Genomic DNA, 288,358 nt, shown 5'->3' with positions numbered 1-288,358 from the left:
TCCACATAAGATACCGCTGCCGTAGTATGGATAGATGCGTGTACGTTGATCCTTCTATATTCATAAGCTTTTAGCACATGAACTAAGCATTTCGCATCCCACAGTACCTAAACAGCTATCGTCTAGACGAATACACCGCACAGGAAGTCATTTACTGGGACCGATTTTTGCAAGAGCTGAAACCTTCAAACACAGTTTTTTCCCGAGCACCGTTTCCAACTGGAGCTATCTTCCAGGGGCGATTTTCCAGACCCCTAATTTTGTTAAAGCTCTAGAAGAGCATTTGTTTGAGTCAATGAGTGCTGTATATGCGCGTATACGTGTATAACTGTGTATATGTGTATACATATCTTTCTGCTTGTTTATTAGCGGCAATCTCTTAAACTGCCATTCTTTTTTTTTTTTCCTTTTTATGTCACAGTGTATTTCCATGCCTTGTATATCCCCTTCTGTATCGGCCATAACTGTTGGCCTGCAGTATTTCGAAATAAATAAATAAATAAATAGATATTCAGGTAAAAAGAGCTTTAGTGTTGAACTAAAAAAAAACGTATTTATTTCGGAGCATGAGCTGCTGAAAATTGACGTCTGTAACTGCCTACTCAACACGTGGCTGCAGATTCTATGCGTGCTCTGTTACAATTTTACGTCGATTTAAGTGCTAAGCGCTATCCTGTAAAAGCAAGACGTCGTAATATTCTCTCCGGTCAATACGACCACATGTATCACCACACCTCCTGTTATAAATTTGTCACCTGCGTGGCGCAGCTCTGTTACGTTGCGTGTCCCAGCTAACACATGCTAAGCTGTTTTAAAGAAGGCCTGCAGATACGTGGGTGCCACCAAATGTATTTAGTCAGCAGTCGCTTGCGCACACTGATGAGTTTTGGTGCCTTTAATCACTGAATTAGTCAAAGTTAGTGCCTTAAGTTTGTAAATGCTTGCGTTATTTAATCAGCTGAAATGTAAAGCTTTAAATTGCATTTGAAAACATATAACAAAATGTGTAACTCATTAGGTTATGTGAGGTTATTCTTTTCCGCATTTCAGCGTTGTGACGTCAAACGTGTCTCGCGCGCGCAATAATAGCGTTCTCAAATTGGCTTTAACGAATTAATGCTGCTCATTGGCTGATTGGTAGACACAAAAAAGTTACAAGGCAATGGCATATGTTTTAGCTGCTGCTGCTATGCAAGCAGCCACGGCACACTTTCTAGAGCGCAGCTCTTAGATGACTGTTCCTGCGGCGAGCGTCCTCGTCGTACCTCGTAACCGAGCGAACGAGCACACTGAAGGATGAAAGGTAACGCTGAGCGCCGCCGGAGATGAAAGACTGTGACAGCGAAGGAAGCACGATGAGGAAAGCGGAGGAGGAGGTTGCAGCGGCACCACGAGGCGGAAATTGGAAGTAGAGGGTGTGGCGAAAGCGTGAGAAGAAAAACGCCTTGCTGCGCAAGATGGGCTCTGTGGCGATGATGGCTAGAGATCGCACGAGAACACCACGCGTCGTCGGTGTGCAGCCAAAGCGTTGCATGAGCAGGGCTCTGTCGGCGGCGGGTGCAAAGGCTGGCGGCCACGAATCACCTATGGACTGCCTCTCACAATCTCCCGATTAGTCGGGCAGTCGCACCACATGTTCCTTTGTTTGCAACGCATCGGTGGAGACAGATTGTTCGCGCCAGCCAACATATCGCGAAATAAAAAGAGGCATAGAGCTGCGCTTGAATTTCGCAATAAGGAGTATCATAATGGTCTGTGAAACGTTTTGATTGGCTTCATTTTTCTTTTATAACAATATAAATTCAATGGACGCTCCAGGACACTAAGATGTCCTTAACTCGCGTTTGTTCCCTCACCCAATCTCCTCTTTTCTTGTCCCTTAACGTTAAACCAATCATTCTTCTTTCCATAGCGCGTTGCGTCGTCCTCAATTTAAGTAGAACCCTCTTAGTAAGCCTCCAGGTTTCTGCCCCATACACGAGTACTGGTAAGATGCAGCTGTTATACACTTTTCTCTTGAGGGATAATGGCAACCTGCTGTTCATGATCTGAGAATGCCTGCCAAACGCACCCCAGCCCATTCTTATTCTTCTGATTATTTCCGTCTCATGATCCGGATCCGCCGTCACTACCTGCCGTAAGTAGATGTATTCCGTTAGCACTTCCAGTCCCTCCCTACCTATTGTAAATTGCTGTTCTCTTCCGAGACTGTTAAACATTACTTCAGTTTTCTGCAGATTAATTTTTAGACGCACCCTTCTGCTTTGCCTCTCCAGGTTAGTGAGCATACATTGCAATTGGTCTCCTGAGTTACTAAGGAAGGAAATATCATCAGCGAATCGCAAGTTACTAAGGTATTCTCCATCAACTTTTATCCCCAATTCTTTCCAATCCACGTCTCTGAATACCTCCTGTAAACACGCTGTGAAAAGCATTGGAGAGATCGTATCTCCCTACCTGACGCCTTCTTTTATTGGGATTTTGTTGCTTTCTTTATGGAGGACAACGGTGATTGTGGAGCCGCTATAGATGTCTTTCAGTATTTTTACATACGGCTCGTCTACACCCTGATTCCGTAATGCCTCCATGACTGCTGAGGTTTCGACAGATTCAAACAGTTTCTCGTAATCAATGAAAGCTATATAAAAGGGTTGGTTATATTCCGCACATTTCTCTATCACCTGATTGACAGTGTGAATAGGGTCTATTGTTGAGTAGCCTTCGCGAAATCCTGCCTGGCCCTTTTGATACAGAAATCTAAGGTGTTACTGATTCTATTTGCGATTACCTTAGTAAATACTTTGTAGGTAACGGACAGTAAGCTGATCGGTCTATAATTTTTCAAGTCTTTGTTGTCCCCTTTCTTATGGATTAGGATCATGTTAGCGCTCTTCCAAGATTCACGTACGCTCAAGGTCATGAGGCATTGTGTATATAGGATGGCGAGTCTTTCTAGAACAAGTTTCCTACCATCATTCAACAAATCTGCTGTTACCTGATCCTCCCCAGCTGCCTTCCCACTTTTCATAGCTCCCAAGGCATTCTTTGCTTCTTCCGGCGGTACTTGTGGGATTTCAAATTCCTCTAGACTATTCTCTCTCGCATTATCGTCGTGGGTGCCACTGGTACTGTATAAATCTCTATAGAACTCCTCAACCACTCGAACTATCTCATCCATATTAATAACGATATTGCCGGCTTTAGCTCTTAACGCATACATCTGATTCTTGCCTATTCGTAGTTTCTTATTCACTGCTTTTAGGCTTCCTCCACTCCTGAGAGCATGTTCAATTCTATCCACATTATACTTCCTTATGTCAGCTGTCTTACGCTTGTTGATTCACTTGGAAAGTTCTGCCAGTTCCATTCTAGATGTAGGGTCAGAGGCTTTCATACACTGACGTTTTTTGATCAGATCTTTCGTCTCCTGCGATAGCTTACTGGTATCCTGTCTAACGGAGTTACCACCGAGTTCTATTGCACACTCCTTAATGATGCCCACAAAATTGTCGTTGATTGCTTCAACACTAAGGTCCTCTTTCTGAGTTAAAGCCGAATACCCGTTCTGTAGTTTGATCTGGAATTGCTCTATTTTGCCTCTTACTGCTAATTCATTGATCGGCTTCTTACGTACCAGTGTCTTCCGTTCCCCTCCTCAGGTCTAGGCAAATTCGAGTTCTTACCATCCTATGGTCACTGCATCGCACCTTCCTGAGCACGTCCGCATCTTGTATGATGCCAGGGTTAGCGCCGAGTATGAAGTCCATTTCATTTCTAGTCTCGCCGTTCGGCCTCCTCCACGTCCACTTTCGGCAATCCTGCTTGCGGAAGAAGGTATTCATTATCCGCATATTATTCTGTTCCGCAAACCGTACTAAGAACTCTCCCTTGCTATTCCGAGTGCCTATGCCATATTCTGCCACTGCCTTGTCTCCAGCCTGCTTCTTGCCAACCTTGGCAGTGAAGTTGTCGATCAGTATAGTGTATTTTGTTTTCACTCTACCCACCGCTGATTCCACGTCTTCATAGAAGCTTTCGACTTCCTGGTCATCATGACTGGATGTAGGGGAGTAGACCTGTACAACCTTCATTTTGTACCTCTTATTAAGTTTCACAACAAGACCTGCCTCCCTCTCGTTAATGCTTTAGAATTCCTGTATGTTACCAGCTATACTATTGTTAATCAGAAATCCAACTCCTAGTTCTCGTCTCTGCGCTAAGCCCCGATAGCACAGGATATGCCCGCTTTTTAGCACTGTATATGCTTCTTTTGTCCTCCTAACTTCACTGAGCCCTATTATATCCCAATTACTGCCCTCTAATTCCTCCAATAGCACTGCTAGACTCGCCTCACTAGATAAGGTTCTTGCGTTAAACGTTGCGAGGTTCATATTCCAATGGCGGCCTGTCCGGAGCCAGGGATATATATATATATATATATATATATATATATATATATATATATATATATATATATATATATATATATCTTTTATTGTTTATAGGTATCGTCCTACTTTTCTTGTGTAGAATTGATGTAGCTGTGGAATCTCTGTAGACATTCTCCATGGTATTTACGTAAGCTGTCTGTACTCCTTGATTACGTAATGCCTCTCTGACTGCTGGTATTTCTACTGAATCAAACGCATTGTCGTAATCTATGAAAGCCATTTAGATAGTCTGATCGTACTCTGCGGATTTCTCGATTACCTGAATAATGACACTGATGTGATCCATTGTAGAGTATCCCTTCTTGAGGCAGCCTGTTCTCTTTATGAGAACCAAGAAAAAACTGCGCAAAAAAGGACAAGACAAGGAAAGAACCACACGACACGGGCGCAGACTAACAACTGGTTTAATGCACCAACGCCTCTTTCCCACCAACAACAGAACGCATGCGCACCAGCCACAAAGACAAATGCAGCTATCCAGTGGTCAAGCCTAGAAACGCCAACTCCTTGCGGTACAAATGTATGGAAGCTTCGCTAACACATTTATCAGGCCCTAATCTCGCGATTTCAAAGGCTTCTATTACTTCGCGCTCTTTCTTATCCCTTGCGCGTCCGACAATCTTAGTCCTGCCGAAAAGTGGGTTACAAGCATTCCCATCATGCCTGCAGGTCTTGCAATGCTTCGGAAGATGCTGTCCTCTAGAATCATCTAGGGAATTGGCGTGTTCTAACAATCTAATATTAATGCAGCGGCCTGTTTGCCCAACATACACGTTGCCACAACTCAGCGGAATCTCATAAATGACATTCGCTCTACAGGGCACAAACTTGTTCCTGTGGTTAGTGCAGCACTCGATTTTCTTTTTTCTATCAGGTCTAACTAAATTGCACAGACTAGACAGCTTACAAGGTGCCGAAAAGAGAACCTGTATGCCGAATTTGCAAGACCTGCAGGCATGATGGGAATGCTTGTAACCCACTTTTCGGCAGGACTAAGATTGTCGGACGCGCAAGGGATAAGAAAGAGCGCGAAGTAATAGAAGCCTTTGAAATCGCGAGATTAGGGCCTGATAAATGTGTTAGCGAAGCTTCCATACATTTGTACCGCAAGGAGTTGGCGTTTCTAGGCTTGACCACTTGATAGCTGCATTTGTCTTTGTGGCTGGTGCGCATGCGTTCTGTTGTTGGTGGGAAAGAGGCGTTGGTGCATTAAACCAGTTGTTAGTCTGCGCCCGTGTCGTGTGGTTCTTTCCTTGTCTTGTCCTTTTTTGCGCAGTTTTTTCTTGGTTCTCATAATGTCATACCAACTAGCCCCTCACCGTACGCTTCTGTTCTCTTTATTGACTAAAGTCCAGTTTCCCTTATTCTATTCAAGATTATTTTGGTGATTATTTTATGTAAGACTGGAAGTTAGCTAATGGGCCTACAATTTTTTAATGATCTAACCTCTCCTTTTGTGGGGATTAGTATGTTGTTTGGATTCTTCTACTTTTCTGAGAAACTTGCAGCCCATAGACACTTCCTATATAAAGCCGCCAGTTTTCCAAGCCGTATGTCTGCTCCATCTTTCATTAAATCGAATGTTATGCCACGTTCTCCTGCCAAGGAGGAGATGGAACTGTCAAACAGGTGCTTTACGACAGCGTCTGATATTTGGGACAGGGCTTGAGAGAATTCCATCGGTCTTTCACCGTAATCATTCCTTCACCCAATGCCTTCATAGGCAGTAAACTTGGCAGCTGCACCCGGGTCAAGGGCAGATGTAATGTTGCCAGAGGCCATCGCCTTACTTTGGTCTTTTTTTCAGAAGGGCTCCGGATAATTCAGAGTAATCGTTAAACAACTGTAATAACGCATAGTAGCTGTCTTCATTTCCTTGGATCGCAGCCTGACTCGCAGAACTAGATGATAGCCTGAGTAACGTTTCGTACTTGGCTTTTGAGCAAGTCCAGATAGTTTTGCAATGCAAACGTAATCATGTCTACATTGCGGACGATTCGCGTCCACCTATGTACTTCATTTAATTCCCGTGTGATTCGAGTTTTTTGATCAGGTCCTCCTCGGTTGAATAGCGGGCGCCATGCACGCCCACCTTCAAGTCGTCTTAAAGCGGTACTCTGCGTCACGCTCGCACAAATCTACTGATGCAGTGTCTATAGCGGCGTTGCTCTCGGTGCCAAAGTAGACTGACCTGCATTGGCCATAAATCGCATTTCATGGCGATCTCGCCCAGGTCCAGGCGAACGGAAAAAGGGTGGTGATCGTAAATGCGGGGTGTACCCGTGGAAAAGACAAGAATTTCGCAGCTTTCGAGATAGCAGCTAAGTTCGGGGGGCGGGGGGATGAAATTTATCTAGCCTGCTTGCTTACCATCCTCTTTCCCAGGTTGGCTCTAGTACGTCATCGTACAACGGCACCCAGGCATCGGAGAGACGAAACTGTTGGGCAAGCCGGCGTTATGCTCGTATTTCTCGATAATGACGGGACCGTCCGGTTCCTCGAGTGTCGCGGCCCTCGTTTAGGCTGCAGTTAAAATGACCGATTATGAATGTTGGGTAACGCTTGAACATGTATATGCTAAGAGATTCAAAAAAATTCGTTGAATTGGACTGGCGCGCGGGTGCATATATCACTAGTGCTCAAACGCTCTACATGCTCAGCAGAAAATTGACTGCTAACGTTGCCGTCTAAACCGTTCGTACAGTGCGCTCCCTTCCTAAAACAAGGCTTTAAAATCACGATCCCGTGCCATAAGACACAATGTTTGTCAGGGAAAAGAGGTCACCAACAGCGAATGGGGTCTTAAAGTTTGACACATCAAGGCATGTCCGGAAATTACATTCATGCAAGAAAAGCACGTCGACGACCCGCGCTCCTGTGAAGTGCAGCATAGCTCCTTTCTGTTTGTCAACAGACTGGAACCCTTGAACATTCAGAGAGGAAATGCACCATCGCCATGGTGCAAGCGAAAAATGTCGCCATGTTTATAGGCCCATTTAAAGGGTTCAGCTCATGGCGGAACCCGATGCGCGCAGCTTTTTAGGGACTTCAGATTTGCTCTCCCTATGCCAAATGCCGGAGTCCGCTTCTGTTTCGCGCGTTATCTTTATTTTCTGCTCATCAGTGTCCATTGCGTCTGCTATAAGGAGTAGATCGGCAGCTTAATTTACTGGATCCTTTAACGACGAGCCCGTGTTTCGGGGCGCACGGAATCCGCTGGCTTGGGCAAGTACCGTCTCTCGCGTGGTGCCAGGTCTCGGCGTCTGCCGGAGCTGGCAACGGTGGCTACGGCCTACAGGATCACGCGACCTGTCGGTGCGCTCGCCGGCTGGCGCGCCTTTGCCGTGCGCTGTGAAGTCCGCTGAGTCGTCCATTATCAATTCTGGGGGAAAGTCCGTGTCGTTTGAGCTTGCCTCGGATGCGGAGACTTGGGTAGTAGTCTTCTCAGAAGAGGATCGTAGCGGGAACTGCTCATTTTCCGAGCTCTCTGAAGCACCCGAGGAAAACAGGGGTTCGGAACGTTCATTGCCAGGGGGATCTTCAGACAAAGCCGAGGTCGAGGTCCCCGTCGCCATGGAGTTGCTCTTTGTGGAGCTCATCATGATCTTGCTGGTCGCCGTCTTCTTCGTTGTTGACGGAGGTGTGAGTGTTTCCGGCTGCCGCGGCACAGGTTCTGGGCAAGAAGCAGTCCGCTGTGGCGTGGTTACCGGCACAGTGGTCACAAGGGGAAGTGAATTGGTGGTCCCATGGCTGCAGACTTCGCACCTTGCGCAACGTGGTGTCTCGCATGCCTTTCCTATGTGTCCTTCTGTTCCACACCATGAGCACACCTTCCGAATTCCTGGGTAGACGAACATGATACAATGGCCTTGTATTGACATAAAATTTCCCACGGGCTTCGCCATTTTCATGCGAATGACTCTTACGCCGGTGCTTATTTTGGGTCTTTCTTTTAACTGTGACCCTTGAATTGCAAGAACTTTTCCATACGGAGACAGCACTGCCGCAAATGCGGGGTCTCCCACGTACGGAGGGACATGGAAGGCGGAAATGTATTGAACTCGTAGTCCGACTTCGGCGACTGGGACCGAGGTACCATTCAGAACTAAGGAGCCCGAGACGATAGTTTGGCAGCGGCTACTGAGGAGGCGACAGCTGCAATGAACTTGACTCCTCCCTGGTGGTAGAGGGTGTCAAGGCCTCCGGGCCCTACGGTTTCTTCGATGGCATCTATTATTTTGTCGGCGTTGCTACCCATTTGCGCGCTGAAGGTGAAGCAGTGCGTTTTAGGTGGGGGTTCAAGGAACGCCATTTTCGTTGAGAGGGATAGCCATAGGCGCAGCCCCGGCAACCACGGCGACACCTGGGCGTTGCTCGATGCTTGAAAGGCATGCTTATTGCGCGCGAGGGACTGCTTACCACAGGAAAAAACTTCCATCGCAGGAAATCCGACATTGATGTCGCACGTCGTGCCGAATAAAAGATTTTCGTACCACCCTTAGGCAGGCTCTCCGTGTGACGCGTGGAATTTACTAAAATAAATGAATTTCTCAGGCTAAAATCTGTGGAAAGATCGTAAAATATGACTTACACACAACCTACAGAAACAATTGCTCTGGCATTTTAATTTAATCCTACGTGAAAACTCAAAGAAGCCCCTCTTCCAGCGTTTCTATCATTCACAAACCAGCCACGGCGTCTGCCATTTGCGCGCGCCGGCATGCGTGTGTCTCGGGCGCCACGGAGTGGCGCACCCGGTTCCTTGCAACACCTCCCGCTGGCGCCCGCCTCCATCGCATAGGGGCCCACGCAAGAGGCTGCGTTTCTACCAGAAATCTCACGTTTGTGCACAGCGTTCGCCGCCAGCGCTTCCTGCTAAACATTACGGTCACAGACGCTCCATTTGCCGCAAAGCGCGAAAAGTAATCAGGGATCTTTGAATGCTATCCCTTTCCACTCTTAAAGGGGAAGCTTAAGCGCCCTCCAGATTTTTTTCGGAAGTCCGCTGGGAATGCGCCGCTTCCTGGGTGTGGAGGCACAACACGGAGCTTTAGCCTACACGCAACGGACCGCTGCTTTTCGTCGGTGCGCTTTCTTTAGAATGACTCTGCCCTTTGTCGTATATCTTTCCTCTGTTGCTCTACCGGCTTCACGTGATTAAGTACCAAGAAACTAAAGTTCTCATTCATTTAGCGCTGCGACGTGCTGGTTTTGAGAAGGCTTCATGCACGGGACCTTCTACTGTTGATGGCAGAAAGGGTGCTTCGACAACCGCATGCGAGTGAAGCTACGACTCTTATCATGTTATTTTTTTGTTTGAGGAAGAGGCACTTTCTGCCATTTTGAATTCTGCTACTGACATGGTGGCGCTATTGCGGAAACGTGCTCGTCAAAACAAAACCATGCGGGAATAGGAAAGGAACATAGCAAAGTGAGGACCATACTAGGAACGCATTTGCCATTGCCGGTCATTTTCGCCTTCTGCATAGCTCACAATGAACTGTTGCGCTCTATTTATTATATTTGAGGGAATATATGGACACTGGGGTGCGTCACCTTAAAAAGAACCCGACTGAAAGAGTTAGAAAGGGGTCGAGAATAAAGGTGGTTATTTACAGGTCCTTAATCCTTCATAGTAACGCCTAGATACCTGAACATACATTATCATGATATCTCAATGATTTTCGTGAAGGCACGACTGTTATTTTTTAGAATTCCAACATTTCTTACGACGTGGATACGGTAAAACTACACAGCGATTGGTCAATGTACACGAGTTTTCCAAGGGTCTCGGAAATAGTGGCAAAATTGAACTATACTTTAAACAATAAGATTAAAAAATTTAAAATTTAAATTTAAACTATATGGTTAAATTAAACAATACATATTGTCTCTCAAACGGTACTGATAATCATGCTGTCACGATCCGCCCAGGTTCGTGAACAAGGGAGGGCTCGAGGCACCCTCCGTTAGACGGACGCTCCGCAGCGTGGTGGTGATGAACAATGATTGACCGCCGAGCAGCTATTCTCCCCGGTGTTTATTGGTGTGGTGACTAACGTTGCCTAACTGAGCCTGGCAGGCCACCGAGCCGGTCGGGTCAACGATGATTATGCCCTAGCGCCGAGCGAGCGTCACATGCTTGCTACACCCTCTTACCTCCAGATTGTTTGTCCCCAACAAAAAAAATACTTCTAAGTTCAATGTAGGAGGCTCTGCCTCTACCCTAGCCGGGTCGACAGTGCCTGGTACGCAGGCGAGTAACGGTCCGGTGGCCTCCGCTGTCGAGTACTCCGCCTGGGCACCGGTGTTGACGGGCCAGGTGTGGCAATGCCAGGTGCTGCCTAAGACAGCCGCACTCCGTCCGGAGGGTCCACAGTGGCCGGCCTTGTGAGTGGTGCCGGAATTCATACCGGCCCAACGGGCACCCCACCACTGGCAACGCTTGCCGCCTCCGAGGTGGGCAGTGCTCCGCTGGAAGCGACTGGTGCTGCCGCTAGTCCTCCTGCGGGTTGTAACTCGGAAGTGGCATTCGAGAGGTCTGGCAAGGGCCAGAGGCGAGGCTCAACATGGTCGGCGTGTCTGTGCCTCGGGGCCCCGTCTGGCATGTGGACGAGCAGCGATGAGGCGCTGGCAGGAGACAACACCTGTCCGGCGGACCATGGTGGGCCAGGACGGAAGTTCCTTGCGAAAATTTTGCCGTCCCGGCAAAGGCCTGGGACGGCACCCTTGGTCAGCAGCCACCTTGTTCTTCAACTGCTTAAAGAGCACTGAGGATCAGAGGTCCAGACGCAAGACGTCTAAGGGTGTCTTGAGGATCCAACCCGGCAGGAGCTCACAGGGGGTACGGCCAGTGGCATCATGGGGCGTGGTCCGGTACTGAAACAGTACCCGGGCAATGTGCGTACGGAAATCCCCAGCCTGGCTCTTCTTGAGCTTGTCCTTGATGGTTTGCACCCGCTCGGTTGCACCATTTGAAGCAGGGTGGTACGGCGGAACCATCATCCGGCGGATTCCGTTCTTCGTCAGCCAGGCCAGGTACTCTGCGCTGGCGAAAGCATGACCATTGTCGGACACGATGACGTCCGGCACCCCCTGGGCGGCGAACACCTGTCGTAGCGCTGAAATGGTGGTGCCTGCTGATGGAGTGGTGAAAGGTACATCCTCCACTACTTCAAAAAGGCGTCCACCACCACCAGGAAATATTGGCCCTTGAAAGGTCCCCCAAAATCCACATGTAGGCGGTACCAGGGTCTCTGTGGTAACGGCCAGGGTCAATTTCCACATGACGTGAGGCCCGCTGATGTTCCTGGCACATTTGGCATCTCTGCACTATGTGAGCGATGGTGGTCCAGGCTAGACCACCAAACATGGGACAGGGCCACCATCTTGGCCATTTCCACGCCAGTATGACCCGAGTGCAGCACCTGCAGGACCCTGGACCGGACACTTTGTGGGATCACTACCCTGAAACCCCACAGTAGGCAGCCCTGCTGCAAGTTCTGATCAGCGGCCTTGTGTCTATAGGCCTGCCGAACCAATGCATCCCCATGGGGCACCGCCTTGACCACATGAGACAGGACTGGGTCCCGGCTGGTCACTTTCGATACCGCAGATCTGGAAAGCACCTCCGGGTACGCGTTCTCCAGCATGAACACTTCAGCAGGTTCTGGAACAGCATCAGGTACCTCTTGCACGGGCAGGCGGCTCAGGGCATCTGCAGGTCCGAAGTCCTTTCCTGGATGGTAAACAACTGGTGACTCTAAGCCGCCAGCCTCAAGGCCCAGCGTACACCTCGAGGTGATGCCTGCACGGAAACTGCCTTGTCAGGCCCCAGCAGCCCCAAGAGCGGCTTGTGGTGCGTGACCGCCTCTAACTTCCTTCCCCACAGTTGTTGGTGGAAGCGTTGTACACCGAACATGAGGGCGAAACCTTCGTTTTCCAGCTGGATGTAACATTTCTCTGCAGCATGAACCCGACGAGAAGCAAACGACACAGGGCGTTCTTGACCATCCTTGTCCCGGTGCGCCAGGAAGGCTACCACACCATACGGCGATGCATCTACAGTCAGGATGACAGGCTTGGCAGGGTCGAAGTGTACTAGCACTGGAGCCTTCGTGATTAGCTCCTTGCTGCGCTGGAAGGCCCGGTCGCGCTCCTTCTTGCAGACCCATTGCTGACCATCTCGATGCAGAAGATGGAGCGGCTGAAGATGCTCCGACAGGTTCTGCAGGAAACTCCTGTTGAAGTTGACGAGGCCGAGGTAGCGTGAGGCTCCTTGTTCTGGGGCTTATGCGCCTTGAGCACAGCATCAACTTTGCCGGGAGCCGGGGCTAGGCCAGCCTGGGAAATGATGTGTCCCAAGTACTCAACACTGGAGGCCAGGATAATGCACTTTTCGAGCTTGAGCTTGAGGCTGGCGTCCTGCAGCCGTGTCGGGACGTTGTACAGGTTTTGCAGGTAGTCACTGTCGTGTATACCAGCAACTAGGATGCCAGCGAAGTACACCGCCACGTGCTTCATGCCCCTGAAGAGGTTGTCCATCTCCCTCCGAAATATGGCTCAGGCTGAGGCCACGCGAAACGGTAAGCGCGTGTACTGGAAGAGCCCCAAAGTTGTCGATATTGTGGCATATTTCCGGAAGGCATCCTGGAGCAACAGCTGCTGGTACGCACCTCTGAGGTCGAGCTTGGGGAACCGCTGTTCACCGGACAACGCTGACCAGAGATCTTTATTCCGGGCGATGGGTACTTCTCGACGGTAGTGACGCGATTGATGGGAACCTTGAAATCCCCGCAAATCCTGACACTGCCATCTCGCTTGAGGACTCGTATGATGGGATCTGCCCATTCAGACGTCTTGACGGACACCATGATGCCTTCTCTCCGTAACTGTTGCAGCTCCTGGGTGACCACGTCCTTCAGGGCGAACGGCAGTGGGCGAGGCTTGAAAAAATGTGCCAGGGCTCCCCCAGGTACATAGAAGCCATGCGTCGTGCCGGCGAATGTGCCCACCCCTGGCTGGAACAGGGACTTGAACTGGGTTAGGAGGCTGAGGGCATCTTTCACCACATGCAGGCTGGCTTCCTGGTACTCTGGCAGACGATCGCCCAGTGCATGAACCCAGTTTCGGCCCAGTAGCGTCGGCGACGGCCCCTTGGTTAAGTAAAAGGGAAGGGTTGCCTGCCTGTCGCCAAAGCGAATGCTGACCCTGGACCTAGGAGAGCTGCTCGGAGTAGCTGCGCGGCGCCCCGCCCGAAGCCTCGACCGACACGCAGGAAAAAGTAAGCTTGAACCGTTTCCTGGCCATGACAGACACGCTAGCCCCTGTGTCCAGCTCCATGGAAATGGGGTGCCCGCAGATTTCGACGGTCAGCATGTACAGCGGCACAGACGACGGTACAAGCCCTGTGTGCCCCATGTCGAAAATCGATGGTTCCTCGGCCACGACGTGGGGCCTTTCCGCGGAAGAACTTGAGCCTGCTGCCGCACGCCCCCGCCGCATACCCTTGCGACGGCTACCCTGGCTGCAGGCTTGTGTAGTACCTGGGCTTGAACAAGGCTGCTGCTGCTGTTTGCTGTTTGTCCTCACCCTTCGGCGTACCCGTGTCAGGTGCCCAGTTTTCCCGCACCTGAAGCATTGTGCTTGAGAGAACTGGCAATGTGAGGGGGAGCGGGCACCACCACAGCGACCGCAGGTACTGCCCTTTGTCGCCAACTTGACCGCCCCTTTCGCCGACGGTGAGCCAGCCGCAGGGGCAATCTCACCGGAGTCCTTGGCGGCAGCTTCGATTGCCAGCGCTGCATTCATGGCGTCGTCCAATGAGGGTTCGGGAAGCTCCAGGAGTCGCGTCTACATGGCGGGGTTGTTGATGCCCCAGAAGAAACGGTCCCGGAGCAGCGAGTCCAGCTGGTCCCTGAAATTGCAGACACTCGCTAACCCTCGTAGGTCAGCAACGAACTGCCCGAGGGTCTCCCTTCCCCGGGGGCTCCGGTTGTTGAAGCGGAAACGCTCCATTAGTGTGGACTCTGCTAGGTTGAAATGCCAGCGCAGTATGGAGAGCAGCTCACCCAGCGTCTTAACATGTGGCGTGGCTGGCTTGAGAAGGTCGAGCAGGAGACTGAAGAAGCGTGTCCCGCAGCTGGCTAGAAAAATGTCCTACTGTTTGGCCTCGGGTATGTCGTTAGCCCGGAAGAACAGCTGGACTTGTTCCTCGTAAACTGACCAGGCGGACCCATCTCCCTCGAACGACTCGAGCCTTCCGTACAGCGCCATAGCGGCAGCAACGTGGAGCGGTGTTTCACCGCTCGCGGCGGCGTGGGACGATCCGTGGGTAGCCGTCGCCGGTGTCACAATCCACCAAGGTTCGTGAAAAAGGGAGGGCTCGAGGCATCCTCCGTTAGACGGACGCTCCGCAGAGTAGTGGTGATGAACGATGACTGATCGCCGAGCAGCTGTGCTCGCTGGTGTTTGTTGGTGTGGTGACCAATGTTGCCTAACTGAGCCTGGCAGGCCACAGAGCCTGGCGGGCCAACGAAGATTCTGCCTGAGGGGATCACATGCTTGCTACGCATGCTATAAATTTTTAGAAGTTAGCGCCAGATTGTGAGTAGAATTAAAGTGTTATGATTTACTACCTATATAAATGACAATGTTGAAGTTGTACAACACGAGGTATTCATGAAAATATTTTTGGATGATCGAGTTATATTTTATTTTTGAAAAAGCACGCCTCACCAGTCTCGGTAGGTAAGACCGTACATCCCTCAGCTGAGAGAGAGAGAAAGAAAACAAAGACAGGAAAGGCAGGGCGGTCAACCAGAAGAGCGCCCGGTTTGCTACCCTACATTGGTGGTGGGGGAAAGGAGAATAGAAAGAGGTAAAAAGGTAGAGAGTAAGCACTGAGTGCATGTGGAAGGGACACTATACACAGGGACAGTATAAACGGTCTCTTCAGCCAGTGCACTTCAAGTATTGTACTAGCGCCAGTGACGGGTGTGGCCACGGTCCGAGTATCTTTGACTGCGTGAACGTTATTGAGTCAAGGCGGTGTAAACTTGCCCGCAGAGAGAGGCCTTGTACATCGCAGCGACGGCACGTACACAATAGATGCTCGATGGTTTCCTCGCACGCTCAGGAGTCGCACGTCGGGCTCTCGGCAATTGCCAAACGATGGGAGAATGTGTACGTGAACGCCACTCCCAGCCACAAGCGGCACACACAGCAAGGTTGTTTCGCCGCGGGAAAGGCTTGATGGCAGTTGTAGCCGTAGCATCGGCATTTGAAGGCCCATGAACTCCAGAGATATTGTGACTTTTTGCGTGCACGTAGGCGAAGTTCCCTGGCAGCGTCCGACCTCGCCAAAGGTGTTGGACGCGTCTGGGTATCTTCGTGGGCAGACCAGCCAGCCTTCTCAGCTAGGTTGTCCCCGACGATGCCACCGTGAGCAGGAATCCATTCATATATAATGATGTGCCCTCTTTCCTGAGCATGGTGGTGCACTTCCTTGATGTCAGATATCATCGGGACGTAAGTTCTGTAATGTAATGCAGACTTGATACTGCGAAGAGCTGCGTTGGAATCACAAAATACGATCCATTTCTCTGTTGGCTCTTTGGTGACGTACGGAACAGCGGCACGGAAAGCTGCAAATTCTGCCGACGTAGATGCAGTCTTGTGTGACAATATGAATCTAACTGTAACCTGCATAGCTGGAACGACGAATGTGGCAGTTTAGCTGGTAGGTAAGGCCGAAACGTCGGTCTGTATTTGTATGGGGTCATGATAGGTCTGGTGCAGCAGTAGGAGCGTAAGTAACTTCAGAGCCGGCGATGGTTGATGGGCCTTCTTTGTGTATCCGGGAATAGCAACATTCGCTTGAGGCTGTCACAAGCGCCCCAGGGGAGATGAAGGCTTCGCCGCCGGTGTAAAAGATGACGGTATGCACCCTTGATGAGCGCTAATCAGTCTTGAAAAGGTCGCTTTCGGTCTCTCGGCTGGTAGGGAGGCTAAATGATGGTCGGGCATCCTTGACAGATGGCGAATGTGGGCTCTGAGAGAGTGGACAGCTGCATGTGTCTGGATCATATGGTCTCTCGCGATGGCAATTGTTGCTGCTGTTGAGGTGCACCGAGGCAGCCCTAGACACGTGCGTAGGGCTGCACCTTGTATGCTCTCCAAAGCGCGAAAGTTCGTCTTGCATGTATTTGACAACACTGGTAGACTTTACCGTAGGAGTCCGAGAAACAGTACCCTGTACAGATGGATCATAGAATGAACTGGTTCACCGCAGAGAAATTCGAAGACCTTAGCAATGGCAACTAACTTCTTCCTCAGATAGACGCAGTGTGGCCTCCGCGACAGATCGCGGTCAATGATGACACCCAGAAAGTGATGCGTCTTTACATAGGATACAGCTAGACCATTGATTGAAACAAGATACGATGACATTTGTTTGCGCATAAAGCCAAACAATGCGTACATTTCTGTAGAAACACTGATGCCTTGGTCTCGGAATAAGACGCCGTCATGGTTGCCGCCGGCTGTAACCTGGCTGGTACCTGAGGGCGAGTGACTGCAGAGGCCCAGATGCAGATGTCGTTGGCGTATATTGTTACATGAACTGTCCGCCGTAAGTACTCCGTTAGTCTACCAGGACGAGGCTTAACAAAATAGGGCTCAACACTCCACACTGCGGCACACCATGGCAGATGTAATGTTCTGAAGTTGGGCCCTCTTTGGTCTGTCAGAAAAAGCACTTCTCAGTCAAATAGTCCCGAATCCATTGATACATCCTGCAACCAACTCCCACAGCCTCAACTGAGTTCTGTATGGCTTCAGCTGAATTGTGTAGAAAATGGAATACTGTGAAAATGTTGATAAAGACGGTGTATATATATATATATATATATATATATATATATATATATATATATATATATATATATGTGTGTGTCTACATACAGGGGTCAGCAAATTTAAACCCGACTGTATCATACAGAATCACCCGATTGTGAATGTATGCATGTGAAAGTATTTAGTCATAACATTACCATCACATATTCAATGGACCGCTTATTTCGATGGCATCCCCCGCTAAGCACGGAAAACCTTGGTCATTTGAGGTATGTATTAGAAATTCTACTTTATCTTCTAGGCTCACGGCTCACAGCCTACGACGTACATTAGTCCAGGACAACATTCATTTCGGCTAGATTAGTCCTTTCTAGAATACGCGGAAATTATCTGAGGACTTTTCATACCAGCTACGATAGAAAAACTTTTTTACAAATTCAGAGGCTTTCAGCTCATAATATGTATATGAATAATAACAGACGCAACTCTCCTTTAGAGAGTTTAGAGCTAGCGGATCTGCAATCTGCAACGAAGTGGTGCCCGTCTAAATATATTTCGGTTCCTTTGCATCCTAAGACTAAGTTTAAACGCGAAAGAATACCTACGGAAGAATTTTGGAACCGTTACTCAATGCAAACAAAAGTAAAATAAAATACAAAACGAAATGATGTTGCGCGTGGAAATGCCTCCAAGATTTCCTTTATTAGTTTAACTTTCAACGACTGCAACGCATTAGAGCGATATTTTTACAGTATTGCGCCACTCCAAGTCTTCCTTGTGGTATTCTTATTACACCATTACAAAACCATGTAGCTGCGTTTTGCCTGTACTCAGTGCTTATTTTGTACTTTTGTTCACTTCAGTTTGGCTTTCTTTTGTACAATTGTTCATGTCAAATGGCACCTACCACTGAAATACTCAAACTCAGCTCTCCTGCTCTGACTCTGTCTGAAGTGAAGTGTTGTGAAGATGAAGACAATTACATGCATGGCTGGTGATTCAGTCGACGGATCAATAATTTCGCAACGGAATTTGAAAACAACAGGACGCGGTAAATTTCCACGCTCAGTTTTATTTTTCCAAGCAGGAAAGTCCCGGTGGGAACGTTGTTGGCAGGGTTCAATGGAGGCTATAACCGTATGCTACGGATATCCGCTCAGACAGTTGGCTGAGCGCATCATGCCTTGGTGATCAGCAATTTATGCACCCTCATTTATGCGCTCAGTTTTCATTCTCTCCTTCAATGTGTGGTAAACGTGCCATTTTTCCTGCGTGATAGACTAAAGCTTCCTACGTGATAGACTTCAAAAGCTGTACTTGTTCGCTGGTTTACTGAGCTGCCAAAGTAACTGCGCTTCCCTTCAGAAATGCTGTTTGCGGTTTCATTTATCCTAGTAATAGATCTTGTCTTGACATCATATCAGAATTTTGTCTATCCTGAGCTAAGAAGTGACCTTCAAGAATACCAAGATATCAGCCGAGTAAGTGCTCAGTCTATTTCCTCTTTCCTTGCGACTTGACCGCGTATTGCACGCCGGTTTTTCCGCTTAAACTGACAACAAGCCCCCCCCCCCCCCGCGATAATGTCTTTTTTTTTTTTAAATAAAGCCGCGTCATCATGTTTATTTTTTAGCTGGTATATGCTACAAATCACAACAGATTCTTAGGGGATAAAATATTATCACGTGGTAGTGACATTCAAGGACACAGTAAGAAAACTCCTTATTGGGCGCGCCTGTGGCAAGAAAAGCAGGTTACACTCAAACCGAACGCAAGCGGTAAGCACAGTCAGCGATCATTGAAGTCTGGTCTGCTGCTGAAGCGCATCGGCTTTTATGCATGAGTCATTGAAGTTTCCATAGTAATAGCCTGTGGCCGCGTGTCTTCCAGAAAGCAACACTCAATTCGTGTCCCTAGTACAATCAGACTACAGAACCTCCCGTGACAAAAGACAACGAATAGAACCATCGTTCACATTCGAGAAAGTTTTGATACATGCAGGCGCGCCCTAAGCGGAATGATAGCGTTGGCCCGTGAAGAGTGGTCACCGGTTAAAGATAAACAAGTACACTTGTCAATATTAAAGTAAACAATGCACTCTATGGACGGACAAATCAAAGCAAAAGGTCACAGGCCTCAGGGGCACACACAGCATAATAACTGCGTAAGCTGGAGGAGCAGCCGCATAGGAGCTCCATTATCTACAGAAGGCACTACAGCACTCTAAAAAGACGTTTACACACTTTGGTTTGTATTTTGTCCTCATACAAAAATCGTCATCTGTCTCGCACACCTTTCCTTTCGTTAATGCAGCGAGCCCGGTACTTCATAGTCCTAGTTACAATTGAGCAGCTTGACGACCGCGAACCTGCAGACTTATTGCGTCGCATTCAAGCCTTGGCTGATGACCTGGCTCATTCAGCCTACAGCGCACTTCCATGGGAACTTTTCCTGCAGCTCCTTCCACTGCAACTGCACATGATCTTCACCACGTCTTCGTCCTCGATACTGGAATCTCTGACTCATTTGGCTGACAAGAATATGGGTGTCGGTAGTTCCTCTCTGGCCACAGTGAATCGCCCTCCTGACCCTTCGTCCCATGGCACAGACGCTGGAAGTCTCCTCGAAGCTAGATACGCCCACCAGACGTCGTCCTCCTTACGTACCTCACCCATAGCGCGGGATCGTCTTTGATAACCCCCATTCTGTGGCTCACTAGCGTTCGCACAACACAGCGACTCGTAACTTCTCGTCATGCGTGGCCTAGTATCCACGTAGGCGTTCATCGTTGGTCACGTGCCCGACTCAACGGCCTACAGCTTAAAGTTTATTGCCACAGTGCGACTCCGCGACTCTTGGCACAATGCCGTGCCAGGACGATCGCTCTAGTAATAATCATCACGATATTGTCGGTCCCCATCCTCCGTGTGGGAACCATCGCCATCTGTAAACCTGCATTCACAGGTTCACCAGACAGCCCGAGCGATGCCTCTCTTCAAAATGACGACAGAGTCCATAGTTCAAAGTTTTTTAACTCCCTGGACTACTCCTATCTTGTACGCAGCGCTATGAAACCCCTCGCCCCGCAATTAGGACGTTTTTCTCGTCCTGTATACGTCAGTCCTGACCATCAGAACTGCACGAACGTTTTTGTGCGGTACACCGCTGTGTGTGCTCCTTTACGGCCCGCGTATGATGGTCCGTTCTAAGTACTTAAGCGTGCACATAAATACTTTCTACTGCTCATTAATGGCCGGGAAGCTATGGTCTCCGCTGACCGTCTGAAGCCTACCTACTTTGAGTCTAACGCTCAAGCCACATCTGCTGCCACATTCCCTCCCGACCAGGCCAGTCCTGCTAGCCGCGCGCGCTTCGCAACACCACCATCCGCGGTTCGTCCTTCCTTGCGCTCTCAAGGCTTTCTCGCTGTAAAGGGGGTCCTGTAGCACGCTACTACGGGCCACAGTCATCCGACACAAAAACACAACAAGAACAACAACAAAAAAAAAAAAAACGATGGCATGCCCAGCACGCTCACGGTGCGCGAGCAGTGGAATGGCACGATCTGAGGCCAGCGGCGCTTCGTGCCGCTTCCGCCTGACTGAACGACCCTGTTAAATTATAATTTGTGGACGCCAGGCACCAATGTCTGCCATGCTTTTTCTACACCCACAGATTTATAAGTGTTAGTAAGGGTCGGATCGAGCCCCATGAGGTTGATGACAACCGATAAGGGTTTATAATTGCTTATAATCGTAGGATCGAGATTGATAATAATAATAATTTCACCGGGCTGCATGAATATGTGCAAGCGGCACAATTCTTACGCATACTTGGATAACTCCAGTGTTCCTTGTGAAAATTTTTCTTATTTTAAACAAATATCGAAAATTATACTGAGACAGCAGCGCACGTGGTGTTCTCACAAAGATGATTTAATACGAAGGTTGCTTACACTCTAGAAAGACGGCCACACCAAATGTGCGTTTAACAAACATTCACTATTATTTTGTTACATACGAGATATAAATAATGGCTTAATGGTTTATACCCCTGACGCACGCGCAAAACTGAAGTCTTTTGCAGTAAACCTGTTTTGTTACTCTGAAGGACCTTTTCCAGAAACGAGTTGCGCCGATTACACACGGCACCGCACGAACTTCCTCAGGTGGCTCCTCAGATGAATGGCGCAATAAAAATAACGCTGCTTGCGAAAGCAGCGGAAGAGAAAATATGTTTGCAATGCTATGTAATGGGATTATATTTAACTACTGTAGAACCAAAAATGGCTAGCTTATAATGAAAATTGGCAAGTATAAAATTGATGGCTTATAATGCGCATGTTAGTTTAGTTTATTGGCCTCTTCGTGCTCTTAGCAGCAATTTAAATTCGTCTAGCAGCTATGTATGGTCGGTCTTTTGCAATGCTACAGTGCACTAGAATATCTGTGCATGCTGTATTTATTCTGGTGCTGGCCACGTTTCATTCGTCCTTTTTCATGTCCTTTCGTCGCTTTCTTCGTGCGTGCAGGCGTAACGCGTTTTACTGAATGTCTTATTCGCAGAATTGTAATCGCGTGACAGTACTGCGCATTTGCATCATGGTTCACTGAAAGGCTAGCGATGAAGCAAGAGTTGAGGTCGCTCTGGCGCTTGTCGCTCTCGGATATCTGGAAGATAGATAAACGCAGCCAAGGCGATAGTGGAAATCATCAAACCTCCACTCATCTTCAGCATGCTTCATGTTGACTGCTTCGGCAGTGACCCCTCGAGAAGCCTACCGGGGTAGGTGGGCCTACGTGCGCAACGAACGATGGTTTCACCACGCTAACTCATGAAAGACGACGCAGGAAAAAACACTGCCAGCATTCAACTTGGCGGCACTAGCGACGTGGTGCGAGCGTTTGAGAGTATAGCTAGAGTAAATCTTCACTATTACAGAAATCGCATTGCCGACGAGCGTAAACTTTATTTTCAAATCAATAAGATTTGAGTCTGGCGTCCTTTTAGTGGGTCTGGGCACCCGCCGCGGACGCTGTTCCTAGACCTTGTCTCGAAGCGGCTTCCTCGGCTCGCTGGTCGGCCCAGAGTTGTGCAGTCAAGTTTGAGCTGAGCAGTGCGGTCTTCCAGCGCGACTGGAGGCTGGCGGTGGAAGAGAGGGAGGGGTCGGCACTGCCCGACTTGTTTGTTAAGTCCCGACACTCCCATAACATGTGATTTAGTGTGGCAACCTCGCCACACGATGTGCATCTGTTTGTAGTGTACATGTCTGGATATTTGGCGTGCATGAGTCTAGGGTTTCTGTAAGAATCTGTTTGTAATTGTCTGAAAACATTTTTGCAAGGTAATAAGTACTTATGGGGCACCATAGCTTTGTGGCAGGTTTCCATCTATTGACGAGTTTTCCATGCTGTGTGCGAGAGTAACTGCTTTTCCGCTCGAAAAGTAGACGCGCGATCTACTTTCCCACAAAGGAACTTCGCCTTAAGGGAGATGCTCCTTCATCGTGTGTCACTGAGCTTGAAGGCCTTTCCGGTAGATGTTCCCTTACCTAAATGACTTTAGAGTGCCCATGTCTCAGGCGTATTAAATGGAGGGAGTCAATTTTAAACACCAAACCAATTATTTAAAACGCTAAAAGCCGCACACAGTTTGAGATGCTATTCGTGAAACTTGGCATTCCTTTTCAGCGTATACCAAAACCAAGCCCATGGGAAGCATCGGTAGTCCATCCCTGTATTTTCGTCAAAGGGACTAATTTGCTAGAGACTAAATTCACGCCATATATTTGAATGGAGAGTAAGTAAAAAAATTGTTGGTGGCACTTCTCTGCTGGCCATATAATTTCTGTGTTAAAGTGAAGAGCGCGTTCGTGCCAACAAGCGAAGCTAGCGATAACGACGATCAAGAATTTATGCGTGTTGTGAGGAAACGTAAAGTTGAAAAGAAAACGCCGGCAGTCGCAAACAGAGCAGAGCCTGACCTGGCTTCTTTCTCTTCAAGAAAAATTACTGTGTCTGAAACTTACTGGAGGTTTCCTGGATAGTTGCTCAAATTGCTTTGCGGTTTGAGGCTTATGGAAGAGGCTGCGGCTGGCACTGCAAAGCCTTGTGGCTGTACAATGTCATTTCGTGAGCAAAGCTGTTGGTGTTTGTAGTCCAGCGATACGATGTTTAAGATGAAATATTTAATATGGAAATGCTCATTTATTCGTCCCTCATATAATACGGTGCACATAAATGATAAGCTAAAGTGAGAATACTGCGTTGGAAAGAAACATTTCATAAAATGCCCAAACTGCACCCTTTGTGCTGCAACACGCTCCATAAACCTCTTCTTCATTGAGCGTACAGCTCTGCCGATGATATCCTTCGAAATTCTGGCAAATGCATTGATTACTTTTCGCTTCAGATAAGCGACGTCCATTGGGTCTGTGGCGTATACCCGTTGTTTAACGTACCGCCAAAGGAAGGAGGTCCAGCGGTGTCAGGTCGGAAAATATTGGACGCCAGAACATGGGAACAGAACGCCCAATTCTCCGAAAAGATAATTTTTTCTCCAGCCACCATCTGGGCGAAAAGTGGGGTGGCGCCCTTTCGTCTTGAAGCCAGTTTCCTTGGGATTTATTTAAGAGGCTGGTTAGAGATGTGACTCTCTAAGAGTCCTTCCAAGGTTTTTGTTCTGTGTTCTCTTTCTTCAAGCATGACTTCAGTGAGACCAGGTCCAATCACCATGTTGCCATAACGCTCAAACCACACGTTCACTGGCCACTCGATCTGCCGTTTATGCTCTCTAAGCCGAAGGAAATCGTAGCCACACCAGTTGTGCGCATTGTGCACGTTCACATTGCTGTACCTGCAGACCTATTCCCCCTCTGTCGACGTCCTCTTCTCGAGGAAACCATTGTCGTCATGGAGCACATCATATTTGATAACCTTGTCAACTTTCTTGAAGAAAATAATTTCTTCTCTAACAGGGAACATGGCTTTCGCAAATTCTTTTCTTCTGAGACTCAGCTGGTAACTTGCACAAATGACTTACATGTATATCTTGATAGCGCTTTTTTGACTGATTGCATATTTTTGGATTTTTCTAAAGCTTTTGACAAGGTGAAACATGTACTGCTACTACACAAACTAAGCGCACTCAACATTGACCCGGGTGTACTGAGCTGGATCCAATCGTGCTTTCGTCTCGTTCCCAATTTGTTTAAACTAATGACTCCACATCTAACGCGGCTCCAGTTGAATCCGGTGTTCTACAAGGGTCTGTTCTTGGTCCTCCTTTATTTTTAATATATATTAGCGATTTACCTGATAACATTTCCTCACAATATTGTTTATTTGCTGAATACTGTGTTATATATCGAAAACTAACTAATACATCTGATATAGCTACCCTTCAATCCGATTTAAATAACATATCTAATTGGTGCCTCACGTGGTGCATGGAACTCAACATTAATAAAAGCAAATATATGCCGATTTCTCGTTTTAATACAACTTGCCCTACTTTCGCCCTTAATGGCTGTCCCTTCAATCCGGTACATGCTACCGTTATCTTGGCATTCATATAACTAGCGATCTTTCTTGGAAGCAGCATGTACAATATTTAATATCTAAAGCTAACCGCTCCTTGGATATCTGAAGAGGAATTTTTCGCTTGCGCCAGTTTTGTTAAAACGGCTGTTGTACACGACATACGACCGCCCCCAATTAGAATATGGCTCATCCGTTTGGAATCCTCATCAGATCCCATTAATTAATGAAATTGAATCAGTGCGAAATCTCTCTGTTCGTTTCCTCTTAGCTAACTACCATCGCACTGCTAGTGTTACATTAATGAAGAGTACCCTCCAAATCTCATTATTATCTCTTCGCAGAAAAGAATTACGCATTTCCCTTTTTCATAAAATCTACTACCACAGCGCATCTCTTCGCCCTCTTTGGATCCAACCTGCGCCTTATTATTCGACTCGTCGTGACCACTTACATAAAGTTAACATACCCCGTCATAATGCCGTCACGTGTTCACAATCATTCCTTCCTAGGACTTCAGTCGACTGGAATAATCTACCTACATCATTAGTAAGCATCAGTGACCCCACTCGTTTTAAGAATGCCCTAGTCAACATAAAATGATGTATGGTGGCAAATGGCATAATTATGTACTTATTCATGAACATTGTCTGCTTGCTAAAGTGTACTCTTTCTGTATTTTCATGTTAGGCAAGTCTCTGTTATTTCTTATGAATGCATTGCAAGTTTTTTCATATTGCTTTTGTTCCTTGGAAATTCCTTGAACTAATCCTGTATTTTTTACTCTTGGAATGTATTCTCGCCCCTCCCCTCTGCAATGTACAATTATGTACCTTGAGGGTATCACAAATAAATCAATAAATATGTCTGGATAAGAGCGCAGCAGCATAACCTTAGACTCTTCTTGTGTTTTAGCTCTGTCAAGTCTTGATGCCGGCACACCTAGAAATGGTTCACTTTGTGCTTCCTTAGCACCCCATATACAGTGCGCACCACACTTCCCGAATCGTAAGCCGTTTGCCGGATACTTGATCAATGGTTGCCTGCCAGATGCACAAGGACGCCCCCTCGAAGCTTTGTCTTCGTAAAGTTGTCTTCTGGCGCCTTGCTTGCAGACGGAGCCAGTTTTCGAAAGAGCCTATGAATTTTTTTAAACCATAAGTTGACTGGGAAAGCACTCCCTGTGTAGGGAGCCGCGCACAGCCACACCCACCGCTGTTGGCTATCGTCTCGGCGCAAGCCCAGTAGCATATTTATTTTCTGTCAAAGAGTACCAAGCTGTTACTAGAGAAGCCATCACATCACTTTCCTCATGGCGTGCACTGCAAAAAAGCGTCAGTGTCAATCATTGCAATCGGCAGCAACAATGACAGAAACCCTAGAAGTGTTCGTCTTATAGAAACCCTATTTTGGTATTTATCTTTACTTTTTCTTTTAGAACCGCTCAATTTATTATTCTTGTCGCTCGCTGGAGAGTTATGAACTAGTTACAATCTTTTTTTTTTTTTTTTATTTCATGCAGTGTTTCCCGGATGTCGGAAAATGGTACCTTATGCACAGGAACTACTATTCGGACCCAAATTTTGGTGGAGCTGCCAAGTGCGTGACGGTCGAGAGATACGGATCTTATGAAAACTTTTCATCGCCCCTTGTTTATCGTTTTGGAAGAAATGAGAAAACGTAAGAGCCTGTGTACTACAAAAGAAAATTTTCAGATTCAATGCAGTGTGGGTGGCAATCAATAACATGGGATTTGGAGCCAGCAAGCTTTTCAAAGCACTGTTTGTAGTTACACAAATCGTTACCACACGGTAGAGGGAACTGCCCGTCCATCTATGATGAGCACATGTTTGTATGAAGGCAACTACGAGGCATATCCCCGTGAACACCTATGGTGTGGCGGCGATAACGATAGCATTACAATGGTGACATTTTTAGGTGACAAATTAAAAGCACTCTCCACATAAGACACCGCTGCCATGGTGTTCACAGATGCGTGTAAATTGATCCTTTCATAGTGAGATAAAAAGAGCTTTAGTTCTAACTGAAAGAAAAAAAAATATGTAATTATTTTGTAGCGTGAGTTGCTGAAAATTAACGTTTGCGAGTTCCCACTTAATACGTGGCTGTGGATTCTATGCGTGCTCTGTTACAATGTCAAGTCTATAATGAGAAACCGCCTTACTTAACTCATAAGCGTAATTCTGTAACGTCAACACGTCGCAATATTCTCTCCGGTCGATATCACCACATGTATCCTCACACCTCCAGTTGTGGATGTATCACCTGCGTGGCGCCGCTCAGTTAGGTCGCGTGTCCCAGCTAACACACGCCAAGCTATTTTAAAGAAGAGCTGCAGATACGAGGGGGGCACCAAAATTATTTTTTTCAGCAGTCGCTTGCGCACACTGAGGAGTTTTTGCCCTAGCAATCATTTCCTATTTGGTCAAAGCTAGTGGCAAATATTTGTAAATGCTGCCGTTATTGCGCCAGCTGAAACGTAAAGCTCTGCATTACATTCAAAAACATCTTATGACAAAGTTCGTAACTCACTAGGTTATAGGAGGTTATTTCTTTCCGCGTTTCAGCGTCGCGGCATGAAACGCGGAAAAGACTGTGAGGTGAAGCCATGCCCACGTGATCGCGCGCGCAACAATAGCATTCTGAAAGTGACTTTAACGAATTAACGCTACTTATTGGCTAACTTTTTTTTCTTTCTTTTATTTTATGTTAGAATACCTTTAGCCGTCTTGGTTTTAACAGCGTGGGTACACCAAGTTTCCACATAGCGTAAAAAACGTAAACGCCTTACAAACCTAAATAGGACATGAAGCAATGAATGTTGGAAATAGCATGCAAAACAAATAACCAAATACACACGCAATATATTGGCTAAGAAATTGATGCTTGTAAGATTATGGCAGGGATATCGGAAGCAGCATAAAATAAAGAATATAGGATGTATTCTAGAGCACTGTGACAACATTTGCACGACTCCACTAAGATTCAATTTCATAAAAGGTTTTTAATGTGTTCATCAAAGTTTTTCATGCTACTCGACTGCAAAAGAGACGCCGGCGAAGCGTTTCATTCCTTAATCTTTCGCGGAAAAAAAAATTAATAAGCGTGCATGGCCAGATATGCTTTTGGAATGGAAAACATGCAATGATTGCTTGACCAGACGTTTCTAGCCGGCCTGGGAGCAAGATGGGGTGTGGTTTCAATATTTAAGTGGCCTTTCGATAACCAAAAAAGAAATTTGAGTCCCACCAACTTCAGCCCTTGAGTCTGTGGAGGCAAATCAAGCAACCGAATCATTTCAGAAACAGAGTCCGTGCTATAATACGGGAAAGAATGAACCTTGCGGATTTTCTCTGTATCTTCTCAGTCCGGTTTATAATCCTGATTGAAACGGATCCTAAATGACACTGGCACACTCTAACGTTGGTCTAATGTAAGTTCAATATGCAAGTAGTTTGACGGGTGGGGTTGCTAGCTTTATTTCCGGCAAAGGAACTGAAATTGTTTTTCAAGCTCCACAAATTCTGTCTGCGTGTGATTTCACACTTAAGTCTTTCGAAATTCTTAAAGCTAGGTATTTTTTTGCTTGAGCTTCAGCTAGAATTGTTGAATTCTTCTAATGATTACACTCAATAACATGCTTTGTTTTGTTTGTAACTCAGAGCATGACTGGTTTAGATTCGTTAATTTTCATTTCAATGTTTGCTGCCCAGACTTCTACAACAGTAAGGGCTTGACTAAGTGACGCCTGATCGTTTTGGTTATTGATTTTACGATATAACAAAACAGTCGTCTGCAAATAACCGGATGCTTATGTCATTACTGATGTGATGAGCAATATCATTTATGTAAACTAGAAAAAGAAGGGGTCCTAAAACAGATCCCTGTGGAACGCCTGAGGTTATTTTTGATTGGTTAGACTTGTTTCCATTTATTTCAACGCATTGTGCCCGATCTTTAAGATATAAGCGGATCCACATAACAACATCATAATTTATATTCATTTCGATCAGTTTGTTTATTCGTTATGTACGACCAGATTGAAAGCCTTCGAGTAATCTAAAGATATAGTATCGACCTGCTTTCCATTGTTCAAGGAAGCTGAAAAATTGTTCATCCTTTCTATCAACCGTGTGAAAGTCGAAAGGTGCTGTCGAAATCCGAGCTGGTTCGGAAAAAAAAGCTTTCTTGTATTCAAGGTAGGTCTAGATTGACGTTGAAACTACGTGTTCACGTAGCTTGCAGCATGCATCCGTGAGTGAAATTGGCCGAGAGTTTCCAATATGTTGCCTTTCACCAGACTTGTGACTTGGATTCACTTTTGCGACTAGGCAGTCATCAGAGACCGGTTTTTGTGTTAGCGAATCATTAAAAATGATCTCTACATAGTGGGCTACCAATTCCGCATCTCTGCGCAGAAAGGCATTTGGTGTGCCGTCTGGACCTAGAGATTTCTTACCGTTGATTTTAAGGGAGTGAGCTACAATGCCTCCATGCGAAACATGAATGTTAGGCATTGTTGATGTGTACGGAGATTCTAGTGAGAGGGAAGAAAAACCATCTGCAGAAATGTCCCTAAAGACAGATTGAAAAAGATCATTGAAACATATTGCCATACGCGAGTTGTCCGGCATAAATTCGCCATTAGCAACAATGTCACTTGGACCTTCGTTATTATGCGACAAATGGCGCCAAAGACGGTACGCATCGTGCTTCATAAAATTAGTTAATGTCATGTGGTAGTAATTCGTTTCAGCAGCAGCCATAGTTATGCGCAATACATAGCTTAGCGCCGAAATTTTATTATGATCTTCTGACGTCTCTCTCACGGTTAATTTTCCGCTTTAAATGTATAATTTTGCGGGTATTCCACGGATTCTGTTTATTTTCTTCTTCCGAGTTGGCACAAATCTGTTTACGCATTAAAAACAATATCTTTAAATGCAATCCACATCGCATTGACGTCATCCATCGAATTGAATCCATCAAAACACAGCGAAAGATGATCAATAATGCTTGTGCCATCGGCTCTATCAAAACACAGAACATGCGTAGTACTACTAGCGTTCGGGTATACAGCGGTACACTTTATCTCCACATAAACTAGCCTACGCTACCAGAGGCCGGTTTCAAACAATACGTCATAGTCTTCAAATCGCCCGTCTAGGAACACGAAATCTAATATAGATCTTGATTTCCCAACTATGCGTGTGCACTCGTGAACTACCTGTTGTAAATCCTTACTGAAAGCTATTTCTAGAAGTAGTTCACAATGGCCATCTTCGCGAGGCTCAGCGCTAAGCGTGGACCAATCAATCCCTGGCAAATTGAAATCCCCAGCAATAATTATGAGACAGCTCCGCTTTTTAAAGCTTTCTAAGTAAAGCTGCATATTTCAACATTAAAAATGGGTGATTTAGGCGCCCTATAAACAGTTCCAAGCATTATCCTTGTTTTCTCTAGTTTCATTTCACACCAGATGCTTTTATGTGTTGGAATGCCAGTCATTCGCACACAGTCAATATTAGCCTTGAATACAATAGCAACTCCGCCCCCACGAACATCGCGGTCCCTGCGTATGATTTTATAATAAGGTGGTACACGCCATTGGTCTTGTATTTCCTGACGCAGCCAGGATTCGGTTATTGCAAGCACATGAGGGTCTTAATTACCCAGGATGTTTTCTCAGTCTCCAATTTTGTTAACTAAACTTCTAGAATATAAATTGATCAAGCAGAAGGCATTGGGTTCACATTCTTTGTTCCGTCAGTCACCCCTACCGGCAGCAAGGCGCCTGTTAGGAAGCGGAACCTTCACACGGCTGCGCTTTGAGTGATCCCACATGCACACGTCAAGAGTCCACTTGTCACAATTTAAGCGCAAGCGACGCCCGTCCTCCATTCTTGTTTCACGGAATCCCAGAGCATTTTACGCTTCGCCAGTGTTTCTTTTCACAAATCATCATAAATGCAGAGGCCGCTGCCCTTCATCTTTCTGCGCTGCTTGTAAATTTCAGCCTTTTCCCTATAGTCATACAACCTGAGAATTACAGGTCGAGGCCGGGCGCTCCTTTTTCCTACCCGATGTATTCGTTCCACGGTACTCAAGTTGACGCCAAGTTTTTCTTCGAATGCACCTACTAACACTTTCGCTTCAAGGTCGGTGAAGGATTCCCTCTCGCCTTCTGCTATTCCAAATACCTCTAGGTTATTCCGCCTACTTCTGTCCTCAAAGCTGATCATTCTTTCCTGTTGCTACCGAAGTGTACGCTCTAGGTGTTTGACTGTTTTAGACAATTGAGCAATTGTACTCGCTTGTTCTTTAATTATTTTAAGGCTGTCTTCAGCCACCTTCAGTCGTTTGCGCATGCTCTCTAGATCTGATTGTATTGCCTTTTGGCCATCGCACAATTCCGTTAACATCACCTTCGTTTATGGCCCAGGGTTCATTTCTACGTCGGCGGACAGCAACAGAAACAAAGATGCAAAGCCGGAAAAAATCACTTCTGGGCAAGGCAGCACAACAGCAAAGCGATTATCATTCTTGTAGCCATAATATTTGAATAACTAACCTGTTCAACGAAGAAAATGCGGTTAGAGGACATTGCATACGCTGTGCTGACGTGCCCACTGAAGCCGTAGGGTGACGTTGCACAATTTATAGTGTCAGACATGATTCCCATCGCCTGCCATTTGTCTCCCTGTCCGAGAGTAACGTTCATAGCATGGTACACCTGAATGCCGGTACGCTCCAAAGAATGTGCGATGGCGCACTGGTTCCACGCATGGAGCTGGTATGACGCGGGACCAGCATCACCTCTTCAGGGAACAGAATGCGGTTAGACGACATTGCATACGCTGCGGCGCCGTGCCCACCACAAAAAAATAAGCAAAAGTGCCAAGGCCAAGATATAGGTTTCAGCTGCTGCTACTATGCAAGCAGCCGCGGCATACTTTCTGGAGCGTAGCGCTTAGAAGACTGTTGCTGCGCAGAGCGCAGGCATCGTACCTCGTAACCGAGCGGACGAGCACAGAGAAGGATGAAAGCTAACGCTGAGCGCCACGGGAGATGAAAGATAGCGATAGCGAAGAAAGCGCGATGAGAAAAGCGAAGGAGGAGGTTCCAGCGGAACCATGAGGCGGAAAGCGGAAGAAGAGGGTGCGGCGAAAGCACGAGAAGAAAAGCGCCGCGTTGCACAAGACGGGCTGTGCAAAGATGATGCTAGAGATGGCGCCAGAATAGAGCGCGTTGTCTGTACGGAAAAAAAAAAGCGCTGCATGAGCGGAAGTCTGTCTGCGGCGGCTGCAATGGGTGGCGCCCACGCATAACCTATGGAATGCCTCTCGCAAACTCCCGATTTTCCTGGCAGTCACACAACACCTTGCTTTGTTTGCAAAGCGCCGCACGAGGCAGATTGTCCGCGCGAGCCAACATATCGCGAAATACAAAGAGGTAGAGAGCAGCGCTCCAATTTCGCTATAGGGAGCATCGTAATCGTCTGTGAAACTTTTTGATCCGCTTCATTTTTGTTTTATGGCAATACAAATTCAATGGACACTTCAGGCGCATTTCTACTGTCGGCGTCGCCGTAGCCGTAAAGTTCAATATAGAGTCCGAGGGCGAAGCAATCGTCGAAGTTCACCGTAGGCTGTGAAGGCGTACGAGAGAGGGCGGGTGATTACGGCTCATCTCGCGCACGCAAGGGAGTAAAGTGGTGAGCAAGCGCGCAGTCTTCCGTCGCGCGCCTGGCTACGGGGGGCGACAGTGGCGACCAGGGCGGTCGCTCGCGCAAGCCCGGGCCGCTGTATCTTCAAAGCCATCTGCGAGGGGCACAGAGTCCGTAGTGCGCTGTGATTTCGCGGCTTACTTCGCGTTGATGCGAAAGGCAGCACGAAGGTAAATTCGTTCGCTGCTGTTGCCGCGCTACCCCACTCCACCGTTTTCACAGTGAGTGTCCGTGGCGATCGAGGGAGATGTGTTAATGCATGCTTGTGCGCACGTGTCTATATGCTTGATAACTTAGCTGGTATGCCTATGTTTACAAGTTTATGCGGCCTATCAAACTACTATCCTTGTTTTGCTTATATATCCTGATAGCTGGCCAGTAATTTTCTATTGCAATCGATGCGTCGCCTTTAGGGCGAAACTGCGACTGTGTTTTCTTCTCGCTGCTCCAAGGCGGAGCGCCATGCTCTAGCAACCGTCGCGACGCGGCCGCTGGCTTGCAGCGGCAGTCAAGAACTACGCCGTCACCTTGTCACTTTTTCGCGGGTTTCAAGCGAGCCAACGAGCATTGTTGAGTCTTTGAAGCTAGTTCTCAAAGCGCTACTTTCGCGTGCGCGGGACACATTAGCGTGCAGTCACTTCGCAGTCTTTTTGGCGTCTTACGCCACAACGTTGAGATGCGGAAAGAATAACCGGAAAAACCTAGCGAGTTACAGACTGCTAAATATCACGTTTACGAATGCAATGCAGAATCTTACATTTGATCTGATGCTATAACGCAATCGTTTGTAAATTAAGACCACTAGCTTAGACTAATTGGGTTATTCAATGATGATAGAAAAATGTGCTGTTGTGCGAAAATTGGCTGCTGAGAAAATGCCATTGGTCCCATTGTCGTTAACGACATGCTTCAATAAACAGCTTGGCTCATGCTTACGGCAGCACACTATAGACAATTCCAGTGCGACACCGGCATGTCCTCAAAGTGAAACAACTGCTCCTGACTGCAATGTCACATATGCAGATGAACCGACCTTTAGGTGTGGCTGGGTTCCGCTTGCCTTTAATTTCCATGTGTTGGCCTGTAATCGATGGGGAAGTTGAGTAAAGCTGCTGCTTTTACTCCACAGTGTAAAGCAACCCATACAGTCCGATGCATTGCTCTTAGAGCGCTGCTGTTAGATGCCCGTTCTTGTGGCGAGCTTCGGCGTAAGTGCGGGAACGAGCCCAGCGAAATATGAGAGAGAACGCGGAGCGCAGCGTAGGATGAACGACGTGGGGAGAAAAGCGGAGGAGGCGGGTGGAGCGCATACAGATTGTCTGCGCCGGGCAGTATATCGCGGTACGAAAACACGTATAGAGCCCCGCTAAAATGCTGCTTTAGAGAGTATCCTAATGGTTGGTGAATTTTTGTAACGCTCCAAATAGCACTAGGGCAGCCACCTTGGACAATCCCGCTAATAGTTTAAAGGTACTTCACTAGTGAAGAATATGAGCAGGAAGAACCAATTTGTTTTAAATCAAGTATACACGGCGGCGACTGGATTCGAATCTAACATCTTTACCAAATAACTCTACGTATATTCTTGAAATTTTCGCGCAGCAAATTATTATTAGTAAATAATTACATAATAATTTTTTTTGCTACGCCATTTTCCTACAATGGGCCTCCACAAGACGCCCGCGTTGTAGTTTTCCGTCGGCTGCATCATGTCCTTGATCTGTTCGTCACTAAAAGTGAAATTGTGAGCATAGCAACTACTTCAGTGCACCGATCATATTTATCGTTTATTATCGTTTGTACTTGCTTCTGGAAGCGAATTCTTTGTGTGTAGGAGTTAGAAGACAACGCCGCGGACGAAAAATGCGTAGCTGTGCATATACGTTGTATATGTCCAGCGTCTGAAGGAAAAAAAAAACGGAGGTGAACTTTTTAAACAACGCTTTGCCTATATGTATGGTATAACGGTTTGCTTGTTTGGAAAATACATATAATGGTATTTTCTGGAAAATATTTTTGCTTGCTACAAAATACTTACAGACAGCCGCAGGCATAAGTAGAAAATAACAGTGCCACTGGTACCTTTTCTAGCTGTTCCTTCCTAGCCGCTCACAAAAATGACCATGCACTGATATAATAAAATGTCATCCAAAACACAGCGATCGCTGTTACCATGTATTTAGGCAAATTCGGGAATGCAACTATTTTAGGTAACCTAAAAATATCTCCTGCAGATATTGAAAGTCGGGCAAAGTAGAAAGATTCAACGACGATGCATATTCCTCTGCCAAAGGAGAAAAGCTATGCGGGGAAGCAACGCCAAACTCCTTCCCTATTATCCACCAAAATATTTCAGGTAATAGCGAACTTCAGGAAGACTGTAGCAAAACTGCACATGGTGAAACTAACTTTTTATTGGGCGAACTCGTGCCCACAACAGCAAGTTACACTCAAAATACAACAGTTGCGTCGAACACGGTTGTCAATTATCGAGTATCTATTCTGCTGGTCAAATGCATCGGCTTTAATACATGAGCCATCGAAGTTTCGAGAGTGATTGCTCGTGCCCGCGTGTCTTCCAGAAAGTTCTACACAATTGGCGTCGCAAGTGCAATCAAATTAGATCATTTTTGGTGACAACAGACAGCAGAAATAACCATCGATAACATTCGAGAAACTTCCGATACATGCGGGGACGTCCCGCTCGGAGCGATAACATTTGATAGACGGTGAAGAGCGGTCACACGAAAAGATATACAATTAAACGCGTCAATGCCCCGATCTCAAAAAGCTCCGTCCAGATGTTACAAACATAACAGACGAGCGAAAAAAACAAGATGACACTTACTAACAATAGCAAAACCACAAAGGGACAAAGTCCAAAGTTATGCAGCCCAAACAAAGAAATTCCAAAGTTCAGCTATGCAAACTCTCAAAGTTCGTTAGCGCTGGTGGAACGGCTTAAGTTGCACAGCGTGGACTATTTCAGGCCATGAGTGGCGCCGCTCAGACAGTGACATGCGGTCTGGCACGACCTCATATTCGAGTGCCCCAATGCGTGAGATGATCTTGTAGGGTCCGAAAAACTGGCGTAAAAGCTTCTCGCTAAGTACTCATCGCCCTATTGGGAACCAAACATAAACACAGTCGCAGGTATGGTATTTGACGTAGCGTCGTCGAAGGTTGCAGTGTCAGTTGTCGGTCTTCTGCTTGTCATTGATCCGCAGGTGGGCGAGCTGTCGGGCTTCCTCGGCGTGCTGGACATAAGCGGCGACGTCGGCATTTAATTCGTCGGTGACGTGCGTCAGCATCGCGTCGGTAGTGGTCGCCGGATTCCTTCCGTAAACTAGCTTAAATGGCGTCATTTCAGTTGTTTCTTGCAATGCCATGTTGTAAGTGAAGGTTACGTACGGCAGGACCACATCCCACGTCTTGTTCTCGACGTCGACGTACATTGCTAGCATGTTGGCGAGGGTCTTACTCAAGCACTCCGTAAGACCATTCGTCTGCGGGTGGTAGGCAGGTTTACTTGTGTGGCTTGTGTGGTTGTATTGCAGAATGGCTAGGGTGAACTCCGCTGTAAAGGCCGTTCCACTGTCCGTGATGAGGACTTCTGAGGCACCATGTCCCAGAAGGATGTTCTCGACGTAAAATTTCTCCACTTCCTCTGGGCTACCTTTTGGCAGAGCTTTCGTTTCAGCGAAGCGGGTGAGGTGGTCCGTCAGTACGACGATGCACTTATACATGGATGTTGAAGTCGGAAAGGGTCCCAGAATCATCCCGAATGCGGCCGCCTGGATATGCAAAACAAACTCTTTGTCGGGTGCGAAACATCATCCTGTTTTATCAGTCGAGGAGAAGCCAAAAATAAGCGATGAAGGCTGATACGGTGTAAAAGTATCATGCGCAGCGAAACTTGCCCGTGCGGATGTTACAAATTGATGTTTTCTGCCACAAATTCGGAGTGTCAACAACCACGGCTTCTTTCTGCATATCTCTTTAAGAGGAAGCATTAGCTCGAGTGCGCCTATCTAAATAAATGTGAAAGGAGAATTCGTTTTTCTCGGCAACCACTGCACCAAATTTGACGAAATTTGTTGCATTCAAAAGAAAGGTTAGAATCTAGTGACTGCTCGTTGCGAATTTTTTAGTTAGCGTGTCATTTTCTTATTAAAAATCGGCAGAAATAAAACGTTTTCAATATACAAAGCTATCAAGGTTACAACTCTAACTCAAACACGAAAAATTATAATACAATTCTGTGAATTGCATCTAATAGTACATCTAAAGCAGACGAAACTGATACGTTACACATGAGCATAAGAAAATTTAGTAATATTTAAATAAACCTTTTGCAGAACCCTTGTAACCAACGTAAAACATTCGCGTAAGATGTAAAATGACATATCTGATTTGTCAACTTTGAATGATCTAATGGATGCCGTTTACAGAACCGTGATATCTGTTCTTGATGCAGAGATATGAATTCGTAAACTTCGTGCTTCTATTTCTTTCAAACGGTCGAATATTTGAATTTCTATTAAGCGAAATTCAAGCCCTAAATCGAAATTCCTTTTCCGGCGGTCACTAGAATTTAACTTTCTCTCTCAAATGCAACAACTGTCATTAAAATTGGTCCAGGAGTTATCTCAGAAAAATGTTTTTGCGTTTTACATGTATTTGGATAGGCAGCGTCGCAGTTGGGCCCAAGCTAATGCTTCCTCTTAAGGGCTGCTTTCGAAGCTCTCCGTGGCCTCGACAGGAATTATGTGCGAAGAGAGGCCTCGACAATGTGCGTGGGGCCTAATCAACTAATCCCTTAAACAGTTCCGGCATGCGAGGGAGCTGATATTGAGCCTACATACCCGTCATTACAACCGCACCTGCAACCGTGTGCATTGCGCTCGCATGCCATACCGTTGCACATATGAGTGCTGGTCACGTTACCTTGTGACCATATGAACTATATAATATGCAGCCTTGTATTTTCCTTTTCCGGGATTAGTATCGATATAAAGAATATCGTGGCGCTGGTGGTGGTTGCTATGTTGCTGCGGACGCGGTTAGCCTTAAAGACATGGCCCGGAATTGCGCCACAGAGCGCCTTTTCCTGTGCCAGATATGTCATCATTTTCCATCAGTTTTGTGTCTTGCAGAAATATGAGAGGAATGCGCGACACTTACACTGCCATCCTTTTGACGGCGGCGCAGTGAACGAACGAGCGCGGTTGCGCTTGTCGGCGCTGTAGCAGACGCCAGGAAAAGGACGATGCCCAATAGGTGTACGTAGTGGCTTGCCGTAAGAATAGATCCTCAACTACAGATGCAGGAGTTTCGATCATGCTATCAGCTGACAGTGCTCCTTTAACTTCTTGTCCTTTATTCAGAATTTTGCTTCCTCCTCGCTCTCATACGACGCCATAAGTTAAACGCACTGCCACTACGGATGCACACTTATTCTAGAATATGAACTTGTCTGCCAAGAAAATGCGCATGAACACCGCAGCTGATTGAATTCCGTCCCTGGTTACCAGTAGAAAGAGAGAGGGAGAAAAGGGTGCACAGAAGGGCAGGGTGTTTAATCAGATATATAGGTCGTGCAGGCTATTTTGCAAGGGGGAAGTAGTAGGGGGATAAAATGAATAAAATAGTGGAATAGAGAGATAAAGGAAAAGAAAAACGATCACGAAAACAAAACAACGTACAGTATAGACTGGTAGTTGATGTTGTTGTTCACGTCTATCTTGAAGTGCTGTAGACCGCAGAAACCATAGTAGCGCAAGTGAGCCCATCAACGCGGATATTCTTTGGGAACACTGACCTAAAGTTTAGTTCTGATGTAGACGATTGTCTGACTGGTACAGAACTCTGCACATCACTTGTCTTTGGGCACTATATCGCGCGCAGGCACAGACAATGCCTGCGAGCGTCTCATCGCTGCTGAATGTGTCGCACGTTGGCTGTCCGCCATTTGAATAAGGCATATGAGTTCATAAATGCAACGCCTAGCCGCAGACGATACTGCGCAGTCTATTCACGTCGTGGTAACCCAGGCGGTAGATGCATCGATATGTCCGCAGACAACGAACACAACCGACACATGGTGTAAACGTATGAGTCCCACATGGGGCAAATTCATTCACGGGACGTCAATCGCGGCCCAGCCGCGGCGTCTGTTGGCGAAAGCGGAATAAAGACACGTTGACGACTTTCATGTGCAGATCGGGCTACCAGTAATCGCCACTACGCGTGTAGGGCATAATGGGTCAGTGTAATCAGCGGTGCACCTGTCTCATTCCAGCGCCGTAACCGCGACAGGCACCCCCCGCTGACAACCAATCATCCCATTGTGTTTCGCTCGTCTAGCGAGGACCTTCCAGCGCATACTGCTAGCCGTGTCGGTGCCCTTTCTTTGCAGCCGTTCCCTCCTACGGGACTAGAAGAGAGCGAAATGCGATTTCAAGCTTCCCGATGTTAAATTAAAGAAATCTGTCGAGATTTTCCAGCAGCAGGCATAGCGTTTACAATTTTGCTAAAATATTGGAAATGCATCGATTCCTTTACTACAACAGCGACAACAATGTGATGGCTTAGGAAATCTGCAATTACTGCAATCCGCAAGATTGCTTTTGCATAGTTGATGCACACAAAATCTTTGTCATAAAATACTTTTCTCCTCTTGTAAGCGTCTTGTCTCAAAAATGCCTTTTTTCTGCAAAATATCATTTTCGTTTAGCTTTATTTTGTGAAGTATTGTAATTGCTACTTCCCTAGTTATTAATTTCCGCATCGTTGATACGTTATTCGTTTCGAAAAGCGGGGCAGAATGAGTTCGGTAACATACGTTTTCAACTACTAGCATTGTGCGTTATTCTAAGATATTGAGCTTGTTTACATTCGTATTTGTTGTTGTTTATCATTAACGAGGCAGTATCGTAAATACGAGTGGACTAGTGCATTAAATAGCTGTCGATTTAACCGCAGTGACAAAAGCTGCCATAACCTTGAAGTGATGCCGATCGAGCTTCATATATGACTCCTGATATTGTCAACATGCTGGGAAAAGTTCAGATTTTGCTCGAAAAATTGATATGACGGAAAATGTATGCAGTGCAGCGCGCTAAGTCACTACACGGCGAACTTCCGCATTCCTATAGATTTTCACGCACTTGTTTCGAGGGCAGAAAATGATGTATTTAGTTTTTTTTTTAGTGCTTACCGGGGGGCGTTCATTTACACTAAACCACTCAGATATATTATCTAGCACTTTTTTTTACCCTGTAGCTGAATAATAATTAATTTTCCCTTGAGAAAAATACATTCGTATTGTCGGCATACATTACTATATCTGGCGTAAGCGGAATGTTAATAATATAATTTATTCATTAAAAAATTTACTCACCATCCTGGACCTGTGAAAGAGGATGTCTAGCGAAGTTGCAAAACCCCCAGTACAACTGCTGATGGGGCTATGCAATGCTTTATTGGTGGTTCGGATGTTTGTTTTCAGCTTGTGTTTTAATGAAACATATGCTGTTCTGTATCTTGTATTGGTTATTTCAATAAATGTATGCACTTCTGGGAACACTTTGCTAAACACTTGTAGCCTCTGCCTTAGGGGGGCTTGAGCCCTTGCATATTTGCTTGATTAAGGGGGTATGATTCATTGCTGATGATCATAAGTGCTTGTTTCGAGAATATTCTATATTGAGGCTTACGCTGTTCTGTACGTCATATGCGTGATTTCAGTAAATGTATGCACTGTTGCCTTCGTTTTCCTGGGTGTTGGTAGTCTCTGCATTATGAAGGGGATGGGCGAATGCATTTTTGTCGGCTTGGAGGGCTATGAGCCATTGCTGATGATGATAGTTTATGCTCACGCTCGGACACGAAAAATGCCGACGACCGATAGGCTAACAGCTTCGCTGCAAAGGAAGCGGGCCTAAAATGGAACCCTGTGGAAGCCCATATTTATTCTTCACAAAGCTGACCTTGCAGGATGAGCGTGTGTGTAGTGGCAGCAGTTTGAGAAATAGCTACGTCTTGGTTCGAGAGCTGCTCTCGTAATTCCATGGTCACTTAGCTTTTTTAGTATGACGTCATGCTTACCCGAGTCAAACGCACTCCTTTAAATCGAGCAGCACTCCTATAGCATATAATATATATCCGAAATGTTCAATTGTTTGTTTCTTTGATTGTTACGAGTGTCATTTCAATACACTTGTTTCTGGGAGCTATACTGGCTTTTTTGTCAAGAAATTCAGAATGCATAAATTTCGGGTGCATAAACTAAGAGACTCGTCTGTCAGTAGTTGTTCATGTAATTTCTATGAGCACAGGGGCTTTTGGAACGCGCATACACAAAAAACCAACGAGCACGACTGTTGTTGCATTCTGCTTCGATAAAAATGCTGCCTGCACAAAGGGGATTCGAACCCGCGACCTCTGTAACGTAATGCTATAGACACTGAACCAATGGGATGGGTGGTGTTGGTTATCAATTTGATGTAGTGGAAGGCAGCTCAATGAAGATTTTCCCGGTGACTTTTTGTTTATTTTTAAAGCTCCTACTTTATACTTTTTTTCAGGACCGGGCAGATCACTCTTGACGCTGCACCATGCTACACGTCCAGAAACAAAGCAGTCTTCGAACCATACGACGGTAGGTATGTTGATACAGTGAGCAGGAAAACAACGACGTGGATTGTAGTCATCGATATGTCGGCATTGTACCAGTTCTTGCTGGCACATTGTACACGACAGTCAATATCTTTATGCGTTTCGCCTATTTACGAGAGTCATTATATGAAAACCGTAACACGGAAAAAAATATCCGGATATTTCTGCAAGTAATTTGAGATTTTTATTTCACGCTGCTTTATTGACTGACAAACAGGCGGCAGCACGTAGCTGCAATGAATGAGGGCCAATTAGCGTCTGTACAATGGTGGTCGCCAGATTGTCGGCTTGTGCCGCACTTAACAATCAAACCGCCTTTTTATCACGTTAAACGAGTTCAGACGCATCGCCGAATGAAATCGTGGTACATAAATTTGTTACCCTGGAGCAAGTGCAATAACAGGCTACAAAGTTCAGAACAGGACAACATCTGTTAAGGACGTCCCTCAAACTGGGCCCAGCACACCACGTAGTAATGCGGCAAACTTTGAGCGGGAAACGTCATGTCGATTGGATACTACTATGCACATGGGAAAATTTTTAGAACATTACTCACAATGAGAATCAAAGGTGACGAACACTTTATGCAGGTCTGCTTCGCCCAGCAGCCAGGCGCAAGCGACAAAGACTTCAGAGTTCAGAAGTATCGTCACCGCTTGACTACACCTGATGCCGAAGTGCTCGTTAAACACTTGCTTCGATTCTGGACGTGAAATCGCAATGTCTAACGCACGCGCCTTGCTCCTCTAAACAAAAACCCTGTTGCTTTCATGTGTTCAGACGGGCGAAAAAAACTAATGGGAGGGAACAGGGTGAGGGAGTCATTAAGTTTGGAAAACGTAAGGACGGCGCGGTACCAATGACTAGATTCAAGGCGAAAACATTTGTCTCGATGAATCCCTGGGTCATCATAGCATTTTATTATGTGCACTGAACGTCAGAGAGGCTAGGTGTCAAAACACTAATTTCCGGATTCCCCATTTACGACATAATATATACTTGAGGCTTTAAACTTATTCGCCCGCATGTATATCGCGGCTTACAAGATTCAAACAGAATATTTATCAGATTGTTGAGATAAGACAAGAAAACATCTGTATTTCCTTAGCATTTCCACGAAATATTTCAATATATGTAAATATAGCATGCGAGTTGTGCTTTCTTGTGAATGCGAAATCAAAAGTATAACAAACATAAGTGGTTTACGAAAGCTTTGAATCTGTGGTATTTGGTGAAGGTTAAGAATATCATCATTGAAAGCTACTGGGAGAAAACATCCAGGCAGCACCCATCTCGTCATGATTGCCGACTTTAGGATTGAACAACTTTAGGACAATTAGGATTGAAGCAATGTAATGAACTACCGTATCACCTCAAACAAAGCCTCTCATGTACATGGCATGTATGTGGCCTGGCTTCCTTCTCGCGTTTATCTCTGGATAAGCTAGTGGAACCGCCGCGAAATCCCCGCAACGCGCGTTAGATTGTGTGTTCCAACAAGATTGCCTAAATATATATATGGCGCTTATTTGATTTTGCCAAACTCTGCTAGATAGTACACAGACAGTACACCGACAACTCCGTCTGTTGGTCGCCGCTACCCTGTCCGCAAGCCCTCCACTCAAGAAAACACCGCTAACTGAACACCGCTAACTGACTACCAGTCCCCGGTAACTCTGTTCTACATTTGCCTTCTCGTACGTTCTTAAAAGTTAGAAAGATTGCTGAGAAAGGCATCGGTTCTGAGTTGCATGTCAACACGTTGTCGTCCTACTTGAGCGCTTCTGTAGTTCCAAACGGCTTACAGCTAAGACTGAAACCGGCCCCCTCCGAACTTTCCGCTTTTAACAAAACATAGTGGCAACATATATTAAGTAATGCCTCGTTGGAGTTACTGCGTGTAGTTGTTGATCACTACAAATCGTGTATGTTACGTCTTGATAGCGAAAAAAAGCGCCTCGCTAGGCAGTTTGGGACGCGTACGTGAATCTGAATATTTGGCAGCCTTTAACCATACTAAGAAGAACAACTTATCTGCGCTCAAACGCAATAAGTTATTTCGCGACGGAGTTGTCCCCCTTCAGTGTATTGCCCATACAAATAATGTCCTCGTTGAACCGGCACTAACAAGTGAGCCCACTGAACCGAGCAACAATGTTGTAAACCTTTCCACGGTTACTCTTTCCGATGCTCATATAACTGCCTTATCGAAAAGCCTTACTTTTTGCCCAGCCTGCAATGGATTCAGTGAATCTCAGCTTTTAAAAGACCTACACAACCTTGCTCGAAACATGCGCCTTAAAGAGTACTTTCGTAACCGTGATAGTGCTTGCGAGACTAGACTACTTGTGCCCAAACAGAAGGACTGGACACTACCGCCGCAACGCGATAATTGTCTAGATATGCACATCAATGCTGTACAACGTGATTTCTTCAAGGCATACAAGACCTGAGTTTCTTACCGACCGAATCTGACGAAGAGTTGTAAGGAAGAAGAAGTGTGCCTTGCAGAGCGCCGCAGCCGGATCGCCAATGCTACTGAAGTGGGGCTCGGGCTAGACGCTGATCCTGGTGTGACTGGCTAAGACTACGCTGTTGCGTCTCCTGTCTCCTTGTCCGCGTCCATCGTGCCGTCCACAGCCGTGTCGTAGTTCTTTGCCATAATTGGTGGAGGTTTGCTGGGTCTCCTGTCATCCTGGAATTGCGCAGCCGGACTCTCCCTGCCATCATGACCACCGCAAGCGCCACGATCTTACCACCACCTGCTCCCCAGTCCTCCGTATGCCCCGGCACACTCCGTCAGCGGGACCCTCCCATCTTCAGCGGCACTGACGACCACGACGTTGATGACTGGCTCTCATCATACGAACGCGTCAGTCTGAACAACAAATCGGATGACATCACGAAACTGACCACCGTCCCTTTTTACCTCACCGGAATTGCCCACTTGTGGTTTCGGAACCACGAAAGCGAAGTCCCAAGCTGGACGGTGTTCAAAACAAAGTTCAGCGAGGTCTTTGGCCGCCCTGCTGTTCAAAAGCTTCGTGCCGAACAGCGCCTGCAGTCGCGCTCTCAGCAGCCTGGTGAGACCTTTACCAGCTACATCGAAGATGTCATCGATCTCTGTAAACGCGTCGATGCATCCATGACTGAGGGAAATAAGATCAAGCATATAATGAAGGGTATCGACGAGGACGCATTTCAGATGCTCATTTCAAAGAGCCCCTCTACTGTTGCACAAGTTATTGAACTGTGCCAAAGCTATGACGCGCTCCGCCGTCAACGCATTCTCACTGGCCGTCCTGTTCCCCATCACGAATCGTTGTCCGGCTTGACCTCCCCTGTTCAAGATTCCACCCTCCTCTCGCAGATCAAGGCTTTCGTCCGGGAAGAAGTAGCTCGCCAGCTCTCCCTCATCTCCAACCCGCCGGACTCAAGTTCGTCCCTTAGTCCGACCCTACGACATGTTATAGAAGAGCAAGTGTCCGAGGTCCTTCCTCTGGAACGGGTGCCTCAACTCACCGCCCCGTTGACTTACGCCGACGCCGTCGCACGACCACGACCGCCGACCTTCCGGGCTCCGCCTCCGATGCCTAGCCCTGTTTTTACCCCCACGTCGCCATGACGTCCAGCCCATCGAGTAATTAATCCCTGGCGCACACAGGACAAACGGCCCATCTGCTATTCGTGCGGTATTCCCGGACACGTTGCACGCCTGTGCCGCCGCCTTCCACTTCATCCACATGACGACCCACGCACAGCCGCGTACGACCATCCTTTGTCTTACACTCCAGACCGCGATTTACCCCTTCCCCGCCCAAGCCTTCGCCCAGTTTCCGACCGCCGTTCTCCTTCTCCTCGTCGTCGCTCGCTCTCCCCGATGCGTCGACGTCCCTCTACCGCTGACACGGAAAACTAAGTGGCGCAGTTCCCGAGGCAAGAACTGCGTCATCGTCACAACGCTCAAGCCCTCTTCTTTCGCCGCCCAACGTTATTGATGTCGCTGTTGAAGGTGTCTCTGTGCTTGCCCTTATTGACACTAGTGCCGCCATATCTGTAATTGCCGAAAAACTATGCCGCTCAATACGAAAAGTCACGACGCCTTTCTTCGGTCCTTTACTCCGCACAGCCACAGCACAGCACGTCCAGCCGGTGGCTGCGTGCACCGCCAGACTTGAAATTCAAGGAGTGGTCTACACAGTCGAGTTCGTCGTTCTTCCCCACTGTTCCCACGATATTATTTTAGGTTGGGACTTTCTCTCCCGTCACCAAGCTGTTATTGACTGCTCCCGTGCAGAAGTCGCCTTCTCTTCGCTTGGCAATGCCATATCTGATGACGTTTCGCTTTCCTGCACCAAGTTGTCCCTCACTGACGACATCCATATACCTCCGCACGCATCCGTTCTGGCACCTGTATCCTGTTTCGTTGCCTCCAACTCTACGGTACTCTTCACGCCTTCGACTGCTTTCGTTCACCGCCACCTCTCACCACTCCCAACTGCGCTGCTTAGCCTTCAAGCTGGTGCTACTCACCTTCCTATACACAACCACTTCCCACTCTCGATTGCGTTGCTTCGCGGTGAATCTCTCGGCACTGTGGAGCCTTACGACACCATTACCACGTCGGAACTTCCTGTTGGATCGTCAGAGGTCAACACCCTCTACTGTAGTCCCGCACCTGCCGCATCGCCTGAAGACGTTTTCAGCCACGTCATCGACAACGGCTTAAGTCCCACGCAACGCCATGACCTTCTCTGTCTCCTCGAGAAATTTCGCCCTGCTTTTGACAGTCATAGCACTTCTCTGGGCCGAACGACGATTGTATGTCGCCGTATTGACACCGGTTCTCGGTCACCGCTACGGCAGCGACCCTACCGCGTCTCGTCAACAGAACGACGCATCATTGATGAGCAAGTAGGTGACATGCTAAAGCGTGGTGTCACTGAAACGTCCGACAGCCCATGGGCATCGCCAGTTGTTTTAGTTAAAAAGAAGGATGGCTCGATCCGCTTTTGCGTGGATTACCGCCGCCTAAACAAAATAACCCGAAAGGATGTTTATGCATTGCCGCGGATCGACGACGCCCTCGACAGCTTACAAGGTGCAGAGTTCTTTTCCTCCCTCGATCTACGCTCTGGTTATTGGCAGGTGCCTATGGCTGCAGAAGATAAACCTAAAACTGCTTTCATCACACCAGATGGCTTATACGAATTTCGTGTAATGTCATTCGGACTTTGCAACGCGCCCGCGACTTTTGAGCGGATGATGGACACTATCCTTCGACGCCTCAAATGGAACACGTGCTTGTGCTACTTGGATGATGTAGTAGTGTTCGCACCAAATTTTCCTACTCACCTTCATCCCCTGGAGCAGGTTTTACGCTGTCTCAGTGACGCTGGCCTCCAACTAAATCTGAAAAAATGTCACTTTGGGGCACGCAACCTGACAATTCTTGGACATGTCGTGTCAAAGGACGGCGTTCTCCCTGATGCCGCTAAGCTCCGTGCTGTTAAAGAATTCCCGAGGCCAACGTCTCTAAAAGACTTGCGCAGTTTCATTGGCCTCTGCTCGTACTTCCGCCGCTTTATTCGAAATTTCGCTTCGATTATGGCACCTCTGACAGAGCTTCTTCGGGGAGACCCCAATCGTTCCGCGTGGTCCCCGACTTGCGATGACGTCTTCGCAACGCTACGTCGCCTGCTCACAACACCACCGATACTGCGCCATTTCGATCCAACTGCTCCCACGGAAATCCATACGGATGCTAGCGGTGTTGGTCTTGGCGCTGTGGTCGCCCAGCGAAAGCCCGGCTGCCAAAAATATGTTGTTGCTTACGCGAACCGCACTCTGACGAAAGCTGAAGCGAACTATTCCGTCACGGAAAAAGAATGTCTCGCAATCATCTGGGCCATCACAAAATTTCGCCCATACCTGTACGGCCGGTCCTTCGATGTCGTTACCGATCACCACGCACTTTGCTGGTTGTCGTCTCTCAAGGATCCCTGCGGCCGCCTAGCCCGGTGGGCACTGAGGCTCCAAGAGTACGATATCCGGGTTGTCTACCGCTCAGGCAAGAAGCACGCCGATGCCGATGCTCTTTCGCGCTCGCCTGTCCACGCCGACATTGTCAGTGTGTCCGTCCTAGACGACCCACTTCCATTCACTTCTGTCGACATGGCTTTGGAGCAGCGCAAGGACTCCTGGATTTCATCTTTGATAGATTACATCTCCAATTCACCTACACGCCCACTATCCCGAGCGTTACGCCGACAAGCTTCGAACTTCGCCATCCGCGACGCAATTGTCTATCGCCGTAACTGCAGTTGGCTGCTTGTAATACCCCGGCAGCTCCGCACTGATGTACGCGCCGCTTTCCACACCGACCCTCAGTGCGCACACGCTGGTCTCTTCAAGACCTACACCAGACTACGTCATAGGTTTTATTGGCGTGGTATGTACACATTTGTGCAAAAGTACATTCGCTCTTGCACAGAATGTCAACGCCGGAAGCCTGATCCTTGTCGCCCTTCTGGACCAATGCAACCTTTGCCGTGCCCTTCGCGACGCTTTGACCGGGTTGGGATAGACCTCTACGGGCCTCTGCCATACACAGCTGCTGGCAATCGCTGGGTCATTGTGGCTGTAGACCATCTCACGAGGTATGCAGAAACGGCCGCTCTGCCAGCCGCGACGGCTCGTGACGTTGCCTCCTTCCTCCTTCAACGCTTCGTTCTACGTCACGGCGCTCCCCGCGAACTCCTGAGCGACCGTGGCCGCGTCTTTCTCGCCGATGTCATCCAAGAACTTCTCGCTGAATGCCGCATTATTCATCTCTGTACCACCGCATATCACCCGCAAACAAACGGATTGACAGAACGCTTTAACCGAACTCTCGGCGACATGCTGTCGATGTATGTCGCCTCCAACCACACCAACTGGGACCTCATCCTTCCCTATGTCACGTACGCCTACAATACGACACCCCAGTCAACGACGGGCTTTTCTCCCTTCTTTCTTCTATATGGCCGCGAACCATCATTTCCCAATGACACTATTCTTCCTTACCGTCCCGACTTATCAGAGGGTACGCCTGTTTCCGAAGCCGCTCGGTATGCAGAAGATTGTCGGCAACTAGCTCGCTTCCTTACAACGCAAGAACAAGCCCTACAGAAACTTCGTCATGACGACGGGCGCCCCCACCACCAGTTTTCGCCTGACGTTCTCGTTTGGTTGTGGGTGCATCCTACTTCGATACCAGGTGTCTCCTCCAAGTTTGTATCCCGATACCATGGGCCCTACCGGGTTCTACAGCAAACTTCTCCGGTGAACTACGTCATCGAACCTCTGACGCCCCCTACGGACCTGCGTCGCCGAGGGCGCGAAACTGTGCACGTAGATCGGCCCAAGCCGTATCACGAGCCCTTCGTCCTCACGACGCCTTAGGCCTGCTGTGCGGCTCCGTCTTCAGCGAGGCGGGAAGTTGTAAGGAAGAAGAAGTGTGCCGTGCAGAGCGCCGCAGCCGGATCGCCAATGCTACTGAAGTGGGGCTCGGGCTAGACGCTGATCCTGGTGTGACTGGCTAAGACTACGCTGTTGCGTCTCCTTGTCCGCGTCCATCGTGCCTTCCACAGCCGTGTCGTAGTTCTTTGCCATAGAAGGAAGAAAAAAGAGCGGTGGAACCATTAGGCATAACCATGACATTGTTGTTATGCCTGCAGATAAGGGAAGAGCAATTGTTCTCTTTAATAAGCAGGATCATACAGCGGAAGCTATAAGGCCACTCTCGGATGCCACTTTCTACGACGCACTTACGGATGACCCAACCGATAACTTTAAGGGAATTTTGAAGGATACGCTTATGGTACTACTAAAAGAGAAAAAAAGATAGATGAAAAAACCGCTCGGACACTTGTACCGCTCAGTCCTGTGGCTGGTAGATTTTACTTGCTCCCGAAGATTCACAAACGAGGAAACGCGGGCCGCCCGATTATTTCCCGCGTAAACACTACAACTGAGAACCTATCACGCTACGTAGACTCCCTTATTTACAAGATTGCCGAAACATTTCCGTCATTTGTAAAAGATACCAATCGCTTTCTTGAAGATGTATTAAATCTTGCCATTCCTAATAACGCAATCCATGTAACACTCGACGTCGCCTTTCTTTATACTAACATACCGAATGTCGATGGAATTGCACCAGTCCTTAAGACTTATCAACAATCCTATTTCGAGAAACCTGTTGATAAAGAAACCGTGGGATCGTTGTTAAAGCTTATTCTTGAGCTCAATAAATTTGAATTTAATAATTGTCATTACGTTCAGATTAGTGGTACGTCAATGGGAACTCGAATAGGCTCATATTACGCTAATATCTTTATGGGTGTTCTGGAAAATGATTTTTTTATCCAGCACAAAGCTGCAACCTTTCTTTGGTAAGCGCTTTATTGATTGACAATATCTTCTTAATTTGGGCCCACGGAGAGGCTAGCCTATTAAAGTTCATAGAAGGGTTCAATCACTTTCACCGTTCAATCAAATTTTCGCACCATTACTGGTCAACTTCAGTCAACTTCCTGGACGTCACTGTTACGCTATCGCAAGGTAAATTATTGACAAAACCTTTTCGCAAACCTACTGATAGAAACCAGCTTCTACATTTCCGGAGCAGCCATGTGCGACAGTGCAAAACCGGTATCCCCTACAGTCTGGCTCACCGCTTCAAGCGATTGTGTTCAGATCGCAAAGATTTCATTTCTAATTGCGAACAACTCAAAAGTGCCCTCGTTACACGGCAGTATCACTCAAAGTTAATTGACGACGACATATGCCGATAAGAGCAATTAAGTAGAGCCGATATTCTAAGCGAAAACCGGTTACCCGAAAAACGCAACATCACCAATCTTGTACTAACATTCTTGGCATCAGCGCCAAAAGACGTTTCTATATTGAAACGCCACCAAAATATCCTTTCCCAAAGTGAACATCTTCTCGATATTTTTCGTGAACCGCCTCGCGTGGTGTACCGACGGTGTAAGAACCTCCGCGATATGTTAACATCCTGAAAATTACATGAGCACTACAAGACGTCTGGCTGCGCCCCATGCAACAAAGCGTGTTGCGAAGTATGTGTGCACATGCAAACCACAGAGAGAGTGAATAGTACGTCCTCAGACTTCACCCTAAAACTTTGCGAATCTTTCAATTGCGATACCTCGAATGTTGTATACATGCTTGAGTGCAGAGTCTCCATACAACAGTATATTGGCCAAACAGAAACGTCGTTTCGAATACGCTTTAGTAACCACAGATCGCATGCTAATACACTTCCTAACCTAACATTATCAAGACATATTTGCTTACCAGGCCATTCTTCCGCAAAACTCAGGGCCACTATACTTGAATCAGGCTTTCGTTCCCATCACGATCGCGAAGTCCACGAGTCTTACCTAATCTATAAGTTTAACGCCGTGTCATCTGGCATTAATGAAAACACAGGCACATCAACCAGCGTGCCTACTAAGCATCCTTGACATTAGCCGTGATGCCTTATGTATGCCATGAGACGCAGCTTTCTTTCAAGAACCCTCTAATATTATTGTCTTTTTTTCCCTGTTTCGTCAATTCTGTGTCACATAATGTCCATAGTCTGCACACGACACTGTGTTCCACCGTACGCATGCCAATAAAAGCCCTGGTCATTCATCCTGCTCGCTATGACGACTACTGAGGAGTGCGCTTTACCCACACCCTGAATGTACTATCGCACGGTTCCTTATTACCTCCATGTTTCTTTTTATTGTATCAATCTTGATTTGATGCTGATTTGAAGTGATTTCATTGTAGTATTGAGTAAACGAACGATTCATTTCTTAACTGTGCGCCACGTGTGGTATCGCTATCGCCGATTGTATCGCTATACTTATGTTGTTTTTGTTGTTGTTGTTACTATTGCGCACAACTTTGTCTAATGTGTCGCGGGTTTATAAGGAAGCCCAAATGCATGTAGATGTTACTTCTACAAAGGCTGGTCCACCAGCCAAAACGTCAGTCAAATATACTGTGCTGATTGAACTTACGTCGTACTCTTCTTCATATTCATACAGGGGCCGGCGTGATTTCCTTAGACATGACTATATATATATATATATATATATATATATATATATATATATATATATACGTGCATATATATATATATATATATATATATATATATATATGCACGTATCTAAGCGTTGTCCCGCCTACCTGGGCCATTGAGTTGTCCTTCTTGGACAAGTGGGGAGCGCATCGGGCTTCTGTTCGGACAGAACACGGTTCGAAAGCAACTGTCAGACCAACTTGTGTCACTGGGCACGTAGGAATGTGTAGTTATGCGCATCCCAATAAGTTATTAGTATGTGTTTATCGGGATGGAAAAAACAAGTATTTTATCGCATTTCTGTGTTCTTTTGTTTTATCAGATGGTCTGCCTCAAGAAATATTCTACGCCGTTTACACAGACTGCACAAAATGCACAATCCTTCGACATCATTATGCCGAAAATGGTGAGACTGAAGAAATTCTACAATGACAGATAGTTATGTATTTTAGTTGCAAATATCATTTAGGTTATTCACTCTTATCTGTCACCGCTGCACTTTTAATATCATAAGAAGGCATACTGCGCATATTATTGTAAGCAAGTCTGGAATTGATTTAGTTCATAGGCATATAATTTGCAAGGCGGGCAATCTAAAGAAAACATTATTTTGGTCATGTATTTTCTAGCAGAGGTCCAAGAAACGGATTGCTCTTTCTTTAATGATATGTGACAGATACGGTGGCGTGTAATAAAATCAAATAAGAAATTGGGATCCAATTATGGCAATACCGTGATCGGGAGTCCCGCGTTATTTTGACAATTTGGCGATCTTTACAGTGCACCCAATGCACGGTACTAGCGTGTCAACTGCATGAGCCCTCTCCTCGGTATGTGGCCTGTAAGGCTTGGATTGAAACTGCGGCCCTGCGCTCTGCAGCGCAATTTTATAGCCGCTCGGATATGACAGCCGGTGAAGACGGTGCCTCAACCGATCCGTGCGTCGCTCACAAATCAAGCAAAGCGCCGTGCCTTCTGGACTACAGGCGTTGAATGGCAGGTGCACCGAATGCAGCACCTTAATGTTTACTTGCATTGTTGCGATGCCGCAGTGTGTGTCTGAACGTAGAGCTCTACAAGTTTTCTCACAGCGGCGTTCACCCACATGACCGTCCACGCCAGGTCACAATGAGCACGGCACGGAACATGTACGCGAAGCGATGCGATACAGTCCAGCATAATCCTTGCTACTTATCTACAGATTCTTCGCTTGCAACCGGTTATTGTCACGCTTTGTCCGCACTACAGCCACGGCCGATGGCGACCTAGCATAGCAGATGGCAGATATGCGGTGCTCGCTAAAAAGCATGTGTAAACCTTCCGTTGGAAGCGCATAAGTAGCCGGAGCGATGTGGATCTGAATGGCATAGACTAGACAGAAGCGGTGCTGGCAAGGAGGCGCTGCGGCAACTTGAGTGTCCCACCATGGCCTCCGAGATTTGCGCGCGCCAGCAGGTTTCTCTTCGGCCGTCACATAGCAAGGAGAGAGTGTAATTCCTGAGGTACGCGGGCTCGGCTTCTCTCTCGTACCGCGGCGCTAGCGACCGTGGGCCATTCATGCGTACCGGAAGCTTTCGGCTGCTCTGGTACTGTTGGATTAGGCGTGAAAAGAATGCTTTTGCACTGGTATGTGATCTTTTATAGATTACGAAATGACGGCTCAAGCTGTACGAGGGCAAATGTGCATGCTGGTGCCTATTTATTCTATAACGCGTTTTATTTTAATTATTTTTCTGCAGACACACTCCCGCTAAATTCATGTGTCCTTGTGGAAGTGGAATGTCTCTGCAAAAGATCGTCATATGTTGTAAAGGCACAATAGTTCGAAATTCACGCGCTGTAAAGGTGTGATGTTGTGAGCCAATTTTAAAGCTGATTCCCTAAAGTAGCCAGGTTCAAGCAGTTTCTGCTGCTGGTGTCGGCGCTTGCTTTCATCTGCCCATTTCGCCGTCGTGAAAGGGCGCGATGCAAGGCGTAGCTTGACCCGCCCTCAGAAACCTGCGGCGAACGCCCGTGTACTTAGAGTCAGGTGCATGCTATGGAACCATAGGTGGCTAAAACTCTTTCGGAGTCCCCCGCTACAATCTTCGTTAAAATCCCTTATTTTTCTCGAAAATCCACAATTTTTTGTTGCGATCAAAATTATAGTGACACTCTATAGGCGGGGACATCGACATTTCCTCTCAGTTGCGCTGAACGGAACAGCCGCATTCCAGAAAGGCAAAAGCGCAAACGCCACGTTTAGGCAACACACGCGCACTACAAATAAAGAAGCTCGAGTGTACACTGAAAACTGACGCTAACTGAACCGAACAAGCGGCACTCGGCATCGATCACGCTCGCTTATCGCGGTATTGCCAGTGCCACCGTGTCTCACTACGCCTGACATCGCCAGACCCTGAGACACCAATAGGGAAAGGGCACGCCAGAGTTGTGCTCGCATAGCGTACCATGCTTCGCGCTCGCGTGTGGGGCTTTCCATTTTTCAGTTCCAAACTCTCTCCGTCGTACAACTAAGAATGGACACACAAAAATGGGCAAGGAGGGGGATAGCAGTGGCCGTACATCTAATCTGAGCGTAGCCGTTGCTCCGGCGGTTCCGCACTGCAGCTCATATATGTGCTCGCGCGCGCGCACGGGTGCGTGTGTGTTTGTCTGTGAGATGAACCTGGGCACTTTCCGTTCCCCCTCGCTGTAAACGTGCTCCGCAAAACACGAAAAATGCCAACCATTCCACTCTATGGAACGTGGAATGGCAGCAAAAGCTGACGACAGTCGAAGCTCTCAGACGAAAAGCAAAGTGCTTTCGTTGCCATTCGATCTTCCCGGAGTGGAATGGTTGTCATGTTTTGCGTCGCGAGTCTGGCGTCGTTGCTAGTTTGGAAGTGCCCGGGCTCGCAATTGTCATTTTCGTTGAGCATCGCGGGAAAGTTCTTCGTCGGTGGGAATTTCGCGCCGGCTCCGTTTAAATTATCATTGCTGTTCCTTCCGGCGCTCCTCGTGCGCATGTTGTCCATCGGGTGTACGAATAATACGTGTCCGCCCAATCGATAACTCAGCTGTTTCTATCGCCGATATCTCTCCTGCTTATATACTGCAATAACCTTGATGTCACACTATTGTTCACTGCAAGAATTCTAAGCTGTTCCGCATTTTGACATCTGCGCCACCGCACTGCAGCCGTATGGGTTTGTTAGAAATCGGGAAGTCCGTTTCTGTTGCCGGTGCTGAAAAAAACTACGGAAGGTCAGTCATATACAGCTTTCGCTGCATAGATTTTCTTTATAGTATAGTATAGTTGCGCCTAGGTGCGCCATCTTGTCCTTTAAGTCATCCATGTTAAGCAGGAAAGCCCCTCATCTTCACTTGGAAGAGATGGCGCGGCTCAGCGTCCGAGTGTGCCTCCTCGTTCATTCAGCGTCATCGGCGGCAAAAACGCTTTCACATGAAAGAAAAAGAAAGGAAGCTTGAAGAAACAATGAATTTAGATAAAACTGATTCTATATGTTGTCCGTTGTGAGTCACTATCGGTATAAACGTTTGTTTCATATATGAGAAATCTCGAACGAACCTTATTGTAGATATAGCAAGTTCTCCAAATAGCTCGTTGCACATAGTTTTTGACACAGCGCTTTAGAAGATAAAATAGGCAACAAGAGGAAACAACTGCTCCGAATAAAACAAGCGTTACAAATTATCTGTGTTTCGTGGTTAATATATACGCATGGAAAGTATAGAACTTAGTGCAATTTCAGGTTTGTTAGGCTTAATAAACACCGGATACGGCTTCAAACTTTTATATTTCGCAGTTCGGTGGAGTGCGACGGACTATACAGACTGTATAACGCTGTGCTGGTACATCCGTAGGATGAATATTTATATATACATTCATGCGCGAATACTTCCGTCTTTTTCCGGTGCAGATTTTTTTACCGGCTAACTAGCGTGAGAGGAGCCATAGATGTCCTGAATGTTATCGCCCATTCTCATCAGGAAATTATTGCTAATGAGATTTATACTTACTCTATAAGACAAGATTTCGTGCGTGACGGGAATAGGACTGGGCATTCTGGAATGTACCGTTACACTGGAATAAATAAGTCAAATCGAATAGCAGATGCACTCGACCCGCAGTACTGATGTCGACGTGCGACGACCACTTTTCTTCGCGTTTCACTTGTTTTGCTGGGCACATCTTCGACAAGACAGAGTTTGTTTTGTGCTTTCAAAATACATGGCACTGTGGGTGAGAGATTAGCTGATCGTTAAAAAGATTGTCCAATACTCTGATTCGTGAGTCTGATTTTGCCCTGCCTTGTCCTTCACTTTCACTAGTAAAACTGGCAACGTAGTAGACAAAACGGCCATAATGCTGCGGTTTTAAATCCAGTTGCTACAGAAACAGTGTTTTGTATCCAATGAGTGCTTTCTGCACTCCATGACTTACACATTGTCCCGTGCAATACACTACTCGCCGTGACGCTTTGCGAATGCGGCAGCGCGGCGGGCGGCAGCGCACGAGAGGCTGGCGAGGACGTGCTGTGCGGCAGTGCAGGTGCAGCCGTGAATTGGCTTCCGCTCTAACGGATGTTTTTTGCACATGTGGCCATATATGGCAAATAGGAGCGCGAGCGGCGCGTTTAACCAGATGCACAAATCTGCTCCCCATGGCAGCATATACAGTAACTCTGTTATGGATGGATGGATGTTATGAGTGTCCCCTTTGGGACGGGGCAGGGGGTTACGCCACACAGCTCTTGCTATTATACTGCCTAGTGTCCTGCCTAGGTTAACAAAAAAAAAAAAAAAAAAAAACGATGAATTCCCATAACCAAGTTTTCTGACCCCCTATTGGGAACATTGTTTTTTTACGCATCCGTTTTTTGTCGCTTCCCTACCTTTCTTCCACCAATCGTCCAATCGCCTCTTACTAATCCCAGCTGCGGACATGTTCACTTTTCCACTGCTCTCGCTCAACCCAAGGGCTTCAAGGAGGCCAATGGTGCCTAAATCCACCACTGGGTAGACGTCTTCACATTTTAATAAAACATGCTCCATAATTGCCGTAGCTTTACAGCAACAAGCACATGCTTCGTCTTCCTTCTTATATCTCGCTTTATATGTGGGTGTTCTAAGGCATCCCGATCTCGCTTCGAAAAGTAATGAGCTTCCCTTTGAGTTATAAATTGTTTCTTTCCTGATTTCGTTTTTTCCTCCTAAGTAGTTACTCATGGCACGTTTCTTTTCCGTTGCCGCCACCCATGAGATTATTTCAGCCTTCCGCTTGGCGGTATGTGTTGCTGTGTCGGCCACCCTACAGGCCTTATACTTGCTGGTAAGCTTCGTAGTCGTTTTCCTCCACTGTGTATCAATCTGTTTCTTGTACAGATAACTCAACACTCTCCCAGCCCATTTACTTCCTTCCATATTCCTGAGTCGTTCTTCATACTCAATTTTACTGCGAGCATCCCTTACTTCAGAACTGGTCCAGCCCATATGACCCTGCACAGCTTCATTTGTAGTCTTCCCGTGGGCAACCAATGCGAGGCCACCCACCAACCTTTTGTTCCTATCGAGTCCAGATTGTACCCCTGATTTAAAGCAAACAACCGTATTTCCAAAAGTAAGTGCATTTTTCCTAACAACGCCCTCTAGTGGTAGCCAGGCGAGCGTGCCGCATTACCCTTACCTTCTGGGGAGCGAAGCTAATGGAACGGCCGGAGAAAAACCACCCGGCGCGTGTAAACCTTGGAGGTCATGATCATACTAAAATATGTTGACGCCATCCGATAGGGACGCCACGGAAATAGTACGATATCTTGATCGACGGCAGATGGCCATGCGTGAAGATTGATAACACCCGGCTCTATCAGCTAAGCTCTGTCACTAGCAATGAACATTTCGTGGAGCGCATGCAGCCCTTTGTTCTAGCAGGCCGGTGCCCACTCAGGGTCACAGTCTGGACAAAGCTGCCTAAGGATGAGCCCTTGATGAGGCCACGTCGAAGCTTGTCCCACAAAAACTGTTTCCTTCGGCTGCCGGGCCGAATGTTACAGCGCTGCTGTTCGCAGCTCCAATTTTAGCGCTCTTTGCCTGCTTTGTGCTCGTGCGCGTGATCTCGCTCCTTTGGTAGGTAGGTTCCATGACACGGCGTGAATGTTCTGCCGGTCGACTTGCCGACAAGCGATATAAAGAGATTGCTTCATTCCAAGGTGCCGAAATTGTTCGTAAGAGCAAGTGCCAGCCGATTTAGACGCTGGATATCTTATCAGCGGTGGCAGCCGGCCACACACGAACGCACTTACGCTATGCAAAGCGCATTTAGGAATGAAAATATCTGTCAATTCGGCAGCGACTCTTAGCAAATTTTCCAGCCCCTATACGAAAGACGCGATTCCTCGTAGGCATGTTTTGGTAAACATCTGTCGCTTTTCTATAATGCGCACGAAAATGTACAATTCGCGTTAAATAGTTTGGACCAACTCGATGGATATCGTGCCCATTAGCGACGTTATGGCTGCGTTGATGTACTCTGTAATTAAAATACTAACTCGTTTGACCTACAGTGACGGGGTTTAGCGCCATGTGTTATACCAAACCGCAAGTATATATTGTGAAAATACAGTGAGGAAAGAGTACAGAAGCAATTTAGCTGACAATGTAAAGGAAAGAAAATTGCGCCTCTATATAAGCGTTTTGGAAGACCCACTTTGTAAACACGCACCACGGTTGTTTAGCGGCTACTGTGTTGCGCTGCGAAGCACGATGTCGAGGGAGCAAATCCCGGCTGCGGATGCCGCATTTCGGTGGGGGCGGAATGCAAAAAAGCCCGTGTGCCGTACTTGGGCAGCACGTAAACGACCTCCTGCTGGTGAAAATAATCGGCAGTCCCCCACTACGTCGTCCATTATAATCATATCGTTATTTTGGCACGCCAGACCCCAGAGTTCAAGACTTTTTGAAGAAAAGAAAGGAAAGCACAGAAAAATAGTGTAAGGTCTATGACAGAAAACCCATAGACAAGTATGTAAATAAGCCCCATGTTGCACCGTTACGTAAAGGGAGATCCCGGCTGTGTAAAAACTTGTAACCTTGTCTTCTAACGCCGCACTCGCGCTCTCATTGGACAGCTATAAAAGGCTGTCGGTCCTTGAAGTAAACAGCCGTTGGCAGTTTTGGCTTGCTGTGTCGTGTGTGTTCTTGCTGTTTTCTCGTTTCAGTCTCGCTCTTTCATATTAGTTTGGGGACTAACCAGTTAGTCAATGCAGGAAATGGCTGTTCCTTCTGGCGCAATGAAGAAACCATGCATGAAGAGGCGGACTGCTGCGACTTCATCTACGATGAGAACTGCGGCACGGCGCCGAAGTACCAGATGTACGACGATTCCTGCGGCTGGAACTTCTAGACCAGCTTCTGTTGAATCATCGTTATCCTGTGGATTGTCTCCTGCCCTCGCAAATTAAGATGGAATGCCTGTAAATGTATTAAACTTAGATAATTTTAGTTCGAGACGCTGCAGACATTACTCCGAGAAGTTTAGGTTAGTGTGATCATGATTTGCGCTTTTTTTAGTGAGTCTTTAAGAGTTTAGTGTAATATTTGAATTGACTGATCGAGTGATTTTTGCCCTGCCGTATATAGCAGAGCTGATTTGTTGGCTGGCTTGCTTTTCTTTCTTTTTCCTTCACGTTCAATTCTGGTGATTCGCCTGCAGATCTGAGTTTCCTAGCCTTGGTACGCATACACTGTACTGCAATGATCTTCATGCAATCTTTATGAGGGAAGCTCCGTGTCCACTTTTTCTTGTTCTTAGTTTTAACTTTTGTTTTCCAATTTTTTGTACCGACTGTTTTGATGTTATGGTGTATTACGTTGCGTCAATAGTGCTTTTGTGGCTTTGATACTTGTTTTTTTTATTAGCGTTTGTTTTTCGTTGATGTGAATCCAGTTACCGCTACTGAATGTCTTTATGAAGGCCAGTAAGGTGTAAAAGAGTGAATAAATAAAGGAATGCAAGTATATCAGTAAAGCAATACATCAATAAAGTTGTAGTTATTGTGCCATCACTTTCATTGTCTTTCTTTATAAACAGAACAAATTCACCGCCCCAAAGCACACGTAGAACTAATTATTGGCTGCAGACATTGCGAGCAAGCAAAAACAATCTTTTCCGAACTTATAACGAAGAGTGGCAGGCCGGATTTAGCATAAAATAATAGAAGAACCTACGGTCAAGTGGGGCTTGTTAGCAATATATCCCGCACATTGAAGTGAAAGGGGGACAGGTCGAGTACGGTTATTTTATTACGAAGCAGCGTAGTTGACCGTTTTCTGTTTGGCACCTTCGAAAAAAACGACAAAATAAGCGGCGTACGAAATTTTTAATCTAGCCTGGATGAAGGGTTTATAACAATGCATTTCCTCTATAATAAACGGAGCTCACAAGAACGACGACGCCTTGCATAAAACAGACGACAAGGGTCTTGGTCCCTTTGCAGACCGCTAAAATTATTGTTTACCAGCTTCTCACACCACCACCCTTCTATCTTCTAATTCAACCCCACATAATGTGAAATGTGATGGATTGCGAATGGCGGGCAAGAAAGTTGAAAGCAAGCCCATTGCACAGCCGGGTCTCACCTGCAGAACCCGACTTGCACCGTATCCTGTTTGGAAGCGTTGAACAAGCGTTGAACTATGAAGCATAAGAAAACACATCTCGCGTGCCTTTTGCAACAGCTGGCGTTCCTACCGCACGGCCGTCATACGACACCACATTCTTGCGGTTACAAGAACACGCGCTGCTGGACGCCATGAGTTTTCGTAGTTTCATCTTCGATGTGTCGTTTTTCTAGCTCGCCATGTCTTTTGTTGAGAGTCACATGTTACCAAGTTACTTTAAGGAGCTTTATTCTCTCTCTTGAGTGCTTACGTCGTCCGACATGATATTCTTTAGGTCCCGTATAGGTAACATGAGAATCGTACAAACAGACTGAGTTGGCTATACCAATAGTAGCTCAGAAATATGCGAAATTGGCTCGTGACTTTCTCGACGCCTCTTACCACTGATTGAGGCGCGGTCGATGACCATCAGCTCTTGCCTTTGCTTGTTGTCCATTATCTTTTTCCTTGAGTAATATTTCGTTGCACCGTCTTCGTACTTGAATGCCCGCAAAACCGACCGAATACAGGCCTCTGAAGGAAACCTCACTTTCTCACTGCATGTAGTAGTCGCCGTTGTTAGAGGTCTTGTTGATCTCCGAAATAGGAAGACTGCAAACTTTTGTACGAGCTTTTGTAGTGAAGACAAACACTATGCGCTAGAAATCACCATCGTCTGCTTATATGCCCCAAACGACTTCAAAGTTTGTTCTTTGCAACACTCTTGACGGAAGAAAATTTCAATCTGATGAAAATTTTGATGTGAACGTGACCAGCCACATCAACGTCAATCCGCAGCTGGAACTGCCACACGGGACAGCCAGCATCATCTTCTGTATGTGTTTCGCACCTGTTTCTGCAATGCATCTTTCTCCTCCAATACGTCCTAAGTCGAGCAGGACTACCCTTACCAAGCAAGAAATCATCGCTGAGCCAACAACCCTGTGACAAGCGCGCCAATACGCTTACCGCGTATCGCTGCAAGAACAGAAAAAATGCGTCACCAAGAGAAAGGAATACTCGATGAAAACGCCATCCCACCATCGACTTGACCGTGAACGTTACCTAGGGAGGAATTGCGTAAGCGAACACATCAAGAAATTTTGGCGTAGGAAATATCTTATGAAAAAGGCGCATTCACCAAGCTAAATGAATTCTTAGCATCAGCAAACTTGCCATACCCGCCGCTGCAAAGACGAGTGCTGTCGTCAACAAAAGGCGTGTATGCAATGGTATCACAGGTGCGAACTTTAGTACAATATGAGGTGTAAGTGGATTAAGAATGCTTAAACATCCATTGAGGCTGCCGACGTAAGAAGGAATTTTTGCGACAGTGCGTAGATGTTACCAGGATTATTGAGTTATGTGCGCCGCTCAACCTGACTTGGATAAGCGTTGGAAAATGCTGTTCCTGCTGAATTGCCAGTGACCACAACTCATAGCCGAGGCTGGCGTGTGCTTTCTTCTTTGTAGCCCGCTCTGATTTCTCAACTCAAGGTGCATTACGCAGTTTTGTGCGTAATTGTATTCGCCTGAACTGCCGGGAAAGAAAGCAACGTAATTGAGATGCTTTAAAATTCTACTCAACGTCTCATAGGCTATACTTTCTATGCGCGTAATAGCCTTTTTATACTCGTCGCGACACTCTACTGGGTGGTAGCCGATATGACTGTGTTGTCAGTTCCTGACAGCCATTTAGTTTGTCATCAATGTATTTTGAGCATTTATGTCATTTTTATTTAGCTTGGGCTTTTCCTGGCACATAGAGCAGTCGTATAATATTTTTCCTGGCAGATAATTTTTGAGGCTATAATTTTCCATACGACATAAAATACGAAATAAATGCCGGAACATTTGTAATTATCAAAACTTGTTGGCTTCACTATTGACTGTCCTCTTCCACGCTGTTAAACTCAGCATTCTAATATATAGCTCACATTTTTAATTCAGCACCAAGTTGAAACGGCCCACGGCATGTGCACATGGTTTTGGTCACCTTCTTTTTATGGTGTAAATAAACGCATTCGCACGACGGAGGGCAATCCTGCCGATCATCTGAAGGAAGACGTCGACAAGACATCACATATAAAAAAAAAGATGAAATGGCGAATAAAATCACGTACTACCACTGACACGAAAACACGTGGACTACTCGAACAAGCATGGTGCTTTCAAATAAAATAAGCCTCATGGACAGATTGTACGATCTGTCCATGCCTACATCATGTACGCCTACATCGTGTATGTAATCATGCGAAAGGAAAGCCTACGACTATTCTACTTTATGGGTAAGACATTTTGTGCAAGCAATACCTGTCAAGTTGGTCTATACCTCTCGGCTATAATGGACTACAAAGATCCATGCCGCCATGAAGCTTCATGCAATAGGTCCATGTCCAGGAATCCTAGACATCTTCCTTGGGAACTTCACGGCAATGTACAAGCGTAAATGAATGGACAAAATCTTTTAATAATAAGTTTTAAAATATAGGCGGAGGAATAAAAAAATTATGCAGATCCCATGCACTGTGCTAATCCATGTAAGCGAACCTTTCCGTGCTGGATGTTTTGTTTGACGATAATTTACGTTGATGGTGACGGCTAAAGCTCAACATTTAGGCTAACATGAGAGTGGTGAGTTGATGTTAAACGGTTTAAACAAACCACTGCGGTTTGTCGGCGTAGTACACAGAACACACAGGGAGAGGTGTTTGCTTGATGCGTTGTTGTGCGCCATATTTTACAACTTCTGAGAGGGTTGAGCGTTGTCATTGCCTCGCATGGCACATTGCATTGCGGCAGAAGTATTAACCTTGAATTGGAACATGAGGCACGCCGTAGTAGTGGTCTCCGGATTAATTTTGACACCATGATGTTCTTTAACGTGTCCCAAGTCTAAGTGCACGAGCGTTTTTTATATCGCCCCCATCGAAATGCTGTGCCCGCGATTCCGATCAAATCCACAACCTGTAGCAATGTCACAGCCACAAAGCCAACGCGGCCGGCCCAGAAGTGTTGTTTGACGGTCGACCGCTTCAGTAGTGCCTCCTAGACACTGCGGTGCACTTTATTTAATGCGGATCTGCATCTTCACGCCCTGCGTAACTTGCCCGCTTGACATATTTGCTTGGCATTTATTTTTCAGAAATAGCAGCAACGTACTGTAGTATACCATGTTGAATATAACATACAATACCACCATACCATACCATGACCTTGAACTTAAGCTTATCCTGTTTTCTAGCCACCCCTGTCATATAGTAGTGGGGTTTCCTTGCCTTCTCACGTCACCTCCCCCGCTACCTTGTATTGGAACTGCCTTTTCTCCTCGCTCTCCTTCTCCTCTTCTTCTCCTCTCTACAGTTCTATCTATGTCCATTCTGGCCTCGCACGTTAGTAGAAAGAAAAGCGCTGAAGGAAGGAAGGAAGGAAAAAGTGGAGAAGGAAGGCAGGGAGGTTAACCAGTTTTGCCTAACCGGTTTGCTACCCTACACATGGGAGCGGGATTGGGGGGATGAAAGATGGGGAGAAGAGATAGAGGGCACATAACACGGCACACACATCATTGGTTACAGTCTGTCCCTCTTGTGTGGTACGTGACATCACTGTCACAGTCGCTTGTCCAAGCCCGTATCCTTCATAAACCGAAGTAGTCCCTTCGTCGCCTTCAGCTGCGATGTCTTCAGTCGGCGATATGTGAAAATGGTTGCAACTGACAATGGTCTACTGTCAAGGTGCGCTAGAACGGACGCCATGGACTGTCTCTGAACATTATATTCAGGACAGTCGCACAGAATGTGTTCCAGCGTCTCCTCGCAAAGACAGGCATTGCAGAGAGCGTTGTCGGCCATTCCAATGCGAAACGAGTAAGATTTCGTGAAGGCCACCCCTAGCCATAAGCGATAAAGCAGGGTGGCCTCACTTCGGCGGAGTCCGGTTGGCATACAGAGATGCATCAAGGAGGGCAGGTCGTGTTGATGATCGCTGCGGTTGGTCTGGCTGCTTGGTGTGCACCATAGAGAGAGCGTGATCTCCTGTGCAAGCACTTGAAGTCTGCTGGCTGCGTCGGAACGTGAAAGTGGTATGGCCTCTTCCTGTGTGTCTTCAAGAGCTGTCCGAGCGGCTTTATCGGCGTCTTCATTTCCGATAACGCCGCAGTGACTTGGCAGCCACTGAAACGTCACGTGATGTCCTTTCTCATGTGATGTATGAAGTAGGCATCTAATATCGAATACGAGCTGTTCAGATGGCCCGCGACGCAGAGCTGATAGTACAGATTGTAGGGCTGCCTTTGAGTCGCTGAAAATTGACCATTGTCGAGGTGGTTCCCGATTGACAAAACAAAGTGCAGCTCGAAGAGCAGCTAGTTCCGCAGATGTAGATGTCGTTGGGTGGTCAGTCCTAAAGCTGATGGTAATACCTCTTTCTGGGACGACTGCAGCACCGGACGAACACTGGATGTTTGTGGAACCGTCAGTATAAATATGTGCACTGTCTGCGTACCTCTCGTGCAGAAGAAGCAGACAGTTGTTTCAGCACAGGCGACGACAGCTTAGACTTTTTCCCGATTCCTGGCACGTTGAGATGGACTGTGGGGCTGACAAGGCACCAAGGGGGCATCGATGGTTTAGAAGTTTCTTCAATGCTATTGAGGGGAGTCATTGATAAATACAGTTGTCAAGCACCTAATGTGGCGACGGCCAGGGAGCTCTAGAGGTCATTGCGCACATTCGACGCGGTGGGGTGAAAATATGTTTCTCCTGTCGCCTCTTCTCCCTGACTCGCGCCTGTCATTCATATGCACGATCTGAACCTCCCCCCGAGGTGGTGTGCGTGACAGCAGCAGCAGCAGCAGAGGGAAAGTCGAAGGAAGAGGCAAAAAAAATTGGAGGACGCTTAAGCTTCGCCTTCAAGAGTGAAACACGACAGCGTTCCCGTCGAGCCGCCAAGGGGTGTAAGACAATGGGATACGGCGCAGCGATCACTTACGAGGCGCCCCGCATCGGACTTTGCACCCACCAATTACGCGGTGAGCGCCCAGCAACGCAGCGTTCGGCGCGGCAACGAAACGTGCACCTGAACAAGCGGAATGAACCAAAGAACTCGGTGTCTCGAAGGGGGAAATGATCTACGCGAGCCCAACGTCGGGATCGGCACGGACAGCCGGGCCGCGACGCGCCTCCGCGCCGGTACCCGCACAGCCCCAATGCGCTCAAACGAGACGAAGGCGAGAAGCGCCGTACATTGCGAGTATGGAGTTTTCTGTGTTTGCCGCAAGGTGGCTCTGCATGTGCGGCAAGCGCAGAAGAAATGTAGCGGAAACCTACTTCGCTACGCCTTTAACTGCGACTTCTGTAATTTACATGCTCATAATTACTGATATACAGACCAGTATAACTTTCTACAGCGCGTTTTAGGCAACACCGCATTCACTAGAGCGTCTTTTGTCCCACTTTGAACCATCGAACTCATGGCTGAGTGTTAGCGTCTCCGTCTCACACTCCGGAGGCCCTGGTTCAATTCACACCCAGACCATCTTGCAATTTGTTTTTATTTATGAATTGCCTTCCGGAATTTTCCGCTCACGCCGCCGACACCAATGACACCAGCTTTTCTGCGACACGAGATCCTTAACGCTGTCCCGTTAAAAGGCTTCGCTTTAAAAAGTTTCAACTGACTATAACGAGAGGTTACCCCCTGCTAACAACGTATGCATTTATGGCACTTAGTCGGAACATTGGTGGTGCGTTAAAGCAGTGCTTTGGTCAGGGATGGGCACTGAAGCCACACTACAGGAGCAAATCATTTTGCACCCTTCCGGCAGAGGCCACATTGACTTGAAACCGTGAAGCGATTTATTAGAGCTGGTGCTGGAACGGTACTGATAGAGGGAGTGTTATGCAGTCTGTTTGCACGTGCAAGTTTTCCAGAGGCGGCCGGGACGGAGAGAGAGTGATTATGCGTGTGCATGTCTTGAGTGTGCTTGTATATGGTAATGTGCGTGTGTAAGCGCGTGTACGTGTGTGGGCGCACGTGCCTCCATAGTTGCATTTGCATGCGCTCGAGTGCGTGCGTGTGTGTGCGAGCATTGACGGCGGGTGTGACGTCGTGCTTTTGCGTGGGCGTCTACGCGCGTTAGTGCACGTGTGCGTGCTTGTGGTGCATGCGTGTGTGAATGTGCACGCCTGCGAACGTGTATTTTAGTGTTCTATCATGCATGCGCACGAACAAACGTGTGCATATTTTATACGCATGGATGTCAGTGTGTGCTTATTGTGTGTCCGCGTGTGTGTGCGTGTGATGCAGCGACGGTGTACGCGCGTACGATAGGAAGAGTGTGTCTGTGTGAGGGATACAGAAAGAGAGTGTGTGTATGTGTGTCGATGACAGCGACGCGCTAAATCTTCACCATCATTGCGTCGTGCATCGCTTCTGCGACAAAACAATGTTTCGGCGGCACACGTTCGCTGCTATATTTACACTAAAACATTAAACTCCTTGCCTTCGAAACAACACCGTGAATAAAAATTGAAAGTGCACTGACCACAAAGGACATGAACATGGCCAGGGAGGCTTGATGACATATCACGAAAGGCTAAGTGCGGTCAGGGCGACCTTACAGATGTCCTTTTTCCGGATCAGTTATGCTTTCAAGGGGTTTATTTGTAAAATATTTGTTCGCGCGGTTCTTAAAGAAGCATGTTCAATCAAGACTTCTTGGCTCACCTAGATCATCTGAAGGACTGGCTCCGAACTACTTGCTTTAGCCACCTAAGATAAATTATTTACCATTGAATTACCGTAGCTTCGTTTTTTAAGCAAAAAACTAATCGACTTACTCATTATCTACAGCTCACCATTTTCAATGTTCGAACAATAAAATCATGTCATATAGATTTGTACGGATTTCATATATTATTAGGCGCAGTTACGAACAGCCGGCATGTTGACGGTATGTAGGCTTCTTATAGACGAAATGTGAAGGCTCAATTGGACAGGTTCCTTTGGTGCAATTGAACTTCATGAACCCGTGCGCATGGGCCCAATCGTGCACTTCTGCCTTTACAACCGATTCTCCTACATTATGCAAGAAGCACATCAGCGCTGTGGTGCATCACACAAGGTGGATGGGAACATTGTGTGCGCTACGGATTAGATTTCTGAGCAATGGTAGCATCAGGCTCGGTTTTCTTTTATCATGAGGTATTAAAAAAATGCCCGGGTGAAAGCATTATATGAATTTTTCAGTACTTTGTAACAGATGGGGTCAGGAGCACATGTACGTTGAAATGAAAAGTACTGAAATTTTCAGATGAGTGTTTTGCTGCAAATGTATTGGTTGTTTATTATTCAGACCTAAAGAAGGAAATGCAGGAGTATTGGGGCAACAGTGACATGCGTACAGTGGCGTTTAATATGGGCTCTGGCATGGTACCCGTGGTGTTAACCGCCCCGAACCGCACGGGTGCACTGACAGACGAAATATCGGTTTACTATGTACCAGTAATGGGAACAGTGTTCATTTCTCCCATTTTTGTTGTGTAAAATCCGGTGTGCAGTCTTGGGTGCTCGTTAGACCATGTTTAAGTTTATATTTAGGGCTATTGTACTACAACTTCTGTTTTTTCAGTCTTTTACCGCCGACTCTTTACACTAAAGTTACAAATTAATTCCTTGTCCCTAGACGCTCATGCAGGTATACAAAATTTTAACATTGGTTTCACGGATTTTAAAAGGAAAGAGTAGAGGTGTAAGAACAGTGATTTTTGAGGCCTAATCGAATAGGAATTGAATTGTGCCAGATTCAACTTGTATCGAATATCGCATAATTTTTGGATAATGAATAGCCATTATCCCAATTACTATAAGATGATGTTCACAATCGAGTATTATTATAGTTCGCAAAGTTCTTGTAATTAAATAGCACGTTAAGAAACGTTCTTTGTTTAAGGAGTTCTGACACAAAAATTTTCCATCTTGTTTTTTCCGCTGCAATAAGTAGCTAATCACCCAGTAATCACGGCACGAAATATCATTTGCTTCAGTGCATGACTGTTAATTATTTGGAGTCTTGTTTGTAGCGACCAGTCCAAGTTTCGGCTTCAGAGAGCAACGAGATGGCCAAAGAAGGAATGTAAACACCGCTGGGCCCGTGATCGCACAAAGCTGTGTCGTACGCACGCCAGGGCGCTCGCCGGCATGCGAACTTTCTGTTACTAGTTCGGCTGCTACGCCTGCACGTGCTTTGCGATGTACTCGCCTCATCGTCGTCCTCGTTTTCGTACTCGTTTTCGTCCTCTACCGGCGACTATTTCCTGCAGGCGGGAGTTGCCGCCGTTTTAGACGTGGCCAACCACTTTTGATTGGATCCACTACAAAGCAATGACTCAGAAAGTATGGCCAGCGACAGCTATCAATATGCGTACGCACTGCTACAAGTAGTACGAACGATTCGTCGAGGGCACTTTGGGAATGAAGCATATTCCGAAGGAGGACACAAGGCGCGGTCAAAGTGGGCACAGCATCAGGCTTGGGGTTACGTAGGCTTGGTAGAAGATCATCGGCATGCTCTCAGCTCGGCAGGTTTTGTGTATACCAGCACGCTCGAAATGAGCAAAATGGCTGCTCTTCAATGGGGTCCATTCTAAGCGTTCAGCGGCACGCACGAACTCGGACCATTTCTGCGGCTCATCGACGCCGGCGGTAGTGAACGAGCAAGCCAGGCGTGATCGCTAGGAAACGGCATAGGCCTAGCTCGTTGGCCGTCGGATGAGAGGCTGATGGCACATGCGATCCGTCCGCAGCTCGTAATAAAGCACCTATATTCGTCAATAGAATCACCGTCTGCAAATTCATGTCGCTTATAAGTGACAATACAATCAGCTTTCCTGACGCCGTCAATATCGATGAGAAAACACGTTAGGCAGGCGAGCGGCCTCGCAGAGGCGATTGCTTGCGAGTCAAGATCACGCCAATGATTTACTATTTCGTGCAGCGTGTTATGACATGCACACTTTCGAGGTCACTTTGCTCTGAGTAATTTAGTGTCGGACACAAACTTTAGCTGATTTTCGGCGCTGCCGTCAGCGGCGAAAGAAAGAACATCGGGGCTATCGGAGCGGCGAGACTTCCTCGCACAGCCCCGCCCAGTGGCAGCGCAAACTCGTGACACAGTGTTTTCGCGCTTGTTTGCATTCCTTCCTTATTGTCGATGTCGCGAGATGCTACGTTTCGCGGTTGGCTGTGCGCACGCGCACTTTAACATTGATTTTAAATATGTTCTAAGCTATATTCGCCGTTTATATATTGCAGACGATATGTGTGTGCCCAAATAAATAAATCCCACACGTTAACTCGACTTCTATTTTTGTGTGAGTACTCCTTTAAAAGCACAAATAGACCATTAGGAGCAAGTCAGTAGATTTTTTGCATGCACATGGATTTTGAGAAAGTGCGAATAATCACTTGGCAACCTTTAAAATATGGGCACCTAAGGCCCGTAGCTTCCTTCGTCACGCAGGCCCGCGCGTTTTATGTCTGTATTGTGCCCGCTGGGCGCAATCTTGCCATACTTTAGATCAAATTTTATGTATACTTGCGCGCAGTTCATGTTTAGAAACATTCTAAAAGTATTAGAAAATTCTTCTCATTGAGGAATAGTGAATGAAATAATTCTTGAGTTTATATTTACGTGCCAAAACCACACTTTCTTTGTGATGCACGCCGTTGTAGGGGACCTTTAAATATTTCATTTGCACCAGGAGATATTTAACCTGTGCCCCTATGCACAGGATACGGGCTTTCTTGCATTTCGGCCACATCGAAATGCAGGCTGCCGCGACCGGGTTTCGATCCCGCGACCTCGTGCTTAGCGAAATAATGAATTATTTCGCCAAAGTGTAAACGCACACGCCGCTAAAGTCCTAGTGAATTTTCAAGTTTTCGCTCAATGAAAATGTGGCCCGTTTATAATGTCGCGTTGTAGTGATGTGCAGAAGAAGGCAGTTTTAAGAGGTTGAGTCATGAATTTCAGTCATTATTAGGCCAACTTTCGCAGGAAAATAAGTAACACTCAAAGCACAACGATGTCTGCAAGCAAAGTCGTCCGCCGTCAGTATCTTATCTACGGATCAAGGCATCGGTGCATCAAACTTCGAAGCTCGTACATTGCAGCGCAATCGCTTGCGCTCGCGTGTCACACTGAATATAGGAACGTGCGGCCGCTTTGCCACGCGCTTTCGCATTGTAGTTCGTACTGAGCGCGACAGTACGCCAGCGCTCGCTTCACGCGCGCAATCTAATAAGATAACGCTCTTTAACTATTCAATCAGTGACAACACTGTGGAAACTTCAAATAAATGCAACCCGCCGTGGTTGCTCAGTGGCTATGGTGTTGGGCTGCTGAGCACAAGGTCGCGGGATCGTATCCCGGCCACGGCGGCCGCATTTCGATGGGGGCGAAATGCGAAAACACCCGTGTACTTAGATTTAGGTGCACGTTGAAGAACCCCAGGTGGTCGAAATTTCCGGAGTCCTCCACTACGGCGTGCCTCATAATCAGAAAGTGGTTTTGGCACGTAAAACCCCATAAAAAAAAATAAATGCAGGAGCCGTCTTAAGCTACGGGATAACTATGTAACTCCGGTTTGACGCTTAAGGAAGCTCGCCCATAAAATAAAAGGGGGGTGCCCTGAAGGCTTTATCAGACCGGCGACTTGAGGAGGTCACGCGGCCATTTGCGACTGGCGGCCAAAAAAGCGTCTGAAGACGACTGATGCGCAAACCGGCAAGCGCGGCTGACCGCGAACTGTAATCTCGAAGACTATCCTTCTCGGTGACATCTCTACAGGAATCTACGCAGTTGGCACGCACTTCGCGGGTTTCGCGTTCAGGCAACAGCCATGGATTTTGATTCGGCAAAGGGGACGACGTCGTCACTGTTCTGATGTGCTCTGCCATGGTGTCAGCTGTGGGAGCGCGGACGAAAAAGCGACGCTAGCGCCCGTTCATCCATTCGTGATAATTGGCTGGCCACGATAGCCGCCTGCTGCTTCAAAGTCGCGGGAATTGGAGAGGAAGATTATCGAGTGTAAGCTGTGAATTCTGGTTCGCGTTGCGCTGGAATCGGTGCACATTTCCTGTGCATTCTTTTGCTGATGTTTAGCTTCCTGCGAATGCTGCCGTGTACATTGGACACGTTGCTGGAACTACTGCGCCCCAGCATCAAGAGGCAAGAGAGCAATTACATTACTTTAGTCTGCGATGGTGGCGTGGACATTGCATTAGGTGGGACGCAGGAGAGCGCCGGATGAAAACAATTGCTAACATAACTTTCGGCGCGCCACTGATTGGTTTGGCAGTTTTACGACTACGATTGCGCCACTGTAAAATTGAGCAGCAAGGGACAGCCCATAACAGTCACTTTTTCTAGAGATGCGACCATTTGCGACCATGTGCAACTGGTCACGAGACCACTGTTAGTCACCGGGGTGAATGACCCTTAAATGTAGGTGAAACATGGTGCGCGTGGTAGAAGACCTCAACCCCCCTCCCCCCCAAAAAAAAAGAAAGGAAAAAGATACTGCACATCAACCCCTACTTGAGAAAACTTCAAACGCTAAACGCTTTGCGCTTATTGGCATTTATGAAGCCAGTGTTTCATATGAGTGTAGCCGTGCAATCCAGGGGCCGATTACACAACGGCTACTGTGTCGGAGCTCAAATTTGTTGCGTCGGCACGAGTGTGAGCATTGTCACAACATGGCGGTATTTTACCTTCTTTTGGCCTTAATTAGACAACCAAAATACATGTGAGTAAAGAACTCATTCTAAAATTTCAGTACGTTTAGTTCCAACGCATATGTCCGCGCTTGCCCATCGGTTAGAAGCACTGAAAATTTTCAAGATTTCCTGCAGGCCGCGTATTTACAGCGACGATGCATATAGCTACCCTACAGGCAGTGGTCAATGTTCGTTCGTCTACGGGTCGCGTCGACACGAGAGAATTTTCGTATCCTGTTTCTTGCGAATGCACTGCAGCTCTCGGTCTAATGCAGGTATCGCCGAAAAAGTCATACTGAAATAGGCGCTAATGCGACTATATCATTACGCTGAGTTTCATTTACTTGTCATAATTAGTCAGTTCACAATAGGTTGTTACAGAATTCTCGTCTGCTGTCAATACTTGCCCGTCTACGGAGAGAGTATGGTTAAGCAAAACGGCTACAACTCTTTCTTTTTTATAAAGTATCCCAAAACAGATTCATGACATTTAGTAGCTAAGACGACTTTAACATTACGCCGAGTTTCATCTTTCCATAATTACGTAGTTCACATGAAATTATCAATATTACAGAATTCCCGTCGAAACAAAACCTTCGCAGTTGAAGAAAAATTCGTCATGGAGCGAATTTTTCCTTAACAGCGAGGCTTTCGTTTCGACGAACCCGTATGGCATTCCTTTGTAGCAATTGGTACGAACGCGTGGATGTCTGATTTTCTCTTTATCAGAGTGTCAGTTTAAAAGGTATGAAGGACGCTTAAGGAGTCGTATCGTCTGATTTCTGCTTGTGGTTGCCCACAGGGCTAATTAATGTGCAAAGAAAAATTTGCAGACAAACCGGAGTCAGCACAGGCGCCCAATCGCCTTCCTCATTCGCTTACTTCGCGGCTTCAGACAAACACACCAGAATTCAGGAGCTGGCCAGGTACATTTACGTTAAAAAGAATGTCAGCAAGGGTGACCTGATGGCGCCCAGCGTTTTGCGATATCGTCTTCATGATTTTGCTCCGTGGGCAGTTTCCTTGCGGCCAGTTCGCTTCCGATATACAGGGTGTCCCCGCTAATTTTAGCCAGAGTTTAAAAATATGCGAATGCCACTTAGGTGAACAGAACCAAGGTAATGTTGTTTGTCGTCGCGTTGGAGATACTCAAATTCTTTTTCTCATTCCTGCTAATCAGATCAATATTCTTAACAAATTATCAACTTCTGAAATATGATAATTAGATGAAAAGTCTCAATAAGAAAATCGTACAGCGACATGAAAAACTCCCGTTTCAGCTTTCGGTTGCCCAACGCCTGGTACATACAAGTGTTTTTCCGAGCGTCAAAGAAGCCCGCGAATACACGCAAAGTGCCTCGAGCGGCCACTCGCGCGGTAGCCGCACGACTCTGTGTGTATCACAGTAATCACAAAGCTATGGTGACTACCATTACCAAAGGATGAATATAAATACATGTTCCCTTGTCTAACCGTGTGCGATGGGCTGCAGCTTAGCTTGTCATCTATATTTAAACTTGTAATGGCTACTAATTTTTTTTTCTTTTAGAGTCGGTTTCGCTTTCAGAAATAGATAATAATATAAAGGCCGTGTCATTTGTCCTTGTCTTGAGGATATAAATATGGGTTCAAATAAACTCTATCCCATTTGTCCCCAAGAGCAAGCGCAAGCAATGTTCGCTCACTTACACATACGTGCACACAAACACCGCTCTCTGTCGCACAAACACACATACGCACAGATAACACACATGTTTGCCCGCATGCATATTCACACGCGCCCAAGCATGCGCACACGCCCAAGATGTACGCACGAACGCACACGGAAATGCACGCATACAAAAACGCGCGTATGCTCTCAGACGGATGAATTCACTCCTGTGCACCCAGACTGAAACACGGAGACCAAGGTAAGCACGTACACACAATCTCAGTACACACATGCTCTCTCAAGACGTGCATGCGCATATGCACCCCCTCTCCCTCGTTGCTGCATCTTGAAACCCTGTGCGTACAAACAGACTGAATGACGCTAGCTCTGCAATTACCGTTCGAGCGGCAGCAGCTGTAAACCGCTTTATGGTTGAAATTAGGCGCTTCGTCAAGTCAATGAAGCTACTTTTTACCTACACTGGCTACACGACTGTAGCTATACCAAGAAGTCGCCATTTTCTTACTTGGTGTAGAGAAGTGTAGCTCCGCGCTGCATACACGAAGTCATTTCTTATAGCTGTAGTGTAGCATGACAACTACACTTTGTTCATTGCGGTTTCGATGTATGTAGGCAGCAAACGACAGAAAAGCATGCTGGCGTTGAAAACGGGTTTTGTCCAACACTTTCGGCGCTGACGTAGCGAGGATAGTGAACATTCGCTGCAAAGATGGTAGCGAAGTGCTCGCGTGACCCCGTGCCACAAAGGAAGGTGCGCTAATCTTCCAAGAACACAAAATTATCTTACTCACGGTTGGTGCCGACTGTGTCAGACTCCGCGCTGTACTATACGCATTGAGAAGCCCGTGCACTGCGCATTCGTGATGTATTTAGATGCATCTTATTCATTCATTCATTCATTCATTAGAATTTCCTTAGGCCCAACTGGGGCACCCACCACCAGAGGGGGTCGGTGGAAAAACAAAAGAAAGAAACAAAAATACAAGCAAAAAAATTATAACGCAGATGCCTGTACAATGATATGCTGGTGATGGCTGTCTTGAAGGACGTGATGTCTTCAATGAAGGCAATAGCAGGCGGAAACCGGTTCGACTCTGCGCTATTCTTAGGTAAGAAAGAATTAAAAAGCACATTCGTTTTGCAGCTGGGAAGCATCCGGATGATAAACACGTGATGATATTATCAAGCGGTAGTGACTGTGAACAAAGGAGCCAAATTGAGAAACACGAAACTAGCGTCTTATTGTGCGAACTTGTGCCCTCAAAAACAGGCTACACTCAAAGAACGGCAACAGCGGCGAACACAGTCGGCGATCGTCGAAAATCTGCTCAGCAGGTCAAGCGCGTCGGCTTTTATACAGCAGTCGTCGAATGTTCCAGACTAATCGTTGGGACCCGCGTGCCTTCCCCAAAGTTCTACACCATTCGCGTCACGCGATGAAATCAGATAACACAAGGTTCGGCGACAACAGAGAGCGGATAGAAGCATCGATAACTTTCCAGAAACTTCCGATACATGCAGGCGCTTCCTGCGCTGTGCGATAATGTTTGCCAAGTGGCGAAACGTGGTCGCCCAATAAAGATAACTACACGTGTCAATATATGTGATGGGATTGAAGAAAAAAATTCCAGGTTTAGTATCTCGTTATGAAAGAAACGCTGTGGAAAACACTAAGGCGTGCGATTTCTCTACGAACTGCAAGATTAGTTAGACCAAGTTTTGATTTCATTAATGAAACACTAGCAGTGCGAGAATTATTGGAAAGGATGAAGCCAGCTGAGTGATTCTGAACAGATTCTACAGCCTCGATTAAAGTGAGTTGTAGGGGGTCCAATTATGGATGATGAATATTCTAGCTACGGCCATATTAGTGTTTGATACAAAGATAACTTCAGATGGTGATGGAGCCTGATAAATGTATTGCGCTTGTAGCCAAGGGCGTGATTCGCAATGTTAGAAACATATTTGATGTGCATGCGCCAGGATAGGTTGTTAGTAATGTGAACACCAAGATATTTATAAAATAGGACACTCTTAAGTGAAACTCCGCTAATATTGTAATCGATAGTTTATGACGGATTAGATTGGCGTGAGATGGACATAACGTTACACTTAGACGGGTTAAGCATCATACACCATCGCTCAAAGCAATTGAATACGGTCGCAAGATCAGATTAAAGGGCGCAGCTCTCGATAGGGTCATATATTGCACGAAAAGAACAGTCATCAGCAAAACAGGTAATTCGAATCGGAAGGTCACTCATATAAATTAGAAAGAGTAAACACCCCAAAACAGAACCTTGGGGAGCACCAGATGTTACGCCACATGGTGATGATAACGAGTCGTTAGCTGATACAAACTGAGAACGGTTAGTCAAGAAACATTCAGTCCGTTTGAAAAGTTTAGGGTCAATATTCAGAGAACAAATTTAAGGAGTAATTGATGTGACACCTTTTCGAAAGCCTTAGCAAAGTCTTGAAATATACAGTCACAGTCGGTTAGCTGTGCATTATCTAAAGCCTATGCTAAGATATTGGTGAAAAACAAGAGTTCAGTCGCGCAAGAAAAATTTTTTCAAAACCATGCTGACAAGAACAGAAGTTGCGTTGCTTTCCAGAAAAGAAACGAGATTACAATATATAATCCCCCGTATTCTTAAACACGCCTTCACTCAACGCTTCTCCTCGACTCAGCCAAGTCGAGCCGACGGGGCTTCCTTCACTCAAGGCGCCATTGCGTTTTATGAACACTACCCCACCTTTCCTCCGCCAAGGAACGCCTTTAAAATGCGCCCTCGACTGGAGTGAAGTGCAGCGACCGAGAGAAGCGTCTGATATCGAGACTATTCCTAAATGTGCATATCAAAATTACAATTATTTCAGACAAATATATGTTTCTGTGAATTCGTCTTCCTAATCAAACGACTACATGGCACAATGCACAATTTTAGCTCGGCAACGCTGCCACTGTGAGCATTCGACTGATAGATCTAGCCGGGAGCTGTGTTTTAGGTCTGGCAACAGTCGCACCCCAACAGCTCAGAGAGCATGACGCATGGCTGAAAACCAAGAAAATTTGCGCCGGCATTTGTCCGTTGCTCTTTCTTTTCTAGTGCTTCATTGGTGGTTCACGTTGTGGTTGTTAATCGCGATTATTATGGGTGATTTTGTGCGTGTGTATGGTGACCGAGCCTGATTGACTTCGAAGGAGGCCGCACATGGAACGGCCGATGAGCAGCTCTGTTTACCTTCAAGATTCAAGACCAATTGCCGCTGAAAGTTTGCTGAAAGCAATAAGAGGACAGAAAATACCGGTGAGTGAATGATTTTTGCGTAGAAGCACAGTATATTGATGCGGTTTTCGCGAGGTTGCTTCGGCGCTGTCGATAAAACGTTTCCAATGTGCGCAAGCATGGCTGTTGTTCATGTTCTGTGCATTAGCACCTAATAAATATTTGAGGCAGCATACGCTTGCGCAAAATGGTTTTTTTTTTTTTTACTAATCGGAGCTTGTGGGGGATTCGGCACGACAGTTTGTTAGTGGTGCCGCTTTTTTACACAAAAATGCAGAATGTACCTATCGGTGCCTATGTCCAACGGTCATTCCAGTATCACGTATGAAATCTTTCAGTATTGAGGAGAAGCTGTTATAGTATACATGTGGCAGAATGCATATGGTTCTGCGCGTAGCACCGGCAGGTTGAAGAAAAGTGTTTTTGAGTCCTGTACTTTGTTTTAGAAACCATGGCGGTTAGTCGGTTTATTCATATTGTAGCACACACCGTCAATGAACCAGCAGTGGTGCCTGCATTTCCAGTGCTTCCTCACTTCACATACACGCTACGCAAGGTTTTAATCATCTGGAAATTCACTTATCAGTAGTTCATCACCAGGATTAGTGTTTTTCTCCTTACCTTTTTCAATGTGCTATGTGGTAGCATTTGATGCACGTTCCATAAACTGTGCTTTAAGTTCACGCTGAGGCCTCATTTTTTTTAGTTTAGTTATGTCGTTTCATTTCCGTTGCTTAGGTACACTAATTTTACTTAGCGCGCGAACGCCCAGTGTACATAAAATTTTTGCAATCCTGGTGCAGGATGTCGGCTTTGGAAGGACCAGTTGATGAAAAAAAATCAGTCTCTGCTTCAGAGCAACGCTTGTGGCACACCTGAAAGCACCGATAGTTACGGTGCCTGCCCTGTAGGAATTGCCCAGCCGGCTTCCCTGGAAGAGCCTAGGTGCTCAAGAACTACTTGACTAACCTAGCCGGTAATTAGGTCTGTGCCCATTTTCATCAACTTTGTAATATTGATCTTACGTCTCCCTACATTGACAAAATGGCGAAATGTACACCGTGGTATTTCGAACCACATACATGAAACAGCTATACCATAATGAAATGAAATGCATATTTTATTCAAGTTCAACTGTCATATAAACTTGTTTTGGATACCATATTTTCATCATTATGATGTGCGAAGTCATCAGTTGCCCATGATGCGTTACGATTGCAATGTGAGCTTTTTACTGCCCACAATTTGTGATGCAGCAGTTTCGTAGCATTTGTAGCCAGCACTTTAGTATGCTGAAGCTACTTTTGCATGAGCTAGTGTATATTAAGGAATATTCCATAATTTTATGGTTAATCACAGCTTATCTGCAGTAGCGGTAGTGATGCACTCTATACTGTATTTTTCAGGATCGTCATTGTGACAGTCTGCACCATCATTTGGCCTAATTTGGGATTCTACAAGACACGCTGCTTCCCTGCGTTTTGTTCCTCGGTCAATTGGTGAAGTTCTGCAAGCCCCATTGAAGCCAGCTGTCATCCCTATCCAATGGAAGAAATGCACTCTTGCGACCCTCATTATTCATCTTAAGCTGAAGCTAGAACCTGAGCAGAAAGAGCGTATATTCTGCAAGGGTTTACCATTACATGCCGTCGGGTGCCTGCACCTAACAGGCTACTGTCTAGAATACAGGTGGTGTTTTATCCTATAACATGTTTGCAAGCAATACTACTGCTTCTGCTTGCAAGATCACGCTGTATTTGTATACTATTAAAGTACAGAAAGGCGACCATAATTTTAAGTTGTTTTAGAAAAAAATAGTGGCACTTGGATTGCCCAGAAATTATTAAGGAGTACATACTGTTTTAATAAATATGGCTGAAGAAAAGAAATCTGGGTAAAAATACAATCACTTCAGCTACAACGCGTCTATGAAGGCAAATGCATGCAGTCAAATGGCTTTTAGTGGTGACGTTTGAGCTGATAGGATGTCAGATGCGGTAGTATAGACGTCTTAGCCAGAATATTGCGACAACTATAGTAGTGCAGTAGGACACATTAACTGGAGCTCTTCACGTGCACACCAATGCAAGCGCGTCACACACGGTACACTGGGAAAGGCACTTGTTCTGCGTGCTTGTGTTGGCAGCCTGGTTCCTGCATAACACAAGGGGTTGGTGATAAATATACAATGATGTTAAGGTGCATCAAAAGAAGCTTAGGTACTGTATTCATTTTCTTTAGTTTACTTTTCATCATCATCATTCATTATTCCCTTAAGGGCCCCGTGTGGGGTATTACATAAGGGGGGGGGGGGGTACAAAACAATAATACGAACATCGAAGGTATGGTCATGTACAAACCAACAAAAAGCAACAGTTTAAAAGACACTGCAAAAAAGCCAATAAACTCATCAACCTATGAACTTCCGTACTAATTAAATTCGTTTAGGACTTTATGTTCTAGAGCGCGATTTTTTTTTACTATTATTAGCTCATACTCTTTTTATTTATTTTGCAAAGAAACATTTTTCAGCAGGTTTGGCGCTTGCGCAGCCAGACCAATATACAGCGATCTAACACCTACATAATGAACTCTCTATAGAGGTGGAATGTTCGCAACATAGATATGCGAGATATATCTGCTACCACTTGCTAGCAATGCCTATACATAGCTGTCATTGCACTGCTACATCTTCTTTTATCAATAAAAATAATGTGATGTGCAAGAAGTATACTCAGTTGTATTGTTATTGTGTTTTTTACTCAGAAGATTCCATTCACCTGTGTATACGTGAAGGTATAATTTTGAATGCCGTTTCATAACTGGCCACTTCGTAGTGGGACTCGGATGTTCATAGGCATGATAAGCTATTTAAACTGGATATTTAGAAGCAAGGTTCACGTAATTATTGGTCACGACATTAAATGCCACCAACTGCACACGGTCCAGGCAAAATTGGAGTACATTATTTTGTTTTCTATAGCTCAACTATCTGCATGGAAATAAAGAAAATTGAAAAAAATTTAACTGATCGTACGTACTCGTTTATAGAGATGATCGGCTTGCTACGGTGTGATTTGCCATCATTGGTTAGCGCAGTCAGTGACGATCTATTCTAGTGCAAACCGCGCGAACGTGGGCGACTGCCGGCGCTTGCACAAGCAATATACACACACAGGCAATACACGCTCTAATCGCAGGAACCCTCGTCGTTGTTTTCTTTTCATAGGTTTGAAGTCAACCGCAGTAATGTATCGCGCCATGCTTGAACTGATGCGGGCTTGTACGATCAGCCGTGAGAAACACGCAAATGCTCTGGCGCCAATAATAGTTTTGGAGCACTCGCGCGAAGAATACCTGTATGCAGGTCAACAACTGGCTCATGCCAGGAGTTATGCGACAGCCGCTACACTAGTTCGCAGTCTTCTTGCAGGACGGCCGTTCTGTCTCGGCGCCGCGGTGGAATAATTCCATTGCTGAAGCACTCCAGAGGATTGCAGAGGTCCCAAAAACGAAGCCTCTGAGTATGCGGAGCATCGTTAACTAAAGAAAAGCTACGGAGGCAACTGGCGTCCATCCGAAAAAGCTGACGAGGCGAGCGACAGATGGTAAGGCCGCCATGTTTACGCACTAACTTCACTCAAGGAGCGATTCAAAGTAGCTGCGAGGCTACCTTGACATTGTCGAGTAAAACGCTCGAGCTTTCCTTCACTCAAGGAGCATTTTGAGTGGAGGGTCGAGTCGAGGTGCATTTGTGAATACGGGGGAATGTGTTCAAGAAGTTTACAGGGAATGCTTGTTAATGAAATAGGCCTGTAGTTAAAAGGAGAATTTGGATTTCCTTGTTTTGGGAAGAGACGAAGAGTGGAACCACCCACGCTATCTTCCGATCAGCTGTTATGGTGGGGTTTTCAACAGACTGGATGAAAAGGTACGCTACGTATACGCTGGAATAAACAGCATTATTTTTAAAAACGTTGAATTATTATTGTCGACATCGCAACTAAACGATAACTTCACGCCCTGTATTAACGTCACAATACCTGTAAAATCGATGACAATGGGTTCCATGGGGAAAAATCACGCTTAAGCATTTCTAGGGCAACATCAAAAGAAGAATCCGAGAACAAGCACAACATTCATGACTTGTCATAGTATTCGCAGCGCTATCCGAAAGCTCAATGACATTTTGTTCTTTGGGTCTGATAATGCTGCAGAATCTCGATGGATTTGTGGAAAAAGTGAAGGCAGTGTGTTATTCTGAAAGACATGCTTGGCTTCTTTTACAGGTACTCGATAAGTTTAGAGAACATTGCTTTATGCGCACCAACGTTCCGAAGTGTTAACACGTATTGCAAGGCGAAAGAGGCTTTTCTTCTTATTCACAAGTTGTTTCAGGGTGACAGTGAATCACTGCGATCGGGAGTTTTTGGCGATTAGGCGTACTGGGACGTACTCATAAACAAGGGACGCCACTGTGTTTTTAACTAAAACCCAATTTTGATGAAATGTTTTATCGAAGAAGTTAGGCATGTAGTTTTCAATGAAGATTGGAACTTTCCTGTTAATTGATGCGTAGTCACCTCTCGAATAGTAATTTTATTGACGCGTTTAACGTTTTTTTTTAGTGCGCACAGGTTAAATCGAAGTGAATAAGGCAATGGTCGCTCAAGCCGGCCATGTAAGTAATGCCATGAAAAGGTGAGGAGCAGTGCTAAGAATTGAATCTAGCACCTTAAATGTACCGGCGCCAAACCTTATAAGTCTTAAAACCAGCTGTGTAAAATTGAATTCTATGCATAGGTTCAAAAAACCTGCGATGAAACTCGTACATTGACGTTAAGTTTCAGGCAAGTGCATATACGCAGCCAGTAATTGTGAAGTCAGGCGCTTTTCGCCTGATGATGCAGGAAACGACGCGCAGCCTGCTCTAATTGGCAACAGCTCAGCGAGCCAAGTGAAGCACACGACGTCATCGCCTCTGTCCGACATTACATCCGTCTACACGTGTCTGCACGAAGTGCAGAAAAAAAAGAAGCCTAATATTCCCTCTGCCGGGAGGGTGCAAAACAAATTGTTGCTGTCATGTGACTTCACCCCTCCCCCTGATCGAAACACTGATGTAACGCACCGGCAAGGTTCCGACGCAGTGTTATAAATGCTTACGTTGTTAGACGGGGCCACCCTCTCGGCGAAGGACGTTGAAGCTTGTTCATCCTCGGCGAATATTTTCAAATATAGCACTTCTTATTGGCTTTCGCCCATTCGGTTACACTTGTGCATTTCCATGAATTGCCACAGAATACACCCAGAATACCTTGCTATGAGAAACAGCGCATAAAACACTAGTTTTACTAGTTTTGGAGTATGACTGACCTTTCTGGGATCCGTTTTGAAGTGTGAATAATAATTCATTGGGAAAATCTATCACGCAGGAGCTGCTATCCTGCCTCTAAAAACTTCGCCTTAAATTGCAGGTTGGTATTTTGCATTCTTCGCAATTTTTTTTCTGGGAGCCGCTGCTGCTGACTACTTGGTCTGTGACGATCGGAAAAAATGACTGACACATGTCTTACATGCAACGAAGAGCTTTCTGAGGATGCAGTGTTCCTAACGTTCTCGGAATGTCATATATGTATGATATTGGCACATGTTCAGGGGTAAAGGAAACCGTATACAAAAAGAAAAGACAAACTGCAAAAGAAGCGTGGAAATGCCGAACATGTAAAACAGCTAAGGCTCGAAGCAACCAGAGCGGTAAGAAAACAAGCGAGGAACCGGAAGCAAATCATGCAAGTGAAATTGCGGATATTCGTCTCGTGCTCACAGAAGTACTAAAGATTAAGTCAAAAATCGTTACACTAGGAGAGATAAAGGCCACTGTGGATGGTATTGAGCAGTTTATGCAGGAAATGGCCACAAAATACCACGAAGTGCTGTCAAAAATAAAACAGCAGTATGCAGACATGTCTGCCCTCGGAAAGCGAGTAGAAAAACTCGAGGCTCGGGTCACAGAACAAGAAAACCAGGAATTAAGGCAACAAGTTAACGAGCTAGAGCAATACAGCAGACGTCAAAATTTAGAAATACTTGGGCTGCCCTATCATGATAATGAAAACCTACTGGAAAAGCTTAATGTCTTGGCCACTGATCTCGAACTTCCGTTCCTTTCAGAGGCAGATGTTGAGGCTGTTCATCGATTGCCCTCATCATCATCATCATCATGAGCCTGGTTATGCCCATTGCAGGGCAAAGGCCTCACGGTCTATCATTGACAACGAGGTCGCGGAGAGTGCTAAGAGCATCTGTTCTTGTACGCTTCGTATCCCGTTCAACCAGAGACGCATGGCTTGCGAAAAAAAAGGACAGCTAAAGGAAACGATATCTAAAATACTCTTCAATGAAAACCTGACAGCACAAAACAAGACGCTCTTCTGGAAAATGAGGAACACGGCGAAACAAAAAGAGTATCTGTTTGCCTGGCTAAAGAATGGAAAAATATTTGTTCGTCGCGGCCCCTGCAGCCGAGCTATCAGGATTAGGACGACAAACGATCTGGACAAGATACGTTGAATAACGCGCGGTACGCGTATCGCGGTAACTGATAGCACTGACACCCTTGAAACTGACAGTCCCGTTCACATATTCTCATCATGATGCTGATTCGTTCAAACATTTAAAGCACCTACAAGAAAAAAAAAATTTCCTTATTCCATCTCAATTCTCGAAGCCGTCGGAATAAACATGATTCTGTGGAAATCTTCCGAAATGAATTAGACCATAAATTTGAAATTTTAGCTTTCACTGAAACTTGGTTCACCCGCGATTATGATGTTATACAGTTTCCAGAATACAAATGCGTATAAATTTCACGGAGTGATAAGAGAGGGGGAGGTGTCGCTATTTATATAATGAACTACCAAAATTATGTCACCATAGAAGAGTTATGTATAATAAATCAACACTTTGAATGTCTCATGTTAAAGCGTGCTGGTACCATACTTGCCGTTGTATATAGGCCGCCTTCTGGATCAAAGGCTATTTTTTTAGAATTTCTTGAAAATATGTTAGAACAGTGCATGCAGTTTAAGTTACCTGTAGTTATTTGTGGTCATTTCAATATCGATCTTTTATTGCTTGATTCTATTCAGCAAAGAATGCTTGATATTTTTCTCTCGTTTGGTTGTGAAAATGTAATGCATATGCCAACTAGAATGACAGACATGTGCCATACTTTACTCGATGTGTGTTTTACAAGTTACAGAAAGGATGATGTGCAAGCAGGTGTACTAATGCCTATATTAGTGACCACTTACCTATTTTTATGTTCTTTAAGCCCTACTGTACACCACCGAGTCATTCGAAAACATGTGCACCAATTACATACAGAATCATTAATGAAGCTAAGACCACAATATTTAGAAACTTAGTAGGAGAAACAAGCTGGCCAGATGTTTTTCAACTATCTGACCCCGTCGCAGCATATGACGTCTTTATTAAAACAATTACTGAGCTCTGCAATCAAACCTTTCCTACCGTAGAATTCAAAAAGTGTAAAAAAAAAACCAGAAAGCCATGGATAAATGCCGACCTTCTAAAAAGAATTAGAGAACGTGACAGGCTATTTGCCTCTTTCATCAGAACGAAAAACATGGACTGTTTGACAGAAAAAACAGATTCGTAATAAGCTAAGCTCTGATATTAAACAACCCAGGACTAGTTATTATGAACATAAGTTTACTGATATCTGCAACAACCCTAAAAAAGTATGGAATACAGTAAACAAGCTAATGTCCAACAACAAAGGAGACGGCATCGCTGAAATCGTCATAAATGGAGTGCCTTACACAGGGGCGTCGCTTGCTGACAAACTTAATGAGCACTTTCTTATATCAGGGGCTTCAAGTAAATCTCAGGCTAGTAACTGTGATTTTACAACGTATATCACGTCCAACATCAATCTTCATGTTTCCAAGTATAGAATTTGAAATCTGCACAGTAATCAAAAACCTAAAAAATAACAGTGCATGGGGTGCTCATGACATTAAAGTTCTAACCTATAAAATCCATCAGTCACATGATTAGTCAGCCCCTTACGCATATATGTAAGCTGATTTTGAGTACAGGAAAATTTCCAGACAAATTAAAAATTGTAAACATCTCTGTCATACACAAGGGAGGTGATAGAAATGACATAAATAATTATAGGCCAATTTCAGTCCCACCAATTCTCTCGAAAGTAGTTGAACAAGTTATAAACATCAGGCTACTAAACTTCTGCAAGTGAAACGATATCATCGCCGAGTAGCCACATGGATTCCAGAAAGAGACATCCACTGAAATGGCGCTAATAAAAATTAAGGACAAGATAATAGACAACTTTGAGAAGAAAATATATACAGTAGCTGATTTTCTAGACTTTAAAAAGGCATTCGACTCCATTAAGCACCCTATTTTACTGTACAAGTTATATAAATATGGCATTAGAGGTACGGCTCTCACATTACTAAAGAATTACCTCTTAAATCGTCACCAGTACACAAGTACTACGAATGCAAAGTCCAGCTTAGGTCAGATACATTATGGAGTTCCACAAGGATCAATCCTTGGGACGCTGTTATTTCTGAATTATATAAATGACATAATTAACGTGCCTTCTACGCCAGAAATAATACTGTACGCTCATGATACCAATCTATTCATCTGCGGACAAAACCTAGAAGCCCTCCAAGTAGAAACCAATGTATGGCCGGAAAATTTGTCCACGTGGCTCCACGGTAATGAACTAGAGTTAAACACTAAAAAAACTAAGTACATTATGTTCCGCGCTCGTAACAAGTGTATAAAACAAGAAATACTTATCCAATTTCGCGATGAATCTGTCGAACGTGCAGCAACACATCAATTTCTTGGTGTCACATTTCACGAGCTTCTTGACTGGTCACCTCACATTGAAAAAGTTCGCACTGGTATATCTAGCTCCATTGGTATCATGTATAAAATAAAGAACCTTTTGCCTACCTATCCAAAGAAACAACTATACTACACACTGGTACATTCGCGTTTCCACTATTGTCTTCTTGTCTGTGGCACAGCACTTAAAACAAGCATATAAAACATATATTTATTACAAAAGATATTTCTGCGCCTAATAGATAATGCACCACACCTTAGCCACACTGCCTCATTGTTTAGAAAACATCACCTGCTTACACGGTGGAATATTATAAACAAAGAGATAGCGTTATCTAGTTACCTACAAATGCATTCCGATCCTACAGCTTTTTTTTATTAGTATCTAACGAAAACACACACCTCCAACACCCGGCACATACGTTACAATAAGGAAACAAATACGTACGAACTACGGCACCCAGAAACTTAGCTACAGAATTTCCAGTTTTTTAAACGATCACCATCCTGCTGTAAACATTATCCATGAAAGTAAATCATTCAAAGCTTTCAAAAATAACATCACTATGTATCGATTGTCACTGCAGGCATGACCACTCCTTTTTTTTTCTGTTGTTTCTAACAGCATTTTCCTAATTGTACATAAATGTTCAATATGAAATAACTCCCGTTTCAATGTTGACCAACCACTCTGTATTTCCATCCCATTTAGCGTTCATTTTATGCGCTGAATGTCTTGTGCTCTCGAATGGGAGCAAGAAGGGCGCAGACTCCTTGTCAGGCATCCACTTGCCTTTTGGCCTGCGCCCTAGGCAACTGTACCACACGTTGTCTGAATAAACTCTGTGACTCTTTGACGTTGAGGCAAGTTATGTCCTCGGCAGATAGGACTCTCTCTAAGCGTAACAGCAATAAAAAAGAACTTGCTGTGATCCATTTGTTTGAAGGACGAAGCAGGTCACAACTTAAGCAGTTTTATTCCATCTTCGATTACCATACCGAATTCCGTTCACCAGAAGGCGCGGCATCATATTTGCTCGCGTAAAGTCCATCCGCATAAAGAATTAGGCCGTGCCTTTCCAGGTATGATCAATTTGGATGTTCCTCTCTTGCCAAGAACCACTGTTATTTGGAATTGGCTACCTACGGATGTGGCGTACTGTAGTAATGTTGATGTTTGCAGCACGTTATAATGCCTTAGTGGCGCTACGGTACATGAACGGATAAAGAATCAAGTTCAAGTAATCCGTGGCACGCGCATAAATTTACATTAGTTAGCCTTTATTTTCTCGAGCCATTCGTTACAATTGGTTACGGCGTCAATCTCAGACAGGACTCTAATAATATCTTTGCTATTTTTTTCATCTCTCTATAGATAATCCAATCATCGAATCAAGTAATGAAGGCTGCATATTTATTAAGTAATCGCACTGCGGTGTCGGTCTTTCAAAATGCAAGCCAACTTGCTTGAGTCGCAGTTAAACAAATGACAACGGACAGATTCGTAAGAATTCATGAGACTTTGGAATATAAACCTTCGGTTAGCACGTAGGACGCTTTACCTTAAATTTCTTCTACTTACATCCAAGTTCCACTGTCTTTCCAAGAAAGAAATTGTTGACAGATACTTTAAACATTAAATAATTCTAAGTTTAAATAACGCACTGATTCCACAGCGGTACAGTTAGCGGGTGCTAATGACACCAGCATAGCGAAATAAATTAGCGGTTGCTTCACCGCGAACACCAACTCAGCCTCATCTGGCTTGTCTATGAGCTGTGCAGATACATAGTGAATACTGCTTCTTCGCCTATTTTCACGCGTAACACAACGCACGAAGTAAGCATCCCCATTGCCCTTGGTCAGACAAACTAGGGAACGACTTCATACTTTTCGAAACGGCACCGGTTAAGGCAGATGTGCACGTGAAGTTTTAGTGTCCGTTGTATACGGCCTTATGCAAGCGCTATACTGATATGTTAAGGTGTCTTTGGATAAGGAGCCGTAACAATGGCTTTCATTGTGCAAGAAATTGCTTTCAAACGTGCACGCATTGGAAAATCATATTCGCGCAAAATTTCAAGGTGTGTGTTATTATTACAGGCAATTAATATTCCTACAGCGACTTATCGAGAGAATCAGCCATGCTGAAAGTTGTGTTGGATTCTGCGAGGTCGCAAGAATGCTTTGCATTTTCAAGGTTGTGAAGTTATATCTGGATAATATTTCAGCAGTATATTGAGAATACCTAGAGAAGAACAGGACCTCCCTAACACACCTTGTAGCGTAGCGCTTGGAAAGTTTATGGCGCACACGGCTGTCACCTCTACCAAATTATTTATTCTAACCGTTCTAGAATTGCGCATGTAAGTATTTAGTGATTTTTGACGAAGCAGACGCCCTTCTGGTTAAAATCCCTCCATTCTCGGTTTATTTGGTCTTCTTCCATCCCAATAATATTTATGTTTTTACAAACATATCGTACTAAGAAATATGTTGTTCTAAATCGAACCTAAGTGGAAGTTTCAGCTCGGGGGCTCCCACATGGCAAATCGGCAATCCTTTCTTCGGAGGAATCACTGCACCGAATTTGATGAATTTATGTTCAACTTTAAAGAAACAGTTAAAAGGTAGTGATTTCAGAATGTCGAGTTTAACTTAAGCTGGCACGTTTCTTTACCTATATGCTAAAAATCGCAAAATTTCAAGAAACAAGTTATTCTACTCTGTACCTCAGCAACTAAAACATATATATCGCAATTCTGCAAGCTGCGCCCAATGTTTCATATAAAGCGGACCAACTGATATGTCATAGTCCACCCTCAAAACTACCACTAACTACTGAATACGACATTTGCAGAACCTTTTCGGACATTGTAACAAATTCATATAAGTCGTAAATTCATTCATCAAACTTGCCCCATTTAGATACTCCAAAAGATGCAGTTTATAGAAATGCGATATTTATTTTTGACGCTGTGTAACGAATATGTAGACTTCGTACTTCTAGGTTTTTTTTTTAGGTTTACAGATTTCCGGCAATTCTGCTAAAAATGCCATTGCGTAGATCAAAATTATGTTTGTTGCAATCACTGCGATTTATCTTAAGTACAACAAGTCTCATTAAAATCGATTGAGCGCTTTTTCTTGCATTTTGCATGTATTTTAGCAGCCGGCGTCGGAGACAGACTGACAAATGATGCATCACGCCGGTTCTATTGGAAACCCACGAAACATAACGCTCACTATACGCAATCCCACGGCTGCAGTGGTGCAAAAAAAATGGGAAAATAATCGAGGAAAAAAAAAAGAACGGAAGCTTCCCGGAGCAGTTATCTCGGCCAGGCATCTCATCCGCAATGTCGACGAGCCGTCTGACAAGGTGCATAGCGAAACCGTCGGTCATTGCCAGTCAAGCATCTGACCTCCTTCGAGATAAGGTTACTAGATAAAGGGACTCGTTTCCAAGCAGCAAGGTGAAGCAACAATCTCAGGGTGTGGTTGTTTCCACACTCTACACTCTTAGGCAAAGTTACACTCTTTCAATTCAATTCAATTCAACAGTAATTTTATTCAAATAATCAAAACTGGTATGCGAGAACGTCTGGATCATTAGCCATAGGCTAGTTATGGATCCATGCAGTTATACAAAGAAATGTATAACGATTCAGATACGAGCTCAATCATTTGTTTTGGATCAAACAAACAAAACCAAAAAATAAAAAAGAGAGAAAGAGTGAAGGAAATGCAACCAAACAAAAACCAATAAACTAAGGTGCAGACCCCCGAAGGAGGGAAAAAGCCACGGCCCCCGCCGGCTCGGGCGCGCGCCATTTCCCGCATGCCGAGGTCGCAGCCATCGGCACCCAGAAGCGAAAAGGCTCACCCCCGTATTCACAAATGCACCTCGACTCGACCCTCCACTCAAAATGCTCCTTGAGTGTGGTTTTTCGTTTCACAAATCGCCCTAGACTCGAAACGCGCCTTGAGTGAAGGAAAGTTCGAGCGTTTTACGCGACAATGTCAAGGTAGCCTTGCAGCTACCTTGAATCGCTCCTTGAGTGAAGTTAGTGCGTAAACATGGCGGCCTTGTTATCTGTCACCCGCCTCGTCAGCTTTTTCGGATGGACGCCAGTTGCCTCTGTAGCTTTTCTTTACTTAGCGATGCTCCGCATTTTCAGAGGCTTCGCTTTTGGGACCGCTGCAATCCTCTGGAGTGCTTCGGCAACGGAATTATTCCACTGCGGTGCCGAGACAGAACGGCCGTCCTGCAAGAAGACTGCGAGCTAGTGTAGCGGCTGTCGTATAACTCCTGGCATGAGCCAGTTGTTGACCTGCATACAGGTATTCTTCGCGCGAGTGCTCCAAAACTATTATTGGCGCCAGAGCATTTGCGTGTTTCTCACGGCTGATCGTACAAGCCCGCATCAGTTCAAGCATGGCGCGATACATTACTGCGCTTGACTTCAAACCTATGAAAAGAAAACAACGGCGAGGATTCCTGCGATTAGAGCGTGTATTGCCTGTGTGTGTATATTGCTTGTGCAAGCGCCGGCAGTCTCCCACGTTCGCGCGGTTTGCACTAGAATAGATCGTCACTGACTGCGCTAACCAATGATGGCAAATCACACCGTAGCAAGCCGATCATCTCTATAAACGAGTACGTACGATCAGTTAAATGTTTTTTTTCAGTTTTCTTTATTTCCATGGAGATAGTTGAGCTATAGAAAACAAAACAATGTACTCTAATTTTGCCTGGACCGTGTGCAGTTGGTGGCATTTAAAGTCGTGACCAATAATTACGTGAATATGCTTCTAAATATCCAGTTTAATTAGCTTATCATGCCTATGAACATCCGAGCCCCACTACGAAGTGGCCAGTTATGAAATGGCATTCAAAATTATACCTTCACGTATACACAGGTGAATGGAATCTTTTGAGCAAAAAACACAATAACAATACAACTGAGTATACTTCTTGCACATCACATTATATTTATTGATAAAAGAAGATGTAGCAGTGCAATGACAGCTCCTGTATAGGCATTGCTAGCAAGTGGTAGCCGATATATCTCGCATATCTATGTTGCGAACATTCCACCTCTATAGAGAGTTCATTATGTAGGTGTTAGATCGCTGTATATCGGTCTGGCTGCGCAAGCGCCAAACCTGCTGAAAAATGTTTCTTTGCAAAATAAATAAAAAGAGTATGAGCTTATAATAGTAAAAAAAAATCCCGCTCCAGAACATGAAGTCCTAAACGAATGTAATAAGTACGGAAGTTCATAGGTTGATGCGTTCATTGGTTTTTTTGCACTGTCTTTTAAATTGTTGCTTTTTGTTGCTTTGTACATGACCATTCCTTCGATGTTTGTATTATTGTTTTGCACCCCCCCCCCCCCCTTATGTAATACCCCACACGGGGCCCTTAAGGGAATAATGAATGATGATGATGAAAAGTAAACTAAAGAAAATGAATACAGTACCTAAGCTTCTTTTGATGCACCTTAACATCATTGTATATTTATCACCAACCCCTTGTGTTATGCAGGAACCAGGCTGCCAACACAAGCACGCAGAACAAGTGCCTTTCCCAGTGTACCGTGTGTGACGCGCTTGCATTGGTGTGCAAGTGAAGAGCTCCAGTTAATGTGTCCTACTGCACTACTATAGTTGTCGCAATATTCTGGCTAAGACGTCTATGCTACCGCATCTGACATCCTATCAGCTCAAACGTCACCACTAAAAGCCATTCGACTGCATGCATTTGCCTTCATAGACACGTTGTAGCTGAAGTGATTGTATTTTTACCCAGATTTCTTTTCTTCAGCCATATTTATTAAAAGAGTATGTACCCTTTAATGATTTCTGGGCAATCCAAGTGCCACTATTTTTTTCTAAAACAACTTAAAATTATGTTTGCCTTTCTGTACTTTAATAGTATACAAATACAGCGTGATCTTACAAGAAGAAGCAGTAGTATTGCTCGCAAACATGTTATAGGATAAAACACCACCTGTATTCTAGACAGTAGCCTGTTAGGTGCAGGCACCCGACCGCATGTAATGGTAAACCCTTGCAGAATATAAGCTCTTTCTGCTCTGGTTCTAGCTTCAGCTTAAGATGAATTATGAGGGTCGCAAAAATGCATTTCTTCCATTGGATAGGGATGACAGCTGGCTTCCATGGGGCTTGCAGAACTTCACCAATTGACCGAGGAAGAAAACGCAGGGTAGCAGCGTGTCTTGTAGGATCCCAAATTAGGCCAAATGATGGTGCAGACTGTCACAATGACGATCCTGAAAAATGCAGTATAGAGTGAATCACTACCGTTACTGCACACAAGCTGTGATTAACCATAAAATTATGGAATATTTCTTAATGTACCCTAGTTCATGCTAAAGTAGCTTCAGCATACTAAAGTGCTGGCTACAAATGCTACGAAACTGCTGCATCACAAATTGTGGGCAGTAAAAAGCTCACATTGCAATCGTAACGCATCATGGGCAACTGATGACTTCGCACATCATAATGTTGAATATATGGTATCCAAAACAAGTTTATGTGACAGTTTAACTTGAATAAAATATGCATTTCATTTCATAATGGTATAGCTGTTTCATGCTTGTGGTTCGAAATAACACGGTGTACATTTCGCCATTTTGTCAATATAGGGAGATGTAACATCAATATTACAAAGTTGATGAAAATGGGCACAGACTACACTCTAGTAACTAGGAAGGGTATCGCAGGAGTGAAGCTGCTGATTTACTCTTGAAAGAGTTGTTTTACTCTCTCAAAATGTCGAGGAGAGTGAAATGCATCGTTCACTCTGTCACCAAGGAGAGAGTGAAATGTGCTTTTCACTCTCCCCTTCAGAGAGAGAGTAGAATGCCCGTTCTACTCTTGCGGCAATAGAGAACAAAACTTAGTGGAATCTTCTGCTTCAACTGTAGGTGGCTGGCCCCGAACATGGCAATGTATCACTCATGCACGCTGAGGAAAGAACACATCGTTTTGCTTTTAAGAGAACAGGCCGGCGCAGTTCAAAGGAACGCGTAGCGAGCGCTCTACTTTTTCACTCGGAGTTGCTCCACCGCGCGTGCGCGCTCAAGATCGCGGAACAACACAGCACCGGAGAAAGGTGATCCGTCCGGCGAGCAACAACAAAGGCCATCCAAGGGATATCGTGTGTCAGCCATCTCGCGCCGCCGCGAAAACACGACAGTCGTTCGTCATGCCTTCGATATAACAAGAAACACTCCACAGTAAGTGAATTCTAACTTAGGTGCACATTCTCCGTATATGACATGCTATCGCCAGGAAGTCGTCACTGCGCTTAGCCGACGCGATTAACAACGGACTAGGCATACGCGCTGTGTCTCTCGATGTCAATCGAAAAAACCAGTCGTCGCGATAACTGCATGTGATTTTATCACTTTGCCGTTATCCGTAAGAGCTTTGAAAATCGCAAACGCTGCCAGAACTATGGTATGTTCAATAAGACGCCAGGCGAGAGGACGCTTAAAATGGTTTGTTCACCAGCCCGTGATTCCGAGCTTATGCGGAGCGTCATTAGCGTGCGTTTTGTGTGTTTGAATTTATTCAATTTGGCAGTCTGCTGTGTACGTAACGCTGTTGAAATAAGGAATCACATAACAGAAGGCGTTATTTTGCTGGCAGCATACTTTTGTTATAAATAAGCCGCGCGCTTGACGGTGTCTCGCCCAGGGCGAATCTGCGGCCACTGAAGTTACGTACAGCACCAGTGCTAGTTAGAAACTTTGCCGCAGGCATTCAGCTGCATGCTGCAAGAGGTGAATTGGGCGCGTTATCTTGAACTTATTGAAAACGCATGAGGAATCCATGTTTTATGCTGAAAAAAGTATAAACCCCATATAAGCGATTTTGCGCGCGGCAGCTACAAGCGACGCGATGGAGATGGCTGTCGCGTTCGCTCGTCGCCTACAAGTCGTACTCCGTGCGAGCGACGATATTGATCGACGCCTCCCCGGTGTTGCCGGTATGAGGGCTGCAATCACGCGTGACGCGCGCTTTAGTAATTTAAGTTGATGTATTTTACTATAAAAAGTAGCATAAGTTATTTCCGGAGGTATTGGAGTACGTTTTTATCCTTGCACGTATAAAAATTGAATCATTTGCTCGTTCCGCGCGACAATCGGTAGTATTTGAGCGATGTACATCCAGTTCCGGCTTCGCGCTATTAGCTAGTCGCTCATAGCACTTCCGGGCGACGAGCGATGATTTCTAGATTTCCAGAACCCAGCCATCTGTTCAAGCGACGGCCCGTTTTGTCGCTCAAAGCCGTCGCTCGTTGCCGTCGCACACTGAATCGCTCTCACAGTGCTTATCCCTAAGACTGAACTGTTTTTGCTCATGTATTGAGATGATGTGATTATAGGTCTTGTTTTGTCTCCTGTTGCGGTTTTCGAGCACGGTGCCAAACTGAAAGGATGCTTATGTCTACGAACTCGGTGAATTGTCGAGCAGCTAGTTATGCATCGGCATCGAATATAACGGCTGCTGTGTGGAATTACAGTTGCAGGGGCGCTTTTGGACATGCCTGTGCATTTGCTAATATGAGTTGGCGTGTCAGAGTTATGTCATATGAACAGCTAAATCAGCCTTCCTCTGGGGGTTACAAGCGTCATGTGTGCATTTTGCTACTGCATGGCAGATCAAAATGTGTTTATCGCTTGAATATTTTTAGTAGAGAAATAAAATATCAAAATAAAGTGTTGCTTTAATTCCGTGTTACCAGTCGTCTGTCGTACACAGAAAAATAAGTTGGTCTAATAAACTAATAACTGCGGTTTAACTGCAACTTTTACATGCCTTCAAGATTCTAAAATGCTAGATTTCAAACTGCAGCCGTAGTCGAGTCTGTCAAAATGAACCCATTTGCGCACCTCATAAATGAAAATAAGTTCATGCCTTTTAGTAAGCTTAGATGCAGGCCGCAGTGAACTTACTTGTTAGTATTGAAATGTGGATAAGCTTGCCATAACAAGCCTTGTTGCCCTTTTTTATAGGCACATCCGTATATCCATTGAACTGAAGGACAATACTTTCATCCCTACTGAGCATCACGTTTGCAGCTATGATCCTCAAATATGGATTCAGCAGTGGCACAACCAGGGATGGTGCGGGGGGCACACTGGGCACGTGCTTAGGATGTGTCACAAGTGGTGTTTGCGATACACCAGACTTATGACAGACCTATGACGTCTGAAAATGACCAATATTCTATTTATTAGCAGGAGTATTCTAACATTGGTGACAAACAAGGATGAACTGTTGGTTATTTGTTTTTTGTTGAAATCTATAAATTGAAGTTAGTTTAGCAGTTGACTGTTGCAGTCATTTGGATGTTTTGCATGCATTTCACTAGGAAGACTAAGAGCTAAGACTTTCTTTTATTTCCATGGCCTTGACTGCCTTGATGTTGTTTTGCACCATGCCCTTGTGTTGACTTTTGCACACGATATTGTTCAGGCACCCACTTTATATAACGCAAGAAGGCAGCTGCATGGTCACGAGGATGTGAAAGAGCCAGGGCAGCGCGACTTCACGTAGTGCAGAGGAGAGAATGCCAAGAAATCAAAATACATTGGCATGCAATTTGGACACAAGAACTTGTATGTGGGTATATTGGGTGTACCATTTGACCAAATGTCAACAAAATCAAGATACAGTATGATACACCAAGATGAAAATTCTCACGTGCTCTAGGCAGTCATCTTAACATGGTATATTTATGTAATGTCTCTGATTGGAAAGTCAAATCAAGTATGCTCTCTGGAGACAAACACATAGCAGCAAGTGTAATTGAAAAGTTGGAAATGTGTTTAAAAAAAGCTGATTAGTTCTGAGAATTGACTGCTTTTTGTCTTACCTCTCAACAGGTACATCCATGTGACAAAAAAATAGTGGTACAATGAAATTGCATATTTTCTTAGTGACATGATACATACTTGCAATGAGCACGGTGCCTGTGTTTACTATAAAAAGCAACAGCCCATGCTTGGTTAGGTTAGGCCCAGTACAACATGCAGGCATGGGTGATTGGCGCTTCTGTTTTTTATTTCTGTGTCGTGAGGTTTACTGACGTGCGTATAGGTGCAGTGGCACGCAGTATGGCTAGCACAAAAAAAAGGGGGGGGGGGGGCAGATATATGTAGCTCACTGTACACGAGACAGGGCAAAGGAAATCCGTGTTCAGCAACTATGTTAAATGCCATGTATGTAAATTTTACGTTACTCATTCGAAGCGCGCACAGGTGCATCTTTAAGAAAAGTTTTCCAGGGTACATAATTTAGTGCGTAATTTACACTAATTTCGCTCTAACCACGAGACATAATAATTTGAATATATTATATTGCACGGAAAAACCTAGAGTGAATTAAATTGTGTGTCAGCTTCGTGTGTATACATATAGTCTTTCCTATGCATTAGGTTTTTCGCATAATGCATTACCAGTTGACAGCCTATCTTATGATGTGTACTCTGTTTACATTACAGTTGTTTATTAGTTTACTCGTTTGTTTTGCGACTTATGAAATGCCGGCATATATATATTTTCAACATTTGACATAACCCTGTATGTTTTGCAGGGACAACCCAGGACGTGCATTTCTCAGCACCCAGTCAACTGCCAAAAGTGACTCAAACACAGGCCACCAGTAAGTGGACATCAGTTGCAATTTCACATTATGCAGTTGGCGGCTGCCTTGTACGGAGGCTTTTTTTTTTAATGAGATGGTGATGTCGTTCTAATGTACATTTTGACCACAAAGGCTCGATCATGTCTCACAGAGGCATATATGGTTGCTATTCTCTGCGAGGGACGTGTTCTCGTGTTCGTGAAGCATTTGTGTTTGGCAGTATTGTCGCCCAATGAGTCGGATATAAACACTAACTCGCCACTGCCGGCAAGTAGTTGAGAAACGCAATATATTTTGACGCTGTAAAGTTATTTCATTAATTCGAAGGAAAGTTTTGCAGCAGGAAAAAAGGTTGCTATTCCAGGTAAACATGTCTTTTTCTCACAAGGTATTTAACCAAACTGTGGATGCGTGAAATTCGTGACTTATGAATAGATTTTAATTCATCCTTGAGTAATGCCTCTAAAAGAGACTAGAAATGGTGTGTGACTGCCTCTCCAATCAGCAGATCATACACTTACAGTCATAAGTGGTAGTTCCATGTAGTCTCGCACTCTATATAACCTTTCCCTTAAGCAGCATTGGAACTGGCGGCTGCGTTTTCAAAAGAAGTGCACTTGGAACTGTATATGTATGTGTGAATTCGGCTTTCTTTGTGCCGACTCACTGACACAAATAGTGCAAAAATCAGTTGTACCATGAGGCTGACGACGCCTTCTGCTGCTAGAAATGTGTCACTTCATATTTCATAGTACTGCATGACATTTAAATCAAAGCTACCACATAAAATGATCAAAAATACTAACCGTTGTTTTAGCTGTTTTCCTCAAAGAAAGCTTGTCCTTTATGGGCTGTGTTAATCTGAGCTCTCCACCGATGTTTCAGTAGTATTATCCCTTAGTGAGTGAGAGATTGGGGGCAGTTAATCGTGCTAGTATTTAAATGGTGTCCTAATTATGTGCATTTGTTCCAAGAAAGTTGTCTAGATTACTTTATTGTGTAGTGTAAAGCTTATGAGACCATTAGCAACTACTGAGTTGCTAACATGCATATGCATTTGTCACTATACAGGTGGAACTCGGCTGTACCACTGCAGTGCTGCGGAAATTGCAGCACCAGCGGCTTTGCAACAGCTGTTTCGCAGCATGTCGGTATGTGCTAATTTATAGTTATGTTGGGATGGGCTAGTAATATGGACCACTGCTACTCTGTATTGTGACAGATCCATATGATAAGGGATGTAATGGGCACAGCGAAAAGGTTATGTTTTACTTTGGTACATAAACAGGCTCTCCTTTTCGTCACTGGAGCAGGGAAGAAGAGCATGCAGGCACTCCTGAATGTACATATATTTCAAAACATGAGAGAGACATATATATATATATATATATATATATATATATATATATATATATATATATATATATATATATATATATATATATATATACACACACATACAATTAAACTAAAGGCAGGGACGTTCCATCTTTCATCTTGAATTGACTTGTACAGCGCAAAAATACAACACAAACCACAGAGAAGCACACATGTTAACAGGTTTGATAGACGCGTTAGTTCAACAGATTTGATACTTCAGGTGTGCTATTTTACACAAGGGAGAAGGGAAACGGGAGAAAACCAGAAAGAAGAGTGGAGTGGAAAAGAAAGGAATTATGCCAAAAAGCATGAGAAGCATTGTGCAGCCGGGATCGCCAGCAGGACATCTAAAAAGCACTCTGATAAAATTACATACAGGACAACCTTACGTATAGTTTGTTTCAATCAACTCAGATCACATGCAGCCATTACTGCAATCAAGTTGTTTCCTTATGTCATATGAGGGAATGATGTGGGCGCAAAAACTGTTTAGAGCTGAAGCATTATGTTCCATGCTAGCCTCATTGCCTGCTTTTTTATCATATGGTTATCAGCTGCTTATGTTAGGGACAAAAAGTAAGAGTACGAGCTGTTTCCTGATTCGCCATTCCACACAACATGTCTTTGTGACTATATGTACATGCAGATGATCCATAGATGAAAAATATTCAGTACAGTACAATCTCATTACAAGTACACTTGGTTGTAAGAGACATCTGAAAATGGTTTGGTTGGTTTTCCTATGTTTGCCACGTTAACGATACTGTATACAAGAGACACCTTTGTTACTAAGGATGACTTTTTAAGTATTCACTATTTCGAAGGGACACAACCCAGACACATTCACTTCATGCACCTTGTGTGCTCCGAAGGGCGTAAAGATCACGCAATCCTTACACAAGTCAATCGCGCATGTCTCTTTTAGCATGAACCAGAAAAGGAGAGCAACGAGGACAGTGCAGGGCAGAAAGTGTTGACAGTTGAAGCTGACGAGCGTCTAAGAGCACCTCAAAGGTGCTGCGAGCAACAAGGCTTGCAAAGTGAAGTGTTTAAATTCCAGAAGTTGGGAAGGAAGCTAACGCAATCTACAGTCACTAAAAAGCTGTGAATGTCTTCTTTAAAGGGCCCCTAAACCGCCGAGGTTGAAATTTAGTTGCGGTGTTGAGTTGGACACGATAAGGCAACGAACAGGTAGCCACGAGAATTTTTCGAAACGGCGCAGTAATAGTGGAGCTAGGTGTGTTTGATTATCGAAAAGTAGTCCCCACTCATTTTACTCTTTCATCTGGTACACGCCATCTGGACAGTATCGTCTTTTCGTCGCCTAGTACACTTCCAAATGTTACGGGACAGGCCATCACCAACGAGCTCTGTTGCTGCCGCGCTGGCCCGTCGTCCTGCGAGGGGTGGCACTAATGACCTCGCCAATACAATGAAACTGTATGGTGACTCGTGTTGAAGAGCCTCATAGGGAGACCCTTCTGTTGGCGTTTCTGTTCTTTGCCCCCATTGGCTGCCCACAATGGCATCGCGAGCAACGCGACGAGGAAGAAGGAGTGTGTGTATTTGCTTGTAGGCCTTGCCGGCAGTCGTACACTTTCGTTCGACCAATCGACAGCACCGGAAACTGGTGACATCATCAGAGACAGCCTGGTAATGTCAGGGCAAACTGGGGGGTGCAGGATAGGTCCAGCGAGGCGCACGGGGTCGTTTGACTTCTTCGATTGTGACGGCATTCTGATTTCGATACGCGTGTTTACTTGAAATGTTCAAAAAATGTTGAGAAGTGGTTTAGGGGCCCTTTAAGCCACCCTGAGCAATTATTCCTTCAGATATATCTAAACATACTTTAGTGATGATGCATAACAAAGTGATCTAGTCTGGCTCCTCAGTGTTTTAAAATTGTTGGTTTCGAGAGACATGTTTCTCGTGCCTCTTGAGTATGTCTTCTAATGAGGCTTTACTGTAATATACACACACAATTGTGTAACTCCTCCTGCAAGTATTATTCATTAAGCCCGGTCACTGATGTGCAAAGCTTGTGGTTAAGTCTTGATGTCCGTACTTTTTAGAGCTATGTTTTTTAATTCAGGCTGTTCTTATTGGTTCTTCGATGCAGGAGACAATGCCTACGAAATTATTGGCCCTGATGACGAGAGCCCTCAAGGGGCAAACGACATCTCTGTTGCAGAAGTGCACCCGATACCACTTGAAGTTACCATGACAGATGACACGGCAGCAATAGATACAGAGACTGCCTGTCTACTGCAGCTGCAACAGTGTACGAGGCAAGCAGCAGCGCGTCAGCATCAGCAGCAGTGTCAGAAGGAACCCCACCATGCCTGGTAGAGCAAGATGTGTGCTATCACTGTGACTTTTTTTGTAGTGCATACAACTCATTTGCTCAACATACAAAAGCTTTTCACCACGACTGTGAGCCAGTGTTCTTGTGCAGCAAGTGCAAGACTAAGTTAGGTGTTATAACACAGTACAAGCATCACTTTAACATATGCAAATGCAAACATATTACAGTTGTTACCTCCCCAGCCAGCCCACATAGCGACAACATGGTGGGACACACCTCTCCCCCATTAGAACATAGTAGAGACTGTCAGTGTTGTTGCTAGATTGACTGGTCTTTGTAGACAACTAGAAGGACAGCACAGGTGTCATAAGATTGTTGTTGATGTTGTTGTTGAATAGGTAAAAAAGAAGTTTGATGCAGCTGAAGTGCCAACTGATATTGAGCAAATCAAAAGCAACCACCTGAGAAAGTAATACTATCAAAATTTGGGTATCTATGTGCCGTCAACTCTGGTAAGGATCGCATAGGACAGAAGTGTGATAAAAATCACACAGACACTGCTGTTGCATCACTGGCCACAGTGAGCAGCGACTTGTAGGGCAAGAGAGTCAACTGAAACTAACATTATGACATAGTGTCATGCTCCCCTGTGACCACTTTTCAAGTTATTTTGCAAGATACAGCTCAACCTCCAGAAACGAAACTGCAACTTGTCTGTAAAAAAGCTTTCACAAAAATTTATTCATAACACTATTAACATAGCAGTATATTTTTTTTGTCGCTTCGAGGTTCCCGGGTGTCCATTATTGCAAAAATTTAGGAAAAAAAGAACATGTGTCGTACTTGCACCATTTTAACAAGTACGAGGGGGACAGAACTTTTCTAGTCATGCATCTTTATCATACTATCAAGTTTTTAAATGTCTTTTATAATTATTACTACCAGTTATATCTGAGTGCATTGTATGCATGTAGCAGGTGTAAAATCAGGTCAGTTGGATCAGATACCTTATCTGCAAGAGAGCCCTATATTCAAGAAATTTGAATTAAAATAGTTACGTTAGAGACGCAGTCTTTCAGCACTTTATTGCCTGTGGTTTAAGCATTGCTCGATACTTTTGTGGATGGCAGTTTCAACCGGCACAGCACTGCGCTTTGCCACAGTCGCATGTGTCTTCAAAGCAGTGTTTACCATTTGTGTTGATCTGTTTGTGTATGCATAGAGCAAGTTTTTAATTTATATTTTTCCGCCTTCTTGTGCTTGCACTAAGCTTGTATAAGGCAGTTACAAAATGTGCGTCACTATAACGCACTGTTCTGTTGAGCTTACACTTGCAAATAATCGTGTTCAGATGGCCGCACTTCTATGTAGGTGCACCGCTAGCTTTGTGTATGTTCTCATGTTTGTATAAAGCTTATATAAGCCAGTTAGAAAATGTATGTCACTAAGCATAGTGATATTCGTTAAAGAACTTCTTGGTTGGTTTTACACTTGTGAATTAGTATCGAGGCGGTGGTATTCCCATGTAGGCCCACTGCTAGCTTTCTGTGTCCTCACGTGTTTGTATTAGGTTTCTACATGGGAGTTACAGCATGTACGTCACTAAGCGCTGTGATATTTTTTAAAGAACTGCTTTGTTGGTTTTGCACTTGTGAGTAATAGTACTCAGGTGGCACTAGTCATGTGTAGGTACACAGGGACCATTTGTATACATTATGCTCATGTAAAGCAGTTACAAAGTGTATGTCACTAATCACTGTGATATTTGTTGAAGAATTGCTGTGATGGTTTTACACATGTGAATAATAGTGGTCAGGACACAGTACTTGCGACGTATAGTTCAATTTATACAGTGCCAAGACATGGGCTGTATACGTACCAAAAGAAATGTGTCATTATATTGTTGGGATTATTACTGTTTGGATTTTATTAAACTGTAATAAAATTGTTTCTTGTATCTATTGAGGTATGGCAATTTGTCATGCAACCAAACTGAGGACCTCAACTTGTGCATACAAATAAACAGCTAATTTAAGAGTATACTGCTCATGTTCTGCTAAACCAGTTTAACAAACCTTGTACTACAATGCTGGAAAAATGACAGAGCTGACTGGGATGTACAGAAAGAGTTCTGCACTGGCTGAAGGACTGCCCCACACTGGAGTTGGTAATGTTGCGTTTATTGGAGCAGAGCAGAAAGTGCACTTCTATTAAAAATGCGACAGTCGGTGCAGAAACATAAGGCAGACGAGCAGATGTGGCACATTTTTTTCAGGGCCCTCCACGCCTACTATTGCATTTCTAGTCTTCCTCTGCTCTGCGTATAAGCCCCTGTTCAGCCAAGGTTTTTACTCCATGACTGTTGTTCTACTAGGTTCGTAGCAATATTGAAGAAATTCAATGGTTTTCAAGGACTTCCGAGGCCCCGAAACAGTAACTTCAAGGACCTCGAGCGATGTGTGTAGTAGTTTGGACAGGCAATAACTTGTTCAACGACATCGTTAACTTTAATGCAAACAAAAGAAAACAAAAATCGCATTTCACTGATTTCAAACATTTGAAAGACTGCTAATTTGCTTTTCACTGCCCACCACTAAACACACAAAAGGAAGCATTTCAAGAAAGCGCTCAAAGTTTTTCTGCAATAGCACAATTAACTATTTGGACCTGCAACATTTGCAGCTTTTGAATACTGTTTGGTTTGACAGTGTATGTGATGTCATCTGTTGCCTCAGCTTTTCACCATCAAATAAAGCAATAGTCATTTCTAATTTATTTTTATTGTGTCTGTAGCTCTCGATTTACTCTTCACGGCTTCTCTTCGAATGCCTCAACTGTTGAGCATCCTGCTTCTGCTCCTCCAAGTACAGTTGTCGCTGGTTGCATGTGCATAAAACTGGTATCTGCAGCTCCTTTGTAATTTCAACTTTAAGGATGTCGCTTTCCTTCTATTACCTCCCCAGACAATTCTCTGTGACATGCGAGAGAGTGTCACAGAAGGAAAAAAAACGCTTGGCAATGTCTGCTAAGTCTAGCCAAGTGTACAAGTTTAAGGACTTTCCAGTACTTCTAAAAATTCAAGGGTTTTCAATGCCTCGAAAATGACATTTTAGAAATAAAGGGTTTTTAAGGATCGCTGCAAACCCTGGATTCTAGCACCTAAATAATTTTACAAGCTTATTTTGGCATGGAGTTAGGAAATTCATGCTTTTTAGCTAACGCTGCACTATCCCTGTACATTGAAGCCACGAGAGTGCAACCATTTTGGAGTAAAGAAAAATACTGAAAGCTTTTAATACCGCTCTTCTTTTTTTTCTATGGAGCTTCGTATTGCCTAGTTAAGTTTACGAATGTGCCTGGTTTTGGTGGGCATTTCTTCGACATTTTCTGTGAGAAGCAGATGACTAACCCCCGTATTCAGAAATGTATCTTAATACAAAGCTCATGCTTAACTGGATATAAACGACGCCTGGTGCGAACGTCCCCCAAGACGCTCACTGCCTTTCTTTTGGTGCGTTCACGACTTGCGTCGTTTAGATCAAGTCAAGCATGGGCTTCAAGTTATGATGCATTTCTGCATGTGGGGATAAGAGTGCACAATTCCGGGCAGCGCACTGTGCCATTGACACTGAGATGAAACGGGGAAAACAGAGTTAACCACTTATGCTCCTAAACTTTCGCGTACCTGTGGTGTGCGTGTATCGTGGAACAAGAAACAGCGCAAACACAAGGACGAAAAAAAGCATCAACCATACCAGCGGTTCGTGGTGTGGTCCATGATTTTGCGTCGTCCTTGTGTTGCGCTGTTTCTTCTAAAATGCTCAACCAACTACCCGGCAAGTCCATCCTGTGCATATATATATTGAACACACGCATGAGTGTAGATTGTCTTCGAAGCTTTTAAAACGAGCACTGCCACAGGATACGAGCAGTGCACGCGTAACAAGTGGACACATTAGTCATTTAAACATGCGTGCCAATGCATTTGACGCGGCTATCGGCATAAGCAGTCTCCAAATGCTGGAATGCATGCGCTTCAAAACGCTAACGATCCGCTGCTAATGCAGGACAACAGCTCACAGCGGACTGAACCAAACTCTAAACTAATGCACTTGAAAGGAACGCCTACACGGCAGCGTGAGGCACGTCGAAATGCCTAGTACTGGCGTCGCAGTTGACCATATACGAATGGAACTGGCGGAAAAAAAAAATAAACAGAAATGCTCACCACTATACGCGCGAATTAAATTCATATACGTGGATGGTTGGCGAAATACTTTGTATCCGCGTATTTTCGGAGAACATGGACTAGAGAAGCACTCGATCGTGAGCTGCACGGCACATTTGTTATTTTCCTGCGGTGACGACAAGCCGTGAATAGTTCTCACTTTGTCGTCTACGTTGTCTTCCTTCGTTAGTCGTAGCAAGGAATGGAAACGATGAAAATGCAAACGTATTCCAGTACACAACAAAAGAACACGACCGGGCGTGGCGACGATGTGGTGTAATGGTTAGGATGTGTGCCTTGAATTGTATGAATGCCAGTGTACGCGGGTTCAAATCCACATGATGTATAGAGCATTGTGATTCTCCATAAATATGTGATTCCTTGACAATTGTATTCTAATTAGAATATGCGACTCCTGATCGTGAAATTTGCGAAAATAATTGCGGATTAAATGTTAATTCGCTTCTTTTTCTCCGCAGTGGCGTTCGGGACGCATACGCATAGGCCGCTTCAGAGCCTCATGGTAGGCAGCAATAGCCAGGAAAAAATGACTTTAAAATCCTGCATAACTTTTTGCTCACGCCTATTCTGAAGGCCGCTTCGAATTGGGCCAGTGTTTCTGAGGAGCCGCCTAGGGAACAGTGTATCAGCGGTCCTAATTTGATCTGATTTCCTGCCTGCATGCGTGGCCAGGACTTGGCCAAGAGGGTATTGGGAAGAGTACTAGGACTCTGTTCTGAAGGAGTACAAGCACTCTGTTTGGGGGAGTAGAAGTACTCGGTCTGGCGGAGTGCTATTACCCCTGCGGGGAGAGTATTATCACTCTGCGGAAGAGTACTAGCAATCCCTTGCGGTGGAGTAACAAAACTCTGTCAGGAGGAGTTGACCTACTCTCTCTCAAAGAGGGTCGATCTACTCTCGAAAAGAGAGTGAAATATGGGACAAGCAGCTACTCCCTCAAAGAGAGTGCCCGGAACTCTCTTTGTTTTTAGAGTGTAATTACCGGCTAGGTTAGTCAAGTAGTTCTTGAGCACCTAGGCTCTGCCAGGGAAGCCGGCTGGGCAATGCCTACAGGGCAGGCAACGTACCTATCGATGCTTTCAGGTCTCCCACAAGCGCTGCTCTGAAGCAGAGACTGATTTTTTTTCATCAACTGGTCCTTCCAAAGCCGACATCCTGCACCAGAATTGCAAAAAATTTATGTACACAGGGCGTTCGCGCGCTAAGTAAAATTAGTGTACCTAAGCAACGGAAATGAAAAGACATAACTAAACTAAAAAAAATGAGGCCACAGCGTGAACTTAAAGCACAGTTTATGGAACGTGCATCAAATGCTACCACATATCACATTGAAAAAGGAAAGGAGAAAAACACTAATCCTGGTGATGAACTACTGACAAATGAATCTCCAGATGATTAAAACCTTGCGTAGCGTGTATGTGAAGTGAGGAAGCACTGGAAATGCAGGCACCACTGCTGGTTCATTGACGGTGTGTGCTACAATATGAACAAACCGACTAACCACCATGGTTTCTAAAACAAAGCACAGGACTCAACAACGCTTTTCTTCAACCTGCCGGTGCTACGCGCAGAACCATATGCATTCTGCCACATGTATACTATAACAGCTTCTTCTCAATACTAAAAGACTTCATACGCGATACTGGAATGATCGTTGGACATAGGCACCGATAGGTACATTCTGCATGTTTGTGTAAAAAAGCGGCACCACTAACGAACTCTCGTGCCGAATCTCCCGCAAGCTCCGATTAGCAAAAAAAAAAAAAAAACCGTTTTGCGCAAGCTTATGCTGCCTCAAATATTTATTAGGTGCTAATGCACAGAACATGAACAACAGTCATGCTTGCGCACATTGGAAACGCTTTATCGACAGCGCCGAAGCAACCTCGCGAAAAGCGCATCAATATAATGTGCTTCTACGCAAAAATGATTCACTCACCGGTATTTTCTGTCCTCTTATTGCTTTCAGCAAATTTACAGCGCCAATGGGTCTTGAATCTTGAAGGTAAACAAAGCTGTTCATCGGCCGTTCCATGTGCGGCCTCCTTCGAAGTCAATCAGGCTCGGTCACCATACACATGCACAAAATCACCCATAATAATCGCGATTAACAACCGCAACGTGAACCACCAATGAAGCACTAGAAAAGAAAGAGCAGCGGACAAATGCCGACGCAAATTTTCTTGGTTTTCAGCCATGCGTCAAGCTCTCTCAGCTGTTGGGGTGCGATTGTTGCCAGACCTAAAACACAGCTCCCGCTAGATCTATCAGTCGAATGCTCACAGTGGCAGCGTTGCCGAGCTAAAATTGTGCTTTGCACCATGTAGTCGTTTGATTAGGAAGACGAATTCACAGAAACATATTTGTCTGAATTAATTGTAATTTTGATATGCACATTTAGGAATAATCTCGATATCAGACGCTTCTCTCGGTCGCTGCGCTTCACTCGAGTCGAGGGCGCATTTTAAGGGCGCTTCTTGGCGGAGGAAAGGTGGAGTAGTGTTCATGAAACGCAGTGGCGCCTTGAGTGAAGGACCGTCGCTTCGACTTGGCTTAGTCGAGGAGAAGCGTTGAGTGAAGGCGTGTTTAAGAATACGGTAGTTAGTTTCTCTCCAAACTGCTGTCACCCACGATAGGAGCCCCACACCACCAGTATGGCCGCACGTATCCGAGGCAAGACCCATTGCCTCCCTCCCATGGCAGCCCGCACACATACATGCTTGCGATAATACATGAAACGGTTACACAAAAAGGATTGGTTGAACATTTGTGACTTTAGCCGTTTGCAGATCGCTAATATGTAAAGATTATTTACCCAACGCAGCAAGAATCTACACTGATATGCGCTATATACATTTGATGCACGGTGTGTCGAGTAACAAGAAGGGTACACCGGCATTGACACTTACGTTACTATACATCCATGAACATTTACGTACGTACAAACAACAAAAAAGCATAACAGCAACGCTGTGTCCAGTTATTGACATCATTATAACCTTCGATAAAGACTAATCACTTTAGATCGGAAAGAAAGAATTTTTTTACAGTAGTATTAAAATTTGCTGACTGCTTATTGTTTGCAGGAAGCGAGTTCCATATTTTGACACCTATATTATGTATACGTCACTGGCCCAACTGGTTGTGATATATCGGCATGAGAAATTTCTCGAGGAAGGCTGAGCGACTGTTAAATGTCGACTCAGTAAAGATAGTGGCAGGAAATGAAGTGTTGCATCTCGTTATTGAGTACACTAATAAGGCAACGCGGTAATCTCACAGGTGCGATAATGACATGACTTTGTTCGCAAGAAAAATATTTCTTGATGGTGCAGTAAAGCTAGCGTAGTTGATTATCCGCAAGGCTTTCTTCTGAAGCCGTACTACAGGCTCCAAGTATGCTTTGTATGTAAATCCCCAGGCTTCAATACCGTAGGCTAAGTGAGAATGAACGAGACAAAAATACAAGGTTCTCAACGTTTCGAAGCTGTAATTACTTCGCGCCTTTGTAAGTACGAAGCATGAGGAAGAGATTTTACCACACAGCTAAATCGATATGAGGCTTCCAGTTCAGAGCGGAATCAAGGGTTACCCCTAAGTAGAGCACTGAGTAGACTTTTTCAATTTCATCACGGCCAATCGTAATGCTGCATGGCTCCTGAAAAGGTTTTTTCTTAAACGGGGACATAAAAAATAACAAATGTAGTTTTATTTGTATTTAAGGAAAGTCGATTACTTTCAAACCATTTGCTAATATATTGAAGTTCATTGTTGATTGTTTGAACAGCGTTATTTAAAGATTTGCTACTGACCACAAGAGCTGTGTCATCAGCATACATGAAGGCATGTGCTTCATTTAGGCCGTCCGGAAGGTCATTTATGTATATTGTAAATAATATTGGCCCATGTACCGATCCTTGTGGTACACCCATAGTAATGTCAGAGAGACTTGAGGTGTGCTCATCGATGACCACTGCTTGTTTACGGTTAGCGAGATAGCTTTTTAAAAGTCTAAGGAAATGCCTCGAAATCCAAGTCTTTCCAGTTTCATGAATAATATGTGATAGTCGACAGTATCAAATGCCTTTCTTATATCTAAAAATGCTCCTATTGATATTTCGTTGTTGTACAAGGCTTCATTGATTACATTAGTTAAAGACAGAATAGCCGTAGTTGTCGATCAAGACTTCTGAAAGCCATGCTGACGCGGGGAAAGGATGTTATTTTTGTATAGAAATTTTCTTATTCTACTAGCCAGTAGTTTCTCAAAAATTTTCTTTATGCAGTTCAATACAGGTCGATAAGGTCGATAATTACCGAAATCATGCCCCTTCCGCCACACAACAATATTCGTTATCTGCCTTGATGCGTTTTCTTTCTTGAAAACGCCGCGCCCGCTACTTTCCTGTCGGGAATGCTATCATCCTGATAGCGCGCATGCCGTTCTTTACTGAAAAGTACCGGGCTCGCTGCGGTAAAGAAAGGAAACGCATCAAGGCAAATGACTATTATCATTGTGTGGCAGAAGGGACACTCCAAAGGGTGTAGCTTTGCCTAAGAGTGTAAAAATATACACCCCTTTGGGGTGTATATTTGTCACAAAATAATAATCGTCATCTGTCTTGTCCACATTTCCTTGCTTTAACGCGGTGAGCCCCGTATTTTCCAGTAAGAATCGGCATGCGCGTTATCAGCATGATAGCATTCCCGAGAGCAACATAACGAGCGCAACGTATTCAAGAAAGTAAATGCGGGCAAGACACAGGACGATTATCGTTGTGTGGCAAATACACACTCCAAAAGGTGTAAACTTTTCTTAGAGTGTAGAGTGTAATGCGTTTTCTGAAGGTGTGGGTCATGTCATATGTAAGGGCGCGAATTTCAGTTCTTTATGGTTGATACACCACATGATGACGAAAAAGGTCAACTGAATTAATTTCCGTTTTCAGGGGTATCGACGGGTTTTCGTCATAAATGAAGTGCGATGCAATGCGCAGAATGTGACCTGACACCAACCATTCATTGCTCAATATTGTTCAAGTGTGGTCGGCGTAAAAACAACTACCACATATAGGGTACCGCCGGATTTCGAAGCACTTTAGCATGCTTGTGAAAAATCTATAATATTTCCGTATTTCTGAATTGCTGTTTACTTATCAATGTGCTCAAGATGTTTACTGACATTATTTAGGAATGCACAGATAATATGAATTTAGAGGGGATTTAGTTACGTTGTTGACATAAGCTTGAGAAACACACACACAAAACATGTACTATCGCGATGCAAAGAAACGCGAAAAGCCGAAAGCGGGGCCGAAGCATAACTGAAGGTATAGTGCGTCATTCATCACCGTTGACAGGCGGGTACATGCGGTTTGAACGCGCATTGCAATGATGCGCCCCCTATCCTGCGATATTTTTGTTTCTCATCTGCTTCTGTTTTATTCTAAAACGAGAAAAGGTGACCCTAGAGTAATGATGGCAGCGAAAACTCTACTATCGCGATGCATACAAAAGTGAACAGTGGAAAGCGTGGCCGAAGCGTAACTGAAGGTAAAGTGCGCACCGTCCAGTCAACACCATTAACAGGCGGGCACATCCGGTTTCATCGCGCTGTGCGATGGTGTGTCTCGTATCTCGCTATATTATTGTTTCTGTCCTGCTTCTGTTTTATCTGAAAACGAGGAAAGGTGACGGTACACTAATTTTGACAGCGCAAATTCCACTATCGCGATGCAAGGAAAGGCGACAAGCGGATAGCGGGGCCGAAGCATAACTGAAGGCATAGCGCGCGCTGTCCAGGCATCACCATTGACAGGCGGGTACATCCGGTTTGATCGCACTGTGCGATGCTGCGCCTCCTATAATGCGATATTTTTGTTTCTGTTGTGATTCTGTTTAATTGAAAACGAGGAAGGGTGACGGTACAGTAACTATGACAGCGCAAACTGAACTATCGCGATGCAAAGAAACGCGAACAGCGGAGAGCGTGGCCGAAGCATAACTGAAGGTATAGTGCACGCCATCCAGGCATCACCATTCACAGGAAGGCACATACGGTTCGATCGCGCTATGCGATGGTGCGCCTCCTATCCAGTGATATTGTGGTTTCTGTATGCTTCTATGTATTGGTTTCTGTTCTGCTTCTGTTTTATTTGAAAACAAGGAAAGCTGACGGTGCAGTAATGATGACAGCGCAAACTGTACTATCGCGATGCAACGAAACAGGAACAGCGGAGCCCGTGGCCGAAGCATAACTGAACGTATAGTGCGTGCCGTTCAGTCATCACCCTTGACGGGAGGGCACATCCGGTTCGATCGCGCTATGCGATGGTGTGCCCCTTATCCCTCGATATTTTTGTTTCTGTTGTGCTTCTGTTTTATTGGAAAACCATGGAAGGTGAGCGGACACTAATGATGACAGCGCGTACGGTACTATCGCGATGCAACGAAACTCGAACAGCGGAGCCCTTGGCCGCAGCTTAACTGAAAGTATAGTGCGCGGCGTTCAGTCTTCACCAATGACAGGCAGGCACATCCGGTTTGATCGCGCTATGCAATGGTGCGCCCCTTAGCTTGCGATATATTTGTTTCTGTTCTGCGTCTGCTTTATTTGGAAATGGGGAAAGGTGACGATGTTGTGATTATGACAGCGCAAAATTTACTATCGCGATGAAAAGAAACGGGATCAGCGGAGAGCGTGGCCGAAGCATAACTGAAGGCATGACATCCCATCCAGGCATCACCCATCATTGGTGTCATTGGTGTCATGTCATTGGTGTGCCCCATCCAGGCATCACCAATGACAGGCGCGTACATCCGGTTTTATCGCACTGTGCGATAGTGCGCCCCCTATACTGCAATATTTTTGTTTCTGTTGTGCTTCTGTGTTATGTGAAAACGAGGAAAAGTGACGGTACAGTAATTATGACAGCGCAAATTGTACTATCGCGATGAAACAAACGCGAACAGCGGAGAGCGTGGCCGAAGCATAACTGAATGTATAGTGCGCCCCGTCCAGGCATCACTATTTACAGGAAGGCACATCCGGTTTATCCTGCGATATTTTTGTTTGTGTTCTGCATCTGTTTTATTCGAAAACCATGAAAGGTGAGGGCACACTAATCATGACAGCGCGAACTGTACTATCGCGATGCAAAGAAAGGCGAACAGCGGGAAGCGTGGCCGAAGCATAACTGATGCTAAAGTGCGCGCCGTCCAGGCATCACCATTCACAGGAGGGCACAGCCGGTTTGATCGCGGTGTGTGATTGTGCGCCCACTATCCTGCTATATTTTTGTGTCTATTCTGCTTCTGTTTTACTTCAAAACGAGGAATGTTGACGCTACAGTAATGAGGACAGCTCAAACTGTACTATCGCGATGCAAAGAAACGCGAACAGCGGAGAGCGTGGCCGAAGCCTACCTGAAGGTTTAGTGCGCACCTTCCGGGCATCACCATTGACAGGCGGGCACTTCCGGTATGATCGCGCTGTGCGATGGTGCGTCCCCTATCCTGTGATATTTTTGTGCCTGCTCTGCTTCTGTTTTATTTGTAAACGAGGAAAGTGGACCGTACACAATTGTTGACAGCGCATATTCTACTGTCGCGACGCAAAGAAACGCGAAAAGCGGAAAGCGGGGCCGAAGCATAACTTAAGGTATAATGCGTGCCGTCCAGTCATCACCATTGACAAGCGGGCTCATCCTGTTTGATCGCGCTGTGCGATGGTGCGCCGCGTATCGCCGTTTTATTTTTGTTTCTATTCTGCTTCTGTTTTACATGAAAACGAGGAAAGGTGACGGCACAGTAATGATGACAGCGCAAACTGTACTATCGCGATGAAACAAACGCGAACAGCGGAAAGCGTGGCCCAACCGTAGCTGAAGGTATAGTGCGCGCCGTTCAGTCATCGCCATTGACAGGCGGGCACGTCCTGTTTGATCGCGCTGGGCGATGGTACTCCCTCCATCCTGCTATATTTTTGTTTCTATTCTGCTTCTGTTTTACATGAAAACGAGGTAAGGTAACGGTACAGTAATGATGATAGCGCAAACTGTACGATATCGATGCAAAGAAATGCGTAAAGCGGAAAGCGGGGAAGAAGCATAACTGAAGGTATAGTGTGCGCCGTTCAGTCATCGCTATTTACAGGCGGGCACATCCTGTTTGATCGCGCTGTGCGATGGTGCGCCGCGTATCCCCGTTATATTTTTGTTTCTATTCTGCTTCTGTTTTATTTTAAAACGAGGAAAGGTGAAGGTACAGTATAGATGACAGTCCAAACTGTACTATCGCGATGCAAACAAACGCGAACAGCGGAAAGTGTGGCCCAACCATAGCTGAAGGTATAGTGCACGCCGTTCAGTCATCGCCATTGACAGGCGGGCACGTCCTGTTTGATCGCGCTGGGCGATTGTGCGCCCTCTCTCTTGCGATATTTTTGTTTCTATTCTGGTTCTGTTTCATTTGAAAACGAGGTACGGTGACGGTACAGTAATGATGGTAGCGCAAACTGTACGATCACGATGCAAAGAAATGCGAAAAGCGGAGCGCGCGGCTGAAATATAACTGAACGTATAGTGCGCGCCGTGCAGTCATCACCATTTACAGGCAGGCGCATCCAGTTTGATCGCACTGTGCGATGGTGCGCCCTCCATCCTGCGATGTTTTCGTGTCGGTTCTGCTTCTGTTTTAGTTGAAAACGAGGAAAGGTGACGGTACAGTAATGATGCTAGCGCAAACTGTACGATCGCGATGCAAAGAAATGCGAAAGGCGGCAAGCGGCGAAGAAGCATAACTGAAGGTATAGTGCGCGCCGTCCAGTCATCACCATCAACAGGCGGGCACATCCTGTTTGATCGCGCTATGCGATGGTACGCCCTCTATTCCGCGATATTTTTGCTTCTGCTCGACTTCTGTTTTATTTGGAAACGAGGACGGCTGACGTTACAGTAATGATGAAAACGCCAACTGTACTATCGCGATGAAAAGTGCGAACCGTGGAAGCGTGAGTTTTGGCACAGTCAGCGCTAGTGAGAGGATACGTTTCCATCTCTCATATGTTTTGGCGCTCGTTAGGCGAATTTCTGCTTTCAGTCGGCGCCAGCTTGCGCTAGGATCTTGTTCCGGCCGGCGCTATCGCACCGCGCTTGCGTTCTGAGTGCCAGACATGACTGGCACATGATGCGCTTTCCTGGCCAATATGCTGTGCAAGTAAAATGCGGCATGCTTTGATGCTGTCCCGATGCTTGTGTGCTGAACAGTACTGAAGCGTGAATTCCAGACAATAGCAAATTTATTGGTCTAAGAATGATATTAAGAACGACTGAAAAAAAGCTCAGGCTGGCACAAAGTCTGAGGAAATCATGAAGCAGATTTGCTCGGCAAGAACAAAGTTTGCATTAGTCTATATTAGATGAAGTTTCCTTCGGCCAGGATGACAGATTCCATGCGCCTTGGCACAGAGGCAAACCGGTCTTTTGCCTAGCTCAGTTCCGCGAAACCTGTCCCACTCGGCGTTGTCAGCAGTCCAAAGGGAGTCCTTGTTCGTTTTATGTAGCTGCAGACGTAACATACGTGATTTAGTAATTCCCCAGACAATCTCAATTGTATTTATGTCCGCTCCTTTTGCTAGCCACGAACGTTTACGGATGGCAAGGTTCCCTAGCAAAGCCTCCTTCGAACGTGAATTATGGATTGGAGAAAGGTGATGCTGATAATAAAACAGCCCATCTTTCAATGGCCCATCTAAAGCAAAGGGCATGACAAAATTCTCGATTATATTACAGTATTCTGCTGCAGTGAAGCGTTTGATCAAGCCGTATAACCAGACCGAAGCTTTCGTCTGTTACGCCACTCCACATATTCACGCAGCAGCGCCCGCTGAGTCTTCTTCGCTTGAAGCAGGTGGGATCAAAGGTGCATAAAGCAAAAAAAAAAATAAAGTTTGTGTTTACGCAAGTCAAAGTAATATAATACGTTTAGCCCTATTGCAGCTGTATCCAAACGTCTTTCTTGTATATTGTAGCGAAGTTAGGCACCTGGCACTAGAACAGGGACTGCGTTGGGTCTGTAACGTAGCTTCTATTCATTCGCTCTGATTGCCCTCGAGCCGTTAATTCATGAAATGCAGCTACCATAAAGTAGCCGATCTTATTGCAGAACACATCTCTGACTTTAATACGTTGAATGTATATATTATGTCGTTTGAACAATCGGTAGTCGCACCCTCATTTGACATTCGTCGCAGAGCTATCTTCGTTAAATTTTGATACTACTCTGACCACACTTGCACTAAGAGAACGAATTTCGGACCACAGATTTACAAAGAGATTCGCACTTCAAGAACAGTAGGGTGCAAAGGCTTACCGATGATTCTCTTGACGCCAAACTTTCAGTGTCTCGTGACCCTTCGTGGTAAATGTGCTCTCATCTGTGAGCATCCCCTGGCCCCAATCCTCCACAGAGCAGTCCTTGTGCGATTCTGCAAATTGTAGACGGGTGGCTTTGTGGCGATCCGAAAGCAAAGGCTTTCTTGCGGCTTTCCTGCTGTGAAGGCCCGCTTCTTGGAGGCGCTGTCGAACAGCTGGAACGTCAATGTTTTGCCCGAGCTCGTTTTTGATCTGCGGGACTGTTAAAAAAAGGATTGTCTACGGCGGGTGCAATAATGGAATAATTTGTAGGTCTTGTTCCACGCTCATGGAATGTGGCCGTGAACCGTGAGGAAGGCCCGCGAGTCTGCCTTCAGTTTTGCAGGCTTTCAAATCTCTGTTGGCTGTCAAAAGCGCTCTTCTGAAAATCTCCGCAACTCTTTGGGGATTTCCTTGGCGGTACAACGCGATCATTCCGATCCTGTCGGCGTCTGACGCAGGCGGCATGATTTTCTTTTCAAACTGAAGGGACTCAAGCCAATAGCTTTGCTCCTACGCCGTAGGAGAGTAGACCGCGCGTGTGCAGCCCCACTTCCAATCATCGTTTTTCTTCTTGAAGCTTGATTTTTTTTACTCCCATGATCACCGCTGCCGTGAGGCAGCGATGACGAAGCTTGCACTTAACGCTTCAGTTCTGTTAATCACACAAGCATCGCGAAAGCTTGAAAGCGTGCCGCATCTTACTTGCCGGACATATTAGCAAGGAAAGGTTATCATCTGGCAGTCATGTCTGGCGCTACGGTGGCACCGATTGAAAGAAGAGATTCGCCTAGCGACAGGCCAAAGCATTTGAGAGTTGGACACGTATCCTCGCACTAGTGGTGTCTGTGCCGAAAGCCACGCTTTCCGCTGGTGGCGTTTCTTTTCAACGCGATAGTGCAGTTTGCGCTGTCATCAGGACTGTACAGTCACGTTTCCTCGTTTTGAAATAAAGCAGAAGCACAACAGAAAGAAAAATATCGCAGGATAGGGGGCGCACCATCGCACAGCGGGATCAAATCGGATGTGCCTGCCTGTCAATGGCGATGACTGGACGGCGCGCACTATGCCTTCAGTTATGCTTCCGCCTCGCGCTCCACTGTTCGCGTTTATTTGCATCGCCATAGTACACACACACACACACACACATTATATATATATTTATATATATATATATATATATATATATATATATATATATATATATATATATATATATATATATATATATATATATATATATACACACAAGGTGTCCCACATGACTTGAACCAAGAATTTAAAAGTAAAGGTGGGGCCGGAAGCGAATTGAAGAGAACGCAAACTATTCGCACTAGCCTATAGTGACTCAGACAATATTTTGTTTTCCCCCTAACTCAATAATTAAGTTTATTTACTAAATATATAATTATTGGCTGAGTTTGAGGATGAGGCTCAGACGCACATTGGTAGAGCACCTTCACAGGCCACCGATCGAGTTGTTTCCTTTACGACATGTCTGGCGTACTCCTTTTTCCGTGTTGCAAAGAAAGCCCTCGAAATATGAAAGAAGCCAAGTGACGGAGCGCTTGCGCAGTGGTATCGTGCTGCTATCAAGCGTGCGTTCGGTGAACAAGGTCGGCCCCCGTCGGATGACGGCGAAAATGCATGCAGCTGGCCGAGAGCTGCCGATGACATGAAGAACACTCTGCCACTTCCTCTTCGCCAGTCATATTGCAGCTGACATTCTTCAACGAACATACGCTTGAGAGCAGAACAATACCGATTTGAAAACGCCCCGTCACGTGCTCTTTTTCCTCATATTTCGCGGGCTTCCTTTGGAACCCGGAAAAAAGACTGCGTGACACGTATTCTAAAGGGAGCAACTCGATCGGTGGTTTCTGAAGCTGCTCTACAAATCTGCATATCAACCGGGGGTCCTCAGTCAATAAAGAAAAAAATGGGTAATTAAACCGAATTAGTGAGTTATGGTTAAAACAAGAATTGTCTTATTTACTATATACTATTACAAATTGTATGCGTTCGGTTCAATTCCGACGCGCTTTGCATTCTTAAGTTCTTTTGCTCAAGTTATGTGGGACACCCTTTATATAATAACCACAGCGATGCATATCGTTGGAGGCGTGTCATTTTCGGTAAAAACACAGCCAGCATACCACTCATGAAGACACAAGTAAAATTTTGTTTCGCGAGGGCAAAGCCAGCTGTTGAAAATCCAGACGCCAAAGAAAAGCGACAGCAGACGGTAGTCATTATCGTCTTATGTCTGCTTGGAGGTGGTTATCCTGAACCTCAGCCTAACATGAGTCTTTGGCAAAATGACGCCACTCACGTCTTTCAGTCACCTCATGCGATGTTCTTTCTGTAGTTTCATCGTATCACTCAAATACGCCTTCATATGCTTTTGCAAAGACGGTGCAAGAATTTCCTTCTAACAAGCGACCACACCTACGCGCAGTAGTCAACATGACGGCGATATAAATGAGGCGACAGTGTCCTGGTGTCACGATATGAACAATAGAATGTTTTGAACTAGCACTTGCAGGAACCCAAAGTAAAAGTTTTATCTATGTAAAGAAACAGCATTGGTGCCCACTGGGCCTGCCCGGAAGAATTTTTGGTTTCTGTAGCTAACGTGCACTTTATTTACGTACGCTATTCGGCGGGTTAAACATTCGTAATGTTTACTCTCGCTAAGAAACAGCGTGATGGAGCATGTCGCCACCCATGGCTTCCGCTTCAGCGGGAATTTTTGTAATGGATATGCTCTCATTCTCGTTGATCGCCAGTAAGTATTGGCATTATATTTCGCTTCCTTTAAACCAACCTGAAACTTTAGTTGTGAGCGCATAGTGTGTTAAATTTTTTAACCCGTTCGGTGATTCTGGCACCCGTAGGCGAACAAGACGCGTCTACGCAGGAGGATGGTTAGTGATAGATTGTCTTGGCTTGGGTACGTTTGGTACGAGGCATCAATGGGGCTCGTTATATTGACGAGCTACTAATCGATTAAAAGTATCTCGTAAAACAATTAATCGTCATCGATGTCCACCTTTTATCTATTCGAATGAATTGATTAGACATGTACGAATAATTATTTTCTTGAATTACTGGTTTGGGGACTGGACACCACCATGTTCCCAGATGGCACTTCATTTTGGAGCTCGCATGTTTGCTGACGGACGCTCGAAACTGATGGATGTACGCAAGAGCCTTGGGAAAGCCGAGCTGTAGCCTAACGGAACGCTGCTTATCACTTTATCTCAATTACCAGGCGGTCGTGCACCAACTCTTCTCGAAGAACGCCGAACTCGCGTTCTTCCGAGGGTGTTTGAAGCGTTGTAACAAAATCTACCGTCGTCTCACCACATTGTGGCGACGCGTCCAAGGCACCGAGGAGTGTGAACGCACTCGCATCACGCTCCGCAATTTCCATGTTTTTCCTATGGTCCAGTTCTTCGAACCTACGAAAAGTGCACCTCATCGTTTCCGGGAAGTCAAGCGGCAGCCAGGGAGGCCAGAATTTTGGCCCATGGACCATTTTTCGCGGAAATACGACCAAGGGATTGCTACCTCCACAAGTTAGCCAGTGTAAGCCCACCGACGAGTAGCGAGCGGCGGCAGCCGCGACGCCGGCTGCGACTCCGCCACCGCCGCGACGCCGACGCAGATGGCGTCTCAAACTCCTGCGCGTTGTGCGAAAAGCGGTTCAGCGGGAAGAGCCTCGACCAGCCACGATTCCAACACCAAAGAGCACATGAATTGCATGGACATCCGACCGCACCAAGCGATGGCCACCAACGCAGGGATAAGCCCATCACCGCCTACCATCAACAGGGGTGAGAATACGACCGACAAACGCATTCAAGACGCCCAAGAGGGATGGACCACAGTTGTGTCCGTCAGGGAAAGAAAAATGCAACGGAGAGAACGTGCGCAGGAGCACCGGAAGAACGAATCTCAAAAGAACGCAGACAAGCCAAGATTTCGCCCGAGACGCAACGGGAAGAAACTACCACCCTTACCAAAGGACGATTTCAAGGTCATTGTGAGACCGCATCAAGGACTCCCGCTTGGCTTGCAATGAAAAGATCCGAGGTGAGCAGTTTCTGCTACGTATTAAGCCTGGATCGAACATTGTAATTGTTTCAACCCCAGAAAAGGAAGTCGCAAACACATTGCGCCAGATTACATCACTCAAGATAAATGGAAAACCCCATGCGGTGAAAGCGTATGTAGCTCTGGGGGACGGAGCAGTTAGGGGGGTAATCCACGGACTCACCCCACATACGCCCTCAGACGTCCTTAAATCGAAAATCAGAGTGCGCACGCTAAATGTCGGTCGGTCGGTCACGTACGAATGCTGGGGGACACTAAGAGTGCCGTCATTGTATTCTTCTGAAACCTAGTACCAAGATATGTGTACTACGAGGGAGGCGAAATGGCCTGCTATCCGTATCGAAATACAGTGCAAGTCTGCAAAACATGTCAAAGGGTGGGTCACAGAACTGATGTGTGCCTACAACCGGAAATGTGTGTGTGTAGGATTTGTGGAACGCAAGATCCTGCAGACGGACACGAATGTAACCCGAAGTGTGCCTCGTGTGGTGAAGCCCACCTAACGGGGGACCGAAGCTGCAGAAAGCGTCTAAAACAGGTTCGCCGACCAGAATCGCCGTCAGGACGGCAAGAACGAAAGCCATCCAAGGAACGCAGCCTCAAGCGTAAACAAAGGTGGTTCGAGTCAGAGGAAGAAGAGCACGGATATACCACGGAAGGATCTATTCCCTTCGACCAGGAAAATTTCCCGGAAGTACACCGTCAAGAAACCAGGCGGGGACCAGAGAAGTCCAAGAGGAAGAACGCAACACCTCAACACCCTCAGTCCAGGGAAACCATTGGCCAAGCACAAATGGCGGCACCAAAGGTAAGCTGGGCGCAAGTTTCAGCTCCCACTGCACAACATCATACGAATCACAAATCGGTAGCGGATCAGAAACTTATAGAAGAAAATAGATCACTAAAAGCCAGTCTGGCAGAATTGAAGAAACAGATGGCTGCCCTTAAGCAAACAATACACGACCTCACAAACAAAACAAAAGAAGCGTCTACAACACATGTTAGTAAACCCACACCAACACCAGAAGAGCCCCTAGGCAAGCAGCTGGAAACAATCACACATCAAGTACAGATAATGTTCGCAGAATTGCGTGCTCTTAAGAGACACGTAGACGACTCCCTAAGCTGCATCAAAGTAACCACACGAAAACGCATTAATGATAGCCCAGGAGCTCCTACCCGTCGTCCTAAAGTGATAGAGACGACGGATAGCGATAGTACCATTCATGGCTGACACGACACACAGAAACACTGAAAACCTTGAGGTATGGCAGTGGAATTGCTGTACGTTACGTAACAAACATGCTGCCCTTGCACAATATATAGTCAGCGTCAGTCCTACCCGACATTATATGCCTACAAGAAATTGGGCAAATTACACAAAAACTAAAAGGATACGAGACCTATTCCAATCCTGATTATCCTAGGGTCGCCAGCTTTGCGAGAAAGGACTTGGCCCTCAGCGTCACGTATATGCCACAGCACGACACACAGCATCAAATACTAACAGTGTGGCCATGCAAAAGAAATATACCCAAGACTGTAATCGTAAATATATACAGTCCTCCTCGAGAGCGAGCACCATGCTTCGATACCCTACTAATTTATGCAATATCAGACATGGAGCGAAAAGACAAGCTGCTAGTGGTTGGTGACTTCAATGCACCACAATCCGCCTGGGGTTACAACAAAGACTCAGTGAAGGGAAAATCACTAGTTGAGACGACAGATCGATACGGGTTAGAACTCATTACAATACCGGGGTGTTACACACGTTTAGGCAATAGTGTAGCGGCGGATACAACCCCAGATCTAGCTTTTTCGAGCCATCCAGGGGAGACGCGGTGGACAAATTTGGAGGAAAATTTGGGCAGTGACCATAACATTCTCTCGATAGGTAACAATTCCCCCAAAATCCGTCGCCCCCTAGGGAGGGCTTGCATTACAGACTGGACTGTATATCGAGATACACAAGAGCAGCTTATTTTCACAGAAGACATTGAAACCTGGGTGGAGCAAATACGCGAAACACACGAAAGAGCAACGAGGGAGATTGCTACAACATCGGATATAACAGCGGTAGACAGCCGCCTCATACATTTATGGGAAGCACGCAGAAGCCTGACAAGACGATGGAAAAGATAAAGATTAAATAGAAAGCTCAAAATACGTATAGCTCAACTAACACAGGAGGCTAATGCTTATGCAGAAACACTAGAAAACAATAATTGGCACCAATTCTGTGAATCTCTACAAGGAACCTTACACACAAAAATACATGGGCCATTTGGAGAAGCATGATAGATCTTGCAAGTACAAAAACAGGGACGAAGCGAGATCTGCGATTACTTGAATGCGAATTTCGAGACGCTGACACCCATCTCCTAGACACACTAGAAGACATGTATATAGGAGCAAATTCCACGCAAAACCATGATACTCCCACATATTTAGGAGGGAGCAATGAGGAGCTAGGTGCCTCTATATCGGTGGCAGAGGTTTTTGCGGCAGCGCAAACTTTCAAGAAAAATACGGCGCCAGGACCGGACAAAATAACAAACGCCATGATTCGCAATCTTAGCCTCAATGCTTTAACAGGGCTAACAAATCTTTTTAACAAACATGTATGGACTGAAGGAGGTCAAATCCCACAGGCATGGAAGCATGCAGAGATAATTCTAATACCGAAACCAGGGAAACCGAGGGACATAAAAAACCTCCGACCCATATCCCTTACCTCATGTCTGGGTAAGCTTTTTGAAAAGGTTATACAGATGAGACTCACTAGGTACATAGAAAACAGCAACCTTTTCCCGGAAACTATGTTCGGCTTTAGACAGCATATGTCGGTACCGGACGTGTTTCTCCTACTGAAAGAAGAAGTATTAAACACAGAGAGAGGAAATGCAGACAGATTCATAGTGGCATTAGATATCAAAAAAGCTTTCGATAGCATCTCGCACGATAGCATTTTAACGGAACTATCGAACATGAACGGCGGACAGCGCACTTATGAATACATAAAATCCCTTCTAGACAACCGCACAGCCACGATAGGGCTAGGATCCACCCGCTCAGATGTTCTACAGACCCCCAAAAGAGGAACGCCGCAAGGTTCAATTCTTTCACCGCTACTCTTCAATATAGGGATGAAAGGACTAGCGGTGAAAGTACAACGGACCCCAAACTTAGGACATGCGATTTACGCGGACGACGTAACTCTCTGGACCGCCAAGGGATCTTTAGGGGAACGTCAGGAAACCCTCCAGAAGGCAATTAGCATTGTTGAGGATCATGTAACAAAAGCTGGCATGAATTGCGCCCCGGAGAAGTCCGAACTAATCCGAGTAAGAACGCCTTATACACGAAAGGACGATAGACTTCCGATAAAGCTTGCTCTGGGAGGTCAAACAATACAGGAGGTATCTAAAGCTCGGATACTCGGACTATGGATACAGGAAAATGGAGCAGTAGGGCACACGATCGCAAATCTCCGAAAAACGGTTAACAGCGTGTCTAGGATGATAAACAGAGTAGCAAGAAAGAGAAAAGGCTTCAAGGAGGAAGAGACGATAAGGCTCGTACAGGCATTTATCATAAGCTGTGTAACCTTTGGCCTTCCTTTCCAAAAAGTATCAAACTCAGAGGAAACTAAAATAAACGCCCTTACACGCACCGCTTATCAGGCGGCGCTTGGTCTACCGATTTGCACTAGCACGACCCTTTTTAATGCAATGGCTATTAGCAACACATTTGAAAAACTCGTGGCTGCAACACTGATTGCACAACGAGAAAGGCTCAATTCCACGGAGCAAAGTCGAACACTTCTCCGTCGATTAGGGTATCCACTCAGACCGGCACATTGTAACGACCAAACAGAACTCCTCCCACCGAACATACGAGCTCAGATCTCTGTGTCCCCAATCCCTAAAAACATGAGCGAGAAATACCACAGACAACGGCGCCTTGCACTGGCCAGGACACTCGAACGCAGGTTCGGTAGAAATCCGGAGGTTTATTACACGGACGCGTGCAACCAGAATAGCAAAACTTTCACTGTGGTATCCACAAACGCACAAACTACTATTTCCGCAACAGTCAGAACAGGGTCGGTGGCCACAGCAGAGGCTACTGCGGTGGCTCTGGCTATACGTGACGCTGAAATTAGAGCACGTTCTGCGTTAATACTAACCGACTCGCAGTCGGCATGTCGCCTTTTCATGGCAGGCACCCTGCCCAAACTCACCATCAAAATCCTAGGAAGAAATCTCACGGAATACCACGCTATTACGTGGTGTCCGGCGCACGCCGGAGTGAGGGGTAATGAGAGGGCGGACCGCCTCACTCGAGAATATAGCATCCGAGCGACGGAACGCACTCTCGTAGAATCTCCGATCACAGCAAAAGATATCTTGGGGGCACAGAGACGAGGAAGGCAACGGTATAGCTTTCCAGACACATCTTTGGACTCAGCGCAAATGCGGGACTGGCGCCGACTACAAACCCGTACATACCCACACCTACTCCTACTACACCACATACACCCCACCCGGTATCCCAACACTTGCCCTTGGTGCGGAGGGCGGCCATCTCTTGACCATATCACATGGTCGTGCCAGAGTCGGCCACAAGAAATCCAATCACCCCTTATGGGACAAAACTCCAACAGTAGGCAGTGGGAGGTGTGGCTAGCCAGCACGGTGCGGCAGGACAAATTGGCGCTTCTCGACCAAGCCCGGCGTGCCGCGATCGCCAGTGGGGCCCTGGACTGAGGGACCCACCCACTGTACCTGAATGTGATTTTTGTTTTCTTTAGTAAAAGTTTATACTACTACTACTCACCACATTGTTGCACTCTGGTGTTGAACCTGGCTCGTTCAACGATTACGTTGCGTTCCGGGATGAAGTATTGGTCGAATTTCTGCATGACTGTATCAAATTTCTTGGAGTTTTCTTCAGAGAACGCAAAGGTGGCCTAGGTATGCTGAACTTTGCTCGCCCATGGTGTAGAGTAGCACGTCTAATTGATGTTTCTTCGGTTTTACGCACAACCCTGAGGATGTTCGGAAATGTTCAAACGTTTTTGTCTACTTCGACCACTCACTCCGCAATGAAAAGTACAAGGCTTCCGGCTGTTAAATTAAGCACCACGCTATGGCCTCGAACGTCAGGGGGTCGCACTGCTGATGCTCCGAGATATGCGTATAGGGAGCTCCTCACCTATGTTTCCTTTACGGCATCGTCCTTCGCACGGAAGATGACTACGAGCAGATGTCTGTTGGTAGCACCTGTTCTTCTGGCACGACGTTGTAGCCAGGATGGAAGAGCGAGATGGCCAGGAGTCACATACCTACACGTTTATAAAGCTCCTCGAGACATGTTTTATATGAAAAAAAGGAAAATCACGCGTGGCCAGATTACCGACCACGCGCGGTTACGGGAACTATATCGCCCCGCTTTCATTAGATGGCAGCATCGATAACGCTCTTTATCGCGAAAGTGGGCGAATTACGGCCACAATACAACGGTGATGCTGTTACCACGCCTTTGAGTGCTATACCATGAGGACAACGACGGCCGATATGGTCTGTAATTGTTTCAAAGCAGACGACGCGTAGGTGGCCCCACAGTTCCTGACGTCACACAGCCTTGCCTAAATGGGAGTTGCTTTCTGTGGAGAGGACTTTAGAGGTAGGGATTTCAATTGAAAATTGTGCTAAAGTGTGCGCTGAGAGCACTGTTTATTTTGCAAGCATAATCATATTGGGCCGTCTAATCTAAGTATAAACTTAGAACTTTTGGGCCCTTGTGTCAAGGCCCTTTGAGAATTTTGGCCCTTTCTAGATAATGCACATAATTCTGCGTGCGGATATGTATTGCCCGTCGGTCTCTGTACGTCACATTGCAAGTTTTGTTACGGAGGAACAATGCATGAGGGTGACTTGCTTGGAAGATTTCAAACAAGCAGGTGAATTTCGAAACAACTAAGTCGCTGAAAAAGTCACTGTGCTGTGAAAACACTTTGTTGTTTGATATATTTTTGTGTCCGAAGTTTTCTGCATCGCGATGTCTCAAGTGAACACCTCGTGACTTCAGTGCCTCTGCATGCTTCAAAACACCTGCGCCCAGGGCAAGCTATAAAAAAATGTTCGTGCCATACCCCCTTGCTGGGTTTTACATGCGTCTATTTGCCAATACTGGTGGACTTGTCACCACCTTATCTAAAGACTACACAGATGTTCATAAATTGTATAACTGTAACATGGTATCCAAATAGAGCATTGCTTCAAAGTCATAAATGGAACAAATGCAAAAACACCCACTTAGGTTATTGGTACAATTCACTGGGTACGGTTAGTTATGACTTGTTCCCCTTACCTAAGCACAAGTCAAAAGAAAAAGCTACGTTTCCGGAAAAAAAAGTTGCGAATCAACGCACATCCGCTTAAAACCTCCGCACATTCCGGTTAAAACACCTGCATCACTGTTTTATCTGGAACCTATGTGGAACAAGATGAAGAGTGTACGGAGGGGAGAAATATCCGCGTTCCCAGGCCCCGGGTCACACTGTATCTGAGAGGTTACGCTCATGTTTCATGGCGTGACCAGTAGATGACGCAACTTTTCGAGATAGAAGTCTGGCTGTAGTACACGCTTTATACACGATGCGTTTTGGGAGTGGAGACACAGTGCGTCGCCACGTTGCTTTAATTCTAATCACAATAACTTTGACAGCGATCGTGAGGGGGTTTTTAGTGGAATTTCGATAAAGACAGAATCCGCCCATGATAAAGTTTTAGAAAGTTGAAAAGCGAACATAAAAGCTTTGGATAAATGTAGAAAGCATTTCGCCTGTTTTGCAGCCACTTTTGTCTGTTGGAATGCGCAAAGAGCGATGAAACGAAGAATGCTAGGCATAACCTTAAGACACAGAAAGAGAGCGGTTTGGATGAGAGAGCAGACTGGTATAGCCGATATTCTGATTGGCATTAAGAAAAAAGAAATGGAGCTGTGCATGTCATGAAATGTGCAGGTTGGAAAACATTGGACCATCAGGGTTACAGAATGGGTACCAAGAGAAGAGAAGCATAGTCGAGGATGGCACAAGACTAGCTAGGGTGATGAAAGTGGGAAATTCGCGGGTGCTAGTTGGAATCGGTTGGCGCAGGACCAGGCTGATTGGAGATCACAGAGAGGGGCCTTCGTCCTCCAGTGGACATAAAATGGGCTGTTGATGATGATGATTATGAAACATACTTTTATGGCACTTTTATTAGGTATAGCCTGCAATATTAAAGTGTTGAAATTTTGCGCCTGAGAATTTTCGGCACTCCCCTTCAGCTTACGGACCATTTACGTCCTAGCAAGAAACTTCAATTTCTTCAGGTGAAATTCCACATTGACAAGACACAATATGATCGTTATAGTAAGTGTATTACGGTAACTTTTTGTAGGTGAAGAAAATGCTTGTTTGTTTGATTCCAGGTGTTATTATAAAAGAAACAGAAACATTCAGTTCATATCTGTACTTCTTTATGCAGTTTATACAACACTGTCGATCGGTTGTCCTTGCTCCAAAAATGATTCCTGTGTCGCAGGGCCGTGTCTGCCTATCTCAGGTTCTTACATTTTCCGTTGACGCACCTGTGTAAAGTAATATAAAAATGGCATTTGATTGTGTAGTTGCAGTAAAAGTTTTCTCACTCACAGTGTGCCGTCATATTCAGTTTGTCCAGGTTTGAGAGAACTACACAAATTAGACTATATCACTGATAGGCAATGTGCGCAAATAATGGCAATAGGAAAAGAAATGCATAAATACGGTCTTCCTGTCATTCCTGAAAGTTTGCACTAGCAGCGTACTAGCTCGGAATATTTCAGTTATCTCGTCATTGTAATTTCTTTTCCATGCGGTAGAGACGGTGCTCCTTTTCCACGCGGAATAGGAAATAGTTCTCCCCATACTGTTTGTATGAGATAACCTTTTTTGACTTGTTTCTTCCCGGACTTCAGATGTCACTCAGCAAAGTGCCGTCTATTTTATATGTTATCAAAAGAAGTCCTAATAAGTCCATCTCGGCAATCTTTATTTCCGAAAATTTATACAGTGTGACTATAAACCTAGAACTGAACCTGCCGAACATAACTAGCATGGATATCATAGAGAAATCCGCACAATAGGTGGCAAATATTTCATTTATTTATTTATTTGCAGATGCTGCAGCCCAGAAGGGCTATTGCAGGAATGCTGAATACAATATGTGGTAAATACAAATCACAATTCCAAAAAGAAGCACATGTGAGAGCATGGCTAAGGGGAGTTCTAAATAGCATCCCCAAATTCCCTATGGGTTAAACGACGGATGGAACCAGGCCGGTTATTGCACAGTTCAATAGTCCTTGAAAAAAAAAACTGTGTTTAAAAGTGTTGGTCCAAGTAAAAAAGACTGATGAGTTTAGGTGATTGCGCTTTCTCATGATTAGGGGCTCTGTACGGGTCAGATATGTGTAAGGGGAAGCATAATGTGGAGAGAGTGCAGAAGTTTCCGATAATTAATGTGACGACGGTGGAAAAGATGGGTTAAACCGAGCATATGTAGATGAGATGACGGTGAAAACATTCTGTCATATAGCATCGGTATATGAAACGAACCGCCTTTTTTTGAGCAGATTCAATTTTGCGGATGTCTGAAATTTCGTAAGGGTTCCGTATGGTAGCCGCACATTGCAGAATAGGTCCTACAAGTGTTTTGTATGTAATGAGTTTAGTTCCTTTCGGGGCAGCAGTAGGGTTCGAGTTGGGTAACGAAGTTTTTTGAGTTGTTTGTTGCAAGTTGTTAGAATATGTTCTGACCAGGATAACCTTGGAGTGAAAAGGATGCCTAAATGCTTATATTAAAATGCGCGCTACGGAAAAGTGCATTTATAGGAGTACTTGAAATAAGAGCAATTAGCATGCTTGTGAAAGGACATGATGACTTTTTTAAGGTAATGTTCATTTGCCAGAGTTCGCACGATTCACAAAAACTTATAAAAGATTGATTCAGAGCGTTATGGTCGTTAGGTGTAGAAATGACATCATAGAGAACGCAGTCGTCAGCGTAAAGCCGAATTTCTACTGAAACATAGTTTGGAATGTCATTAATATGAAAAAAAAACAATGGCCCTATAATAGAACCTTGGAGTACTGGGAAGATAATGATCCGTCAGAAGAGCCGAATGAATTAAAATAACCATACTTTGAACAATCATAAAGAAAACTATGAACCCATTCAACAAGAAGAGGGTTATTAAGAATAACGCATAGTTTACGTAATAGTTTAGGGTGTCGAACCGTATAAAATGTTTTGGAGAAATCAATGAAGAGCGCATCTATTTGATCACCTAAATCAAGAGCAAAAGTGATGTCATGTGTAAAATCAGTTTATTGAGTCATTGTGCTAAAACCACTAGGAAATCCATGTTGAGCGATGCATAAAATGTTATTAGGCTCGAGAAAACGTGATAATGTGTTTATAAATTATGTGTTCAAGGAGCTTGCATGCATGGCAACTTGAAGAAATGGGTCTATAATTTAGAAAGGATTGTTTCTGCCCAGGTTTCAACAATGGAATGAGTCTAGCCAGTTTCCATGAACAAGGAACTGCACAAGTAGACACTGCACAGTTCCTGTACATTAGAATCGTATAGTTCCGGGAGTGCCTACTGGAAAATATTTGAGTAGGATGTACGAAAGCGCACGTATTGCAATATGGCTAAGAACGCTTACTTAGTAAAATTCGTACCAATAAAATAAAGTGATAGGCTTGGTGTTCGTACACATGAAAACATGCTTCAGAAGATACGAAAATTTGCCAGGGCCGGAGGAGCGTGCAGAGACATATATGGACACGCTGGCTCATGCTAGATCAACCAGCTCAGAGACTCGACAAAAAGGGCAACTTAGGGGCCCTTCACGCTCGAACTAGTACTCTGACATTACTTTCAATTCGGAAATGTTCACGTTTGCCCCTGCGTTACCCCTTACAAAACGTAACCAGACTCAACTCTCGTTGACATTTACGTAATGTCAAGCATGCGTGGTTTGGTAGAAAAAGGTTGTTATGAATCACACACACACCCTTCTATATATATATATATATATATATATATATATATATATGTATATATATATATAGATATATATATACATATCGCTACAGCCCCTTAGCATCACTCCTAGCGTCGCCATTACAAGAGCGCTAGCAACGCCTCGCGCATGGAGATACAGCGCGTCTCCCGAGCACGGGCACTCGGCAGCGCCCGAGTCTCCCGTCCAATGAGAAGTCACGGCGTGGCTCCTGGCTTTCGGCGGCGCATGAAAGTGTGTCCGGTGTGTAGACGCAGTTGACTGTTCCATAGGCTTCTGTTAGCTCTTGTAAATTGTGTGAATCCTTTAGTCTTAGTTTCTGGGCCCAAGTTCGGCCGCAATAAACCATTTTGTTTAGTGAGCTTCATTGAAGAGTGCTACATTTCTGGTGGAGGTGCTGGATATGATTGGAAGACACAAGTTTCTAAGAGAGAGGAGCCCGACCCTAAGCGATTGCAACCCAGACAACTGACTCCAGTACACCAGCGCACAAGCAGCCGCATCCTAGGTGACTGACTCACCCGAGTTCGGATCGCTTCCTGTTGCTGCAGCAGTGCAGACAACAGTTACCAGTGACGGTGCAGCCATGACCAGCCCAGGGGCATCGTCCCAGCTCATCCTGTAGCCACCACGCATGCACGAGGCATTCCGCTGTTATACGTTTGAAGATATGGAAGACCGCTTAGAACACTTCGAGCGAGTAGCAGATTTCAACCGCTGGGACGAGGCGTGGAAGCTTCGCAACGTGTACTTCGCGTTAGAAGAGTGAGCGAGGACATGGTACGTGAATCATGAAGCGGCGGTATCTTCATGGGAGCAATTTCAGCGACAGTTGCTCACCACGTATTCCAGCTCCGATCGGTGATAGAAGGCAGAGCACGCTCTACCAGCCAGAATCAAACGCGCTAACAGGAGTGTCGGCATGTATATCGAGCACATGTCCCGCCTCTTCAAGCGCGTTGATCCAAACATGACCGAAGAGAAGGAATTGCGCCATCTGATGCGTGGCATTAAGAAGGAGCTGTTTGCAGGACTCGTCCGCAAGCCACCACACAGTGTTGCTGAGTTTTGCACAGAAGCGACGACCACACAGAAGGCGCTGCAGCAGCGTCCCCATCACTACAATCGTGATGTCACCAGTACACCAGGCGATCTCTTGTCAGCAGGCCCAGGCAGTAACACTGAAGTGCTAGGTGAACTGGTGCGATCAATCGCAAAGGAGGAGCTTCGAAAGCTGCAGCTACCGGAAGCCACTCCGACAGTTCCAACTCTCGCCGGTGTCATTCGGTATTAAGTTCGGAACACCATTCTGCAGCCAGGATTCGAGGCACCACCTGTGCATCTTCAACAACCACCACCGGTAGCTCGCGTGCCGGCGTACGCCGATGTGTTATGCCAACCAACCGGACATAGTGCTACATACGTGACCCCCCACAGCCACCAGCCGACGCTGCGCAGTTGACCCTTTCTAGCAGAGCTGAGGCCACGAAAAGCGACGTGTGGCGTGAACCCGACCGGACGCCATTATGTTTCCACTGCGAAGAAGCTGGGCGCCTTTACAGAATGTGCCCATATCGCCGAGCACGTCTTCGCGGTTTTACGAAAAATGCACCTTGTCCTCAAAATGGTGAAAGACCCATCGACATTCAGGACTACTTGACAAGACAACCGGACCCGGCTGCTAGATACCAACACCAGCCACGATCACCAGCATCTACACGCCAGCGATCACCGAGTGCACGGCCATCCGCGATTTGACCAAGGCGTTGTTCACTGAGTCCACGTCAGGAAAACTGAAGCGGTCAACCTGTGGAGGCGAGGCCGCTGACGTTCGAAAAAGCCAAGATTCTCCATCACTTTTACCGAATTGCCGCGACGAACAGAAACGGATGAATAAGAAAGTGAACAGAGAATTTCTTCAGACATACCATTTACATGGATGATCATGAATTGAGTGCATTAGTTGACACAGGTGCTGAATATCTCGTCGTAGGGCTCGCACGCATCAAGGAATTGAAAAAAAGTTTTGATGCCGCAGAGTGGACCCCAGATACGTACTGCTCGTGGGCACCTCATTACAGCCCTGGGTACAGGGAGAAACGGAATTCGATGTTTTTCTTAAGTCGCTCATTTTGTCGTACTACCAGAATGTTCGAAGGATGTAATTCTCGGAATAGACTTTCTTCTAGGAAATGGTGCCATAATCAACCTCCAGAATTATAGTGTGTCATTTTCCACGAAGGAGGCTATAGACATGCAAGTGTCGGAGAAGCCAAAACACGCTGCTCTGTGGGTTACCGACGATGACATAACCCCGCCACCATTATGAAGCATGCTGGTTCGCGTAAGACGCGAAGCATTCGACGACTCGGAAGTTACAACGGACGTCAACCTCAAAATACTATTGAACAAAGGTATTTGCGTAGCGCGAGCAATTGTTCAACTACGCGATGGGTCTGCTGATGTATTGCTTATGAACTTCGGAAGTGAATTTCAGCACGTCGCAAAGAACACAGCCATCGGCTTCCTTCCCAGTGTTACTGAAGTCACAGATGAATGTAGCTTAGCGTCAAGGCCGCTTGCAGCAAACTACACCGGACACCATAGCATCAGGTGCGATCAACCCAATTCTGTCGCCAGCCCGCAAAGAAGTGATGGAGGACCTTATAAATGACTTCGCAGAATGTTTCTCCACCTCCTCAAAGGTACGGCGCACACCTATTTTTAAACACTGTACAGTAACAGACGAAGCGACCAGACCTAGAACGTAACACATGAGACGCAATCTTACCTTAGGCCACTTTCGATTATAATACGGATATGCAGGAGACAACTCAGGTCACTCCATTTCAACTTGTTGATGGCCGCACAGTCACAACGACACTGGATGCTATGTTACCAGCAGAAGATGACAACAACCAGTACGGCGTCGACAACTTCCTACAACCAGCTGAAGAAGTCCAGCAGTTGGCACGGTTCCATATCCACCAGCAACAGCGTAGGGACGCAAGCTACTACAACCTGCGCAGCAGAAACGTTCAGTAGAACGGGTGTAAAGTGTTGGTATGGACAACAGTGCGTCGTCGCCGACTCTGTGAAAAAGTCCTTCGCTGACACTTTGGACCTTACGAAGTTACACGCCGCGTAGGTGACCAGAATTACTAAGTAATCCTCATAAACAAGAGCGATGAAAGCGGCACAACCTTGTGGAGCTCTTACACGTAGTCCGCATGAAGCCTTACTACGACAGGCACTGAAAGCTCTTCTATATATTAATTTGTTTCACACGCATCGGGACGATACGTTTTCAGAGGGGGACTAATGCCACAGGGAGCTCTTCACATGCCCGTTACGAGCACTCTCGTAATGTACCCTTCCAGGCGCCTCATCGCTAAAGCCCCTAGGTGTTACTCAGAGCATTTCTACTTGAAGAGCTCAAGCTACGCCTCGCGCATGGCGATACTGCGCGTGTCTTCCGTGCACGCGCACACGGCAGCGCCCGAGTTTCCCGTCCAATGAGAAGTCACGGCGTGACTCCTGGCTTTCACGGGCGTGTGAAAGTGTGTTCAGTGTGGAGACGAGGTCGACTATTGAATAGGCTCCTGTTCCAGTCTTCAAATCAGGCAACAGAGACACCACATTAAATTATCGTCCTATATCATTAACTAGTGTCCCCTGCAAAATGATGAAACACGTCATATACTCGCATATCATGAACTTTTTTAGACTCAATCTGTTTTTTTCACCCTTGTCAGCACGGATTTCGAAAAGGATTTTCTTGCGAAACACAGCTGGCAATGTTCCTTCACGACCTGCATGTTAAACTTGACAGTAACCTTCAGACTGACGCCATATTCCTGGATTTTGCAAAAGCATTTGACACAGTTCCTCATAAACATTTGCTGCTAAAGTTGTCTCAGTTAAATTTACACCTCGATGTACTAAAGCGGATGGAAGCATTCTTGACTTACAGCTCTCAGTTAATTTTTATTAATAACCGTCATTCTAGCACTCCCCGTAACATCAGGCGTCCCCAAGTATCCGTCTTAGGACCACTTCTTTTTTTAATTTACATTAACGATCTACCAACGCATGTATCATGTAACATTCGTACGTTTGCAGATGATTGTGCAAACTACCGCGAAGTTACCAACACATCTGACCCCACATTCATCCAGAACGATCTCAGTAATGTATAAGAATGGTGTAATCGCTGGATAATGAAACTAACTCCTAACGAATGTAAACTCGTGTCTTTCACTCGCTGCCGTAACCACCTCACATTTAGCTATTCCATTGCTGATGTTCCCATAGAATCAGTCCAATCATTCAAATACCTCGGTGTCACCCTATCTTGTGATATGTCCTGGCGCTTGCATACTACTAACATCAACTCAGCTACTAATATACTACAGGGATTTCACAGGCGACATTTGCGTCATACTCCACAACAAGTAAAAACATTGGCCTATAAATCATTTGTAAGATCGAAACTTGAGTATGGATCTCCCATCTGGAAGCTGCATCAGATTTATATCATAAATGCACTTGAGGCTGTGCAAAATTATGCTACTAGGTTTATCCAATCTTCATATTCGTACGATATCAGCATTTCATCGATGAAAGCGGAATCTGGCTTGGAAACGCTTTCTTTCCGTCGACAGATTGCCACCCGCTCTCTCTTCCATTCATTTCTTTTCAGCCCCCTAAATCACCCACCGTACATCACGCCCCCTTCATACACATCTCATCGCACCGGTCATCTTCATGTTGCACGCACACGTGCCCGGACCACCACTTTCCAAGCATCATTTTTTATTCGAGCATCAAGGGACTGGTACGGCCATCCACACGCAATCGCAGCCATCACAAGCCCATCTGCCTTTAGCGAAGCTGTTGTCACCCATACCTCAAAATGAATGCCTGTTTCTAATGCTTATTTTATTAAACACCACTTATGTAATACACTTCCATTGGGGTTTTTAAGGTAATAATGTCAAGTGAAGTGAACTCTTCTTGTAAATGTGTGAATCCTTTAGTATTGTATTGAGATCCTGCGCACAAGTTCGCCCACAATACACCCATTTGTTAAGTGTGCTTCACTGAAGAGTGGTAGAAGATATATATATATATATCATCAGCCTGGTTATGCCCACTGCAGGGCAAAGACCTCTCCCATACTTCTCCAACTACCCCTGTCATGTATTAATTGTGGCCATGTTGTCCCTGCAAACTTCTTAATCTCATCCGCCCACCTAACTTTCTGCCGCCCTCTGCTATATATATATATATATATATATATATTGACAGGTATAAAGCTATTTAATTACAGGGTGTACACAGACAGCAGCCGAGGGTCCCCAGAGCCTGTTGCCGCTTCGTCGTCGTCAACGTCGACGAACTTGTTCTCTTTTGCCACCGTAACACGCCCCCGGCAGAAAGAGCACCGTCCCGGTGCTTGACACAGGGGCGGCGGCAAAGGCCTAGTAAGGCTTAAGCCGAGAGACATGTACGGCATCAGGTGATGTAGAACAGGGTGGCATGAGGGAGGTCTTGGGGATTATCTCGTAAGTGACATTGGTCATTTGACGCAGAACACGGTAAGGGCCTTTGTAGCACGGAAGGAGTTTCTCGGAGAGCCCCACTCGGCGGCAAGGGGACTAATGTAGCACGAGACAGCCTGGTGAAAAATAGGTGTCACGATGGCGGCGACTGTAAGCGTGCCGTTGAGGTTCCTGCGATGCCAACAGACGAGTACGGCAAGCTGGCGCGCATGGTCAGCGTGAGTGATGGCGTCGCGTGCATACTCGGTCCTCGAATCCTGTGTCAAGGGGAGGGAAGTGTCCAATGGTAATATAGGATCACGAACGAAGAGTAAATAAAACGGGGAATACCGAGCAGTATCATGGCGTGATGAATTATAGGCGAACGTGACATAAGGGTGGGCCACATCCCAGTCCTTGTGGTCGGGTGACACGTAATTTGATAACATGTCAGTAATGTTCTGATTAAGTCGCTCAGTAAGGATGTTGGTCTAGAAATGATAGGAGGTAGCTAGTTTGTGCTTGCTAGAACATGAGCGTAGGATATCGGCGATGACTTGGGAGAGAAAAGTGCGGCCGCGGTCAGTAAGGAGCTGTCTCGGGGCGCCATGTACTAAAATGATATCCCGGAGTAGAAAACTGCGACTTCGGTTGCGCAGCTCGTGGGAAGTGCCCGAGTGATGGCATAGCGCGTCGCGTAATCAGTTGTGACAGCAATCCACCTGTTGCAGGAGCAGAACTCGGGCAAAGGGCCAAGGAGATCCAAACCCACGCAAAAGAATGGCTCAAGTGAAATGTCGATCGACTGTAAGTACCCGGCAGGAAGCGTTGCTGGCTTTATGCGAAGATGACAGGGCTTGCAAGCAGCTACATAGCGCCGTACGGAACGTGCGAGGCCGGGCCAGTAGAAGCGGCGGCGCACGTGGTCGTAAGTGCGAGCAAACCCAAGGTGTCTCGCAGTTGGGGCGCCATGAAGCTCCTGAAGCACGGTTGAGCGGAGGTGTTGAGGGACGACAAGGAGAAGGGGAGGACCGTACGGATGAAAACTGCGTCGGTACAATATGCCGTCGTTGATAACTAACCCCCGTAACGATGGATCAGTAGGAGCAGATTCCATGCGGTCAATGAGGGTCCTCAAGGTAGCGTCATGGCGTTGCTCGTTGGCCATGTCAAAAAGCTGGGAAATGGAAGGAACACTTGCGGAGGCATCCATGTCGGCGTTGGCTGGCGTGTGTACAGGGTAACGGGACAAGCAGTCCGCGTCCTTGTGTAGGCGATCAGACCTATACACCACCGAATAGGAATACTCTTATAGCCGCAAGGCCCATTGTCCAAGCCTCCCTGTGGGATCTTTTAAGTACGAAAGCCGACAGAGAGCGTGGTGATCTGCTACAATGGAAAATGGCCTGCCGTATAAATAGGGGCGGAATTTAGCCACTGCCCAGACAACTGCCAAACATTCGCGCTCGCCAATAGAGTAGTTCCGCTCCGCAGGTGACAAAAGACGGCTAGCGTACGCGAGGACACATTCATGGCCGTGTTGAACTTCTGCCAAGACGCCACCGATTCCGCAGCCACTGGCATCGGGTCGCACCTCTGTAGGGGCTGAAGTATCGAAGTTTCCTAGAATCGGTGGGGTGGTGAGCATTGTAGTAAGGCGCCAAAAGGCAGTGGCCTGAGTGGATCCCCTTGAAAACGGCACACTTTTCTTCAGGAGATCTGTGAGAGTGCGTGCTTTGGTGGCAAAAATTTTGACAAAGCGGCGGAAGTAAGAGCAAGGGCCCACGAAACTTCGGACATCTTTTGCGGACCGTGGAATAGGGAATTCTTTCACGGCTCGAATTTTCTCCGGGTCCGGTCGGATGCCAGTCGCATTGACGACATGTCCAAGAACAGTAATCTCACGATAGCCGAAGTTACGTTTCTTGGAGTTGAGCTGTAGACCAGCCTTGCGAAAGACGACAAGTACAGCTGAAAGGCGCTCAATGTGGGTGCTGACTGAGGGCGAGAACACAATAACATCATCTAGGTAGCAGAGACAAGTCTACCACTTGAATCCTTAGAGTAATGATTCCATCATACGCTCAAAGCTAGCCGGAGCGTTGCATAGCCCAAAAGGGCATAACTTTGAAGTGGTAATGACCATCAGGCGTTATAAAGGCGGTCTTTTCACGATCTATATCATAGACAGCGATTTGCCAATATCCGGACCATAGGTAGATGGACGAAAAATACTGTGCCCCGTATAGGCAACCGAGGGCGTCATCGATACGAGTTAGTGGGTAGACGTCCTTCTTCTGGATGTGGTTGAGCTGGCGGTAATCAACACTGAATCTCCATGAGCCGTCCTTCTTTTTGACCAGTATGACAGGGGACGCCCAGGGAGTTTACGATGGCTCAATGATGTCTTTCGCTAGCATCTTGTCTACTTCCGTTTTTATCATGACGAGACGCTCCGAAAGTGAAACTCGTTAGGGTCGCCGATGAATGGGTGGATTATCGCCTGTATGTATACGATGTTTGACAAGTGACGTCTGGCCTAAAGGTCGGTTGTTGAGGTCCAATATATCCTTGTAGGAAAGTAATAAACTGCACAGCTGTTGAGTCTCCGCAGGAGTGAGATTCAGGGCGATCATTTTGCTACTGTCGTTGTCACTACATTCGGCAGACCGGAAAGACTCACAAGAAGCGTCGACGGCAAAAGTCTCAACGCAACTAATTTCTAAGGCAGTGATTGTAGCTAGGGTTATATCTTTAGGCAGAATTTGCTTAGCGAGCCCGAAATTCACCACAGGGAGGTACGTGCGATTGTCTGTGACCCCAAGTTTTGCATGCGGAACAGTAACGCTGTAAGTGAGAACGATGGCAGTTATGGGAGCGGAGATGTAATCGCCATCGCGAAGTGGCGTAGAAGGCGACATTTCGACGTATATCAATACCTGAGGTGGAATATGAACAAAATCAATAGGCCGCAGGCGAATTTTCTGTGGTGTTGGAGGAACGTCCAGTAGGGGCAGGTCAAGACGCGCAGTACTTGAGGAACAATCGATGATTGCTGAATCGGCGGAGAGGAAGTCTAGGCCTAGGATGAGGTCATGGGAGCATTGGTCAAGCACGGTGAAAAGGAGGACAGTATGGCGGCCGTAAATGCTCACACGTGCAGTACACATTCCGACCACGGTCACCGTGCCACCGTGAGTGATTCGTAGCAACCCAGTAACGGCAGGCGTAACAATTTTCTTTAAATTGCGGCGTAGGCGGCTGGTCAAAATCCATATGTGTGCTCCGGTATCTATGAGGGCTGTGACAGGTGTGCCTTGAAGTTGAACGTCAAGAAGGTTACGTTTTGTAAATAGCGTCAAAGGAGGATTTTGCGGCAAATCCGACATTGCAGCACCACCTCGAGGTGCCGCATTGTCTAGTTTTCCTGTTGGGACGGTCCTGGGTAGGTCGGCAACGGCTAGCGGTGAAATTGGGGCGTACGTGGCTGGTGACGTTGTGGCGACGGCAAGCGAGCGTAGCGGCGAGTCGAGGTAGTGGTGTCGGAAGTGTCGTAGAAGCGACGGGGTGAGGAATTTCAGGGCGAACTTGAATTCATGAAGGTGTTTCGAGGAGGGGCCGGCCAACGGCTGCGGCAGTGATGGGAAACGTGACCAGTTCGGCCGCAGCAGAAACAGATCGGCCTGTCGTCAGGTGTACGCAAGTTTGAGGGATTCCTGTTAGGGTAGGGATAACACGCACTGTGAGGTGGACTACGATAGGACCGAGCCATAGGAGCAGGGCGTGTGTCAGGGCGACTCAAGGAGCAGGCGCCGGAAAGACCCATATTAGTGATTTCCTAGCGAACAATGGACTGGATCAGCGACATCGTCTCAGCACTATTCTTCCAAGACGTCTGTTGAGGCGAGGCAGGAAACGCTGCCTCGAGTTCGCACCGTTCAATTCTAGTCACGTTTTCACTTGATGGAGGCGAGCTAGATTGGTCGGTGGGGTCGGTACAAGAAGAGGTCGCTGCAGTATTTGGAAGCCGTGTAAAATGGTTGTATATGCGGCGACTCTTCGCCTGCTCGAAACGGCGACATGATGGCGTCGACAGTCGATAACTTTCTGTAGACCAGAAGATTGAATGCGTCGTCCGCAACGCTTTTGATAATGTGTCCAACCTTGTCCGCCTCTGCATGGACGTGTCGATTTTATTACAGAGGGCTAGGACGTCCTGAATGTAGGAGACATACGACTCGGTAGCAGTTTGGGCACGCGTGGCCAGTTGTTGATTGGCAGCTAGTTGTCGACCGATCGGAGTACGAAAAACGTCGGACAGGTTTTCTTTGAACAAGTCCCAGCTGGTTAGCTCTTTCTCGCGTGTGTAAAACCACGTTCGCGGTGTTCCGTCGAGGTAGAACACGACATTGGCCAGCATTATGGTCGGATCCCACCTGCTCACCTTACTGACGCGCACATACATCCTCATTTATTCTTCCACGTCAACACCATCGAGCCCATTGAATCTGCCGGGGTCTTGCGGCTGAAGTAGAGCAACCTACTGGGTCTGTGTAGTTGGCATAGCTGCTGCAGATGCGGCGCCTTCCACTGGAAGCATGGTGGCAGGCTGGGTGAGACGTCCGCTGCGGAGCTCCGTGGCGAAGACGCATACCCAGCACCTCCACCAAAATGCCACAGGTATAAAGCTATCTGCACGGTGTATTTACAGGGTGTATATAGACAGCAGCCGAGGATTCCGAGAGGCTACCGCCACATCGGCGTCTTTAACGACGACGACCTTGTTCTCTTTTGCCACCGTAACAATATATATATATATATATATATATATATATATATATATATATATATATATATATATATATATATATATATGTATATATATATATACTTATATGCATATATATTTCCGACCACGAAGCACGTTTATTGAGTAGCCAGGTCGAGTTAGATGCGACAGCCTTGATCAGCTGAGCTCCTATCGAGATTCAGCGAGCCAGCCGCACGTCGTCTTTCTCCTTCACGTGTCTTGGATTCCAGTTCTGATGATCGCACGTGACATACACGGACAGCATGTTCCGTAAGGCCATTTGTTTGTAGATCATACGGGGTGGAATGTCGGAAACTTGCAGCACATAGACGAAGCATCTCTGCAACCACATCTGCAGTGAACGGCCGCTCTGCGATCGCTGATAACGATTTTGGGAGGTCCACATTGGAGATTGTCAAAACTGAGGAGAAAAATGCTGCTTCGGTTGCAGTAGCCGATAGTGCTGCATCTAGTAGCACAGTAGCGTATCCAGTGATGGGGGGGGGGGGGGGGGGGCATACCCGACAATCCAGCGACTCCCATCAAATGACCGCGGGATAGGACCGAGAAGGTCGATGATGACTTGCTCAAACGGAGTTCTGTGTGCTGGCACTGGATGTAGTAGACCACTAGGAGCACTCGTCGGGCGCTTCTGACGTTGACATTTGCTCCAGCTGGACACGCACTGGTTTGTCGTCTGGCACATATTAAACCAGTAAAACCTTTCTCGAACGTGGTAGAGCGTTCGCGCAAATCCCAAATGACCAGGTGTTAAATTGTCATTCATAGCGAGCATGATGGAGACGCGGAGACTCTCTGGGACCACCAGAAGGTATCATGGGCGTACAGCACAAGAGTTATTTTTGTACAGAACTCCATCCCGAACGCAGAAACGAGTGGATGGTGCTGCGTTCCTTGCAGTAACGAGTAACGACCGTGACGGTGCTTATATCATGAAATCCTGAATCCAGTGATGCGATATAACGGTCGAAGTTGCTGGCCACGCAGTCCGTCGTTGGAAGTGGCAAGCGCGAGAGGCCGTCAGTATCGGCGTGCTGTCGGCCGCTTTTATAAGAAACGGTAAAGTCATGTTCCTTTAAACGAAGTGTCCAACGCGCAAGCCGGCGTGACGGATCACAGAGATTAACCGGACAGCTGAGAGAATGATGGTCTGTCACCTCAGTGAAGGGGCGCCCTTACAGGTTTTATGTGAAACGCTGTACTGTGAAAATCGCTTCAATACATCCTTGCTCTGTTTCTGTGTACTTGCGCACGCATTTACTTAAAGACCGACTCGCATAGGTGACGACGTGTTCTTTGGTGTCTATGCGTTGAGTAAGGACAGCAACGATGTCAATACCGCTAGGGTTCGTATAAACTTCTGTGGGAGCCACATGGTCGAAGTTTCGGAGAATGGGATGGGACATCACAATAAATTTTAGCTCACAAAAGCTAGCCTCCCATTCAGCGACCCATTGAAAGGGAACGCCCTTCTGAAGGAGGCATTCCAGCGGATAGGAGATTTGGTAAATCCACGAATAAACCGGCGGAAGGGGAGCAAAACCGCAGGAAACTGCGTAAATGTTTCACTTGGCGAGCTTTCTTGAAGGCTTCTACGGTAGCAGTCTTGGCTGAATCGGGTAGTATGCCGTCCTTATTCACTAGATGGCCCAGAGCCAGTGTTTGGCGCTGTACAAGACGACATTTCTTCGAGTTGAGCAGCAAACCCGCTTTTGCCAAGCAGCGTAGCACGGGATTGAGACGTGGGTTGCTTACTGAACATGCACCCGAACATCACTAAATCGTGTATATAGCCCATGCGTACTTCCCACATGAAAGCACGCAATATGTCGTGCTTACCGCGTTCGAAAGTTGCAGGTGCAGTACTGAGCCCGAACTGCAGCACAATAAATTAAGAAAGTGCATCTGGTGTTACAAATGCTGTTTCTCTTTGTCTGCCTTTTGCATAGGAATCTGACAGTACTCCAACTTAAAGTCAAGAGACGAAAAATAAGACGCTGATGAAAGGCAATCGAAAGCATCATTAGTAGGCGGATGAGAATAACGTACTTTTTAGTGATAGTGTTGGCGTGGCGGTAGTCAACACTAAATCGCCATGTACCATCTTTCTTTTTAACCAGAATCACTGGTGCTGTTCACGGACTAAAGGATTCTTGAATTACGTTCCTATTTGGGATTTCAGGGACTTGGTCATAGAATACCTTGCGTTTCTATGGTGAGACTGTGTACGGGCACTGTCGCAGAACTTGGCCAGATCGCATATTTATGCGATGGTGTATACAAGGAGGAAAGAATGGTGGCCTCTCTTGGCGAGAAATGTCACACACTCGAGCATGCTTTAGTAGATTATTCAGCACGCTGGTTAGTGCTCAGTGACTTCTTCACCATAGTTAGACTGAAGGAGAGCGCCGCAAGGCATGCATTAACAAAATGGCGTTCTTCCATAGAATCAGGGGCCTCTGTAAGAATGGCGAACGACAGCACCTGATCATCAGAGTAGGCGGGAAGTTTCAGACTCTGGTAGTATTGCGGGTTCACTGGAACCATTTAACGATCCATCAGCTAATGTGTCCCTGAACAAATGACCGCGTGCTATACGGTTTCAGCACATTCTCCTTAACGTAGCTCAGAGGAACGGGCGCCGCCGTATCGTCAAACGTTCAGTCGGTGGTAGCGAAACAGGTCACTGAAATACACGTTGCGAATAACGGAGGCACAAGAGTAACCCTGGGTACACAAAGCACACTTTCTTGATATGGCGGCCGTTCAATAAACGCAGCAAAAAGGCTCGTACCTACCATGATTTCTCCCGTCCTGCAGTCGACAGTGAAACCACATTGTTTCAAATATGGGAAGTGCTTAACGCCTGCTTCACCTCCGCCGTGGCTCGGGTCGGTATCGCAATATGTTCGAGATCGGCCCACGTATGGGGAGTGCCTAAAGCCTGCTTGAACTCCGCTGCGAGTCGTGCCGGCATTGCAGCATCTTCGGGATCGGCCAACGTGTGAGGAGTGCTTAGCGCCTGCTTGAACTCCACCGCCGGTCCGGCCGGCATCGTACTATCTTCGGGATCGGCCCACCTATGGGGCCGATCCGGCTAAGGTGAAGCAGGTCTAACGCTTTCTTGACCTTCGCCGCGGGTCGTGCCGGCACTGCACTGAGTTCGGGATCGGCCAAAGTATGAGTGCTTAACGGCTGCGTGACGTCCGTCGCGGGTCCGGCTGTCATTGCATTATCCTCGCGATGGGCCCATGTCTGGGGAGTGCTTAATGCAGGCTTCACCTACGCTGCGTGTCGGGCCGGCATCGCGCTATCTTCGGGATCGGCCCACCTATGGGGAGTGCTTAACGCCTGCTTCACCTCCGCCGCGCGTCCGCCCGTCATTGCACTCGATTGGGGATGGTCCACGTATTGGTAGTGCTTAAGGCCTGCTTCACCTCAGCCGTGGGTCGGCCCGGCTCTGAACTATCTCCGGGATCGGCCCACGTATGGGGAGTTTTTTGCTTACAACGACACGGAAATTTCTTTGGACGCTAGAGGTATACGGCTTCGCTGCAAGAATCAGGGCCCAGGATTACGTCATGCGCAGAACGAGGTAGAATAGGCAACTTCGCGTTATATATTTGACTACCCAAGGTAACATATACATTGAATACCGCGACAGGATACAACTGCGCACTCACTTTGCGAAACGTATCAGGCAGGTTCGAGCGAAACATCACTTTTCATCCTAGGAAGCTTTTAAAGACAATACTCGTCAGTGAAACGGTTTCTTCCGTGTCCATTAAGGCCATTGATGAAAGTGCGTCAATTAGTACAGCCACGTTATTGTTAAACATACAAATGGGTGGTGGTATCTCTGTCGACATCGACGGCGCGGAGACGGCGATTGGCTTACTCGAGGAGTAGGTGGTGGTGTCAAGCTGCGATCGGGTGCTGGAGAAACGTCCCTGAGCGGTTCCATGGGCTGATGAGGCAATTTGCCTGGATATGTGTGCGAGGGCGAATATGTTTCTCAAGCGGAGCGTGGTACCACCAAGACATCGTCGATCGGTGGAACCTCTGTACTTGGAGGTGATTGTAGTACCTGGCAATTTGACCCAAGTCGCCGCAGCTATAGCTCACATGCATCGACGATCAATGAACTGCTCCTCGAAGCGCTCAGACGAGGAAGCGTCGTGTATCAGAGTGAAGTGGCTGAGGCTGCTGCACAGGAGGTATGGTCTGTGTGCGTGCAAACCTGCCGAGGTGAGGGTGTTCTCCAAGTCGGTGTTCGTGCGTAAGTCATGGAGCTTCTTTGTGGTTGATATCTGTGACACATACCGACGGTTGGCAAGGTGCTCCTGTGAGATTGTGAGGCGCTCCTGTGCGTGACACCAGCCGCCCGCTGCAACAAAGCGCAGGGTGCTGCAGGCGCCATTCATTGCGGGTAATAAGCATCAGTTTGTTGCATGACGTTGGGCTCAAGTACCTTGGGTCGCAGCAATTCTTTGCGCACAATCTGCCGTAAAGTAGACTAAATATCGGCGGACGGGCTCTCATCGACGCTAGCACTTTGGTGCCATTGCAAACAGCAGGATTTGATGTTCAAGAAGCCCGCCACACTCACGGGACTGAACGTACACCGACGAATATTTTAGAACAAGTTACGCACGTAAAATTTAAGCAATACTGCTACTACTAGCTTTAAAACAAGACATCGGAAATAAATGTGTGCCGTAAAGGTATACCATTTCTCTATCAGTTGCTTCACCTTTCTTTTTTGTTTCCCACTTTCGATAAGGCAATGCGAAAGTTTACCTTTAACAATAATAGACATTTTGCCACTAGCGAAGCATTTGCCATTACTTGAAAATTTATTTCTTCGCGAGCATGAATCTCAGTCATTTCGGGCTCCCCATGCTAGAAGTTACTGTTGAGCTCGTACTTTTATTATTCACACTGTTTGTTACGAAATGCTGTTTGCAACGCTGAATGCTTGTTTGCCTGCTGTTTCCCAAGCGTCTGACTGTGTTACGCTATATGATTACTTAACGCACCTTGTTTGGATATTTCAGCTATGATTACTTTTATTAAAATAATTTATTCCTATTGTACAGGTTTGTCGTTCTCTATACGTTTCTCTGCCTATTTTTTATGCCACAAGCATTATGGCAGGGCATTTGGCAAACATGTTTGTTTCCTCAGTGCACGCCCTGTCACAAATTGAAATTAGATCCCCAGTGCGTCAATAACAAATAAATGAATTATTATAATGAAGGTGACAATGAGCAGCAGGAAAGATAACGCGCACAATTAAGAGTGACACATATTTCTGGTATGTACACCAGTGCGGCTGTAGAAGGTGGCCGCATCATAAAGAGCTGCTGTGTCTTTTACTCTGGCTTTTGAAAGTTGTTCAACAACGCGTTTTTGATTATTAGTGTTGTGTGCGTTCGCAATACGATACTCGTGAGGCACTTCTATCATTGCAAAACAGTTTATTACGCGAAAATTGGCGCACTTAGCGAGGTACCCAATTTAAGACGGGCCGCATTTTTTCCAAAGTTAAGCCATCATGTTTAAGCGGAAAAAGACATGGAGATAGCATGTGGCGTGCTCAGAGAGGATGGCAAGAAGGTATGACACACGAATTTTTAAACATGTACTGCAGCACAAATTGTCCTAATAACGTATCCAAATCCCTGTAAAGAAAAGCGAGGTGAGAGTAAACGTTTGTGCAAAAAATGATAGCGTTAATGCCGAAATGAGTCACGGTGATATGTGTATGTTAGGATGAAGAAAAAGCGCGTTAAGAGGCATCGATACAAGAAATCTGAATGAACACGTAAAACTCAAGGGCAGTCACTCAAGGCGCCAAAGTGCCTCAGTCTATCGCCTTTGTGGTAATATAACATGTATCTCACCCTTTTGTTCAAGCCTATCCCGTCACTGTTGCATTCAACTCCATCTGGTGCAGAATAAACGTCTTCACGTAATTTCTTACAGCAGTAAACATAGCAGTCTTCATCCTGAATTGAAGATAAGTAGGTGTATATTAATCAAATGGGAAGCTGAAAAAAACTCGGGACAATGTTACAGTACAGCGGGAACACTGCTGAGGGATCTCTAATTGATATGCACAAAATATTCTCACGTGAACGCGACATGAGTTTGCAGCCTCCTCCCTCCCAACAAATTTTCGGACACAAGAGACTGTTCTTTTCATTTGGTTAAGTCTGCCTAGATTATCAATGCAACTAATTCATCTTCTAATTGACCCCGCTATCCCGGACAATCGGCAACCTATTTTTGGGGTAAATTTTGTGAACACGATGTAAATGCAACGCACTTTGCTGCAGCGACTTGTGCGTGGGGCATTGTGCTGCGCACAACTATTTCCTCCCGCTTTCGGAATTTGACGAAACTTGCATTTCCTGAAGGAATAAATTTATTAGCGTATGGAAGCTAGTTGGACGAGTCGGTACATCTTCATAACTATTACACACAGCGCACACTAAAAAACACGGTCGAAGAATAGACAAACTTCGTTCAGGTCTTGTAATGTGCGCAGTGTGTAATAGTTATGAAATTTATTAGCTGCACGCTTCTCGCAACGGCGCAGCGAGCAACGGCCAGGTGGCGGAAAGATCACGTGTCGACCACGTGACCGGACCTCCGGTGCCTGTCGGTGCCAAGGAGGTTCAAGAAAAGCTGCCGGGGTGCAGGGAGCGCCCATCAAGTGAAGCCGCCGCGGCGCCGTCTTGATTGGAAGGATGTGCCAAAGCATGCCAGTCACCGAAGCTTATGTGTTTCGGATGGTCGTATCTTGCCCTGCGCGGTGCTGTGTGGATCCCAAAATGTGCTAGCGCGCTCGGGTGTTTTTATGAATGTCGACGTACAAGCAGCTGACATGTCGGCGTTATCCTTCTCGTGTAAAAAAGGCTGCAGATTAGCACTGCCTTGCTCTAAAATAAAGGAAAATTCTATATTTCGGGCTAAAGGAAACCGCCGCCACCAAAGTTTCGAGACCCTCTATGCAATGAGGATGTTAAACCACCGGCAACACCTGATGATAATGAAGATAATTAATACTTATGTTCGTTGCGTGTACTGCTATTTCCCGTGCTTCGTATTCAATTATTAGTTGTTTTTTGTTCTGACAACTTTCATGACTGATAACTTTATACACTGCATTAAAGACGAATAAACGCTAGTTATTCCGCGAATTTGTTTTCCCCTTTGTGCCAACTGCATAACGGTAAAATAGAAGAATGCCCCAGAACTCCGATATGTTCGATCTGGAGATCTCCAGTATGGCTCGCCTCATCGCCCAAAGTGTTGCATTAGTGCTTGGAAATCCATTAAGCAAGCAAAAACCGCGGGAAAAGGCGGCGAGCAGCGCTGCGAAGCTCGTGGCAGGCCGCTTCTTGCCTCCCGCAAGATGGCCGCCATTGGCTTCACCCGAGCCCATAGGCTGGTATAGGGGACTTCCACTCCAGCAGTCTTCTTTAACCTCCTTGTCCGGTGCCGACTCGGTGCCGATGAAGGGCTAATGGTGCTGATGGGCCTAACTTAGAAGCTAAGCCGTGACACACAGTGCTTCATAAACAAACGCCGACGATCGCAAAGTGTGCCCTTTTGAGAACATTTTTTGTTTTCGTCATCGCCTCGATTTGCACAAAGAAAGGAATGCTGTCATTCGTGGCATTCAGACTGCGAGGCACGTGATGCTGTGAAGCCGTATAGCATCCGCTGGAGCGGCGGCCAGAGGCAGGCTCCGAGTTAGACTTGCCTCGTACCGCGGTTCTCGTTCGTGCTACAGATGTGGCCGTGGTTGTCGCATATGACGAAAGATAAAATTCAGATATTGGGTTAAACTACCGGTCACTGTGTTATATAAGTATATATTCTGCTTTACTAACTCGTGTTAGTTGAATTTACCTGTTTCGCTTGTAACCACACCCCTCTATAATGCCGTAATGGCCCTGAGGATAAGCCAAATAAATAAATACATAAATAAATATAAGGACGTAGGCTTTTTCAGCGAGCTGAAAATGCTCTGGCTCTATAGCGTTTGTTTTTACACATCAATGTTTCATTGTATACCATCCTCTGGTATGACTACTTTTAATAAAAGGTTTATCTCAGGAAGAAGTATGTCTCATGTTTGTTTCGCTGCTTAGAATATTCGGATTTCTTAGAGAAAGAGGTAAGTAAAAAATTAATTTGATCAGTTATTCTGGGACAACCATCGGGAAAAGAATGCTATGATATGGAGATGTTAATATGGACAATGTTGTCCTGACTTCCCTATGCAGCCCACGGCTCGCTAACTTCGAAGGCGCGGTGCCGCAGAGCGCGGTTGAAAGGGCCTGCGTCCTTTTGTGCAAGGGTACTGATCGGACTTGTTTACGTTTTACATTGCTTGGTGTCGTTGAAATGTGCCAGGGCTTAAAGCCCCTTCTTACTGGTATACTTTCAGTGCCACCGGCGGGAGCGTCTTGTGCAATCTCTGTGCAGCTTATTCAGCTTCTACTGAGCCGCCCTGCTGGCACTGCCATAGCGTTTTGGAGCGTCGCAGTCTGCACAGGCGAAGTAGAAGTTGAAGAGCTGCGAAGAGCTCGGTCAACAAAGCGACCCAAACTGACAAGAGCCGGTGCTTCTTTGTGCTTCCTGCGCATGCAGAGGAGAGGCGAGGGTGGCTGGGGGATTCTCCTCACTCCAGCACCCTTTCCCCTCGGGCGCAGTCTCTAAGCGAGCATAAGTGTCACGCCATAATAAGCGGGGGGAACAGGGATCCCTGTCACGCCTGCTAAGCCATAAGAGGAGTTGCTGATCCCTCCTAGTTAGCGTCATCGGTAAGTGTGGAGAAATATCACGCTTAGATTAAGCGTGTATAAAAATGCAAACGCATGCTTTGAGAAGGGTGAATATTTCTGGAGTGTAAACTCATCGATGAATCTTCGAAAAGTTTACGCCGCATTCTTCAAAGCGTAAGGCATACGGACAAACTCCAATAGCCCTAATAGAGTAGTGATTCCTGCCTTCGCAATGTCGCTGGGTTCGACAGGAATTTGGTAATTACGCGCTCATCAAGTCAATCTTGCTGCATATCTCAGTTCCTGCGAGAGGAGCGCTGATGTCGTGTGTGTGGCGAAGGGGAAATTGGTACAGAGTAGTGACGGCATTTAAAGCTCGGTAATCTGCACAAGGCCGCCAGTCACCAATGTCCTGCTTTACAACCACATGGAAAGGTGAAGACCAATTGCTGAAAGAAGGCCGAATAACGCTGAGCTGAAGCATGCTCTCGAACTTAGAGCGCGCGCCGGTGGTCCGGTGGTGGTGATATGATGCATGACCTTGTGCTTCACGGCCAGCACATCGTTTCGGGGCTTCGTGAGTGGTGGGTACTGAACAACTATCCTATCGTACGCTGAGACTGGCTGAAACGTAGCGATGCCTGATGAGGTAAGGTTGGACTGCAGGCCAAGTACGTCGAGGCATGTGACGTTATCGTTTAGGCGCCAATCGCCAACACTCACATCTAAGTTGAAATGGTTGAGGAAGTCCGCACCGAGTATGGCAAAGCTGACTTCGACGATCACAAACACCCATCTGTGCAAGTGCAGTCCGACGTCTATCATTATTAACCGAAACCCATACGAGGCGATGACAGTGCAGTTCACCGCATTCGGCGGTGGTGTGGACTTGCGGCGTTGGCGATCTGTGGCCGTGGCAGGAACGATAGAGAACTCGGCTCCGGTATCGACGAGGAGGCGGGTGTCGGTTATGCGGGCGACTACGAAGAATGAGCGGCTTCCTGAAGCGTCAATGTCACATGCCCCGCCATTAGCGACTGGCCGGTTAGATTCCTCTCCGCGAATAAAGCTGGGTTCCAGTGTTGCGGAGTTACCACTCCAGAATTTGAATGTCTCCGGAATCGTTCCCTATTTTACCGACCCCGGAATGGACGGAACTGGATGGCGACAAAGCTTGGAGGAATGGAATGAGAACGGAATTACGTTTTTTTTTTTTTGAAAATGGAGTGTTTTCTTCGTCTAACCTTTTTTTTCGTCAGAATATGCCGAATAACCAACTAGCCCACGCTTAAACATCAGTAAGTGAAAGCCTAGGATTCAACAATAAAGCAGTATCTTTAATATGGCTTGGCTGATTACAAGAACGGCACGTTTATAGACAACGCGCCTACTACGATTGTGTCCTTATAGACTTGGTTGCTCCGAAGTTTGTCTAGATTCTTCGCATAACCGTAGCTCTATGCCGTTGGTATCTGTCGTACGGAGCTATGGCAGGAGCATACCCCCCTCCTTCCTTACGTCTTGTGACCTTTTTTTACCTCGGCGAAACCTTCTCCCCGGCCGCCTACTGCCAGCCTATCTTTTGCTTCTTTGTTTTTGCTACTGTAGCCGTCGACGACTCGGACACACATCCGAAAAAGAACTTGTTTAAGTTCGGATGCGTATTGTCGCTGGTGCGATGCTGGTGTGCGCTGCATGTTTTCGCATACCAGCTTGCGCGCCATCTCAGCTCGTACTCCTCCCCCTCCCCCAACCCTTTTGCAATACTGTGTCCCCTTTCTAGACAAACAGACGCCCCAAAACTATGTAGACTAAGGTCCGCAGGTCAGCGCAGCAAAGAGTCGTACAGGGTGAACTCTGCGGCCTCTCTCTCCACACAGATAGAGAGAGAATAAACATTATAAATCATTGGCTTGGGAAGCCAGCCGATGCAAGAGAGACCACGTAACTGCGGTCACGGCGGCGCATCGCCGAGCCCCGACGAGACGATTCGCGCTGAAGAAAACCCACGTTCACTCTGTTCTAGGATAGGGGGAGGGACCCGGTGGCGCCGCCGCCGCGCTGGCGTTAGTTAGCGGCCAGAAAAGACCAACGGTTCATCTAGTGGCTCGCTCATACTGTGGATGGTAGACAGTGCTTCGAAGCATCTCTCTCGGCTTTCTGTGCTACCAAACCCACCCTCCTTTCCAGCCTTGTAGTGGTAATAAAAAGCGCTTCCATAACGCAGTGCTACACTGGCTCCTGCGCCCAGCGGCTCACAAACGCAGTAAGTTCGCCAATATGCTGAGAAAGCTCCTTACCACTTTTCCGAGTCATCCAGGCCTTACACAAACTCTGCACGCATCTACGAAGGCTAAAGTGGTTAAGCATCAACTGAGGCTGGCGACAGACTTGACTGAGATTATCTCCCCTGTAGAGTAAGCCACGGAGTTTTGCAGAAAGGGCACGAGACAGTTGGGCTTTCGCTTAGAGCATTGCGAAATATCAAAGTTTCTCTTGCGGCAATATTAAGCAAAGTACACTTCTTTGCAGAGATGCGTTCTGTGGTGCTCGGGAGTGGGTGTGTTTTGTAAGGGCAGGAAAGCGCCAGCACTGTCACAAATGCATATTCTGAAGCAAGACTCAGCGGTCTGAGGATTATACTCGCGGACAACTTTCTGTGGCAATGAAGGGAAAGCTACCCAGGCAAAGCGCCCACTAGCGAGAGCGGTTCTGAAAAGAGTCCCGTGTTTTCATCCACGTTCGCATCAACTGGGGGAGGGAAAATGCAAATACGTTATTAGCAACATGTAAATAAGATAAAACACACCACTGAATGTGAAAGTTTACTTATTCTGCGGCACTTCCCTTACGCGCCTGGCTAAACGAGAAACCGTCCCATTCGAAGCTGCGTCGATTCAGCGTCTGTTTCGAGCAACCAAGAGCACTGTCAAACGCTGGCGGACTACCATGCGCCGTAACACTTGTGCAGCAGCCACGCGCCTGTAGCTTGCCCCTCATTGCCACGGAATGTTGTCCGCGAGTATAAAAACATCACGGCAAAAGGAAAGTACCCACCAAGACAATATGCCTGGATCCATTGCAGGGAAATTTTCTCTTTACCTTAGATATGCCACTTGCGGAGACATGGTTAAGCCGCTGACTTATTTGAAAGCGAGCGCTGGCCGCTTTCCCTTATTTTCCCGCCTTGCAAGGGTAGTTTGCACTGTGAATGCGACGTCAGCTGACGTGGAACGCGTTTCTTCGTCATCCCTGATAGTGACAGCGAAGCGAAGTCGTCTGCCAAGCATCTACTTCGAGCAGCTCATGATATTGAAGCGCAACACATAGCTAGGTAGAAGGCAATTGTTTTATCTCAATTTTTTTTTATTTACAAGTAACCGCTGAAGCATCCGTCATTATATTACAGGACTGGTATTGCCGGAATGGATTTGAACTGCCCGGCCATCCACGGAGTGGGAATGGGCTAGGGTTTTGTTATTCCGAGGAATTAAATGGAACAGAATTGCGGGAAGTTCTAAGTCTCCGGAATGGAATTGGAATAGACTGGAGGCACCCATTACACACTGCTGGGTGCAGCGACTTTCTTGTTGCATGTTCGCAAAGGCGACGATGTTACTAGCAAAAGTGCCGCGGCGAGACTCTATGTGCGCTGCGAGCCTGCGAATGCGAATGCTTGCGATGAAGTTGGTCGCCCATGTTGCCACCTATCCTCAGCTTCTCCAGTGCGCTGATAAAGTGGTCGACTATTTCTTCCAGGAGCGAGAGTTCAGTCTCCTGGCTCGAAGACTCTTGCAGCGGCGATACGTAGCTCTGCCGCAGACGATCAGTCGCATATGCAGTCAGCGAGTGCAGCTAGCCGATCGAGACTCGTCTCGTCGGAACCCGCCAGCACCTTGCGTGAGAAGTGTGGGAGGTGCGTCAAGAACAGCCGCGCAAAATTGGAAGCCGGCTTTTGTTTGCGCAGTGGCCACCCAGCAACTGACGCAACCAGTGCAGCAGTTGTGACGGTCGATGGATGCCGAGTTCTTCGGAGAGGATCTGTTAAAGCCTATTATTCTATTCCGATGGCTCGAGCCGCTGCAGGACCTTGCCTTTCAGGTCGTTCCTAGGCTGTTGCCGAAGGTAAACCAGTTAGCAAATCGCCTATGGCATCGGAGTTGTCGGAGGGTAGTGCGACGACGACGTGTAGTTACATTGGTGACTGTGAAGTGATGCGCCGGAGGTGAAAACGGGCCTCCACTTGCATAAAGTAAAGTTGAGGATTCTTGAGCTAAAAGCTGGGAAGCTGAAGTGCTGCGTCATGACAGGAGACGTATTCGTGTCGTTTTCTCTGTAAACAGGAGTAGCAGCAGCGTCGCCCTCAGCTAGTGTTCGAAAAAAAAAAACGTAAATGTGCTGGGTCACCACTCGTTGGGAGCTCGGTTTAGCGGAGGCAAGAAATACACGTTTCCACAGGCTGAGAATGGAGAGTAGACTGGCTTTATTCAAAAGAAAAAGCAAATTGGTCGAGTGGCCACTGTGACGACCCTGTAGGGCGAGCAGGGTGCAATGACCTCCACGTTTATGCACGGTGAGGGGAGCAAAGGGCAGTGACCGCCACGGCGCGGCAAACTGCATTTCCAAGGAACGTGGACAGCGAAATGACGGACGTTCACTTCAACGTTATCCTTTAGGCGCCAATCGAGAACACTCACACCTCTGCTGAAATGGCTGACGAAGTCCGCTCCCAGTATGGCAAAGCTGACGTCGCCGATCACAACCACCCATCTGTGCAAGCGCCGGAGACCGATGTCAAGCGTTATTGACCGGAGCCTATACGACGCGTTGGCAGTGTTGTTCACTGCGTGGTGCGTGTGTGTGGACTTGCAGCTTTGGCGATTTGCGGTAGTTTCGGGCACCATAGACAGCTCGGCTGCGGCGTCGGCGACGAGGAGGGTGCCGGTGAGACTGTCGACTACGAAGAATAGGCTGCTTGCGCGTGAACCAATGTCGCATGTCGCTGCAACGTCGTCCTGTAAGCTAACTCCTCGTTAACCACCCACATCAGGCGACGTGACGAGCATAGTGTACCAAGAACTCGAGGCTCTATACCCGCCTTCCAATAGAGCCAGGGTATCCGCCACCTCAACACCGGCTGCTTCATTGATCCGGGCCGTTTTCCGCAAGGAATTTGCGAACCTTGGCATCTTCTGTACTGTCTGCGCCATGGACGCTCCTGACGCTGTCCTAGACTCCGCGGGGAGGGAACATCACGGACGCTACGCCCTTCATCATTCCAGGAGACCGTCGGAATGGAGAACTGGCAATGATAAACCTTCCTGTTTGCACTGCAGCTGATCTGGGCCCATTGCTCGCTATTGCCGCAGCCAGTGTCCCTCTCAGTCCCCTAGCCCATTTCACGCTTACTCTGGTCCCTTCCTTAGTGAAAGCTGCTATCAGGGCCGTACCGAATTATCTGCACCCAATGTGCCTGAGCAAGGTACGCACTACGCCTAATCAACTCCCGCGCTTCGCCGTCCATCTCGTAACCGACTCGCCAAAGCGCTCGTTCGCCATGTTAGAGTCGTTGATTTTTGCCGGAAAACAAGATTGCGCAGCTTATGGAGGTGAAGCTGCACTCTCGCCCTTATCCGAAAATCCTCTGTTTTCTTTACGTGCCCACCAGAACAACCTTAAAGTCCATGCCGACGGCGTTCCTGTCAGAGCGTTGGTTTATACTGGGGCACACGTCTCTGTCATAAGTGCCAGTTTTTGTCGACGTATGAAAATCCTTACACCTCCTGCGACCCGAGTCGTACGTGTCGCTCACTGTGTCACAGTCGTTGTTTGGATGCGCACAGCTCGGCTTACCGTTGCTGGACACCAGGTAGTTGTTATTTTTATGGTCTTTGCGTAGTGCACTTCCGACCTTATACTGGGATTTTATTTTCTTTCTGCTGATTCCGCTCTCACTGATTCGTTCACCGGTGTCCTGCGCTTAGAACTTACTCGCCTCTGTAAACCCAGTGATCAACCCCCTCCGTCTCGCTTACATTACGGCGACTTTATCCACCTAAATTGAAAATCTTGATGTATGCTGAATTGTCATGTGCGTAAGCAGTTACAGATCACGACTACCACCGCCGCCGGTGGGGAACTATCCCACAAACTTCGAATGTTGTGGGATCGTTCCCCACCTGCGGCAAGTAGTTTTTTCATCCACTTTCATTTCCAATTATTTATTGCTTCTTTGTTTCATTTATTAAGCACAAGTGATTTCCCCTATGTTTTCCTTGGTGTCAGTGTTTGTTGGCTTCTTATGATAGGCCTATTAAAATCTGGCCCATCGGTTAACCCATTCTTTTCTCGTTTATACTGAGAGAGGGTGGTATAGTTTCCCGAGAGGTTTAACCAAGTGACAGAATTCTGTTTTGCTCGATATGAAGTGAGCAACCTCAGGCAAAAAGATATCCGAGACTTATATGCTACGCAGGAAGAAAGTGTTGCTCATCTGTTTTCGTGGCGAGTCCAACGCAAGAGGTGCTAATCTGTCCTGATGCTTGGTGGGACGGGACTGCGAGTGCCATGTGAAATGAGAAACTGACGACGTAATACGCGGAATATGCTGGAGGTGAACAAAATGACACGTACAACATCTATACTTCAATTTCATAATGGTAGCTTATGTACTAACAAAATAGACCACAGTCTTCGTACATTGGCTGTCTAAACAAGCATGAAAAATTCAGAAAAAAGGCAAATGCGATACCATACAAAATATTGTCCAGTGTTCTTCCACAGAGTTTTGCAATGTCTAGAAGAAGTAAAAAAAAATCCAGATGTCTTACTAAATGTTGCGTTCACAGAAGCTTCCTACAGAGTTGTTTAAAATGTTTCCATAAGCCTGTCGATTGACTCACGTGCCTACAACTATGGATAGAGCATGCAACACGCAAGCGCTAAAAGGCGCCTGTCATATGCAGAGATAGAAGTACTTACACCACAGCTAGTCGACCGATGTGCCGCACAAAACTGCGATTTAGAAACTTTCGGGGGCGCTGGAAGAGGCTTCGGTGGAGTACTGGACGTTTCTTTCTTCACACATCGTAGATGTCTGCAACAATAAACAAACAATCACGAAAGCGAAATCAGAGCAGGACAGTTCTTGCTGCATAATATAGCAAAGGCACTAAGTATCATTAACCTATCACACCGGTGATGACAATTTGCAGGCTAAAAAAGTTATGAATTGCATGATGAAAATGTAGGGCAGACGAGCAGGCAATTACATGTGGGTAAGAATGTACATATCACGATAAAAATGAAAAGGAGATGCGACAAGGCATTTCTGCCTTTATCTGATAAGAGGCGCATGCCCAGATACCTACACCAGGCATAACGCTCTGTCGCAGGAAAGTCTCGATGCATCCGTCTTGTTTATCAAGCGCACGCTTGAAAGCAGCACAATAACAGAGCGCAAGCGCCTCATCACGTGGTATTACTTTCTTCATATTGCGTGGGCTTTCTTTTTCATATTGCGCGGGTTTCTCAAGCTGCTCTACAACTTTGCGTATCACAATTGGGGTCTGCAGCCACTACATATAAAGTTGATTAATTAAACGCAACTAATCCGTTAGTTCCTGTCAGAGCTGGTGTGGAGCTGACCGGGCAACGGGCTATGGAAAGAGGAATGATAGGTGTAACGTTAAGGGATAAGAAAAGAGTAGACTGAGTGAGGAAACAAACGAGAGTTAATGACATCTTAGTTGAAATCAAGAAAAAGAAATGGGCATGGGCAGGACACGTAACGAGAAGGGAAGATAACCGATGGTCATTAAGGGTTATGGAGTGGATTGCAAGGGAAGGCAAGCGTAGCAGGGGCTGTCAGAAAGTTAGGTGGGCAGATGAGATTAAGAAGTTTGCAGGGACAACATGGCCACAATTAGTACACGACCGGGGTAGTTGGAGAAGTATAGGAGAGGCCTTTGTCCTGGAGTGGGCGTAACCTGGCTGATGATGATGATGATGAATCCGTTAGTTGAGGGGCAAACAAAAGATAGCCTAACTCTAGGCCAGTGCCAAGATTATGCAGTAGGGTTCGACTCGTGCCGGAGTACCTTTCATTTTTAAAACATTGGCTGAAATTACGCGGGACAACTTGTGTAATAAAAGCCTGAGCGTACTCAATTTGACCAAAAATGAGAGTTATGCCATGTCAATTAAGCTTTTGCAAGTCGCTGCTATTTGATATATGTACATTGCCATGGCAGATGATAAACTGCAACAATGGTGATAAAGATTAGGCTGGCTGTGAATTTCTTCCGTTTGTAGGATTGAAAATATTGGTGGGCTCAGTCTATAACTGGGAGATCAGTGCTGATGATTTGAAAATCAGTTTGAAGATACTCAACATGGTGGACAGTGAATTATTCTGTGCAGACAAAGGGACACTGTCCTAAGGAGGCAACACATAGCACTGCTATAGCATTAATGTACTGAGAACGATATGTATTGAGGACGATATGGCTAAGACTTGTCTCAAAAAGAATAAAAGCATGTGAGCCAGCAAATCACATGAATACAGATTTCTCCCTGTCACCTTTTTTTGTCCTTCGGTGTCTCTGTCACCGTTTTCCGCTCGAATGGACTCACGCGCCCAATAATACATGTTCAGCAGCGCTATATTCTAATAGTATAAGTAATATATAAGAAGAGGCGTGCGCTCACAAGCACACGGTGCTCCCTAAATTGACACAAACATCTCAGAGGTCGCACAGAGCAATCTAGGTTTCAAGCGTACATATGTGACATAAGGACGTCCGCAATCATTTCTTTCAATGTAAGTTACCAAATCGAGAACATATATGCATCGGCAACAATGATGCGCTAAAACCAGGTACAAGACTCGGCCATAAATGAGATTGCTCAACGCGCCTTTCTTTTTTTCATTATATGCCGTCTGAATGGAGCGTGTTATTCGGCCCACTAGACCCTACACACTACACTCTAAGCGCTCTGTGGCAATCTTGTAACCGTCCACGCATAAGTCCCGCATGCACCGTCGATCGCCGGACATCAGGACGGTATCGTCTGCGGCCCGAATGTGCCTGAACCATCCTTATATTTCATATCGCAATAAAACAGTTGCCGCACTAACAGGAAAATAGGTGGAGGTTCTTTTTCGAAGAAAAAAAGAGACAGCCTATTGTCCTCAGCCCTCGCTTTATATAGTGGTCTACAGCGAAATGTAAGTCCTCGTTTGGCAGCTTATGACTATATAATAGAGATAGGATGGCTGTGTCTTTCTTGGTGCGCAACTCGTCTTCTGACCGTCCTTCCGAGCGATTTTTTCTGTTATTTGTTTTATTCCCTTAGCATTCATAGGGTGCTTCACATACGTTCTGCTGCTACCTATCTATGTTTGTGTCAAGAAATTTTCCCACCTTCCTGGGTCACTGTGTAGTATATGGCCCAATGGTTAGAGCATCAGGTAATCAAGGCCATTTCACAAGGGTCCTTCAAGAGCATCAAGCTGACGCCTTAGCATGTCGCACCACTGATGCCCTTGGCATGTGCCAACTTTTCAATGAACACCTTGCACACCAACGCTTTATCGAGTTAGCCATGAACGTATTGGATTTCTGCGCCTATTTTGTGCACAAATCGCCAACTTTGGTCACTGAGTTTGTACTACTGAGTGCACGGCAAACCTAACTTCAATTATCGGCGTTAGCTGGTGCGCTTCGCGTCTTGGAGGCTTGGCGCCGAATTTTTACAAACTCGAATAGATGGCGCAGTGCGTTTACAAAGAAGCGCTAAACGGGAGACCGGCTGCCACATGAGGCTTTTCCTGGCGTTCACGCACACCGGGGCGCCATGAATTTCGGAGGCCATGCGCAGGTTTCCGATATGCCACGTTAGATAGCGCCATAGGAAAGCGCGAAAGAAGACTGTCACTGCAGTAAAAGCCTCATACGCAACTCGTTTTGACGGCAGAAATACGTTTTTCGCTGTAGTCATTCAATTCTAAGCGCATTACCATCGACATTCATTGTGAGAAAGACTATGCCAAAATTGTCGGAATTGAAAACATCCCTTGCCTCATTCTTGGCACTTTGCGTTAAGTAGGCAGGTACGTTCTTGTGTCACCTCGCCTTAAGAAAGTTAAGACAATGCGTGACTCATGTGGAAATCGAACCAGTGCGTACCTGGCCGATGTGGGATTCGAGCCGCGTCCTGTAACCACTACGCCACCGTCAGTGGCGCAGCCAGAAATTTCGTTGAGGGTTGGGGGGGGGGGGGGAGGGGGCTCACATTGCAGCACGACCTCCTCGTTATTAATTTGTCTATGGGTCAGATACATGAATGATAACTGCATTGCCATTGCCAAAAATGCTGCAAACGAATTGTTAAACGCTACGCACTGTAGACAATTAAAATACGAATTCTTTAATAAAAGAATACACTCGTATGTCCAAAAAATTGTTCCCGAAATAACGGACATCAAGGCTTCCATGTCTTCTGTCTATTTAATTGGTAAAGAAAATATCACATGAACTTTAAGACTAATCAGTTCTAAAGAAGCAAACCAGTGCATGTCGCTGATATGAAGAATGCAAAGGGCCATGAAATGAACAATTTGAGGACAAATATTTTAATGACGCTTTGTCATTGAAGAACTTTGTTTACATGTTTGTACAAGTGCCATGGCTAGGGAAGCATCTGAATGACGCTGTCCTTTGTTCCAATGTATTGCGCAGGAGCAGCTCTCACTAGTCGCGCATTGTGAGTAATTGCACCAAAATTATAGTCGCAACAGAGCATACACAAAAAGCAGGAGTTATACAAAATATACGAGGCCGAGCCAACTGTAAGTGAGGAAATTTGAATATACGATAAACGGCGTATTGTATTTAAAAGTAGTCTCCATGACGATTTAAAGATTTGCCCAACTGAATAACGATTCGCATGATTCCCCTCTCATAAGACTCCCATGATTGCTGCTTGAAAAGATTTGTCTCTGACTCCTTCAAGTCAATAACCGACGTGAATCTGGTTCCCTTGAGCTGTCTTTTTCTTCAATTTCCGCAAAATGTGAAAGTCGCGAGATGGCGTTTTCGGGCTTTAAGGAGGATGTTGCAGCGTTTCGCACTTGAACTTTCTAGTTTTGTGTTAACCTCATTAGTGACATGAGGACGGGCATTGTAGTGGGGCAAGATGACCCCATTCGTCTATTATCCACGTCATTTGTTCTTGATTGCGACACACAGCCAATCCGGCATTTCACAATATTGGATACAATCGATAGCCTTTCCAGGTTTAGCAAATTCGATGAGCAATGGCTCCTGGTGATCTAAAAAAAAAGTCAACCCGTTTCTGGTGGAAATGACAGTCTTTGTTTTCTTTGGGGTGGTGTATTCGAACGTTTACACTGTAAGCTTTGCCATCGTGTATCAGGCTCGTAGTAGTGGCCCCAAGATTCGCCCCGGGAGACAATTGCACACAAGAAGTCGTCACTCTCTTGCAATACTGGATCAGATGAGTAAAGGCAGCGCCGAAACTCTCTGTGTTATGGCGGTGGTTCAAAATGTCAGGAATCCATTGCGCACACAAGAGCCGATAAGCAGGACGTTCATGAATTATTGTGTTAATCAAACCGTGGCTGATGCTCGCACGCTCTGCCAGTTCATCAATGCTTTTCCTTCCTTCTACTTTAATCAGTTCATCAACCTTTGCGATTGCGTTGGGGGTGATTGCACGGCGGCTTTGGCCCGGTCATGGATCGTGTTTGCAAGTTTCACGTCCTTCTTTGAGCCGCTTGCTCCAATGCTTCACACTGGCCAATCAAATGCAATGTTCAAAGCACACGGCAGCCACACTGCGTATAATTTCTTTTGGGTAAACACCTTCAGCTGTCAAAAACCTCACAAAAGCACACTGTTCAACTTGTGTAGCCTTCATTAGGTCATGAAACCATGTTCAAGCCAGTGTATGAGAGCATTAAAGAACATTTATCCTCAAACGTGTTCCACTTTTGTGAATGAGAGATGCCTATGTGCTGCGCGCATGCCTCGCAGATAATGAACCGAACAATTATTAGCGGGATGGGCTGGCTCGCTTTCATTTGACCCGCCTTCGTACATTAGATATGCGAGGATAGAATGATATATACACGTGCGAAGAGACAGCTTGATAACTGGCGAAAAAGTGTCGTTGGAAAGAATGTTCACTGTACTTATAGGCAAAATCTCGCAAGAATATGTTTAAATATACGTATAAGTCTCCAATAAATCGACGTATTTAAGAAAAAGTTACTTTATATATTGCGTGAAACATGGCAAATAAACATGTGGAGAAACCACAGATTCGCAGAACACAGAATCCTAAGGCGCGCCTCCTCACATCACTCCTCCTGACGTATCGCGCGCGATAGAAGGCGGTGCGCTTCCTCCCCGCTTTTCTCCCTTGTGTCCACAAGACTGAGCCACCATCGTCGGATCAACCAGCCCGCCCCCTCCCCCCTACGCTTTCACTCGCATATACAGCATGCGGTGCGCGGTCGCGATGTTATCGCACATGGATTTTATAAGGAACATGAGGGCGACGGTAGGAATGCGCATGCACTGTCCATATAGTTGGTTTATAATATTATACTAAAATTATGCAGGAACTGAAGCGTCCCGCGGTTCATCACACTGCACAAAAGAAATAATTAAATCGAACTTTCAACATGTGACAATTCGCTGCGCCACAACAATGACTTCTTTTCTCTGCTGGGGGGGGGGGGCACCAAAATTTAAAAAAAAACGAAGGAAAACATGTTGGCCACAATCGAATGCCTATTTTGGGCACCTAATGTGGCTACCGAAGGTATGTCAAAACCGTGAGACGTTTGGTACACAGAAAACCATAGGCATAGTTTTTTTGTGAACTTAAACTGCGCTAGCGACGAGACATCGAGGTAGATAAAGACAGGACAAACGCAGGCTAACAACTGGTTTCCTGAAATCACACAATCCTGCCTCTTCGAACTATGCGCATGTCCAAGCCAGATTGTAACCGTTGCTTTGACTTCGGTTTTGAGGACGAAAGACGGACTCTTTCCGCAGAAGGAGAAAGGAAGAACTTTATACAATATTTACAGATAGTGTATGATAGCGTACAGGTAGCATAGGAGCGCATCAGAATGACTTGGCGGCTGCAAGTTACGCTCTGACCTCACAATGGGCCGGTTCTCCCTTAAATCCCTTCGGCAACCGCTCGTCGGCAGGAACCGGTTTGGGCGAGTTCTCGTCGGCAGGAACAAGGCGGGGCAGGGTGATGACCTCGCCCGCGTCGAATTCTTGATTCGTCGCGGAGATGGCAGGGCACCACGGAGATGGCTGGGCGCTTCTTTAAGTCACCTCCCGTGTCGAATTCTTGATTCGTCGTGGAGAAGTGGGAGCTCTCTTCGCCTCGTGGTAGCCACGTGGTGAGCGTAGTATGGCACAACACCGCATACCCATGCAACACTCCCTCGTCAAGCCCCTATCTACCCCAAAAAATCAAGCTCTTTCTTGAAAAGATACACGGACGGTTCGCTGACGCACCTATCTGGGCCATGACTTCCCATCAAGGAAGCTTCCAAGATTTCGCGTGCCCTTTGGTCCTTTGGACCTTACACCTTTGTTTTGTCAAACATCTTCGCACATAACCTACAATGAAGCGGCAGGTGCTTTCCGCTGCCATATTTTGATGACTTAGAGTGCTCTATTAAATTATTGTTAATGGATCCTTCCAGTTTGCCTCACATACAACATTAGGCAGGTCAGCGGAAACTCTGGAGTTCTGCATGGTACATACGTGCGTCTGTATTGCATGCTACAACCATCACTCTTACGTTCATCTACGTTAGAAATGGTGCACAAACACGACAATTGCAGGGCGCTGAAAAATTCACTTGAACACCGAATTTTCCGGCAACCTTATTCATCCCATGCGAAACCTTATGGATATATGGCGTTAGCTGAAAATCACGCCTCCCCCTCCCCATTTTTTTTTCTAACTCAAACCCAGTAACGGTAGTATGGTGGCCTATGGCCTTCAACAGCGACTCAGCTATGGCCTGGAGTAGGGCTTGCGGAAAACCTGCATTACGGACACGTTTAAAATGGGAGGAAAAACAAGCCTGGACCTTATGGTGACATGACTTGGCAAAAGGTGACCTCAAGCATGACACCGCAATGCCCCGCTGGAATAACATGAATCGAAGTGCAGGAGCGCCTTATTTGAACGAGGTGAGTACCTACAACATAGGTGATCCTTATCATCAAAGAACAGCCTTATGTCTAAAAACTAGAAAGAATTCTCGGGTAATCCAAAGGTTAAACTAAACTTGGTGGCTGTGGATTTGAAAGACTGAAGAATGCGTTTCGCTACCTCTTCAAGGTACTATGCGCATGTCCAAGCCAGATCACCACCGGGTGACGACGTAACACTCCCTCGCCTACCCCATATCTACTCTCAGAAATCAAGCTCTGTCTTGAAAGGTACACTGACGGTCCACTGACGCTCCTATCTGGGCCATGTCTCGCTATGAAGGAAGCTTCAAAGATTTCACGTGCCCTTTGGTCTTTTGCTTGTCCTAACACTTTCGTTTGGCCAAACAACGGCTTGGACAGCTTCGCATATGAGCTATAATTAACTGGCAGGTGCTTTCCGTTGCCAGCACAGTTGAAGCTCACAGAAAATGTCTTACCAACTAGCACCCCAACACTATCTCTTCGAGTTCATACGTACATACACACACACATACATACATACATACATACATACATACATACATACATAGATACATACATACATAGATACATACATACATACATACATACATACATACATACATACATACATACATACATACATACATACATACATACATACATACATACATACATACATACATATACGTTATCCTACACCGGCGAGACAAGACTTTCCGGAGAGCTCAAGCGAACGCGTTACTATCCGTCGAGTAAGCGCAGTGATGGCGGCAAGCAACCATTGTTTCTTTTTCTTCTCTGCTAGCTGGAAAGCGTCTAAAACTCTGCCAGGTGAAAACCATTCGGCCAGAGAAAAATGAACGCACACCAAAGTGCGCCGAGCGGTGGTCGGGGCCACGCGAAAAAGACGCATGCGCTCTGGCTGGCTCTGGCAGCCCGCGAGTAGCGAGAACAAGAAATTGAAGAGGCTCCATGTGCCCTCGCGAATAAAAGACAAAGTGCAAAAAAAAAACTGGATAAGAACATAGTTACCATTGCTGGCTTAAATGTATTGGCATTGATGCTCCGGCGCAGATGAAAACAAATGTTGTATTCTTTTCTGTGACATGATGGAACTGTACTGAAGGCACTGGGCAGTGGGCATGGTGCTAGTGAATGAGAAGAAGACGACGAGGCGTGCTTGCTTCCCCGTTTCGAGATAGCACCGACGTGTTTTAAGCCTACCGCTGCAACCTAGAGCTAGTGCTGTTAGGCGAACACCTACGTTGCATTTGGGGGAGGTGCGGGGTTTCTCTTCAACATCCTGGAACTCCGCAGTCGCACCAGCTGTTACAATGGATGAACCGGGACCGTCCCAGGCTGCTGCTCCCGTGCCCCCGGCCATCGTCTGCTCTGGTGTTATCCGCCAGCGCGATCCGGCTATATTCAGCGGCACAGACGACCACGACGTGGAAGACTGGCTCGCCGAATATGACCGTGTAAGCGCCTATAATAAGTGGGACGACCGCGCCAAGCTCACAAATGTCATATTTTATTTCACTGACGTGGCCAACCTATGGTTCCGCAATCATGAAGCCGATTTTACCACCTGGTCGGCTTTCACGGCGACTTTGGCTGAGGTCTTCGGCCGTCCCGCAGTTCGCCGGCTTCGCGCTGAGCAGCGCTTGCGTGGTCGAGCTCAACGCCAGGACGAGACCTTCACCAGTTACATTGAAGACGTGCTCTCGCTCTGCAAGCGCGTCCACTCATCCATGGATGAAGCAGACAAGATCAAGCACGTCATGAAAGGCATCGATGAACATGCCTTTCAGATGCTCGTCGCGAAGAGTCCCCGGACTATTGCCGAGGTCATACAGCTTTGCCAGCAGTACGACGAGCTGCGCAAGCAACGTGAATCAACACGCGCTGCTCAGCAGGACACTGCGGATCTATCCCCGTTGGACTTCGGTCGCGACGCTGCCGACATCTCTGATTTAATGCCGGAGATAAAGCAGTTCATCCGCCAGGAAGTCGCGCGCCAACTCTCTCTGGCGAATAGCGCACCCGAGCCGTCGACAACCCTGGCTCCTTCGCTTCGTCACGTCATTCAGACGCAAGTTGCCGCGGCGCTGCCATCTGCCTTTCCTCCGCAGCCTGCAGCTGGACCGCTAACGTACGCTGACGTTGTCACGCGGCCTTACGATCCTCCGGCTCCTGATTCCTACCGGGCCACCGGCACCTTCCATGTACCGCCGCCACCTTCGCGTCCGAAAGTCGTTCCTTACTCGGCTGTTGGAGCCCCTGTCATCAACCCCTGCCGAACACCTGATAACCGGCCAATATGTTATTCATGCCATTTTCCGGGCCACGTAGCACGATTCTGCCGCCGTCGCAGTCCCCGTTTACCTGAGAGTGGGGGTGCCTCAAACTACAGGCCTGCTCGACTTCTGCGTCAGGACCAATCTAACCTTCCTCCGGACACCTCTTACAGTCGCCTCCCCTTCGATTTACGCCGGTCGCCTTCCCCACGTCGCCGATCCATTTCCCCGATGGTTCGCCGACCCAGCCCAGCCCGAGAGGAAAACTAGCAGTCGCAGTTCCAGAGGCAAGAACTGCGTTTCCGTCGAACATTTCAAGGCCTCATTCTGCGCCGGCGAACGAAATTGAACTGTCCGTAGACGGCGTCACCATACACGCACTTATCGACACCAGAGCCGCCGTTTCTGTTATTAGTGAGAAGCTCTGCCGCAATTTGAACAAAGTGACCATTCCCCTTACCTCTCTTTTTCTGCGTACGGCAACCTCGCATCGCATTCAGCCTTCAGCGTCGTGCACAGCCCGGGTTGTCATTCAAGGCGTTATGCATGTTATCGAATTTGTCGTCCTGCCTCGTTCCTCGCACGACGTTATTCTTGGTTGGAATTTCCTATCTGTCAATCAATGTCAACCGTGTTTTCACCCTGACGACCATTATTCTCCTAAAGTTGTTGCCGCCTCTGACATCGATATCGCTCCTGATACCTCCGTCATACCTTTCTCCGCCGCTCTGGTTCCTGTGTTATGTAGCTCTGCTGCGAACTCATCTGTTCTGTTTACGCCGGCGACCACTTGTGCGCGCCGCCGGAACTTTCTGCTTCCGTTTGCTGTCGTCACTTTTTGCGAAGGTTCTGTTGCCCTTTACGTGTGCAATCCGTCCGCCTGCCCATCATCCCTACTTCACGACGAGTTCCTGGGTACCGCTGAAGCTTTCGATAGCATTCTCCCGGCCACCATGTTTGGTGATACGGCATCACTTCCGATTTGTGCCGTAACTCCTCCCGCCGCGACCGATGCCCCTGTAGACATCTTCGCTCGTGCCGTCGACGCAGAACTCACACCTGCGCAGCACACCGAAATCATCAAGCTCCTCCAGCGTTTTCGTGCCTCATTTGACATTGGCCAACCATCCTTGGGCCGGGCGTCCGCAGTCGTTCACCGTATCGACACCGGCCAACAAACACCATTGCGCCAGCGCCCGTATCGTGTGTCAGCCGCTGAACGCCGTGTCATCGACCAGCACGCTGACGACATGCTGGAGCGTGGCATCATCCAGCCCTCTAACAGTCCCTGGGCGTCTCCGGTTGTCCTTGTTAAAAAAAAGACGGCTCCATTCGGTTCTGCGTCGACTATCGCCGCCTTAACCGAATGACGCGCAAAGATGTCTATCCTCTGCCGCGCATCGACGATGCCTTGGACAGTCTGCAGGGAGCGGAATACTTTTCCTCGCTGGATCTACGCTCCGGTTATTGGCAAGTGCCAATGGCATAGACCGATCGCCAAAAGGCAGCTTTTGTAACTCCTGATGGGCTATATAAATTCACCGTCATGCCGTTCGGCCTCTGCAACGCGCCTGCCACTTTCGAGCGAATGATGGATAGCATTCTTCGAGGGCTGAAGTGGAAAACATGCCTCTGTTATTTGGATGACATTGTGGTTTTTTCCACCGACTTTGCGACGCACCTCAGCCGCCTCGAGCAAGTCCTTGCGTGCCTCTCCACTGCAGGACTGCAACTAAACTTGAAGAAGTGCCACTTCGGCGCTCGCACGCTTACTATTCTCGGTCATGTAGTTTCCAAAGACGGTATCCTCCCGGACCCCACGAAACTTAGCGCCGTAACCGAGTTCCCTAAACCAGCCACCATGAAAGAGCTTCGCAGTTTCATCGGCTTGTGCTCATATTTCCGGCGCTTCATCCGTAACTTTGCCTCTATCATCGCCCCCTTGACGCAGCTTCTCACCGGCAGTTCTGACCTATTAGCCTGGTCCCTGGCATGCGACGACGCATTCCAAGAACTGCGACGCGTTCTCACCTCTCCTCCAGTACTGCGACACTTCGATCCCTCTGCACCAACTGAGATCCATACGGACGCTAGCGGTGTCGGGCTCGGCGCTGTTCTTGCACAACGCAAGGATGGCTTCGAAGAGTACGTCGTCGCGCATGCCAGCCGCACACTTACCAAAGCCGAGGCGAACTACTCGGTTACTGAAAAGGAATGTCTGGCCATCATTTGGGCAATCGGAAAATTTCGTCCCTATGTGCACGGGCGTCCATTTGACATCGTGACCGACCATCATGCCCTATGCTGGTTATCTTCATTAAAAGATCCAACTGGTCGGCTCGCCCGTTGGGCATTGCGCCTACAAGAGTACGACATCCGTTTTGTTTATCGCTCCGGCCGAAAACATTCAGACGCAGACGCTCTATCCCGGTCACCCCTGCCCTCCGGTCCTGTACACTCGTCTATTTCCACACATGGAGCCTTCGCCCTTAACATTAACGACATGCCATCAGAGCAGCGCAAGGACCCATGGATCTCTTCGCTTATTGACCTCCTGTCTAGCCAGTCGCCAGCGCCAATTTCTCGGACGCTTCGTCGTCAAGCCACGCACTTCATCATTCGGGATAACCTGCTGTACCGCCGCAACTACAATTCGAGCGGTCGCAAGTGGTTGCTTGTTATACCCCGACACCTGCGCCCTGACATCTGCGCCACGTTCCACGACGATCCCCAATGCGGCCACGCTGGTGTCTTAAAGACATACTCTCGCATTCAGCTTCGGTACTACTGGCACGGTATGTACCGCTTCGTTCGCCAGTACGTCCGGTCCTGCCTCATATGCCAACGACGCAAGACGCCACCTCAACATGCCACCGGCCCCTTGCAACCTTTACCATGCCCCGCGCGTGCATTCGACCGTGTTGGCATTGACCTATAAGGTCCGCTTCCCAACACTCCAAGTGGCAACCGCTGGGTTATTGTCGCTATCGACCACCTCACGCGGTACGCCGAAAGTTCAGCCCTAGCATCTGCCACAGCAAAAGACGTCGCCAGTTTTATCCTTCGAAACCTGATTTTACGCCATGGAGCACCTAGAGAATTACTGAGCGACCGCGGTCGCATTTTTCTCTCCGACGTCATTGCAGCATTGCTAAAGGAATGTCGCATCATTCACGGCACCACCACGGCATGTCATCCTCAAACTAATGGGACGACGGAGCGTTTCAACCGCACCCTTGGCGACATGTTGGCCATGTATGCTTCATCTGACCACTCGAATTGGGATCGCATTCTGCCTTTCGTCACCTACGCTTATAATACCGCCACGCAAAGCACCACTGGGTTCTCCCCTTTCTTTTTCCTTTAAGGACACGAACCTTCATGCACTATGGACACGATTCTGCCTTACCGACCAGATGCTTCGGAGTGCACGACTGTTTCTAGAGCGGCTGCTTACGCCGAAGACTGTCGCCAGCTCACTCGTTCGTTGACATCCCAGGACCAGTGGCGCCAAAAGCATCGCCATGATTCATCTACTGCGCCTACGTGCTTTGCTCCTGGTTCGCTGGTCTGGTTGTGGGTGCCCTCTACTCCTCCAGGTCTTTGCTCTAAGCTGCTCTCCAAGTACCACGGTCCTTATCGGGTACTGAAAAAAACATCTGCGGTCAACTACCTCATCGATCCAACGGAAGCGCCTTCCGACCAGCGTCGTCGCGGCCAGGAAATTGTGCACGTCTCCCGGCTCAAGCAGTACCATGACCCTTCTGTTTTTTCCTGCCCTTAGGTCGCCAGGATGGCTACTCTTTCGGTGGGGAGTGATTGTACTGAAGGCACTGGGCAGTCGGCATGGTGCTAGTGAATAAGAAGAAGACGACGAGGTGTGCTTGCTTCCCCGTTTCGAGATAGCACCGACCTGTTTTAAGCCTACCGCTGCAACCTAGAGCTAGTGCTGTTAGGCGAACACCCCCGTTGCAGAACAAATAAACCGCCAGAACGCTTCGTCTCATTGGACCTCACTGCGTGCATTGTCAAGTTGTCTGATAGTGTGTTGACTTAGCTTCTCTTGTTGTATGGTCCGTTGTACCGCTTTATAATAGTCAGTACACCTTTGGCGTCGAGTGTTTAAAGCAACATTAAGCCTACAAAGTTCCCTAATTGAAAATATAAAGCACGACTTTGGAAACGTAAACGCTCCTTTCGCATGAAATGTTTGTGAGAACTTTATACACCTAAAGTTTCAGAATTGGAATCAATGCGCTCAGTACATTCCGAGTCCTCCGCGATATGCCGCGACGAGCTCGCTGGCCATCAAAATGCCCTTGAAACTTTGTGCTTGGGTGGGGCTCCTTGCGGGATGTGACCGCCGGCGCATGGGCGTTGGCGCCAAATCCAGCCCTAGTTCTCAATGTTCGCGCTGAAATGTCTTTGCGACGGGAAAACGACATTCTGGAACAAATCCGGGATGATTTCCGGTGCCGGCGGTTGTTTTGGTCGGTGGTGCATGACAGCATGAAAAATTTTCGGGGGGGGGGGGAGCTGAAGACCTATGCCGCACCAAGTTCTTATTGTTTTGGCTAATGTCCTACCTATCTTTGCAAGAAAATAAAACACAAAGAATTAGCATCGTCAGAATTCCTGAACAAATATCGGGAACTTTGTTTTTTTTGTGTGCCAGCGTTGTTTTTCTACTGGCTAATTTTCTGCCACCAAACTTCCTATCACCACTCACTAATCTCTATTGCGCACATGTTTACTTTCACCCCGCTATTACTTAACCGAAAGGCGTCAAGGAGGCTATAGGGCTTTAAAGCGGCATGCTTTACCGTAACCCTAGCTTTACAGTCGTCACCGGGATCGTGTTCCGAATGTGGTAATGAAAATTAATACTATATTATGTGATTTTACATTAAGAGGTATGCATATTGTGAAGTGCATATTAGCTGACTACATTTTAGGGATTTTACCGAGTTTTCTTGAACAATTACGACGAACAGCTCTGCTCCCAATGGTGCTACATTGGAAGTTGAAAAAAAATATGGCTATAAATGGCGCTTAGAAGGTAGGCGGATGTAGGCAGCCCAAGAAATGTATGTATGCTAATGTTCCGTGTGTAAGCTTTCAACATTGCTCATTCGTGCGTTATGAATCTGTGTGTGTGTGCGTAGATCAAAATGCCATGTGTTCCCTGTGGTGATTTTCGCTGTCTCGTAATGATAAAAAAAACTATAGCCGGGTTTAGCGCCATGTATTGGTTCATGCACTAATAACCACGGTTGAAGAATATGAGCAGCGGGCTCTAAGCGAGAGGGAACCCTCCCTAACGGGGCGCAAATTCTGTGACTGATGGCGCGGGTAAAGGTACTGGGACAGGCCGCGGTGCAATAAAATAGAGAAGATTAAAACTATGTATATAAGCATGAAAGAAGGAAAAGCGTTCACAGCATATGCGATATCATAACAGGTTAGGTGGCGATTTGTCCCCGCCAAGTTTCAAAGACGACGCCAGAAATCATCATCACCATCATCGATTCGCGCTACTCCATGCAAGGTTGCGACGCATCTGGTAGCACCGCCGCAATGTGTCGGAGCACTAGAAGCAGGATGAAAGATACCTAAAATTATGAATCTGGGCTCTCTGACTCTAACGAAGTTTGTTATTATTGCAATTTTGCACGTGTGTGTATAGTTAAATTTTCAGCTGAGCTCAGAAGCACAGGTGAATTGTCGCTTAATAAAGCAAGTACAAGAGCTTGGCTTCAAGTCTCGCAAACAGCGTATCGTGTTCGGTGCGTTGTCGCTTAGTCCATGCAACTTGTTTCGAAATAATGTTCACGTTTGTGGCGAAGACAAAGATTAGGGAGCCACCAGCTAAAATATACAGGCGCAGAGGACATGAACTCCTCAAGAAGTCCTCGACTAAGCAATGTATATCAGGTAAGCCGCGCATTGGAAGATTAAGATACTCGGTGCAAATGACACGGCAGTGTTAGCGATAAATGATAATGTTTTTATGTAAACAGAGACATTGTGCGTGCAAAATATAGGAACGGAAAAGAACATGGTGCGCTATAAAGCGCAAGACATTGCGTCCTCTCTAACTAAATGAGAGATTATTATGATTGCAACCTTCAAGGATAATTTATATGTCTCTAGAAAGGGTTCAGCGCTCTGCTTTTGAATACTTTCTGCGCAAAAACTAAGCAATACTGAATATTTTGCTCGAAGGCACTCTTAAATTTTGTTTTGACACTCCTGAGATAACCATACCTGTGTTGAACAGAGCACCACAGCCAAATATGTCTCACAAGGAAAGCAAAAGTTTAATATTAATAGATTATTTGACTGCGTAAAAACAGGGGAAGGCAGCCAGAAAATGTGAAATGAAGTCCAATACAGCACGGCAAAGGTTTCAGCATTCTAAAGCCTCAGGAGTCAGATACCGTGATTATTGGTGCACCGACTGGTGAGAAGTAGGGGTCTGTGCTGCTTAAAACGTGAAATGCACCTGCAACCTTTTTGCGGCCACGCGCATCGTCCTCATTGCTATCAGGCTGGGTAAGCCTCTGCATATAAAGGGGGAGCCGCAGCGTCACAAAACTGTCTAAGAGCTCTTTCATCGCATTCGGATGCTGAGCGCATAGGTCAGTTGATAACGAAACATTGTGTTTCAGCAGGCGCCTCAGTGGTTTGATTGGCTGTCTTATATGGTAAATGTCTTCTTAAAACTTTTTGAGCGCAGCTTATGAAAACACAGATTTTAGCAGATATTATTTTACATATACAACGTTCTTGCCATCTTTCTCATACCATATTATGCTGACAACAGCAAACGCCTTGGGAACATCATCAATGCCCGGATCTAAACACATGAATAGCGAGCATTTGGTGTCTTCGAAAACGACGAACGAAAAATCCTGTAAGTGGGCTTCGATGTCGCTTTCAACTTAAAGGTTCTATTTCACCAACGTCATGGCTTGCTGCTGACTCTGCGAATTCACTGTGTGCCTCGTTGATTTCCGCATCGAGAAAATCTACGAAATAGCTTCTGTCGCCCACTTCACAGCTTGACTTTTGTAAGAGCTTCAAAAACTGACTGGCTGGCATTATTTTTAGAGCATTTATTAAGTCATGTGCACTTGGCACTGGTGAAACCATTCATGGGGCAGAAAAGAAATATTGTAGACTGTCCTGCGTCAACCTTTCAGTAAAAAACTTGTGGCTACATCACGCAGCTGAGCAGAGTCTATTCAGCCCCACCGCTGCTTCCATTAGTAAGCCTGGTTGACCGATCTTCTACACTTGCTTGACACCCATTCGTTACCTTTAATTATTGTTACTGTGACTCGAAGTGTTTCAATGGCGTCTTCATGTTTGCTTCTATTTGTCAGTCTCAACCGGCACTGGATGGTGAGACGTCATCAGAGTGCACGATTTAATTATGAGTTTTAAAAAGTGGGAAGTAGCTGCTGCTCTCACTGTTTCAGACACAATCTTTGCTTTAGCATCTTGAAAAGTGGCTATTTGATATGCATTAAGAAATTTAACGTTTGCAGTCAACGAAAAAGGATCCTCCTCCAGCTTCTTCGCTTGTTTCTTGAACTTGCCTTGAATTTCCCACTTGCCCGCCTGAGGCTTTCAGTTCGTTCTTTTTGAGCATACTGTAGTGCTTGGCGCCGTTCACTTGCGTACACAAAGGAGATGCTTGTTCAAAAGCTGCAGAACTCGTGCATAATTTATTGATTGTACCAGACTTCTTCGCTGCTTTCCGCAGATAAAATCTTAGCATATGATTACCCTGTTGAGTGAGGGGTCATGTGGTTTCATTCCCTTGAATTTTAGCGCAAAGCCGACGAAGTCGTTGCGATGGCTTCTTTTCTTGGGTGCCGCTGTACCACAAAAAAGGAGCGTCTGACACTTTCACACTTACGCCTGAAATCAAAAGGCTCATTTAAACTGCACACCAACATTGGTCGCGCGACTAAAGGGGTCGAAAACGGTCGCGTCCTTTCTAAAGGGACCATCTTAGGCCCGTCGCTCTCCGCATGATCATTTAGTTGCGCTACAGTGGTCAAAAAAGAGCTGAATCGACCAGATGTGCTGGAAGAAGATGCATACGTTGAGCCATATTTTACCTCGCGGTGGCATTGCGAGTGACATTTGAACTGCCTATCGAGAGGCATATTGGTGTGGCGACTGGCCGGTGGCACTTTAAGTTGGGAGCATCGGTCGCCTTCGGTCGCTTTTTGGGCGCTGGTCACAAATGGTCGCATGAGGTTCCAAATATCCGCTTTCAATGAGTCCTAAGAGTAACGGCAGAGCGCCGGATTTAACAAGTCGACGCTCAACTTGTCGCCTCCCCTCAAGCTAAAGAATGAAATCAAGCTAAAGAAAAAAAGTGTTTGAATGTTTGAGCCATCAGAACGTACAGACAGAACGATTTCACTGAAAAGCATACTCAATAAAATACAGCGGTGAATGTATACATCAGTAACGCTAATGTAGAATAGTAATATACAAAAATTGCAACTGTTGCTCTTGCGAGTGGAGTGTGGAGGTTGAGAATACGTTGTTGAACTGACTAAAGAATACCTAAAGCATCAAACTGTTCTGTCACTGTACTTAAGGAGCAGTTGCCTGTCTGATGAAAATAAACTTATGAGAAAGAAAACACTGAAGAACCACGGGCGCCAGTTACACAATGTCTGATTAAGTTTCCGTGTTATCTTATTAGAGATGATTGCCTAGTATTTTTAGTTCTCTTGTACAGGTACTTGCGCTCTAAATTTGTGAATTTGATTCTTACTTGCCCACTTCAATTGCATGCACGGTGGCTGATGCGCGCGCACGCACATACGTCATATGTACCTAAATCTTGTATACGTGCTTAGTAGATACGAAAAGTAGCACTGTGTTCGTGATAGCCTCTTCCACCTTTCCATCCCACGCGAGATGGCTAAGCAATGCTTGTCAAACAGGCAAACCCTGGACACGACAGGCAAAAGCAGCCCTGTCTTTATTCGCTTGGCTTGCCACGTGGCTCAACTACAGGAGGAACATTAATTCAAGCATGAAGGCCACTTAAAAGACGAATCGAATACATACTTCGCAAATTGTTGAGTTGTCCCTGAATCTCCAACAGTCACACTTCACTTGAACTCATCGCGTTTTTCTGCGTTTCCGGTCACAGGCAAACCCAAGGCACCTAACAATTACATTCTATGTTGTGCTGGTGAACAAATATAAGCAGGAGCTCGGCATCAATTTTTTTTTACTTCCAGACTGTCGCACACGTTTCGATGCACACACCGAACCGCGAATCGACTGCGGCCTATTGAAAGCTGCAAACACCAGAAACGTGACAACACAACACGAGGACACGTGCGTCCATGTTAACCACTGTGACGCAATATGGCGGCGGCTAGACGCGGGACTTGTCAACGGGAGTCACCACTGAAAAGCGAGAGGCGGCGTTGACATCGAGGTACCCTAGGATCCATCCGTCGTGGTCCACGGGCTTGGCGTATGTGCATCAGTTAGCCCGCCCAACAGTGGTAGGTGATATAAAGCGCTCCCTTGCTTGTGCTTGTGGTTTTCCCTTCATTTCGAGGGCAGGTTGCGGACTGTCGAGTTTACGTGTTTATGTCGAGAAAATGTAGAAGCGTATGTAGGCGCGTATAAATGAGCAGCAAGAACATGCAGATATTCATACAGCTGCTCCACTTGGTGCTTTCTAGTGCGTTAAACGATGATGTCGAAACGTACCCAGAAACACAAATTCGAAGCAGCTATAGGCCTAGGATATAAATTTAGTCACATGACACTGCCCAGAAATAGCAGAAACAGCGACTCCTACACATATAAGTGTAACAAGCCGATACCATACGTACCTAGGTGTGATCTAGGTTTTCCGCACCTAACCTCTGGCGCAATATTGTGGTGACACAAGACAATGCACAGGATGCATTGTTCAGTTTCGTATAAGGAAATGTATTTCCGATATAACGTTTACTTTTTTGCCTTCAACAACGGTTCTCTCAGATGGCTCGAAGGAGCGGTATCAACATTTATTGATTTCCAATATTATATCCTGAGTTTATCGCGCAATGCTGAGTCGACTCAAGTACATCCGTGCTGGAAAATCTGCATTTCCTGTTGTACAAAACAGTTGCTGAAATGTCGTCTTTAGCAATGAATAAATAAATGCCCGTCAATAAGCAAGACGACAATTTTCATTTTCTCTAGCCACCTCCGCGTCCAGCTTCTTTTCTCATCCATAGGCAATGTCTACGAGGCTGAGCCTCTTTTAAAGAAGTTGTGAACACGTAGCAATAAAATAAGCCCGTTCAAGCATTATCCTCATGCATCACAAAGGTTGCGTTCTCAGTAACGTATGTACTACCAATAGCCTTAGAGATTGAGCTTATTAGATACGCTGCGACCAGCTAAAAAGTCGCAGGTTCGCCCGAAAGGCGAAGCATTGATTGCGGCAGCAAATCAGTGAACTGGTATACGAAGTAAGGTTAGTAGTTTTGTCAGCCGTTTAAAGTTGGAAACATAGCCATACTAACTAAATTAACAAGCATGGTGCCACACGCGCACACATATACATGAACACATCTCCTAGATGACCGCGAAATCTCGCTTTCAAAACGCTGGACCGAGGAAGGGCGGCAGCAGCAGCGAGCGAATTCACCTTCGTGCTGCCTGTCGCATCAACGCGAACTAAGCCGCGAAAACACCGCGCACGGTGTACACTGGCCCCTTCACAGGTCGCTTTCCAGATGCAGCAGCAACGTGAAGGTGACGACGACGCCGACGAGAAGAATGCGTCTGGAGGGTCGATATAACTGCTATCAAAGTAAAATACTAAATCGCGTTATTATTTCGGCGCCACCTCCGAGAGGAGAAGCGTTTACTGAAACGAGATCAGATGACCGCTTCCACAAGAAGACAGCGTGGCGAAATTGCAGAGACAGCTTCAGAATGTATAAAATAAATTTTTACTGATGCGCTAAAACATAGGAAAATACCTTCAGTTTATAGTCGCAGTATATTCGTGCTGCACTGCCCATTCAGCGAACACGATTTGGTGCTCGAAATGCTTTCCGCCGACATTTTTCGCTGGCTTAACAAATTGCACTTGTCTCGTATTGGATACATGCTGCAGATGATTATTTTCTTTTGGCGAAAAAAAAAACAAGAAGTTTCCCTTACATGACTTATACCCTGTAAAAGCGGGACAAAGCTTTTGCCTCTTATGCGCTAAAAAGCTCGGCACAATGTTGGAACAGCACACCGAAAATGACCGCGTGCCCTCATTATCGCAGTAGCAAAATATAATACACGGGCCTCTCGCAGGCCCTTACGGGCCCCAAACTACTCGCGCCATCTTCGGCCTAGGACCAGAAAATATAGCGAGTTGCGGAGACGCTGTCTCCACGGCACCGCTAGCAGTTCATGCACGCTCATATGATTCCCCCGTGGTGACGGCTGTGTTTGGTTGTTTTAGCACCTGCAGGTGGCGCTCAGCCTGTTTGCGTTCGCCGCGTGTTCTTGTCAGTGTGTCGCGTACTTGAATTCGGCTCCCTATCTGCGGCAAATGGAGCTTAGTGGCGCACTAAAGCACACTATCCTCATGACACGCGCGTTGGTTTCCAGCCGAGATTACAGAAATAAAGATTGCACCTGAAGGGCCCTAACCACGGATGCACCGAAGCGCACTATTGCAGAATGCACTGTAAGAACCGTTCTCAATACCTAATTAAGGTTACATTGAAGCCAAAATATCTGATTAGTTATTATTTTTATAGAGAGATTTTTCAGACTCTCAGCAAAAGCTTTTGCTCGTCACACTTATAAATTCATAATTACCTGCGCAAATGATATTGCATCGCCATCGTACGAAGTTTCAATTACGCATCCCACTTCAACCATGACTTCCTGTCACACTGGCAACTTCACGGCATTTCGATATCGAAACCCAAGCATAATCATATATTGTCAAATAGTGAAAATGCATGATTATGCTAGGTTTGACCTTTCAGAAAGTTTTACACTACTCCCGTGGCCCATGCAGCCAATTTCAGACGGGAAGTGGCCAATGGAATTAAACATTAACAAATTCAAAATAAATGCAGACGCGTATCCAGATGTGATTGTACTCCTAGAACCTACCATCGGAACAACGTTCCCTTAGGTTCCGTCGTGTCATATAAATATCTTGCTATATACAATACAAATAACTGAAGTTGTACCATGCATATACATTACGTCATTAAGAATGCTAATCGCGTGCGCGTGTACATACGGTGCAACTATTTCAAGGCTGCGATTACATTAAAGTTGCCGCTTTACAAGACTTTAATACGCTAGAAACTTGAATATGCATCTGCAATTTGGGATTTCAGTCACGTTAATCTCATTATGTCACTTGAACTAGTACAAAATAATTCTACCCGTTTCATTCTTTCTAATTGCAACCGTGCTGCTAGTATAACCTTGATGAAAACTAACCTAACACTTATTTCACTGGCTAACCGCCCCATATTGCCCGTTATTCGCTATTTCATAAAATTTTTAATCATACCACGGTTCATCACGATTTATTCCTGCGGCCTCAGCACATTTCAAATCGCCTCGATCATCACTATACGGCAGGAATTCATTCATGTCACACAAAGTCTTTCTTTCAGTCTTTCATCCACCCTACATCTCAGGAATGGAACCACCTTCCCTCAAATATCGTAGCAATGACCGATAACAAACTTTTCCGCGAAACAATAGCTAAGTTTGTATATTCAGGAAAATCATTGCATTAACGGAAGTAACTGTACTTGCTTGTTTGCTTTACACTACTACTATGTACCCACTCCCCTGTTTAACGCCCTATGGGAATGAGGATATCCTTAATAAATAAATAAATAAATAAATAAATAAATAAATAAATAAATAAATAAATAAATAAATAAATTTACAAAGCCTTCGGTAACGACAGGAGAAAGAACCATTCATAACATTCAAGAAACTTCCGTTGCATGCGGGCGCCTCCTGCGCTGAGCGATACCATTTGTTAGACGGTTAAAAGCGGTCACCCTAAAAAGATAAGCAAGTATACGTGTCAGTGCCCCCTCATAAAAAGCATCGTCTAGATTCAACGAACAGGAGAGCGAAATAAATGACACATAATAAACAGCAGTAACAAAAGAATAAGACAAAGTCCAAAGTAATAAAGTCTAAAAAAAAAGAAAGTCCAAAGTTCAATTATGCAACGTCCCAAAGTTCGTTAGCGCTGGTAGAACGGTTTAAGTTCCACAACATGGACAATTTTAGTTCTTGAGCGGCGGTGCTGTGACAGCAAAATGCCGTTTCGCACAACCTCATATTCGAGGTCACCAATGCGTCGGATGACCTTGTGGGGTTCGAAATAGCGGCGTAAAAGCTTCTCAATAAGTTCTCGTCGGCGTATCGGGGTCCAAACACAAACATGGCTTCTTCAGCGCGCTGGAGATAGGCGACATCTATCTGTTCCAGACAGGCGACCTCAATGAAGGGCGGCAGCATGGCGTCGAGAGTCATCGCCGTGTTCCGCCCGTAAACCAACTTCAATGACGTCGTTTGAGTTGTTTCTTGCACTGCCGTGTTATAAACGAAAGTTACGTACTGTAGAATTGCATCCCACGCCCTGCGCTCGAAGTCGACGCACATTGCTAGCATGTCGGCGAGGGTCTGGTTCATGCGCTCCATAAGACCATTCAATGGCGGGTGGTAGGCAGTTGTCCTCCGGCGGCTTGTCCGGCTGTACTGCAGCGTGGCTTGCGTGAGCTCTGCTGCAAATGCATTTCCTCTGTCGGTAATAAGGACTTCTGGGGTGCCATGTCGCAGCAGGATGTGCTCGACGAAGAATTTTGCCACTTCAACTGGAAGCACTTTTCGGCAGAGCTTTCGTTTCAGCGAAGCGGGTGAGGTAGTCAATAGTCACGATAATCCACTTGTTTCCGGATGTTGACCTCGCGATGGGTGCTAGCAAATTCAACCCGATCTGCTGAAATGTCCGGCAAGGAGGCTCGATCGACTGTAGTAATCTCGCTCGCTTTGTCGCTGATGCCTTGCGCCCTTGACAGTCTCGGCATGTCTTGACGTAGCGTGCCACGTCAGCCGTCAGGCGCCGCAAGAAGTACCTTTCCTCTATCCTCAATAGCATCCGGGAGAAACCAAGGTGCCCAGGGGTCGCATCGTCATGTAGTGCGTGCAGTGCTTCTGAACGCAGAGTTGAGGGAACAAGAAGGAGGTAGCTGGTGCGTTCTGGTAAGTTGTTCTTTTGGATTGGGTTCTTTTGAAGTGAAAACGAAGACATCATCATCATCATCATCAGCCTAGTTACGCCCACTGCAGGGCAAAGGCCTCTCCCATACTTCTCCAACTGCCCCGGTCATGTACTAATTGTGGCCATGTTGTCCCTGCAAACGCCTTAATGTCATCTGCCCACCTAACTTTCTGCCGCCCCCTGCTACGCTTCCCTTCTCTTGGAATCCAGTCCGTAGCTCTTAGTGACCATCGGTTATCTTCCCTCCTCATTACATGTCCGGCCCATGCCCATTTCTTTTTCTTGATTTCAACTAAGATGTCGTTTACCCGCGTTTGTTGCCTCACCCAATCTGCTCTTTTCTTATCCCTTAACGTTACACCCATCATTCTTCTTTCCATAGCTCTTTGCGTCGTTCTCAATTTCAGCAGAACCCTTTTCGTAAGCCTCCAGGTTTCTGCCCCATATGTGAGTACTGGTAACACACAGCTGTTGTACACTTTCCTTTTGAGGGATAGTGGCAACCTACTGTTCATGATTTGAGAATGCCTGCCAAACGCACCCCAACCCATTCTTATTCTTCTGGTTATTTCAGTCTCATGATCCGGATCCGTGGTCACTACCTGCCCTAAGTAGATGTATTCCCTTACGACTTCCAGTGTTTCGCTACCTATCGTAAACTGCTGTTCTCTTCCGAGACTGTTAAACAGTACTTTAGTTTTCTGCAGATTAATTTTCAGACCCACCCTTCTGCTTTGTCTCTCCAGGTCAGTGAGCATGCATTGCAATTGGTCTCCTGAGTTACTAAGCAAGGCAATATCATCAGCGAATCGCAAGTTGCTAAGGTATTCTCCATCGACTTTTATCCCCAATTCTTCCCACTCCAGGCCTCTGAATACCTCCTGTAAACATGCTGTGAATAGCATTGGAGATATCGTATCTCCCTGTCTGACGCCTTTCTTTATAGGGATTTTGTTGCTTTCTTTGTGGAGGACTACGGTGGCTGTGGAGCCGCTATAGATATCTTCCAGTATTTTTACATATGGCTCATCTACACCCTGATTCCGTAATGCCTCCATGACTGCTGAGGTTTCGACTGAATCAAACGCTTTCTCGTAATCAATGAAAGCTATATATAAGGGTTGGTTATATTCTGCACATTTCTCTATCACTTGATTGATAGTGTGAATATGGTCTATTGTTGAGTAGCCTTTACGGAATCCTGCCTGGTCCTTTGGTTGACAGAAGTCTAAGGTGTTCCTGATTCTATTTGCGATTACCTTAGTAAATACTTTGTAGGCAACGGACAGTAAGCTGATCGGTCTATAATTTTTCAAGTCTTTGGCGTCCCCTTTCTTATGGATTAGGATTATGTTAGCGTTCTTCCAAGATTCCGGTACGCTCGAGGTTATGAGGCATTGCGTATACAGGGTGGCCAGTTTCTCTAGAACAATCTGACCACCATCCTTCAACAAATCTGCTGTTACCTGATCCTCCCCAGCTGCCTTCCCCCTTTGCATAGCTCCTAAGGCTTTCTTTACTTCTTCTGGCGTTACCTGTGGGATTTCGAATTCCTCTAGGCTATTCTCTCTTCCACTATCGTCGTGGGTGCCACTGGTACTGTATAAATCTCTATAGAACTCCTCAGCCACTTGAACTATCTCGTCCATATTAGTAACGATATTGCCGGCTTTGTCTCTTAACGCACACATCTGATTCTTGCCTATTCCTAGTTTCTTCTTCACTGTTTTTAGGCTTCCTCCTTTCCTGAGAGCCTGTTCGATTCTATCCATATTATAGTTCCTGATGTCCGCTGTCTTACGCTTGTTGATTAACTTAGAAAGTTCTGCCAGTTCTATTCTAGCTGTAGGATTAGAGGCTTTCATACATTGGCGTTTCTTGATCAGATCTTTCGTCTCCTGCGATAGCTTACTGGTTTCCTGTCTAACGGCGTTACCACCGACTTCTATTGCGCACTCCTTGATGATGCCCATGAGATTGTCGTTCATTGCTTCAACACTAAGGTCCTCTTCCTGAGTTAAAGCCGAATACCTGTTCTGTAGTTTGATCCGGAATTCCTCTAGTTTCCCTCTTACCGCTAACTCATTGATTGGCTTCTTGTGTACCAGTTTCTTTCGTTCCCTCCTCAAGTCTAGGCTAATTCGAGTTCTTACCATCCTGTGGTCACTGCAGCGTACCTTGCCGAGCACGTCTACATCTTGAATGATGCCAGGGTTCGCGCAGAGTATGAAGTCGATTTCATTTCTAGTCTCACCATTCGGGCTCCTCCACGTCCACTTTCGGCTAACCCGCTTGCGGAAAAAGGTATTCATTATACGCATATTATTCTGTTCTGCAAACTCTACTAATAATTCTCCTCTGCTATTCCTAGAGCCTATGCCATATTCCCCCACTGACTTGTCTCCAGCCTGCTTCTTGCCTACCCTGGCATTGAAGTCGCCCATCAGTATAGTGTATTTTGTTTTGACTTTACCCATCGCCGATTCTACGTCTTCATAAAAGCTTTCGACTTCCTGGTCATCATGACTAGATGTAGGAGCGTAGACCTGTACAACCTTCATTTTGCACCTCTTATTAAGTTTCACAACAAGACATGCCACCCTCTCGTTAATGCTATAGAATTCCTGTATGTTACCAGCTATTTCCTTATTAATCAGGAATCCGACTCCTAGTTCTCGTCTCTCCGCTAAGCCCCGGTAACACAGTACATGCCCGCTTTTTAGCACTGTATATGCTTCTTTTGTCCTCCTAACCTCACTGAGTCCTATTATATCCCATTTACTACCCTCTAATTCCTCCAATAACACTGCTAGACTCGCCTCACTAGATAGCGTTCTAACGTTAAACGTTGCCAGGTTCAGATTCCAATGGCGGCCTGTCCGGAGCCAGGTATTCTTAGCACCCTCTGCAGCGTCACAGATCTGACCGCCGCCGTGGTCAGTTGCTTCGCGGCTGCTGGGGACTGAGGGCCGGGGTTCGATTGTTGTATTCATATAGGAGGTTGTGGCCAAGTACTGCACCAGGGTGGCCAATCCTGCTCTGGTGAGAGAGTGCGTTACCGGTTCTGGTCACCGGGATCAGGCCGCACTCCAGGCCTGTTTGTGCAATTTTCTCAACACACGGTTTTTTTTTTTTTTTTTGTATTTTCCGGTGGAGAATAGCGCGGCACCGGGATTTGAATCACGGTCCTCTTGCACTGGAGACGGATACTCTACCGTCCCCGTAGGAGTTAAATTAAAAATTAATTTATGGGGTTTTACGTGACAAAACCACTTTCTGATTATGCACGCCGTAGTGGAGGACTCCGAAAATTTCGACCACCTGGGGTTCTTTAACGTGCACTTAATTCTAAGTACACGGGTGTTTTCGCATTTCGCCCCCATCGAAATGCGGCCGCCGTGGTCGGGATCCGATCCCGCGACCTCGTGCTCAGCAGTCTAACACCATAACCACTGAGCAACCACGGCGGGTCCCGCAGGAGTTGTACGCCTCATTTAACCTACAGTGGTGCCCTACTTGGTCAGTCAAGGTGGACCAATCTGAGCTCGGTTATACCGCATGGATGGCACTCGGCTAGAGAACCTCGTATTTATGACCTGCACATGTGAGGCCTTACATATTTGAAGATATATATCTTTTTTTTTTTTTTTTTTTTTTTTTTAGGAGGGTTCCCGTACAGTGATAAAATAAAGGAAAAGACTTTAAAAGAAAGAAAAAAAGAAAGAAAAAGGGGCGGAAAAAAAAAAAAACGGAACATAACAGGTGATTTGAACTCGTGACCCTTCGATGTTGCCCGGAAAGATAGCTCAGTCGGTTGGTTCGTCAGGCCCCAGGCTACTTTCAAGCGCCACATCTCCTCCTCCGAGCCTCACACTTACGTGGAAAGAGACTCATGTTGTCCGCGATAGTCGGGTCCGCGATAGTAGTTGGAAGGCATACTTTCTAGGAAAAATGGCCGCTCAAGGAGAAGAGCGAACTCGAGCGGCTTTAGAGGCTAGGAAAACTGCCTTAAAATATTTAGACTTGAGGGAAAGCTTCGTTAACAAACTATAACACGGCAATCAGCACTCGAATACGACGAGAGAAATTACTGAGACGTGGAAAATTCCCTTGAAAAAAATCTGGTTTGCTAGACAAATGCTCGTATGTACTGAACCTCTTAAAAGATGAGGGGTGAAATATGCGCTCACCGAGAGGGCATCTTCAGCGCGAGACATCCACAAGGCACCTTACAGAGATGTGGAGAGCTTCGCGGCCGGAACGAAGCATCCCTTCTCCGCCGGCCAAGAGGGGGAAACGTGCTTTCCGATCGCTCAAGGTTGCGCGGACAACGCATAGCTCTAGCGTCTAGGAAAAGCTTAACCAGGTGCGATGGCGGCACGCATAGCGTGGGAAGCTAGCCGCCAGAATAACTATACCAAGGACTGCTGCTGATGAGGGCGAAGTACCTTCGTGTAATTATAATAACCCTAATAGGACTACTTTCGAAAAAAAAAAAAAAAAGAACAAAAAAAAAAAAAAGGAAACGGCCCAGAGGGCTATACTACGAGAGCTATGACTGATAGTTTTCTATATATATATATATATATATATATATATATATATATATTCATCTCATCTATGGGATCGCATTCGCGCGCTGTTTCTTTGTCTCTGCGTGTAGTACAGTTAAGAGAGCCAGTTTAAGGGCGGAGAAGAAGAAAGAAGAGAAAAGCAAAAACTGCAGCGCCGTGGTTTTAAAGCGCACCCGTGGTAGAGAAACGGAATGCGATATAAGCGTGCGTAGCCATGATACACACACGACAAACTGCCTTACAATATTTAGACTTGAGGGAAAGCTTCGTTAGCAAACGATAGCACGGCAATCAGCACTCGAATATAATTATAACCCTAATACTAATTGTAAATATTCATCTCATCTATGGGATCTAATGCGCGCGCTGTTTCTTTGTCTCTGCGTGTAGTAGTTGAGAGAGCCAGTTTAAGGGCGGAGAAGAAGAAAGAAAAGAAAAGCAAAAACTGCAGCGCCGTGGTTTTAAATCGCAGCCGTGGTAGAGAAACGGAATGCGATATAAGCGTGCGTAGCCACGATACGCACACGACAAACTGCCTTAAAATATTTAGACTTGAGGGAAAGCTTCGTTAGCAAACGATAGCACGGCAATCAGCACTCGAATATAATTTTAACCCTAATACTAATTGTAAATATTCATCTCATCTATGGGATCTAATGCGCGCGCTGTTGCTTTGTCTCTGCGTGTAGTAGTTGAGAGAGCCAGTTTAAGGGCAGAGTAGTTGGAAGGCATACTTTCTAGGAAAAATGGCCGCTCAAGGAGAAGAGCGAACTCGAGCGGCTTTAGAGGCTAGGAAAACTGCCTTAAAATATTTAGACTTGAGGGAAAGCTTCGTTAACAAACTATAACACGGCAATCAGCACTCGAATACGACGAGAGAAATTACTGAGACGTGGAAAATTCCCTTGAAAAAAATCTGGTTTGCTAGACAAATGCTCGTATGTACTGAACCTCTTAAAAGATGAGGGGTGAAATATGCGCTCACCGAGAGGGCATCTTCAGCGCGAGACATCCACAAGGCACCTTACAGAGATGTGGAGAGCTTCGCGGCCGGAACGAAGCATCCCTTCTCCGCCGGCCAATAGGGGGAAACGTGTTTTCCGATCGCTCAAGGTTGCGCGGACAACGCATAGCTCTAGCGTCTAGGAAAAGCTTAACCAGGTGCGATGGCGGCACGCATAGCGTGGGAAGCTAGCCGCCAGAATAACTATACCAAGGACTGCTGCTGATGAGGGCGAAGTACCTTCGTGTAATTATAATAACCCTAATAGGACTACTTTCGAAAAAAAAAAAAAAGGAAACGGCCCAGAGGGCTATACTACGAGAGCTATGACTGATAGTTTTCTATATATATATATATATATATATATATATATATATATATATATATATATATATATTCATCTCATCTATGGGATCGCATTCGCGCGCTGTTTCTTTGTCTCTGCGTGTAGTACAGTTAAGAGAGCCAGTTTAAGGGCGGAGAAGAAGAAAGAAGAGAAAAGCAAAAACTGCAGCGCCGTGGTTTTAAAGCGCACCCGTGGTAGAGAAACGGAATGCGATATAAGCGTGCGTAGCCATGATACACACACGACAAACTGCCTTACAATATTTAGACTTGAGGGAAAGCTTCGTTAGCAAACGATAGCACGGCAATCAGCACTCGAATATAATTATAACCCTAATACTAATTGTAAATATTCATCTCATCTATGGGATCTAATGCGCGCGCTGTTTCTTTGTCTCTGCGTGTAGTAGTTGAGAGAGCCAGTTTAAGGGCGGAGAAGAAGAAAGAAAAGAAAAGCAAAAACTGCAGCGCCGTGGTTTTAAATCGCAGCCGTGGTAGAGAAACGGAATGCGATATAAGCGTGCGTAGCCACGATACGCACACGACAAACTGCCTTAAAATATTTAGACTTGAGGGAAAGCTTCGTTAGCAAACGATAGCACGGCAATCAGCACTCGAATATAATTTTAACCCTAATACTAATTGTAAATATTCATCTCATCTATGGGATCTAATGCGCGCGCTGTTGCTTTGTCTCTGCGTGTAGTAGTTGAGAGAGCCAGTTTAAGGGCAGAGTAGTTGGAAGGCATACTTTCTAGGAAAAATGGCCGCTCAAGGAGAAGAGCGAACTCGAGCGGCTTTAGAGGCTAGGAAAACTGCCTTAAAATATTTAGACTTGAGGGAAAGCTTCGTTAACAAACTATAACACGGCAATCAGCACTCGAATACGACGAGAGAAATTACTGAGACGTGGAAAATTCCCTTGAAAAAAATCTGGTTTGCTAGACAAATGCTCGTATGTACTGAACCTCTTAAAAGATGAGGGGTGAAATATGCGCTCACCGAGAGGGCATCTTCAGCGCGAGACATCCACAAGGCACCTTACAGAGATGTGGAGAGCTTCGCGGCCGGAACGAAGCATCCCTTCTCCGCCGGCCAAGAGGGGGAAACGTGCTTTCCGATCGCTCAAGGTTGCGCGGACAACGCATAGCTCTAGCGTCTAGGAAAAGCTTAACCAGGTGCGATGGCGGCACGCATAGCGTGGGAAGCTAGCCGCCAGAATAACTATACCAAGGACTGCTGCTGATGAGGGCGAAGTACCTTCGTGTAATTATAATAACCCTAATAGGACTACTTTCGAAAAAAAAAAAAAAAAAAAAAGAACAAAAAAAAAAAAAAGGAAACGGCCCAGAGGGCTATACTACGAGAGCTATGACTGATAGTTTTCTATATATATATATATATATATATATATATATATATATATTCATCTCATCTATGGGATCGCATTCGCGCGCTGTTTCTTTGTCTCTGCGTGTAGTACAGTTAAGAGAGCCAGTTTAAGGGCGGAGAAGAAGAAAGAAGAGAAAAGCAAAAACTGCAGCGCCGTGGTTTTAAAGCGCACCCGTGGTAGAGAAACGGAATGCGATATAAGCGTGCGTAGCCATGATACACACACGACAAACTGCCTTACAATATTTAGACTTGAGGGAAAGCTTCGTTAGCAAACGATAGCACGGCAATCAGCACTCGAATATAATTATAACCCTAATACTAATTGTAAATATTCATCTCATCTATGGGATCTAATGCGCGCGCTGTTTCTTTGTCTCTGCGTGTAGTAGTTGAGAGAGCCAGTTTAAGGGCGGAGAAGAAGAAAGAAAAGAAAAGCAAAAACTGCAGCGCCGTGGTTTTAAATCGCAGCCGTGGTAGAGAAACGGAATGCGATATAAGCGTGCGTAGCCACGATACGCACACGACAAACTGCCTTAAAATATTTAGACTTGAGGGAAAGCTTCGTTAGCAAACGATAGCACGGCAATCAGCACTCGAATATAATTTTAACCCTAATACTAATTGTAAATATTCATCTCATCTATGGGATCTAATGCGCGCGCTGTTGCTTTGTCTCTGCGTGTAGTAGTTGAGAGAGCCAGTTTAAGGGCAGAGTAGTTGGAAGGCATACTTTCTAGGAAAAATGGCCGCTCAAGGAGAAGAGCGAACTCGAGCGGCTTTAGAGGCTAGGAAAACTGCCTTAAAATATTTAGACTTGAGGGAAAGCTTCGTTAACAAACTATAACACGGCAATCAGCACTCGAATACGACGAGAGAAATTACTGAGACGTGGAAAATTCCCTTGAAAAAAATCTGGTTTGCTAGACAAATGCTCGTATGTACTGAACCTCTTAAAAGATGAGGGGTGAAATATGCGCTCACCGAGAGGGCATCTTCAGCGCGAGACATCCACAAGGCACCTTACAGAGATGTGGAGAGCTTCGCGGCCGGAACGAAGCATCCCTTCTCCGCCGGCCAATAGGGGGAAACGTGTTTTCCGATCGCTCAAGGTTGCGCGGACAACGCATAGCTCTAGCGTCTAGGAAAAGCTTAACCAGGTGCGATGGCGGCACGCATAGCGTGGGAAGCTAGCCGCCAGAATAACTATACCAAGGACTGCTGCTGATGAGGGCGAAGTACCTTCGTGTAATTATAATAACCCTAATAGGACTACTTTCGAAAAAAAAAAAAAAGGAAACGGCCCAGAGGGCTATACTACGAGAGCTATGACTGATAGTTTTCTATATATATATATATATATATATATATATATATATATATATATATATATATATATATATATATATTCATCTCATCTATGGGATCGCATTCGCGCGCTGTTTCTTTGTCTCTGCGTGTAGTACAGTTAAGAGAGCCAGTTTAAGGGCGGAGAAGAAGAAAGAAGAGAAAAGCAAAAACTGCAGCGCCGTGGTTTTAAAGCGCACCCGTGGTAGAGAAACGGAATGCGATATAAGCGTGCGTAGCCATGATACACACACGACAAACTGCCTTACAATATTTAGACTTGAGGGAAAGCTTCGTTAGCAAACGATAGCACGGCAATCAGCACTCGAATATAATTATAACCCTAATACTAATTGTAAATATTCATCTCATCTATGGGATCTAATGCGCGCGCTGTTTCTTTGTCTCTGCGTGTAGTAGTTGAGAGAGCCAGTTTAAGGGCGGAGAAGAAGAAAGAAAAGAAAAGCAAAAACTGCAGCGCCGTGGTTTTAAATCGCAGCCGTGGTAGAGAAACGGAATGCGATATAAGCGTGCGTAGCCACGATACGCACACGACAAACTGCCTTAAAATATTTAGACTTGAGGGAAAGCTTCGTTAGCAAACGATAGCACGGCAATCAGCACTCGAATATAATTTTAACCCTAATACTAATTGTAAATATTCATCTCATCTATGGGATCTAATGCGCGCGCTGTTGCTTTGTCTCTGCGTGTAGTAGTTGAGAGAGCCAGTTTAAGGGCAGAGTAGTTGGAAGGCATACTTTCTAGGAAAAATGGCCGCTCAAGGAGAAGAGCGAACTCGAGCGGCTTTAGAGGCTAGGAAAACTGCCTTAAAATATTTAGACTTGAGGGAAAGCTTCGTTAACAAACTATAACACGGCAATCAGCACTCGAATACGACGAGAGAAATTACTGAGACGTGGAAAATTCCCTTGAAAAAAATCTGGTTTGCTAGACAAATGCTCGTATGTACTGAACCTCTTAAAAGATGAGGGGTGAAATATGCGCTCACCGAGAGGGCATCTTCAGCGCGAGACATCCACAAGGCACCTTACAGAGATGTGGAGAGCTTCGCGGCCGGAACGAAGCATCCCTTCTCCGCCGGCCAAGAGGGGGAAACGTGCTTTCCGATCGCTCAAGGTTGCGCGGACAACGCATAGCTCTAGCGTCTAGGAAAAGCTTAACCAGGTGCGATGGCGGCACGCATAGCGTGGGAAGCTAGCCGCCAGAATAACTATACCAAGGACTGCTGCTGATGAGGGCGAAGTACCTTCGTGTAATTATAATAACCCTAATAGGACTACTTTCGAAAAAAAAAAAAAAAAAAAGAACAAAAAAAAAAAAAAGGAAACGGCCCAGAGGGCTATACTACGAGAGCTATGACTGATAGTTTTCTATATATATATATATATATATATATATATATATATATATATATTCATCTCATCTATGGGATCGCATTCGCGCGCTGTTTCTTTGTCTCTGCGTGTAGTACAGTTAAGAGAGCCAGTTTAAGGGCGGAGAAGAAGAAAGAAGAGAAAAGCAAAAACTGCAGCGCCGTGGTTTTAAAGCGCACCCGTGGTAGAGAAACGGAATGCGATATAAGCGTGCGTAGCCATGATACACACACGACAAACTGCCTTACAATATTTAGACTTGAGGGAAAGCTTCGTTAGCAAACGATAGCACGGCAATCAGCACTCGAATATAATTATAACCCTAATACTAATTGTAAATATTCATCTCATCTATGGGATCTAATGCGCGCGCTGTTTCTTTGTCTCTGCGTGTAGTAGTTGAGAGAGCCAGTTTAAGGGCGGAGAAGAAGAAAGAAAAGAAAAGCAAAAACTGCAGCGCCGTGGTTTTAAATCGCAGCCGTGGTAGAGAAACGGAATGCGATATAAGCGTGCGTAGCCACGATACGCACACGACAAACTGCCTTAAAATATTTAGACTTGAGGGAAAGCTTCGTTAGCAAACGATAGCACGGCAATCAGCACTCGAATATAATTTTAACCCTAATACTAATTGTAAATATTCATCTCATCTATGGGATCTAATGCGCGCGCTGTTGCTTTGTCTCTGCGTGTAGTAGTTGAGAGAGCCAGTTTAAGGGCAGAGTAGTTGGAAGGCATACTTTCTAGGAAAAATGGCCGCTCAAGGAGAAGTGCGAACTCGAGCGGCTTTAGAGGCTAGGAAAACTGCCTTAAAATATTTAGACTTGAGGGAAAGCTTCGTTAACAAACTATAACACGGCAATCAGCACTCGAATACGACGAGAGAAATTACTGAGACGTGGAAAATTCCCTTGAAAAAAATCTGGTTTGCTAGACAAATGCTCGTATGTACTGAACCTCTTAAAAGATGAGGGGTGAAATATGCGCTCACCGAGAGGGCATCTTCAGCGCGAGACATCCACAAGGCACCTTACAGAGATGTGGAGAGCTTCGCGGCCGGAACGAAGCATCCCTTCTCCGCCGGCCAATAGGGGGAAACGTGTTTTCCGATCGCTCAAGGTTGCGCGGACAACGCATAGCTCTAGCGTCTAGGAAAAGCTTAACCAGGTGCGATGGCGGCACGCATAGCGTGGGAAGCTAGCCGCCAGAATAACTATACCAAGGACTGCTGCTGATGAGGGCGAAGTACCTTCGTGTAATTATAATAACCCTAATAGGACTACTTTCGAAAAAAAAAAAAAAGGAAACGGCCCAGAGGGCTATACTACGAGAGCTATGACTGATAGTTTTCTATATATATATATATATATATATATATATATATATATATATATATATATATATATATATTCATCTCATCTATGGGATCGCATTCGCGCGCTGTTTCTTTGTCTCTGCGTGTAGTACAGTTAAGAGAGCCAGTTTAAGGGCGGAGAAGAAGAAAGAAGAGAAAAGCAAAAACTGCAGCGCCGTGGTTTTAAAGCGCACCCGTGGTAGAGAAACGGAATGCGATATAAGCGTGCGTAGCCATGATACACACACGACAAACTGCCTTACAATATTTAGACTTGAGGGAAAGCTTCGTTAGCAAACGATAGCACGGCAATCAGCACTCGAATATAATTATAACCCTAATACTAATTGTAAATATTCATCTCATCTATGGGATCTAATGCGCGCGCTGTTTCTTTGTCTCTGCGTGTAGTAGTTGAGAGAGCCAGTTTAAGGGCGGAGAAGAAGAAAGAAAAGAAAAGCAAAAACTGCAGCGCCGTGGTTTTAAATCGCAGCCGTGGTAGAGAAACGGAATGCGATATAAGCGTGCGTAGCCACGATACGCACACGACAAACTGCCTTAAAATATTTAGACTTGAGGGAAAGCTTCGTTAGCAAACGATAGCACGGCAATCAGCACTCGAATATAATTTTAACCCTAATACTAATTGTAAATATTCATCTCATCTATGGGATCTAATGCGCGCGCTGTTGCTTTGTCTCTGCGTGTAGTAGTTGAGAGAGCCAGTTTAAGGGCAGAGTAGTTGGAAGGCATACTTTCTAGGAAAAATGGCCGCTCAAGGAGAAGAGCGAACTCGAGCGGCTTTAGAGGCTAGGAAAACTGCCTTAAAATATTTAGACTTGAGGGAAAGCTTCGTTAACAAACTATAACACGGCAATCAGCACTCGAATACGACGAGAGAAATTACTGAGACGTGGAAAATTCCCTTGAAAAAAATCTGGTTTGCTAGACAAATGCTCGTATGTACTGAACCTCTTAAAAGATGAGGGGTGAAATATGCGCTCACCGAGAGGGCATCTTCAGCGCGAGACATCCACAAGGCACCTTACAGAGATGTGGAGAGCTTCGCGGCCGGAACGAAGCATCCCTTCTCCGCCGGCCAAGAGGGGGAAACGTGCTTTCCGATCGCTCAAGGTTGCGCGGACAACGCATAGCTCTAGCGTCTAGGAAAAGCTTAACCAGGTGCGATGGCGGCACGCATAGCGTGGGAAGCTAGCCGCCAGAATAACTATACCAAGGACTGCTGCTGATGAGGGCGAAGTACCTTCGTGTAATTATAATAACCCTAATAGGACTACTTTCGAAAAAAAAAAAAAAAAAAAAAAAAAAGAACAAAAAAAAAAAAAAGGAAACGGCCCAGAGGGCTATACTACGAGAGCTATGACTGATAGTTTTCTATATATATATATATATATATATATATATATATATATATATATATTCATCTCATCTATGGGATCGCATTCGCGCGCTGTTTCTTTGTCTCTGCGTGTAGTACAGTTAAGAGAGCCAGTTTAAGGGCGGAGAAGAAGAAAGAAGAGAAAAGCAAAAACTGCAGCGCCGTGGTTTTAAAGCGCACCCGTGGTAGAGAAACGGAATGCGATATAAGCGTGCGTAGCCATGATACACACACGACAAACTGCCTTACAATATTTAGACTTGAGGGAAAGCTTCGTTAGCAAACGATAGCACGGCAATCAGCACTCGAATATAATTATAACCCTAATACTAATTGTAAATATTCATCTCATCTATGGGATCTAATGCGCGCGCTGTTTCTTTGTCTCTGCGTGTAGTAGTTGAGAGAGCCAGTTTAAGGGCGGAGAAGAAGAAAGAAAAGAAAAGCAAAAACTGCAGCGCCGTGGTTTTAAATCGCAGCCGTGGTAGAGAAACGGAATGCGATATAAGCGTGCGTAGCCACGATACGCACACGACAAACTGCCTTAAAATATTTAGACTTGAGGGAAAGCTTCGTTAGCAAACGATAGCACGGCAATCAGCACTCGAATATAATTTTAACCCTAATACTAATTGTAAATATTCATCTCATCTATGGGATCTAATGCGCGCGCTGTTGCTTTGTCTCTGCGTGTAGTAGTTGAGAGAGCCAGTTTAAGGGCAGAGTAGTTGGAAGGCATACTTTCTAGGAAAAATGGCCGCTCAAGGAGAAGAGCGAACTCGAGCGGCTTTAGAGGCTAGGAAAACTGCCTTAAAATATTTAGACTTGAGGGAAAGCTTCGTTAACAAACTATAACACGGCAATCAGCACTCGAATACGACGAGAGAAATTACTGAGACGTGGAAAATTCCCTTGAAAAAAATCTGGTTTGCTAGACAAATGCTCGTATGTACTGAACCTCTTAAAAGATGAGGGGTGAAATATGCGCTCACCGAGAGGGCATCTTCAGCGCGAGACATCCACAAGGCACCTTACAGAGATGTGGAGAGCTTCGCGGCCGGAACGAAGCATCCCTTCTCCGCCGGCCAATAGGGGGAAACGTGTTTTCCGATCGCTCAAGGTTGCGCGGACAACGCATAGCTCTAGCGTCTAGGAAAAGCTTAACCAGGTGCGATGGCGGCACGCATAGCGTGGGAAGCTAGCCGCCAGAATAACTATACCAAGGACTGCTGCTGATGAGGGCGAAGTACCTTCGTGTAATTATAATAACCCTAATAGGACTACTTTCGAAAAAAAAAAAAAAGGAAACGGCCCAGAGGGCTATACTACGAGAGCTATGACTGATAGTTTTCTATATATATATATATATATATATATATATATATATATATATATATATATATATATATATATTCATCTCATCTATGGGATCGCATTCGCGCGCTGTTTCTTTGTCTCTGCGTGTAGTACAGTTAAGAGAGCCAGTTTAAGGGCGGAGAAGAAGAAAGAAGAGAAAAGCAAAAACTGCAGCGCCGTGGTTTTAAAGCGCACCCGTGGTAGAGAAACGGAATGCGATATAAGCGTGCGTAGCCATGATACACACACGACAAACTGCCTTACAATATTTAGACTTGAGGGAAAGCTTCGTTAGCAAACGATAGCACGGCAATCAGCACTCGAATATAATTATAACCCTAATACTAATTGTAAATATTCATCTCATCTATGGGATCTAATGCGCGCGCTGTTTCTTTGTCTCTGCGTGTAGTAGTTGAGAGAGCCAGTTTAAGGGCGGAGAAGAAGAAAGAAAAGAAAAGCAAAAACTGCAGCGCCGTGGTTTTAAATCGCAGCCGTGGTAGAGAAACGGAATGCGATATAAGCGTGCGTAGCCACGATACGCACACGACAAACTGCCTTAAAATATTTAGACTTGAGGGAAAGCTTCGTTAGCAAACGATAGCACGGCAATCAGCACTCGAATATAATTTTAACCCTAATACTAATTGTAAATATTCATCTCATCTATGGGATCTAATGCGCGCGCTGTTGCTTTGTCTCTGCGTGTAGTAGTTGAGAGAGCCAGTTTAAGGGCAGAGTAGTTGGAAGGCATACTTTCTAGGAAAAATGGCCGCTCAAGGAGAAGAGCGAACTCGAGCGGCTTTAGAGGCTAGGAAAACTGCCTTAAAATATTTAGACTTGAGGGAAAGCTTCGTTAACAAACTATAACACGGCAATCAGCACTCGAATACGACGAGAGAAATTACTGAGACGTGGAAAATTCCCTTGAAAAAAATCTGGTTTGCTAGACAAATGCTCGTATGTACTGAACCTCTTAAAAGATGAGGGGTGAAATATGCGCTCACCGAGAGGGCATCTTCAGCGCGAGACATCCACAAGGCACCTTACAGAGATGTGGAGAGCTTCGCGGCCGGAACGAAGCATCCCTTCTCCGCCGGCCAAGAGGGGGAAACGTGCTTTCCGATCGCTCAAGGTTGCGCGGACAACGCATAGCTCTAGCGTCTAGGAAAAGCTTAACCAGGTGCGATGGCGGCACGCATAGCGTGGGAAGCTAGCCGCCAGAATAACTATACCAAGGACTGCTGCTGATGAGGGCGAAGTACCTTCGTGTAATTATAATAACCCTAATAGGACTACTTTCGAAAAAAAAAAAAAAAAAAAAAGAACAAAAAAAAAAAAAAGGAAACGGCCCAGAGGGCTATACTACGAGAGCTATGACTGATAGTTTTCTATATATATATATATATATATATATATATATATTCATCTCATCTATGGGATCGCATTCGCGCGCTGTTTCTTTGTCTCTGCGTGTAGTACAGTTAAGAGAGCCAGTTTAAGGGCGGAGAAGAAGAAAGAAGAGAAAAGCAAAAACTGCAGCGCCGTGGTTTTAAAGCGCACCCGTGGTAGAGAAACGGAATGCGATATAAGCGTGCGTAGCCATGATACACACACGACAAACTGCCTTACAATATTTAGACTTGAGGGAAAGCTTCGTTAGCAAACGATAGCACGGCAATCAGCACTCGAATATAATTATAACCCTAATACTAATTGTAAATATTCATCTCATCTATGGGATCTAATGCGCGCGCTGTTTCTTTGTCTCTGCGTGTAGTAGTTGAGAGAGCCAGTTTAAGGGCGGAGAAGAAGAAAGAAAAGAAAAGCAAAAACTGCAGCGCCGTGGTTTTAAATCGCAGCCGTGGTAGAGAAACGGAATGCGATATAAGCGTGCGTAGCCACGATACGCACACGACAAACTGCCTTAAAATATTTAGACTTGAGGGAAAGCTTCGTTAGCAAACGATAGCACGGCAATCAGCACTCGAATATAATTTTAACCCTAATACTAATTGTAAATATTCATCTCATCTATGGGATCTAATGCGCGCGCTGTTGCTTTGTCTCTGCGTGTAGTAGTTGAGAGAGCCAGTTTAAGGGCAGAGTAGTTGGAAGGCATACTTTCTAGGAAAAATGGCCGCTCAAGGAGAAGAGCGAACTCGAGCGGCTTTAGAGGCTAGGAAAACTGCCTTAAAATATTTAGACTTGAGGGAAAGCTTCGTTAACAAACTATAACACGGCAATCAGCACTCGAATACGACGAGAGAAATTACTGAGACGTGGAAAATTCCCTTGAAAAAAATCTGGTTTGCTAGACAAATGCTCGTATGTACTGAACCTCTTAAAAGATGAGGGGTGAAATATGCGCTCACCGAGAGGGCATCTTCAGCGCGAGACATCCACAAGGCACCTTACAGAGATGTGGAGAGCTTCGCGGCCGGAACGAAGCATCCCTTCTCCGCCGGCCAAGAGGGGGAAACGTGTTTTCCGATCGCTCAAGGTTGCGCGGACAACGCATAGCTCTAGCGTCTAGGAAAAGCTTAACCAGGTGCGATGGCGGCACGCATAGCGTGGGAAGCTAGCCGCCAGAATAACTATACCAAGGACTGCTGCTGATGAGGGCGAAGTACCTTCGTGTAATTATAATAACCCTAATAGGACTACTATCGAAAAAAAAAAAAAAGGAAACGGCCCAGAGGGCTATACTACGAGAGCTATGACTGATAGTTTTCTATATATATATATATATATATATATATATATATATATATATATATATATATATATTCATCTCATCTATGGGATCGCATTCGCGCGCTGTTTCTTTGTCTCTGCGTGTAGTACAGTTAAGAGAGCCAGTTTAAGGGCGGAGAAGAAGAAAGAAGAGAAAAGCAAAAACTGCAGCGCCGTGGTTTTAAAGCGCACCCGTGGTAGAGAAACGGAATGCGATATAAGCGTGCGTAGCCATGATACACACACGACAAACTGCCTTACAATATTTAGACTTGAGGGAAAGCTTCGTTAGCAAACGATAGCACGGCAATCAGCACTCGAATATAATTATAACCCTAATACTAATTGTAAATATTCATCTCATCTATGGGATCTAATGCGCGCGCTGTTTCTTTGTCTCTGCGTGTAGTAGTTGAGAGAGCCAGTTTAAGGGCGGAGAAGAAGAAAGAAAAGAAAAGCAAAAACTGCAGCGCCGTGGTTTTAAATCGCAGCCGTGGTAGAGAAACGGAATGCGATATAAGCGTGCGTAGCCACGATACGCACACGACAAACTGCCTTAAAATATTTAGACTTGAGGGAAAGCTTCGTTAGCAAACGATAGCACGGCAATCAGCACTCGAATATAATTTTAACCCTAATACTAATTGTAAATATTCATCTCATCTATGGGATCTAATGCGCGCGCTGTTGCTTTGTCTCTGCGTGTAGTAGTTGAGAGAGCCAGTTTAAGGGCAGAGTAGTTGGAAGGCATACTTTCTAGGAAAAATGGCCGCTCAAGGAGAAGAGCGAACTCGAGCGGCTTTAGAGGCTAGGAAAACTGCCTTAAAATATTTAGACTTGAGGGAAAGCTTCGTTAACAAACTATAACACGGCAATCAGCACTCGAATACGACGAGAGAAATTACTGAGACGTGGAAAATTCCCTTGAAAAAAATCTGGTTTGCTAGACAAATGCTCGTATGTACTGAACCTCTTAAAAGATGAGGGGTGAAATATGCGCTCACCGAGAGGGCATCTTCAGCGCGAGACATCCACAAGGCACCTTACAGAGATGTGGAGAGCTTCGCGGCCGGAACGAAGCATCCCTTCTCCGCCGGCCAAGAGGGGGAAACGTGCTTTCCGATCGCTCAAGGTTGCGCGGACAACGCATAGCTCTAGCGTCTAGGAAAAGCTTAACCAGGTGCGATGGCGGCACGCATAGCGTGGGAAGCTAGCCGCCAGAATAACTATACCAAGGACTGCTGCTGATGAGGGCGAAGTACCTTCGTGTAATTATAATAACCCTAATAGGACTACTTTCGAAAAAAAAAAAAAGAACAAAAAAAAAAAAGGAAACGGCCCAGAGGGCTATACTACGAGAGCTATGACTGATAGTTTTCTATATATATATATATATATATATATATATATATATATTCATCTCATCTATGGGATCGCATTCGCGCGCTGTTTCTTTGTCTCTGCGTGTAGTACAGTTAAGAGAGCCAGTTTAAGGGCGGAGAAGAAGAAAGAAGAGAAAAGCAAAAACTGCAGCGCCGTGGTTTTAAAGCGCACCCGTGGTAGAGAAACGGAATGCGATATAAGCGTGCGTAGCCATGATACACACACGACAAACTGCCTTACAATATTTAGACTTGAGGGAAAGCTTCGTTAGCAAACGATAGCACGGCAATCAGCACTCGAATATAATTATAACCCTAATACTAATTGTAAATATTCATCTCATCTATGGGATCTAATGCGCGCGCTGTTTCTTTGTCTCTGCGTGTAGTAGTTGAGAGAGCCAGTTTAAGGGCGGAGAAGAAGAAAGAAAAGAAAAGCAAAAACTGCAGCGCCGTGGTTTTAAATCGCAGCCGTGGTAGAGAAACGGAATGCGATATAAGCGTGCGTAGCCACGATACGCACACGACAAACTGCCTTAAAATATTTAGACTTGAGGGAAAGCTTCGTTAGCAAACGATAGCACGGCAATCAGCACTCGAATATAATTTTAACCCTAATACTAATTGTAAATATTCATCTCATCTATGGGATCTAATGCGCGCGCTGTTGCTTTGTCTCTGCGTGTAGTAGTTGAGAGAGCCAGTTTAAGGGCAGAGTAGTTGGAAGGCATACTTTCTAGGAAAAATGGCCGCTCAAGGAGAAGAGCGAACTCGAGCGGCTTTAGAGGCTAGGAAAACTGCCTTAAAATATTTAGACTTGAGGGAAAGCTTCGTTAACAAACTATAACACGGCAATCAGCACTCGAATACGACGAGAGAAATTACTGAGACGTGGAAAATTCCCTTGAAAAAAATCTGGTTTGCTAGACAAATGCTCGTATGTACTGAACCTCTTAAAAGATGAGGGGTGAAATATGCGCTCACCGAGAGGGCATCTTCAGCGCGAGACATCCACAAGGCACCTTACAGAGATGTGGAGAGCTTCGCGGCCGGAACGAAGCATCCCTTCTCCGCCGGCCAAGAGGGGGAAACGTGTTTTCCGATCGCTCAAGGTTGCGCGGACAACGCATAGCTCTAGCGTCTAGGAAAAGCTTAACCAGGTGCGATGGCGGCACGCATAGCGTGGGAAGCTAGCCGCCAGAATAACTATACCAAGGACTGCTGCTGATGAGGGCGAAGTACCTTCGTGTAATTATAATAACCCTAATAGGACTACTTTCGAAAAAAAAAAAAAAGGAAACGGCCCAGAGGGCTATACTACGAGAGCTATGACTGATAGTTTTCTATATATATATATATATATATATATATATATATATATATATATATATATTCATCTCATCTATGGGATCGCATTCGCGCGCTGTTTCTTTGTCTCTGCGTGTAGTACAGTTAAGAGAGCCAGTTTAAGGGCGGAGAAGAAGAAAGAAGAGAAAAGCAAAAACTGCAGCGCCGTGGTTTTAAAGCGCACCCGTGGTAGAGAAACGGAATGCGATATAAGCGTGCGTAGCCATGATACACACACGACAAACTGCCTTACAATATTTAGACTTGAGGGAAAGCTTCGTTAGCAAACGATAGCACGGCAATCAGCACTCGAATATAATTATAACCCTAATACTAATTGTAAATATTCATCTCATCTATGGGATCTAATGCGCGCGCTGTTTCTTTGTCTCTGCGTGTAGTAGTTGAGAGAGCCAGTTTAAGGGCGGAGAAGAAGAAAGAAAAGAAAAGCAAAAACTGCAGCGCCGTGGTTTTAAATCGCAGCCGTGGTAGAGAAACGGAATGCGATATAAGCGTGCGTAGCCACGATACGCACACGACAAACTGCCTTAAAATATTTAGACTTGAGGGAAAGCTTCGTTAGCAAACGATAGCACGGCAATCAGCACTCGAATATAATTTTAACCCTAATACTAATTGTAAATATTCATCTCATCTATGGGATCTAATGCGCGCGCTGTTGCTTTGTCTCTGCGTGTAGTAGTTGAGAGAGCCAGTTTAAGGGCAGAGTAGTTGGAAGGCATACTTTCTAGGAAAAATGGCCGCTCAAGGAGAAGAGCGAACTCGAGCGGCTTTAGAGGCTAGGAAAACTGCCTTAAAATATTTAGACTTGAGGGAAAGCTTCGTGAACAAACTATAACACGGCAATCAGCACTCGAATACGACGAGAGAAATTACTGAGACGTGGAAAATTCCCTTGAAAAAAAAAAAAAATAATAAAAAAAAAAAATAATAAAAAAAAAAAAAAAAAAAACGAAGACAATCCTCTCCTAAATGCTTTACGGGCAACGTCGTTGTTCCCTTCCAAATATTCGATGAGGCATTTTAGCTCCGGTCCGGCAAGTTGCTTTTCAGTGAAGTCTTCCGCGCTTATTATTCCAGGAAAGACGTCATCATCTTTGTTGCCTTGCCGGGGCAGATCAATGGGGGCGCATGATAAGCAGTCGGCATTAGAGTTTTTTCGTCCGGATTTATATGCAGTGGTGGAATTCTATTCTTCCAGTCTGAGGCTCCACCGCGCCAGCCGTCCTGAAGGGCCCTTTGAATAAGCTAGCCAAAACAACGCGTTATAGACGCTGACGACTTTGAACGGCGTGCCTTATAGATAAGCCCAGAATTTCGCTATAGCCCAAATGATGGCGGTGCATTCCTTTTTGGTTGTACAATTATTACCCTTTCTTTTGACACCGACTGGCTAGCGTAAGCTATGATCCATTCAAGTCCGTCTTTCCGCTGGACAAGGACTTTATCGAGGCTTAGGCTTCTGGCGTCATTCTAAATTTCTGTATCGACGTCCTCATCGAAGTGCGGAAGTGCCGCTGGTGACTGGATGCGTCGTTTGATTTCCTGGAATGCGTCGGCTAGCGGTGTTGCCCACTTGAACTTGACATCTCACTTCGATGCTCAGCAATGCGTGGAATGTCCTTGACAAAGGACCTGTAGTATGCACACATGGCAAGAAATCTACGCACTGCCTTCTTGTCGATGCACCGTCGTAACTTTGCAATGGCAGCTGTCTTTTGCGGGTCGGGGCGGATTCCTGATTTGCTGTTGACGTGGCCAAGGACAAGAAGTTCATCGTAAGCGAAGTGGCACTTTTCTGGTTTCAGAGTGAGCCCTGATGTCTTGACGGCCTCTGGTACTGTTGCGAGCCACCAAAGGTGATTGTCCAATTTTCAGGTGAAGATGACAACGTCGTCTAAGTAAACAAGACAGGTCTTTCACTTCAATCTTGCTAACACCATGTCCATCATGCGCTGGAACGCTGCAGGCGCCGAGCACAGTCCGAGTAGCATGAACTTGGACTCATAGAGGCCGTCTGGCGTGATGAAGGCGGTCTTTTTGCGATATCTTTGGTCGACTTCTATTTACCAGTAGCCAGACTTGAGCTCCACCGACGAGAAGTATTTAGCAGAGCCGATCCAATGCGCCCTCTATCCGTGGGAGTTCTTTGTCTTGTTCAGGTGACAATAGTCGACGCAGGAACGCAGGGTTTCGTCCTTTTTCTTCACCAAGACCGCAGGAGATGCCCACGGGCTTGACGACTGCTGTATGACGTCGTCGTGTAGCATTTCGTCGAATTGTTGCCTTATAGCTTCGCGTTTCCGTGTTGTGGCTACGTAAGGGCTCTAGCGGAGTGCTCGAGCGCACTCTTCCGTTGTGATGCGATTCTCTGCGATTGGGGTTCGTCGAATTCTCGACGACGTCGAAAAGCAGTATTTGTATCGTCGGAGAAGACGTCTTACCTGTAGCTGCTTACTCACGGGGATTCTTGAATTTATGTCGACGTCTAGTTCAGGAACCATGGTCGTCGGAGCAGATGCGGCAGGATCAGAGAGGACAAACATATTGCTGGTTTATAAAATTTCCGCGATGCATGCGATCGTCGTTCACCTAATGACGTGCTTGAACACCTGACTTAGGTTGGTCAGCATCACTTTCGCTTTTCCTCCATGCAGTCGAGCGATCCCTCTTACGACACCAATTTCACGATCAAACAGTAGACGTTAATCACCCTCTATGACGCTTTCTACACCTGCAGGTGATTCTGTACCGACGGAAATAACCATGCTGGAGCGAGGCGGGATGCTCACTTCATTTTTGAGCACACTCAAGGTGTGGTGACTACGACAGTTCTCTGGTGGTATTGCTTCATCTTCTGAGTTCATGTCGATGATTGCGCCGTTCTAGTTCAGGAATTCCACGCCGAGAATAATATCTTGTGAGCACTGTTGGAGGATAACGAATGTTACAGCGTAAGTCCGGTCATGAATGGTAATTCTTGCCGTGCACATTCCAGCTGGCCCTTATTAGCTGCCCTCCTTGTCCATTAGCTGCCCTCCGTTTCCATGTAGCCTTAAGGTTCTTCAACTGGGAGGCAATGAGTCCACTCATGACGGAGTAGTCGTCTGCTGTACCCACTAAGGCAGTGACTGCATGGCCATGGAGAAGCACATCGAGCTCGGTCGTTCTTTTGTCTTGCTCTGCAGTTAGGTCTTGGAGTTGAATCTCGGGTGCATCGTGCTGACCTAAAGGTAGAACGTCGCATCGTCAGGTAGTTTTCGGCGTATTTTCGACTTTCAGAATCCGTTGGGATGGTATCGCCTCGTTGATGTGTCGTCGAGCTAGATCTTGGAGTGTTGCCGTCGTCAGCGGTTGATTTTCAGCATTTCAACGTACAGCAACACCTCTATTGGGTACTGCTTTTAATTTTCCCCATATATACTTGTGGACCGACTGGGCCATTGTATCATACCCGGCGCTGCGGTGAGAGATAGCGGCCTCGTGACGGCTAATGGAACCGTCGCCGAGAACTTCACTGAATGGCGTCGAGGTAGTCAGCAGTGGGACCAGGGCATTCCCCAAGCTGTGGACACGGCGGGTTGACCGCGAAGCCTCGCAGTCCCAAGTCGCGTTATGGGCATCGGCGGTACGCAAAGCCGGCTTCGGCGCCATCGAGGCAGAGCGGACGGTGGTTGGAGGCTAGCCAAATGTCTGTCTTCATCGGACCCTTTCGCTGGTCGACAGGTGGGCGGGTTGGCGGCAGTGGCGGCGTCTGGCAACGTAATTGTGGCGTCATGGGGCACTGGCGCGTGCGCGGTGGGGGAATCTGGCGGTGGGCGACGGCGGCGTAAGTCATCGTTTCCGGCTGAGGCTATGGCGATGGCGGTTGCAGTTCAGTAACCCCAGTGATCGCTGAACCTGTTCTTTAACGATGTCGGCGGTTGAGGACACCTAAGGCCGCGACCTTGGAAAGAGATTATGCAGGTCCTCGGGAACGACCACTCTGATGGTGTCTCGCAAGTCGTCGCTGCTGAGTACTTGAGCGTCGGTGTAGTTTCGGCGGGTATGTTGCCTTGTCCGCATATCGAGCGTCTCCTGAATGGTTGTGGCTTCGGAGGCATATTTAGCAACAGTCTTGGGCGGGTTGCGTATAAATCCGGTGAACAGCTCTTGCTTGACACCCCTCGTCAAGAAGGAAACTTTTGTCTCTTCTGGCATTTCTTTGTCGGCGTACCGGAAGAGACGGGCCAACTCCTCCATAAAGATTGCGATCATCTTGTGACGACGCTTGTGAATGTCTGAAGGAAGCAGCTCCGGAATAGGCTCCACGTCGTTGAGATGGCCTTTCCATTTTCGAACCACGTCCTGGAGGTGTCTTGCTATGCCGAAAAGACATGTCACAGCTTGTCGTCGCTGTTTCAGCTGTTAATGTAGCGACCCTATCCTACGTATCATGCTAGCTTTCCGAGTCCTCGAATGTTGAACTGCGGAACGTCGATGGCTCCCTGGGCTGCTGCAGCACGATCGGTGGTCACGGCACTGGGGTTGTCGTTGTAGCTGCTGTCGTAACGGTAGACTGCCTGGTCTTCTCATGCAAAAGTCCGAGCACTGCGCCCCGCCTCTGCAGTCGGCGACTAGCTCGCTGGTCTTTGGCGACATTGGTGTTGTTTTCGTGGCTCGGGCTTGGCACATAGCCTTGCCGGGATGTTCGGTAGATGAACGAACTAGCACTTCCACTACATGAGACGTAGTAGTGCCCTTGAAGAAGGCAGTAAAACTGTAATGGACTAAACTAGCATTTTATTGGCAACTTGTGCCCACAAAAACAAGTTACACTCAAAACACAGCGATAGCGACAAATACGGTCGGCGATCTTCAAAATTTGATCTGTCGATGAAGTGCGTCGGCTTTTATACATGCGCCATCGAAGGTTCCAGAGTAATTGTTCACGCCAGCGTGTTTTTGCGAAAGTTCTATCCAATTCTCATGGGATATGCAATGAGATTACACAAGCTTCGGCGAAAACAGACAGCAGATAAAACCATCGATAGCTTTCGAGAAACTTCCCATACAGTCGGGCTCGTTCTGCGGTGTGCGATAACACTTTTCAGACGGTAAAATTGATCAGACAGAAAAGATAAATAAGTACACGTGACAATATACAAGAAGCATGCATGCCAATGCGATTGTGGTCTCAACAGGGGCGAAATTTAGCCCTTCTAATGAACGATTTCATAGACGAAGGAATGCTGAACATTAGCATATTTTGATACTTCTGATATGAACTCCTCTAAATAAAGGTATTATGAAATCTATTATTTCACATATGTTTTCTGGGAGGCGGTCGGGGTGCTAGATGCAAAGCAGTCGTTTAAGTAAGTCAGGCAACACTTAGCATCGAGATCAACCTTTCAACATTGTCATTAGGCACAGGTGCATTGCTATGATTCGTGGGCTCCACTCGCACCTAACATAGATACTATATTTAAAAGGTTTCCCATCTCATGTTTGTTTATTTTGTTTATTACAGAGCAGGACACATATTTTATCAGCTGGAATGGCGAGAAACAGATGTGGGCTCATGAAAGCAGTTTTGATATAGGCGCATACTGATTGTAGGGTCTCTTTCTGACATAGTCTACATCATGACAAGTGCAGCGCTCCGCTAGGTAATTTGCGTAAGAATAGATATTCACAATTTCCTCCAAAAACCATCAGACAAATTTGTACTTAACAGCTAGAGTACACACTACCAATAGCGCATGCTCTTGGCTCTAGGAGCGCGTAAACACTCTTGCGGATTTCATCAAGCATTTTAACCAGCGGAAGACATAAACCTGCGTGAAAGGGTTTTAGATAGTAATATTTTCATCGCTGTTTTATTCTTTCTTACTTCCAATAATTCTTACCTTAAAGCCGGTGCCACAAGATGCTTAGTACAGGGTGAGAAAGCAAATGGCTGTTTGAGCGGACCACTTCCCATGAGGTAGCCAGGTTTGTTACAATTCTTGGCATCTCCGACACCATCGAGATCCACGCCTATGCTGTGAACAAAGAAACAGTAGTGGTATAAGCATTCTACATAGGACATTTCAGGATGTTCAGCAGCATGTATTCGCACTCAGTATTATGACTTGTGGATGGCCATTAAACCACACGGTTTACGTGCGATTGTGTTCATATTTCACCTTGCAGTTCACGGATGACGCTTAGTTACAAAAGCAAGATCTATCCAAGTCGGTGCCAATGTTCGCCAATTTTCGATCTTATCAGTGCAACCCTTTTCAGAATCTATTGTTACCTTTAGACAGCCGCACACAGTTTATCCTGGAGTGATATTGAAAATGTGGGCCATTGAAGCTGCCAACTCCGAATCAGAACCAAAATTTATTATTAGAAGTTGGGTCAAATGCCACCAATCGAATGGCAGCAAAGCCCCGTAGTGACTGCACGGCACAAAAAAGAACTGCTCTTTTAAAACTATCGCTACACGCATAGCTCCCGCTTTCACATTTGTTATGTGCGGTCTTCCTACTGATGCTCGCTTCTGTATGTGAAGCCATCAATCCAGGAGAATGCCGGCAACTACCCAGAGGTATTCTTTTCGCGACAACTGAAAGGCACAAAAAGAAATTCGCTTGCCAATTTATGGTCAACGCAGATCACGCTGAGAACGGCTTGCTGTCGTAACTTCGCACCAGTAGAATTTAACTTACATGTTTTTTCGGCATGTCATTGTTGCAGCCAGTAAAACAGCCACCCTCCTTACATTACCTACGCCCCTCAAAAAAGTTCTGTAATTTGTTTCATGATGAAATATCCCTGTTAAAACGTCTGTATGCGATTCCAATTGTTTTGTATGTTCTTGCATTCTGTAATATTGCCATAAAATCGTGCGGGAAACCTAACAAATTAGTGGATTACCTACGGAATGTTTCGTTAAAATTTGCGCTCAAATGCGACATTAGCTTCTGTAGGAGAAAGTGCCTGCAAAAGCGCATGTTTATCTTGTGATGCAAACAGCTTTTTATAGGAATGATAGTACGTTTGGCTTGCTGGTACAAAATGTCGGAGCAATAGTGCAAACATGAGGGAGAAACTGTTTTGTTCTGCTGCCTTCTCTGTCCCTCTGTGAAGCGTGCGCCATTGCTTTGACGTTTTTTCTGTTAAGGCTGTGCCTCTCTAGATGAATACAAATTATAATATTAAAAGGGTTTAAGATTTTAGACATCTTTACGGCAAAAGTATACTCTGAAGAAGAATAAACCACCTGGTGTCATTGCATGTAACTATTTATCACGTGTATAACAAAGAAGAAAAGAATGAGGAACGCGGCCCGATGTTCCCAATAAGCTATGTATTAATCCATATTGACCAAAACTGAGTTAGTCCAACTACTATCTGAGACGCAGTGTTGAGCGAACTTTTCCGAGATCCTAGGTACAACAGCAATGCTAATGACCTAAACGTTCCCAATAATGACGCAATTCAAGTGGTTTTTTACGGAAATGATATGTTCATGACGCAAGTGCAATGCTATGTTTAAGCAAATGTAGCATGTCTGGCAAGCACAACATATTGACGGAAATATTACTGGCATTGTTGTACGTTTTGCTGTGGTATTAAGTAATGGGTAATAAACTTTTGCTAACTCCAAAAGACGCCAGTAGCCAGAGCCTACTACCTAGTGCAACATATCTTCAGTTAGGCCGGCGATGCTAGACTACAGGTTGACGATGACACTCGGTCACTCGTTACGAAAACGTCCAGGCTTCATGATAACGATGGTGTGACGACATATTAATGATGTCATGTGGACGACAAAGTGGCGACGATGACATGTGACGATGAAATGACGACGACAAATCGATGATGAAGGAATGACGACAACGATATAACGATTGAATGACGACAAGAGAGTGACGACGGCGGAAGGTTCCCGAGAATCAATGCATGAGGTTTATGGGCTGATGACGGCTGACTGAAATGCCGATAACTGCATAATTACGGTGGAATGGCGGTCGCATGAATACATGAAGACGACAAATTGATATAGATTGTTGACGGGGATCAAATGAGAAAAACAGCTTGTGATGAACGAATCACCACAAGGAAATAGAGACCGTGAAAGGAAGATAATGGAATGACAAGGACGGAGTGAGGAGAGCAGATGCACGACAGCCAAGTGGCGACGACGGAACAACACCGGCATGTTAACAAAACAACATATTGAAAATAATGAAGGTGATACGAAAAAAATAGATCAAATAACAACGAAAGAACGACGGCGATGGCGTGATGACGAAAGTGTATTATATCGGAACTAACGTTTGAGCTTGAATAGGTCATCTGCCAAACTTTCCCCCTCCCTTTGCACTATATTCGGTAAAAGCATGTGCTATACCTGCACGAAGAAGGAACTACGAAGGCGACGTGACTACGGCACTGTCTCTGTCACGGAGTTCAAGTGTGCGGTTGCGCAGCTAATCACGCACCCGAGACCGCCTCGTTACGTATTAACTGGTACTTGTGTGCGCTAACACGAGATGACATTCGCCAACTGCCTTGACACGATACATACTCTGTTGAACATAAACAATGGCCCAAGTTCTTCTGCAATTGGCTAGATAGCAGAAACCGTATCCCAGCCAGCACCGGAAAAGTGTGTGGGAGGACCAAAGGAGGCCTAGTTTTTAGAAAAACATTACGACGTACTAATTCACGATGATGCGGAATCGTAATGTGGTTAGCATTCGAGCAATGTAGCGGCGCATAATATTTCTTTAAGTCAAGCTTATTTAGCATATGTACTTGTCATTCCTGGATTTTGGTTCCTTCGGCCACATTTTACATAATCCTACATCCTTGCAACTTGCTTTGAGCTTATCAGTCAAGTTTAAAGTTAGCTCAGGAGCCGACGCCGTTGTTATTCCAGAGCACATGTACCGGCAGCTGCTTGGATACTTTCGTCAGCATTCAGAGGGCTGAAGCAGCAGCAGCTCTCTGTCATTGGCGTAAATGAAGCGGATTTGTCAATACGCCACAAGGCTGCAGAAGCAGACATCGTGGTCGTGGATGGCCTTGAAGTCTCTTGTGAAGGAAGCGAGCGAAAGCCTAGGTATGGTCAAACGTTTTGCTCAAGTGAACATCAAGGAGAGTAGAACGGCCAATGCAAAATGTGAGTTCTCAAAACATTTCACTAGTCTGGAAAACGCATGCGCGTTCTTATTTTGATAGTGTTATTTCTCATCATCGGGCACTTGCAGCGTAAATCGGTAAGGTGAACCCCTATAAGATAGAAAAAAAAACTTTATTGTTCTAAAGGATTTTGTGAGAATTGTAGTTGCCCCTTTAGTCTAGGGTATCACAGTCCTCGGCCGCCTGCTTTATCTAGTCTAGGAAGGATTGTTGTCCCGCCAGGTCTAAGCTGATTGGCTGTGTCGCGCATTTCTCGTTTGTCTGGCTTGTTTATCGAAGTGGTGTGGTTCACGTCCCATGTAATGCGTTGTAGTGTTGATATGACGTCCACCGGAAGTCTACCTTATAGCGAGGGGGAAGATGGCATTTTGGGGTTTAAGTGAGGGGGAATATCCCGGCCCAAAGTACATTAACAAAATTACAGCGGGCAAGGAAAGCGACTAATGTAGGCTGTGTTCGCAAAGAGGGACACTAACACTGATAATGTGGGAATGCACGTCACTCCCGTGTTCTCATCCCGCTATGAGTAGCAAGACTGACTGGACCGCCTGGCTCAGGTCCGGGGGCGTCGATGGACAGCTTGTACTGGTCGACAGGGCGAAGAAGGCCAAGTAGGCTCAGAGGCTCAGGGCCTCACTTGAGGCCGATCCCCTCAGCCACCTCCCCCTTTCAATAATGTTTATCACCACCACCGCACCACCACCACCCGTCTGAATTTTACACCAGCTAGCGGCTTCCACTCCACTGAGTTTTGCATGAGAGGGAGGGTATGTTTTTATGATTGTGCACTGAGAAGCGCAAATGACTCGGGCATACTTGGGATTATGCTTATTGGGGTGGCTTCCCAGCACCGTGCGGTTCGAGTCTGCCGGGTAATAATCCCTCGGGCTAGCGAATCCCCTATATTGTTCCCCTCTCGGCCTGTATGGCGTGGACACCGTATGATCTGGTGACGATGAAAGGGTTTGTATGTAATACTGAGAAACATTTTTGACCCCGTGGCCCCTGAGAAGCATGTCACATGCTTCTTGTGAGTCTGTGATTATGGTGACGCTCTTGCGCATGTGTTCCCCATGAGCAAGGGCCATTGCCACGGTAAAAGTTTTGGCAGCTGCCGTTGTCCCTGGCTTGACAGTTGCCTATAAATTCGTGTTGCGATTGCGGGTCGACGACTGCCACTGTATACGTCTTGTTCTTTTGTGTATCGCTGCCATTTGGGTGTATTTTCGGATACGCGGCTGCGTTCGCAAGCTTTCTTATCCAACTAAGCCCTCATATGGCATGTGAGAGGGACTCCGATTACGAAAACGTTAGGATATTCTGGACAGCGGTATTGTAACGAGTTGAACCGGGCATCTAGTAGAAACATTCAAAACCTTGACTTTCTAGTAATTCGAAAGCAAGGCACAAATTTCCCCATATTGCCCAAAATCTCATCCCAGAGCTTCTTTACGTACGTAAAAACTGCTAATTACAGTCACTTCCGTGACTGTGACAGCATATCCGTGCTGAGAAGCTTAAATCTAGATTGTAACTATTCAAGCAGAATTTCGAAGTACGTTTGAGTAAGGATAGTCATACAAGCAAAGCTGTACAACAATTACACGATCAAATAAGTAAATGTTACTTGTAGCGCTACCGCCATAGCAGAGGCAATGACAATGGCGTATGCTTGGCACGCCGGGCAGTGTAGTTCTCGTATTAAACGGTACGAATATTCACTTCTCTGTCGCCAAAGTTTTTATTTTTTGTGTTTTCTGGATTCCATGCTTTATTACATACTGAGATGATTCACTCCAACCTTACTTCACGCCACGGCAGCCGCATTTCGATGGGGGCGAAATGCGAAAACACCCGTGTACTTAGATTTAGGTGCACGTTAAAGAAACCCAGGCGGTCGAAATTTCCGGAGTCCTCCACTACGGCGTGCCTTATAGTCAGAAAGTGGTTTTGGCACGTAAAACCCCATAATTTTTAACCTTACTTCATGGGCACTGACCAGCACGTGCATATGACTGGCACAGCTTTTATCCATTAGAATATGCCTTATTGGCCTCTTGCGCATGAAGAAGTAAAAGGAGGCATTTGATTTTCAATTTAGATTTCATATCACTCGTTACAGCAGCAACGAAAGCTTGCGATGACGCCTATGCAGCTTGTATTAAACATGTACAACATCTCAATGTACGAAAAGTGCTGACAGACTCCACTGTGACGGTGGGCGTTGCATTCCTTGCACTTCTCTGTAAACCACGCTAAGTTACACACTCATGTACCAAAGTAACCAACAAATTGTCAGCTTGAACAGCCATAACCAGCGCACAACGCTGTCCCTTATGCAAATCGAATATAGTTTATTGTGCCCATCATAGAGAAGCTCTGAGAAAACTTACGCGTGTACAATCACCTTGGCAAGCTTGTTCACTGCGAGGAAGACGCCGTCATCAGGTACCAAAGCAATATTGCGTTCTGTGCACATGCTACCTTTTATTGCAAAACCTGGAATAGCGATACAATGGGGAAAAGAAAAGTTAAAGACAGCGTTCAAGGATGTAAAATAAACTTTTCACACAAGGCATCGGATAAATGGTACTCTATATGTACAGGTGCTCAGCAGCGTCTCAGAGCAATAATTTACATATCAAAAGTGACCCCGTGCACCTTCTAGCTATGCATGAACACAGGAGACAGGGAACGCCGACGTCGCCCTATTGTGCTGCGCGTTATAGCGCTATGGTACGTTTGTACAAAGTAGAGCCACTGCCGTAATCCAACCCAGCATCACCACAGCACGTGGCTTACCTCAACATCTCCTAAACAACATTTCATATAAGAAAATTACAGGAGGAAACCTCCCCAAGGAATCGTTGCCTGCCCAAGCAACATGTGGACATTCTTTATCCACATGTGACGCCGTGCCTCTGTGACTGTATTTTTCAGAACTCGCTATGTGAGCTGAGTTTCCGTACGTCTCTAGATTTATTGCGAGCTCTAGGTAGCCAACAGCATGAAACATTAGTTTAATATATTTAAGCGAGCATGGCTTTCAACCTTATACTCAACGGCGTGCCGGAAATCGTTCGATATGATTCGGAGCAAACTCAATTTACAAATACAAAATCCGATGTACTTTTGTAAGGTGTTACAAAATTGCTATGCTTAATATCAAGAGAGCTCATCAAGATGGATCCATGTTAGCTCAGCTGTCGCTGCCTGTATTCTGATAGCTTTCGTTCAATTACTGTGGAGACAAAAACATTGGCATATGTTTCTGTTGAACAAGGCAATTCAGATCTATTGTATGATTATTGGCCGCGATGAGAGCGCATTGTTGGCTATTTGATTGTAGATAATAATGTATGACGTGTCAGAGTTTTTGATCGAAATTTTCGATTATCAGCATTCCTACAGCAAAATTTCGCCAGTATTTCTTGCCAAATTTAGACGAAATGTTGACATGAACTCATACAAAATAACCTTTGCGAGATAGGCTTGGTAGCTCTTGAAATGTTCTCAATAAAGTAGGGCACAACTTCAACCTTGATTCAAGTAAGCCCAGTATAAGAACTTTTGAGCTCTTGCAAGAAAAGGACGAAGTGATCCTGTTGTTGAGTGTTTGTCCTGCGTCACCAGGATTATCTGCTTATTCTCGTTTTGTTTTGTACCGGAAACACTGTTCCCTGCTCGACTGGGATGGAAGTGGAGGCACCCGAAATCTCACCTGATCTAGCGGTGTCCGCGTCGGCAGTCTCAAGGAAGCGGAAATCAACCCCTTGAGCGACAGCGAGGCTACCTTCATAGACTCGACCCAGAGGGATGACAGCTGGTACTTCGACTACGTGACTGTCCTGAGTAAGAAAGCAAAGCGGCGGACGTTCAGGGCCTCTGTGGACACATATACCAGGAAGAAAACGCTGAGTTCCCCGAGTACACCATCCTCTTCGTACCTGCGCTACCCTACGACAACATGAGGCTCATCAACGGTTCAACTCCGACCACTGCTGCCAAACGCCATTCAGGACGTCTGAGTCAATGTAGCGAAAAATGTTGTGGTAGACGTCGTTTAAGCGTCAGCATTACTCTCTTCGTGCGGTCACTGTCATTGGTGGCACGAAGTTCGTACCATGCTGGGAAAAGGGGCTACTACAGCGTTACATATGACATTAATAAGGCCATTTCAAGCGAGGAGCTGCCACTTTTATTGAAGTCTGCCAATGATTGCACCATAATATTCTAAGTGGCTGGTCTCGGAAACTCCCAATACGTCAAAATCATCTTCAAAAATGACTGCCATCAGTCGCATGTCAAGGTAGATCATTTTCAACATGCTGTCCGGCCCTTTGTTCCCAAGCCAGTTCAGTGCAGAAAATACCAAATATTCGTTCCAGTGAGTCTACGATATATTCCCGTTGCTCAGCACAACATTTTGCAGACTACTGCTAGGTTAAAGCTGTCAGAGGCTCCACGACGCCTCGTCAAAGGAATGTCCAAAAGTTAAGCGCAAAATCTACTTCTTGAAAAATGAATAGTGAGGGACCCTTCCACTCAACAATAAGTAGCTGCTGACACCAAACGACGCCGTACTCGTCGCAGACGCTCATCAAGGAATTCTATTCTCTGCACACAGAATACATCTTCCGCAAAGCCTCTTGTTCTTGAATCAGCTCCACAAACGCTGCAGACTGTATCCAAATCATATATTGATTATTAAACAGCTGAAAAGAAAGCCGAGGATAGAGCATAATCACCAATGCAAGGGATAAGCTTTTCGGATAAACTACAAGGATTGCCGCCACAGTGCTCCATACGTCGCCCAGGTGTGCTGACAGAACATGACCGCCGAATTGCGGCAGTACTCAAGTGCTTGATAAATGAGATTCGCGCTTGTGGGTAATTCTAATGCGAGAACAGCTCCAAGCGCAGTACAAGTTTTGGATTGCCTGAGCCTAGTGCTCGCGAATCTTCGGTAGGCACAATTGCTATTCAACTGCCTTGATTCCGTGATGAAGTGCGTAGTGCGACGATGCTGAAGTGGAATGCCACAGGACCTAAACCACGTTTCTACCGTTTTCGCCCATACGTTTTTTACCAACCATTAAAATATAGTGGTAATATATGAACCAAAGGTGTCGAAAGCGCAATAGTTCTCTGGTTGCGAAACCTTTATGGAGTAGACGTACGCGTAGTCCAGCAAAGTAGTTGTTTACGTGTGCACAGAACAGACCTGCATTCCCCATTCGGTGCTAGCTCACCGTGAAAACCGATACGGTGTCTCCGCATTACAAAGAATAAAGTGGCCTTCAACCTAATTGTCGCCTATATCCCCCCATCTAGTCGGTCCGATGGCGACCGACTTCGAGACATCCTGTCAGCGACTGCTGTACCTTAGATAATACCTGCTGACTTCATTGCTCATCATTTCGTTTGCGGAAGCTCCGGAATAGATTGCAGTGGCCGATAACTTGTGTAGTTTGTTTCCGACCACAAGTACAGCCTTATGAACAATTCAAGTTCAACGTACTTGTGTGGCTCGATTTATAGCAGTTGCTTGGATTTGACTTTGGTGTCATGGCGTATTGGTCAAAAGTTTTGGTGGTTCTCTGACATCGAGACTTCTGGCAGTAACCGTACTTGCACCTACTTGAGAATCACGGGGTTTGGTAGCTCCTCCGATTATATTTCTCGGCAACTAAGGTGGTCAACGTATACGACAAAGCTGGAAGAGGCATGCAAAGGATTATTTACCTGCAGCATTCAGGGCCTCCCCCCCGGTGCTATGGACGCGTCGAAGTACACTTTTACACAAACGATAAAGCGTAGTGATTTTGATATATAACTTGAGCGACCTCAAAGGATTCGGAGAAGAGCCAAGAGGCAATACGGGTGTACGAACTCAATTCATGACCTTAGAGATGCTACACGAATACAAAAGAATATCCCATGTGGTACGGACAGGCCATAGGAACAAAGGTGGAAGATGTTTTGCAGACACTTGACCCACGCAAGCTACTGTCTGTCACACGCAGGATGGTGCACGGCCTTGGCTCGTCTTTCTGCGGTCTCAGTCTGTGTCCTAGCTCTCCATCAAAGCCGTTCGCAGGTTGATATAGCTGAACATTTCTCTGTCAAATTTGCGGGTAGTGTGATCACGAGTAATAGCCAATTTCTGGGCGAGGTTGCTGCGACATGCTTCCCAGAATTGAGTGTATCCTTCTCACTTGATGAACATGCAGGCGCTCATTTTCGCCAGGGCCGGACGGCATCACCTACGCTGATTTATGCCACCTAGGTGAAGATGGTGGAGGTCGACTTCTGGAATGTTACAACCAGTCAAGAAATGACGGTGTCATTCCTGAACAGTGAAGTCCAGCGGCTTGAAGCCACCCCTGAAACCTGGCGAAACGCCATTTGACTTAGCATCCTACCGACCCATTGTGACGTCCAGCCGCGTTTCAAAATCATGGAAAGAATGGTTCTCGCACGCCTCGAGTGGTATTTTGAGTGCCACAACGTATATCCGATGCCATTAATGGGTTGGAAGAGGTCGCGCCTTTGTTGACAACGTCATCGACTGGGTGACGTCTGTGTAACAATAAAAACACCTCAAACGTATATCGGTTGCACTTTTCCTCGATGTGAAAGGCGCCTATGATAATGTAACGCATGAAGCCATCCTAGTTTCCCTAGAAGAAGATTGGAATCGGTCGACGAATATTTCGGTGGATTCGAAGATATCTGTTCAAAAAGCTCATCTTTACGCAAAGTACGGATGTACGAACCACTGACCCTCCCACTTGTCGTGGCGTCACGTAAGACAGAGTTCTTAGCATCATTTTGTTGAGCCTCGGCATTGAATTCTGCCACTTACAGACAACCTTTCCATGCAGGTTGGCGACATATGCATACGAGGCTCCGAAGCTGCACGGCTCCCCAAAACAGCGACCCTGACATCATCGTTCCTGCGTGTTCAGTGCCTCAGCACTTTGACTGGAAATTGTGCCTTAGTTGCTTTTATTCATGGGCCCTTGAACTGTTACCCTATTTTTATTGATCAGCAAACAATTTCATACGCAAAATCTCAACGAGTTTTGGCGGTATTATCGACAGAGACCTTTCATGGAGCCCCCAGACCTCATACTTGAAGAAGAGTCTTACTGTCGCCCATATACTAGAGTTTCATAAATGTAAAATGTGGGACACATCTGTGGAATTTATGCTCTAACTATACAATGTGCTCTTCCTAAGATACTTAATATATAAGACATCAATGATATCCAATGCTAACAAAACTAATATCCGTGTCCTACGGAGGATTCAAGGCCAAAGAAACTCTTCGAGTAAAACACTTGCTTTGGCTAGTTGGTTCATGCTTGAATGTGTAGAGAGCAGGGTGCGAAGATCAGGGCCGAAGAAGAACGCAAATGGCGCCGGTCCTGTCGTTTGTGTTCTCCTTTTGTCCTGATCTTTGCGCCCTGCTCTTTACACATTCAAACTCTTCGAACATTGACTGGGCTACTTCAATGTGGTTCAACCGCAGCAACAATTGCCACCATGACAGACCACCCAGTAACGGCTTATATAGCTGCTTACGCACTGTGGGTGCATGTTCTCGATATATCCAGAGCTCTTCAGCACAATCTCGTTCGGTTGCCTGAGAAAATAGCCAATGGAGCCTTCTTCATGGCAGTTGCAACTAACTAGAACTCTTTCTCATTGAAATATTCGCACTCATCAAGTACACCATCCCTTCTGTGGTGCTTGAAAATGCATACTGTGTACCTTGCTGTTCCAGGTACTGCGAAGAAGGCCAGACTGATCACCACGGCTCTCAAGCAGATCAGATTGGAACTTTTGTATTGTCGGTATTCTAACCGAACCACGTTTACACATACGATTTGGTCTTGTGAAGTTCCTCGGGCGCCATTGTTTTTCCATCTAAATAGGTCATCATGAAGTTTAAGACTTCACACGTGAAGACATCTACAGGTTCCGAACTTGCCTCTCTTCGCCTAGCTGTCGAATAGATTGAAAAATAGCCGTCCAAAAATAGGCAATACTTTGTAATTCAAAGGCAGCCCTCCAAAGACTGCGAAGTGTACGACGTGGTAATTACGACCAGCTGCTGTCTCAAATCAACTAATATTGTCGTTGATCTTCTGAACGAGGAAACGATAGTCTTTCAGTGGCGGCCGGACATTGGGGCATCCGTCGTAATCATCTCGCCGATGACGCTTCGCGACTTGCCCACGTTGCAGCACCAACACTTATAATTTTATCGAGAGTAGACGGTGCACGAGAGCTTCGGAATCTCGTGCGTAGAATCACGTCGAGTTACGGGCATACATCGCAAAACTGTAAAAGTCGATTGTGCAGCCTCAACCCATCACTGAAACAGAAATTACCAGCAAACGTTTCACAACTTGCCGCAAGACTACTGTGTTGGCTGTGGGTAGGAGTCGCATTCAGTAAGTCCTACAACTATCGTATTGGAATGGTGGATTGACCAATGTGCGCTAGGTGCAAGTGTGAGGACAGCCTCAATCATGTTCTGTTCCACTGTTCTTGCTTCAATAATAATCGTGAGGCTCTACAGTGTGCCTTGAAAAGACTGGACGATAGGCCAGTTAAAGCAGCAGATGTCTTCGGGGCTTGGCCTCACAGTTCATCAGCACATAAAGACATTAGAGCGCTTCTTCTGTAGCTAAAGGCAACAAACTTAAGTGATTGCAGTTAGATTAGGGCACGTGAAATCGCAATACAGCTCATGTCTTCTCTTTCTTTCACTGCCCCACCCCCACTTGTAGGTTAGCTAACGGAACGCACTCTGGTAACCTCCCTGTCTTTGCTTGCTCTCTTCTCTCTTTAGAGTTCTCACAACTAAAGCGCGTCAAGTGATATGGGCATATTTCCTCTTTTCTGCTACTAGCCTCAGACAAAACCTTATGCATCCTTGTTGCTCGGATGACAAAAGGTCTAAAGCAAGCTAGGTGCACGCAGTTCAGGTTCATCTGTAAATTGGCGAACGATATTCCAGGCCGTTATCAGCCGGACACTTACAAAATGGTAGTCATGGTTGACGACTCTCAACCATGCCTCCAAAATATTATGCAAACGACTATGCGACAATATCTGCTCATGCAGATAGGTGATTATCATATAAACAATCTAGCTACACTCAAACAGCAACCGGAAAGATTGCATCGCAGTGGTTCCGATAGCTCTTTTATTACAAAGCTCTGAACGCAGCATTCCATTTTGGTTATAGCGTCGCAATAGACGCCTGCCTGACGCGTTAGAACTCAGGTTAGGGTGCTTTGACATTACCGCCTTTTTTCTAACTGTTGCGCTGAGCCCAAGACACTCTAAATTGTCCCTGTATGTGCTTGTAAAGAGAGCAGAGTTGGTGCTACGTTTTTCGGGGTAGCAATAATAGAGCGTTTCACATAACTTATACCAAATTGTAGAAACATTCTGAGGGACTTCTTTATTATCTAAGGTTGCGCGCCCCGACCAGAATGAGGTTGCGGCTGTGATATATACAGATCTAACAATGGTATGATTTGATCATGATAGGTATAGTTCAGGCAGATGCAAACCTAATATTGGGCTCACACTAATTTCGCCGGAGATGCAAGCATTGCGAAGCTGCATATAGGTCAGCGGATGTAAAAGGCGACGTCGATAAACTGCGCAAGTCTTTTTGACGATCTGGCCAGGGAAAGCTTAGGACTGAGGCCATCTTTTCGGGGAATCTTCACCGTGTATACGTAATGCCTCATAACCTCGAGCGTACCGGAATTATGGAAGAACGCCAACATAATCCTAATCCATAAGAAATAGGACGCCAAAGACTTGAAAAATTATAGACCGATCAGCTTACTGTCCGTTGCCTACAAAGTATTTACTAAGGTAATCGCAGATGGAATCAGAAACACCTCAGACTTCTGTCAACCAAAGGACCAGGCTGGATTTCGTAAAGGTTACTCAACAATAGACTATAATCACACTATTAATCAGGTGATAGAGAAATGTGCGGAATATACCCAACCCTTATATGCAGCTTTCATTGATTACAAGAAAGCGTTTGATTCAGGTAAAACCGCAGCAGTCATGAAGGAATTACGGAATCAGGGTGTAGACGAGCCCTACGTAACAAATACTTAAATATATCTATAGCGACTCCACAGCCACGGTAGTCCTTCATTAAGAAGGCAACAAAATTCCAATAAAGAAAGGCGTCAGCCAGGGAGATACGATCTCTCCAATGCTATTCACAGCTTATTTGCAGGAGGTATTCAGAGACTTGGATTGGGAAGAATTGGGCATAACAGTTAATGGAGAATACCTTAGTAACGTGCGATTCGCTGATGATATTGCCTTGCTTAGTAACTCAGGGGACCAATTGCACTGCATTCTCACTGACCTGGAGAGGCAAACCAGAAGGGTGGGTCTAAAACATTTATCTGCAGAAAACTAAAGTAATGTTTAACAGTCTCGGAAGAAAACTGCAGTTCACGATAGGTAGCGAGGCACTGGAAGTGATACGGGAATACATCTACTTAGGGCAGATAGTGACCGCCGATCCGGATCATGAGACGGAAATAATCAGAAGAATAAGAATGGGCTGGGGTACGTTTGGCAGGCATTCTCAGATGATGAACAGCAGGTTACCATTATCCCTCAAGAGAAAAGTGCATAACATCTGTGTCTTACCAGTACTCACGTATGGGGCCGAAACGTGGAGGCTCACGAAAAGGGTCCTACTGAAATTAAGGGCGACGCAGCGCGCTATGGAAATACTGATGGCTGTTACATTAAGGGATAAGAAAAGAGCAGATTAGGTGAGGGAACCAACACGACATAATGACATCTGAGTTGAAATCAAGAAAAAGAAATGGGCAAGGGCAGGACATGTATTGAGGAGGGAAGATAACCGATGGTCATTAAGGGTTACACACTGGATTCCAAGGGAAGGGAAGCGTAGCAGGGGGCGGCAGAAAGTTAGGTGGGTGGATGAGATTAAGAAGTTCTAAGAAGTTCATTCTATTTGTTCTTCGTGAAAAATTTTTCAACACTTGCCAGAGTTTGTAGTGCCATCTGGAGACGTAAGGGATCGCCTGTAATATAGACGGTTGAATGATGTTTAGCATAAAATATTACGAGAAATCAGGAAATAGTCAGGAAATAAATAGTGAGTTCTACTTACTTTGTCACAACAATGACGATATCTTTCGCATGTATGACTGCTGCATAATGTCGGTGCAACATTGATTTCACATTCCTATAGATATCATTCATGCCGGCTGTTTTTGTACCCTTTTGGAAAACCTCTGCACTGTGAGCTTTTGACAACTGTGTAAGAAGAAAAAAAATAAGAAACCTACCCGGCTATGAAAATTTGTAAAACTCGGATGAAATACCAGTGGCTGTCTTTTTATTGCGAAAAGACATAAAAAATTTCGAGTCGCAAAATTTATTTTCGCGAAATTAGCAATGATTTAGTGAAGCGAAATTCCTCAACACTTTTTTCACAGGGGATGAATTCGATCAGTTCCTTATGCCGCTGTAACCTCCTGAAACAATGTACTGCTTTGACAACACGCGATCTTCCCGATGGGAGCACCAACGCAAAACTGTCAATCATGTGTTTGTGTGCGCAAATTTGTTCCTATTGTTTCAATTGAAATGTATGCAATATCTCTTGATTATATGCTGTCATTGTGAACCATTAGAGCGATCGACGAAATACTGATGCAAAAACTGTATTGTGGGTGAGAATTATCCAGACACTAAAAAGAAAACACCTCTGCTTTCAGTGTCACGAGCGCTCTAGTGCAATTCTCTGAGTTGTCTAGCTAGCTGCAGATGTGCATACTCACCGTATTAAAGCTGTGTCTCAAGAACACAAAACGGCCCACATCAAGAAGCTCCAAACGTCTTGATACCTGCACACAGAGTAGTTTTATTGCCGCTGTTATCTCACTAAATTGTACAAAAGATGTAACTAAGTGTGAACCACAATACAAAGCGCTACCACGATAGCCTGGTCACAATTAAGCTACAGGTAACTAAGGGTACCAGCCAATAAAAACTTTATTCATATGTAATCGTAATTTTTCTTTGATGAGCAAGTTATTGAAGTTCTCGAAATTATTAGTGACACATTCTTAGTTCTGGTCTTGCTAGTGGAAAGGTAGCAAACAGCGTACCCTAGACCTGCTGGGTAGTTTTCCGAAGTGGTAGACTACGCACTAACGGCGGACATCGTTGTCGCGACTAAGAAACTCACAAACGACGCCTCCAGCATGGTCGTTCATCTTTTTATTGGTGAATTCGGGCCCATGATGAGCCCTTAGATTAGGTGGCTCTGCCTTCTTTGGAGCCACTCGAACAAGAAAGACGTACAAACTAATTACCACTTTAAGCTCTGTAGGTTGACTTCGCTAAGCAGATTAGCTTGGTTTTTGCTCATCATCGTTCAACGCACATGCTTAAGTTTGGATCATAAATATCAAACTGCCTTTTCTTGTACTTTGGATTACAATAACAAATTTATTGCAGGGGAATTGCTCCTGTGCTGTAGCTGGCACGAGCAAACGCTCGCATTGGTCCGATACTTTTCCTCCTCAATCTTAACATGGACACAGGCTCGCAATATATGTTGGGTGTTCCAACTGTCATGCACCAAGGTATAAAAATACCCTAATTCCACGTAGCTAGACAGAACTGAGGCATTGTCGTTTGCGGTCGCTTGGAGATATTCAGATTATTTTTTAGCATCCTGCCTAATTAGGTATTACATGTTAATTGTTTAATTGACTTCCCAAATATTATACTTAGATGAAAAGTTTCAACGAGAAAATTGTAGAGCGACAAAAAAAATTCCCGATAAAGCTTCTTGTTGCTCAATATGTGCTACATGAAAGTGTATTCCTAACGTGAAAGAAGTCCACAAATAGACGCAGAATTGACGCGTGAGTTGCCCCTCCAGCAGCTTGCGTCTATTCCCGGGCTTCTTTCATGATCGGAAAAACATCTTTTGAAGCACAAATTGAGCAAAATAAATCTCTATCGGGAATATTTAGTTTTGCTCTACAGTTTTGACATTCACAATTTTCATTTAATTACAATATTTGACAAGTTGAATAAATAATTAGGACAAATTACGCAATTAGGCGGAATGCAAAAAGTACTCTGAGTACCTCCAAGCAACGACAAGCAACATGATCTTGATTCTGTCCAGCTACGTGGCTTTTGAAATATTTTTAAATATTGGTGTATGATAGTCAGGACACCCTCTATGCATAAATGAGCTTGAAGAAAGCAAACCTAAGGACCCCATTTTTATTAGTCATATCATAAGAAGCAGACTGTGACACCAGGAGAGAGAGAGAGCTAATTACCTCTATGTTGTTCTTGGTGTCGCAGTCGGCTTCTTATGATATTGCTAATAAAAATCGCGTCCTTAGGTTTCCTTTCTGCACGTTCATTATATGCATAAAGAATATTTTTAAATATTGGTATATGATAGCAAGGACACCCTCTATGCATATAATGAACGCGAAGAAACGAAACCTAAGGACCCGATTTTTATTAGTCATATCATTAGAAGCCGACTGTGACACCAAGAACACAGAGGAAATTAGCTCTCTCTCTCTCTCTCTCTCTCTCTCTATATATATATATATATATATATATATATATATATATATATATATATATATATATATATATATATATATATATATCCTAATGCGAGCAAAGCACTTGACGCGAGAGCAGCATGAGGAGTTCGAGGCGTTTTTCCACCAGTGCAGCCTAGGTATCCTCGAGCTCATGCCTTTCAGCGACGATCATTCCTCTTCACAACAATCATCCCCATCGGTAGAAGGAGCCAACTATGCAACTCACGGTGAACATGACATTATAGGGTCTCAATACGGCTTCGGGCACTGCGCTTGGGCGATTTCACAACCACGACAGCGTTGGTCCGTAGGCGGCATGACAGGCTCGACGATATAGTTCACAGATGATGTCTGCGTTACAACACGGCTGCGTCCTTCATTTTGAAGACGTGCTTCGATGAGAAGCGAGCAGGAACGGCTGGAACCCGAAGCCACACAAGGGAATCTGGAAGAAAGTGTCAATGTGGTTGGTCTTCGTGACGTCGAGATTTTTGTTGCCGTTGATCGGTGGTTGTAAGGGAACGGGCGAGCTCACGGCATTCCTCAGCGCGTCGGGCGGCTTCTGAGATGGGCGCATATTCAGATGAGTCGGGTCTGTGCGGAAGAATGGCGTCGAGTGTAGTCGAATGTTCGCGGCAATACAAGAGGAAGAATGGCAAAAAGTTTCTGTTCGCCTGCCGTGCAATGTTATAGGCGTACGTGATGAATGACAAAATAAAGTCCCAATCAGTATGATTAGACGCGACGTATTTGGATAGCATGGGGCGCGTGGTGCGGGTAAAACTTTCCCTCAAAATATTACTTAAAGGGGGTAGGCGGTGGTGGTGCGATGAACTATGCGAGAGCGCTTACAATTTCGGAGATGCACGCACGTCCTAGATCGCTCAAGATTTCGCGAGGTGAGCCGTGATGGAGTAGAATGATGGAGTATAAGGTTTTTATAAGGAGCCGTGATGGAGTATAAGGTTTTTCAGTAGGAAGAATGCTATATCGAGAGTTCCGCGTATCGTGTCAAGTAGCCACAGCGACGACTACCCAGTGGTTTTCGGAAGCCGTGCATGGAAGGGGTCCATACACGGCCATGCTAGTGCGATCGAACGACCTGGCAGCACACCGGACTGGCTGGAGTGGTCAAGAGAGATGCTGAGCAGGAACCTTGCGGCGTTGGCACTGTGGGCACGATCGAATGTATTTGCACACAAGGGTGTAAATGCCACGCCCACAAACCCTCAAGCGAAACCCAGTGTCCGTCTTGAAGACAACCGCACGTTCAATATTTGGATCAGTTTGGAAGGCAGAACATGTTTCATCACGAAGATGGGGTACGAGCAGCAAGCACTTGCTAACGTCAGAGAGGTGATTCCGGCGATAAAGAAGGCCATCGCGAATTTCCAATTGAGAAGCTTGATGACGCAATGGCTGAGAAAGTGGAGGAAGAGTCGACGGGTTTGGAACAAAGCGCAGAAAAGCCCTAATCCGGGCATTCACGTGCTGCTCGTTAGCCATGTCGCCTTCAGCTGGAAACAGAAGTAATTCGTTAGCGGCAGGAAGGCCAGCAGTGCTTATGGTTCACACGGGTGTTAAAAAGTCCGTTTTAGGTTGGTCGCTGTGAATGTCGATAGAAGAAAACAACTCTGTGCTTTGGAAGCAGTCTACGACATGATCACTTCTCGGTAAGGATATTTACGAGTTACTTGTTAGTACGATGGTAATCGACAGAGAGATTAATCAACATATTCACTCATGTACTTCTATATCTTTCTCGGGGGACCGCTTTTCACCGTCTAACAAATGTTATCGCTCAGCGCGGGACGCGCGCACATTTATCGAATGTTTCTGGAATGTTATCGATTGTTCTTTTTGCTGTCTGTTGTCATACTGGCTTGCGTATCTGATTGCATGTGCGACGCGAATTGTGTAGAAGTTTCTAGAAGACACGCGGGCACCAGCGATTGCTATGGTGCCTTCGATGGCTCATGTATAAAAGCTGACGCGTTTGACCCGCTGATCAAGTTTTCGACTATTGCCGACTGTGTTCGCCGCTTTTGTTGAGCTTTGTGTGTAGCCTGTGTTTCTGAGCGCAGGTTCGCCCAATAAAGTTAAGTTTCGCCAGTCAAAGATTTGTTGCTGTGACCTCGACCGTCACTATCACATGACATCTGGTGGAGGTGCTAGTTTGTTCGTGTGTTCATGTACCGGACGCCCCGGAGAAGCCTTGGCTCAAACCCGACCGCAATGACCACACCAACGTCGTCCCGCATCATCGAGCAAGCTGCCTACTGCAACAGCTGCCCCCGGAGCGTGGATTTCTACCTGAGATGACAAAGGAAGCCGTGGCCAAGACAACCCGAATGGCTGCCTTTGCGTGCCCTATTCTGATACAACAACTTCGGGGCCCACCAGCCATCCATGGATCATCGAATGAAGACCCAGAAACCTGGCTGCATGCCTACGAACGAATCACGACATTCAGAAACTGGGGCTCCGACAACAAGCTGCGACATGTATACTTCGCCTCAGAAGACGCCGCCAGAACGTAGTTTGAGAACCGGAAGTCGACCCTGACAATAAGAGACCTGTCTGGTAGCGGCTTTCCGCGGCTCATTGCGAGCGTCGTGCGCAAGGAAAGGGACGAGGCTGTGCTAGAAGCACGACAATAACTACACAACTAGAACATTACAACTTTCTCTGAGGAGATGAAGCGGCTGTTCCGCCATGCCAAACGGGATATACGTGACTAGAAAGAAATTCGGTTCCCCATGCGTGGGGTACTGCAGGAGCTCTTCGCGGGATTGTTACGCAACCCGCCTAAAACTGTTGCCGAATTTATTTCCTAGGCCATAGCAATTGACACGACGCTCGATATGCGCACAAGGCAATATCACCACTGACCGCTGACCGCGAACCACAACAACGCTCACGCCCTCGGTAGCTACGACCTGTGGGAGACCTTCAGAGCGGTCGTTCGCGACGAACTGAAAGCGCTCTTTCCAAGGTCGCAGTCTCAAGTGGCCTCAATTGCCGGCATCATCAAAACAGGCGTACAGTTATCAATTGGAGTTCCTGAGGTGCAACCACAATCACCGCGGCCCCAGCGAGAAGCGACGGCCTACGCCGCCGTCGCCCTCCGTCACGGTCCCCCTCCACGAACACGACCACGCCCGGGCCCTGAACCTACGCAATTCCGTCGTCCACCTCCACCGCCGCGAATACGCCCACCCGTCGCCCAGCGCAGCTACGCAAAGAAAACGGACATTTGGCGCGCCCGCGACCACCATCCACTCTCATATGACTGCGGAGAAGCCGACCAAATATACTGCCGATTCCTATACCGCGACTTGGAGCTACGAGGATTCGCCGGCAACGCGCCGCGTTCAGAACTTGCGGAGCGCCCTCGTGATATTTCCGACTACATCGCCGTTGCTCCATTCAGCCCTCGACGACCATCCCGTCCGCCATCGCCAGGCTGCTACCTGTCACCGCTGCGTCACCCATACACTGGCCCAGCCCGGGGCTGGTCCGACATCCCATATAATGAGATCTGAAAGCAGCAACCGATGGAGGTGCGGTTGCTGTTCGTCGAAGTGACGAAAATCCTCTGCCGCCTACGAAGACTGAAGTGACCATCTCGACGACATAACAACGTCACGCCGTCAACCCGACGAAGCTTGGATGCAAAGAAGGCGCCGACAAAAGACTTGACGACTCGACGTACCAGCCACACGTCAACACGACGCAGCCGTGATCCAATGCAAAGACCTAACTGCAACGCAAGATACAGAACAAGCGTCCTCGACGTGCTTCTCGATGGCCACACAGTCACAGCTTTAGTGGGCATAGGAGCCGACTACTCCGTCATCCGTGGATTGTTCGCAGCCAAGCCGAATAAAGTCAGGACTGTATGGGACGGCCCTCGAATTCGCACAGCTGGATGACACCTCATAACGCCGACGGGAATCTGCATGACATGAATTACACTTCATGAGCTTGCCCACGCTGCAATGTTCGTTGTCCTCCAACATTGCTCACGAGCAGTAATTCACGGCATGGACTTACTGAACCAACACGGCGCCATCAATCACCTGAGGTCAAAGTCGATAACGGTGTCAACAGACCAAGCGACACCGACGAGGCCTTCCCGTCAGCGTGCTTTTAGTGTACTTGAGGACCAAGTCAGCATCCTGGCTCGCTCCAGCATCGTCATTTCCATCGGCAGCGAAACAACTAGAGACGTAGAAAGTGTCATCGAGGGCGACAAACCTCTACTGCTCGACCGTGAAATTTGCATCGCAAGAGGGATCGCTCAACTGCACGGAGATCAAGTGAAAGTGATGCTGACAAACTTCAGCCTGGAGTTCAAGCACATCAACAAGGGCATGGCGATCGTACAAATCTAGGAAACTGTGCAAACAAGCAATGCATTTGGCCTCTCGGATTTTGCCGCATCTTCGCTAACGACCCTAGTTCTTGAATCAGACTTCGACATAAATCCAAGTCTCGTACTGAGTAAACAGCAGCAACTCAAGTCTTTTGCGACAATACAAAGACTGCTTTTCGACGTCATCAAGGATTCGACGAACACCTTTTGGAAAGCACCGCGTAATAACCTAAGAGTAGGCTCGACTACTTTTCCAAAGCCCTTATCGAGTTTCGACGCGAGAATGCGAAGATATAAGTGCACAAGTCGACGAAATGCGTCGATTATCGTCGACTGAACAAGATCACGAAGGAGGACGTATACCCGCTCCCACGGATAGACGACACATTGAATGGGCTCTGCGATGCAAAATATTTGCCGTCGATGGACCTCAAGTCTTACTACTGGCAAGTACAAGTCGACGAGAGCGATCGCGAAAAGACCGTCTTCATCAGGCGAGACAGCCTCTATGAGTTCAAGGATATGCCATTTGGATTGTGCTTGGCGTCTGCAGCGTTCCAGAGCGTGATGGACATGATTTTAGCAGGATTGAAGTGGCAGACCTGTCTTGTTTACTTGGATGACGTCGTCGTCATTGCCGGAAATTTGGATGTTCACCTTAGGCGGCTTGCGACAGTACTAGAAGCCACCAAGTCATCAGGACTCACTCTGAAGCCGGAAAAGTGCCGCTTCGCTTAAGATGAGTTTCTGTTCTCAGGGGACGTTATCAGCATATCTGAAGTCCGCCCCGAGCAGCAAAAGTTCGCGCAGCCCATAGACATGAAGGAAATGCGTATACGCCTTGAAATGTTTGCCTACTACATGCGCTTTTTCAAGGACTTTTCACGCATTGGTGAGCAGCTCACACATCTAACCAAAGGTGACGTCGAGTTAAAGTAGGAAATGTCGCAGGCCAACGGCATTTCAAGAACTCAAAAGACGCATGCAGTCCCCGTCGGTACCTGCGCACTTCAGCGAAGGACGCCGATGCCGAAATCCACACTGACGCCTGTAGCCTATGCCTTGGTGTCGTCCTAGTCCAGAGGAAAGACGGACTTGAACGGGTGATAGCTTGCGCTGGCCGGTCGCTGTCGAAAGCGGAAGACAATTATTCTACGAGCGAGAAGGAGTGCTTCGGCATCATTTGAGCTACAGCAATATTCTGCCCTTACCTATATGGCAAGCTTCAAAGTTGTCAGCGCCCATCACGCGTTGTGTTGGCTAGCGAATATAAAGAGCCTTTCAGGACAGCTGGCGCGGTGGAGCCTCTGACTACAAGAATATGACATCACAGTGACCTACAAGTCCGGACGAAAACACCCTGATGCCGATTGCCTATCCCACGCCCCCATAGACCCGCCACCGCAAAATGACGAGTATGACGACGCCTTCCTTGGAATAATAAGCGCGGAACACTTGTCTGAACAGCGACGAGCAGACCCGGAGCTAAAAAGTCTCGTCGAGTATTTGGAAGACCGAAGTATTTCTAAGGGAATTTAACGACTATTGCCTTCGTTCTTGCTTCAAAACAACCTACTCGTAAAGAACTTCTCACCAGTCCGCGCAACTTACGTTCTTGCTCCCTCAGTGCTGCGCCTAGAAGGGCTGCACGCCCTACATGACGATCCGACCACTGGGCGCCTCTAATTCTCCCCGACGCTCTCGAGGATACAGGAAAAGTATCATTTGCCTCGCCTGACCGACGACGTCGCCCGTTACATCAAGATATGCCGACACTGTAAGCTATGCAAGACACAACCGATAAGGCCAGCGGGTTTACTACAGCCGATCGAGTCTCTTCGCCGCCCATTTCAGCACATTGGGATGGCCTTGTTGAGACCTATTCCGACGTCAGCATCCGAAAATAAGTGGATCGCCGTCGCGACGGACTCTTGCAAAGATTCTACAGGTTCACTGTGATCATGAATTTTTGTTCTCTTCCAGGCTATTGAACTTTATGTTTGTCTTCAGAATGGCAATGTTCAACCTCTTCTTGAACTTTTATCACTAAGGTACAAAATCATTTGAGGGAAAACAAGAGGAAGGCGGGAGATGGAAATTCAAGACCATGAGGAAAATGAGAACTTGGTAAAACGGGAGCCCGCTTTTACTGTGTTCCCATTTTGCTCACCATTCTAAATTATGTAAGGTAACTGGAATCCCCCATGATCGCTGGTACTTTTGCTAAATGAAATGCCTTGCGATACCTTAATTAAGGCATATAAATGTCGGTTGTACTCCTCTGGTTTGTCAATGACCTGATTGATTGCATGAATGTGATCCAGTATAGTAGACCCCTTCCCAAAGGAAGCCTGTTCTCTTGTTTGATAGAACAAAAGAGTTGCCCTTATTTTCTTGTAAATGACAATGGTGAATATTTTAAAGCATACTGAATGCGACACACTTCTAAGCCACTTTGCCACCACGGCACTCAATTAGTGTGCAATAGGCTCGACCATTGTTCACGCGTTGGATGCCGCAGAGATGGAGCTCTTGTACTGGCACACGCATTGGCCCATTTGACCGTCCTGCCAGCATGCGGCGTGTTCTTTTGCATGAAGAGAAGGAGAGACCCGTGCGAGGGTGCCTAATTCTTGCACGCCATTGCATTGCCCTCTCCAGTGCGTACGTCGCTTCAGACGTGCATCTTCTAGAGTGGACCCTGGAAACCCTGTGCATAGTATACATAGAACTTCTGCAAATAATTTGTTTACACGCACCGCAGAATGCGTACCACTTGTATGTTTGGCGACATAGCTTTGGTTAAACAATCAAACACATTATTTTCAACCCACGGTTTCTGTGTTCCCGGCAAGGTCACGCAAATGCACCCTAAATGGGCACTGCATGGAAGCTTCCACTTGACTGCGGGGCCTTGCCAAAAATCTAAGCATAACAGTACTTTCTGGCTCCTTAGATGGAGACATTGCGTTGACCGTGCATAATTTTCTCTTAATTCCTAACGTAAACTTGAATATCCCATTTGAAAGTTTGCTCTCTAATTCAAACCGGTGTCTTCCTGCTGCTGAGATAACGTCAGACATGTTTCCTTCCATCTGGCTTGCGTGGTTCTCAATTTTTTTTCTTAAACTTCAGATTTTTTAACCTCTAAATATACTAGTGCAGACAAAATGAAAATATGTACACTGGCGTTCTTTCTGACAATAGCGGTACACTGCCGGTGATGATATCGGCGTGCTTTTCGTATGCGCTCCTACAGAATTTTAAGTACATTGCAAATTCTGTAAATTTTTTGTCAATATGAGAGGGTATTATCAATCGGACGAAATAAAAAAAAAGTATCGGCAGAACCCCTCTCGCGATGGCCTTCGATGGTATTGCATTAGCATTGAATCAGTATCGGGACTCAACGTATTGCCTCCGTCGAAACAAATTTTGTAAAGTGTGTAATTCCCCAGGACCCCTATTTCATGATTCCCAAAGAAAACTCAAAGCCATCGAGAGCCAGGGCCACAGCAAAGGCTGCGCATGGCCTGTGAAATGCATGGCGAGACGGTAAGTGGCTGAGGCGGAGAAACGTGTCATGCGGCAACCAGGCTCCTCTCTCGCTCTCCTTTCTTGACGCACAGCGCCACCTCGTGGCAGTTCCGAGAACTCGCCGCGTGCCCTCCGATACCAGAAGCGTAGCACGTCAGTGCCTGGCCAACTCGGCTCACTCGCTTGCCACACGCAAAGTGGCGCAAACTCAGTGATTCATTCTGGAGACAGATTCATCGAAAAGCGTCAGATACCTACTTTAGTTAGGGCGCTGCCTGCTAATGTGCCAGGTTTCTGTCCTTGCGGAAACCTTCTGACGTATTTCAATACCGCTCATCATACAAGAAACTTAAGGGACGTTTCTCTCCTTGTAGAGGGATATATTCCAAGTGACACATACCTATTTCCCCTAGGTGGTGTTAATCGCGTAAATTGAAGAGCACCACACAATACTGGCATGTACCCACACTGAATGGAACACACCCAAAGCTCCTTGCGGGCGTCAGTGAGTTTCTTCCATCAGCGGCACCTACCCAGTCTCACATCTACAGTGACCCATGTCGACGTGAAATGTTATTTCACGGCCAGTAAATATGCGCTAATCGCTACATACTCAGTCGGCCAAGTTGTTACGAGTGTTTGCTTCTAACCCTATTCCCTGAGCACAGCAGCCTGACGTGCTAGCCATTCGACCATGAGCTACCCAGTGATCCACTTAGGCGGGGAAACGGCTTGGTGCAATCATAAATTCAAATATAGATAGATAGATAGATAGATAGATAGATAGATAGATAGATAGATAGATAGATAGATAGATAGATAGATAGATAGATAGATAGATAGATAGATAGATAGATAGAACAGCAGCAGCATTATTATTATCATCATCAGCCTATTTTATGTCCACTGCAGGACAAAGACCTGTCCCTGCTATCTCCAATTACCCCTGTCCGGCACCAACCGATCCCAACTAGTGCCCGTGAAATTGGTAATTTCATCGCCCCACCTAGTCTTCTGCCATCCTCGACTGCCACATCACTTTTTTGGAACCCACTCTGTAAGCCTAATTGCCCTCCGGATATTTTATCTACGCATTACATGACCTGCCCAGCTCCATTTGTTCTCTTAGTGTCAATTAGAATGTCGGCTATTCCCCTTTCCTCTCTGATAGAAACCGATCTCTACCTATCTCTTAGCGTTATGCCTAGCATTCTTCGTTTCATCGCTCTCTGCGCCGTCCTTAACTTGTTCTAAAACTTCTTTGTCAGTCTCCGCGTTTCTGCCCCATGTGTCACCGCTGGTAAAATGCAGATTGTACACCTTCCTTTTCAATGATAATGGTAAGCGTCCAGTCAGAAGCTGACTATGTCTGCTGTATGTACTCCAACTAATTTTTACCCTTATATGAATTTCCTTCGCATAATGAGCCTTCCCTGTGAGTAATTGAGCTAGGTACGCGTACTCCTTAACAGACTCTAGAGGCAGACTGGCGATCCTGAACTTCTGTTCCCGTGCCGATTATTTATGATTATCTTTCTCGTCTGCATAATAATATTCAACCCCTCTATTACACTCACTCTCTTAACATAATCAATAATATGTTGTAACCCATCTCCAGTGCTGTTGAACAGGACAATGCCATCTGGAAACCGAAGGTTGTGAGATATTCGCGTGGATCCTTACTCCTAAGCGTTCCCAGTTTAATAGCTTCAATACTTCTTCCAAGCACGCAGTGAATAAGAATAAAGAGATTGGGTCTCCTTCTCTGGTTCTTTCTTTATAGGTACCATACTACTTTTCTTGTGTAGAATTAAGGTAGCTGTGGGATCTCTGCAGATATTTGTCAAGATATTTGCGTTGCGGCTGCACTCCTTGATTACGTAATGCCTCTATGAATGCTGGTATCTTTACTGAATCAAGTGCCTTTTTGTAATCTGTGAAAGCCATATGAAATTGAGAGGCTGATTGTTCTCTGCAGATTTCTCGATTTCCTCATTAATGCCAAGGATGTGATACATTGTAGAGTCTCCCTGCCTGAAGCCAGCCTGTTCGCTTGGTTGGCTAAAGTCTAGTGTTGCCGTTATCTATTTAAAATTATCTTGATGAATATTCTATATAATAGGTCTATAATTTTGCAATTATTTAACGTCTCTCATTTTGTGGATGAGTATAATGTTTGCAGTCTTCCAGTTCTCTAGGACCCTTAAAGTTGATAGACACTTCTTATAGAGAGTCCCTGTTTTTCAACGTTATGTCTCCTCCATCTTCGAATAATTCGACTGTAGTTCCATCTTCTCCGGCCGCTTTTCCTCGTTTAGCTTTAGCTGTTCTAGCTTCATCTACAGTTATAGAAGGAGTTTCTGCAACCTGTTTATTACTGCGTCGAATGCAGGTATCATGGCTCATCTGGGCACTGTATAGGTCAGTATAGAATTCTTCCGCTGCTTTTACGATACCTTCGAGAATGCTGATGTTATTACCCTGCTTATTTATAGGTGCGTGCGTCTTGGTTTGTCCTATGCCCAGCTTGCTTCTCACTGATATCATGTGGCGCCTATTTTTTACGACTCCTTCAGCCTCTTTCACGTTATAATTTTGAATATCCCTTATTTTCTCCTTGCTGTTCAGTTTTGACAGATCCGCGAATTCATCCTTCTCTCTTAACCTGGACACTTCCATTCTTTGTCGTTACTTTACGAGGTCATTTGTTAATGGTGAGAGCTTGCCTACTGGTTGCCTTCGTGCCTCACCTACCACTTTAATTCCTGCCTCCGAAACCAGCCTAGTTACGATTTCATTCAATAGTTCTTGTTCATTTCATCTCTCTTCTTAAGCTGCATAATTGTTTGCAAGTAGCAGCCTCACTTGGCCTGCTTTTACCCTTGCTGTGTCCAGGTTGTCCTGTTTCCTCCTGACGAAGTTTACGTTTTCTGTCTTCAAATTGAGGGGAATCCTAGACCGCACTAACATATGATTACTACATTTTACCTAACACTTAAACATACTGCACTATGCTGGGATCGGCAGAAAGTATGAAACCTATTTCATTTTTTTGAAGTTGAAGTTGAAGTTTATTCATATGAAAAAACATAGGTATATAAATGTAATATACAGACGAGGGTCCCAATGTAATGATACTGAAAATGGGACCCTCGGTTAGTAACAACAACAGAATTGTGACATAGTTGGCAGCATAACAGTGGATAGCATAATAATATATTAGTTGCAAGAAAATCAAATGATAAAAAACTTGCGTTTTTCCGGGTCCAATTTCTATTTGCTGCGATTCCTGAGGCAGGTGTTTATTATTCGAAGCTTATGCCTTTATTTCTAGCAGCATCTCTCCTCTAGCGTTCTTAGAATCGACGCCGTAGTGTCTTGTTCACCAGCCTGCTTCTCCCCACTTTTGCATTGCAGTCGCCCATTACTAAAGTACACTGAGTTTGCACTTTTCTCATCTCTAATTCAGCATATTGATAAAACTGACCTACTTCATTATCAAAAGGACTGGACGTTGAAGCGTAGGCTTGTACTACTTTTATTCTATACCTCTTATTCAATTTGATTTAGACTAATGCTACCCTCTCTTTAATGCTGTAGAATTCGTCAATGTTGCCAGGTATGTCCTTATTAGAAAACATACTCCGTATTGCTTCTTATCTGGGAGACCTCTATATCGGAGGACATGAACGTTAGTCAGCACTGTATACGCCTCACCAGTTCTTTTAATTCCACTAAGGCCTATGATATCCAAAAGAATGCTTGATAGGTCCTCAAAGAGTCCTGCTATGATAACACCACTCCACAGAGTTCGGGTTTTAAAGGTTGCCAGGGTGATTTTCCATCGGCAATAGACAGCGCCAAGAGAGTTCGCCAAGTAGCGTAAGAATGCTAACTCGTCGAATGTATAAAAATGTTTGATCTAGCAAAGCAATTGGGTATGTGAGTAATGACTGGCGCATGCCACACAAGCCCTAATTTGCATGGCTTATACATAGCGTGGGATCAGGGTCCCTAACATACGGTGGAAACTAGTTAATGGGATGTTCCACGAAAATAGCCTAAAATAAGGAACTGAACAAACTGGCATTTAGAAATAACAAGTATTTCCATTAGGAGTGACAACTACCCGTGGCAGCATGTTACAGAAGCAGAGAAGCCAGTCCATGGCAAAGCTCGGCATAGGTTTGGTTAGGTTGTGTTCCGCCTTGCAAGTGCACATAGCATAATTTTCCTAAGTGCTAGGGAAAGCGAGTGCCCTATCGGTGATTCTAACTCTGGCGCGAGTAGGTAACGCAACGTGTAATACGGGTTTATACTTTTACGAAAAACCACAAACATTCGATTTGCAACTATTTCAGATATGATGCGGCGTTGCAATAAGCACCAGACGACGGAAAAACTACCTTGATATTGTTATGGAGCAATCCGTACATGAATGAACGTGAGGTTTGACAGAGTGATGAAGACGGCGACGACGACACTTGCATGTGGGCCGGATCAGACGTCTTCTCTTGCCCTATTTTTCTTTGTAAATATTTTCTAAATATATCCTTCGCCCGTATCTCACATCTGCCACAATATCGTCGTTATTGGGCCAGATCAATCGGATGACCGCAAGCAAGCACACGCACCTTGCGTGTTATTTCAAGCGGATTTGCCACCGGCCCTGTTTATCGACGGTGCGAACACCCTTCACGAGACTTCCACCTCTATCGACAATAATAGTGGCAAGGTCACCATTTGTTTCATCGGCAGAGTGTTAACTGACAATAAAGATAGATCGAAATTTCAGGTGTTTTGGAAAAGCAGCGCCAAGTACAAACTGCTGGACTCCGGAGTGGCGATTCATGGACATTTCGCGGTTCCGGCACTCCACTTCAATCCCTCGGTTTGCAGTGCAAGCACGGCACGTGCTAGTCCATTTCGAGAGCTTATAACGCTGGTCATCTTGTTCTGGTGCTCCACTGCTATCCCCTGGTTCGCGGTGCAAGGTGCGTTGCAAGCACGGCACGTGCTAGTGCGTTTCAAGAGCTTATAACGCCGGTCCTCTGGTTCTAGCGCTCCACTGCTATCCCTCGGTTCGCGGTGCAAGTCACGGTGTAAGCACGGCACGCGCTAGTCCGTTCTAAGAGGTTATAACGCCGGTCCTCTGATTCTTGCTCTCCGCTGCTATGTCTCAGATGGCGGTGCAAGCACGGCACGTGCTAGTCCGTTCAAAGAGCTTATTACGGTGGTCCTGTGGTTCGAGCACTCCACTTCCATTCCTCGGTTTGCGGTCCAAGTCGCGGTGCAAGCACGCCACGCGCTAGTCCGTTGTAAGAGCTCCTAACGGCGGTGCTTTGGTTCTGGCGCTCCACTGCTATTCCTCGGTTCACGGTGCAAGGAGCGGTGCAAGCACGGCACGTGCTTGTCCGTTGTAAGAGCTTATAACACCGCTCCTGTGGTTCGGGCACTCCTCTTCAATCCCTCAGCTCGCGGTGCAAGCACGGCACGTGCTAGTCCGTTTCAAGAGCTTATAACACCGGTCCTCTGGTTCCAGCGCTCCACTGATATACCTAGGTGCGCGGTGCAAGTCACGGTGCAAGCGCGGCAAGCGCTAGTCCGTTCTAAGAGGTTTTAAGGGTCCGTTAAGAAGTTAAGAGGCTAACACCGGTCCTCTGCTTCTGGCTCTCCGCTGCTATCCCTCGGTTCGTGGTGCAAGCATGGCACGCGCTAGTTCGTTCTAAGAGGTTATAACGCCGGTCCTCTGGTTCTGGGTCTCCGCTGCTATGCCTAAGTACGGTTCGTGCTAATCCGTTCAAAGAGCTTATTACGGCGGTCCTCTGGTTTGGGCACTCTACTTCCATTCCTCGGTTTGCGGACCAAGCCGCGGTGCAAGCACGCCACGCGAAAGTCCGTTGTAAGAGCTTAGAACGGCGCTCGTCTCGTTCGGGCACTCCACTTCAATTCCATGGTTCGTGGTGCAAGCACGGCAGGTTCTTGTCCGTTTCAAGAGTCGCGCCTCCGAGGAGCTCCGAGGAGTTTAGAGATCGCCGCCCTTCGCAGCTGTTCAGCAGCATGCCACCGCTCCTGCGCTCAAGCAATGTCGACGTGAACTGCGGACTGTTGAACGAGCTCCTGCTGCAGCGATTGCCGCTTTCCACGCACCTTGTCTTGGCTGCTGCAGGAGACTGGACCCCCGACCACCGCTCGCATACACAGGCCGATTCAACCAGGCCCGTACGCTTGCATCCTCCAACACTTTCCTGAGGTGACGAGGCCCTGTAATTTAAATCAGCCACCCAGGCATAGCGTAAGCTACAACATTGTCGCGTTGTTCGCTCAACGTCTGGCCATTGCTAACCGGGAATTCGAGAACATGCCCCAGCGCGGTACTGTTTGGCCTACGTGTGGTGTTTGGGCTTCCCCACTTCATCTCCTGCCTAATAAATAACCGGGTGACTGGCGTCAGTGCAGTGACTCTGTGGAGCTCAGTGCTCACGCAGTCCACGATAGCTATCCATTTCCACACATTCAAGATTTCACAGACCACTTCGAAGGATGCAAAATTTTTCATAATGTGGACCTTGGCAAAGCATATCACTAAATGCCCGTAGAACTTGGAGAACGCGGCCACTACAATACCCTTCGGCCTGTTTGAGCAGATCGCATGCCCTGTGGGCTATAGAAAGCAGCTCAAACGTTTCGAAAATTTATTGCCGAGGCAATGCACAGACTCGCGGCTGTATTTGCCTGTATTGAGGACATCCTGGCCATGAGTCCCAATCCACAATATCACGACCTCCAGGAACTCTTTCAACACATTCAACAATTTGGACTTGCTGTAAACCACCGGAAATACGTCCTTGGCTCTTCCGAGCTCAAGTACATGGGTCGCCACACCTAGAGGCTGGGAATTTGTCCTTCGCCCTTCCCTATCCAGACCATGAAAGACTTTCCAGCACCCACTACCCTATGCCAACTGCTTGCGTTGATGGACATGTGGAATTTCTCCCGACGTTTTATTCCGCCTTGCACTGAGCTTCTGCACCCATTCACTGACCTTCTTCGCACGACCAAAGGCTCCTCATCCGCGATTTCCTGATCTTCAGAAGATCAAGCAACTTTTAGGACTGCTAAACAAGCCGTCCAAAATTCCGCGCTCCTCATTCACCCGAAAACAAATGTGGCTGCTCGCATTATGAAGGATGCTTCCAGTGTGGCCACCGGCATTGTCCTCCAGCAGCAAATCGGAAACCCAGTGACGTCCTCTGGGTTTTTCTTTCGGAAGCTCCAACCTGCCAAGACTCATTACAGCATTTTTGCCCGCAATCTCCTTGCTACCTACTCCACCATCCAGAACTTCGAGCACATCTTGGAGGGCCAGCTATATTATGGTCTAACGGATCATAAGCCACTGGTGTATGTGTTTATTAAAAACTCTTCGAAGTACGTCACACAGGAACTTCATCAATTGGCCTATATATCGGAGTTCACATATGAATATCCCGCACACCAAACGTCCCGAAAACGAGGCAGGTGATGTATATTCCCGCATGATCTATGTCGCCTGTTCTCCATCAACTGTTGACTGGGAACATCTAGCTCGGGTGCAGATGCAAGACCCTGAGCTGCACACGCTGCCTGACGACCGCCGTTCCCTAACTCTATCTACAACTTGCTCCTCACGTATTTGCGCCTGGCTCACTCTGGTGCGGCATGCCTGCGACTGTACCTCACCCCTTCATTCCGCCTGGCGTCCGTCGTGCGGCGTAGCAATCCCTTCACAACATATGACATCCCAGCATCCGAGCCACGCAACGCCATTTTACAGAGCGCTACATCTGGCGAAGCACTAACACCGATGTTCGCCAGTGGGCACGTTCGCTATTCGCGTGCCAGACCACCATAGTGCCCCCGACCGGAATGCTGTCTTTCTTGCCAGCCGGATGTCGCTTTGACCACGTTCATCTTGATTTGGTTGGAGCCCTTCCTCTCTCTCACTAACGCCGGCATATTCTAGCAATGATTTACCACTTCACCCGTAAGCCTGAGGCCATGTCCATTCGGGACATCAGTGCGGGAGCGGTCGCCAAAGCTTTCATTTCTTCATGGGTTTCCCGCTTGGCTGCCTCAGGATCGTGTCCACTAATTGCGGCTGGTAGTTTGACTCTACCCTCTTCCCTCCACCGACCGCCTGGCCCTAAACACAGCCGTACATCTGCACATCATCCCTATGCCAACGGTGTGGTTGAGCGGTTCAATCGCAAGCTCAAGGCTGCCCTCACTGCACACCTGAATCAGAAACACTGGGTTGACCACCTTCCTATCTTGATTCTCGGTCTACGGGCTGTCCTTCGTGGCCATCTTGGCTGTTCTGCGGTCGAACTCGTCTATGGGGCACCTCTGCGGCTTCCTGGAAACTTAGTTTCTTCGAATCTCTCGCTCCAGGTTCAGTACTAGGTTCGGTGCCTACAGGGCTCCATTCAGCAAAGGCGCCCCGTCCCACTGATATCATCTGAACACAGCATCTTTGTGCATGCGGACTTGGCGTCTTCAACCCACATTTTACTCAGACGAGACGCCATAAAGGCACCTCTTACACCATCCTATGATGGACCGTACCGTATCCTGCACAATATGACGAAGTCCACCGCCATCTTATCGAACGGTCGTGAATAGACAGCTTAGTTGGACCGCTTCAAACCGGCCTACCTCTAAACGCCTCCCACGGAGCTCCTCGCGGGTGTCGCCGGCGTATACACAGATCCGCATGTAACCAAGACAGCACAGTCTCAACTTAGTAGACGAGTACATTTCGCCGTTCCGTCTGGGTCTGTAGCGCCCACCGACGCCGTTATGCACGGTAGCTATGGTCGCCGTTCTCTGTCGACACTCCAAAAGATGTAAAAAATCAACCTGTGCGCCACGTGCCTGTGGTGCAAGTGCGACGCTAGTCCGTTCTCAGAGCCTGATAGGCCGGTCCTTTGGTTCTGGTGTTCCACTACAACCCCGCAGTCTGCAACATGCTAACGGCGCAACCGCCAAGCGCCACCGCCACGTAGAGTGAAAGCACGTCATATCGTTGAGCTGTTATTGACGTTGTATAGGTGCCCTTCCCCGTTCGCGTCGATCTGATATATTCAACGCGTAAAGTTCCGGCGTCCTCACCCTCAGAGGTCACTGTAATCAGTTTTTGCCTGCGGCGACTAGGCGATCGTGGGCTAGAAGGTCACTGAGGGTGCTGAAAACCGCCTTGGCCACAGTATGTGCGTCTGCCACCTGGTAGGCCCTGGTATGCGTTCTTGAGCCAGGTATTCTTCAATGTCCCGAGGTATTGGCTAAGTGAGGGTGGCGGCGAGTAGGAAGAAAAGCCCCGCAACCCTAGGCGTGCACAAGGGCACTTGTGGCATAAAAATATTTGCCTCACTGTAGTGGAAGCACAGAGGACGGCGGGCCGGTGCGCGCCAAACATCCCTCTTCGGAGGAAACGTGCGTCGAACGTCGGCGTGATGTGCCACTTGCTGCGACTGGATCACACCCGGTGGGTTAGCATTTAGAAAGGCTGGAGGCTGTCGTCGTTCTCCGGTGTGCTCAACAGGCTGGGCCGATTGAAGTGCAACCGGAAGAGTGGCGGGAAAAAAGAACGGGAAATGCGAAGCACGGTGCCCCAAGGCTTTTGCGTAGGTAGCACGGCGGTAGCATGACAGCTTTTCCAAATATTAATGTGGCCCAGAGCGCTTGGTGCAGCTCATATTTTATAACACTTGCAATACAGCTCACCGTAGGTTGTGGCGTGCTGTAGACCTTCTGTATCTCATCGCACACAACGGTGCGGATTTTTCGAATGCCATCATTGTTGCTTCCCGTGGCCGCGAATATACTGGTAATGGTTGCCGCGTTCACTTACCACTAGTATAAGTTTAATTGACACGGAAGCATATTCTCTATATTTATGACTTAGGGTATAAATTCAATGAAACTCTTCAGCGGGCACTGCCCAACACCAGCGAAGAGCTGCTACTTCACTCCTCGCGATGGGTGACGCAACTTCTGCTCCCCTATCATTCCGAGGTGTGCTCGTGTGCAGAGGCTTGCCTATCTTCGACGAACATGGTTACACTTTCGGTGGGAAGCGGTTACGGGGCAACGCCCATTCGATGCATTCACGGCGATTAGCACTGGTGTCAAGTAGCCGACGTCCAAACACAGTATGAGACGTCAGTGACTCCTCACAGTCTTTGTACCGCACACACACGCCGCACTCCAGGCAAAAGTTAACATTTATCACTTCATTCGCGCCGTTCCATTCGTTGTACTTGGCCACGTCTTCGAAATAGGCATTCGAGTCTCCGTCGTCTTGAAACATGTTGGCATTAAAGGACTTCGAAACTCGTTGGCTATGAAGTTTGTACCGAATCCTCAGTGCACTTTGGAATACTAATTCAAGTAGTTTGAACGTCATCTTCTGGAGGCAGTCCCCAGTTTCTGAGCCAGGTTCGATGAACGGAAGTGTCCATTGGAGCTAGGCTGTTGGTTGTTCACCCAGGAGGAGGCACGCGGCGTGGACGACAGTTACCCAGCACCTCCGCCACCTTGCCGCATATCTTGAAAAAGAACTGGAATCATTTTTGAGAGCACCAAAACTGAGAGCTGGACGAGCTGGTGTGGTTTCATATTGTCACGTGGTCGTGACGTCAAAGAACACAGTAGCAATACTGTGAAAGGCAAAACTAGCTTTTATTGGGCGAACCTGTGCCCACAAAACAGGCTACACTTAAAGCACAACGAGAGCGGGGAACACAGTCGGCGATCGTCGAAAATCTGATCTGCGGGTCAAGCGCGTCGACTTTTATGGAGCAGTCGTCGAATGTTCCAGACTAATCGTTCGGACCCGCGTGCCTTCCACAAAGTTCTACACCATTCGCGTCACGCGATGAAATCAGATAACACAAGGTTCGGCGACAACAGACAGCCGGGTAGAAGCATCGATAACTTTCCAGAAACTTCGGATACATGCAGGCGCGTCCCGCGCTGTGCGATTACATTTGTCAGACGGCGAAACGTGGTCGCCCGATAAAGATAAGTACCCGTGTCAATACCACCCCTAAAACACCCGTAGCAAAGAAAACAAAAATAAGGAAGTTCGTCAGCGTCCGTAAAAGGGTTTCAGACAGGGGGGGGGGGGATATTCCCCGGTTTCGGTGGCACAGGAAATTGGCGCCATGTCTGTAATGGGCGAACGCAAAAATCCGTTGCACTTGCATGGCCTCGTAGATCGTCGCGCGCACGCGCGCCGATCCAGGTGGCCGAGCCCTTCCCCTCCCCAACTCCTCTCCAATCGCTCTCCCTCGTTCCTGCCCTCGCAACTCCCTCACCTTCGACTGTCTCCGCGCGCACGCCGCGCGGCCCCGCCGGCCCGCAGCCAGCTCAGCCCGCTGCATGACGTTTCATGTTTCGTTATCTGCTGCTATCGCGAAGTGTGCGCTGCTGTGCGTTGACCGGCGTGGCTAGTTTCGTCAGTTTCGTGGTCCTCGGTAGCTGTGTGCTTGTGCTCCGCGATGTTTCACCTGTTTCACGACTCGTACCGCTCGTGCATCGTGCAGTGGTGCACAAATACCTCAAGAACAAGCCCTGCAGGGTTGTTCCGGGTGCCTAAAGACAACAGGTGAGCGCTCAGACCCAAGGTCATCAGAAGGCGCGTGTACACGAACACAGCCCTGTCCATTTGTGTGCTCCATGAGGCTGCGGACGTCGTTGCGCCTCGATTGTGCTACACTTGCCTCTTCCCGGTAGAGAAAGCTGACAAATAGATGTTCCTCATTGTCACCTGGTTTTTCTGTGCCAAGTCTCATTGTGCAACTTCAGTAACTTGCCCAGCTTTCCATACCGCCCTCACTGCTTTTTCTGTGTGTCACGTTCTACAAACCTACTAAGAGCTGAAAAATCACTGTTAGTGTTTGTTTACTATCTCAGTAACCCCCGATGGGAAAACCGCGCGAACAACCTTCATGTGTAGGCATGATACGCTTTTTTTTTCTTCTGGAAAGCATGAGCATTGCAAGTGTCCTACATGCAGATTTTTGCAGTTCGTGTTTATTATACAAAGGAGAGCCCAGTAGGTACGACTTAGTGCCTTAGGTGACGTAATTTTATTGCTAAGCATTGCATTCGGGTCGAAAGAAAAGTTGTGTTGTTGGCTTATTTTACCTGGTCTTTGAGGAATAAGCCTTTCTTTCTGCATGTTTTCTATGTGCTACTGCAAAAGCCGAGTTCCTTCTGTTCCTCTTGCCACCGTTACTGAAGCTGTGGCCAAGTGTAAAATAATGTGATAATGTGTGTTTCAGTTTTTAGTGCAATGTTATTTTTTTCTGCCATGTTTTTTCAATTTGTTCAGCAGTAATGAACATGCCACGCATTTCATATACTTTCCTTCAGATTTATAAGTAAGCTTTCTTTTGGTATGCGGCTCTCAATCAAACAATGCTAGCATTTTATACTATTTTTTCAGGTATTTTGCGTGTCATTGTTTTTGCCATTACCAGTGAGTTTTCCCTTTTTTATAGTTGTCATGACTATGTCATACACGTCGTCCAATTTTGTGCAATATCTTAGTGCATATATCAGCAGCTCGTCTACATTCCGGTCTTGAGGACGTCATATAAAAATCTTTTTTTATGTGTGTACATGAAACGGCCTTCGCGTTTTCTAGCGCTTTCTTTTGTTATTTCACCATCTGTGAACTTTTGTCTTTAGTACTCTTGTATATGTCATGCACCTTTCACTTTTGCTCATTTTTTGAGCGTGTATCACACCACATTGTAAGAAAAATCTGTTTTCGGAAACGAAGTCAATAAAGCGAGACTAAACATCTGTTGTGTTGGAAGTGTAATTTTTTTTATGCCCCGGCACATGCTGGTATAATATAAGTATGGGCAAGACTGCGTGCATGCCAACGCATAGCCCTCGGCGCACCACGCGCCAGCTCGCAAGCAATGCCAATGCGCTGCGTAGCGCGCGCATTGCTTGCGAGCTGGCGCATGGCGCGCCGTAACAAGCGCGCTATCAAAAAAAAAAAAAAAAGCGCGCCGCTTACGGGTAAAAACAAAAAAAAAGTGAGCGGCGCGCGCGGCATGGGGGAAAGGGAATAGGGAGTGGAGCGGGTCGGCATAATAAAAACAAAAAGGAAAGAAAAACGTTTGGGAGAGGAGCTGCCGCGCGGCTGCTGTTGCTGTTGCCATGACAACGTAAACAATCATGCGCGCCGCCATTTTGTTTCTGCGTCGCCCACTGGCTAGGGCCGTAACTGAAGGGGACCTTGGCGCTAGCGTCGAAAGAGCGTCTGCTCGAAAACGGCCAATGGGAGCCATACGAAGTGTCTCCCCCCCCTCCCCCTGTTTTAGACGCACCACGTGGACCACTTCAGATCGTGTGCGGCGCCGCTGTTAATGCGAAATTCCGTCTGGCACGACCTCATAGTGCAGTGCGCCAATACGTCGAATGACCTTGTAGGGTCCGAAATAGCGGCGCAACAGTTTCTCACTCAGTCCTCGTCGGCGTATTGGTGTCCAAACCCAAACACGGTCGCCGGGCTTGTACTTGACGAAGCGTCGTCGGAGGTTGTAGTGTCGGCTGTCGGTCCTCTGTTGGCTCTTGATCCGTAGGCGGGCGAGCTGTCGGGCTTCTTCGGCGCGCTGAAGATAGCTAGCGACGTCAACATTCTCTTCGTCAGTGACGTGGGGCAGCATGGCGTCGAGCGTCGTCGTCGGGTTCCTGCCGTAAACCAGCTTAAACGGCGTGATCTGTGTTGTTTCTTGCACCGCCGTGTTGTAAGCGAAGGTTACATACGGCAGGACCGCATCCCACGTCTTGTGCTCGACGTCGATGTACACTGCTAGCATGTCGGCGAGGGTCTTGTTGAGGCGCTCCGTGAGACCATTCGTCTGCGGATGGTAGGCAGTTGTCCTCCTGTGACTTGTCTGGCTGTACTGCAGAATGGCTTGGGTGAGCTCTGCTGTAAAATCCGTTCCTCTGTCGGTGATGAGGACTTCTGGGGCACCATGTCGCAGCAGGATGTTCTGGACGAAAAATTTCGCCCCTTCGGCTGCGCTGCCTTTTCGTAGAGCTTTAGTTTCAGCAAAGCGGGTGAGATAGTCCGTTGCCACGACGATCCACTTATTCCCGGATGTTGACATCGGAAATGACCCCAACAAATGCATCCCAATCTGCTGGAATGGTCGGCGAGGAGGTTCGATCGGCTGTAGTAATCCTGCTGGCCTTGTCGGTGGTGTCTTGCGTCGTTGACAGTCTAGGCATGCCTTAACGTAACGGGCGACGTCGGCGGTCAGACTCGGCCAGTAATACCTTTCCTGTATTCTCGACAGCGTCCGGGAGAATCCGAGGTGCCCAGCGGTTGGATCGTCGTGTAGGGCGTGCAGTATTTCTGGACGCAGCGCTGACGGTACAACAAGAAGGTAGCTGGCGCGGACTGGTGAGAAGTTCTTCTTCACGAGCAGGTTGTTTTGTAGCGTGAACGAAGACAACTCGCGCTTAAATGCCCTAGGGACAACGTCGCTGTTCCCTTCCAAATACTCGACGAGCTCTTTTAGCTCCGGGTCTGCTCGTTGCTGTTTAGTGAAGTCTTCCGCGCTTATTATCCCAAGAAAGGCGTCGTCATCCTCATCGTCTTGCGGCGGGGGATCGATGGCGGCGCGCGATAAGCAGTCGGCATCGGAGTGTTTTCTTCTGGACTTGTATGTTACCGTGAAGTCATATTCTTGCAGTCTGAGGCTCCACCGCGCCAGCCGTCCTGAAGGGTCCTTTAAGTTAGCTAGCCAACACAACGCGTGATGGTCACTGACGACTTTGAATGGTCTCCCATAGAGGTAAGGGCGGAATTTAGCTGTAGCCCAAATGATGGCGAGGCATTCCTTTTCAGTCGTAGTATAATTGCTTTCCGCTTTTGACAGCGACCGGCTAGCAAACGATATTACCCGTTCAAGTCCTTCTTTCCTCTGGACTAGGACGGCACCGAGGCCAAGCTACTGGCATCAGTGTGGATTTCGGCATCGGCGTCCTCGTCGAAGTGTGCAATTACCGGCGGCGACTGCATGCGTCGTTTGAGTTCTTGAAATGCCTTGGCCTGCGGCGTTTCATACTTGAATTCGACATCACATTTGGTTAGATGGGTTAGCGGCCCCGCGATGCGTGAAACGTCCTTGACAAAGCGCCTATAGAAGGCACACATGCCAAGGAATCTGCGCACTGCCTTCTTGTCGGTTGGCTGCGGAAATTTTGCGATGGCAGCTGTCTTCTGTGGGTCGGGGCGTACTCCTGATTTGCTGATGACGTGGCCTAGGAACAAAAGCTCATCGTAAGCGAAGCGGCACTTTTCCGGCTTCAGAGTGAGCCCTGATGACCTAATGGCCTCTAACACTGTCGCAAGCCGCCTAAGGTGATCGTCAAAATTCCCGGCGAAGACAACGACGTCATCCAAGTAAACAAGGCACGTCTGCCACTTCAGTCCGGCTAACACCGTGTCCATGACGCGCTGAAACGTTGCAGGCGCCGAGCACAGGCCGAATGGCATGACCTTGAACTCGTAGAGGCCTTCTGGCGTGATGAAGGCAGTCTTTTCGCGATCTCTCTCGTCGACTTCTATTTGCCAGTAGCCAGACTTGAGGTGTTCGTATAGGAGGTTTCTCACTCAGTCAATCAAGAAGTGTGCACTGGAAGTCGGTGGTAACTCGGTTAGGCAGGATACCAGTAAACTATCGCAGGCGACGAAAGATCTGATCAAGAAACGCCATTGTATGAAAGCCCTACAGCTAGAATAGAAACCCTACAGCTAGAAACCCTACTGCTAGAATAGAACTGGCAGAATTTTCGAAGTTAATCAACAAGCGTAAGACAGCTGACATACGAAAGTATAATATGGATAGAATTGAACATGCTCTCAGGAACGGCGGAAGCCTAAAAACAGTGAAGAAGAAACTAGGAATTGGCAAGAATCAGATGTATGCGTTAAGAGAAAAAGCCGGCAATATCATTACTAATATGGATGAGATAGTTCAAGTGGCTGAGGAGTTCTATAGAGATTTATACAGTACCAGTGGCACCCACGACGATAATGGAAGAGAAAATAGTCTAGAGGAATTCGAAGTCCCAAAGGTAACACCGGAAGAAGTAAAGAAAGCCTTGGGAGAAATGCAAAGGGGGAAGGCAGCTGGGGAGGATCAGGTAAGAGCAGATTTGTTGAAGGATGGTGGGCAGATTGTTCTAGAGAAACTGGCCACCCTGTATACGCAATGCCTCATGACGTCGAGCGTACCGGAATCTTGGAAGAGCGCTAACATAATCCTAATCCATAAGAAAGGGGACGCCAAAGACTTGAAAAATTATAGACCGATCAGCTTACTGTCCGTTGCCTACAAAATATTTACTAAGGTAATCGCAAATAGAATCAGGAACACCTTAGACTTCGGTCAAGCAAAGTACCAGGCAGGATTCCGTAAAGGCTACTCAACAATAGATCATATTCACACTATCAATCAGGTGATAGAGAAATGTGCGGAATATAACCAACCCTTATATATAGCTTTCATTGATTATGAGAAAGTGTTTGATTCTGTCGAAACCTCAGCAGTCATGGAGGCAATCAGGGTGTAGATGAGCCATATCTAAAGATACTGAAAAATATCTATAGCGGCTCCACAGCCACCGTAGTCCTCCATAAAGAAAGCAACAAAATCCCAATAAAGAAAGGCGTCAGGCAGGGAGATACGATCTCTACAATGCTATTCACAGCGTGTTTACAGGAGGTATTCAGAGACCTGGATTGGGAAGAATTGGGGATAAAAATTAATGGAGAATACCTTAGTAACTTGCGATTCGCTGATGATATTGCCTTGCTTAGTAACTCAGGGGACCAATTGCAATGCATGCTCACTGACCTGGAGAGGCAAAGCAGAAGAGTGGGTCTAAAAATTTATCTGCAGAAAACTAAAGTAATGTTTAACAGTCTCGGAAGAGAACAGCAATTTACAATAGGCAGCGAGGAACTGGAAGTGGTAAGGGAATACATCTACTTAGGGCAGGCAGTGACGGCAGATCCGGATCATGAGACGGAAATAATCAGAAGAATAAGAATGGGCTGGGGTGCGTTTGGCAGGCATTCTCAGATCATGAACAGCAGGTTGCCATTGTCCCTCAAGAGAAAAGTGTATGATAGCTGTGTCTTACCAGTACTCACCTACGGGGCAGAAACCTGGAGGCTTACGAAAAGGGTTCTACTCAAATTGAGGACGACGCAACGAGCTATGGAAAGAAGAATGATAGGTGTAACGTTAAGGGATAAGAAAAGAGCAGATTGGGCGAGGGAACAAACGCGAGTTAATGACATCTTAGTTGAAATCAAGAAAAAGAAATGGGCATGGGCAGGACATGTAATGAGGAGGGAAGATAACCGATGGTCATTAAGGGTTACGGACTGGATCCCAAGGGAAGGGAAGCGTAGCAGGGGGCGGCAGAAAGTTAGGTGGGCGGATGAGATTAAGAAGTTTGCAGGGACGGCATGGCCGCAATTATTACATGACCGGGGTTGTTGGAGAAGTATGGGAGAGGCCTTTGCCCTGCAGTGGGCGTAACCAGGCTGATGATGATGATGATGATGAGACTTGAGGTCCATCGATGAGAAGTATTTAGCGTTGCAGAGCCGATCCAATGCGTCGTCTATTCGTGGAAGGGGGTACACATCCTTCTTCGTGATCTTGTTCAGTTTGACGATAATCGACGCAGAAGCGTAGGGTTCCGTCCTTTTTCTTCACCAGGACTACAGGAGAGGCCCACGGGCTTTTCGAAGGCTGGATGATGTCGTCGCGCAGCATTTCGTCAACTTGTTGCCTAATAGCTTCACGTTCTCGCGTCGAAACTCGGTAAGGGCTCTGGCGGAGTGGTCGAGCGCTCTCTTCGGTTATTATGCGATGCTTTGCAACTGGTGTTTGCCGAATCCTCAATGACGTCGAAAAGCAGTGTTTGTATCATCGGAGAAGACTTCTGATTTGTTGCTGCTTACTCATAGGAAGACTTGGATTCACGTCGAAGTCTGGTTCGGGTACTATGCTCATCGGGGTAGATGCGGCTGATCCGACAGGACAAAGGGATTGCTGGTTTCCACAATTTCCTCGATATATGCGATTGTCGTGCCCTTGTTGATGTGCTTGGACTCTTGGCTGAAGTTCGTTAGCAAAACATCCACTTGCCCTCTGTGGAGTCGAGCGATCCCTCTTGCGACGCAAATTTCACGGTCGAGCAGCAGATGTTGGTCGCCCTCGATGACGCCTTCTACGTCAGCAGTTTTTTCGGTGCCGACGGAAATAATAATGCTGGAGCGCGGCGGTATGCTCACTTCATCTTCGAGCACACTCAAGGTGTGGTGACTACGAGAGCTCTCCGGCGGTATCGCTTGTTCTTGGGACAGCGTTATCGATTTCGACTTCAGGTCGGTGACTGCCCCATGTTGATTGAGGAAGTCCATGCCGAGAATGACGTCTCGTGAACACTGTTGGAGGATAACGAAGGTGGCAGGGTATGTCCGGTCATGAACGGTAATTCTTGCCGTGCAGATCCCAGTCGGCGTAATCAGGTGTCCTCCAGCAGTCCGAATTTGAGGGCCTTCCCATGCAGTCTTAACTTTCCTCAACTGGGCGGCGATGGGTCCACTCATGACGGAGTAATCGGCTCCTGTGTCTACTAAGGCGGTGACTGCGTGGCCGTCGAGAAGCACGTCGAGGTTGGTGGTTCTTTGTCTTGCGTTACAGTTAGGTCTTGGCGTCGGATCATGGCTGCGTCGTGTTGAACTGAAGTTGGAAAGTCGCGTTGTCAAGTCGTTTTTCGTCGGTGTAGTCTTGGCTTCCTGATTTCGTCGGGACGGTGGCGTGTCGTTATGTCGTCGAGGTAGTTTCTTCGGTGTCTTCGTCGGCGGCGGAGGATCTTCGTCAGTTCTACGAACAGCAACCGCACCTCCATCGGTTGCTGCTTTTAGTTTTCCGGATATGGGCTCGCTGACCGGCCCCGGGCTGGGCGAGTGTATGGTCGGCGCTGTGGTGACAGGTAGCGGCCTGGTGATGGCGAACGCGACGGTCGTCGAGAGCTCCACTTGGTAGCGGCGAGGTAGTCGGCGATATCGCGGGGGCGTTCACCTTGCTGTAGGCGCGGAGCATTCACGGCGAAACCTCGCAGTCCCATCTCCCTGTATGGACATCGTCGGTAGACGTGACCCGCTTCTCCGCAGTGGTAACAGAGCGGGCGGTGGTCAGGAACGCGCCAAATGTCCGTCTTCCTCGCGTAGGTGCGGTGGGCGACGGGTGGTCGTGCGGGCGGCGGCGGCGGCGGCGGACGACGGAACTGCGGCGTGCCAGGGCCCTAGCGCGGTCGCGGAGGGGGACCTTGACGGTGTGCGACGGCGGCGTAGGTCATCGCTTGCGGCTCAGGCTGCGGCGATTCAGGGGTTACTCCAAGTTGTTGTTGGAGCTCCTCATGCACGGCGTCGGCAATCGAAGCCACTTGAGGCTGTGATGATGGGAACAGCTTTTTTAGCTCCTCCCGCGCGACAGCTCGGATAGTCTCGCGTAGGTCGTCGGTGGCCAGCGACTGAACTCCGGCGTAGTTTGTCGAGTTCGTGGGGCGTGTCGAATTGCCGGTTTCGTATCTCGAGTGTCGTCTCGATGCTGGTGGCCTCACGAAGAAACTCGTCGACGGTCCTCGGTGGACTTCGTACCATTCCGGCAAAAATGTCCTCCTTCACACCACGCATCAGCAGGCGGACTATCTTCTCCTCGGCCATTTCTGGGTCGGCGTGGCGGAACAGACGGCTCATTTCCTCAGTGAAGATAGCAATCGTCTCTTTCGGCAGCTGCGCTCTGGTCTCCAGTAGAGCTTGGGCTCACTCTTTTCGCACGACGCTTGTAAATGTTTGCAGGAAGCCGGTTCGGAACACGCCGCACGTCGTCAAGGTGGCTTCTCGATTCTCGAACCACGTCCTGGCGTCGTCCTCCAATGCGAAATAGACATGACGCAGTTTGTCATCTCTGTTCCAGCTGTTAAATGCGGCGACCCTCTCATACGTCTCGAGCCAGGTTTCCGGGTCCTCTAATGTTGAACCGCGGAACATCGGAGGCTCCCTGGGATGAATTTCGCCAAGGACTGAAGCAAGGATACGCTGTCTTCATTGTTGGTTACGCTTTATGTTAAGGGCATCGAAAGAAAACTGAAAAATCGTCAATGAAGATCTGATTTATCATACTCGCGTAATGGACAAACTGCGTGTAATGGAAATGGTGCGGGAACCTGCATCACAGCAGTTTCTACCACATGTGTATGGGGACGACATAGTGCTACTAGCGGAAAATACAAAATTTACAGACACTGGCCAAGATGTGTGGCAACGCAACAGCAAATCAATGCCTTGAATTTAGCAGAGAAATCTGGAATTGTAATCTTACTTAAGAGATAAGGAACTACGTGGTTTCGATTAAGCTGTAACTCATACCCATAGCGAAGCTATATAAGTACCTCAGCCTATACGTAAAGGAAGGAAAGGGTTACTGAAGCACTCACCAAGATTTTGTTAAAGAAATAGGGAAGCAGAATGGACCAATTACGAAACATAGGGCCTGTGGGGCCACAATAAATTTGGCTTGGTGTGTGGAATCCGAAAAGGTGTCTTGGCAGCACCGCTGACGTTCGCAAATGCTATTTTGTGCCTAAGGTCGGATAAATTGGTCGCGGGGGGGGGGGGGGGGGTGAGTTAACATAACATCGGTGTGCGGGTTGGGTTTGGGAGCCCACGGCAAAGCCACAAATGAGGCACGGCAAGGGCAAGCTCCTTTGAAGTAAGGGAAGCGCAAGGGAAAATTCGTTTTGACGAGATACTCAGAAACATTGATCGAAATAAATGCACGGCTAAGCTGCACAAGTGTGTGTACGGTAAAAGCGTAGAAGCAGAATGGAGGGAGAAATCACGGAAGTTGGCAGCTAAGTACGCGGTAATTGAAAATGTACATAAACAACCATGATTAATCAGAACGAAAGTCAGAGAAACAGAGAGAGCGAATAGCATGCTAAGGATGAGAACGAAAAAAATAGCAATGGAGATTTAGAACAGTGAAAAAAAAAAGAAATTGGAAGGGAAAATGTGTAGGATAACACGAAAGCAAGTGCTTGCCATTTGAGGCTCGAGCTGGTTGCACAAAGACAAAAACGTACACTAGCAAATTTTTGAAACTACGTAGATGACGCATGTTCATCCTGCAGGAAAATTCCGGACACCATTTTGCACATCCTAAAAGAAAGCAAGTGGATTCATTTAGCGACATCCGTGCGTAATGTACACCATCTAGAAGCACTTAAATTTAAAGTGGACGGAAGTATCGACCGGTCAGGAGCCGACACAAGCAAGCGTAGTTTATATATCTATATCCAATTCCGGCATAGGCAGCGATATAACTATATCCAATTCAGGCATAGGCAGCGGTAGAAAAAAAGAGAATAAAGGGATGCGTACAAGAGTACTAGGAGAGAGTAACTCAATCAGGCTTGGTGATTTGTCCCTGCCCCGCTACAGAGCGGATGCCAATAAATCATCATCATCACCATACGATCTCGACTGCCGCCGGCAGCGATGCGTAGGTTGTGCGTATTGCACGTGCTGTGCTTGCTTTCCTATGTCACAAAAGTGCAATTACTGAGCTGTGATAGTGTAAACCTTACTATCGTCCATAGCCTGAAGCGAGCGCTTGAAGCTGGAGCCTCAACAGCGTGCTGGTCGCGTATGCAAAAGGAGCGCCTAAACAGGTACCAGAAAAACGGCTTCAAAACGTGTACTCAGCATCGAGGACACCAGGGCGCGAGAGAAGCGTTGCGAGGAACGGAAGCGTCTTTGCTAAACAGCGAGACGTGGCACAGACCGCGAATATATGTATGGAATGTGCAGATAGAATTTCGGAATAATAATTAAGTTATGCGCAGCCCCACAATGTAACCGAAATTTATCTTCTGCCAGGATGCGATGTTCCATGTGAGCTAATGATAATGCTCAGCTCTCTCAGAGATTATGAACAATGACGCACAACACCGCCCCAAGCAAACACATATCCCTGAGTGTTCAACATCTACTCACCGCGCGCGTATTGGACTAAGTTCATTATGCAAAAAAGGTGAGGGGTGCAGCCAGGATACAAGAGAAGAGAAGTGATGAACACGAACGCCACTTGTGTTCTGTCTCCACTCCTCACCTTTTTTTGCATATTGAATCCCTACCAACTAGCTCGGCTTTCTGTCGTTCTTGGACTTAGTGCCGAGGAAATTACACATTCGCCGCCAACATTACCGATTACAAATGTCACAAGAACCAAACAGCATAAAAATAGTCGCGCACATCGATTCCCACAGTGCCTGCGAACCGCAGTCTTTTTTTCCACGTCGTGCGCGAAAAGCGTCAATACTCTGCCGGTGCGATTCTTGTCACTTTGTCGTCGTCTTCCGCCTATTTACGAACAACACCGTGCGAACATCTGCTAGGTGCACATCATTAAACTTGTAATTATGACTATATACCTGCTACGTTATTCTGCTCGTTTTGTCGGAGTAAAAATTAAGATAAAGCAGACATATGAGGAAAGTAGCATTTGAAACGCAAATTTCCAGAAGCCGTCTTCAAGGAAATTAGTAAATCACGTCTTTCTACCTTTCGCTTGTATACCCACATGCGCCTTCGGTTGGCAGCCATGTTACATTACAGTTTTGGTAAAATACACCTTTGAGATTGTAACGTCCTCACACTGACTTCTGTGCCCCAGTCAATCATGTCCGATGGTACCGTTGTCGAAAGGCTTTTGCGGTATTACGAAAGGGCCGAATTTTCATTGCCGCTGTGGTTACAGAAACAACATAGTAAGTTACACCTGCTACTCTATCTTTAAGCAAGGTTTCTAGTTGCTGCATAGGTATGGCTTTTAGTGGTGGAAACTTAGAGCAATAGCTTTACATTTTCCTATTTCGTGAACACAAATGCGTGTTTCGAAATCTTTATGTACAATCTTGGTCTTTCTGATCTTCCACATTGAAACAAGTATTTATCACGCATTCGTGATCGTAAAGATCACGATTTCGAGCTTTATATTCGCTTACCAGTATGCATGAAAAATTTAGTTGAAGATATAAAGACATTACTCTTCAGCAATTGTTTACCAATTTCATAAATTATGGAGAAAAAGCAGGCAATATTGTAAAACAGGCTGCAGATTGCGTTAGGATTCAAGTGGCATCTATAGGCATATTTCTGGGCAAACTGCTTTCTTCGGATAATTTCGTGCTTAACATCTTAAAAGGATTAGTACCGCAATTCGGGAGATGAATCTTACCGATGTAAAAACCTCCTTGTAGTAGGCATCCTTGGCTCTCGAACTAGTTGAAGGATGCTGGTGTTCGCCATCCTCAAAAAGAGCCACATCAATAATATATGTCGTGTATGTACATGAACATGACTCTAGAAAAGAAATATCCCAACAATGTCAAAGAAAATGTGTGACAAATTTTCACAAGTCTGTGGGAAACGTGTGTCCTATTTTTCTCCGGCCAAATGCACTTAGAGGGACAGTTAAAGCAATTTTTAAGTCAAGATAAAGTGATAGATCAATGTTTGACAACGCACAAGACATCAGTATTTTCGCGAAGAACGTTTCATTAATCGAGAAATTCAGGCATAAACGGGACACAATTTGCAGCTCACCAGTGACATTCAAGTACTAGCCCGATGAGGAAGGCATCCCTGATTTTATTTCTGTCGCTAGTACTCTACTTCTCGTTATAAAAAGAATATTGCATTCTGTTATGGGATGGAACAAAATGCTACGTCTTAAGTTCTTTGTAATGTGTCGAAAACGAACCTCATTGACGTTAGCCTTGACAATGACTTGGGTGGTCGAAATGTCTCGTTATCGTACGACTCTGCACCATCCGCGCCTTCGTCTTTCAGCGGTTTCGTTATCACGCAGTCCTACGCTGGTTTTCCTGACTCGCGAAACTTCCACAAAATGCAAGTAGCTGAGATTTCCGCGTCTATGCCCGAATGGTCCACGCCACATGAGCAATAGCCACTGCAGCAGTGAATCAAGCGCAGTCTTCTGGCTCTGTTTCTCCATGGCCGCGCGTTTGCGTTTTGCACAAAAATCTGTAGCACCCTCATTCGGGCGCCGTTTTGCACTCAAATATGGCAGTAAAAGGTGGAGATCGCGTATGCAATGTCAACACCGTCCAGCTCGGAGGCGGGTGATTTGAATTGCGGTAAAGGCATCCACACCCTTTACATGTGATTTCAAACACCGTTTCGAACATGGAGTGCTCACCTGAGCTCACGTTTCAGGTGTCCCTTCTTCTGGCGTTGCCTGCCTGCCCTGTGCACAACTGAGCCATTTACTTGGAAGCAGACATCAGACCGCTTCACGAATTGGGGAAACTACCAGCCTTGGACGATACTAACTTCTTCTGCTGGCAACCAGGATCATCAAAGCCAACTGCTTCGACTGACAGCATTGGCTGCACCGCTTTTAAGCGACCATCCGCATCCGCTGCGCCGGGGCACAAGACCGTTTCGGACATTGTGTGCTCACCTGTGCTCACGTTTCAGGTTGGTTACTTGAACCACTGTTCTTGTGTGAAAAGTAGCAACCGGTGTCTTTTTGCGGTGTCGTGCCCCAGTGAGCTACTGTCGCTACTGAAGGGTGTCAAAAGCTTGTTTTCTGTATGCATATGTCGGTTGCGCCTACTTCTATCCGGTGATATAGAATCAAACCCCGGGCCGGATGTCTCGCAACTTTGCAACGTATTGAATCCGGCCAGGACAAGATTCATATTGACCTGCGAGCGCTTAAGAATTCGTAGGCGTCAGTTGATGTCGAGCTTAAGCAGTTGTCGACTAGGCTCCCGGCTGTAGTAGTCGATATTGTTTCAATGAAAAGTACGGTCAACGATACATCGCCCGACTCACTGAACATAGCTAAAGGCTTCTCCACACAGCTAAAAACAATACAATCGCGCTGTGAAGACACAGAAAATAGACTTCGCCGCTACAATTTGCTATTCTTTGGAATCGCAGACGACAATAGTGAATCATGGTCATCATCAGAATGAAAAATTATTGACATACGTAACCAACACCTTGGTATCACTATCGATCCAGCTCAAATAGACTGCGCGCATCGCCTCGGTCAATACAATGATGAGGAGAATAGACCGGTCATAGTCAAGTTCGCATTTTTTTAAGAATAAGCGGCGCGCAATAGAAAAAGGCTACAAGTACAAGAATACTAATTCTGCTGTTCGTGAGGGTTTTTCTATGCAAACCCGTATCCCTCGGGGCAAACTCATTGACTTCGCAAAAACCAAAAACGTGCAATTTAAGCTAACCCTCGGTAAACTAAGAATCGATAACAATGTGTACACATATGATGCAGCGTCCGCCGGTGTAGGTCCCCTACCCCGATAGCAAATACCTAGGCTGGGAACACGTGCCTTTAAGAAAAAACCCAATTCACCACATGAGCCTATCGCGCCCTCGCACCTATCCATATCATTAACTAACATTCATAGAACTCTTACTAAACGGAATGAAATTTTGTCTTACTTAGATGACCGTGAATGTGATATATTGGCACTTACGGAAACTTGGCTCAGCTCTGAAATTATAGATGGCGAAGTTCTACCCGATTCGTATGTTTACGCCATCTATCGCAGAGATTGGGACGACAGAAGAGGTGTTGGGGTATTGCTCACCATAAAAAAACATATCACGTCATTTCTTGTGGCGATGCGTAACATTTCCCCGGTCGAATACAATTTATGGTGTATGCTAAAGACCACCCGATAGCTCCTACAATTTTATTTTCGAATTGCACGACAACATTACGTCTGTTCCATCCAAATATAACAAAGCTGACATTTTTGTTCTTGGTGACTTTAACTTTCCAGACATTGACTGGCAAAACTTGCGAGGCTAATCAAGTGAATCTTGAGAGTTCGTTCAACAACCACTTCATTTTTCACTTGTGAAATTAACAAACCAGCCTACTCGTATCAATAACATTTTGGATCTTGCTCTATCGTCCGTGTTCGACAGGGTTAACACTATCACTTTTGCGGATGGGTTAAGTGACTACCGGTTATTAAAATTCACAGTTCACACACCTTCATGCTCACGTAACCTGAAAACAAAACAAGTATTTGATTACAAAAGAGCAAACGTCAGCGCTATTAACAATGGTATGGAAAGCTTCACGTCCTCATTCTTAGTAACTTTTTCTGAGCGGACAGTGAACGAGAATTGGTGCCAGTACAAAGAAAAGTTTATGGAATTAGCACATGCGCATATACCATTTCGCGTTAACTCATCGAATCCATGGTTCAGTAAAGCTCGTCTTACTCTAAAGAATGAAAAGAAGCGTCTTTACAGGACTGCCAAATGTGTTGACACACCTGTGTCTTGGAGCAAGCATAAGTCTTGTGATGTAGCCTACTGTAATGCCCTGCGCCAAGCCAAGCAAAAGTATTTCTGTTGCGATCTGCAATCACTGCTTGAAAACAACTCAAAAAAAATTTTAGAAAACGATCTCTTCCGTTAAAGATTCCGACGTATCACAAATAATTTATAGCTATGGCTTGCCGATTGCACGAGAGCTTTCAGTATCTATCTTTAACAATTACCTAATGTCCGTATTTAGAAAGGAAGACCATTCGAAAATACCAACACCCATCGAACTCGGTTATACATACATGGTCCCATCAATATAACAACCACATGTGTTGCTGATCTCATCAAAAATCTCAAGATGTCAACTTCTTCCGGCATGGACGGTATAAACTCAAGTATCTTAATATATACAGTAGTATCCTCTAGCACAGTCCTTTCCTGCTTGTTTCATCGGTCCCTCTCAACAGGGGAAGTTCCGTCTGATTGGAAGGTCGGTAAAGTTATACCTTTCTTTAAGTCTTGCGATAAAAGCGCTGTCAACAATTACCGTCCAATATCACTAACAAGCGTTCCCTGTAAGTTATTAAAACACATAATCTTTTGAAACGTAGCGAATCACTTGGAAACTAACAAGTTCTTCTTTAAACATCAGCATAGTTATAGAAAGGGACTATCATGTGAAACGCAACTATTCGAATTGACTGCGGATATTTTCCTCAACATGGATACGGGCACGCAAACAGATTCCATTTTCATAGACTTCGCTAAGGCTTTGGATCGCGTTGCTCATCGCCGTCTCATAGCTAAACTTTCATGCTTAAACATCGATTCCTTAAGAGTATCTTTGATAAGTAATTTCTTGTCATTCCGTAAGCAATTCACCGTCGTCGATAACGTCATTTACAGTCTGGTGTACCAGAAGGAAGCGTACTCGGGCCATTATATTCCTGATCTATATTAACGACCTGCCATCCGAAATAACGTCATCCATTCGCTAGTTCGCAGACGACTGTGTGATCTATCGTCCAATCTGCTCACCTTCCGATCACGTCGCTCTCCAACGAGATCTTGACCGTATTACTAACTGGTGCTCTTCTTGGCAAATGACCATAAACACTGATAAATGCAAACTAATAGCATTCACCCGCAAAAAGACATTTTCCGCTTTCGATTACTCACTTGATAAGAACCCCGTCACAGGCAGCAACTCATACAAGTACCTCGGCATTCTCCTTGCACCTGGAAGAAGGCGCCGACTAGTGCGGACGTGGAAAGATCGGCTCCCGCTTTCGTGAATATTTTCGGTCTGCTTTTTGTGTCACCTACCACGGAAATGCACGCCATTCGACACGGTTTCTTCTGAGGACTTCCTTCGGTGAGTGGCCTTTGCGCGGAAACTGTGGAACATTTTGTGTAGACCACGCCTCGGCGACGCTAGGCGCGGCTAGGCTTAGGCCTAACCCGACAAAGTAATTTCTTGTCATTCCGTAAGCAATTCACCGTCGTCGATAACTTCATTTCCAGTATCAGCGATGTAACATCTGGTGTACCAGAAGGAAGCGTACTCGGACCATTATATTCCTGATCTATTTTAACGACCTGCCATCCGAAATAACGTCATCCATTCGCTAGTTCGCAGACGATTGTGTGATCTATCGTCAAATCTGCTCACCTTCCGATCACGTCGCTCTCCAACGAGATCTTGACCGTATTACTAACTGGTGCTCTTCTTGGCAAATGACCCTAAGCACTGATAAATGCAAACTAATAACATTCACCCGCAAAAAGACATTTTCCGCTTTCGATTACTCACTTGATAAGAACCCCGTCACAGGCACCAACTCATACAAGTACCTCGGCACAAGTTATGCACGCCATTCGACACGGTTTCTTCTGAGGACTTCCTTCGGTGAGTGGCCTTTGCGCGGAAACTGTGGAACTTTTTGTGTAGACCACGCCTCGGCGACGCTAGGCGTGGGTAGGCTTAGGCCTAACCCGACGAAGAGGGGCACTATGCCCGAAGTGGAAATGGTGGTAGGAGAGGAAATCTCCTCAGAAGAAGCCAACAGCCCAGGCTGGACGACAGCGTTGGGCAAGAACAAGAAAGCCCGGCAAGAAACACCAGTTTCAATGAGCAAGACACCCCACGTGGGCTCGAAGGGTGGCTGCCGCACGGCTGCCCCGCAAGGCGTGTTGCAACGTCTCGCAGCCTCGTCGAGGCTCTCCAGACTACCTAGGGAGCACATACGAATTATTGTCCGCCCAAGGGGCGGGCTGGACGTCAAGAAGATAAGCCAAATCAAGCTGGCTCAAGCCTTGGCCATGGCGGCTGCACTAGCCCCCACAGAAACTGAGGGCGACGTAATCTGCCCTAATTTCACTCAAAACGTTCTCGTCGTCTCCACCCCGGAGAAGAAGAACGCCGCCGCTTATGCAGGAATCCAGCAAATCCGCATTAGCGAAGGACTATACAAAGTGGCCGCATACATAGCGGCTCCAGACAACACCTGCAAAGGGGTCATACGAGGAGTCGACGCAGACATCAGCGAGGCCCAACTCCAGCGCATGATCGTCAACCATCGTAACCCGAAGGCTCTGGAAGTCAAACGAATTAAGAACATCCCCACAGTGGTCGTTCTCTTCGACGGCGTGAAAGTGCCCAACAAAGTTATGTGCGGCGTCAGCCTTCTGCGCTGCACGCTCTACAAACGCCAAACCGAGGTGTGCTACGCGTGTGGCGGCTTGGGACATCGCGCGGACGTCTGCCCCAACCCCACCAATGAGGATTGCCGGGCCTGCGGACTAAGTTCACCACCCGATGACCACCAGTGTTCGCCGAAGTGCGCCCTTTGCGGAGGCCCGCATCTTACGGCGGACAAAACGTGTAAGCAGCGCTTTCAAATCCCATACGGCGTACGCAGACGCCGACGGCGCCGTAAGCGCGCCAAGAACAAGCACCAGCAGCAACAGCTGACCAAGGAGAACTGGCCACGTGGCTCTAGCGTGGCGGGACCCCCAGGAGGGAGCGCTCCGTCACGCCCTCTGGTCGACAACGCAGCCTCTCCAGAGGGCGCTCTCGTTCCCGAGGGCGCTCTAACTCCCGGGTTCGGATCCAGGAAACGCCAACCTGGGCCGATCGTGTCAAGTCGAAGCAGAAGACGCCGGCTTCAAAGGTAACGCAGGTAGCATTGCCGGAGCATAAATTTGATCCCAGAGGCGCTCAACTCATGCAAGAGAACGCTCGACTCAAAGCAGAAATGCAGCAGATGAAGGCCGACTTTGAGTCTTTCCGTAAGTCGTACCCCTCGCAAGTCGAGAAGCAACAGGTGCCCCCCTCAGGGGAGCCACAGGCGCGCTCGGGTAAACGTAGGGCCGCGCCCCCAGAGGGGGACGCTGACTCTATGGAGACCGAGTCCAATAACAAAGACTTAGAAAGCATGCAGCGGGCAATTCAGCAGCTCGCTGAAAGCGTGACTGTCCTCCTTAAGAGGATGGCGTCCCTGGAAAGTGCACAGGCCGCGTTAGCTACGGCTAGACAGCCTTAGAGGGAGCCCCGTCGGGCACCTTTACCCGCAAGCGCCGTCCCCGTCAACAAGACGGTGGAATGGCCAATCCAAGGCAATCACCATGGCGGTCAATCCCAATAAGTTGGTTGTGTGGCAGTGGAACAGTGCCAGTTTCCAACGGCGCAAAACTCCGCTGCAGCAATTCGTTTCGGCACAGGCAGTCAAACCGCACGTAATTCTTTTACAAGACACTCTCGATGACGCGCCCACCTTCCCGGGATACCGGGTTGTATCGATACGGGAGGAAGGAAAGCGGGGTTCAGCAACTTGGTCGCACGGAAGTGCTCCTTTCAAGTACACAAATTACCAATTGGCAAAACTAGGGCCGAAATCATTATGGTCGAAATTATCCCTAACAATTGGCTTAAGAGCAGTGTCTTCCTTTTAAACATATACAGCTCGCCGTCGGATCAACGGTAGGCATTCGCCACGATCATGACAAAGGCGGTGGCCCTGAGTAAGGGGGCCCCCATTGTGATAGCGGGTGACTTCAATGCCCCCCACAATACCTGGGGATACCCCCGCCAATCCACCAAGGGCAATCCCCTTGTCCAGGCAGTTGCTGACTGCTCACTGGAATTGATTACAGATGCTCAATACCCCACGCGAACCGGCACGTCGGTAGTCCGAGACACCACTCCGGACCTGGCGTTCGTCAAGAACGCCCCCGGAGCATTATGGCAAAATTTGCAAGAGAACCTGGGCAGCGACCACTTCATTGTGGAGATTACCCTAAAAATTAGAACAGCCCCTACTAGGGAACTTAAAGTGACGGATTGGGATGCCTTCCGGAAAATACGGAAGGCGGACCAGACCGACTACGATAATCTCGATAGTCTGTTCACAAGACTACAGAAGGACGTACAAGCTGCGACCAAGGTGGTTAAGACCGACCTAAAAGTAGATCGTATGGACGCGCGCCTTGCGCACCTCCTAGAAGCCAAAACCTCCATCCTGCGCCGCTGTAGAACGCACAGACTCCACCGCCGGCTTCGTAAGAAAATTGCGGAGCTCAATCGTTCAATAGAAACTCATTCCATCGAACTGTCCAAACAACAAGGGAATGAAGTGTGCTCCTCGGTTGATGGGCTGATGAGAACGGGGGGCAAATGGAACCTGCTCAAACACTTACTCGACGATTCGCAAACGAAAAGCAATCAGAGACTAGCCATTGATCACATAGTTCATAATCAAAAGGCGGCGGGCGTACTTGAACACGTCCTCCTGCAAGAGTTGGCCGAAAAGTATCCTCCGCTGGGCCACTCCGGTGACGGGGATTATCCTTGTTATCACGGGGGAGCGGTGGGGGAGCTCGAGGCCCCCTTCACGGAATCCGAAATCTGGGAGGTGCTCCAAACGCTCAACGGTCGCTCTGCACCGGGCCCGGATGGCATCTTCAATAAGCTCCTCCGCAACTTGGACGAACAATCAGTTGCGCTGCTCAGCGGGGAGGTCAATAAAATTTGGGAAACGGGCCTAGTCCCCGACTCCTGCAAGACAGCCTTAGTGGTGCTCATCCGGAAACCAGGCAAACATCTTGCGCCGGAGAACATGCGGCTCATCTCACTCACGTCCTGCGTGGGTAAGGTGGCCGAACATGTCATTCACAACCGTATATCTAGGCATAAAGAAAATAATGAGTTATTCCCTCACAACATGGCCGCCTTTCGGCCGGCACTCTCCACATAGGACGTCATGTTACTTATAAAGAGGCAAATTATTGATGTCGACACTAGAGACACTCGGGGCATCCTTGCTCTAGACTTGACCAAGGCTTTTGATAACATCTCGCACCGGTTCGTACTAGACGCCATCTCGGATCTGGGCCTGGGGCCACGATTTCATGCGTACGTTAGCTCCTTGCTCAGGGATCGCAAGGCCACTGTCAAAATTGGGCGAATCAAATTGAAGGAATTTACATTGGGAGCGAGAGGCACCCCGCAAGGGGCGGTCATCTCTCCCCTACTGTTTAACATCGCCATGAAGGGCCTCTCGGACAGACTGGCCACAGTAAGAGGAACGGGTCACGCCCTCTACGAGGATGATATTACCGTGTGGTGCATGAGAGGGTCTGACGCTGCAGTTGAGAGTGCGCTCCAAGAGGCGCTCGACATCACAGAACGCTTCCTACTAGACACGGGCCTGAGTCTGTCACCAACCAAGTCCGAACTTCTATTGTATAGGCCCACCCGACGGGGGGTTAGGTGCTCCACCCCCTTAGATCAAGTTGCCATAGCCCTCTATACGAGGGACGGACAACAAATTAACAGAGTGGATACCATCAGGGTCCTCGGACTCTTGCTGGAATCTCGCGGGGGCAACTCACAGACTATAGCCCGCATTACTTCCAAGACGGAGAATATGCTTCGGCTTATCCTCAGGGTCTCGAACCGCAGAGGGGGTTTAAGCGAGAGCAATCTACTTAGACTCTACCACGCGTTTCTGATGAGCCACGTTAACTATGTAGCCTCCGCGTTGCGCTGGTCTAAACGGGATGAGGCCAAAATCAACGCCCTCATGCGCAAAAGCATCAAGCGCGTGCTGGGTTTACCACTCACTACCAGCACCGCGCGTCTCATGCAACTAGGCATGCACAACACCCTATCAGAGGTGATCGAGGCCCAATGAGTGGCCCAAATAATACCACTCTCACCATCGCGAGCGGAGAGACGCATCCTCGAATCCGTTGGATGCGGTCAACAGGAAATCATGGAGCGCAACGTGACCCTATCACCCATGGTCCGAGATACGTTCAAGGTAGATCCCATGCCACGTAACGTCCACCCTCAATACAATGTAGGGCGCCGGGTAGCCAGGGCTCGTTCCCTGTTGAAAGCGGCTGCTGCCACTCCGAATCTGGCAAGTTTCGTTGGCGCCGCCCAGTACGAGTGCTCTGATCACTATGCCGTAGTTTCGGTTGACTCCAATGGCACTCTCATTAACTCAGCATCCGTGCGGAAGGTTTCTTCAACAGTAGCCGAGCAGGTTGCTATAGCTATAGCACTGAAGGAGCCTCTACGTCCCAATATCTTTACAGACTCCAGATCTGCAGCCCGAGCTTTCGCCTGCGGCTCGATCTCAAAGAAGGTGGTGACCATCCTCGGCAGCGAGGGGGCTGCTGGTTTTCATAGCATCAAATGGTTCCCGGCCCATATGGGAATCAATGTGCACTCTGAGCTTGTTAACGCCAATGAGTTGGCCCATGACTGTGCGCGAGGTCTTACACACCGCGGCGGTTCAGGTGGACTCACGGGCGGCGACTTAGGGCTGTACAGGGATTCGCTTCTCACCTTCCACGAAATCTTGGCACATTATCAACTTGCTCGGCGGGCCTTTCCGTTACCAGACCCTAAACTTAATAGACCACAATCATCGGCGTTTCGCATGCTTCAAACGGGGTCATTTCCCTCCAGGGGCCGATTCAGTCACTTCGCGCCTAATGTAGAACCCCACTGTCCGGACTGTGGGGAGGCGTACTGCTCCTTTCCCATATGCTCTGGCAATGTCCTGCGTTACGCAGTTCATCGCTAACCACTCTAACAAACTGGGAGGCAGCCCTTAAGAGCGACGACCTCTCAGAGCGACTACGGGCTGTCCAGAGGGCCTGCGACAGGGCGGTGGACCACGATCTTCCGACCCTGACGTGGCTGCGGCCCGCGACCGCTACGGGGGCTCCCTGAAAAAGGAGGTACCCTAACGCCGGTTCCTCAGGACCATTAATAAAGTTCTTTGTCTGTCTGTCTGTCTCCTTGCACCTAACCTGAAATGGTCTGCGCACATCGAAAAAATAACTGCTAAAGCCTCACGTACGCTTAGTTATCTTAAACGCAACCTGCGTGATGCTTCTGTCCTCACCAGACACATCGCTTATCGGAATTTCCTAAGGCCACAACTGGAATTCGCAGCCCCTATCTGGTCACCTCATCAAGCTTACCTAATCGCGACTCTCGAATCGGTACAAGACCGCGCCGCCCGCTTCATTGTCAGTGATTATCACTGTGACTCTAGCGTGACTAGCATTAGGTCATCTTATGCTGTCTCATATTTTGAATCACGAAGAACCATAGGATTGTTTTGTCTATTCCACAAAATAATCCGTAGCACGCCCCCGTCCACTCTGCCGCTCACTCATCCATCTTGTACATCTCGGCGCCAGTATAATCATCTCAGTTTCCAGCGTATCTTTGGCCGAACAAATGCTTTCAATTTTTCCGCGTTACCACGTGCCATTCAGCATTGACATAACCTATCAAACGACATAGTTGACATTCTTGACCCAGTATCCTTCAAAGCATGCTTATGCATATTAGTTCCATAATTCATCACAACTAAACCATAGTGCGCACCTAAGTAAATAATTGTAGCGAAGTCGCATAGTTTTTTTTTCTTTTTGTTTTGTTTGAATATTTGTTTTGTATTGTTTAACATGGTTAGAGACTTGTTCTTTCATCTTCACCTGCTACCATTTGTATAATTCCTTCGTACTCCTTTTTCGTTACTTCACACAGTCGTTTTGTTTCATTTAGCGCGTTATTTATATTGTTAAATATTTGTAATTTCATGTTTTACTCGCTAACAATATATAATTTCATTTTACTCCTCTCTTTTTTTCCTAATTCCCTGTATTCTGCCCTCACGCAATACTTCTTCGTGAGCCTGTGAGGTAAATGAATAAATAAATAAATAAATAAATTTCTTCATAAACGAAACCTTAGAACAAACCAAAACCTGTGAGTTTTCTGGAATGGTATTTAAACAGACTCACAAGAAGGTCTGACAACGTGTGACGCAAGTCGTCAAGTTTGCTAGGAAGATGCGCTAAGTATCGCCTCAAGCGTCATTGAGACGAACGCCACAAATACTGCTCCAAAACGTGCGCTGAATAGTTCTCCAACGTTTGCTGCCTGCAATTCAGGCCGCTTCAAGTTGCCATTCCGTTCTGTTTAGCTAAAACTGAAAGGACCCAAATTGGTTCGTGGCGAATCTTTCTGAAACACTGACAATCTTTCTGAAACACTGACACAAGTATCTGATATAAAACTGCTAAAAGCACAGTAGATAGATCTTTCATTTTAATAATTAGAAACCTTGCCAAAACTCCCGCGTCACAAAGCTACATTATAAGCTAAACTTAGCCCTATAAATGCAATATAAACCTTGTCCGGAACCGAACGTCGGCCCATTCAGCCGTTTTCAGGAGATCCTGACGTTTTGATTATTTGTTTAGCACGGCCATCCGAACCAAGGTAGCGTGAAATCCAAAATCTGGTGGTGTCTTTGCACTTAAGAATATCTAAATTTCTTATTTTAGTGAAGATGCGCGTACAAGAAAACTCATTCAAGACGTTCTCTATCACCTAATACCCTAACGTGTGCGTAAGCTGTCTATACATATGCCGTTATTAGAATGCAACCTTTTATATAATGGCTACAAATTATTCATGTTATGGTATCCGTTTATGCGAACTCCTAATTTTTCGCCTCTTGCATGCAGCACGCTTCCCTTGTGATATTTTTTTCGGTCTTAATTAAACAAACGTTAGTGAGGCTTTCCTTTTTTCTGCATCTGCGTTTCTGGGATTTTGCTATAACACCATGAGCAGTGTTGAAATGCGATATTATATTGCGACGCTATTAAGATGTGCGTGGCTCAGTCTAAGAGCCCGGAAATCTGCTGTTTTACTTGGTATGGTACGCTTTGTCATACCCACCATAACTTTGCAGGGAAGACAGTGCAAGCCGTAGATGTGGTCAGGAATATCGGACACAAACTTCGGCTGCTTAGGCTGTCGAAACCTAATTTGAGAAATTATTGTAGGTAGTATAACTATAATAACAAAATTGGGAGGACGCATCACCCTCCTGGAAGAATATGTCGAGCGGGAAGCTCTTATATGACGCAACCCGTTGGAAATATACATATGTACAAGAACTTATAGGTTGTTCCAAAATGAATTTCGAGTGTGCCGACGTGGTCTTCCATACGAAAGGCAGTCAAATTTATTCGTTTATTTTGAAGGGTGACATTAAAGCTGTGAAATGTTTCATTTCTTTTATGACCAGTTATCGCCAATCACTCTTTTAGAAATTAACTCTTGACAGCCCAGTACGCCCTCCTGCTAGTTGACAACGTGATCAACACGCCGTATTAGAAAAAGCAACAGCTTGGATCGTCGATTCAATAGACGATCATCTGTGCATAGGCGAATTTTTCGGCACCTTTGTAGCTGTCGTATTTTTATGCGAAAGCTGACTTTGTCGGTCGTTTGGTCTGAGTAGCTAGCATTTTCTCCAATTGTGGCTTTAGCCTGCTTTTTCGTATGTCATGCGGAACAGATTCCATTGCACTGGTGCCGTGTGCGGAGCAAAAATGACTGTCGCAACTGACAGGCAAGCTTCCACAAAGAGAAGCTCGGGCCATAGCTACTGCACATCAGCGACCCCGGGAAATATCACTGCTATTTATTCTTGAATAATATACGATTCAATAGTTACCTTATAGTTCAAAGATATATTCATAGTGAAAAGTTTTATGTCTGATCTAGACGGCATAAGAATACATTAAATTTCCCCAGTGACATGTGACTATAGCGGCAACCTTTTTATTACGAAAGTAATTACACGAACACCCCAGGTGAATTTCCGCCGTCTCTGTCGCGCTGGTTTCCAGTTTAAAGTCCAAGTAAAATAGCGTGGCGGCCATGCGCCATTTGTTTCAGGTACGAGCGAAAACGTCGCAAGGGTGACCCGAGAGAGATCGTGGCTTGAAGCGGCAAAGTCTTGTCACACTCACAAGCGAGAAAGGCGGGGACAGTGCGAGCGCTAGGAGGATGGGTGGTAGGGAGCGCCGGTAAGTGCGCATAACCTCTTCTATTCTGGATAGGGTGGCTAAGAGCGGTGACTATCGCTATACCTTTGCTTCGCAACCTAGATGAGGACTCTATACTACCCCTCACAGCTTATTTTAACGCGCGCTGGGAAACTGGAAACCTCCCCTCGCCATGAAAAGAAGCCAAAATTATGATTCTCCAACCAGGGAAACGCCTCCTACTCGAAAGCATCCACCCTATCGCCCTTACTTCATGTGCCGGAAAGGTCCTCGAACATGTCATCCTCACACGCTTACACAGATTTATGGACAACTACCTCTTCCCCAATACCATGGTTGGCATCTGCCCGAAACTTTCTGCTCAAGATATCTTGATTCAGCTCAAGCGCCAAATATTCGCTGGCGTTAAAATCTCCAGGCTGGACACCAGAGCCATCTCGGGGCTAGACCTATCCAAGGCCTTCAATAACGTCACGCATGAGGCCATACAGAACCAACTGGCACAACTCCACGTTGGACAGCGAAAATATAACTACGTGAAGTATTTCCTTCCAGGTCGCACGGCCACCATTACGATCAGATGGTTGCAGTCGCCAGTTATTTAGCATTCGCATGCTTGGCTTACGCATCCAAGAAAATGGCAGAAACACGCAGATACTCAATCAACTAGATATTCATGTACACCAGACCACTCGCCTAATTGCACGCATCGCAAATTGGCATCACGGCGAGAAAGTAAACAACCTTATACCCCTGGTAACCACCAACGCCCTGAGCAGGATCACCTATGTCGCCCTGTACCTTAGCCTCAATGCAACTGACAAGCTAAAACTTAATATCATGATCATGAGGGCCTATAAACGAGCCCTACAGCTTGTCATGTCTACCTCTAACGAGAGACTGGACGCCCTGAACATTCACAACAGAAACGAGCTTATTGAAGCGACGCCACTACGAATGACTCGTCAATTCTATCACGGGCAGGCATATTCTAGGCACACTAGGCGTAACCTACACCACCCAATTAGGATCAAAAGTACCCATCCCTCCAAGCATTCGCGCTCAGCCAGTTATCCCGCCCATACCTCGCAATGTGCACCCTGAACATATTCCGGGGCGACGTGCACATAGAGCTGAACTACAAAAGCGCTACGACCAAGCCGCTGACGTAGCCTACGTGGACACAGCGGAATACCCCAACCAAAACGCTATGGCGGTCATCGCAGTCGCGGACTCGCAGTGCCACCTTGCCGGCGCCGCATCAATAGTCACTACAGAACCCGACGAAGGAAAAGAAACGGCCATCGCCTTCGCCTATGCGGCTGCCAATCCACACTGCAACATCAGCGATACAAAAACGGCCATTCGCAACTACACAAGAGGACTGATAACGCCCCAGACGCAGATGATACTCTCTGTCACTCCTCCCTTATAGCAACGCCTCGTCCAGGTGATCTGAGCCCCTGGTCAATCGGGTCTGGCTGAAAACGAAGCCGCCCACGATACCGCCCTAGCTCTCGCACAACGGGCGCATAATCCTCCTCCTGAGTCTTCCGATCCTGACCAGCCCTCTGTTCTGCATCGTGGTCAAGCGTGGGACGAAACGGTCACGCTCAGAGAAATCCTCCTCCACTACCGCAAAGAGTGGTTACCTGAACCTCCCCAGCTGCCTTCCACCTTTGCATAGCTCCCAAAGCTTTCCTTGCTTCTTCCGGCGTTCTTGTGGGATTTCAAATTCCTCGAGACTCCCGACCCCTGCCACCCTCTAGTCTCCCGACCCCTGCCACCCCTGGACCCCGTCAAGGACATAATGAAGTTTTATCTCTCTCTTGGAGGCAATATGCGCTGGTTTATAAGGGTAGCCGACATGGAATAGCTAATTGCTTCGCATGTGTTCTCGCTGAGTCCTATTCTGAGCATGACGCATTGCAATGCTAAGCATCGCCATCAGTATGTCTCATGCGTAATACGTGTTGTGTTTCTTTCCCTATTCATCATCCTGCGGCATGTCTTACCATGGATAGACTGGTCCGTGCCGGCCCATTTGCCTGCCCGTGCATGTGAACAACGTCAAACAGGAACATAAAGGTCACATAACGGCCCACTGTCGAGGGTGCAAATCCGAGCTCCACCTCGGCAAGTGCTCTGTCCTTCACAAATCAGATTGCCAGTGAACGGGGGAGATAGTCCGTGCTGCAAGATCTCAGGGGGCACAGAATCGTTACGTAAGCGAGGAGTCCGCTCATCTTAATCTCAGCGTCTAATAATTTATCTACACACCAGATATTTTAGTCTTAACGCCAGCGAATTTAATCCAAAGATACATTTGAGGTGGTGTTCTTGGATGTTCAAAACAATAACAAAATGTTACAATTTTGCGCCGACAAACATAAGTGAAGCGCTTTCTTCAAGAGCATTGTCGTGTGACTTCAAAAATGCCCCACCCGCGCGATACATCCTCGAAATAATGCACTGTTATGGGTAGTGTATTACTATCATGAACAGGTGATGCAAAACGTAGCTATCTGCTTTGCTGGCATCCATTGACACAAAGGGACATCCAGTAGCCAGCCGTTCATTTCTAAAGCTGATAAAACCAGGCTGAAAAGAACATCATGTGAGCTCTCATCATTTTGTTTTTTAGAAGGTTCGTTGACATGGATATTAAATGAACGAGCACCGTAATGCTCTGGGATTTTAACCATGTAGCCAATCTCAGACCACACGGGAGAGGGTGTCACATGATCTCGCGCAAGATTGGCAGCATATTCCTTATTCCCAACCATACTGACATGCACATTAAACGATCGGGCTTCAGAGGAGCTCTGGGATAGTACCTACGAAGCGTACACTAGACCACGTGGTAAAGGATGTCACGTGACCTTGTGTAACTTTTGGAAGCCCACATGTGATTCGCAAACACAGTGAGGTGACCGGCAATCCAACAGAACTTGCAAGAGCTATGCGATATTACACACGTAACGAACCTCAAATCACGCAGGAGACGCTGTCCCGTGACCTCACGTATATTTCGCCGCCCATACGTGATTCGCAATCACACTGACTTAGATATCAAACCATCGGGCTTCGGACAAGGTCTGCGATGGTACTCACTTAGCGTACTTCAGACCACTCCGAATTAAATCACGTGACACCTCGTAACTTTATATAGACCATAGGTAATTAGCGAGCATGCCGATATGGATGTTAAAAGAATGAGAAACTCAAAAGATATGCAATGGTACATACGTAGTGAATGTCAAACCAAGTGGAAAACGCTTTCACGTGACCTCACCTATATTTTGATAGCACATGTCTAATTTCCAACCATGCTGTCATGTATATCAAACGATCGTTCTTCGAACAACTTCTACTGTGGTACGCACGTCACCTACTTACAACCATGTGGGAAAGAGGCAGGTAACATCGCGTAACTTTCGCAAGCCCATGGGCAATTTCCAATCATTCCGGCATGGATATCAAACGAACTGGAATCAATAAAGCTATGCGGGGGTGCACACATAGTGAACCTCAAACCACGTGGTAAATGCTGTCACGCAGCCTCACCTGTGTTTCGCTATCCGATGCATGAGTACCAATCATACTGACATGTATATCAAACCATGGGGCTTCGAACAAGATCTGCGATGGTGCGCACTTGACATACTTCAGACCATGTGGGAAAGAGTCACGCCGAACCCGCAGCACTAGATACTGACGACGACTCTGCTTTTCTTTGTACTCTTCCGTCTTTAAATTTAGCTCAACAGCAACGCCAAGATTTCGAGCTCCAACCCTTGATTGAATACCTTGAAGGAAGTCCGCGCGTCACTTGTCCTCTTACTGCCTACGTGGGGACATCCAGTACCAGCGAAACTTTTACCCTATGGCAACCGTTTTCCTGCTCGTTGTTCTGTCTCCTCTCCCCGAAGACGTTCTACGTGCATGCCACGACGAACCAACGTCCTGGCATCTTGGTTTCACGCGTCCTCTGGCAAGGATCAAGCATAAGTACCACTGGCGAAAACACAAAAACCGTGAAGCAGTACGTCAGAATCTGTAGAGATTGCCAGCGTCTCAAAGTTCCATCACTGAAACCAGCTGGTCTGCTTCAGCCTGTACGCCCTCTTTGCTCACCTTTTAAACAAGTGGGGATGGATTTACTTCGCCCGTTTCTCAAGTTTTCGGCTGATAACCGCTGGATCTTTGTCGCCACCGATTAGATCGCTTGATACCGCGAAACACAAGCCGTTTCGTGAGCTACTGCTTCAGATTTAGACAACTTCTTTGTCAAATATCTCGTCCTTCGACATAATGCTCCCACTGTCGTCATCACAGACCGTGGTACGGCTTTCACCGGCTAGTAGGTCCGAGATATTCTGCAGATGAGTGGAAGAACGCAACGTGCGGGAACTGGGTATCACCCGCAGACTAACGGGGTAAATGAGAGTCGCAACAAAACGATTGCGGATATCCTTTCAATGCATGTCGCCACGGATCATAAAAATTGGGATGAACTGCTCCCGTATGTGATATTCGCGTATAACACTGCGCTTCAAGAAACCACCGGCTTTCCTTCTGGTCCACCGGCTTCTCGTCTGGTCTACGGACGCGACGTCACCACTATGTTCGACGTGGTGACGTCAAACATAGTGGTGACTCCTACCTCTCTACCTCTTTTGTCTCCTACCTTCTACTTCCTACCTCTTCTACCTCTTCTACCTCTTTCCTCTTCGACATCTTCTCCTACCAACTTCGTCTCAACCTGCCACGCCAGATACAGACGCCTTTGTTAAGCGTGCCGAAGCAGCGCGGCACCTTGCACGGCAACGACTTCTCTCCCGATAAATCAAGATGCTCGTCGAGACATACAAACCGGCAGATCTCGTACGGGTATTGACCCCTATACGTCAAGGAGGCCGCTCAGAAAAATTATTGCGACGATACTTTGCGCCCTACATTGTTTTGCAAGTTCTGTCAACTACGAAGTTATTCCAGCTGGAACTTCGCACCACTCCCGTAGACCACGTTCCTCTGACATTGTTCATGTTACCAGGATGAAGTCCTACCACTCGCGATGACTGTCATCCACGAACTTTGCGGTGCGACCCCTGTCGTCACGTCCGTTGTCTTTCTAATTTCTTTTATTTTCGTCTTGCGGCATTTAACATCTCTCCAACCTTTTCTTTTATGGGAGGGGGGAGGGGCCTAACTTTCTTCTGGTCGCATGGAGAAGCAGTCTCTCTTCTTCCTTTTTTTTTTGAGGGAAAGATAATGGCTCGCGCTAGTTACGCTAGAAGCCGAGGATGACGAAGTGTGCCTGGTAGCTGCTGCAGAAACGATCAGTAAACGGCCGTTCGTTTGGAACTGACTGCTTGCCTTTTCCTCTCGCGACAATATTGATGACAATCAGGAATATGCTGGCGAATGTTACGTGAGATCCATTGACTCCCTCTTCCAGGTTATCTGTGATGGGCTACGTGGTTATAATCATACAGAATGTTCGAAGCTCGTTAATTTGATATCCATAATAACGGGCATTGTAGAAAACACAGTGATGAGAGGTTACGTGACGCTCTGTTCAGCCTGGTTTTATCAGCTACAGAAATAAACAGTTTGATGCTGCATGCCTCTTTGTTTCAATGGATGCCAGCAAAGCAATTAAATAGCTACTTTTTGCACGACCTGTTCATGATAGTAATTTAATGCCCACAACAGTGAATTAATTGGACGATCTAGCGCGCGGGAAAGGAATTTTTGTAGTCCCACGACAATGCTCTTGAAGAAAGCTCTTCAGTTATGTTTGGTCGGTGCAAAATTATAACATTTCGTCATTGTTTTGAACTTCCTGTACCAATCTCGGCAAAGGCATCTTTACTCTTGGATTAAATTTAGTGGCGTTAGGATTAAAATACGCGGCAAGTAGAATCAATTATTGGGCGCTGGAATTAACCTCACTGGCGCTTGGACTAAAATAGCTGGCACTTGCAATAATTTAAGGGGGAAAAGCTTGAATACTATTTTAGAGCGCAGAGCAATTTGGAAAGATCATCTAAAAAACGAGAGGTAAGGAGGTTAACCAGACTGAATATCTGGTTTGCACGCGCGGTTGCAAAAATTACTACAAATCTTACACAAGATAGAAAGAGATGTAATTTGGGCACAAGTAAAGATGAACAAGTACCTGTATATCCGTATATCCGGCTATAAGAATATCCAGATGCTAATAACCGGATAACCAGCCGACAAACCGATCACTCCCGTTATCCGCTTTTCAAATTCGAGTAACCGGCGAACCGAAATTTCGGATAACTGTTTCTTTTTCTTCGTAAAAGCTGTTTGATGTTGCTGCACTAGTTAAATCCGGGAACAAAGTAATGAACTGTACATTAGTCTACTTACTGATGTTGTAAACGAAGCTATACAAAACAAGGAAAGCAGGTAGAATCATCTTCATACTGAACTAGAGTAATATCCTACAAGACACTTTCTGCATATGCCTGTGAAGATATCCAGAAATACTACCTCTACTGAAATACAAGCAGTGTATCGATCGCATTTTTATTTAAAAAATGCTCATTTTGTGCAGTACGCAAAGAGTTTTCTTTTGTGTATCTGTCTCTCCTCCAAGTGTTTTTTGTTGGAATCCATTTGACGTAGTGTGTGTTTGGTTTTCTTGTGAACAATGCATACTATGGGCAACGATTTGTCTTTTTTCGTAGAACAAACCTCGGCAGCTTCGAGTACCAGATTCTTCACGGAAATTCTGATAAATTCACCAGCGATAACAACTTCGAAACGTTCACAATAGAACTACCCGTATTTTTATGCTCGGAAAAGGGCGCTCCTCTAGGTATATCTGTTTCATTTACCGCAATCGCAAAAGATGCGTATCTACTTGCCGATACTATTATGTCATGACAAATTAAAACACGTTTAAAATATCTTACATAACGAAAGACCATGAATAATGTGCACCTACACAAAATTGCTCTACTCCAACAAAACTTCCACTGCTTATGTGCGGTATCAGGAAGGTAACCCAAACCAAGCTTTTAAAAAGAATTAACAAAACATGGCGGAATGGGTGCTTGTGGTCAAGTAAGGAACTGAAATGTTTTTGTATTTCTTACTTGCATGGTTAGGCAAAATCATTGACCCTCCTGTATGAAGATTTCTAGTGTATGTCAAAACAGTAAAACTATTAGCGCAGCACAAAACATGACATGTAAGTAGTAGCACAAGAACAAACATACAATGGCATGAGAGCGCTGTAATTGCATATAAGTCGGCTGCCATAAGATGAATGTTTGCGCTCGCAATTTATTATAACTATGCGTAAACAAATGTATTTGTTCATTTATTTTAATACTCTCACGACCCGAGTATATTACAGAGGGAGTGTCGAACAATAATATGTTAATCGCAACTTTAAAGGCGGTAGGGTCTTCTATTGCAGCGAAGGAGACGGGAAGGTGGTTCCAATCACTGCTTGTTTGCGGCAAGAAAGAGGGATAGCTGATGTTAGTGCGTCATAAATAATTTTAACCTTGAGTTTGATTTATCCGAGAGGATACATAATCTGGAAGGAGAAAAAACTGTTTTTCACTGTTCGGACTGTGTAAAAAATTTTGCGATAGAGGTTTAAGCGGAAGCACTTGCGGCGTGACGGAATTGTCGTAGACCTAAATTAGATTTCGTTGAGGAAATGCTGTCGTAGCGGGAGTAATTCGGAAACGCATATTGGGCAACACGGTTCTGAACGGATTCAAGGACGATGAATAATGCGGAACTAGACGGGTGCCAAGTAGAACAAGCATATTCTATTTCTGATCTAACTAGAGCTGCGTACAATTTAATATTTAACTCGGAGGGAACGGAGGGAAAATTTCGGCGTAGAACTCCAAACATATGATTAGCGTTGTTATATAAATGTTCGACGTGTATATTTCATGAGAGGTTCGAGTTAAATTTTATTTTTATTTACTTCACAATATTGCAGGCCTTCATGGGGCCCATGCAGGAGTGGTGACAACATGGAATACAGTGCAAAAAAGATGAGTGAAACTACTCTATCCAAAACAAAGAGCATTTGCACGCACAAAAATGAACATGCTCAATAAATACATACACACTGCTTAAATGAGTGGTTCGTGAAGCAGCAGAAACAACGTTTAGCACAAGTATGCATCGACAAGAGGCTGCATATCAAATACATGTAACTTCAGTTACTTAACCCCATTGGAATTTCAGATTCTCAATACTGTCAATTAATGCGTTGGCAGATGGGCTGTTCACGGCTGTAGAGGGTAGCATATTCCAATGGGGAATGGCGTGGGAGAATAAAGAGTACTCGTGAGTGTTATTATGGCTGGGAGGGTGCCGCATTGATTTATTATGATTCGTTCGGGCAGAAAGTCTGAATGGCGCTTGAATGTATGTTGCTTGTGGTATTCGATAGGAGCCATAATAAAGCAACTATAGAAATTTAAATCTAGACATCATTCTACGTTGAGCCAGTTGTTGAACGTTAGTCATGACGCACAGGTTCGTAATGAAGTTGAAGTTGAAGTTGAAGTTTATTTTCACCACTAACAGTACAGTGTGTTTTACACAGAACAGTTGCGGCGTGGATGTCGCGAATATTGAATTTGACGCGAATATTGTGAATGTATGAATCTCAATGCTAAGTTCTGTGTGCATTCTAGTTTGTCGGTTAATTAATTTACTTGTAGTGCGGGGCCCAACTATTGCATGCTAAGATAGCGGTAACTAGTAACGGGGGTTCAAACGGAGTTATTAAGGGTATCGGCGTCGTTGTTATCCGCTCTATTGTGATGCTTTACTCTCATGACCTTACATTTAGAAATTTTTAGCTTCATAAGCCTTTTGTCGCACCAGATATAATATGCGTCAATGTCGGATTGCGAAAGTTGCATAACTGCACAATAGAGCACACAATCCTCAGCAAAGAGTTTAACGTGACAGTTAATACCGACAGGTAAGTCATTAATATAAATAAGAAAAAGTAATGACTCCAGAACCAATCCTTCTGGTGCGCCTGAAGTAACAAGGATAGGAAGGGAGTCATAATCATTAGTGTGAACGTACCGTAAGCGGTTAATCAGAAAGCATTGAACTGAGTCTGCAATATTAGTATCTATACTGAGCTTGCTCATTTTTAGGCGGTAGAGTTTGTGTGATACAATGTCGAAGGCTTTAGCGTAATCTAAAAGCATGTAATCGGTAATCAAATTTTTGTCAAAAGATTCAGAAGATCGTTATAAAAGAAACTAAATGTGTTTCACAAGAGAAGTGCTTCTGGAAACCGTGTTGCAAGGAGAAAAAAAAAACAATTGATTCAAGGAAAGACACCAAGTTTGAGTAAATTCACAGGCTACAGTGCACAGGCAACACTGGTTAAAGATATCAAAGATATGCCTGTAGCTTGGGGCAGAATGGGTGTTACCTGATTTGTGAAGTGCAAACACCATACCCTCCTTCCAATCGTCGGGCAAAGTGGAAGACTGTAAACACTGTGAATAGAGTTCAACAAATATAATGGAAAAGTAAACTTTTGTATTTTTTAAGAACTTTGAATTTATGGTGTCATTACTTGCAGAGCTAGACAACTTTAAATTTTCTATCAGACGGAACACTGCAGCGGAATCTACAGAGATGAAATCCATTGTAACAAAACCAAAGTCGGCGATTGTTGGCATAGAAGAGGGTGTTACACCAGAAAAGCCAGAAAAAGGAAACATCGTTTAGCACATTGCAGCCGTCACCATTAGAAAAAGCATCAGAATTGTTGTCGAGCAAGTGAATCTTGTTAGATTTGCTGCCACGAACTACATTCCTAAACTACCGAGGGTTACCCGCCCTGGTAGCTCAGTGGCTATGGTGCTGGGCTGCTGAACACGAGGTCGCGGGATTGACTCCGTGATTGGTCGAGCAACGGTGGTCGCATTTCGGTGGAGGCGAAAACACCAGTGTACGTAGATTTAGGTGCACGTTAAAAAACCGCCGGTGGTGAAAATTTCCGGAGCCGTCCACTACCACGTGCCTCATAATAAGAAAGTGGTTTCGGCACGTAAAAGCCGTAATATTTAACTACCGAGGATTTTCTTTAAGCAGAGTGGACGATTCTTGTACTCGTGATCAACCAGTTTCACGCGTGCCATCGTTCGGGCGTGATCGCCACTTTCGCTCGGCGGAACAACCTTGTTTAACAAGCGCTTCAGATGGGCGTTAAAGCCAGGAGATTTGGAAGGAACAGTTCAATCTATAGGAATGTAGCGATCGATCAAGTAGGCAAGTTTTTTTTAAATATAGAGCAATTTTCTCAGTCAGTGAAGCATTCTGCAAGTTCTGTATTTATGGCTGAGAAATTTACGTTTCTATAATCTTTCATAATATTGGCTGGCTTCTTGTAAGGCGTACATACACGAATACTTGAGTTTATTCCAATGATCGCTTCGACCAGGCAAAAAACTGAACCGTGACACAAATAAGAGTGGCTAACTGTTTGATGCAGGTAAGAAAGTTACTCTTCAATTTTTTTTTTCGGGAGGAATACATAGTTTCGCTATGTTCTTTAACAACAAAGAAATATATGTTTAGATAACATAAAACATTGATTGTATGCACTGTGAATGCAAACTATAGACAATATTGCAATTGACAGCGAAATTGGTCACGGAATCAACTGCGGCACAAAGCTGCCAATAAAACCAACATTGGTTTATCAGAACGATAACTCCTCGGTTGAAAAAAAATCGAACGCGGGATGTACTCTTCGTCGGAGTGGTCATTCTACCATAAGATCTTACCAGAACAGAGGCTGAGACAGCATGAACATGATGAGCGGTACATAGATAGGCCTACACTTGTCATGTCTAGCTGCAAGCGGCTTTGAAACATTGCTTATTGATACTGTATAAACGTCTTTTTGTGATAAATACTCAACGTCTTGAATTCAGTATGCATGAGCTCAGATGCTCATTTACTTTGTGCGCTTCAAGTACATTGAAGTTTGAAAAACAAAAGATCATCATCATCATCAGTAGCAGCAGTATTATTATCATCCTATTTTATGTCCATTGCAGTCCGAAGGCCTGTCCCTGTGATCTCCAATTGCCCATGTCCAGAGCAAACTGATTCCAATTAGCGCCCGCGAATCGCTTCCCTTCTGTGCTTCCCGACTGTGCTTCCCTTCTCTTGGCACCCATTCTGTGACCATATTGGTCCACGGCTTATCTAACCTACGCAATGGATATCCTGCTGAGCTTAATTTTTGTTTCTTAATGTCAATGATAATATCGGCTATCCCTGTCAGCCCTCTGATCCAGGTAGCTTTCCTCCTATATCCCAACGTTACGCCTAACATTCCTTGCTCTATCGTTCTTTGTGCGGTCCTTAACTTGTTCTGAAGCGTTTTTTGTCAGTATGCGCCATATGTTAGCACCGGTAAAATGCACTGATTCTAAACCTTTCTTTTCAATGATAACGGTAAGCTTCCAGTCGGTAGCTGACAATTTCTGCAGTCCATTTTTATTCTACTGTGAATTTATTTCTCATAAAGAGGGTTCCCTGTGAGTAATTGACCTAGGTATACACACTCCTTCACAGACTCTAGATTCTGAACACTTGTTCTCTTGCCCGGATATTCATCATTACCTTTGTCTTCTGCATATTAATGTTCAGATAGTTCCGAAGTTTTTCCGCTAAGTTTTCACGTCTACAGTTCCGATCGCAATGCGCATGGCGGTGGGGTCTTTCTACTTTTTGACTCGTGTTGGAAATCATCTCCCGTGTTAATCTCAACTGATTGTCCCGAGTCATTTTGGTGCAATATCTGATTACAAACTGGGCAGTTGCTGACATTTAGCTCCTTTTACCGTTGCTCCGCTTCCACATCGCCTTAGACCATCTCCGAGTTTCTTTCTACAATAAATAATGACTACGTTATTGGTGGTGATTTCAATATGCCTGATGTGAGGTGGCTTCCCAATAAGCCAGTCCTTGTTAATTCTTCCGCTCTGTCTATAGCATCCCGCGAGGCAATAGTTACCATTGATATTATCCGTTTGTTGCTCAACCTACTAGGTGTGGTCCAAATAGCTATTCTGTCTTAGATCTGCTTTTTTTTTTCAAACCAGCCATTGCTTGCGTCTGATAACGCCGTAATTCCGGGTATTAGTGACCATGACTGCATTGTGGCCGATGCTCAAATCGTCCCCTTCTCATGTGCGGATGATCACCCAAGGAAGGTATATATTTTGAGAAAGGTAATTACGGTTCATTATCTAATGATCTTGCCATATTACTGCAGGAATTCAGTCACCTAGCTGAGGTCACTGATTACAATAACCTGCGGGATACATTTTCCTGCACACTAAAGCAGTAGGTTGATACACATGTTCCATGTAAATAATTGTGTGCAAAAAAACGTAGTGATAAGCCTTGGCTTATTCGGGAGGTCAACCGATTGATTAGTAAGAGACATCGTCTTCTGAATGCTTATAGAAAGCAGCGTAATCCTTCTGTATTTGGTAATGCTAAGAACGCTTGCAAAAGAAACAATGTTGCTAAGAAAAATACTTCTTAGCATTGGGCCCAAAGTTACAAAATAACCCGAAAGAAATTTGGAAGTGTTTCAAAGCAATTAGCAAAGTATCAGTTGGCATCCCGAACTTAAAAAACGGTAGTTTACTTCTTACTGATGACTTCGATAAAACTTCTTGCTTCAACCTTTATTTCCAGTCATCTTTCCCAACTCCATGTCATAATTAATCACATCGTATTCCCGACAATATGTCCGAACCTACGCCGGAACTGGCAGTGACACCATCGTGGTACCAATCCATAACATGGTACCAATCGTGGTACCAAACGTGGTACCAATCTATAAAAGTGGCCCAACAAATATTGTCTCCAACTACAGGCCAATTTCTCTAACGAGTGCGTGTAGTAAAACACTGGAGCACATTGTATTCCGTGCCATATTAAAACATTGAAAATAAAGCTTTTTTTAGCGAATATCAGAATGGTTTTAGGTGTGGTCGTTCTTGTTCGAAACAGCTCCTAGAATTCAGCCACGATCTTTTACATTCGTTTGATCTCATTGTACAGACTGACGGTATCACTCTCGATTTTAGAAAGGCATTTGATTCTGTTCTGGATGTTTTGCTGTTGCATAAGCTATCATCCCTCGGTATCTCTCCTTCGTGGCTTGATTGTAATATTGTTGTCTACAATAACGCATGCAATGCATTGAAATTAATTGCTCACGATCTAATGATATTGCTGTTACTTCGGGAGTTCCCCAGGGATCTATTCTGGGGCCATTGTTGTTTTTGGTCTAGATCAATGTCATTGCTCATGTTGTGTCGTGCAAAGTGCGTCTGTATGCGGATGATTGTGTGATTTATCACTGCATTAGGTCTGACTCTGACCACGAGTACTTTCAACGCAATTCCGGCTGTATAACACGCTGGTGTGTTAACTGGCAAATGTCTTTGAACCCCAATAATTGTCAATACGTCTCCTTTACAAGTAAACAAAATCCATATCTGTTTCAATATCCAATAGACATTGTCCAGCTATCGTGAGTAACTGAGTACACGTATATTGGTGTTTATTTCTCATCGAATTTAACTTGGACTAAGCCCGTTGAATATGTTAAAGTAAAAGCCCGTAAAATGTTAAATTTTGTTAAACGGAACTCTCGGTTAGCTCCTCCCAAAATTAAAGAGATACTTTACTTTTCGAACGTAGGACCCATATTAGAGGATGACTGTATGGCGTGGGACCCGCAAAAGAAAACTCTATCTAATATGCTCGCGCATCTGCAAAACAGCACAGCCCGTTCTCTATGTAATAATTATGACTTTACTTCGAGTGTTACTGTACTGAAGTGTAAATTGAGTGCGAAATTATTAAGGACACACAGACAAAACATGAGATTAGAAATGCTTTTTAAAATTTATTTCGGTATGGTTAAAATAGGTAAAGAAACTTACCTTTTACATCCTCATTTCTTATTTCACAGAAATGACCACTCTTTAAATATAAGAGAAACAAACGTGTTCAAGCACCCGTTTCTTTCCACACAAAATATCACAGTGGAATCAGCTACCGCAGGAAATTGCTGGTTGTTGCAATGAAGCATTGTTCAGAGAATTTCTGTTGAATGTATAGTGTCGTGAACTTTTCTAGTGCGGGGCTTGTTTTTGGTTGATCAGTTCTGTATTTTGTAGAGCTTATGCACGCTGTGTATTCCCCGCTGCAATAATGCCTTAGGGTGCTGGAGGCACTTGAAATAAATAGCTAAATAAACAAAAACACTCTTGCACTCCCTCTACTAAGGTCATCACTCATTTCTTGGAACTCGTTCCCAGTGTTGCTTAACAGTGCAGTGTGATCTGAAAACCGAAGGTTGCTGAGACGTTCGCCATTGATCCTTACTCCTAAGCCTTCCCAGTTTAATAGCTTGAATATTTCTTCTAAGCACGCAGTGAGTAGCATTGGAAATACCGTGTGTCCTTGTCTGACCTTTTCTTCATAGGCATCCTCCTACTTTCGTGCGTACAATTAAGGCAGCTGTGGAACCTCTGTGGATATTTTCTAAGGCATTAACGTAAGTGGCCCTCAATACGTATTGCCTCTATAACTGCTAGTAGCTCTACTGAATCAAAGGCATTTGCGGACTGTGCGGATTTCTCGATTACCTGATCAATGACCTGGATGAAATCCATTGTAGAATGTGCCTTGGTTATTCGAGTCCAGTGTTGTCCTTATTTTATTAGAAACTATCTTCGTGAATATTCTACGTAGTAGTGGTAGTATGCTAATGGGCCTACAATTTTTAATTCGTTAACATCTCCTTTTTGCGGATTAGTATATGGGTCACATTCCTACTGTTCTCTGGGACTCCTGAAGTGGATAGACACTTCGTTTACAGAGCCACCAGTTCTTCAAGCGTTATGTCTGCTCCATTTTTGATTAAATCGGCTGGTATTCCATCTTATCCTGCCGGATGAAAGACCACCCCAAGAACGCCTGAAGTCGAAATATTCAGAAAATGTGTCGATGGCCAGTCTTCTCAAGATAGCTGAGTGGTCGCAATGCCAGGCTTATGTCAAGTAATTTTAGTAGTAAATTCAATGGCGCCCATAATACAGAGTGTAACCCAGTGTCGTCGTGTTCTTCCTCGTTTTTGCGACGCCGAAAGGTTGCAAGAACAACGCTTACGGAGCGCTAGTTCAGCTCGAGCGAAATTGTGTGAGCAATATATGGATTTCTGCTTGTACGGCGAGAATTGAAACATAAAAAGACAAGTTAGAGAAAAGCCGAGGTCCTGTTTGGCTACAGATGGCAATGACAAAATTTATATTTTCCCGAACTCGCACTGAGAACGCGTACATAAAAAAAAAACAGTGCTTAATGTCCGAGTGCCTGAAGAATGGCATACGAATGCAGTGTTAACAATGGCATAAGCCCAAAATGAAATGCAAGAACAGCATAGAAAATCCGTATAGAGTCTAGTGCCTTGTCGATGGGGTAAGCTTTGAGACTCGAGAAACTTGTGTTGAAGCTCTTGCTATCAACATAGAGCTCTCGGTAGGCAGCGAAAAATGCCAAGACGGACCGCTATACAGCGCGCATGTTGCGTCTTGCGTGTGCGTCTTGCATGTTCTTACAGTTACGCGTTGCATCACTGAAATTGCATCCGCGGGGGCATTCCTATCACACACGCCCCTTTTCTACATGCTGCGTATACATAAATGTATTTTGTCTGCCGGTAGTCTCCCTGCATCTGCGCAAGGCAAGAAACAAATATGGAAGGGGTGTATTTGCAGTTCTTTCTTTAGAGTTTGTTTGAAAACGTCCCACAAGAAAACGGAGTCATCATAATCGATGAAGGTGTGCTCATAGTTTCCCTTTCATTACATGTGATGCAGTTAACTGACCACGGAGCAAAGAAGCCGGTGCTTTGTAGCCATCACATCACAGAGAGAGAGAGAGAGAGAGAGAAAGAGAGCCAGAACCCACTCCAAAAGAGGTTCTGATTGAAGGTTTAAGAAACATTTCGTTCATGGGTTTAGGCACATTTAGGCACATCTCTGTATGGTCCCCGTCGAAGAAAGTAGCACGTGTCCTTTCAGCGGCGCTTGGCGCCGCGGCCGTTATGCCTCATGTCACTCGTCCTGTGTCTGGCCCCACCATCGAGGCACTGAAAAATTCTGCCGACGAGCTCAACTTTTGTGGAAATGATGCTCTCCTTGCCGTCTCTGCTATACTTTTCCTGCCGGCATGGAGACTGCGCCGCCTGCCGTTACAAATTCTTTGTCCTGCGCTCTAGGCATGGCGTTCGTACTGCCGCCATCATCTTTGCTTTCTTTGTATGTATGCCAATGTATCCGACAATAGCCAGCATACTGTATCAGCTGAACTTGAAAACTTCCTAAAAGAAACGAGCATCAAGCATTTTCGGTCGTCATTTCATACCCGCAGGCGAATGGCCAGGTAGAAGGATTCAGCCGTGCGCTCATACAATTTGTACAGATTGCAATGTTGGAACAATGAGACTTGCGATTTGGAGTCTAATAATACTTTCCAATTTATAGGTGTACTCCACATATGAATACAGGTGTTTTTCCGTCTGTGCTACTCCATAATCGCCAACCTAGAACTCAACTCGATGTCGCAAAGATGTCTCCAATCCATCCAGAATTCGCTTCTCGAAAGTTGCGAATGGAAGTGCAAAAACGAGTGCTACAAAAACATGAAAATGTCAAAATGGACGTAGACAGTTGTCCAGCAAGGAAATTCCCTGAGTTTTAACCAGGAGGTCTTGTCCGAGTGCATAATTCCCATAAATCTGGTCCTAAATACAATCGTTGGTTCAAAATTAGCCGTTAAGCCGTTTGATAAGCAGAAATACATTCGAGCTTAAGAAGAGAAATTATTGGAGTTCCTCCAAATTCATGAAATATCAGGCACGACAGAGCCTAGATGAGAGGACTCATTCCAGTGACTGCTCATCTTTTGCCGATACTTTCCCGCCTTCTCTTCCAGTCCCTACTGGTACACGTTCTCCGGCTGTACACACTCCTTTTCTACCTCCGGTTTCACTCTTGCGACTGAGTTCATCCTCAGTAGAACCACCTGCAGGGCTTCCGTCTGTCATACTGTCCACACCATAACATGGTACCATGTTCGCTTGCGGGAAGAGTGGTAGAAGACGTGTACAAATGGCTAATGCACACTAATCAGGTGAGCCGATGTAACGACTGGAAATCGGTCACGAATCTTGACAACGTCCTCTTAATTTTGGGACAAACTGTACTGCTATGGTATGAGAATCACGAAGAGTCCCTAACTACGGGGAAAACTCTTTGTTGAGGAAATAGGAAAGTGTTCTGGCGATTCTGACGCCAAAACGACACGTGCGGGGAGAACAGTTCTCCAGAGAGCTCGAACTGCTGGAGAGACATCCACTACCTATATAGAACAAGTACTCAACCTGTAAGAGATCGTAAGCGCGCTTATATCTAAGGAAAACCGAATTGGAAATATTCTGAAAGATAGCAGAGGACGTCCACAATTTTCTGATAGGTAGAGAAGACCTCACCTCCGTCTCAGATGTCTTGCGTTACTGCCGTACATTTGAGACGTTCAAAACACGTTGCATTGTGGCCAGATTTGGACGACTGGCAAACGTGACAACTGTCGCCAGCGTCCATACGTCTTCGTCCACAGACCTTGTCACTACTATGCAGGAACTAGTACGCGAAGAACCCACTATATCACTCAACGCCCGCAACACCACGCGCTAATTTTACACCGTCTGTGTGTGTCAGAGACGTCGATGTCGCTGGAACTACGTGGCCACAGACGGAGTGATTTCTATCGTAACAGCTATGTGGTAATATCAGAACAGCGATATGGGTAACACTTTCACCCCAGCCGTGCTGCACAGAGGCGGATGGCCCCGGCTCATCGTACTGAGATGCTGTACCGAGTTCGACGACCTCTGCAGGCTGAGCCGTTTGAGCGGCATTTCGTCGAGCATCGTTTTCCCTTGTGCTACAATTGGGGTAACGAGGGCCACATTGCGAGGTACTGCAACCTGGCCCTACAACTCCGCAGCGCCCGAGGTACGACAAAAAAAGAATATCTGGCCAGCAACGCGTTGCCCGTGCGTACATATGTCCAAGCGGTAAGTTCAACGAGACCCAGGGAACATTGTGAAGCCATCCCCCTGCCTCCGATAGGAACATGACATAACCGCCAGATGCTCCCGTAAAGGCTGTTTCACATGGCTCGATTGGGCGCAATTTTCGCTGACAGCTTTCGTATGCATTTGCAGCGGTGCAATATCCGTCTCAGCGAATGGAGATTCCATATACAGTGCTGTCCGAGGCCACTTCGGTGGCCTAGCTTGAGTAGTGAACAGTGTATAGTCGAAGAGTGGTTGAGTTTGTAATGCCTGGTGTACATTATGACCAAACGTAACGCTGACTGAAAAACCTATTGCGTCTTCTATTCTTGCAGTTCCCTCTCTCTTCTATTAGCTTTTGTTATTCTTTTACCATACACCTTTTTTTATTATTCCTTTTTCCTATTTCTAGCGTTTAGGATCACCAGCCGGCGCCACAAGAGTGTAATCATTTTTTTTTACTCTTGCGCCTCTTTAACAATGTTGGAATGAATATACAAATTGCTTAGTAATGGATGTGCTCTCTCCTGTTGTGCAATTACTCTTTTAAAGCTATACTGCCAGCTAGTTAACTGATAGTATTTTATTCTTGCTGGGTACCTGTATTTTGTCTTTACCTAATACTGTTTATTTATGTAGGTGCTGAACCGTGTATTATATATTTTTTCATTCTTTTAGCAGAAGGACTGCTGCGTAAATGAGCTCAATTTTAACTTATAACTTACTACGATGCTGGAACGGCTCATTCACACTGATGTGTTCATAAGGCCTTCAGCCCAATTAAAAACAGTAAAAACACAACGCATAGGTTCCCCGCCTCCCTGCGCCCCCCCCTCCTTCCCTCAAGGAACTCAGTTGTGGCTGACCCCCTCTAGTAAAAAAATCCAGTCGCCGCCCCTGGACCATGGCGATGTGTGAGGCCGCGGCTCTAGGCACCGGCTTCACAGTGCGTCACCATCTTTGGGGGTGGTACTTGGAACGGAAGCCCAGTCGTCGCTGATAAGCGATGGGCTCGACACACGGTTGAGAATGCTGCATCCCGATAGCGGACGTGAGCAGTTACGTGGGTTTTATTTTATATTTTGCGAGCTTTCCTTAAACGCCAAAAAAGGTGGCCACGCAGCATGTACGTTGCCACAAGAAAATTGATTGGTCATTTCTGAACCCCCTCTATAATTAAAAAAATAAATTATAGGGTTTTACGTGCCAAACCGCTTTCTGATTATGAGGCACGCCGTAGTGGGGGACTCCGGAAATTTCGACCACCTGGGGTTCTTTACCGTGCACCTAAATCTAAGTACACGGGTGTTTTCGCATTTCGCCCCCATCGAAATGTGGCCGCCGTGGCCGGGATTCGATCGCGCGACCTCGTGCTCAGCAACCTAACACCATAGCCACTGAGCAACCACGGCGGGTCCCTGTACAATGCAACGAAACGAATTGGTTCTAAAGTTCATAATAAAAAATCGATAATTTACCTTCCTAATTATCTAATTAAGAGGACTATAAAGAAAATACTCTAAGGAGCGCTAAATGACGGCAAACCATAGGCAGTGCGTCTCATTCAGCTGCGGGCAACCGCTCTTTTTTTTTAATCTTTGGTTCAAGTTACAAGAAACACGCTATGTAAACAGGAATATCTCGTACTACATCAGAACCTTAGAAAGAATAGCTTGCGTTAAATATAGAACAACAGAAAGACAAGGAAGCCGTTGAATATTAGGTTTCTTCAATTATGACATATCTCAGTTTGAAAGATTCATAAGCGCCGATATTTGATATGAAAGGTTCTTGTCGCGATTCACCTTTAAGCAAAATGCAGCTCCTCCCATTGCACAATTTTTTCTTGTCACCCTTCACTGTCTGTCAACTTCAGGACCAAATGACGCGAAAAAAAAGAACAATACCGCCACATTGGACAAAGATCGTGCATTTAGATATTTGATACACACACAGTCAGTCCCAGATATTATATGAGAGCAAGCGGAATAACATGATAAGGAAAAACATTGTAGAAAAAAAATAAGTCGCACTAGAAAACGAACTGCTAGAACTGAAATTTGTTTTCAACCTTCTGGTTGTAACATTACTAATAGTTGATCAATTTTACGGCTGGCCAGGTAGACAGGCCTCAATTCCAGTTGGTTTTACCATATTAGATCCTTGTATATTCAGGGTTTCTGGTTTGTGTTGCAGGCGATTTTAAGGCCACGCGCATGATGTGCGGCTATGAAAATCACTGCAGAAGAGGCCAGCAAGTCAACAAAGTTGCACAGGTTTTAACTTCGTCATTTCGGATCTTTCAGACGTACTGACCATTTCGGTAACTCGATCTCAAGCACTGGACCTTACATGTTTATTTGTTACTGGATCGCCTGCATGCGCGGCTGAGCCAGACGCATGGATAAGGACAACACAACTGTTTTGATTGCTATTTACATACATACACAAAGAAATTTCATCGTAAAATGTGGGTAACTGATTGGGGTCCGGTGTGATTTAAGAGTAATAGCATTTTATGCAAAGACTGCCACCTACACCTTTCAAACCATTTTACACGACTCAACATTTTTAGCGAGAGCAAATGATACCAAATGACCCCTAATCTAAACTTTGGCATCCTCCATGCACCACGCCGCCACGTGGAACGTCAAGCTATTCGTAACACTCTGTAATCTGAAGACCTCGCTTTGGCTAACCTCCTGCTTGGCTCTACAAAGAAGCAAGTATCCCGAAATTGCTGGCATAGTTCGTGCTAGCACTTACGCTTTGGGGCAGCAAACAAGCAATTAGACCCCACTTCTCGGGTCATGGAGCGCGGGGCCTATCCCACAGAGCCATCGTCAGTAATTCGACTAGCTCTAAGCCTTACGCCAGAAAACTTTGCTAAACAAAAATTTTGCTACGCTTTTGCTCTAATCACCAGAAACCTCCTGCAACTCCACCTTCAATGAGCGGGATAATACTTTGGGCGTGATGGTGCCGTTCACACAATAGCCGAGGTACTCGCTGCAAAAGCAGGCAGAAGGTAGCGTTCAACGCCTGGACATGCCTGTATCCCTGCCGTATGAGTTTTAATTACTTCGAAGGTGAGGCCATCGACATTTTATTGCCGGTTCTCAATGGCGCATTGATCCATGGATCTCTTCCGACTCAGTGAAAACACTCCGCAAGTGATGCCCACACCTAAACAAGCAAAGCCGCATAGAAGTTTCTAAGCTATCCGGCCAATTTCTCTGACTCCTGCGAGCCGCAAGATGCTTTATCGAATGTTAGCTGTTCAGCTTTGGTGCCGGCACGAACATGACCATAAATATCATCCAGCTCGTTCTCAATTGAGACTTTATTTGGGTACCTGAGATAGCCTAGCTTCAATGGCAGGTGAAGTCCTGCAAGTCTCAACTTGCAGGTATTTTGTGCGTGTATGTAAATGACTTTCGCACTGCACTTCTAGGTAACAATTATTTTGCGGTGGTGCGGGGTGCCCTTCTGATGACAGAGTTTCTCCACGGACGCCATCTCAAGTCTACCGCCATGCCGACAGGTGAATACACGTTACCACGAGCTACGGCTGCTACCACCACCCAATGTATTGGCCTCTCACAACCGCGAGATTGACGTAAATTGCGTACGGCATTGACGTGGATGAGTGTCTTAGCATGTACGAGCTTGGCAGCAAACAGAATGGCTCAGATCCAACAGCAGTAATGGCAAACGTCATATTTTACCTCTGCGGGACCCCTCGC

The 288,358-nt window shown here is 46.2% G+C and overlaps 2 protein-coding genes across 2 annotated transcripts; one reads left to right on the top strand and one right to left on the bottom strand.

Annotated features, from left to right (window-relative positions):
* The first annotated feature begins 25,811 nt into the window (after window positions 1-25,811).
* LOC129385515 (uncharacterized) lies at window positions 25,812-59,480 on the top strand. The gene is made up of 4 exons (XM_055072142.2): window positions 25,812-26,524; window positions 41,180-41,253; window positions 51,737-51,820; window positions 58,683-59,480. Exons 1-4 carry the CDS (start codon window positions 26,361-26,363, stop codon window positions 58,817-58,819), a joined length of 459 nt encoding a protein of 152 aa, XP_054928117.2. The 5' UTR covers window positions 25,812-26,360; the 3' UTR covers window positions 58,820-59,480.
* An 84,029-nt stretch (window positions 59,481-143,509) lies between these two features.
* Window positions 143,510-272,916, bottom strand: LOC140219564 (venom metalloproteinase antarease-like TserMP_B). The gene is made up of 10 exons (XM_072289451.1): window positions 272,789-272,916; window positions 252,888-253,012; window positions 219,765-219,830; window positions 219,092-219,237; window positions 218,965-219,002; window positions 210,279-210,384; window positions 204,597-204,731; window positions 155,171-155,285; window positions 145,295-145,399; window positions 143,510-143,752 (listed from the first exon to the last, which is right to left on the bottom strand). Exons 1-10 carry the CDS (start codon window positions 272,841-272,843, stop codon window positions 143,510-143,512), a joined length of 1,134 nt encoding a protein of 377 aa, XP_072145552.1. The 5' UTR covers window positions 272,844-272,916.
* Between the last annotated feature and the right edge of the window lie 15,442 nt (window positions 272,917-288,358).

Source organism: Dermacentor andersoni, chromosome 7 (assembly GCF_023375885.2).
Source record: "Dermacentor andersoni chromosome 7, qqDerAnde1_hic_scaffold, whole genome shotgun sequence".
Lineage (NCBI taxonomy): Eukaryota > Metazoa > Arthropoda > Arachnida > Ixodida > Ixodidae > Dermacentor > Dermacentor andersoni.
The sequence above is the reverse complement of the archived record's forward strand: the minus strand, read 5'-3'. Positions and strand labels throughout refer to the sequence as shown.

Bases quoted from the DNA above. Each gene is read 5' to 3' on its own strand.
- LOC140219564 (XM_072289451.1), bottom strand. From the start codon at position 272,843: ATGAAGATGATTCTACCTGCTTTCCTTGTTTTGTATAGCTTCGTTTAC. The intron at 204,732-210,278 runs GTAAGTTTTCTC...CTTTGTTCACAG, and splicing joins GCCAAGGTGATTGTACACGC to CATAGGCGTGGATCTCGATG. The intron at 143,753-145,294 runs GTGAGATACATG...TGTCACGCACAG, and splicing joins GGATAGGCTTGAACAAAAGG to GAGCGCCTCACAATCTCACA.
- LOC129385515 (XM_055072142.2), top strand. From the start codon at position 26,361: ATGCAGTGTTTCCCGGATGTCGGAAAATGGTACCTTATGCACAGGAAC. The intron at 26,525-41,179 runs GTAAGAGCCTGT...ACTTTTTTTCAG, and splicing joins TTTGGAAGAAATGAGAAAAC to GACCGGGCAGATCACTCTTG. The intron at 51,821-58,682 runs GTGAGACTGAAG...TAGTCAATGCAG, and splicing joins ACATCATTATGCCGAAAATG to GAAATGGCTGTTCCTTCTGG.